At 22.4% G+C, this 250,697-nt stretch overlaps 15 protein-coding genes and 1 long non-coding RNA gene across 20 annotated transcripts; 10 read left to right on the top strand and 6 right to left on the bottom strand.

Annotated features, from left to right (window-relative positions):
• The first annotated feature begins 14,945 nt into the window (after positions 1-14,945).
• LOC127290663 (uncharacterized) lies at positions 14,946-15,394 on the top strand. Its single transcript, XR_007844399.1, has 2 exons — positions 14,946-15,130; positions 15,212-15,394. It is a non-coding gene; the product is annotated as an uncharacterized LOC127290663 (long non-coding RNA).
• Positions 15,395-37,407: 22,013 nt separating this feature from the next.
• Positions 37,408-50,248, top strand: LOC127290637 (general transcriptional corepressor trfA-like). 2 transcript variants are annotated; one of them, XM_051319341.1, is made up of 5 exons: positions 37,408-37,521; positions 37,710-37,781; positions 46,956-47,024; positions 47,741-48,373; positions 49,881-50,248. In XM_051319341.1, exons 3-5 carry the CDS (start codon positions 46,971-46,973, stop codon positions 50,100-50,102), a joined length of 909 nt encoding a protein of 302 aa, XP_051175298.1. In that variant the 5' UTR covers positions 37,408-37,521; positions 37,710-37,781; positions 46,956-46,970; the 3' UTR covers positions 50,103-50,248. The 2 variants fall into 2 exon arrangements, with proteins under 2 accessions (XP_051175298.1, XP_051175297.1); XM_051319340.1 differs by having other exon boundaries at positions 47,738-48,373.
• A 7,039-nt stretch (positions 50,249-57,287) lies between these two features.
• On the top strand, positions 57,288-68,475 carry LOC127290646 (protein gooseberry-like). The gene is made up of 5 exons (XM_051319353.1): positions 57,288-57,715; positions 60,865-61,003; positions 61,125-61,414; positions 65,020-65,433; positions 66,615-68,475. Exons 1-5 carry the CDS (start codon positions 57,655-57,657, stop codon positions 67,199-67,201), a joined length of 1,491 nt encoding a protein of 496 aa, XP_051175310.1. The 5' UTR covers positions 57,288-57,654; the 3' UTR covers positions 67,202-68,475.
• Positions 68,476-79,950: 11,475 nt separating this feature from the next.
• On the bottom strand, positions 79,951-86,648 carry LOC127290644 (UPF0047 protein YjbQ). Its single transcript, XM_051319351.1, has 3 exons — positions 85,904-86,648; positions 85,337-85,473; positions 79,951-81,427 (listed from the first exon to the last, which is right to left on the bottom strand). The coding sequence occupies exons 1-3, from the start codon at positions 86,061-86,063 to the stop codon at positions 81,212-81,214; spliced, it is 513 nt and encodes a 170-aa protein (XP_051175308.1). The 5' UTR covers positions 86,064-86,648; the 3' UTR covers positions 79,951-81,211.
• Positions 86,649-91,676: 5,028 nt separating this feature from the next.
• LOC127290640 (vacuolar protein sorting-associated protein 41 homolog) lies at positions 91,677-106,419 on the top strand. Its single transcript, XM_051319345.1, has 14 exons — positions 91,677-91,899; positions 93,537-93,671; positions 94,712-94,994; positions 95,422-95,620; positions 96,496-96,650; positions 97,022-97,262; positions 97,382-97,643; positions 100,462-100,962; positions 101,182-101,518; positions 102,948-103,184; positions 103,433-103,477; positions 103,585-103,658; positions 103,943-103,998; positions 106,279-106,419. Exons 1-13 carry the CDS (start codon positions 91,882-91,884, stop codon positions 103,991-103,993), a joined length of 2,538 nt encoding a protein of 845 aa, XP_051175302.1. The 5' UTR covers positions 91,677-91,881; the 3' UTR covers positions 103,994-103,998; positions 106,279-106,419.
• Positions 104,045-106,366, bottom strand: LOC127290641 (ciliogenesis-associated TTC17-interacting protein-like). The gene is made up of 6 exons (XM_051319346.1): positions 106,259-106,366; positions 105,757-106,018; positions 105,291-105,578; positions 105,017-105,107; positions 104,735-104,910; positions 104,045-104,323 (listed from the first exon to the last, which is right to left on the bottom strand). The coding sequence occupies exons 1-6, from the start codon at positions 106,342-106,344 to the stop codon at positions 104,180-104,182; spliced, it is 1,047 nt and encodes a 348-aa protein (XP_051175303.1). The 5' UTR covers positions 106,345-106,366; the 3' UTR covers positions 104,045-104,179.
• A 1,771-nt stretch (positions 106,420-108,190) lies between the features above and the next one.
• On the top strand, positions 108,191-131,361 carry LOC127290620 (probable ATP-dependent RNA helicase DDX23). Its single transcript, XM_051319314.1, has 9 exons — positions 108,191-108,630; positions 109,577-110,364; positions 113,676-114,098; positions 114,434-114,560; positions 114,850-115,089; positions 115,284-115,544; positions 124,077-124,251; positions 124,655-124,940; positions 131,313-131,361. The coding sequence occupies exons 1-8, from the start codon at positions 108,484-108,486 to the stop codon at positions 124,876-124,878; spliced, it is 2,385 nt and encodes a 794-aa protein (XP_051175271.1). The 5' UTR covers positions 108,191-108,483; the 3' UTR covers positions 124,879-124,940; positions 131,313-131,361.
• Positions 125,804-135,858, bottom strand: LOC127290622 (prostatic acid phosphatase-like). Its single transcript, XM_051319316.1, has 7 exons — positions 135,636-135,858; positions 133,889-133,983; positions 133,122-133,220; positions 132,041-132,277; positions 131,383-131,568; positions 127,539-127,874; positions 125,804-126,859 (listed from the first exon to the last, which is right to left on the bottom strand). The coding sequence occupies exons 1-7, from the start codon at positions 135,694-135,696 to the stop codon at positions 126,674-126,676; spliced, it is 1,200 nt and encodes a 399-aa protein (XP_051175273.1). The 5' UTR covers positions 135,697-135,858; the 3' UTR covers positions 125,804-126,673.
• LOC127290621 (probable serine/threonine-protein kinase cdc7) lies at positions 131,563-155,061 on the top strand. The gene is made up of 8 exons (XM_051319315.1): positions 131,563-131,776; positions 138,510-138,780; positions 139,460-139,642; positions 140,785-141,156; positions 149,718-149,842; positions 149,954-150,071; positions 150,577-150,743; positions 154,134-155,061. Exons 2-8 carry the CDS (start codon positions 138,685-138,687, stop codon positions 154,357-154,359), a joined length of 1,287 nt encoding a protein of 428 aa, XP_051175272.1. The 5' UTR covers positions 131,563-131,776; positions 138,510-138,684; the 3' UTR covers positions 154,360-155,061.
• A 218-nt stretch (positions 155,062-155,279) lies between these two features.
• On the bottom strand, positions 155,280-160,194 carry LOC127290626 (snRNA-activating protein complex subunit 1). Its single transcript, XM_051319322.1, has 3 exons — positions 159,880-160,194; positions 158,483-158,783; positions 155,280-156,289 (listed from the first exon to the last, which is right to left on the bottom strand). Exons 1-3 carry the CDS (start codon positions 160,017-160,019, stop codon positions 155,642-155,644), a joined length of 1,089 nt encoding a protein of 362 aa, XP_051175279.1. The 5' UTR covers positions 160,020-160,194; the 3' UTR covers positions 155,280-155,641.
• A 736-nt stretch (positions 160,195-160,930) lies between these two features.
• On the top strand, positions 160,931-184,349 carry LOC127290625 (lissencephaly-1 homolog). The gene is made up of 7 exons (XM_051319320.1): positions 160,931-161,155; positions 164,114-164,251; positions 178,307-178,460; positions 178,616-178,822; positions 179,211-179,621; positions 182,725-183,073; positions 183,544-184,349. The coding sequence occupies exons 2-7, from the start codon at positions 164,214-164,216 to the stop codon at positions 183,615-183,617; spliced, it is 1,233 nt and encodes a 410-aa protein (XP_051175277.1). The 5' UTR covers positions 160,931-161,155; positions 164,114-164,213; the 3' UTR covers positions 183,618-184,349.
• On the bottom strand, positions 171,506-174,897 carry LOC127290624 (uncharacterized). 3 transcript variants are annotated; one of them, XM_051319317.1, is made up of 2 exons: positions 173,460-174,897; positions 171,506-171,648 (listed from the first exon to the last, which is right to left on the bottom strand). In XM_051319317.1, the coding sequence occupies exon 1, from the start codon at positions 174,695-174,697 to the stop codon at positions 173,462-173,464; it is 1,236 nt and encodes a 411-aa protein (XP_051175274.1). In that variant the 5' UTR covers positions 174,698-174,897; the 3' UTR covers positions 171,506-171,648; positions 173,460-173,461. The 3 variants fall into 3 exon arrangements, with proteins under 3 accessions (XP_051175274.1, XP_051175276.1, XP_051175275.1); XM_051319319.1 differs by having other exon boundaries at positions 171,536-171,644; XM_051319318.1 differs by having other exon boundaries at positions 171,553-171,682.
• A 5,943-nt stretch (positions 184,350-190,292) lies between the features above and the next one.
• On the top strand, positions 190,293-194,838 carry LOC127290655 (serine/threonine-protein kinase 16). Its single transcript, XM_051319386.1, has 6 exons — positions 190,293-190,569; positions 191,273-191,507; positions 192,319-192,523; positions 193,490-193,644; positions 194,223-194,357; positions 194,567-194,838. Exons 1-6 carry the CDS (start codon positions 190,460-190,462, stop codon positions 194,681-194,683), a joined length of 957 nt encoding a protein of 318 aa, XP_051175343.1. The 5' UTR covers positions 190,293-190,459; the 3' UTR covers positions 194,684-194,838.
• A 1,357-nt stretch (positions 194,839-196,195) lies between these two features.
• On the top strand, positions 196,196-217,788 carry LOC127290654 (ATP-citrate synthase). Of its 2 annotated transcripts, none has more exons than XM_051319385.1 (11): positions 196,196-196,369; positions 208,583-208,936; positions 209,296-209,489; positions 209,800-210,110; positions 210,537-210,855; positions 210,953-211,427; positions 212,264-212,589; positions 213,982-214,501; positions 214,683-214,988; positions 215,761-216,178; positions 216,501-217,788. In XM_051319385.1, exons 2-11 carry the CDS (start codon positions 208,595-208,597, stop codon positions 216,590-216,592), a joined length of 3,303 nt encoding a protein of 1,100 aa, XP_051175342.1. In that variant the 5' UTR covers positions 196,196-196,369; positions 208,583-208,594; the 3' UTR covers positions 216,593-217,788. The 2 variants fall into 2 exon arrangements, with proteins under 2 accessions (XP_051175342.1, XP_051175341.1); XM_051319384.1 differs by lacking the exon at positions 196,196-196,369 and adding an exon at positions 204,150-204,306.
• A 2,623-nt stretch (positions 217,789-220,411) lies between these two features.
• On the top strand, positions 220,412-230,293 carry LOC127290649 (protein PFC0760c-like). The gene is made up of 3 exons (XM_051319358.1): positions 220,412-220,498; positions 223,071-223,349; positions 226,832-230,293. The coding sequence occupies exons 1-3, from the start codon at positions 220,412-220,414 to the stop codon at positions 230,291-230,293; spliced, it is 3,828 nt and encodes a 1,275-aa protein (XP_051175315.1).
• Positions 230,294-233,599: 3,306 nt separating this feature from the next.
• Positions 233,600-248,036, bottom strand: LOC127290638 (ATP-binding cassette sub-family B member 6). Its single transcript, XM_051319343.1, has 11 exons — positions 247,628-248,036; positions 246,077-246,276; positions 245,361-245,523; positions 244,430-244,641; positions 240,420-240,566; positions 239,892-240,115; positions 239,498-239,778; positions 239,204-239,304; positions 238,667-239,010; positions 238,274-238,431; positions 233,600-234,036 (listed from the first exon to the last, which is right to left on the bottom strand). Exons 1-11 carry the CDS (start codon positions 247,949-247,951, stop codon positions 233,617-233,619), a joined length of 2,574 nt encoding a protein of 857 aa, XP_051175300.1. The 5' UTR covers positions 247,952-248,036; the 3' UTR covers positions 233,600-233,616.
• Between the last annotated feature and the right edge of the window lie 2,661 nt (positions 248,037-250,697).

Below are 250,697 nucleotides of genomic sequence, written 5' to 3'. Positions count from 1 at the left end.
TTAATTTGACCGAAATTGAACCTTAATTAGACCTATTTTGAATCAACTTCGACCTATTTTGAACCTACTTTTAACCTAAATTTCACCAACTTTGATCTACTTCGAATCTTTATTGGACTAACTTTAATACCTACACTGAACCTAATTTTGAACCTACTTTAACCTTAATTGAACTTACATTGAACCTTAATTAGACCTATTTTGAATCAACTTCGACCTATTTTGAAACTACTTTTAACCTAAATTTCACCAACTTTGATCTACTTCGAATCTATATATTGGACTAACTTTAATATACCTACACTGAACCTAATTTTGAACCTACTTTGACCTTAATTGAACTTACATTTAACCTAAATTACACCTATTTTGAATCAACTTTGACCTATTTTGAACCTACTTTGACCTTAATTGAACCTACTTTGACCTTAATTGAACTTACATTTAACCTAAATTACACCTATTTTGAATCAACTTTAACCTATTTGGAACCTACTTTGACCTACATTGTACCTACTTTAAATCTATATTGACATAAATGCTATATTATAATAGTAATACATATATTTGCTACAATATGTATATGTTTTTGAGGTTATGGCATAATTTTCATTTAGTTTAAATTTTTTTTTCTACATGCAAATAAATCAATATTTATCAACAATCTATAACATAACCTCAAAAATATCAAGTTCTCTATAAAAAAAAAAAAAAAAAAAAAAAAACCTATAAAATTAAACAAAGAGAAATTTTGTTTTCTATATATATATATCGGTGATGATTAAACTAATATAACAATTAAAAAGTTGATCCTACTGATATGCGTGAAATGCGCAGTATATTATAGATGATATTAACGAAATTTCTGTCAAATTAACAATGATCAAAATCCGCCTACGTTTTATAGTGACATGGACATGACACAGGAGATTTTTCAATTGCAGGATATTCTCCTGTACGAACCGAAACTAATTCTATATAAATGCTCAGACATAATACATATACTATATATATATATATATTATAAGGGCGTTAGTCTTGTTTTCTAAATGATAAATTAAATTTTCCTCAAATTTATATGTATACTTTCGTTTTTTTCTCAAATTTTAAATTTAAACTATATATATATATACTTTTACAGAATTTTTTTTTATATACGAATTTTTACAAAATTTTAGCCATCGAATTTTTGTTTCGCAGAATTTTTATTTTACACTCATTTTTATCCAAACGATTTTCTATATATTACACAATTTTTATATAACCAAAAAATTCACTTCACAAAATTTTTATTTGTCAGAATGTTTATTTACTTGAATTTTCTTCTAACATAATTAGGACATTTTAAAGAATTTTCATATAGAATTACATTGCATAGAATTTTCATTTTATTCTTATTCCAGATAAATTTTCATTTGTTCGAATTTGGCGCGATTTTTAAATTATCAACCAATCAAGAATTTTCATTTTATTCTTTTAGATAAATTTTCATTTATTCGAATTATTATTTGATATAATTTCCACAAAAAAAAACCGATTTTTCTGCAGAATTTTTACTTAACCGAAAAATCATTTAACGCAGAATTTCTATAATTTGATAGAATTTTCATTTGATCGAAACAACAATCGATTTTGGCGCAATTTTTAAATTATATCAAACCATTAAAAAAATTATCCATAAAATTGTGATTTGATAATTTAAAAATCGCGCCAAAATCGATTATTGTTTCGGTCATTTGCAATTTCGGTCAAATGAAAATTCTATATCAAATTAGAAATTCTGTTATAAATGATTTTTTGATTATATAAGTAAAAATTCTGCAGAAAAATCGATTTTGATGGAAATTATATCAAATAATAATAATTCGAACAAATGAAAATTCTATATATATGCAATGAAATTCTATAGCCAATGAAAATTCTTTAAAATATCCTATTATGTTAAATGAAAATTCGAGTAAATAAAAATTCTGACCAATAAAAATTCGCACAAATAAAAATTCTGTGAAGTGAATTTTTGATTATATAAAAATTCTATCAATTAAAAATTCGGGCAAATTTGAAATTCGGTAAATTCAAATTTCTGTCAATTTAAAAATTCTAAAAAAAGGGTCAAAATAGGTCGAATGTGGGTTGAAAGTAGGTTTCATTTTCGATGTTATTTTTTACATTTTAAGCTTTATTACACTGAAATTATATATTAAAGTTTCATATATATATATATATATATATGGTATCAATATCCGTTAGCGGAGTCATCGATGCCCCTTAAATATATATATTATAGTGATCGAGCAGCTTTGTAAAGTTCAGATTCCGTTTTTTTTTTTTTTTTTTTTTGTCTTTTTTTATTTCTTTATATTCCCTTCTTTTATAACCAATGAAAAAGTGACGGACGGAAACGCGTACAGAAACTATGGATCACTCTCCGACTCGATCGATCGTCTTTCGATCACACCGATCGAGGGAAAAGAAATTGAGGTGTGACTAAAGTCAGGTCACCATCATCATTGGGTGTGAGGTCAGTTTAAGCGAGCGCGCGCAAAGTATGAGAAATTTATATCGCTCTCATGAGAATAAGATGCGAGCCGGACACTGCGAAATTCCTTTGTCTTTTTTTTTTTTTTTTTTTTTTTGCGTTTATACACAGAAAAATTGCAGATCTTTTTTTTTTATATAAAATTTTATAAAATAGAATTTATTTAATTCAAGTAAATATTTATTTAGTTCTAGTAAATATTAATTTGGTTTTAGTAAATATTCAATTGGTTCTAGTATAAATATATGTATTCATTTGGTTCTAGTAAATATTCATTTGGTTCTAGTAAATATGTATATTCATTTGGTTTTAGTAAATATTTATTTGGTTCTAGTAAATATTAATTTGGTTTTAGTAAATATTCAATTGGTTCTAGTATAAATATAGGTATGTATTCATTTGGTTCTAGTAAATATGTATATTCATTTGGTTCTAGTAAATATTAATTTGGTTTTAGTAAATATTCAATTGGTTCTAGTAATGTATTCATTTGGTTCTAGTAATGTATTCATTTGGTTCTAGTAAATATTTATTTCGTTCTAGTAAATATTCATTTGGTATCAACTTATTTTGCGTTCAGGATTTTTTTGTGAAACGGACCACACAAAATATATATTGCAAAAAAAGCAGGCTTTGCAATGGATATTTTGATTTAAATATACTGGTCGAAATTAAAAAAAAAAAAAAAAAAAAAGTGTTATATATATAGAAATAATCGAATGGAAATAAATATAAATTATATTATTCATTATAAGCGTAAGATTAAATACTATATCAGGTATCACAGTAGCCACAACTTCATTCAAGATGAAATCGAACAGTAGCCAAAGGAATTCTTTGCCCATGGGATATACAATAAACCGGATCCGGCTAGAATTAAATAAAGTAAAATAAAAAATCCCTGAGAATCGAATCTCAATCATGGACAGAGAATTACTCTCTGGCACACTACAATGAACATCATTAAATAAAAGCATTCTCAGAGTTTCTCAGAGATACAAGTGTATATATATATATATATACACCTTATACAATCTACAGCAGAATATAATTACTATCATATCATACCTATAATACAATATATAACATAATCTAATATGATATATATGTACTATAATACACACGGAAAGAAAAGGAATGGTTGGGCCAACCATAGGTATTGATAAATACGTCCCATCAATATTATATGGTTACCACAACCATATCTTTAGTTGATACAACCATAGTATTGTTGGCGCAACCAAAGGTCAGGTTGACACATCAAATTTGCAATTTTTCGTCATTTTGATGTGACAACATAACCTTTGGTTAGGCCAACCATACTATGGTTGTATCAACTAAAGATATGGTTGTGGTAACCATATAATATTGATGGGACGTATTTATCAATACCTATGGTTAGCCCAACCATTCCTTTTCTTTCCGTGCAAACATAATACATTTTATACACTACTTTCGCAGAAAATTAAAAGGCATTAAAATAAGCTGCAACGCTTATTATTTTAATCCAATTTTGCTTATTTTAATCCATTTTGGTATTAAAATAAGCAAAATTAGATTAAAATATTTAGCGTTGCAGCTTATTTTAATATACTTTATAATTTTTTGTGTTTCTATACACCCATAACCAATCTAAAAAAAATTTAAGGTAATAAAACATGCACCTTAATGTTATACATATAGTTCATGCAACCCCAAAATAAAAATATATACTACCCAAATAGCACTAACTATTCCATTCATATATTTTTGTGGAATATTCTATCGAAACATTTGGAATATTCCAGGAATTTTAATAAGTCTATAGGATTTTGGAACATTCCTTTCGAATTTCCTTGAATATTTTTACAATATTCCAAGGAGATTATTCTATATATGTATATGTATATAATTTAAATGGCATATTCCCACAACAAAGTTATTTTTTTCCCATACAATATTTCAATGGAATATTCCCACATTATTTTAAATTAAATATTTCTAAAATACTCCAAAGAAACACTGCCGAAGCATTTTTAATATTCTCACAACATTTCAATGGAATATTCCTGCATATTTAAATGCAATATTCCAAAGGAATGTTCCAAAGTAACGTTATAGGACATTTTTATATTAACAGAAAATGAATGGAATATTCCTAATGTTATTTCAGAAATATGCATGGAATATTTCGTGCTATTTGGGATAATAGTTATTTCTTTTTCCAAAGAATAACAGTCTAAATATATATATATATATAAGTTACGATTGAGTTTTCTAAAGAATTAACCAGCTTCATACGATTTGGTTTTCCAATCAACTTTTTTTTTTTTTTTAAACTTCATTGTTGATTTATCTGCTCTTCATTGGATCCAAAAATGAAAAACAGCATACCTGAAACAAAAAAAAAATTACAATTTAATTATTTACAAAATATTAAAAATTCTATGTATACTTAATATATAATGTTTGTAATATAATAGAAAATAATTTAATGTAACAAATAATATATTTTTTTATAAAAGTTTAATTTTTTACTATGTAGCATAAAATAATTACACATTAAAATGAAGATTACTCGCAAATATAAGAAATCGACAATATATAGAACTTCTGTCAAACATGAGGTAACGATTACGTGAATAATCTGTTTCAATAATATTGTTTCGATACGCTATTATTCAGTAATTGAAGTCGGTTTGCAAATAAAAAAAGAAACGTAAAATAGTTAAAAACATTGAAAAACAAAGAAATCGTCTCTTTATATATATATATGTATAATATCTACTATATATATATGACGCTCCACTAGAGAAGAGACTTTACGTTAAAAAAATTTTAGGTTATATTTATAATATAATAAAAACTATTTTTGATATTACTTAATTAAAATGAAACTTTTTATTAATGTAAAACTAACTCTAAACATAACCTAAAATTTTTTTAATGTAAGGTCCCTTCTCTCGTGGAGCGTCACATGTTTCCGTTTACATGAAAAGGAATATAATATAATATACAAAATATAATATAATATTATATTATTAATATATTATAAATATATATATATATATATATAGGTGTAAAAGATAAACTGGTTGGTTATATATATTGAGGGTGAAAGGAATAACGTCTTGTAAGAAACAGTGGAGAGGGGTTGATTTTTCTCATTGGCTACGGCACATGGCAACTTGGGTCAACTTGTGGCTTTTTACTGGCTGGTGAACCATTGCTTTTGCCTCCATCGTCTTTTTTTTCTACCCTATAAACTCAAGAATGACTCAACTATTATTTCCCATTAACGTCGGCCAATATTTTTGTAAAATTGAATTTTCGTGTGAGAAAATTGACTTCAACTGTTTGTCTCTCTCTCTCTCAAAAATAAATTTTTTTCAAGTTTATGTGTTTATTTATCATATTTTATAAATATTATAACACAAAAAAAAATTACTTTGCAGTCTCCTAAATGGTATTTATAAATGTATTATATAATATAAATAATTATTTATAAAAAGAATCATAAAAAAAGGAGGAAATAAAATAAGAGGTAAAAGTAAATTGTACGGTAGATGTGTAATGCAATGAGTCGTGTGAGAGCGTTTTGTTTTTCTTTCAGAGGCATTTATGACGTATATATATATATATATGTGTGTGTATATATATACATATATATATATATATATATATATATATTTATAGGTATATATGTCTGTGTGTGGTCCTATAATTCATCATAAAAGGCGCTCTTCTTCAAGTCGTTTGTGCGTCGCGACGCTCTCTTGATGTGAAGTATTAACCGTGCTCAGGCAATGATCCCTTAAATTGGGCCAAACTGCGGTAGGTCAGTTACAAGTCATTACCTTCGTGAAATCAGCAAAGTCCGCATATATATATATATTTTTTTACGGTAGCAAATCAAATTATAATAAATTTTTATTTAATTAAATACTAAAAATAGTACAATTATTTTCCCTACAAACGAATGTGTCCGTCCGTCCGTCTGTATAATATATATAAAAGGACCACTTAATTTTTATCCATAATAGCAACATTGTCCTACCAAAGAGGCAACCAATTAGAATTATATAACTCAAAACAATATGCGTTATAATTAAGAATTAAAAATTGTATTTTTTTTTTAGAAAACTAAATCGTAATCAACGAAGGGACGGACAGGCAGATAGAGGCAACGGACGGACAGATAGACAAAAAAACTGTCTAAATAGTATATATATATATAAAAATATAATTTGATAGAAAATTAAATCTCATAAAATGTTTATAATCAACGCACGAACAGATATTGTTTCTTGCAACGGACGGACGGACGGACGGACAGTCGGAATATGGGCGCATTAATGAAATATTTTTTGTAGATTTATATATATTATATATATGTATATATATAGTTTGGATGAAATTTTACGCCTCTGGCAATGCCCTTCATTTGATACAAGCGCCGAGAGAGTATAGCACTCGAATATACATTTATCAAATGCAGTTGAATGTGTGAATTTGTATTATATATATATATATACATATATATATATATATATATATAAGTGTGTGTAAGTGTGTGCAACCGGTCACTCTCGCATCGCCGACAATGAAGTTCGTCACGCAAAAACCTTATAAAACTTTACTACCCGTCTTACACGGCAAAAAAAAAATTCTTTTTTCGTTGCCAAAAATTACATTTTCAAGGAAATTATTCTTTTTTTTTTGTGATTTATTTTTTTTGTATTTATACTTTTTTTTTTGTTTTTTTTTTATCGAAAATTTATAGTCGCGCATATAATATTGAAAATGAAAATTTAAATATTGATTCTTAAAATATAGACAGTATAAATCTTGACTATTAGATATATATTAAAATTAAATTTTATATATAATAATGTTAGACACAGAAATTTGTGAAAGTGTCAATATATAAAAACTTCATCTAAATTGAAATCTTTAAGCAAATTTGCTTAATTACATTTTAAATCAAAAACATTATACAGTCCGGACTAATCACTCTATTCTAATGGTATATATAACTCTCTCATTTAACGGATTATATATATATTCGAAATGATAAGTAAAATTTTCAATAATTAACTTTTTTTCTACAAATAATAATATTAACAGTATATAAAATAATAACTAGAACGAAAGGTATATCACTTTTTTTTTATTTTGGAGAGTGTTGTGAAAGACGCATATATATATATATATATATATATATATATACTTTAAAAGTTTCATTATTTTCTCGCTTGAATTCAGTCAATGATTACAAAATTCAATAAATATATATATATATATATATGTTTATATAGAAGGTATATAATACATATAATTAACTGTTATAACTAATAAATAAACTATACAATAATTATATTCCATTATAATATATAAACTATATGTAAAAATAAAAAAATTATATTATAATGTAATATAATAATGACGTTGGATAGTTACAAACAGTTAAATAATATAAGTGTATGTTAAAGTATAAATAATAATAACAATAACGCGTGGAGTAATGCAAGAAAAAAATTTTTTTTAGATTAAAATCAACAAGTGAACAGTAAAAAAAAATAAAAAAGAATAAATTTTGAGCGACATCTTGTTTGTTAAACGAGTTCTGTTTAATGTCAAGATTAATCGCCTCTGTTGCTCGAGGATTTTGTATTATATGTGTATATATATATATATATATATATATAGCAACCCGTTATTAATTAAGTCAAGAGAGAGAGAGAGAGATAAATCTGATCTCGTCATTTTTTCCCCGTGTTCTTTTTTTTTCATTGAGCGCAGGTTATCACAAAGTAATTTAGCCGAAAAAACTAGCCAATGGAAAATTCAACGTGAAATTCACGATTAGCATGGCTTCTGACGACGGTTTATTATATATATATATACGTCTCGTTTTGTATTCGAGAAATAAAACGGTATGCTGATGAGAATCTGTTTAGTCGCGAAAGTACACGTTCTTAAAACCCTGATTTCGTGAGAAAACGCGACGCGAACTGAAATCTATATATATATATTTTTTTTGACTCGAATTCAATGTAAAAAAAACATGCGGTAATGTAAATATAATCCCTCCTCGTTTTTACAGTAATAAAAAAAAAATAATATAAAATAATTTTTAACGAAATCTATCGAGCCGTTTAAAAAAAAAAAAGATCTAGGATCTTTTATTATTAATATATAAGAGTCGTTATACATTATTTTGCTTTTTTGATTAATAAAACGATTGGTGAAATTAATTTTTCCCCCCAAAAAAAAGGGAGAAATAATTGCGTTACAAAATTAATGTAAAATTGCTTCTATTTTTTTGTAAACTGTCCAAGAGAAAAGAATTTTAAAAACTATATTAATTTTACCAGATGTACGTTTAATTAATCAATAAGTCAAAATATAATACACTTATCATGCATCAATTTAAAAAAAAGGCTCTACGGACTTTGCAAAAAATTATTTTATACACTACTTTTCTACTCCCATAACCAATATAAAAAATATTTAAGATAATAATAACATGCACCTATTTACCAATTCATGCATCCCCAAATATAATACAAATACCCTAATAGCACTAACTAGTCCATTAATATTTTTGAAATATTCCCATTTTTTTCCCCCATTATTTAAATTCAATATTCCTTAAATATTCCAAGGGTACTTTTAAAACTTATGAACATTGTAATATTTAGAAAAAAAAAAATTTAGAATTTTTTTACTCTTAAAGAATTTCTTATTTCAATTTCTTCTTATTTCAAGAATATGCATGGAATATATTCGTGCTATTTGGGTATATAGTTGTAGCATTAATAGTTATATTTCTTTATCCAAAGAATAACAATATAAATATAGTTTACGATTGAGTTTTCTAAAGAATTAACCACCTTCATACGATTTGGTTTTCAAATAAAAACGTTTTTTCAACTTTATTGTTGATTTATCTGCTATTGGATTCAAAAATGAAGAACACACCTGAAACAAAAAAAAATACAATTTCATTATAAAATATTAAAAATGTATACTTAATATCAAATAAATGCAATTATAATTTATATAGTTATTAGAATTTGTAAGTAAATGGAAAAACTCGTTATTTTCAAGGTTTTCATTATTATATGTTATATACATTATATTAAATATAAAAGTAAATCGTCAATGTCCATGGTATATATATATATATACTTTGTCGTTGAACCTTGAGAAATAAGTTAAAACGGTGCGGTCTTCCAAGGAGCTACTGACTGGTGTGTGGATCGATGAGTTTTTGTCAAGTTTTCCAGCATATCTTTATAGATCCTGATGACTAGCATGAAGACATTAGAGAGTTTGTTTTGTTGGAAGTTCGCGACGGGACATCATCGATAGGACCGGAACGTCGAAACGCCGTGTTAAAAATCTTTACTCTACACTAACGCCATAGGTGGTCCTCTTCTTCTTCTTCTTCTTATGTACACGGAAGGTTCATCTTCCGCATCCAAATACACTATATGCATGTACTCGGAGCTCCCTTCTGTTTGGTCATTCTCAGCTTCTTCTTCTTCTTCTCTTTTTTTTCAACTGCCGCTGTTTCTTCTTCTTCCGGAATTTATGAAAACGCATACAGTGTGCCGATAATAAACATTGATACATTTTTGGTGCTAAATACGAAGGAAAAACTGACTCCCATCATTCTCAAAATGATTCTCTTTTTTTTCACTGGTCTTCTCTCCTATGACAACCGTTAACTCGTGTCAATTCCATAACTTATTGTAGGGAAGGTCCTGATTTCATGGAACGAATTAGCTTTGGCAACGAATGTGCTATGCACTCAACATTATTAACACCGGACGACCAGTTATGTCAAATTTATAATATAAATGTCATTGTTAAGAGGATTTTTGGTATTTTTTCAAAAAAGAACAAAAAAAAATTGTTGCCACACTATATTGTATGAGTGTGACTTTTTGCCCTCGTAAAAGAAAAGAGAAATATATATGTTTTTCCGTAGAAAAATTAAGGGAAATTTTTTCTACTTATTTGGTAATAAGAATCAGTTCACAGAAAATTATAAGGTATTAAAATAAGCTGCAACGCTTATTATTTTAAAATCCAATTTTGTTTATTTTAATACCAAAATGGATTAAAATATGCAAAATTGGATTTAAAAGTTGCAGCTTATTTTAATGCCTTTTAATTTTCTGTGTTTTTATCGTACAAAAAAAAAATTTTTTTTAAAGAATTTTAATATAAAAATTACGATTCAGTTACAATATCCTAAAACAGAAAATTTGAAAATGAAAGATTTTCAAAAGTATATATATATATATATATAAGCATTTGTCATTTACAAAACAAAGAAATATTCTAACCACAAAATAAGCATAGCGTGCACACTTAACGATTCTAAAACCACAATTTTCGAGATTTCATATCTGTCAAAAAAAAAAAAAGTGCAGGCGGTCGTCGCATCCACAAAACTTTTCTGATGATTTACAATATTGTCATTTTTCCCTCATTTTCCCTCATTTTCTCTCTCTTCCTCTCTCTCTCTTTATACATATATATTGCAGTTTTGAAGAAAATGGTTAATAGTTTTGTACAATTCAAAAAGGGTATATATATATATGCGTGCGATTAGCAAAAAGGGGTGGATTATTTACGGCTTAAAATCTCTTGGGACCGCCACGAAAGTCAATCCCTTAAAAACAGGTAGACGCAAAAATCTCCAAAAGTCAATTGCCAGGTGTTTATGTCGATAAGTACCTAACGGGATTATTATTCCTCTCCAACTGTGATTTTTGAAATTAAAACTTATTAGTATATAATATAAATATACGAGGGGAAAATTTTTCATTCTATTATTTTTACACTAATTATTATTGACAAAAAAAATTTATTTGATTTATTGGGGGGGAGGGAGAGAGGTTAAAGGGTTGTAAATGTAACAATAAGATAATATCATCACTTAATAATAACTTAAATAATAACAATTTTTCTTTTTTTTTAGGTTATGTACGTTTTTCATTTTGGATATAGATAAAGTTAGAAAACTAAATCGTAATTATATATATATTTTTTTCAATGATTATATATACTTCCTTTCGAAAATTTCAATTCATTTCCGGTATTTTGATGAAAGGAGCGAATTCTTTGAATTGGAAAATCCCCTATTGGCAATATATATAGCCATTCAAGTGTAACTGTTTTTTTTTCAAACAGTTAAATAATCAGCACACGAGAGAAAATTTTAAAAATTTGATTTCATCAAAAAATATAGATTTTTGGTCTCTTTAATTTAGATATTTTAAATATTCTTACATAACATAAACTGCAAAATTTAAAGCAGGGTTTTTTTTCAAATTGTTCTATTTTTAAGATGGTATTTTGAGGTTATGTAAGCATATGTTTATTTTCCCTTAATTTTTGATACAGAAATGGTTACATAACCTCAAAATATTTCTATCTCTTGCTCTATCTTTAGGGAACCACAGAAAATTAAAAGGCATTAAAATAAGCTGCAACGCTTATTATTTTAAAATCCAATTTTGCTTATTTTAATACCAAAATGGATTAAAATAAGCAAAATTGGATTAAAATAATAAGCGTTGCAATTCCAATTTTGCTTATTTTAATACCAAAATGGATTAAAATAAGCAAAATTGGATTAAAATAATAAGCGTTGCAGCTTATTTTAATGCCTTTTAATTTTCTGTGACATTTTTAACATATTTTGAGGTTATAAAACCATAATTAAATTGCTTCTTCACTCCTCCCTGAGTTTATTGTTACATAACCTTAAAAATAAATTTGAAATTAAGTTTCTTTCCATCTTGTAAGGAAAATAAATTTTGAGGTTAAGTATAACCATAATTAAATTCTATCGTATCTCCCGTTACAATTAGAAGAAAATTTCTCACATAACCTATCAAAATTAGATCATTTTTTCTCACCTACGTAACCTATACATACGTTATATAGTTTTATATATAGTTTTCAACGAATATTTAAAAATTTTTAAATATCGCCGCCTCTATTGAAAAAAAAAATTGTACTAATATACATAATATAAATCATGTAAATTACTTTTTGGACTATAGAAATTAACAAACAAAAGTGTCAAAACTAACCCTTTTTGAGTGTCACGAGGCTCACTCTCTATTTCATACTCTAAAATAACGTTAACCCTCCATTATATGATCGATGTTAGGCAATAAGAGGAAGGAATATATAACTATAACACTGTGTAATGTTAACGCAAGAGAGAGAGAGCAAAAGGCCATATATCAGCCATTGATGAGTTTTAAGTCCATATATAATGGCCATGATGCTCTCCTTCGTCGTAGTCGTTGTCCTTTTCGTCTATTTTCACGACAAAGAAAAACCATCATGATTTACGAACCCCCCCCTCCACATCCCCGGTATTTTTTTTTTTTTTTTTTTTTTCTTGAAAACTGTTTCTCTCAATGCCCTCTCTTCTAAATTTGCGTTAAAACCTAACCTCTAACCTGAACTTAACCTCTAAAAATTATACACATCGAAAAATTAAGCGAGAGAGAAAGAGAGAGAGAGAGAGAGAGAAAATCTTTTAACGTTTTTCCAGAAGCGAAACCTCTAGCCCTCAGGGCTGCCAACATTTGCACTTTGCAACGAGAGGACATCCCGCTGACACGCTTGCTGTGAATCTGTCAACATCCATGTCGAAATTGCGTTACGAGCTTCTCATTCTCTTTTCACCAAGAAGTAGTTTTTCACATTTTTGAATTATCTTCCACGAATATTATGCGATAGAAAAAAAAAAAAAAAAAAATTGTTTTCTATTATAACCAATACATATATATATCTATTTTGAAAGAATTGTATTGTTTGAAAAAATATATTTTTCTATTTTCAAAAAATTCTAGTAACGATATTGCATGAAATTTTACCACCAGTGAGAGAGGAGTGACATAACAATATATGAGCGCGCCCCATCGTTTATGTCGTGTAAACATTAAAATAAAATCTATGGTAAATACGAATTAGTGATGGAAATTTTTCATTCTTTTTTTCCTCGAAATTGATTTTTAACAAAAATTTTCATATTATATTTTTTTAATACTATATTCTTTATATAAAATAGAATATAATTTTCATATATAATACAATATTACTATTATTATTATTATTACTATTATTATTATTACTATTATTATTATTATTATTATTATTATTATTATTATTATTATTATTATTACTATTATTATTATATAGGCATTAACTATATTTTCCTTTGACAACATAACCTTAAAAAAAACATATTTTTCTTTATTGAAAGCGAAAGAGAAATGTTAATGTGAATTTAAAGTTTAAAATCCGTTAAATTTTGAGGTTATGTTATTTTGTATAAAAATTATTATTAGAGAAAATAATATTATTTTTATTGAAATTTAAGTTTACTTTTAAAATAATGTTTCTTCGTTTCAATAAAACGGAAAAATAGTATATATATATTTAAGTATTTAACTGAACATTTGGTAATCAACATAACCTCAAAAACTACTGTCTTGGCAGTTAGTAAAGTGATGGGCGCGATATTTTTTATAAATTTTAACTACATAACTTCGAAAATGTTTCAGCCCGTTACTAACGTAGGAAATAATATTTTTCCAATTGTTTTAACAACATAACCTCAAAAACTACTATTTTAGCAGTTAATAAAGTGAGGATGATGCGAGGATGATTTTAATTTTTACTACATAACCTCGAAAATAAGTGTAAGAAACGATATTTTACTATTTGTTTTAAACTTTTAACATAACATAACCTCAAAAACATTTAAAACAAAAGCAGTTACTAATATATGTGAGAAGAGACCATTCTTTTTTTAACATAACGTCAAAAACTATACTGTTTTAGCAGTTACTAATACAAGCAGCGAAAATTGTTTTCTTTTTAACATAACCTCAAAAACAAATGTTTTAGTAGATCCTAATGTCAAAATCGCCAATAAAAAGGTTTAAAAGAAAAAAATTATAACAACTATATTAAAAAAAAAAATACTAAAAATACCAAAAAATAAATAAAAAAAATTAACAATTTTTAAACAAAATTAAAAAAAAAAACAATTACATTTACAAAATTTATATCCTTACGAAATAAAGATACACGCAACAATATATATATATATACTTTAATGCGCGCGTAATTTAATTTTGAGAAAATTTTGACAAAAAAGTAAATTTCATAGAAAATATAACTTGTATTCAATAAACAAAAAAAAAAAGAAACAGTTTTGAAATTTTTTTTTTTTTTTTTTTTTTTATAAAAAGCTATATTATTGTTTGAGAATATAATTGAGAACGACTAAATATATGTATATAGTATATCCTCTCCCAAAAGTGTGCGGTTCTGCGCGTGACGAAGAATTTTTGGTCATTTCTCGTAAAATTTTTCGACCTTCGCGTGCAGCCAAAAACCTTAGACAGAGAGAGGGAAAGAGAGAAAGAAAGAGAGAGAGAGAGGTTGTAAACTCATAAAATTGTAAACTCATAAATATTCGTCATCATCGTCCATAATCCACATTGTGTTTTGTCAGTTTCACCTCCGGTGTCCCAAGGAGGCAATCCTTTTTGCTTTTCAAATGTATATCCAATATATATATATAAGACGAAGATTTCCAATAAAGATTTTTCATTCTTTTTTCTATATAATATTATGTTGCAGATGGATTTTAAGAAGAGGAAAAAAAGAATTATCGCAGTCTTAAGGACATGTTATTCAGTGGCTCCGTGATCTGGGTCTAATTTTTTTTTTTAAATTTAATAAAAATAATAAAAAAATGAAAAAAAAAACATTTTAATATTAATTATAAAAAGAATTAATAAATAAAACCTTAAAAAAACACTATTTTTAATAAAATCTTCTTTCTTGACATTTCATTGATTTTTTGTTTCACTCGACGAACTGTAGAGTGCGGTGAGTGTTTTATCCATGGCTCCCTGCGCTGGTTCGGGCGCCATCACTTGGGCCGTGCGGTTGCTTTCAGAAGCGTGTTCTCGTAGAGAAATAAAGGCGGCAAATTTGAAAATTGAATAAGCTGCATAAGTAGAATTTTCAACTAAAAATTGAAAACCATGCAGCAAACAAGTTTTTCAATCTATAAATTGTGAAAATACTTACAATTATACATATTTCTTGTTGTATATGACTATTAATAGTTATAAGCAATTTATTAGTAAAATTAATTTATTATTTTTTTTTAATAATTTATTATTTACCGAATTTTTCAGACTTATAAAATTTTTCGATAAAAAGTAAAATTTTTTTATTTTGTAAAATATTAACATTTTTATGTTAGTTAAAAAAATTCGAAAAATTTGTTTTAAGTTTTAAAAAAATTATAATTTTTTATTTACAAAAATACAAAAATGATAATTTTTTTACTTACAAAAATACAAAAAAATAATAATTTTTTTTTAAAAAATAGAAAAAAATTTTAAATTTTATAAATTAAAAAAGAATGAAAATTTTTGTTTTTCTCTGAAAAACCCAATATTTTTACAACTTAAAAAAACAAAAAAATTTTAATTACAAAAAAAATAGAATTTTTTTTAATTTGAAAAATTATTAATTTTTCGTTATTAACTTTCGCGCTACCGAACAACATTTTTTTCGTTTCAAAAAATGAAAAAACAAAATTTTTTTGCTTTTATTTATTTATAACTTTTATCAATATATATATATATAAAACTACCAGAATTTGCCTGGATAAAATAAATTTTTTCTATTTTGTGCATATTGCAAAAAAAATTATAATCATTTTTCCAGGTAAAAAGAATTAAAATTTTTTTAATATTACAAAATCGGTGGTGATTTTTATAACTTTAAATAATTTAAATTATTAAAAATTACGAAAACTGTGTAAATATTATAAAGTTAAAAAAATTTAGACTGTTTTTGTAAAATTGAAAAAATTTGAATTTTTTTAAATATAAAAAAATTCCATATTTCTGTAACTAAAAAATTCCATATTTTTGTAACTAAAAAAAATTTTTGAAGTTAGAAAAATGTTGAATTTATTTAAAAAATAATAAAACTTTCTTTTTTTAAATTGCAAAAATTTTACTTTCCTTGTAATTCAAATATTTTTTTTTGGAAAAATGGGGTAAATAATAAACGATTAAAAATTATAGCAAATAATTGTAATCCTATTTTTTTGCGCGTTTGAGTCATTTTCAATTATAAAAAATATAAAAAGTATTAGGGGTTGAAACTTGTACATAATACTGTTATCCTCAAATCTGTATAACTATGACAAGACTTCAGGAATTTTTGAATAAAATATATAGTTTTTTCAAGCATTCTTCATGTAATTTTTAATTACATTACAGACTACTTACTACTACTAATTGAAATTACCTTTCGTTATTTTTTTCATTATTTTAGCAAGCCGTTTACAAAATATGTTTTTTCAAAATTTTAGAATTTTAATTTTAATGATTTTATTGAGGGGGAAATAACTTGTGAATTAAGGTGAACACTTGTATTGAATTATACTTAATTATCTTGAATTACATGAATTATTTGAAGTATTGTGAATTATCATGAATTACTTTGAATTATCTCGAATTGCTATAAATTATCTGAATAATTATCGTGAATTATCTTGAATTATTTTGAAGTATGAAGTAGGTGTACACCCAAATTTTTTAGTTTTCCCCTCGGATTTTTTATTTTTAAATGCTTATAACTTTCTTAAAAATGCATTAATTACACAGGCACACAAAAAATAAAAAGTTGTTTGGCCGAGACACTACACTAGTCTATTTTCATGTATTTTTTCACGCTGAATCCGAATCCGAAGTCAGAATTATCAGATTGGCTCTTATTTTTGAGATAAACTCAAAAAACTGCTCAGAAAGAAAAATAAAATCAAAAAGTTAAAAAATTTTTGAATGTCACTGCGATAGTGTAATTCCATGTATTTTTTGTCGCTTAATCTGAATCCAAAGTCAGAATTGTTAGATTCGCTCAAATTTTTGAGATATTGCAAAAAAACACAAGTAACAAAAAACTCAAAATACTCAAAATCAGTTTTTTGGAATTATCTTCAAAATTTGAGCCAATCTGTCAATTCTGACTTCGAATTCGGATTCAGCGTGAAAAAATACATGAAAATGCACTATCGTAGTGTTTCGGCAAAAAAAATTATCTGTGCCCCTAATTCAAAATTTTTATCAGTTTTTGGCGATTTTAGATCAAAGAAATTTTTTTTTGCCGAAACATTACGATAGTGCATTTTCATGTATTTTTTCATGCTGAATCCGAATTCGAAGTCAGAATTGACAGATTGGCTCAAATTTTGAAGATAATTCCAAAAAACTGATTTTGAGTATTTTGAGTTTTTTGTTACTTGTGTTTTTTTGCAATTATCTCAAAAATTTGAGCGAATCTATCAATTCTGACTTTGGATTCGGATTCAGCGACAAAAAATACATGGAATTACACTATCGCAGTGACATTCAAAAATTTTTTAACTTTTTGATTTTATTTTTCTTTCTGAGCAGTTTTTTGAGTTTATCTCAAAAATAAGAGCCAATCTGATAATTATGACTTCGGATTCGGATTCAGCGTGAAAAAATACATGAAAATAGACTAGTGTAGTGTCTCGGCCAAACAACTTTTTATTTTTTGTGTGCCTGTGTTGTTAAGTCATTTTTATTGTGTGTTTTTAAACGTTCATTTCAGAAAAAAACGTAAATTTTTTTCATTCGACATTATTATCAAATCTGTAAAAAGATAAAAAATAATTTTTTTAAATTTTTTCATATTTTACCTAATAAACGAAGTAAATTATGAATTTTAGAACTTTTTTTATTTTTTTCACCATAAAAATAAAATTTTCGGGTATTCTCTATGATTATCGTAATCAGCACATTAAAATACATAAATGTATGTTGTAAAAAAACGGATGTATTTCAAAAAATTTTTAAAAATTCTGAAAATAATTAAAAAATTTAAAAAAGTTGAGCTGAACTCTTGTAAAGGACAGCTTGGAGATTTTTTGGGTCGCTAATTACGAATCTAATGTCATTTTTCCAAAATTTCCTGAATATAAAAGAGCGATGATTATTTTTGTAAACTAACCATATTTGCATGGAACTCGTTACTTGGGAGTTTGGGGTATTTGTTTTTTTATTATAAAAATAAAAAACTAAAAAAATAATTTTAAAAAATGAAAAAAAGTTAAAAAAACAAAAAATGGGATCAGAAAAAATTGCCATATTGGATCCGCCATTTTGAATTTTAAGAACAGACATCAGATTCGTAATCAGCGATTTCAAATACCCCCGAGTAACGAGTTTCATACAAATCCGATAGTTTTGTAAAAAAATCTTTCGCCATATTGTATCCGCCATTTTGAAAAACTGATATCGGATTCGTAATCAGCGACCCCGAAAACACTTAAATACAGTGGGTGATTAATTTTTCGCTACTTTAAAATGTCAGTCATTAAAGGGTTAAAAAACTCTATTTTAAAATAAAAATTGCATAAAGTTTTTTACCATTATACAGATTTAAAAAAGACAGATTAACTTAAAATATCAAAATTGAGAGTCCCACTACTTTTTATGTTTTTTTTGAATGACCATATACTTTATAGATTTATTTTACTAATATTTTGCTTAGTTATATCGCAAAAAAATTTCCCACGCTGCTGTATACATAGTCATGTATACTTTTATAATGGCATAGTCTGAAATTTTTTAATTTGAGAGTTAATGTGTTAAATTGGGTAAAATATATTATTAACTACAAGTATTATCCTTTTTGTCATTCTTTTTTTCTTCACAATAAATCAAAGGTTTTACTTTGTTAATAGTAAAAAGATGTAAAAATGTCGTTTTTTTCTGCTGAACAACCTTCATATTAAAAAGTTTATATCATGTTATACTTTAAATCTGAAAGTAAAAATTATGTTGAAAGACATAATTAACAACAAAGACCACCCACAACCACCCCTTTGTTGTTTTTATGTAATGACAATATATCCCACGCTGCTGTACAACCTTCATATTAAAAAGTATATATGATGTTAGACTCGAAAATTAAAAGAAAATTGTGTTCAAAACATAATTGACAAGAAAAACAACACTCTTCGTTGTTTCCATTAATTGACAATATATCCCACGCTGCTGTACATTATATGATCATAATATGACGTTGAAATTTCTGGTTAATGATGATATGTTTCTTATATGTAATATTGGTAAATATACAGAAAAAAGTATATTTGTAGACAAAAAATCGAGTCCCTCGCTGCTGTACAACCTTCATATTAAAAAGTATATGATGTCATACTCTAAAATTAAAAGTAAAAAATATGTTGAATGACATAATTGACAACAAAGACCACCCACAACCACCCTCTTTGTTGTTTTTGTTTATTGAAAATGTATCCCACGCTGCTGTACATCATATGATCATAATATGACGTTGAAATTTCTGGTTAATGATGATATGTTTCTTATGTGTAATATTGTTAATTATACAGAAAAAGTATATTTTTAGACAAAAAATCGAGTCCCTCGCTGCTGTACAACCTTCATATTAAAAAGTATATGATGTCATACTCTGAAATTAAAAGTAAAAAATATGTTGAAAGACATAATTAACAACAAAGACCACCCACAACCACCCTCTTTGTTGTTTTTGTTTATTGAAAATGTATCCCACGCTGCTGTACATCATATGATCATAATATGACGTTGAAATTTCTGGTTAATGATGATATGTTTCTTATGTGTAATATTGTTAATTATACAGAAAAAGTATATTTTTAGACAAAAAATCGAGTCCCTCGCTGCTGTACAACCTTCATATTAAAAAGTATATGATGTCATACTCTGAAATTAAAAGTAAAAAATATGTTGAATGACAAAATTGACAACAAAGACCACCCACAACCACCCTCTTTGTTGTTTTTGTTTATTGAAAATGTATCCCACGCTGCTGTACAACATCATATGATCATAATATGACATTGAAATTTCTGTTTCTTATTTGTAATATTATTAATCATACAGAAAAAGTATATTTTTTGATTAAAAATCGAGTTCCTCGCTGCTGTCATATTCAAAGTATAATGACGTTATACACTAAAATTAAAAAATAAGTTTAATTAAAGTTTTATGTTATCAAAGTTGCTTAATTTTTAGAAGAAAAACTTTTTAGTGAAAATTAAAAATGACATTTAAGTCACGAAATTTTCTTGACACTTTTCTAAAATGATTAAAATAAAACTTTCGACATCAATCAAGCAACTTTGGTTTTTACAAGTATTTGGTATTACTATAAATAATAAGTTTCCCACGCTGCTATGTGACAATATTTTTATTGCACACATATATGACGTTACATTTTCCTCCGCTGCTATATATAACGTCGTATTCGCACAAATGAATATGAGGCACTACTGTGAAATACTTAAAGTATTAGTGTTGGTGTACATCAATTTTTTAGTTGAATACCATTGTTGTTTGACCCATTTACCATATATTCTCAAAATCAATCAATTTCAATGATTTCATCAGACTTAAGAGGAAAAGGTGTTATTTCATTGAACCTGATCATGTCAAAAAAGTGTTGACGTAATTTAAGTTGATTAACAGAATAGTCTTGAGTACTTGGATCTTGGTTCAAACATAAGGTCATGGCACATGCTCCAGCAAAAACACCACAAATTTTCATGTCTGGTTGTCTTGTGACTGCCCGGGGTATTATGGTTGCCGTATCGAGGTTTGGATAACGACGTCTAATATATGTTTTTTCTTCTTCTGTCAAATGTTCGAAAGTTGGCGTAAATAAACTGTCGTATATGTATAACATTCCATAAGAGTAATAAAAGCAACGCCAATGGTTGGATTGTGAACCACCAACTATTTGAATGTCAACATCTTTTTCACATGGTTTAATAAATTTAGGATTGGTAAGATGGTGCACACTTAGAAATTCCATTTCTGGATAATATCTTTGTAATACTTTGAGAAATGCGTCTATACATGCATCATCCAGTTTTTCCTGAACGTTTAGTACTATTTTTTTAATTTCTTTAAGGGAAGCAGTACTATTTATTACTGTTTGAAATTGCAGTAACTCTTCTTCGGTTGGTGGCAATATATCTTCTCTCATTTTCTCTTCTGCACGTGTCCAAATATCACCAACTTTAATTTTTTTCATTCTTCTTGGTATATCTTCTGTATAATGGTTAATAACTTTGTTCTTTTCTTTTGTTGTGTTTTGCTTCGAAGAGTCATTATTGTTTATATTTTGTTTATATCTTGGCAAAGTTTTGCATATTTCATTTGTTCCATTTTGTTCGGAAGTCTTTTCATTATTTACATCTTGTTCCTCAGCTTTAATACATCGTTGTAAAATATTATGGAATTTGTTTTTTGCTTTTTTTTCTCTAGCAGCCAAGTAAGGTGCTCTTTCATTCAGAACATAATCTGGTTCGCGAATGGGATAATTTCTTAGGAATCTGCTGTCCACTATTTCAGGTACTAAGCAGTATAAATAAAAGTCACATAATTTATTCTCTATTTTATCCCAAAATTTATCATCGCGTAAAACTACTGTAAAATCCATATCTTTTATTGTCCAAATAACAAAGACACAATACTTGCGTCTGGTGCAATGAAGTAGCCCTTGCATCTGTGTGTAGTATTGGTGCGAAGTTTTTATTAATTTTATATCATTTTTTCCAAACATACGTTGGAAAGCCGGATTCTTTTGTTTCGCTTCATTTATTGTCATATTTCTCGCAGAATATGGGCATTTTATTTCAACGATGCCTCCTGGAACAGTTTCATATAGATAATTTTTACTCTTTTCCTTCATAATTTTATCAGAAGGAATTTCTAAATCATCTAACTCCTCTTCAATTAAACCATCTGGAGAACCACCTAAAAATTTTATTTTTGGATCTATAAAGAATCCGCAGTTCTTTACTGTTACTTTTAATGTTTCTGCCAGCTGTTGTCTCGCTTCATCTTCATGATCTATTCCATACTGCATTCCGTCTGTAACAATCTTGTCAAATAGAATTCTTTGTACTAATTTTGCAGACAACGTAGTTTTTTGTCTTTTATAAACATCGTGAAAGTTTGAAGCTGTTAACATTTTTCGACGCAATCTTTTCCATTCTAATGATTGTGATTGTTTTTGTGTTCGCTTTTCAATAGCGTCTCTATTCTTTTGGTTTTCATCTAATTCATGCATTAGAGCTGCACGTTCCTTTTCAAATAAAGCAGTTGATAAATCTTCTTGCTTACAATTTTTTCCGTAATGCGGATTCATATTTTTCTTAAAGTATCTTTTTGTTCTTCGCTTTTCTGCAAGATATTTTTTATTATTTTCAATTTTCAGTTTTCGACGATTTTCCATTGTTTCAGCAATTTGAGGCACTTTCTTGCCAATCCCTTCGTGAACCGTTGATAAAACTTTTTTTGTTGTAAATTGTGTTGCTGCTGCATGACATCGTACCGTGTAGCTGTCTCTCATATTATAACATATTCTTTTTCCTGAAATTAGTTTGCATATTACATTATTTGCGGACTCCACTGCATTTGTAGTAACTTTATACAACAAACTCTCTGCATACCGTCCTAAGTATCGTAATCCTTCGCATATTTTTGAATAAGCATCTGTGTTGCGTAATATAGGCATCACATTTTCTTCTCCTAATAAATTCAATCCTCTACATGGCCAATTTAATTTTTTACAATTTTTATGTTCACCAAAGACATGGCTTGGAACATTCAATATATCCTGATATAATAATTCAACTTTTTCGATTATTGTTAAAGCCTCATTTTCTCTACGTCTGTCACTAGCTGTAATAATTTCAATTCGAATTTTAAGTTTTTTGTTTCTTAAGAGTTGGCGTGCATGTGCATTTCCAGGATTAACATCTTCATTTTCAGCCTTCTCTGATGTCACAGAATCTATGAGTTTACATAAATTTCTAAATTTATGATTATTGCACTCTAATTTTTTTATATCAATATTGTATTCCTCGTAAGGATCATGACTTGCTAGTATGGCATCCGTGCTGCTGTCTCCATCACCGATCCTGTATTTATAAATTACTCCATTCTTTTCAATGCTTGTCATAAAAGCTTCCAAAACAGCATCACTCTCCATTCCAGCAGAGCTTTTACTTTCATCGTAATTCGAAAAACATTCATGATCTTTAGGTTCTCTTTCTTCTTTTATTGCTCGTTGACATACTGCGCAGGGAATATTTCTGACAATGATATCTATTATTTCATTGGTTTCGTAGCCTATCATTACTACACATCCTCCTAATGAATCATAAGCTCCTGTGCGGTAACTTCTCTTTGACCAAGCACAGTCCACTATTACTGTGATGTAAGGTATGTTATTGACGACATGGTCTTTTGCTCTTGCTATTTCTCCTTCTTTTAAAGCAGAAGCTCTCATTAACTTTTTATTTACGTTTATAACTTCCAACCCTATTTGCAATCTAGATTTTATATACATTGCAGGACTCATGTAATGGACATTAATTGCAGCAAGTGCTTCTTCCATAGTTGAATAACCAATTCCTGCAGTAACTGTACCAAGGGCAGAAGCCAGGTTAACATCTAAATAGTCATCATTTTTAGGTTCTGACCAAATTCCAACAATTGCTCCACATGTATCACATTGTAAATTATATTTGGTTTTTAATCCTTTTCTGTAACGGGATACAATTTTCCACATTTTGTTTGAACAACCTTTTTTGTGGTTGTTTTCCACCACAACTTTTTTCAGAGTATCATTTATAACGTGGGTCATCATTGAAATCTCTCTTTCCTGAGTTTTAAATTCGTCCAATATTTTAACATTTTTAAATTTTTGATTTACATTACACTTAGACTTTTCGTTTTCTTGATTTTCTACTTGTAACTGTCCTTCTTTGTCACAAACATATTCACCTTCGTTAACGTTTTGTACTGATGCCACGTCATATTTCCAAATTCTCCCTTTCATTTCTTCTTCAAATTCTTCTTCCATTATTTCTCCTTCTTCTTCGTCACAAATTTCAAGATCTGATAGTGTTTCAACTGTTTCTTCTATTTCTTCTTCTTCATCATCTTCTTCTTCTTCTTCTCCACCATCATCATCTTCTTCCTCTTCTTCTTCATCTTTACTTTTATCTTCTATTAAGATTTCTATTTCTTCAACTATTTCTGTTTCTTCGTTGAGTTTTTCCTTTTTTTCTTTACCATCTTCATCTTTTTCGTTATTCTTTTCTGTTTGCAATATTATTTCTTTATTACTTTTAAACATATTTCCTTCATTTCCATGATAGATATTGTTATAATCAAGGTCTACACTATCCATTGTTTCCTCAAATTCATTTTGAATTCGTCCCAGCTTATCTTCTTTTTCGCCTTCTTCCAAAACTATTTCTATTTCCTCCACTATCTCTTCAACAACTTCTATTTCTTCAGCTACGTTCTCAATTTCCTTACTGCTTTCTTCTTTATTTATTTCTTCCTGTAAAATAAAATCATTATTGCCACATACCTGGTAGCCTCCATTGTCATATATAGGGTTATTATGTGGGAAATCCTTCTCTTCATTAGCTTCCTTAATTGTAGAATTTTGTAAATTTTGCTGTTTCTGATGTTGTCGCCTGTAAGAAAATCACAAATAAATTAATCCTTTTAAAACATTGTAATTTCAAACGAATTAAATAAAAATTGTTGAAAAAAGTCAAATTCGAATTTTGCTTCTGTTAAAATTGTAGACCAATTTTATACATTCAAGTAAAATATGTGCAATACTGAGATAAATTGATTCGTTTTGATGTTCAGAATGCAATTTCGCAAATTAATTTATTAAAAATGAAAATATGCCCGCCTTTTATATGTTTTTAAAATTTGGTTGAAATAGTATATTGTTGTCTATGTTTTTTTAGAAATCGTTAAAAATAAAATTTATATTAAAATAATAAATTAAAACGTTTTATGATAATTTAAATTTAAAAAAAGAACAGTTATAAAAAAAATTGAGGCAATACTTTCCCCAGTTTTGTGCGACATGGGGAAGCTTTTTAAAAAAACTAAATTATTTCAAAAAAATCAAAAAAAAATTTAATTATACTTTTGCAGAAGCAATAATTAACTCCCCTAACTAGATTGATTACGGTAAAAACTAATTCTATAATCACGAAATCGTCATTAGAAAGTCTTCATATATTTTAAAATAAATTTAATAATTATTAATATTTTTTGTTAAATAAAGTGTAATTGTATTAATTTAGTAAGTGCAGTAAATGTGAAACACATTGAAAATCGTTGATACATTGTTTAAAAAATCAGTATTAGTTGTGTGTCACAAAGAAGCTTCAGCATCATGGGGAAGACTTTTTTATTAAAACGCATGTATTTTTCAGAGTGAATAAATTTATGAATATTTTTTTTTATCCACGACAAATATTTCATTTTTGACCACTAACCTTGCAGATAATAATTACGTTTTGGTTAAATTGTAAGAAAATGTAATAATAGTAATAACTAAATTGTACGCAACGCGAAAAATCATCTTTATACACAATTAAAAATAAATCAAGAACAAGAAATTCTTATAACAATTTTTAAAATCTTTAAGAATATAAAATACAAAATTATTCATAATTTAATAAAAAAACGATTTTCTTTTGCATTAAATTAGTCGAGCACAAAAAAATTTTAACTTGGAACATAAAATACACAGAAAAACGTTAGACATGAAGTTGAACTTCCATGTTCTGATGTTGCGTTAAACTAAATTAAAAATAATTTAATTTTTATATTTGTAAATCGAATTCATCTGCAAGATTTTCTACAACTTCAAAATATGTCACAAAATTTTAATTTAAAAAGACAGAAATTGATTTACTTTGTTCAGAAATATTCAAAGCTATTATACACGGAAAAAACAAACTAACTATTTTAGCACCAAACTGCTTTATCCTTTATTAGTATGCAATTTCGTTTACCTATTAAAGTATGAAATAATGCTCTTTTAGTTTAAAGTAAGTCCATACTAAATAAGTATAATGGTTATACTCTTATAGTAATAGTGACGTACTTTAAAAGCATAAAATTGATGCCCGCGAAGTACGACATATAGTCTACCTAAAATAGCAAGAGCTTCTTCCTTTTTGGTGTATAAATTCTTGCAACCTGCGTTTTGGCCATGCCTCCCTCCCTTTCCAACCATTGATATATCGATATAGGCCAAAACGCAGGTTGCAAGAATTTATACACCAAAAAGGAAGAAGCTCTTGCTATTTTAGGTAGACTATATGTCGTACTTCGCGGGCATCAATTTTATGCTTTTATAGTACGTCACTATTACTATACGAGTATAACCATTATACTTATTTAGTATGGACTTACTTTAAACTAAAAAAGCATTATTTCATACTCTAATAGGTAAACGAAATTGCATATTAATAAAGGATAAAGCAGTTTGGTGCTAAAATAGTTAGTTTGTTTTTTCCGTGTAGCTCAATATAAAATTTTATGCTGAATTTTGCTATTCAAGTACATAAATTACTATTAAACAAACAAAATCATTAAATTAAATTGATATAAGAAATTTCTTTATTGAAGAATTTTTAAAAATTATTTTTAAAATAAAATTTTATGCTGAATTTTGTTATTCTAGCACATCAAATTAATTAAATATAATCATTACAAAGAAACATTTTTTATCAATAAATATTCAAAAAACATTTTTTAAAAAGAAATGTTTAAATTATACTAGTTGAGATTAAAATAACAATTATCAAATTAGAAAAATATAGTATATCACGTAGCAAGCATGTAAAGTAAAACTTTTTAAGTGAGAATATGAGGTTTTCATTACTACACAGATAGAAAAATTAAACAAAAATAGTGAAGACAGTATACTACCTACGCGCTTGCGTTTTCTACGATATTCGTAAAGCAACATACGAAGTGCACACACGAAAATATTATACACTAGAACCCCGACCGCTGGTCGGTTTGGTCATGCTAACCCACCGATCGCGGTATTTAATGTAAATATAAAAGTTCTAATTAATAATTACATAATTTTAATAAAAATAAATTATTAAATAATTATTTATTTAGTTACTGATGTTTAACAGTCAAAAAAATAATTCATTCTATTTTTACTGATAGAAAATTATTTATAATAATATTAAGAATTCAAATATAAATTGAATTCATTTTTCGTCTATTTTGTTTTAATTTTTTATCAAGCCGATATTATGAATATTCATTAACATTGTAATTATTAATTATATATGAATTACAATATAACTTCTATATAAAAACGCAACGATAAAAATTATCACATTCATAATAATGTTGTGGAGAATATTGTTCTCTATGAACTATAGTCAAAGTATACAGTCCTGAAATCATTGGTTTTTAGTAGTGGGGGAAGATGGTCAGGTTGCGAGTTTGAGAAGGGGGGAAAATTCTGGAAAATAGTCAGGTTTTTCTTGATTTTTCTCTCCGTGCAGAAATTTACTAATAGAAAAGAAAAGTACAAATATGAGAGAAAAAAATATGCATAATTAAACAGATTGTGGATAACCAATCATATTAAAAGCCGCATAAGTAAAAATTACCATTTTTTTCTTTTGACAAAAATGTAAATGCTCTTCAACATTTTACTAAACAGAATAATTGATTCATCTGACAACTTAGTCCGACTAAAATAAAGGATTTTGTTCAGTAGATTGAACATACATGGTGGTAAGATAAACTACGCTCTTTTTTCCGTGAATCAAACCAAAGTCGCAATGAATTTTAATGAATTTAAAAATTCGGAAAAAGGTGAATGAATTTTAGAATCTTCAAATTTTTTTCAAAAAAAATTATTTTGGAAATTTTTAAAAATTCCAAAATTTATTTTTCTTATACGATTTTCAATAACTGCAATTTTTTCAAAAAAAGTTTAATTTGTAAAATTAAGAATTAGGTTAGGTTTGTTCAGAAAAAATTCAGAGTTTTTATTTCTCGAATTAAATGTTATTCTGAATTTTTCTATTCAAGCACAAAAAAACCCATTTTTATTCAAAAAAATAATTAAACAAAATTTTAATTTTAAAAATTTTTTTAAAAGTTTTTTTTTAAAGTTTAATTAAGAAAAGGTTTAATCTCTCTGATTTTTATTTACTTCAAATTTTTTCTAAAAAAAACTTATTTTAGTAATTTTTAAAAATTCAATAATATATTTTACCTCTACGACTTTATATAAATGCAAATTTCACAAAAAATGTTTAATTTGTAAAAGTAAAAATTAGGTTAGTTTGTTGAGGAATAATTCAGAGATATCATTTCTGGAATTAAATATTATTCTAAATGTTTCTACTCAAGCACAAAAAAAATTATTTTTATTCAGAAAAATAATTAAACCATAATCATGAAAATTAAATTTATAAATTCAGAAATAAGGCTTCATCCCTATGATTTTTATTTACTTCAAATTTTTTCTAAAATAACTTATTTTGGTAATTTTTAAAAATTGCAAAATTTATTATACCTCTACGATTTTCAATAACTGCTAATTATTATTTAGCCAAATATTATTTAGTGAAAATTAGGTTAGTTTATTGAGGAATAATTCAGAGTTATCATTTCTACGAAGCTGAAGTACGCAACGTTTATGATAAACGATTTTTAAAAAAATAATTTTTTAAAATGAAAAATTCTATAATTCTTTGCCTAAAAAATATTTCTTATAGTTTTCATTAATTAACAAATTATAAAAAAATATTTTTTAGGCAAAAAATTATAAAATTTGTCATTTTAAAAATTATTTCTTTAAAAATCGTTTAACATAAACGTTGCGTACTTTAGCTTCGTTCATTTCTGGAATTAAAAAATTAGGTTAGGTTTGTTGAGAAAAAATTCAGGGTTTTTATTTCTCGAATTAAATATTATTCTAAATGTTTCTACTCAAGAACAAAAAAAACTTTTTGTTATAGATTGTGCTAGTCTATTACATAACATGAATTATAACATTGTTAGAAAAATAAAATAATTTCCTGAAACGTCAATTTAAAAATTCGAAAAATTTTTATTTCTATGAATTTTATTTTTTTCCATTTCTTCTAAAATAACTTATTTTGGTTATTTTTAAAAATTCAAAAATATATTTTACCTCTAGGACTTTATATAAATGCAAATTTTTCAAAAAATGTTGAATTTGTAAAAGTAAAAATTAGGTTAGTTTGTTGAGGAATATTTCAGAGTTGTCATTTCTGGAATTAAAAATTATTCTAAATGTTTCAACTCAAGCACAATAAATTGCCTTTTTTCAAAAAAAAAATTTAATATTATTTTTTAAAAAAAGTTTTTGTGATAGATTATTTATTTTTATATATTCAAATATATATATATATATATATATATATATATATATATATATATTTAATTTAATAATAAATAATTAATTTAATGTAATAAATAAAAATTTTTTTATATAATACATATAAAATATATATTTTGTAATAAAATTTTTATTTATTTCAAATTTTTTCAAAAAATCTTTCCTTGATAATATTTAAAAATTCCAAAATATATTTTACCTCTACGACTTTCTATATTAGCAAATTTCTCAAAAAATGTTGAATTTCTAAAAGTAAAAAAATGTTAGTTTGTTGAGGAAAAATTCAGAGTTATCATTTCTGGAATTAAAAATTATTTTAAATGTTTCAACTCAAGCACAAAAAAAATTATTTTTATTTAGAAAAATAATTAAACCATAATCTTGAAAATTAAATTTATAAATTCAGAAAAAAGGTTTTATCCATATGATTTTTATTTACTTCAAATTTTTTCTAAAAAAACTTATTTTGGTAAATTTAAATATTGCAAAATTTATTATTCCTCTACAATTTTCAATAACTGCAAATTTTTCAAAAAAAATTAAATTTGTAAAATTAAGAATTAGGTTAGGATTTTTGAGAAAAAATTCAGGGTTTTTATTTCTCGAATTAAATATTATTTAGTGAAAATTAGGTTTTTTTTAAGGAATAATTCGGAGTTATCATTTCTGGAATTAAATATTATTCTAATTGTTTCTACTCAAGCACAAAAAAAATTATTTTTATTTAGAAAAATAATTAAACCATAATCTTGAAAATTAAATTTATAAATTCAGAAAAAAGGTTTCATCCCTATGATTTTTATTTACTTCAAATTTTTTCTAAAAAAAAACTTATTTTGGTAATTTTTAAAAATTCAAAAAAAAATATTTTACCTCTACAACTTTATATAAATGCAATTTTTCCAAAAAATGTTTAATTTGTAAAACTAAAAATTAGGTTAGTTTGTTGAGGAATAATTCAGAGATATCATTTCTGGAATTAAATATTATTCTAAATGTTTCAACTCAAGCACAATAAATTGCCTTTTTTCAAAAAAAAAATTTAATATTATTTTTTAAAAAAAGTTTTTGTGATAGATTATTTATTTTTATATATTCAAATATATATATATATATATATATATATATATATATATATATATATATATATATATTTAATTTAATAATAAATAATTAATTTAATGTAATAAATAAAAATTTTTTTATATAATACATATAAAATATATATTTTGTAATAAAATTTTTATTTATTTCAAATTTTTTCAAAAAATCTTTCCTTGATAATATTTAAAAATTCCAAAATATATTTTACCTCTACGACTTTCTATATTAGCAAATTTCTCAAAAAATGTTGAATTTCTAAAAGTAAAAAAATGTTAGTTTGTTGAGGAAAAATTCAGAGTTATCATTTCTGGAATTAAAAATTATTTTAAATGTTTCAACTCAAGCACAAAAAAAATTATTTTTATTTAGAAAAATAATTAAACCATAATCTTGAAAATTAAATTTATAAATTCAGAAAAAAGGTTTTATCCATATGATTTTTATTTACTTCAAATTTTTTCTAAAAAAACTTATTTTGGTAAATTTAAATATTGCAAAATTTATTATTCCTCTACAATTTTCAATAACTGCAAATTTTTCAAAAAAAATTAAATTTGTAAAATTAAGAATTAGGTTAGGATTTTTGAGAAAAAATTCAGGGTTTTTATTTCTCGAATTAAATATTATTTAGTGAAAATTAGGTTTTTTTTAAGGAATAATTCGGAGTTATCATTTCTGGAATTAAATATTATTCTAATTGTTTCTACTCAAGCACAAAAAAAATTATTTTTATTTAGAAAAATAATTAAACCATAATCTTGAAAATTAAATTTATAAATTCAGAAAAAAGGTTTCATCCCTATGATTTTTATTTACTTCAAATTTTTTCTAAAAAAAAACTTATTTTGGTAATTTTTAAAAATTCAAAAAAAAATATTTTACCTCTACAACTTTATATAAATGCAATTTTTCCAAAAAATGTTTAATTTGTAAAACTAAAAATTAGGTTAGTTTGTTGAGGAATAATTCAGAGATATCATTTCTGGAATTAAATATTATTCTAAATGTTTCTACTCAAGCACAAAAAAAATTATTTTTATTCAGAAAAATAATTAAACCATAATCATGAAAATTAAATTTATAAATTCAGAAATAAGGCTTCATCCCTATGATTTTTATTTACTTCAAATTTTTTCTAAAATAACTTATTTTGGTAATTTTTAAAAATTGCAAAATTTATTATACCTCTACGATTTTCAATAACTGCTAATTATTATTTAGCCAAATATTATTTAGTGAAAATTAGGTTAGTTTATTGAGGAATAATTCAGAGTTATCATTTCTACGAAGCTGAAGTACGCAACGTTTATGATAAACGATTCTTAAAAAAATAATTTTTTAAAATGAAAAATTCTATAATTCTTTGCCTAAAAAATATTTCTTATAGTTTTCATTAATTAACAAATTATAAAAAAATATTTTTTAGGCAAAAAATTATAAAATTTGTCATTTTAAAAATTATTTCTTTAAAAATCGTTTAACATAAACGTTGCGTACTTTAGCTTCGTTCATTTCTGGAATTAAAAAATTAGGTTAGGTTTGTTGAGAAAAAATTCAGGGTTTTTATTTCTCGAATTAAATATTATTCTAAATGTTTCTACTCAAGAACAAAAAAAACTTTTTGTTATAGATTGTGCTAGTCTATTACATAACATGAATTATAACATTGTTAGAAAAATAAAATAATTTCCTGAAACGTCAATTTAAAAATTCGAAAAATTTTTATTTCTATGAATTTTATTTTTTTCCATTTCTTCTAAAATAACTTATTTTGGTTATTTTTAAAAATTCAAAAATATATTTTACCTCTAGGACTTTATATAAATGCAAATTTTTCAAAAAATGTTGAATTTGTAAAAGTAAAAATTAGGTTAGTTTGTTGAGGAATATTTCAGAGTTGTCATTTCTGGAATTAAAAATTATTCTAAATGTTTCAACTCAAGCACAATAAATTGCCTTTTTTCAAAAAAAAAATTTAATATTATTTTTTAAAAAAAGTTTTTGTGATAGATTATTTATTTTTATATATTCAAATATATATATATATATATATATATATATATATATATATATATATATTTAATTTAATAATAAATAATTAATTTAATGTAATAAATAAAAATTTTTTTATATAATACATATAAAATATATATTTTGTAATAAAATTTTTATTTATTTCAAATTTTTTCAAAAAATCTTTCCTTGATAATATTTAAAAATTCCAAAATATATTTTACCTCTACGACTTTCTATATTAGCAAATTTCTCAAAAAATGTTGAATTTCTAAAAGTAAAAAAATGTTAGTTTGTTGAGGAAAAATTCAGAGTTATCATTTCTGGAATTAAATATTATTCTAAATGTTTCTACTCAAGCACAAAAAAAATTATTTTTATTCAGAAAAATAATTAAACCATAATCATGAAAATTAAATTTATAAATTCAGAAATAAGGCTTCATCCCTATGATTTTTATTTACTTCAAATTTTTTCTAAAATAACTTATTTTGGTAATTTTTAAAAATTGCAAAATTTATTATACCTCTACGATTTTCAATAACTGCTAATTATTATTTAGCCAAATATTATTTAGTGAAAATTAGGTTAGTTTATTGAGGAATAATTCAGAGTTATCATTTCTACGAAGCTGAAGTACGCAACGTTTATGATAAACGATTCTTAAAAAAATAATTTTTTAAAATGAAAAATTCTATAATTCTTTGCCTAAAAAATATTTCTTATAGTTTTCATTAATTAACAAATTATAAAAAAATATTTTTTAGGCAAAAAATTATAAAATTTGTCATTTTAAAAATTATTTCTTTAAAAATCGTTTAACATAAACGTTGCGTACTTTAGCTTCGTTCATTTCTGGAATTAAAAAATTAGGTTAGGTTTGTTGAGAAAAAATTCAGGGTTTTTATTTCTCGAATTAAATATTATTCTAAATGTTTCTACTCAAGAACAAAAAAAACTTTTTGTTATAGATTGTGCTAGTCTATTACATAACATGAATTATAACATTGTTAGAAAAATAAAATAATTTCCTGAAACGTCAATTTAAAAATTCGAAAAATTTTTATTTCTATGAATTTTATTTTTTTCCATTTCTTCTAAAATAACTTATTTTGGTTATTTTTAAAAATTCAAAAATATATTTTACCTCTAGGACTTTATATAAATGCAAATTTTTCAAAAAATGTTGAATTTGTAAAAGTAAAAATTAGGTTAGTTTGTTGAGGAATATTTCAGAGTTGTCATTTCTGGAATTAAAAATTATTCTAAATGTTTCAACTCAAGCACAATAAATTGCCTTTTTTCAAAAAAAAAATTTAATATTATTTTTTAAAAAAAGTTTTTGTGATAGATTATTTATTTTTATATATTCAAATATATATATATATATATATATATATATTTAATTTAATAATAAATAATTAATTTAATGTAATAAATAAAAATTTTTTTATATAATACATATAAAATATATATTTTGTAATAAAATTTTTATTTATTTCAAATTTTTTCAAAAAATCTTTCCTTGATAATATTTAAAAATTCCAAAATATATTTTACCTCTACGACTTTCTATATTAGCAAATTTCTCAAAAAATGTTGAATTTCTAAAAGTAAAAAAATGTTAGTTTGTTGAGGAAAAATTCAGAGTTATCATTTCTGGAATTAAAAATTATTTTAAATGTTTCAACTCAAGCACAAAAAAAATTATTTTTATTTAGAAAAATAATTAAACCATAATCTTGAAAATTAAATTTATAAATTCAGAAAAAAGGTTTTATCCATATGATTTTTATTTACTTCAAATTTTTTCTAAAAAAACTTATTTTGGTAAATTTAAATATTGCAAAATTTATTATTCCTCTACAATTTTCAATAACTGAAAATTTTTCAAAAAAAATTAAATTTGTAAAATTAAGAATTAGGTTAGGATTTTTGAGAAAAAATTCAGGGTTTTTATTTCTCGAATTAAATATTATTTAGTGAAAATTAGGTTTTTTTTAAGGAATAATTCGGAGTTATCATTTCTGGAATTAAATATTATTCTAATTGTTTCTACTCAAGCACAAAAAAAATTATTTTTATTTAGAAAAATAATTAAACCATAATCTTAAAAATTAAATTTATAAATTCAGAAAAAAGGTTTCATCCCTATGATTTTTATTTACTTCAAATTTTTTCTAAAAAAAAACTTATTTTGGTAATTTTTAAAAATTCAAAAAAAAATATTTTACCTCTACAACTTTATATAAATGCAATTTTTCCAAAAAATGTTTAATTTGTAAAACTAAAAATTAGGTTAGTTTGTTGAGGAATAATTCAGAGATATCATTTCTGGAATTAAATATTATTCTAAATGTTTCTACTCAAGCACAAAAAAAATTATTTTTATTCAGAAAAATAATTAAACCATAATCATGAAAATTAAATTTATAAATTCAGAAATAAGGCTTCATCCCTATGATTTTTATTTACTTCAAATTTTTTCTAAAATAACTTATTTTGGTAATTTTTAAAAATTGCAAAACTTATTATACCTCTACGATTTTCAATAACTGCTAATTATTATTTAGCCAAATATTATTTAGTGAAAATTAGGTTAGTTTATTGAGGAATAATTCAGAGTTATCATTTCTACGAAGCTGAAGTACGCAACGTTTATGATAAACGATTCTTAAAAAAATAATTTTTTAAAATGAAAAATTCTATAATTCTTTGCCTAAAAAATATTTCTTATAGTTTTCATTAATTAACAAATTATAAAAAAATATTTTTTAGGCAAAAAATTATAAAATTTGTCATTTTAAAAATTATTTCTTTAAAAATCGTTTAACATAAACGTTGCGTACTTTAGCTTCGTTCATTTCTGGAATTAAAAAATTACGTTAGGTTTGTTGAGAAAAAATTCAGGGTTTTTATTTCTCGAATTAAATATTCTTCTAAATGTTTCTACTCAAGAATAAAAAAAATTATTTTTTGACCAAAAAAAATTTATGTTATAGATTGTGCTAGTCTATTACATAACATGAATTATAACATTGATAGAAAAATAAAATAATTTCCTGAAATGTCAATTTTAAAATTCGTAAAATTTTTATTTTTATGAATTTTATTTTCTTCCATTTTTTTTCAAAAAAACTTATTTTGGTAATTTTTAAAAAATTCAAAAAAAAATATTTTACCTCTACGACTTTATATAAATGCAAATTTTTCAAAAAATGTTGAATTTCTAAAAGTAAAAATTAGGTTATTTTTTTGAGGAATAATTCAGAGTTGTCATTTCTGGAATTAAAAATTATTCTAAATGTTTCTACTCAAGCACAAAAAATTGCCTTTTTTCAAAAGAATGATTTAGTATTATTTTTTAGAAAAAGTTTTTGTGATAGATTATTTATTTTTATATATTCAAATATATATATATATATATAAATATTTAATTTAATAATAAATAATTAATTTAATGTAATAAATATAAATTTTTTTATATAATATATATAAAATATATATTTTGTAATAAAATTTTTATTTATTTCAAATTTTTTCAAAAAATCTTTTCTTGATAATTTTTAAAAATTCCAAAATATATTTTATTTCCATGATTTTCAATAATTGAAAATTTTTTAATAAAAGTTGAATTTGTAAAATGAGCTTAACTTTGTTGAGAAAAAATTCAGAGTTTTTATTTTTCGAAATTAAATATTATTCTTAATTCTTCTTCTCAAGCACAAAAATAAATATATATATACTTTATAATACAAAGTCAATGTATAAATGGCAATTATTGTTTTGTTAGTAAGGTTAAAACCAATGACATTTGGAAAATAAATTTATCTGATAATTAAATATTTGTAGACAATATATTTAAGCTTAAATTTATTTTACATAACTGTTATATTTTCTTAACCAATAACGTATTTTTCACCTTAGTAAACAAAGCAGAAATTGCCTTTCGATACAGAAACAATTAATGAAAATTATAATTAATTACATTAAGAATTACTGACCTTATTCTTGCTGCTTTTGTCATCGACAATCTCCTTCCACTTGTTCTATATTTTCCACTCTTCCTCTTGTTACACTTGTTTAATTGTTCCTTTTTTGTCTCCTGTCCTTTTTTTGATTTTTCCATTTTGCACTTTATCACAACACAAAATAAATAATAATCCTCCAGTCTCTGTTGACACTGTCACAATTCACTGTGAAAATATTGATATGTTCTTAAATTGAAAAAACCGTATATGTTACGACCTTTCAAGTTTGAACGCGTCAATTATTAAACGTTTGTCACATCAAAACAAACTTGCCGGCCGGTCTTCTTTCTAAAGCTTACGTGCTGTATATTATTGTATAGCTTTCTCTCTCACTCACTTCCCTTTCCACTGCGGCACGCGTCTCATCAACGGCAATAGTGATTTTCGATGAATATCTCACACTCTCAGTTTTCTTTGGACTGTCTACACTTTTAATCCGTAAGTAATATTGCCTTTTTATTCTTATTAAATTAAATCAATTTAATGTGAGTGTAAAATTGAAAACAAAAGATGATATGAGTTTCACTCAATAATCATATTTTGTTTTCTATTTTCTATTTCCATTTTCGGATAATTAATTTAAAAATTTTTTTTTCTTTTTCCCATATTTGTTCTCTCTACTTTAGCACGTGTTCAGTTTTATCCAGCGTTTTAGTGCCTCTCTGGAAGCCGTTGTGCGTTTAATAATTAAATATAATGTAAGTAATTTTTTAATTTTTAAAATATTCATATACAAATTAATTGAGGTCGGTTAGATATATAACCTTAAAAATATATTTTTTACTTTTTAAAATTAGTTTTCCAAAGTACGGAAAAATTTGTGAATATTCGGGGCCAAGAAAAATTCAATTTTATTCATTTTTTACTTTTTAAAATTAGTTTTTCAAAGTACGGGAAAATTTGTGAAAAATTCGCGGACAATAAAAATTCATTTTTCCTCAATTTTTTACTTTCTAAAATTAGTTTTTCAAAGTACGGGGAAATTTGGGAAAAATTGGGGGCCTAGAAAAATTAATTTTTTCTCATTTTTTTACTTTTAAAAATTTGTTTTTCAAAGTACGGGAAAATTTGGAAAAAATTGGGGCCAAGAAAAATTAATTTTTTCTCATTTTTTTATATAAATGCAAATTTCCCAAAAAATGTTGAATTTGTAAAAGTAAAAATTAGGTTAGTTTGTTGAGGAATAATTCAGAGTTATCATTTCTGGAATTAAAAATTATTCTAAATGTTTCAACTCAAACACAATAAAATTATTTTTCTTTAGAAAAATAATTAAACCATAATCTGGAAAATTAAATTTATAAATTCAGAAAAAAGGTTTTATCCATATGATTTTTATTTTCTTCTATTTTTTTTCAAAAAAACTTATTTTGGTAATTTTTAAAAATTCAAAAATATATTTTACCTCTACAACTTTATATAAATGAAAATTTTTCAAAAAATGTTGAATTTGTAAAATTAAGAATTAGGTTAGGTTTGTTGAGAAATAGTTCAGAGTTATTATTTCTGGAATTAAATATTATTCTAAATATTTCAACTCAAGCACAAAAAAAAATTAATTTTATTTAGAAAAATAATTAAACCATAATCTTGAAAATTAAATTTATAAATTCAGAAAAAAGGTTCTATCCATATGATTTTTATTTTCTCTAATTTTTTTCAAAAAAACTTATTTTGGTAATTTTTAAAAATTCAAAAATATATTTTACCTCTACGACTTTATATAAATGCAAATTTTTCAAAAAATGTTGAATTTGTAAAAGTAAAAATTAGGTTATTTTTTTGAGGAATAATTCGAAGTTATGATTTCTGGAATTAAATATTATTCTAATTGTTTCTACTCAAGCACAAAAAAAATTATTTTTATTTAGAAAAATAATTAAACCATAATCTTGAAAATTAATTTTATAAATTCAGAAAAAAGGTTTCATCCACAGAAAATTAAAAGGCATTAAAATAAGCTGCAACGCTTATTATTTTAATCCAATTTTGCTTATTTTAATCCATTTTGGTATTAAAATAAGCAAAATTGGATTAAAATAATAAGCGTTGCAGCTTATTTTAATGCCTTTTAATTTTCTGTGTCCTTATGATTTTTATTTTCTTCTACTTTTTTCAAAAAAACTTATTTTGGTAATTTTTAAAAATTCAAAAATATATTTTACCTCTACGACTTTATATAAATGCAAATTTTTCAAAAAATGTTGAATTTGTAAAATTAAGAATTAGGTTAGGTTTGTTGAGGAATACTTCAGAGTTATTATTTCTGGAAGTAAATATTATTCTAAATGTTTCAACTGAAGCACAAAAAAAATTATTTTTATTTAGAAAAATAATTAAACCATATTCTTGAAAATTAAATTTATAAATTCGGAAAAAAGGTTTCATCTCTATGATTTTTATCTACCTCAAATTTTTTCTAAAAAAACTTATTTTGGTAATTTTTAAAAATTCCAAAATATATTTTACCTCTACAACTTTAGATAACAGGAAATTTCTCAAAAAATGTTGAATTTGTAAAATTAAGAATTAGGTTAGGTTTGTTGAGGAATAGTTTAGAGTTATCATTTCTGGAATTAAATATTATTCTAAATGTTTCAACTGAAGCACAAAAAAAATTATTTTTATTTAGAAAAATAATTAAACCATATTCTTGAAAATTAAATTTATAAATTCAAAAAAAAGGTTTCATCTCTATGATTTTTATCTACCTCAAATTTTTTCTAAAAAAACTTATTTTGGTAATTTTTAAAAATTCAAAAATATATTTTACCTCTACAACTTTAGATAACAGGAAATTTTTCAAAAAATGTTGAATTTGTAAAATTAAGAATTAGGTTAGTTTGTTGAGGAATAATTCAGAGTTATCATTTCTGGAATTAAATATTATTCTAAATGTTTCTACTCAAGTACAAAAAAAATTATTTTTATTCAGAAAAATAATTAAACCATAATCTTGAAATTTAAATTTATAAATTCAGAAAAAAGGTTTCATCCCTATGATTTTTATTTACTTCAAATTTTTTCTAAAAACACTTATTTTGGTAATTTTTAAAAATTCAAAAAAACATATTTTACCTCTACGACTTTATATAAATGCAAATTTTTCAAAAAATGTTGAATTTGTAAAATTAAGAATTAGGTTAGGTTTGTTGAGGAATAGTTCAGAGTTATCATTTCTGGAATTAAATAGTATTCTAAATGTTTCAACTGAAGCACAAAAAAAAATCATTTTTATTTAGAAAAATAATTAAACCATATTCTTGAAAATTAAATTTATAAATTCAGAAAAAAGGTTTCATCTCTATGATTTTTATCTACCTCAAATTTTTTCTAAAAAAACTTATTTTGGTAATTTTTAAAAATTCAAAAATATATTTTACCTCTACAACTTTAGATAACAGGAAATTTTTCAAAAAATGTTGAATTTGTAAAATTAAGAATTAGGTTAGTTTGTTGAGGAATAATTCAGAGTTATCATTTCTGGAATTAAATATTATTCTAAATGTTTCTACTCAAGTACAAAAAAAATTATTTTTATTCAGAAAAATAATTAAACCATAATCTTGAAATTTAAATTTATAAATTCAGAAAAAAGGTTTCATCCCTATGATTTTTATTTACTTCAAATTTTTTCTAAAAACACTTATTTTGGTAATTTTTAAAAATTCAAAAAAACATATTTTACCTCTACGACTTTATATAAATGCAAATTTTTCAAAAAATGTTGAATTTGTAAAATTAAGAATTAGGTTAGGTTTGTTGAGGAATAGTTCAGAGTTATCATTTCTGGAATTAAATAGTATTCTAAATGTTTCAACTGAAGCACAAAAAAAAATCATTTTTATTTAGAAAAATAATTAAACCATATTCTTGAAAATTAAATTTATAAATTCAGAAAAAAGGTTTCATCTCTATGATTTTTATTTTCTTCTATTTTTTTCAAAAAAACATATTTTGGTAATTTTTAAAAATTCAGAAATATATTTTACCTCTACAACTTTAGATAACAGGAAATTTCTCAAAAAATGTTGAATTTGTAAAATTAAGAATTAGGTTAGGTTTGTTGAGGAATAGTTCAGAGTTATTATTTCTGGAAGTAAATATTATTCTAAATGTTTCAACTGAAGCACAAAAAAAATTATTTTTATTTAGAAAAATAATTAAACCATAATCTTGAAAATTAATTTTATAAATTCAGAAAAAAGGTTTCATCCACAGAAAATTAAAAGGCATTAAAATAAGCTGCAACGCTTATTATTTTAATCCAATTTTGCTTATTTTAATCCATTTTGGTATTAAAATAAGCAAAATTGGATTAAAATAATAAGCGTTGCAGCTTATTTTAATGCCTTTTAATTTTCTGTGTCCTTATGATTTTTATTTTCTTCTATTTTTTTCAAAAAAACTTATTTTGGTAATTTTTAAAAATTCAAAAATATATTTTACCTCTACAACTTTAGATAACAGGAAATTTTTCAAAAAATGTTGAATTTGTAAAATTAAGAATTAGGTTAGTTTGTTGAGGAATAGTTCAGAGTTATCATTTCTGGAATTAAATAGTATTCTAAATGTTTCAACTGAAGCACAAAAAAAATTATTTTTATTTAGAAAAATAATTAAACCATATTCTTGAAAATTAAATTTATAAATTCAGAAAAAAGGTTTCATCTCTATGATTTTTATTTTCTTCTATTTTTTTCAAAAAAACTTATTTTGGTAATTTTTAAAAATTCAGAAATATATTTTACCTCTACAACTTTAGATAACAGGAAATTTCTCAAAAAATGTTGAATTTGTAAAATTAAGAATTAGGTTAGGTTTGTTGAGGAATAGTTCAGAGTTATTATTTCTGGAAGTAAATATTATTCTAAATGTTTCAACTGCAGCACAAAAAAAATTATTATATTTATTTAGAAAAATAATTAAACCATATTCTTGAAAATTAAATTTATAAATTCGGAAAAAAGGTTTCATCTCTATGATTTTTATCTACCTCAAATTTTTTCTAAAAAAACTTATTTTGGTAATTTTTAAAAATTCAAAAATATATTTTACCTCTACAACTTTAGATAACAGGAAATTTTTCAAAAAATGTTGAATTTGTAAAATTAAGAATTAGGTTAGTTTGTTGAGGAATAATTCAGAGTTATCATTTCTGGAATTAAATATTATTCTAAATGTTTCTACTCAAGTACAAAAAAAATTATTTTTATTTAGAAAAATAATTAAACCATATTCTTGAAAATTAAATTTATAAATTCAGAAAAAAGGTTTCATCCCTATGATTTTTATTTACTTCAAATTTTTTCTAAAAACACTTATTTTGGTAATTTTTAAAAATTCAAAAAAAAATATTTTACCTCTACGACTTTATATAAATGCAAATTTTTCAAAAAATGTTGAATTTCTAAAATTAAGAATTAGGTTAGGTTTGTTGAGGAATAGTTCAGAGTTATCATTTCTGGAATTAAATATTATTCTAAATGTTTCAACTGAAGCACAAAAAAAATTATTTTTATTTAGAAAAATAATTAAACCATATTCTTGAAAATTAAATTTATAAATTCAAAAAAAAGGTTTCATCTCTATGATTTTTATCTACCTCAAATTTTTTCTAAAAAAACTTATTTTGGTAATTTTTAAAAATTCAAAAATATATTTTACCTCTACAACTTTAGATAACAGGAAATTTTTCAAAAAATGTTGAATTTGTAAAATTAAGAATTAGGTTAGTTTGTTGAGGAATAATTCAGAGTTATCATTTCTGGAATTAAATATTATTCTAAATGTTTCTACTCAAGTACAAAAAAAATTATTTTTATTCAGAAAAATAATTAAACCATAATCTTGAAATTTAAATTTATAAATTCAGAAAAAAGGTTTCATCCCTATGATTTTTATTTACTTCAAATTTTTTCTTAAAACACTTATTTTGGTAATTTTTAAAAATTCAAAAAAAAATATTTTACCTCTTCGACTTTATATAAATGCAAATTTTTCAAAAAATGTTGAATTTGTAAAATTAAGAATTAGGTTAGGTTTGTTGAGGAATAGTTCAGAGTTATCATTTCTGGAATTAAATAGTATTCTAAATGTTTCAACTGAAGCACAAAAAAAATTATTTTTATTTAGAAAAATAATTAAACCATATTCTTGAAAATTAAATTTATAAATTCAGAAAAAAGGTTCTATCCATATGATTTTTATTTTCTCTATTTTTTTTCAAAAAAACTTATTTTGGTAATTTTTAAAAATTCAAAAATATATTTTACCTCTACGACTTTATATAAATGCAAATTTTTCAAAAAATTTTGAATTTGTAAAAGTAAAAATTAGGTTATTTTTTTGAGGAATAATTCGGAGTTATCATTTCTGGAATTAAATATTATTCTAATTGTTTCTACTCAAGCACAAAAAAAATTATTTTTATTTAGAAAAATAATTAAACCATAATCTTGAAAATTAATTTTATAAATTCAGAAAAAAGGTTTCATCCCTATGATTTTTATTTACTTCAAATTTTTTCTAAAAAAACTTATTTTGGTAATTTTTAAAAATTTAAAACAAAATATTTTACCTCTACAACTTTATATAAATGCAAATTTTTCAAAAAATGTTGAATTTGTAAAATTAAGAATTAGGTTAGGTTTGTTGAGGAATAGTTCAGAGTTATCATTTCTGGAATTAAATATTATTCTAAATGTTTCAACTGAAGCACAAAAAAAATTATTTTTATTTAGAAAAATAATTAAACCATATTCTTGAAAATTAAATTTATAAATTCAAAAAAAAGGTTTCATCTCTATGATTTTTATCTACCTCAAATTTTTTCTAAAAAAACTTATTTTGGTAATTTTTAAAAATTCAAAAATATATTTTACCTCTACAACTTTAGATAACAGGAAATTTTTCAAAAAATGTTGAATTTGTAAAATTAAGAATTAGGTTAGTTTGTTGAGGAATAATTCAGAGTTATCATTTCTGGAATTAAATATTATTCTAAATGTTTCTACTCAAGTACAAAAAAAATTATTTTTATTCAGAAAAATAATTAAACCATAATCTTGAAATTTAAATTTATAAATTCAGAAAAAAGGTTTCATCCCTATGATTTTTATTTACTTCAAATTTTTTCTTAAAACACTTATTTTGGTAATTTTTAAAAATTCAAAAAAAAATATTTTACCTCTTCGACTTTATATAAATGCAAATTTTTCAAAAAATGTTGAATTTGTAAAATTAAGAATTAGGTTAGGTTTGTTGAGGAATAGTTCAGAGTTATCATTTCTGGAATTAAATAGTATTCTAAATGTTTCAACTGAAGCACAAAAAAAATTATTTTTATTTAGAAAAATAATTAAACCATATTCTTGAAAATTAAATTTATAAATTCAGAAAAAAGGTTCTATCCATATGATTTTTATTTTCTCTATTTTTTTTCAAAAAAACTTATTTTGGTAATTTTTAAAAATTCAAAAATATATTTTACCTCTACGACTTTATATAAATGCAAATTTTTCAAAAAATTTTGAATTTGTAAAAGTAAAAATTAGGTTATTTTTTTGAGGAATAATTCGGAGTTATCATTTCTGGAATTAAATATTATTCTAATTGTTTCTACTCAAGCACAAAAAAAATTATTTTTATTTAGAAAAATAATTAAACCATAATCTTGAAAATTAATTTTATAAATTCAGAAAAAAGGTTTCATCCCTATGATTTTTATTTACTTCAAATTTTTTCTAAAAAAACTTATTTTGGTAATTTTTAAAAATTTAAAACAAAATATTTTACCTCTACAACTTTAGATAACAGGAAATTTTTCAAAAAATGTTGAATTTGTAAAATTAAGAATTAGGTTGGGTATGTTGAGGAATAGTTCAGAGTTATTATTTCTGGAATTAAATATTATTCTAAATGTTTCTACTCAAGCACAAAAAAAATTATTTTTATTCAGAAAAATAATTAAACCATAATCTTGAAAATTAAATTTATAAATTCGGAAAAAAGGTTTCATCTCTATGATTTTTATCTACCTCAAATTTTTTCTAAAAAAACTTATTTTGGTAATTTTTAAAAATTCAAAAATATATTTTACCTCTACAACTTTAGATAACTGGAAATTTTTCAAAAAATGTTGAATTTGTAAAATTAAGAATTAGGTTAGTTTGTTGGGGAATAGTTCAGAGTTATTATTTCTGGAAGTAAATATTATTCTAAATGTTTCAACTCAAACACAAAAAAAATTATTTTTCTTTAGAAAAATAATTAAACCATAATCTGGAAAATTAAATTTATAAATTCAGAAAAAAGTTTTTATCCATATGATTTTTATTTTCTTCTATTTTTTTTCAAAAAAACTTATTTTGGTAATTTTTAAAAATTCAAAAATATATTTTACCTCTACAACTTTAGATAACAGGAAATTTCTCAAAAAATGTTGAATTTGTAAAATTAAGAATTAGGTTTGGTTTGTTGAGGAATAGTTCAGAGTTATTATTTCTGGAATTAAATAGTATTCTAAATGTTTCTACTCAAGAACAAAAAAATGATTTTTTGACAATAAAAACATTATTTTATAGCTTGTGCTAGTCTATTACATATCATGAATTATAACATTGATAGAAAAATAAAATAATTTCCTGAAACGTCAATTTAAAAATTCGTAAAATTTTTATTTCTATGAAATAAAAACGGAAAAATTTGTGAATATTCGGGGCCAAGAAAAATTCATTTTTTCTCATTTTTTTTACTTTTAAAACTTTGTTTTTCAAAGTACGGAAAAATTTGGGAAAAATCGGGGCCAAGAAAAATTAATTTTTTCTCATTTTTTTACTTTTAAAAATTTGTCTTTCAAAGTACTGGAAAATTTTGATAAAATTCACGGACAAGAAAAATTCATTTTTTTTCATTTTTTACTTTTTGAAATTAGTTTTTCAAAGTACGGAAAAATTTGTGAATATTTGGGGCCAAGAAAAATTCATTTTTTTTTATTTTTTACTTTTTAAAATTAGTTTTTCAAAGTACGGGAAAATTTGTGAATATTTGGGGCCAAGAAAAATTCAATTTTTTTTTATTTTTTACTCTTTAAAATTAGTTTTTCAAAGTACGGGAAAATTTGGGAAAATTCGGGGACAAGAAAAATTAATTTTTTTTCATTTTTTACTTTTTAAAATTAGTTTTTCAAAGTACGGGAAAATTTGGGAAAAATTCGCGGTCAAGAAAAATTCATTTTTTTCATTTTTTACTTTTTAAAATTAGTTTTTCAAAGTACGGGAAAATTCGGAGCCAAGAAAAATTCATTTCTCCTTTTTTTTTACTTTCTAAAATTAATTTTTCTTGGCCCCGAATTTATCCCAAATTTTCCCCTACTTTGAAAAACTAATTTTTGTAAAGTAAAAAATGAAAAAAATGAATTTTTCTAGGCCCCGAATTTTTCCTAATTTTTCCGTTTTTTTGAAAAACTAATTTTAAAAAGTAAAAAAATGAGAAAAAATTATTTCTTCTTAGGCTTGAGTTTTTTCCAATGTTTGCGAAAAATCTGATAAGTTTGGTTAAAAATTTTTCCCTAACTTTGCTGGCTTTTGATGGTTTTTTCCCATACTTCGATTTTCACGCGGATATACAGATAATATATAGATATTATATAATACATACAGATATTAATATTCATTATTACGAAATATCAGATTTTTTTAAAAATAGGATGAAAGGACTTCAGATGAAATATAATAGAATTAACTAATAAAAAAATAAAAGTCGTGAAAAATTTTATTGCAGGTTTTTACGCTCTTAAAAGTGTTATCTTTAAAATATCTAACTTCCCAATTTTTTTCTATCAAATAATTAATACAGAAATTTTTTTGTAGTTTTTTTAATTCACGATGCACACAAGGCGTAGTGGCAGTAGAAAATCCAAGGGAGAACCATCTTCAAACGTAAGTCGCAGTAGTCAATTTTAAAATATTATGTTATTATTATTACTTGATAAATATTTTATTATACTAAATATTTTGTTATTAGATATTACATAAAATTTATTAATTCCTCAATAAGAATATTTTAAAGAAAAATATGCGATAATTTTTTTATTAATGTAATTAATAAAAATTAATTTAGCGAAGAATTTTAAATAAAATTGGTCTACCGGATCAAAAAAGGGCATATAACTAATGTAATTCAAATGGATTATATGCCCTTTTTTAATCGGGTTATTCAATTTTTAAAAATAATTTAATTATAGAGAATTTTTATTTGAAAAATGTTTTAATATTTAAATTTTCGATCTTAGAAATTTTCAATTAAAATTTTAATGAACTTAATTTATTGAAATTTTTTAAAAATTATATAAATAAAAATTAAATTTAAAAAAATTAGTAATTAAAAAACGTTAAATTTTTGAAAAACTTAATTAAACTTATTAGAAATAATTAGTACCCAAAAAAAATTGAAAATTGAAATTTTTTGAAATAATTGAGTTCTGGAAGAGCAATTGTTAAATTTTTTGAAAATAATTGAATTTCAGGAGATTATTAATTGAAACATTTATTTTAAAGAAGTGAAATATTTTTAAAAATTTAGACAATTGAATCTTATTGAATTTTCAATTGAAAACTGGTTTAAACAATGATTTTGTTTTCAATTATTGAAGCAGGATGGTTCACCGTCCATCAACCCCAATGGAATTCCACAACCACCACAATTTTCGCCGCAACAGCAGCCACCACCACAAACTCCGCTACATCAGGCACCAGCACAATTTTCGCCGCAACAGCAGCCACCACCACAAACTCCGCTAAATCAGGCACCAGCACAGATTCCGCTGCAACAGCAACCGTCACAGTTTCCACCGCAACAACCGTCACAGTTTCCACCGCAACAGCAACCGTCACACTTTTCACCGCCACAGCAACCGTCACAGTTTTCACTGCAACAGCAATCGTTGCAGTATGCAGTGCAACAGCAAGCGTCACAGTTTCCTCCGCAACAGGAACCATCACAGTTGCAACTGTCACAGTTTCTACCGCCACAGCAACAATCGCACTTTCCTCCACCACAGCAACCATCGCAATTTCCACCGCAACAGTCACAGTTTTCACCGCAACAGCAACCGTTACAGTTTCCACTGCACCAGCAACCGTTGCAGTATGCAGTACAAAAGCAACCATCGCACTTTCCGTTGCAACAGGATGCGACACAGATTCCACTGCAACAGCAACCGTTACAGTATCCAATGCAACAGCAGTCGTCGCACTTATCAAAATATCAGCAAACGTCGCAACAAATGGTTTGTAGCTTTATTGTTCATTTAATACAAACTTTTTACACTTGAAAATATAATATTTTAACTAAACAAAATAATAATCTTTTTCTTGTAAATAAGTGTTTACTGTTTTCAGAGATCGTCAAAGTTAAAGTGTAAAATTTGTATTTTTTGCTGTGCCATCTGTAGTGCCGTTTCTTTTTTATCGCTGAAAGAAAGTATAGGCGATTTCACGTGAGATTTCCGTCGACCCTTTAAATTTGGGCAAATATATTTTTTTCTTGTTCTGTAGTAAAAAAAGGGATACCTATTTTTTTTAAAAAATTTTCGAGTTATGAATTTTCATAATTTCAGTTTTTTCAATGTAGACCTATTTTCAATGACTGATAATTCGAAAAAATGTATTTTTTCAATTTTTGCTAAGAGAGGAAAAGTTTCAGTTTTTCTTTTACTTTTCAATAATATTAACAAAAAATTTTTTTTCTTTTTTTATTAAAAAAAACAATTTTTTATAAACAAATTTATTTTTTTTAATTTGAATATGATTTTTTTTAAACATACCTGGAAATACTAAGATTTTGCGAAAAAATTTAGAGTGGGCCGATAAGTTTTACAGATTTAAAAAAACATTTAAATAACGCGCGCAGGTTTTTGCGCATTTTTGAAAATTTAAAAAAAAATTTTTTTTTTCATTTTTCATAGTGAAATATGATTTCGGGCTCAAAAAAAAGGAAAAAAATTGTTAAAAATTATTTTTTTTCATTTTTTTGAAACCTTAAATCATATTTCACTATAAAAAATGAAAAAAAAATAATTTTTAAAAATTTTATTATTTTTTTTAATTTTAAAAAATGCGCAAAATTTTGCGAACGGTGTTTAAGTGTTTATTGTAACCTATAAAATTTATCGGCCGAATTTAAAGGGTCGACGGTACGTGTCAAAATGTGAAATATTGATATAGAAAATAGCAAACAAAAAAAATAAAAATCTTAGCAAACAGTTTGTAGAATTTTAATTTTTTTTATTAAAGTTCATAAATATTCACTACGATTTGAAAAAAAAATTATTTAAAATTGAAATATATTTTTTACTTTTTATACCAACACTTCTTATTTTGACACTTTCTCCCTAAATTGAAAAATATTTACTAAAAATTCTATTGTAATTATTGGAATTTAGTAAATATTTTCTTTCAGTGAGAGTATCTACTAACCGGCATTTATTTGGGAATTTTACGCCAAACCAGAATTTTTCTTACTTATGTTTAAATCTAGTTTTATTATTTCAATAATATATTTGTTTGTTTTGAAAACATTTTTTTTCTTCAAAAAATAACGAGAAATAATTTTAAAAATACTAAGTATTATAATACTGTGAATGAGGGCGCCGCAAAAAATTACAAATTTCTTTTTGGTAGCCTCTAGAAACAATAAATAATAATTTTAAAACAAAAGTTGTTTTTTTAGTAAAACTTTTTTTTTATTTCGAATAAATATGAAGTCAATAATATTTGTTTAATTATTTGTTTTAGCCACATAGAAAGTTCGAGAGATTGGAGAGAAGAATGAATGACCTGGACAAGGAAATGAATATAGTAAAATTAAACCTACGTAATTTAGAGAGAGAAAGAGATAGAGATAGAGAACGTGAAAGAGAAAGGGAAAGAGAACGTGAGAGGGAAAGAGAAATGCAAATAACCAGGGAAACCGAACGGCAGAGGGACAGGAGTAAAAATGCGCGAAGTCAATATTAGTTAAGCAACCATATGTATGTGTATATAGGGGCAGACCACTTTTCGCCGCCAACTCATCCCCGTGTACCTGCTCAGCGGCAAATTTTCGTCCCCGTATGTTCCCCCACTACCGGCCGTACTGTACCCCTCCGTTCAGTCAGACCGCAATTTTTTCGACTTTTTTTTACATTAAAAAAAAAATTTTAATAAAATACATTTTTTTAGTATAAAATGTAGATCTTCTTCAGATTTTCTTCAATTCAATTATTTAACAAATTTTGAACTAAAATAATTCTTCATTAAATTAATTATTTTTAATAATTTTAATGAAATTCATCACAAATTCAATTATTTCAAAATTATTTTTCAAATAAAATTTTTATGAAATTTAACAGTTGTTTATAATTTTAAAAAAATATCGCAATAAAATTGAATTATTTTCAAAAATTTTCAATTTAAAGTCAAATAAAATTCAATTGTTACCCAAAATTTCAATTCAAAATCAATTAAAATTCAATTATTATCCAAAGTTTCAATTCAAAATCAAAGAAAATTTAATTATTTTCAAAAATTTTTAATTTAAAATAAAATTCAATTGTTACCCAAAATTTCAATTAAAAATCATTTAAAATTAAATTATTATCCAAAATTTCAATTCAAAATCAAAGAAAATTCAATTGTTTTCAAAAAAAAAAAAAAAAAAAAAACATGCAGTCAGACTGAACGGAGGGGTACAGTACGGCCGGTAGTGGGGGAACATACGGGGACGAAAATTTGCCGCTGAGCAGGTACACGGGGATGAGTTGGCGGCGAATCGTGAATCGCCCGTATATAGAATTGGGAGGCTCAATTCTAAACAGTAGCGTAATACAATATTATTATTATTATTTGTACCTTACCCAAAGGGGATCTATGATTTTTTACAAAAAATTTTTTCAAAATGTTTACAAGATACAAATTTCAGTGATTTTTTCTTTTTGAATTCATATAACATTTTTTTAAAAATACAACATTAAAAGCTTTTTTAAAATTATGATTTTTTACGAGAACCTTTCTAAAATTTGATGCAGAAATTCCAGAAAAATAATTCACTTAAATAATTCCATTAAAATTTTATTTTTTAAACTGTATAAGTCGACTTTTTTTTGAAAAATTTGAAACATTTTGTAAATATTTTCGGAATTTTTAAAAAGTTTTAAAATTTCAAAAAAATAAAAGGGTACAGATTTAAAAATAAAATTCGATTGTTTAAATTGAAAAAATATAGAAAATTATTTTTTTGGAATTTTTGCATCGAATAACTGAAAAATTAACGTGAAAATAATGTTAAAAATATTTTTTAATTGATATATGACCTGGACAGTTAAAAGGGACCTCTTGTCCGAAAAAATTAATTTTTTATTGATTGGTGATTCTGATAAAAAAAAGTTTTCTCTATCAGAATCACCAATCAATAAAAAATTAATTTTTTCGGACAAAAGGTCCCTTTTAACTGTCCAGGTCACATATATTTAAAAAAAAAATTAAATTTATAATCATTAAAAATAAAAAAAAATTGAATTCTGAAATTTTAGAAAATTCAAATCTCATAAGCAGCATGAAAAACAAATTTGAAAAAATCATAGAATCCTTTTTGATTATGTTGCAAGATACAAATTTCAGTGATTTTTTCTTTTTGAATTCATATAACATTTTTTTAAAAATACAACATTAAAAGCTTTTTTAAAATTATGATTTTTTACGAGAACCTTTCTAAAATTTGATGCAGAAATTCCAGAAAAATAATTCACTTAAATAATTCCATTAAAATTTTATTTTTTAAACTGTATAAGTCGACTTTTTTTTGAAAAATTTGAAACATTTTGTAAATATTTTCGGAATTTTTAAAAAGTTTTAAAATTTCAAAAAAATAAAAGGGTACAGATTTAAAAATAAAATTCGATTGTTTAAATTGAAAAAATATAGAAAATTATTTTTCTGGAATTTTTGCATCGAATAACTGAAAAATTGACGTGAAAATAATTTTAAAAATATTATTTAATTGATATATTTAAAAAAAAATTAAATTTATAATCATTAAAAATTTAAAAAAAATTGAATTCTGAAATGTTAGAAAATTCATGTCTCATAAGCAGCATGAAAAATAAATTTGAAAAAATCATAGAATCCTTTTTGATTATGTTGGAATGGCATTAAGCTTCCATGAATATTTTACTTTATTTGATTAAAATTGGTTTTTTATAATCTTGCGGAAAATTTTCACTATTTGATTTGTAATATGTAAGTGTTAATGGACACTTAAATATGTTATAATAAAGGAAAAAAATTTTTAAATTGTTTTTACTATTTGACCTATAACCTATAATATAATGTCTTATAAATAATTAGTAACAAAACTTCTCAAACAAAAATCTCGCCAATCATATGTGACTGGGTCTGAGAAAACGGTCTTATCAACCAAAAAATTGATTTTCTATGACTGTTTCTTATAGTCTAAGATTCTACAAATACAATGCAACTAGTCCCAAAATGTTAAAAAAAATTTGTATAAAAAAAATGTTTTTTTAATTTTTTATTTCAAAAATTTTTTTTAATTAAAATATAATAAGTAATTCTAAGACAAAAATCACTCTTGAAATTTTTGCTTATAACAAAAAATGAAAAACTTATAAATTTTTCAAAATTAACGAAATTTTAGACCTAAATTCTCGAAGATGATCTCTAGGTATATCCGTCATCAGCGACCTGGTTGTCCAAGTGTTAGAATATTTTCTCAAACCTCACATATGAATGCTAAAACCATTAATAAATTCTAGCTGAATTTTCGGAGATGATCCATAAGTATACTCATCATCGACAACCTGGTTATGTATGTAAAAATTAACCACGGATTATTGTGTGGTTGTCAGTTCTAAAGGTGCATAAATTTTCAGACCTCTAGGATATCATCAAGTCGTTTAAACTAAAGTTATAAATTTCATATTTTATTTTTTGCAAAACAAATTATTTATAAATTTATTTATAAGACTGATGTTCAAAAAATTATTTAACCATAAAAATCTTGTTCAGCATAAAAAAATACTCAATACATTTCACTGCTTTTTATTTATTTTAGTAGTTTTACCGACCGCTTGCGTCGATGCCCACTAGAGGCGCTGAACTCATATTCCAGAATCTTGATAATTACATGTTTATAATAAACAAAATTTTTTTCAACAAAGTTTTACAAAATAACTAGAAATCCTTTTATGAAGATGCCTTTTTTTATTACTGAAAATATCTTTCCTAAATATTTTACCATTTACAAGATATCTTACGAAATTCAAATCTACTTATATATCGATCGATAACTCTCGCCATTTTCACAGTTCGTGTTCAATCAATAAAATTGATAAATAACTTTTTTCAACAAAATCATGCAAAACAACCAGGAATCTTTATATGAAGAAGCCCTTTATCATCCCTGTAAATTTCTCTTCAAAATATTTTATCATTTATAAAAAATCTTAAGAAAATCCAAAACTTTGTATATTTGTCGGTCATTTACCATAGATATTTTCAAACCACAAGGTTCAATCAATAAAATTTATAATTATTTTTTTTTTTCAATATAAAATAAATACCACGGAGCCTTAGATAAATATGTCCTCTTCAATAATCTAAAATATTTTTCTAAAATTTCTGTCCGTTCAAGAGATATCTCGCGAATAAAAATCTCATCAATAACAATAACCAAAAAAAAATTTTTTTTTTAAATATAAAAAAAATACCAGAAATCCATAAATAAATATGCTCTGTTTCATCTCCTAAAATATTATTGAAAAATTCACGTCCATTTAAGAATAATCTTACATGATATATTTTCATTGCGCTCACATAAAAAAACTCATAGGTGTGTAACATGACCTTAAGTCATAAAAAAAAAAAAAAAAAAAAAAAAAACAGTGAAATCGTATACCATTTCAGTATATAAACACTTTTGTTTTTTAAATTAAGGTTATAGGAGGAATCAACAATGAAGACTTAAAAAAGGTTATTTTCTTAGAAAACTAAATCGTAATTACATTCTTTTTTTTCTATTGAAAAAAAAAATAAGAAAAGCTATATATATATAAACGCAAGAATGTAGAAAATAATGTAAGAAATTTTTTTTAGATACTTTTCCATTTTCGATATATAGTTTTTCACCTCAATACAAAAAACAAAGTTTCACATTTTAAATAATTTTCCACTTACAATATGATTTTCCACATTTAAATAATGGAATTTTTCACGAAAAAATAATTTTCAATTTTTTTTTTTTTAGACAAACTTTTAATACATATTTCCAAGACAATTTTCCAACTACGAGATAATTTTTCCCTACCTTGGAACAATTTTCCCACCTCAAAGATATAGTTTTTCACTTTTTAACATATATTATTTTGGTAAATTACCAGAAAATTTTTTCCTAAAATATTTTTTTCGCCTATCTAGATAATTTTCTACTTTCAAGATATACGAAACGAAATTTCCACCAACGATAGGATTTTCCAGAAAGTAAATTTTCTACCTACAAATTTTTTATTGAATTAAAAGAGAATTTCCCACCTACAAAATAGTTTTTCATCATTAAATAGAGATTTATGTTTGAAAATATTTTTCCTAAATTATGCAAGAAAATTTGCTACCAAAAAATGAACTCGTAAATTTTTTGAAGGTGGAAAATTGAACGAAAAGTAGAAAATTATCAGGTGGAAAATTGCATATTAAAAGTGAAAAATTGTATGGAAAGATGAAAATTATCTTGAAGGTAAGAAAATAAAATTGTAGGTGGAAAACTGCAATTTCGTAGTTGAAAAAACTAACTTATAAATTTTTAATCATGGAAAATTGAACAAAAAGTAGAAAATTATCAGGTGGAAAATTTTCGTGTATATAATGAAAAAAGAAAATTATTTTTATAGTAGAAAATTATATTTAAGGTAAAAAAAATTATTTTCTATTTGGAAAATTTTGTTGTAAATATTTAAAGGTGGAAAATTGAAAGAGAAGTACAAATTTATTTATAGTTGAAAAATCATTCGAAAATTATCGTGTATGTATTAAAAGTGGAAAATTATATGGAAAGTTGAAAATATTTGTATAAAATTATCTTGAAGGTGGGAAAATAAAATTATATATGTGGAAAACTATTGCGAAGTTGAAAAAATTTTCTATTAAGTTTTTAAAGATGGAAAATTGTACGAAAAGTGGAAAATTATTATTAGGTGGGAAATCATATTTAAGGTGGAAATTTTTTTTCGTTTATATAATGAAAGTGGAAAATATTGTATGAAGGTTAAAAATTATCTTAGTGTAAAATTATATCTTTGAAGGTAGGAAAATAAAATTTTAAGTGGAAAATGATTTCGTAGTTGAAAATTTTTTTTTGCAATTCGCTTGATAGGTGGAAAATTATCTCGTTGAAAAATCACATTGAATGTAGAAAATGGCGTAGAAGGTTTGAAAAATAATTTTTCACCTAAAATTTTATTTTCCTACCTTTAAAATAATTTTTTAACTTTCCATGAAATTTTCCACTTTTAATATACTATATTCCAACTAGTTAAATTTGTATTTCTTATCTAATTTTCCACCTTTAAATATTCAACAAGATTTTCCAACTAGAAAATAATTTTTCTATTGCAAATATAATTTTCCACAATCTAAATAATTTTCTTCCTTTTATTATACACACAAAAATTTTCCACCTTTAATATGCGATTTCCCACCTAATTTTCTACTGTTCGTTCAATTTTCCATCTTTAATGAATTATATTACAAGGGAGTTTTTCCAACTACGAAATAGTTTTCCACCTACAATTTTATTTTCCCTTCAAGATAATGTTTCTACTGTTCGTTCAATTTTCCACCTACAAAAATTTACAAGTTTGTTTTTCTAACTACGAAATAGTTTTCCACCTACAATTTTATTTTTTTTACCTTCAAGATAATTTTCATCTTTCCATACAATTTTCCACTTTTAATATGCGATTTTCCACCTAATAATTTTCAACATTATGTTTAAATTTTACACCTTTAAAAATTTATAACTTAGATTTTCCAACTACGAAATAGTTTTCCACTTACAATTTTATTTTCCCACCTTCAATATAATTTTCAATTTTCCACTTTTAATATATTATTTTCCAAGTAGATAAATTTGTACTTCTCTTACAATTTTCAACCTTTATATATTTAACAAAAGTTTCCAGCTAGAAAATAATTTTCTTTCTTTTATTATACACATGAAAATTTTCTACTTGGTAATGTGCGATTTTCCACCTAATAATTTTCTACTGTTCGTTTAATTTTCCACCTTTAAAAATTTACAACATAGTTTTTCCAATTACAAAATAAGTTTCCACGTCTATAATTTTATTTTCCCACCTTCACGATAATTTTTAATTTTCCACTTTTAAGTTTTAATATACAAACATGAAAATTTTCCACTTTTAATATTATTTTCAAACTCGATAAAGTACTTCACATTCAATTTTCCACCTTTAAAAATTTTTTGACAATTTTTTCCAAATAGAAAATATAATTTTTCCACTTTAAATATAATTTTTCTTGAGTTTTTTTTTTCACTAATAAATAGACAATTTTATTTTTAACTTATTACGGACGACGAACAGACGGATTTTGATTAAAAATTACAAATATATCGTAAAGAAAGAAAAAAAAAATTATTCAAATTTTTTTGTAATTCTAAATTGAGATTGAGAGCCAGGCCATTGAACCAATAATCATGATCTAAAGCCTCTAAATCATAGTGTCATTATTATTATTATTATTATTTGTCGTAGGCGGTGCGAATCCATTCGCCAGCAAAATGGAAGCGATTCCGTCGGGAAAATGAAATAATATATCCTATGTACATATACATATATATATATATATATATACGATAATACGTGTACTGTACGCCCAACACTTGTGGATCATCAGAGTAAGCGTCCCCCACTCCTCTACCATCGCCCCCTAACAAGTTTACTCCTCCCATTTAACGCCCTCATCTCTTTGCAATTGGTCGCAATAATTTTACACCTTTACAAAACCTGTTTTCACCAGAGGCGTTTAGACAAAAATTCATTGGGCCCCACTTTTAGCCATCGAATTATTTACGCGGAGGTGTGGCTTCAAAAACCTTGGTACAAACTTTAGATCCTTACGTTCGCGCTTCTCATACTTCAGTCAGGCTCTGAATTTCGTTCGGTGTAAATTCTCTGCTCAGTTCGGAGTCGAAAAAAAAAGAAAGAAAGAAACAACTGGATATTAGTGGCATTTTAAAAATATAAAAGTCACCTTTTTAGAATATTTCGATTTTTTTTTTTTTTTGGTGAGAAGAGTGAAAGAAAATTTTGAAGACTTGTGCCCGAAATTTAAAGGGGGATAAAAAAAAAAACAAGGAAATTAAGTGTAACGTGAACTTAAGGTGTGGGAGATATCCCATTTTTTTTTTTGGATTTGTGTTTTTCTTTTTGAAAAAAAAAGAAGAAAGGGGAGAAAAATCACCAATTCTGCGCCAGTGGCCTTTGAAAATTGTGAAATGACGGTCACTACTAATTTTTCGATGATGCGGCCATGCTTTACCGGATATTCATTTCAAGGTACAAATTTTATTACTTTTTTTTATTTTTTATAATTTTTATTATTTCTACTTTTAAGTATTTTTTTCTATTATTATTACAATTATTATTTATTTATCGTCCAAAATGGACTGCGGGATAAATAAATAAATTTCCCTCTCTTTTCATTATTATAACATTTTTTTTTAATTCCCACAATTTTTTCAAAAAATCCTTTTTCAGGATTAAATATTTTTTTCTATATTTTTCCGAAAAATTTTATTACTTTTTTTTTTTTTAGTAAAATATCTTATTTTTGGATGGCAAAAAAAAAAATTGTTTGCATTGGATTTAAAATGAAGAGAAAAAAAACTGTTTTTAAAGACCCTTCTTGCAATTTTTTTTTGGCGCGTGGGAATTTTATTGCGGGATTTGTGTGGAGGGGCCCCCCGAGAAAAAAAAAAAAAAAATTTTTCCTTTTCTTTTTGTACATTGAAAAGCGCGCACACACAATCCGGGAAATTTTGACCGTGCGGCAACACGCACTGATATATAACTCTACCTGCGGGGGGAACCATACGCCCTGGAAAATGGTCGAAATGACCGAAACATTTACATTAATGACCCCGTCATAAATTGAGAAAATATTCTTTTTTCCATAATACTGAAGAAAAGGCAAAAGCTATATTATATTGCTATAAGCTTTCTTGTCGCAAAGAGAGAGAGAGAGACCCCCTTTTAAGAAAAATTTCCAAAACTTTACCTTTTAGCTCATTTTTTTTTTGGTCTCTAGCAAATGAAAAAAAAATACATTCTCAATTTTTAGAAATTTTTATATTTTTCATAAATTGTTAATTAAAAAACAAAAAAAATTTTGCAAATGTCCCTTTTGAAATGATTTTCGCATTTACACCATATTGTACTAAAAAAAAACTTTAGGATATTTAAAAATGTCTGAAAAAAATATTTCAAGGGACAAAATTACCTTCAAAAGGCCTTTTAAAATTATATATTTTTACAATGTTCGCGTTGCACAATTTTTTTTTTGACAATGATCTTTTTTTTTTACTGCCTATAAATTTGAGTTTTTTTTAAAAAAAATCTTTTTTACGTAATCTCGCTCTTATATTACCCAAAAATTTTTCTTTAAAAGAAATAATTTCTAGGAAAAATTCTTCGATTTCCGCAATTTTAAAAAAATTTAAATTTTTTGTCTGTCTGTCCCGTCCGTATAATTTAATATTATAAAATTAAAAACATAAAAATTCGATTTGAAAAGAAATTTTCACTGTAATTTGTTCAATTTTTGTAAAAGAATTTTTTTTTTTTCTTTTTTTTCAAATATTGAGCAAGAGTTTACAGACGATTTATTTCAGGTGCCACAAAGACGCACGTAAGCATAGGAGTATTACATAATGACACTCCGCCATTTTAAGCAATCGTTTTTTGAACTTTTTGTCGTCCGCTCTCGTTTTCTTTTTCTTGTTTAAAATTAAAAAAAAAAAAGAAAAAAAAACTGAATTTCTTGACGAAAGTACAAATATCTATCTCTAATTATTGTCATTTATTGCCCAATATAAGAATCACCGAGTAAAATCTGTTTCACTTTTTTTTTTTTTTTTTTTTTCCTTTTAATACTTTCTTGTATCACTTTGAACTAAACGATATCCGATAATTTCCCAATTTTATTGCTAAATTGTCTGCTCACCCCCCCCCCTCCCTCCCCTTTCCTCATCAAAACCATGAGAATCAGTGTGTTTATTTATTTTTTTTTTGCCGTACTTGAGAGAAAGCGATTTTTAAAAAAAAGTATAATTAAAAAATATTTTTAAAAAATTATCAGTTTTCAGTTATTTTAAATTCAAATTTGCAGTTTTTTTTGTCAAATTTTTCGATATTTATCGATTTTTTTTTGCTATTTTTATCGATTTTTACGATATATATCGAAAAATTGCGAAACATATCGATTTATATCTATATTTATCGATTTTTGCGATACACATCGATAAATAGCGATATATATAGATTTTTATGATATATATAAATTTTTACGATATAAATCAATGTTTGCGATACATATCGATTTTTACGATATAAATCGATTTCTGCGATATATCGATTTTTACGATATAAATCGATTTTTGCGATACATATCGATAAATAGCGATATAAATCGATTTCTGCGATATATCGATTTTTGCGATACATATCGATAAATAGCGATATAAATCGATTTCTGCGATATATCGATTTTTACGATATAAATCGATTTTTGCGATACATATCGATTAATAGCGATATAAATCGACTTCTGCGATATATCGATTTTTACGATATAAATCGATTTTTGCTATACTTATCGATAAATAGCGATATAAATCGATTTCTGCGATATATCGATTTTTACGATATAAATCGATTTTTGCGATACATATCGATTAATAGCGATATAAATCGACTTCTGCGATATATCGATTTTTACGATATAAATCGATTTTTGCTATACTTATCGATAAATAGCGATATAAATCGATTTCTGCGATATATCGATTTTTACGATATAAATCGATTTTTGCGATGCATATCGATAAATAGCGACATAAATCGATTTCTGCGATACATATGGATAAATAGCGATAAAATCGATTTCTGCGATATATCGATTTTTACGATATAAATCGATTTCTGCGATATATCAATTTTTGCGATACATATCGATAAATAGCGATATAAATCGATTTTTTTATATTTATCGATCGTTTGCAATAGTTTTAATTTATTTCGATATTTTTGATTTATTATTTAATTATGTATTTATATACACATATATTATATGAAAATATATATGACAAGAGTTTAGTTCGCAAATAAGATTGTTTCACGACGAGGCCTAACTGATATAAATTCCCCGTTAGTTTTGTAGCGGCAATTTTGTTAACCGCTAGATTATAGTAGAAAAAAAAACCATTAGATCGCAAAATTTATTGTTCTCACTTCACCCCCCCCCCAAACCCCTCACACACACCACCTCCTCTTTACTCCTTATTTTGTCTATTTTTCTTTGAAACATTTTTTCCTTTTTTTTTTAAAATGCAAAATTATTATACTTTTATTAGCTTACAAAAAAAAATTCTAATTTTTACAACAAAAAATTTTTTATTAAATTTTCTTTTCTTTTTTTTTTCTATTAGATCTGGGATCGATACCGGGACAGGGTCGTGTTAATCAATTAGGAGGTGTATTCATTAATGGAAGACCCCTTCCAAATCACATAAGAAAGCAAATTGTCGAAATGGCCGGAAGTGGCGTTCGACCTTGCGTGATATCGAGGTAAGAAAAAAGAAATTATAATTTTTAATTAACTAATAATAATAATTAATTATTTAATTAATAATTAAAGAAACAATTTAAAAGGATATTGAATAAAATTTATTTATTTTTTTATTTCCAGACAACTTAGAGTATCACATGGATGTGTTTCGAAAATTTTGAATCGCTATCAAGAAACCGGAAGTATTAGGCCTGGTGTTATTGGAGGAAGTAAACCACGAGTAGCAACACCTGAGGTTGAATCGAGAATTGAAGATTATAAACGAGAAAATCCAAGTTCATTCTCATGGGAAATTAGAGACAGACTTATTAAAGAGGGAATGTGCGATAGAGGAAGTGCTCCAAGTGTTTCGGCTATTTCACGTCTTTTACGGGGACGTGACATTGAAGATGAAACAAAAATTGGAGATGGTGAGTTGTTAAAAAAAAAAAAAAATTTCAAAAAAAATTTACATTTTTCACTTTTCCATCTCAATACAACCTATGAGATAATTTTCCACCTTCATTAGGGAATTTTACACCTAAAATATGATTTTCCACCTCGTTTTTCACTATAATACGAATTTTTCACTTTCATTATTTACGAGAAAATTTTCCAACCTAAAAAATAATTTTCCACCTTGATACAAATTTTCCTACCTTCAAAGTTATTTTCTACTTTTAAAGAAAAAATTTTTACACCTAGAAGATATTTTCTATCTTTAATGTAATTTTTCACTAATGGAATAACTAACTTTCCAAATAATTTTCCACCTTGATACGAATTTTTCCACCTTAAATACGATTTTTCTACTTTCATTGCTTAGGAGAAAATTTTCCAACCTACAAAATAATTTTCCACCTTGATACAAATTTTCCTACCTTCAAAGTTATTTTCTGCTTTTAAAGAAAAAATTTTCCACCTAGAAGATATTTTCTATTTTTAATGTAATTTTCCACTAATGGAATAATTAACTTTCGAAATAATTTTACACCTTGATACAAATTTTTTCACCTTAAATACGATTTTTCCACTTTCATTGCTTAGGAGAAAATTTTCCAACCTACAAAATAATTTTCCACCTTGATACAAATTTTCCTACCTTAAAAGTTATTTTCTACTTTTAAAGAAAAAAAATTTCCACCTTGATACGAATTTTTCCACCTTAAATACGATTTTTCCAATTTCATTGTTTAGGAGAAAAATTTTCCAACCTACAAAATAGTTTTCCACCTTGATACAAATTTTCCTACCTTAAAAGTTATTTTCTACTTTTAAAGAAAAAAAAAAATTTCCACCTAGAAGATATTTTTTATCTTTAATGTAATTTTCCACTTACAGAATAATTAACTTTCCAAATAATTTTCCACCTTGATACGAATTTTTCCACTTTCATTGTCTAGGAAAAAATTCTTCAACCTACAAAATAGTTTTCCACCTTGATACAAATTTTCCCACCTTCAAAATTATTTTCTACTTTTAAAAAATTTACATCTACAAGATTTCCCACCTTCAAAATAATTTTTCAACCTGCAATTTTCGTTTTTCCTTAAATTTTCCGCACTTTTAAAATATGTAGTTTTTTTTTTTGAAAATTACAAGAAAATTTTCCTTAATACACAAAACATCACAAAGAGGGGGGACTATATTTATTTTTTCTTGACGCAAAAGTATATATATATATATTATACATTGAGTATATTATATAAAGCATTATTCTTTAGGCGTTCAAATACGAAGCGTTGAATATCCGCATATATATGCACCTGAGAGTGAGGTGTGCGCGGCATGAAAATTACAGAGCCTGCTTTGATCGTAGGTGCTACTGAGTAGCGTTGCAGCTTTTATATGGCAAAGCCGGCAATTTCCAAAGAGCGCAGAGGGAACACGAGTGATTAATACACGCATTTAATATATTCATTCGTCGATTTCCAGCTTGTCGAGGCCAGTCGATAATCGGGGAAAGTTATTGCTCCTTGGTGGTCCAAAGGAGAAAATTGACAATGCTTTTTTTTATTAAAACAAAAAAAAAATTTTTTACTCGTTTTTACAATTTTTTCAACTTTTTTGAAAAATAATTTTTTTCTTCTAAAAAATTTTCCACTTTTAAATTTATTTTTCATCTATAAAATAATTTACCACTTTGGTACAAATTTTTCCACCTTCAAAATTATTTTCTACTTCCAAGACAATTTTCCATCGAAGAAAAATTCCCTTTGTATGAAATAATTTTCCACCTGCGAAATTTAAAATCATTTTCGACCTACAAGTTAATTTTCCACCTTTTATAAGATATCAACATTTCCTTCTACGTTATAATTTTCCACCTTCAAGCTACTTTTTTTTCTCCACATCGTTTTAATTTTCCACCTTTGAAAATAATTTAACCTGCAAAATAATTTTCCACCTTTGAAAATTAATTCTGAAAATAATTTTCCACCTACAAAATAATTTTTCATATTTTTTTGGAAAATTTTTCCACTATTAGAATAATTTTCCCTTGAACAACATAAATTTTCCACCTTCAAAATAATTTTTCACCTCTACTGTAGAAATATATTGATTTTCCACCTTCAAAAATTATTTTTCGTGAAAATTCTAACCACCTTTCGAGATAATTTTCCACCTAATTTTCCCTTCAACAGCATAAATTTTCCACCTTTGAAATAATTTTCAACCTTTTAAGAATATTTTCCACCTTCAAAATAATTTTTCACCTCTACTGTAGAAATATATTGATTTTCCACCTTCAAAAAAATTTTTCTTCGTGAAAATTATAACAAAAATACAATTTTTTTTTACAAACTATAAGCAAAAATAAATAATTTCTACAGTCCTCCTTGCATAACCTCTTAAGAAGATTTCTAAAATTTCAATCGAGTAAATCATGTTTTCTATATTGGTATTCATTCTATGATTTGTTAATTATATTTTTATAATCAAAGTCAAATTATAAGATTGAGAAAGAGAGAGAGAGAGACCACATGACATGACAAATGAAATGTGTACCCACGAGGGCTCATCGTAAGACCATTTGAGGGTAGCTAGTCGGCAAAGATGAAAGGTCCTAAGAAGCAAGAAAAAGAGCGGGGGAACTCCTTCAGTAAGACGATAGTTCTGTGAGGTTGCCGACCTTCTATATAAAAAAAAAAAAATAAAACACTGAAAGGACTTTAAAAAGAGAATTCATTTAAATAACCGCGGGGCGTTAAGTATCACACACACACATATACGTTTGAGAAAACCATTTTTTCTAGTCTACAAAAAAATTTATAACACAAATTAATCTTTACATTTTCCTCCACTTTTTTTATAATTAAAATTTTGATTTTATTCGAAATTATTTAAAAAAATTGTATTTTATAATTTTTTATTTGCGCATCCATAAAATTGATGCAAAAGATTTTAAAAATATTACAAAAAATACTACTAATTTCTAATTTAAAGAAAAATTAAGAGATAAATTAATTAAATGGTGGGCGCGATTCAAAATTGAGTGAATTTTTTCATCGAAATTAAAAGTTTCGATTCATAAATATATACACGTGGATTACTTTTATATAGCTTCTTCGGAAATCAAACAGAAAATTATATATCTTTCGGTAGCTTAAACGTTCTCGATGCCCCGGCCAGTAATTCCAACTTTCCATAACCTTTTATTAGTCTCGGAATGAATGATTGCAACTAATTTGCGGTAGACTTGAATTTTTTTGTTTTTATCTTCTCTTTTTCTCAGCCCTTTTTTTTGCCGAAACAAACTTCAAAAATCACGTGTGCATTGGACACGTGCCTTATAGTAAATTAAATTAAACTAATGACTTTTAAAATTAAATTTTAAGCTATTCTAAACAAGCCCAAAGAGTTATTAAACTTCCAAAAAAAATTTAGAGACTATTAATATTGGAAGAAACCCAAAAGCGAAAATTAATTTTTGGAAATCCCTATAAACATAATTTTTGAAAAATCCTAAAGGAAAATTTCTTTAGTGAATAAAAATCACTAAAATCAAAAACAACTAATTAATAATTAATTTTAGGAAAGACAAGTTCAGGATCCGATTGTGAGAGTGAACCGGGAATTCCATTGAAGCGCAAACAACGTCGTAGTCGTACAACATTTACAGCACATCAATTAGATGAATTGGAAAGGGCTTTTGAAAGAACACAATATCCTGATATTTATACAAGAGAAGAATTAGCACAACGTACAAAATTAACTGAGGCTCGCATTCAAGTATGGTTCAGCAATCGTAGAGCAAGACTACGCAAACAATTATCATCGACAACATCAAGTGGCTATGTTAGTTCAGTTCCCTATTCAGCAACACCTTATGTTCTTCATCCACCACCAGCAGCGCCACATTCACATTCTGGCGCTTCATTACCACCAACACATTCACATCCACATCATGGACAAAGTCTTCCAGATCCAGTATTCTCCTCAAGTCCCGGTAAGTTGATTTTCTATTATTATTATTATTATTATTATTCTATTTAACTTCTAATTGAATATAAATGTCCTTGATAGAGAGAGAGAGAGAGAAACAAAAATCATTCTAAATAGATTTTAAATTGTCCTTGAATGGTTTTGTGAAAGTTTTGTTTAAAACAGGAGCAAACTTGATGGACAATTACCGGAAGCCGTTCTCGGCACTACGGGATATCGAAACAATCGGGCTAGTCATTTTATGAGCGTTACAATGTGTATACCGGTTTTAAAGCCGCATGCAAGAAACACCATCCTCGAACCGGTGTTGTGTCAAATGTGCTGAGTCACTTATGCAATTTCCGCTTGAAGGGAAATTTCGATCATGGAAACACACCGGCATCATTAATTGACGACACGTATCCCTCTCTCTCTTGGACTTTATTAGAAAGCCAAAAAATATTCGATTCCATTTTTTCGGAGGGTTTTTTTTTTAATTTTGGGGAATCTTCTCTTTGTTCTATTGAAGCTCTTCCTTTTGATGCCTTTATTTGAATTTTATTCCTAATCCTCTACCTAAGGATCTCTCTCCTGATCCCTTACACCTCTTCTAATCCTGTTCCTTCTGATCTTTTGGATCCTCTTCCTTTGGTACCTTTTGCATCTGATCCCCTTCCTTTGAAACTCTTGATCCTGTTCCTTTGAATCCTCTTCCTCTGGAACGTCTTGTACCAGATCCTCTTCCTTCTGATCCAACTCCTTAAATCATCTTCCTAATCCTCTTCAGCTCTTTCTTCTGATTCCCTAACTTTAGACCCTCTACTTTTGGATTCCCTTCCTTTGGTTGATTTCCTAACTTTAAACCTTCTATTTTTGGATTCCCTTCCTTTGATACTTCCTCCTTCTGTTCCTATTCCTTGGGACCTGTTTCCTTTGGAACCTCTTCCTTCTAATTCCCTAACTTTAGATCTTCTACTTTTGGATTCCCTTCCTTTGGCACTTCCTTCTGATCCTCTTCCTTAAGCCCCGCTTCCTTTGGATCCCCATCAAGATTCCAAATCCCCCAACCCCTTAAATCCCTCCCTTTAAAATCTTTAAAATCTCCACTTGGCATCTACTCTATAACCTTAGAGAAAACCGTTTGTCACACAGGCGGAATATGAGGAGGCTTAATTTAACAAAAATTTTTTTTTCTCCATTTTTCAGATTTATATCCCTCTCATCATTCAACGATACCACATCAATTAACCGCCGACACAAGTCGCCTTGCATCGTCCGTTTGCTCGACTCCAACTTACAGTCTTCCACCGTCCGTAAGCTATCCAACAACACTTCTACCGCCTACCTCATCGCCAAATGCAACAACACACATGAGTCATCAACTATCACCAGTGCATTCATCAACCTATCAACAAAACACTGCTCATCAATTGCCACCAACTCCCAATTCACTTGTCACAATGATGGGTTCAAATTCAAATCCAGGATCAGAGCATTTAACATCATCGAGTGATCTTCCAATTTCTTCTGTCTCACCTGTTAATCATCATCATCATCATCAACAACAACAACAACAACAACAACCATCGAGTCAAGGTAATTCCTCACCACCATGGAATTTACCACCAATCAGTAATAGTGGTAATCGAGTTGGACTACCAACACCACCGGGTAATATTCAACAACATTCGCATACAACACACCCGCATCAATTCAGCAGTCATTATGCGAGTCAAAGTTTTCAACAACCACCAAGACCCACACCACATCAACCTTTTTATAGTTGGTATTAATTGAAAAATGTATATAATGCATTTGGGATTGTAAATAAGTTTTTTTTGGCTAATTTTTTTTAAACCCCGCCAACTCTCTAAAAGGTAGAGTGATTCAAAAGTGGTAACGCCCATATTTATACCAGTTTTCTCTGATTAGGGAAATTTTTTTTGAAAATACTTGTCTTCCATAAGTAGATTATTAAAATTTTTACTATTTAGATTTGTTGTAATGTATTTTTAAAATATTTATTTGATTTTACTTTTTTTTTAAATTTGTGAATGGACACGCCTACTGGCTCCACCTACTTAACTCCCATTTTGTATTAAGCCACGCCTATTTCTCCTCCTACTTCATATAAGGGCACGCCCATTTCTCATCTTACTTTATTATTAAGCCACGCCTATTTATAAAAGTACAATTCTTCTCTTTGGCTCCGCCTACTACAGATGAACACGCATATTTCTCCGCCCACTTTATATTAAGCCACGCCTTTTTTTACTTTTATTTTTAAGTCACGCCTATTTAAAAAAACAAACTATTCTTCTCTCAATGCTTGGCTCCGCCTACTACAGATGAACATGCCTATTTCTCCGCTTTCTATTAAGCCACGCCTCTTTTTCTCACTTTATTTTCTATTTATAAAATAACCATCCTATTCTCCTTGTTTGGATCCACCTATCATAAATGAATACGCCTATTTTTCCGCCCACATTATTTTAGGCCACGCCTATTTATGAAATATTCCTCCTCTTTTTTTTAATCCAACTACTATGAATAAACACGCCTATCTTTTCGCCCACTTTATTTTAGGCCACGCCTTTTCTAACTCCCATCTGATGAAAGAGACACGCCTTTGTCTCTAACTTTTTCTGTAGACCCCGCCTACTTTACTCCCACCAGAGAGAAGCCACGCCTATTTTTTTGAATTTTTTTTACCACGCGATGCCCCGCCTTATTTTTTTTTCTTCTAAATAAACTTTTATCTCTTAGTTTTAAAATAACGATGAAAAAATTAATTTTAACACGATATTCAAAATATCGATTAAATGTAATTGTGTATATCGATATTTTGTGTTAACAGTTATTGATATATCAATTTTAAATATTTCGAATTTAAAATTATCGTTTTCTTTTAAGTTTCTATAGATTTTAAATTGTCGATATTAAAAAAATAATTAACGTCGAAAATTTTGCGTTTTTAAAAATGATTTAAGTGATAATATTAAAAATAGATGATTTTTAAAATCGTTTTTAACGCCAGTACTGATGTCGATTAATTTTTAAATCGAAATAAAATTATAGGGTAGAAAATTTTTTTTTGTAAATATGAAAATTTTTGAAAATTGTTTTTTTCTAAACGATAAATTCAGAAGTTAAAATTAGATTTTTCGTTTTAATAATAGTTTTAAAATAAAAGAAATAAAATTAGTAAATGATAAATTAAAAAAAAAAAAAAAAAGATTTGCTTTTTCAAATCTGGGACAAATCCAGTGATTTAAAAAATTTTCTATTTCTTCAAATAGAATATTTTTCTATTTTTTTTTCATTTTATAGTAGTAATAGGAAAAATTGTACATATTAATTAATTATTATTTAAAAAAACGACATTTAAAATTGTAAATAGAAAATTGTCATGGAATGATTGATTTTTTTTTTAATGAATGAAAATGTTTGCTAAATTTTAGCAGATTGCTGGCAACTGTTTAAGAAAAAAAAAAAATTTTGTACAGAATTTTTCAAATGTTTTCAATTTACTTATATATTTTTAAGGGAATTTTTGTAAATATAGTTATACTAAATATATATATATATGGTCATTGGATCGATTTTTCAGAAGTTACAGTTCAACCAAAAAATTACATTTAATGTATATTTTAGTTTGTACAAAAATTAATGTAATTATAGTAAATAAAAATATAAATACAAAAATTAAAAATAATGTTTTAAAAAATTTCTTTTCTTCCTAAAAATTATTTTGCGACAAAATATAAAATTATAATTAAAAAAAAATTTATATTATTATCTATAAATTACATTTTTCCAAACAAAATTTCTTGTTTCAAATTAAACATTTTATAATTATCTTGGAAAAAAATAAAATAATTTTTAAATCAAAATTTATTAAACCATTATTTATTTTGTAAATTTTTAAAGTTTTTTTTTTTTTTACTATTTCGTTATTACAAAACGTTTTTTAAAAAAAAGGAAATTAGCTCCTGTTGCTATGCAACCCGATGGAGCAGGGAGTACAACGGGAAGTATATTTACAGGCGCCTTGGTAGTACCATAGGAACTGCTACTGTATAGGTAGCAATTATTTAATAATTATTTTGGCTTATAATTTTGAAACCATTTGAAATTAATATATTAAGTTAACAAATTTCGAAAAACGACACCGACCCCGTGACCTCGACACCGTCCTTGAAAAATCTATTTTCAATTATTTTCAAATAAATCAAAATACTTTGCATATATGCTTTTAGAAAATCTTACAAACTATTTTTATGTAACATCTTTTTTCAATTTTAACCCGAAAAATGGTTATTTTGCAATTTTTTAAGAATTTTTTGATTTTTTCAATTTTTTATTATTTTTTATTATTTATTGTTGTTTTTTCAATTTTTAGTTAGTAACCTATAATATTGTGTCTAATTTTAAGTGTCATTAAAATCAAATGTTTTTAACATAATAATTTTAACATTTCTTAATTTAAAACGAAACATCTTCTATTATATTAAGTTAACAAATTTCGAAAAACGACACCGACCCCGTGACCTCGACACCGTCCTTTAAAAATCTATTTTCAATTATTTTCAAATAAATCAAAATACTTTGCATATATGCTTTTAGAAAATCTTACAAACTATTTTTATGTAACATCTTTTTTCAATTTTAACCCGAAAAAGGGTTATTTTGCAATTTTTTAAGAATTTTTTGATTTTTTCAATTTTTTATTATTTTTTATTATTTATTGTTGTTTTTCAATTTTTAGTTAGTAACCTATAATATTGTGTCTAATTTTAAGTGTCATTAAAATCAAATGTTTTTAACATAATAATTTTAACATTTCTTAATTTAAAACGAAACATCTTCTATTATATTAAGTTAACAAATTTCGAAAAACGACACCGACCCCGTGACCTCGACACCGTCCTTTAAAAATCTATTTTCAATTATTTTCAAATAAATCAAAATACTTTGCATATATGCTTTTAGAAAATCTTACAAACTATTTTTATGTAACATCTTTTTTCAATTTTAACCCGAAAAAGGGTTATTTTGCAATTTTTTAAGAATTTTTTGATTTTTTCAATTTTTTATTATTTTTTATTATTTATTGTTGTTTTTCAATTTTTAGTTTGTAACCTATAATATTGTGTCTAATTTTAAGTGTCATTAAAATCAAATGTTTTTAACTTAATAATTTTAACATTTCTTAATTTAAAACGAAACATCTTCTATTATATTAAGTTAACAAATTTCGAAAAACGACATCGACCCCGTGACCTCGACACCGTCCTTGAAAAATCTATTTTCAATTATTTTCAAATAAATCAAAATACTTTGCATATATGCTTTTAGAAAAATTTACAAACTATTTTTATGTAACATCTTCTTTCAATTTTAACATAAATTTTATACAATATTAATAAGATATTAATTTAAAACATAAATTATATATATAATATACATAAACTACAATTAGTAAACAACAATAAGTACAATTTTAACCGAGCGAGCGTTAGCGAGCAAGGAATACATCGCTAGTTTGAAAATAATTCTCAAATTACAAAAAAACGTTTTTTTATGCAATAAATTAGTTACTAAAAAATATTATTAATAAAAAAATTGAAATGAAATCTTACCTTAAATTCAAATTATCCATGACCGATCTCCATCCTGGAGCTGCATTCTCCATAAATTTTCTACATTTTAAGAAAAAAAAACACTCACAAGCGATTTAAAAAAAAATTCGAACACTTCCGGCACAAAAAAAATATGAAAAATAAAAATATGTGACGCGTCGCGAAAAAAGGGACCAAAGAAGCAAAAAATTATATAGATTATGTTTTGAAATTTCAAAGTAAAAATATACAAAGAGGATTAATTTTTAATGCAAACCAATTATTTTTCTTCATTATATCTAAAATAATCAATAAAAACTGAATTTGATGTTACAGAAACGAAAAAAAATTTTAATTAATGTAAAACTGTCGTTAACATAACCTATATAATTCGTTTGCTTCTAAGGTCCCTTTCTTCGCGTCGTTTCATATATTTTAAATTATTTAACCCTTTTAGAACCAAAATTTTTTTTTTTTTGTTAAAAAAAATATAACCTATTTTGATAATTTAAATTTGTGTCAAAATAATGAATAAATACTTAAAATTAAAAAAATGTTTTTTAAAGAAAAAAATTTGAATCTCAAAGAGTTAAAGTAAATTTAAACACTACCGAAAAAAAAAATTTTTTTAATTTTAATATTTAAAAAAAAACACCCCAAACTCGCGATTTTAAGAAAATAGAATAGGAACACGAAACTTTTTTTTCCACTTTTGCCGCCAGTCAGCTTCAATCTGAAAAAAAAACAAATAAAGACCCAGCCGATTAATACAAAATTTTTTTATTTTCAATTTTTATTATTATAGTTTTAATTAATAATTCTAGTTAAATTTAAAAAAAAAATTAAATAACAAAAGTAGGTAACTAGTAAAAATTAAAAAGAAATTAAAAATATAAAATTGTTATTTTTTTTTTATTTATTTATAGAAAATAAAAAAAATAATTAAAATTATTTTTAATTTTTTGTTTAAATAAAAAAGAAAGAGATTCAATAAATTTTCAAGAAAAATATGATTTTTTCTGTGGCAATGGTACTGTTTTTAAAACAGAAACCAGCATTTTTATTAAATCGACTTATTATCAGAGTCAATGTACAATTCGATATAATCTAGATGATTCGTTTAATCGAGCCACTAAATCGATCGGAGTTATTAATTTTTTTTATATATATATATTTATATATTATATATAATTATTAAATTTTTTTTACAGCGTATAATCGTAGGAAACGCTCTTTTAGTCGACATCAAAAATTTCTTTTCGTTTTTTTTTTTTTTTCTTTCAAAAACAAGAAAAACAAGAAAATAATATTTACTATTTTCTTGTTTGCACTTTTTTTCAAAAAAACTGTCGTTTCCTTATTTTATTTAATTTTTTTTCTTTTTCATGAAATATTTGCGAAGCAACAATATTATTACGAAGAAAACAATATATTTTTTTTTGTTTCCATTTTTTTTTTAACTGCAAAGTTTGTGAATATAAGAAAAAGATTTCGATTTAATTGTAGTTATATAAATATAGTATACTTAAACTTTTAATTAAGCGATGAATAATTAATCGCTGATATTTATTGTGCGTGCAAAGTTATAATAATAATGCGATTAGAAATTCATATTTTTCCTAAATGTACAAGACTTTTCTAATTAAAAAAAAAAAATCCCCCTTTTTTCGCATATTCTCATAAATATGCCTGTAATTTCTTTTTTATAACAAAGGTTTTGAATTTTAAAAATATAGAAACGAAATAATTTGTAAAATAAAGTAATAAAATGATACATTTAAAAAAGCGTTTTTTTTAGAAATTATTCAACGTTTTAACAGCATTTTCTGCGTTAAAATAAATTAAATTACAAAAAATGAAAAAATTTTAAACAATAAAAATATTAACATTAGAAAAACGTTGTAAAAACACGTTTTTTTGGAAATATTTTAACGTTTAAACAACGTTTTCTGAATTAAAATATATCAAATTATTAAAATTTTGAAATTTTTGAAAAAATAGCATATAAACAACAGCAAAACGTTGAAAAACGTTGCAAAGACACGCTTTTTTGGAAATATTTTAACGTTTAAACAACGTTTTCTGAATTAAAATATATCATACAATTAAAATTTTGAAATTTTTGAACAAATAGCATATAAACAATAGCAAAACGTTGAAAAACACGCTATTTTTGGAAATATTTCAACGTTTAAACAACGTTTTCTGAATTGAAATATATCAAATTATTGAAATTTTGAAAAATTAGAATATAAACAATCGCAAAACGTTGAAAAACGTTGCAAAAACACGCTTTTTTGGAAATATTTCAACGTTTAAACAACGTTTTCTGAATTGAAATATATCAAATTATTGAAATTTTGAAATTTTTGAACAATTAGAAAATAAACAATCGCAAAACGTTGAAAAACGTTGCTAAAACACGTTTTTTTGGAAATATTTTAACGTTTAAACAACGTTTTCTGAATTAAAATATATCAAATTATTAAAATTTTAAAATTTTTGAAAAAATAGCATATAAACAACAGCAAAACGTTGAAAAACGTTGCAAAGACACGCTTTTTTGGAAATATTTTAACGTTTAAACAACGTTTTCTGAATTAAAATAAACATACAATAAAAATTTTGAAATTTTTGAACAAATAGCATATAAACAATAGCAAAACGTTGAAAAACACGCTATTTTTGGAAATATTTCAACGTTTAAACAACGTTTTCTGAATTAAATTATATCAAATTATTAAAATTTTGAAATTTTTGAACAATTAGAATATAAACAATCGCAAAACGTTGAAAAACGTTACAAAATTCTGAAATTTACAAACGTTTCAGCACATTTAACGTTAATAACGTTGTCAAATATTTCCAAATTTTACGAGTTTTAATTTAATTTTGTCTTATTTTTCATATTGTTAATGTTAAAAATTCAAAACACGTTTTTTTGCAAAAAATTCAACGTTTAAACAACGTTTTCTGCACTAAAATATATTAAAGTAGAAAAATTTTGAAATTTTTGCACATTTAAAATATTAGCAACTGCAAAACGTTGAAAAACGTTGTAAAATTCTTTAATAAAAAAATAAAAAATTGTAATTACAAAAAAAATTACAAAAAATGTATTTTAAAATATAAATATAAAATTGCAATGAAAAAAAATTCTTTTTGTGCTATATATGTATAGTATATAATAAAAAAGGAAAAAAAAAACCTTTTTGACTACTAAATCCTCTATATTGTCACTTTTTAACAATTTCTAATTCATCAAGTGTGCTGGAATTAATTCAATATTTTACCATTTACAAATTAATAAATTACTTTCACCCCATAATTCGCACGCGCAATAATTTTCACACACACATACACACGCACACAATCAGTATTTAAATTTACGCTTTTTTTTTATTTACAGCAACTTATTTATTCTTTTAATCATCAGACACTGATTTGCAAATTGCAAATTATCTTTTGTCTTTTTTTTTCATTTATTATGTATATATTTATATATTTATATGTGTAATTTTTTTTTTTAATAATTAATTATGATTAATCTAAACGCTCATCGGGCTCATTAATTCTCGAATTATTACATTTTTTTTCTCCACCTTTTCCTTGTTTATATATAAAGATCGTTTATTTTTTAATCATCCAAATTACAGGTCCGCTATATCCAGCTATTAAATTTTGCACCAAGTACAAAAGCTAAATTTATTATATTATTTTTTTTATTGCTATTTGTTATTCTTATATTTGTTATTAATATTAATAATAATAGAATTTTTCTTATTATTAATTATATTTATTTTTTTTCTTTAATTATTAGTAGTAGTAGTAGCATTATTATTATTATTATTATTATTATTACTATTATTATTATTATTATCATCTCGATTCTCAATAAACAAGCGAAGTTTGTGCTTTTTATTCTAAGAAAAAATAATAAAATTTGTTCAAATAAAAAGTTTTGATTTTTTTGAGGTAAAAAAAATCATGTTTAGCAAATTTTTTTTATTATTAAAACTATTCGATGCGATATTTGAAGAGAGGCAAGAAAGCTATTTTTAATAGTAATAATTATTTATTGAAAGATATTTCTAGGTGACAATCTAAAAAGTCTATGTGCTTTTTTTTAAATGACAAAGTTTTTCTTTTTTTTTTTTACTTTTGTCGTTTTTTTTTTTAAAAAAAAAGCTTTTAAGCGATTTTAAATAATTTTTGTATTTCATAATGCAAAAATGATTTTTGTTTTTTTTTTGTATATAATTCTATATAATATAGGAAATGGCGGAAAAAATTTTTCAACTGGCAAATTTTAACAGTTGTGGATACAACGAACCTATATATATATATATTAAAAAATAGAATAGAAAAAAAAATGTTAAAAAAAAAATTACGAAAAAATTTAAATGCAAATTAAAAATAAATTTAATAAAACATTTTTAAAGAAAAAATTCAACGTTTTAACAACGTTTTTGCATTAAAATATATCACATTAGAAAAATTATGCAATTTTTAAACAATTAGAATATTAACAATAACAAAACGTTGAAATACGTTGCAAAATTCAGAAATTTATAAACATATTAACGCCTTTAACGTTTAAAATTACAAAACACTTTTTTTGCAAAATTTCAACGTTTTAACAACGTTTTCCACATTAAAATATGTCAAATTAGGAGAAATTTGCATTTTTTGAATATTTTGAGATTTAACGATTGAAAAACGTTGAAAAATTTCGAAATTTACAAATGTTTTAAAGCTTCTACATTTAAAAACTTTGCCAAATATTTTCAATTTTTACAACGCTTTTTAATTTTGTCAATTTTTTTTAAAAATTGTTTACATTTAAAATTGCAAAACAAGTTTCTTTTGCAAAAATTTCAACGTTTTAACAACGTTTTCTTCCCTAAATTATATCAAATTAGGAAAAATTTGCAATTTTTGAATATTTTGAGATATAACAATTGAAAAACGTTGAAAAACGTTGAAAAATTTCGAAATTTACAAACGTTTTAAAGCTACTACATTTAAAAACTTTGCCAAATATTTTCAATTTTTACAACGCTTTTTAATTTTGTCAATTTTTATAAAATTGTTTACATTTAAAATTGCAAAACAAGTTTCATTGCAAAAATTTCAACGTTTTAACAACGTTTTCTTCCCTAAATTATATCAAATTAGGAAAAATTTGCAATTTTTCAAATTTTTAAGATATAACGATTGAAAAACGTTGAAAAACGTTGAAAAATTTCAAAATTTACAAACGTTTTAAAGCATCTAACTTTAATTACGTTGCCAAATATTTTCAATTTTTACAACGCCTTTTAATTTTGTCAATTTCTTTTTATTGTCAGCGTTTAAAATTGCAACACACGTTTCTTTGCAAAAATTTCAACGTTTTAACAACGTTTTCTACATTAAAATATGTAAAATTAGAAAAATTTTGCAATTTTTGAAAAGTTTCAAATTTAACAATTGAATAACGTTGAAAAAAAGTTGAAAGATTTTGAAATTATAAACGTTTTCCAGTTTATAACTTTTAACGTTGACAAATATTTTCAATTTTTACAAATACAAAAAAAAACAAAAAAATGTTTAAAAAAAATAAGTAAAAGAAAAATTAAAAAAGTAAATTTTTTAAATAAAAATAAAGTAAAACAAAAGTTAAAAAAAAAAAATTCTTAATATCGAAAAGTTTGAAAAACTCGATCAATGCCGCCTTCGTATTTGACTTATCAGCTAATTACAATTAACGAATTTAATTGCAATTGATAATTTTTACAATTTCTATGAAATTTTATTTTTTTTTAATAATATATTTATATATATATAAACCTTCATTAAAGCCTATCTCTCACACACATACACACACATAATTAGTGTTTCGTTTTCATTATTATTATTATGATTTTTTTTTGTACAAAACGAAGAGAATAATAATTATGATATATTGGAAAATTTGCAAAGATTTGATTAAAATAAATAAATAAATATAATTAAATATAACGGAATGTGAATTATGTGCCATTTGAGTCAATATTTTTTTTCATTTTCTTTTTTTTTTTTTTTTGTTTTCGTTTCTTTAGAAGTTTGTCATTTTCAATATAATTTTATATTTACATAGGTACATTTTCGTCGATTTTGAAAAATCTGACGTAAGAGTAATATACTCTTTGCATTTATTGAATTCTTATTTGAAATAATCGATTGAGAAAAATGCTTAATATATATAATTTTTTTAAAGAATTCATTGTATTATGGGCAGGAAAATGGCGATATTAACCTTTGTGCATCAATCGTAATTTTTTTTTTAGATTTCATTAAGTCTCTAAAATTTATTTCTAATTTTTTTTTCTTTAGAATTTTATTTTTATTTTTTTCTAAAATTTATTTCTAATATTTTTTAAATTTCCAAATTATTTTTATTATTAATTTTATTTCCAAATTATTTTTATTTTTAATTTTATTTTCAATTATTAATTTTTTTTTTTAAATTGTGTCTCCGATTATTAGTTTTATAATTTTATTTCCGATAATTTTTTTTTTTTATTAATTTAATTTCCTTTTTATTATTTTGTAATTTTATTTTCGAATACTTTTTAAAGTGTTTTATTTTGAAATTAATTGATTAAAAAAAAAAAAAATTTTCGATTAAGTTTTTTTCATTTATTCAATTGAGGTCAAATTGCAAATTTTGTTCTCGAATTCATAGAAAGTTTTTCCATTAACAGAGAATGCCTCTTGAGAAAATGTCTCACTTCCGCGTATATATAAAAAAAAGGGCTTTTAAACGTATTGAAAGAGATTCACGCGATAAATGATTGTCAATGATAAGAATTGACAATAATTTAAGGGAAATCAATTCTTAATTTACATTTTCTTTTTATCGAATACAGAAAATAAGAAACGAAATTTATATTATAAAAACTTTAAATTCATTATTAATAATAATTTTTTTTTTTTTTTTTATAAATAATAATTCAACGTTTTTTCAACGTTTTCGACATTAAATTGTATTAAATTTTTAAAAAATTAAAATTTATAAACAAATTTAAATTAAAAAATTGAAAAACGTTGCAAAATTTTGAAAATTTAATTAACGCCTTTAACATTAAAAACGTTGACAATTATTTTCTTTGGTAATTTAAAAAGTTTTTTAATTTTGTCAATTTCTTTATATTGTTAACGTTTAAAATTGCAAAAACACGTTTTTTTTGCAAATATTTCAACGTTTAAACAACGTTTTCTAAATTAAAATAAATCAAATCCTAAAAATGTTTCACTTTTTAAACAATTAGAACATTAAGAATTGTAAAACGTTGAAAAACGTTGAAAAAATCTGTAATTTACAACCGTTTTACAATTCTAAAATTTAAAAACGTATTAACACTTTTAACGTTAATAACGTTGCCAAATATTTTCAATTTTTTACAACAAAATTGTTAACGTTTAAAATTGCAAAACACGTTTTTTTTGCAAATAATTCAACGTTTAATCAACGTTTTCTGCATTAAAATATAGCAAATTACAAAAGAAATTTACAACTTTATAAATATTAGAATATTAACAATAGCAAAATGTTGAAAAACGTTGTAAAATTCTAAAATTTAAAAACGTATTAACACTTTTAACGTTAATAACGTTGTCAAATATTTCTTATTTTTACGAAATTTTTTTCTAATTTTGTCAAATTTTTTATATTCTTAACGTTAAAAATTGCAAAACACGTTTTTTTGCATTAAAATATAATAAAGTAGAAAAATTTTACAATTTTTGAACAATTTGAATATTAAGAATGGCAAAACGTTGAAAAACTTTGGAAAATTTTGAAATTCACCAACGTTTTAACACCTTTAACGGTAATAATATTGGCAAATATTTTCCATTTATACGAAAGTTTTTTTTAATTTTTGACGTTAAAATTTGCAAATCATTTTTTTTCTTTAAACGTAAATAATTCAACGTTTTTACAACGTTTTTTGCATTAAAATATATCGAATTAGAAGAACAAATAAATATTTTAAAAAAAATTGGAAAACGTTGAAAAACGTTGAAAAATTTGTAAATTTATAAACGTTTTAAAGCTTATAAACTTTAGTAACGTTGGAAAAATATTTTTTCGACTTTAAAATCGTCATTTTAATTTTAGCAAATATTTTATATTTTGTTATTGTTGTTTTTTTTAAATAATAAACAATATTTTTTCTATTAAAATTTTTTATGTTATTCGCAAAATTCTCTTTCAATACAAAAAATCCCTTTTCATAAATATAATGCGATTTGAATTTTTTTACTTCTATCTCTTTTTTTTTATTTTTCAATAGAAAAAATACGATGAATAAAATAAAAATTATTTAAATTTATAATCAAAAAAGAAAAATTAGAACAATAAAATGAAATAAAAAAAGAAAGGAAAATTAGAATTAAAAATTGCAAAAATAAAGAGATAAGAGATAAAAATAAAAAAATTTCATTGTTTTTCATTAAAAAAAATTTTTTTTTCTATGAAAACAAAATTGAAAAACAATAAAATTTCAATATAAACATCGAGGCGTTATTAATTAATTAATATTGCTTTTTTTCCTAATTAATTTTTTTTTCTTTTTTTTGCCATTAAATTTTAGTGGACGACAATTTATATATTATATTTATATATATAGACAAGGAGGACAAATGGCTAAACATTGATGGCATAATAAATTGATACATACAATTAGAAAATATCGAAAATTTCTCGGAAGCTAATTATAGAATAATACATAATTATTATAAAACAATAATAATTATAATAAAGAAAAAGAAAAAGGAAACGCAAAAGAAATGCAAAAAAAAAAAAAAACAACTGAAAATTTGTTTTTAATTACCTTTTTTTTTTGTTCTTTATAATTAAAACCACTTCGCCTCCAATTAATACTATTACTATTATTATTATTTTAATTATTATTTTAATTATTTACATCGTCCATATATGTATTTTGTTTTTCTTCGTAATTATTTTGTTTTTAATTTCTTCCTTTATTCGTCTTTGCTTTTTTTTGTATTGAATTTTCACTGAAAAAAATGTTTTGTTTTTTTTAGCAGTGTTCAAAAATAGCGAAGACGAATTTTTTTTTTTATATTTTCTTCTTCTTCTTTTTTTAAATGTAAGTTTTCGTTTTATTTACACCCCCAAAAAATGCGATGGAAAATTGTTTTATTGATAAAAAAATTTCTAGCCTACGATAAAGCAGTGAAGTTTTATAACTTTTCTTTTGTGCCACATCGCGTGAAAAAGCCGAAGCTTTTTTTTTTTTTTTTTTTTTTTTTTAATTATTTTTAGTTTCTTGAGAAAATGCATTGTTTAATTACGTAGAAAAAAAAGGATTTATCCACTTTTTTTGGAATTTCTTTTTTTCTTGATTTTTAATTTCAATTCTAATTTTGTTTTTCTCTACAATTTTTTGTTTTTTTGTCTATTTTCTTTGTTCGAAGAAAAATTTTCTTCTAAAAAAATTTCTTTTTTCTTCATTTTAAAAAAAAAATTCCGTCTCTTATTTCAAAATTTAATAAAAAAAAAAAAATTAATTTCTCCCCTTCTTTTTCTTGAAATTTTCTTTTCAATATCTCTTTTCTGATTCTATTTTTCTTTTTTTCAATCTCTTTCGGTTTTTCTTTTTTTCGTTCCTTTTTTTTTTGCATTCTTTCTTTCCTTTCGTCTCGAATTCAAATGAAATAAATAAATTCGAGTAATGAATAATTAATTAAAGAAAAAAAGTAAAAAAAAATGAGTTTCGAAAAAAAGAAAAAGCAGAGAGAAAAAATTTAACCAATTTTTTCCCCATTTGCAAAAAAAATTTTTTTTTTTTTAGATCTCGAATTTTTCTGATTTTATTATTATTTCTCAAATGCAAAAATTTCCTTTTTTCTAAAACAAAAATTATTTTTTAAATTAGAAGAAAATTTATTAATCCCTGATAAAGGATTATTTCTCTTTTTCTTTGGTATTTTTTTCTCTCTTTTCGTTTTATTTTTCTCTTTCCTTCCTTCCTTCTGTTCGTTTATTTATTTTGTTTGTTTGTTTGTTATTTTCTTTTTTTTTTGTTTTTTTTTTTAGTATTCGGCTAATGTAGGCAGCTGCTAGCTCAATTCGCTAGAAGTGGATATGCGTAGCTGACGTCGGCCACGCCTTTGGGGGTGAGATTGGTCCTAGCTGCTTGTCGATGCAATGGGACTCACGGGACTTAAGGGACTGCGTGCCGAGTCCCTTAAGCAACCAGTCAATGTTAATAATAATTTACGACTACCCGCTTGATCGCGATGTTCACATAGCCAAACACCTTGCCATGTGCCAAGTGCCAATTTTCCACCGGTGATTGGAATACTCAATGATGAGCCAAGAAAACACGCCTTCACATGTGCCGGCTAAAAAAAAAAGGAATTTTATTAACACTTTTTCATTTATTAATTCAAATTTCTATTTTAACGTATTTTATTAGAAACTAGCAAAATTAAACGCGCCAAATTTAATTGTTTGTTATAAAGAAATTAAAGATTAATATTATCAATAATAATTTAATTTATTAGAATATTATTACATATTAAATAATAATAATGAAAATTATATCTTTACAGGCCTCGGATTATACGACTTTTTTCAAAAATACGACGAATCACAATAAAATTGAATTATTTTTTGAAAAAATTCAATTATTGCCCGAAATTTTAATTCAAAATCAATTCAAAATCCATTAATTATCCACCAAATTTTTTCAATTTAAAATTTAATTATTTACCAAGTTTTCAATTTAAAAGTGAAATAAATATTCAATTATTTTCTAAAATTTCTATTCAAAATTTTATTATCCAAATTTTCAATCAAAAATGAACTTAAATTAAATTATTATCCAATTTTGAATTAAAATTCTATTATTTCCCAAAATATTTTCAATTTAAAATCAAATAAAATTTTTATTATTCTCAATTCAATTATTTACCAAAAAATTTTCATATAAAAAAAAAACACAAAAAATTAATTATTTTCAATTATATTATCAATTTAAATATCTATTAAAAATTCAATTATTTTAAATTGAAAATAGTACATACTTTGTAAAATTAATCCAAAAATAACAATAATAAAAATTACTGTCTTGAAACAGAAAAAAAATACGTTAATTCGATATAATTAATTGAAAAAGAAATTGAAGTTAAACTTTTTTGGAAATAATTGAGTTTAGAATAATCAATAATTAAAATTTTTTTCAACTAATTGAATTTTACGAAATTTTTAATTAAAAATATTCCTAAATAATTTTTAAGTGATTTTGATTTTTTAAATTAATTCAACTTCAAGTGATTTTTAATTTATAATTTTTAATGATTTCACGAAAAAAATTAATTAAAAATTGCAGAAACAAAAATACAATAATTTGAAAACTTTTTAAGCGAAAAATGGTTTTCACAGAATAAATTAAAAATAATTGAATTTCAGAAGAGTTATAATTGGAATTATTAAAATTCAAAAAAATTTGAGATGGGAAATTTTAGAAATAATTAAATTTTAGAAGCTTTTAAATTGAAATTTTTGAAAATAATTGAATTTTAGTTGACTTTTTAATTTAAAATTTTTTTAAATAATTGAATTTCAAATGACATTTTGGAAAATAATTGAATTTTTGCCTATTTTTTATTGAAATTTTTTTTTTAAATAATTTTTTCACAAATTATAATTAAAATATTGAAAAAAAATTGAATCTTTGAGCTTTTATTGAATTTTTCAGAAAATAATGGTATTTTTAAAAGAAAATAAAATATATTTTTTTGGAAATAATAAAATTTATGAAAAATTTGAACCAAAATCTTTGAAAATAATTAAAATTTTTTGTCCGTTTTTTTTACAAATTCGTTTAAAAATTTTTGAAAATTATAATTTTCACTAAATTGTACATAAATTTTTAAATATAATTGAATTTTAATTAAAATTTTGAAAATAATTGAATTTCAGTTGGTTTTGAATAGAAAATTTTTTAAATAATTGAATTTCAATTGAAATTTGGAAAATAATTAAATTTTAGTTTATTGTGAATTGAAATTTTGGAAAATAATTGAATTCTAGTGATTTAGAATTGAAACTTTTCTATATAATTGAATTTCAATTGACAGTGTATTGAAATATCAATTCAAAATCAACTAAAATTCAACTATTTTCCAAGCATTCAATTCAAAATAATTAAATTATTAAATTAAATTTTAATTTAAAATTCAATTATTTTTCAAAATTTCTATTTAAAATTTACTAAAAATCAATTATTTTTCAAATTTTCAATTTAAAATCAACTAAAATTTAATTATTATCCAAAATTTCAATTAAAATTCAATTATTTACCAAAAATTTTCAATTTAAAATCAAATAAAATTTCATTATTCTCAAAAATTTGAATTCAAAATGAATTATCAAAAATTTTCAATCAAAAATCCACTAAAATTGAATTATTATCCAAAATTTCAATTAAAATTCATTTATTTCCCGAAATTTCATTTCACAATCAAAGAAATTTCAATTAATTTCCAAAATTTCAATTCAAAATCTTTTAAAATTCAATTAATATCCGAAATTTCAGTTCAAAATCAAAGAAAATTTCATTATTTTCCAAATTTTCAATTCAAATTAAATAAAATTCAATTATTCTAAAGAATTTCAATTCAGAATTAATTATCAAAATTTTCAATCAAAAGTCAACTAAAATTGAATTATTATCTAAAATTTCAATTAAAATTCAATTATTTCCCAAAAATTTCAGTTCAAAATCAATGAAAATTCAATTATTTTCAAAATTTTCAATTGAAAATCTTTTAAAATTCAATTCATTTCAAAATATTCAATTTAAAATCAAATAAAATTCAATTATTTTCCAAATTTTCTATTCAAAATCAACTAAAAATTCAATTATTCTAAAAAATTTTAATTCAAAATTAATTATCTAAAATTTCAATCAAAAATGAACTTAAATTAAATTATTATTAAAAATTTCAATTAAAATTCAATTATTTCCGAAATTTTTCAATTTAAAATGAACTGAAATTCAATTATTTTCCAAATTTATAATTTAAATAAAATTTCATTATTCTCAAAAATTTGAATTCAAAATTAATTGAATTGTCAATAATTTGACTTTAAAAGCATCTAAAATTTAATTATTTCTAAAATTTTCCATCGAAATTTTTTTTTTTTTAAATTTAATAATTTCAATTATAACTCTAAGGAAATTCAATTATTTTTAACTATTTTAATAATATTCTTCGAAAATTCAACTATCTGAAACCATTTTTCAATTAAAAATGATTTTCAAATTATTGTATTTTGTCCGGATTTTCTAATAAATTTTTAGTGAAATCATCTAAAATTTTAATTAAAAATAACTTAAAGTTTCAATTAATTTCAAAAATCTCATTTTTTAAATCATTGAAAATTCAATTAAATTTAAAAAATATTTTCCAAAAATTGTTTGTTGAATTATTTTTAGTTCTGTAAAATTTAATAATTGTTTGAAAATTAACAATTATCTTTTGAAATTTAATTATTTCTAAAAATTTCAACTTTAACCCTTCGACAAAGGATTATTATTAAAAAAAAAAAAAAAATTTATTTAAAAATCTGTAAAATATTTTTGTTAAAATAAAAAACAAATCCACTTTTTTTTGGAATATAAATCGACTAAAACAACTTTTTTTGTGTCTTTAAGTTGATTCGAGGCCTGTATTTTTATAATTAATATTTAATATGTATTCGTTGGCCCCTGGTACCTTAAAAATTAATTTTTAAAAATAAATTTTTTTCAAATTTACTATCTTGTACGAAATTTTCTCACGCATCTTTTTTGCTCATCATAAATTTTTTGTATTTGTATACAATTTTTGAATCAATATACAAGTTTAAAAAAAATTTCGTTATGTAAACGTTTGTGTACTTCAGCTTCGTGAATTGAATTTTCGAATTTGGAATTTTAAAAGAAACTTATTCCGAAATTTGGAAACACAATTATACAACTTTGGCAAAAATGAGAAAAAGAATTGTCAAAATTTGACATAAGATTACTATTCAAAAAAAACACGTGAAATCAGAAAAGGCCAACTTCAAGTTATAACAGAAGGACAGACTAAGCATTTTATTATTATATAATAATTATTTTTAAAACAAATTTTCATTTTAAATTCAATTCATTAATTTAATAAATTCAATTAAAATAGAACATAAATGTAAATAAATACAAAAAAGGATAACTAAATGCAGAATTTAGCAATTATTATTATTATTATTTTTTTTTTTTTTACCATATCGTCTGGACCTTCACAGCTATGTCTATAATCTAAACCCTCGGGAACTATTTTATTAAGCATCATTTCCATATCGTCCCTTACATCTGGATCCCAACTTTCATTCAATGCTAAACTCGCCGATGTATGAAGAACTGAAATATTTGAAAAATTATTTTATTTATTTTTTCTACAATTAAAAAAATTCGAAACAAAAATATTTAATGTTAATTATAAACAATTTTCTAAATAGATTTCTTTTTTTTCAATTTGCAAAATAAATCCACATTTTTTAATAAAAAATTTCGAGGGAAAAATAGAATAACAAGGAAAATATATTTTAAAAATTATATTCAATTTGTTGAAATGAAAATTTGTTCTTTATAATTTCATCGCAAAAAAAGAAAACCAAATAATTTACAACAAAAAAAAATGTGGACAAATTTTGCCAAAAATTAATTTTTTGCCATAACTTACAAAAAAAAAAAAAAAATTGCAAATAAAAAGCAAAAAAAAGTTTTTTTTTTTTGCATAATCAAAGAAATTGTAACTTGCAAAATTGTGAAATATAAAAAAAATACTTACTCTGTATGTGACAAAGACCAACGGAAAATTGACAAATTTCCGGTATTTCCTTGAGAATTTCTTCAGTTACAAGATGAATACCTCGATGTTGAGGTCTTAAACTAATTCTCTTTTGAAACCAGGCGGAGCCAATTTGAATTCCTCTCGTGGAGGAGGCCATTTCCGTTGACGGAAAAAAAAATAATAAATATATCCTACAAACCGAGGGTGTAGATAGAAAAAAAAAAAATTCCAAACTTTTCCAATGGACACAGAAAAAAAATAAATAACCAAAAAACGAAATAAAATTCCGTTTCAAATCCAAAGCAAAAAAAAAATCCTTGTAACTCGTTTTCCTTCCTAATTATCTTCGTCCTCTTCTTTTTTTTTTTAAAAAAACTATTCGTATATTGAAAACGAGAGTCGAATTAATTAAAATTTTTATTTATTATTAAAAAAAAAAAAGAATCTCTCTCTCCGCACGATTGCCAATGAACGAACCTTTTCCTTTTTGTTTTCTTTTTTTTTTTTTTTTTTTTTTTCGTTAAACCTCAGGAAAGCGAAAACAATGATAACGACATTTTTTTTTTTTTTGGCGGCACTTGGGTTTCACGATAATAATAATGATGATGATGATGATAATAATGATATTATAGTGGGTTTTTTTTTTCTTTTTGCTCGACAAAAAAAACCTTGCGAGCCACCCCGAAAAAGGTTAGGAGAGATAACGATTGACGTGCTGAAGCAGGAGAGCACCACTCCTCCGCGCAAAAACCACGTGTATATAAAATAACATAGACTGACAAACTCACTAAATAGTGAGTGGAAAAAAGAAACGACTAGCGACGACGTTTGTTTTTTGAAATAAAAAAAAACAAAAAACAAACAAACAAACAAAATTGAAACATTCGTAATGTGACAATTTGAAGTAGAGTCAACTAAATAAAGTTCACTTGCACTATAGTGTAAAACTCTTCAATTGATTGGGAAAATTATGCGATTTTTAAAAAAAATTAGGCCTCTGATCGACTTAAAGGCACCAAAAAAAGGCGATTTTTTTTTAATCTAACAAAAATATTTTACAGATTTTTAAATAAAAATTTTTTTTTCTTTTTTTAAATAATAAAACTTTTGGAAGGGTTAAAATTGAAATTTTTTTAAATGTAAATGAATTTTCAAAGATTTAAAATTGAGATTTTTGAAATTAATTGAAATTCAAGGGATTTTTAATTAAAATTTTTTTTTTTTTGATGATTTCACGAAACAATTTATTAAAATTGAAATTTTGAAATGAATTAAATTTTAAAAGATTTTCAATTGAAGATTTTGAAAATAATTGAATTTTCCTTGATTTTGAACTGAAATTTCGGATATTAATTGAATTTTAAAAGATTTTGAATTGAAATTTTTAATAATAATTGAATTTTATTTGATTTTAAATTGAAAATTTGGAAAATAATTGAATTTTTGTTGATTTTGAATTGAAATTTTGGATAATAATTTAATTTTAGTTCATTTTTGATTGAAAATTTTGATAATAATTGAATTTTTTTTATTTTCAATTGAAAATTTTTTAAAATAATTTTATTTCTTTAATTTGAATTGAAATTTTGGGAAATAATTGAATTTTCTTTTATTTTGAATTGAAATTTCGGGAAATAATTAAATTATAATTTAAATTATGTATAATAATTCAATTTTAGTTGATTTTTGATTGAAAATTTTGATAATTAATTTTGAATTCAAATTTTTGAGTATAATTGAATTTTAGTTGATTTTGTATTGAAATTTTTGAAAATAATTGAATTTTAATTGATTTCGAATTGAAATTTTGGGTAATAATTGAGTTTTATTTGATTTTAAATTGAAAATTTGGAAAATAATTGAATTTTTGTTGATTTTGAATTGAAATTTTGGATAATAATTTAATTTTAGTTCATTTTTGATTGAAAATTTTGATAATAATTGAATTTTTTTTATTTTCAATTGAAAATTTTTTAAAATAATTTTATTTCTTTAATTTGAATTGAAATTTTGGGAAATAATTGAATTTTCTTTGATTTTGAATTGAAATTTTGGGAAATAATTGAATTTTCTTTTATTTTGAATTGAAATTTTGGGAAATAATTAAATTATAATTTAAATTTTGTATAATAATTCAATTTTAGTTGATTTTTGATTGAAAATTTTGATAATTAATTTTGAATTCAAATTTTTGAGTATAATTGAATTTTAGTTGATTTTGTATTGAAATTTTTGAAAATAATTGAATTTTAATTGATTTTGAATTGAAATTTTGGGTAATAATTGAGTTTTATTTGATTTTAAATTGAAAATTTGGAAAATAATTGAATTTTTGTTGATTTTGAATTGAAATTTTGGATAATAATTTAATTTTAGTTCATTTTTGATTGAAAATTTTGATAATAATTGAATTTTTTTTATTTTCAATTGAAAATTTTTTAAAATAATTTTATTTCTTTAATTTGAATTGAAATTTTGGGAAATAATTGAATTTTCTTTGATTTTGAATTGAAATTTCGGGAAATAATTAAATTATAATTTAAATTTTGTATAATAATTCAATTTTAGTTGATTTTTGATTGAAAATTTTGATAATTAATTTTGAATTCAAATTTTTGAGTATAATTGAATTTTAGTTGATTTTGTATTGAAATTTTTGAAAATAATTGAATTTTAATTGATTTTGAATTGAAATTTTGGGTAATAATTGAGTTTTATTTGATTTTAAATTGAAAATTTGGAAAATAATTGAATTTTTGTTGATTTTGAATTGAAATTTTGGATAATAATTTAATTTTAGTTCATTTTTGATTGAAAATTTTGATAATAATTGAATTTTTTTTATTTTCAATTGAAAATTTTTTAAAATAATTTTATTTCTTTAATTTGAATTGAAATTTTGGGAAATAATTGAATTTTCTTTGATTTTGAATTGAAATTTTGGGAAATAATTGAATTTTCTTTTATTTTGAATTGAAATTTCGGGAAATAATTAAATTATAATTTAAATTTTGTATAATAATTCAATTTTAGTTGATTTTTGATTGAAAATTTTGATAATTAATTTTGAATTCAAATTTTTGAGTATAATTGAATTTTAGTTGATTTTGTATTGAAATTTTTGAAAATAATTGAATTTTAATTGATTTTGAATTGAAATTTTGGGTAATAATTGAGTTTTATTTGATTTTAAATTGAAAATTTGGAAAATAATTGTTAAATTTCATAAAATTTTAATTGAAAAATAATTTGAAATAATTGAATTTTTGTGATTAATTTTCATTAAAATTATTACCAAAAAATTAATTTAGTAAAGAATTTTAGTTAAAAATTTGTTAAATAATTAAAATAAAGATCTTCATTTTTTACTTAAAAAAAAAATATAATATTTTATTTAAAAAATTTTTTTAAAAATGTAAAAAATAATGTCGAAATAATCGCATTTTATTAAAGTAAGTCGAAAAAAGTCGAAAAAAGTCGTATAATCCGAGGCCTAAAAAATTTAAAGGGACTTTTTGGTTTAAAATTGAAAAAAAAAAAAAAATGTTACAACTAAATTTATTTATAATAATACTTTCCAATTGGTTTGTGAAAATAGAGACGCATGAATCTAAAAATCAATTAGAATTTTCATTTTATAGAATTTTATTTGTCAAAATTATTTTTGAGCCGAATTTTTATTTATTCGAATTAGTATTTTTGCAGAATTATACATTTTTTATAATTAATTATAATATAATATATTATAATTAAATATAATTATTATATATTATATATTATATAATTGTTATAATTATATTATATCAATAATAATAATAATTATTATTATTATTATTAAAAAATATAAATTTTTAAAAATTAATATTATTAATTTTTTAAAAGAAATTTATTGAAAAATAAATTTTTATTATTCCTTATTTTGAATTGTAACGGTTTTTCCTTTACTCTTGTTTACAGGACTTCCCAGAGGAAGCAAAAATGCTGTTCATTACGCCAATGGAGTTAAGCAGGGTTCGGTAAGTCTTTACTTACTACAATTTAATTTTTTGTTTTTCAGACATTTATTGATTTTATTTATTTAAAAAGGGGCCCCATTTAAAAATAATGCATTTTTTTAATTTAATAATAATAATTTATATTTTTTTATTGAATTCCTTGATTTTTTTTTTTTTTTTACTATTTCAAATTTTAATTTCCAATAATTATTTTATATAATATATATATAATATATAATATAATTTTATATTATAATTATAATAATGTATTATTAAATAAATAAACCTACAGAAAATAATATTTTTTTTTTTTGCTTTTTTTCAAATTAAATAATCATAAACGATTTATAATGAAATAAATTATTTTTGTATTAAAAATAAAATTTTAAAATAATTTTTTTTTTATAAGAAACAAAAATTAGAATTATTATTATTATTTTTATTGATAATTATTATGTGACTTTTTTTTATTTTATATTATTATTATTATTATTATTATTATTATTATTATTATTATTATCATATAGATGTATAAATGTATAATTTTTATATATTTTTTCTAATTTCTGAAAAAATAAAAAATAAAATTAACCTAAAATAATTGATAAAAAAAATAATCTTAATTTTATTATATATAAAAAATAATTAAAAAGAAAAAAATTATATATTTTTTTTTCTATTATTATATTTTTTTAATATTAGAGAAAAATTTTTAACTCAACAAAAAATTTTGGAAGCCATTTTTGTTAAAAATTATTTCAAATTGTAAATATTTTAACGGCTCCAATTTCCGGTAGACATTTTTTTTTTTCTCGCCACTTTCCGATTTGGCAATAAGAGGCATACCAATGAGAAAATTTCACTGTGCATATTTGAACACAATATATGATACGAAAAAAAAAATTCAGAAATTACTTTTTTTTAACGGTTTTTTTTAATTTAACGGTTTCCAACTTCCGGTTGACATTTTTTTTTTCTTGCCACTTTCCGATTAGCAACAATGTAAAGAGGGGAAAATGAGAAAAATTTCACTTTGCACCACATCGAAAATTTTTGAGAAAATACATTTTTTTACTTTATATATGAGAAAGAATAAAAAAAAAAAAATGAGAAAATGTCACTAACCTTGTGAAATATGAAGAAAATTGCGAGATTCAATGGCCAAAAAATGAACAGCGATGAGATGAATATTGAAAAAATAATGATGGCGTAATATGACGCCAAACACGATGCTTTGGTTGCAGACAATATCCAAAGCAATCATATAAATAATTGTCGAAAAATTTCACTTATATTTTAGAATAATATTATTTTCACTATTTTACACTGATTTTACAAAATATTTAATTGTTTTTTAATAATAGTTTAATGCATCTTTCCACGATGAGTGACTGGCGGCAAATAGCGTAGAAGCCATTTCAGGGTATGGAAGCTATATTCAGCGTTGGGCTACTAAGTCACGCAATTGCACGGTTGGGTCACTTCGTACTTTAAGATTTTACCGAGAGTAAAAAATCCTTCTATGATTTTTTGTAAAATACTTTGTTTTTTTGCTTCAAAAATTATTTATAAATATTTCTCAGCGAATTTAGATATTTATTAATATGGTTTCAGTATATATTTTCGCGAAATTATTGTGCGTTTACCTTTATAGGTACAGTTCCGTAATGGAACATTTTTGACCAATCAGAAATGGCATTTGAAAAAATCCAATCATGTGATTGGTCATTGTAAACTCACGTCATTTTGAACTAACCTGTTTTCCATTTCCCAAATTTATTGTTCCTCGGAGTAATTTTGTAACAAAAAAAAAAGAAAATAATAACAAAATACTTTTTTTTTTCTATAAATTTTACTGTTGATTCGATGTTTTAAAAACACATTTTATGATAGTGAATAAATATAGTTGACAATACGTAAGTGATTATTTTTTCTTGATAAATTGCTCCCGAGCTGTCAAACTTTGAGGTTACGTTCATTATGGATAATCCAAATAAGGTAAAATTTTTTTGTTTTTATTATTAATAATAATTGTCATTTTATTGTAAAAAAATGGATCTTTTTTTAAAAATACAATTTTTACGTTTTAATAATTAATAAACAAAAAAAAGTTATTTTCTTTCTTTGTGTTTATTTTCGGAAAAAAGGTGAATTGCGTTTTATTAGAAAAAAAGGAATAAAAATTATTATTAATTTATAACAATACTAATCGGGAAATTAATATTATTTGATTTAATAATAAAAAATTTTCTCGTTCTTTGAAAGTGATTTTATTTTTTGTCTATAAAATAATCGAACCAAAAGTTGACAATTTTTTTTGTTTATGAGAAAAATAGAAAATTTTGTAATTTAAATAATTATAATTTTTATAATTTTAATTTAAGTAAATATAATTTTAATTATTTAAAAAAAATATAATAATTTAATTTTAACAATTTTAAAAATCGATTTCGTAAAAATAAATAATTTATTTTCTATATATAAATTTATTTAATAATATAATAAAATAATTTTATTTTTTTGAATACTTTATTAATTTTTTTTTTTTTTGGTAAATTTAATATTATTTTACATTTCATTAAGAATTAATTTGAAAAAAAAAACAAAATATAAATTTGTAAAAAATTATTAATAAAATTTATTAGTTTTTTTTTTGTTTTTAATACAAAAAAAAATTTAATTATTGTTATTATTTTATTATTATTGTTATTATTTTAATTTTTATTATTTTTACTATTTTTATTATTGTAATTTTTATTCTTTTTATTATTTTTATTATTTTTACTAATTTTATTATTTTTATTATTTTTACGCTTTTTATTATTTTTATTATTTTTATTTATTATTTTTTATTATTTTTACTTCATTATTTATTACTATTTTTATTATTGTAATTTTTATTATTTTTACTATTTTTATTATTTTTAATTATTTTTACTATTTTTATTATTTTTTATTATTTTACTATTTTTATTATTTTTTATTATTTTTACTTTATTATTTATTACTATTTTTATTATTGTAATTTTTAGTATTTTTACTATTTTTATTATTTTTAATAATTATTTTTTATTATTTTTACTTTATTATTTTTTACTCTTTTTATTATTGTAATTTTTATTATTTTTACTATTTTTATTATTGTAATTTTTAGTATTTTTACTATTTTTATTATTTTTAATAATTATTTTTTATTATTTTTACTTTATTATTTTTTACTCTTTTTATTATTGTAATTTTTATTATTTTTACTATTTTTATTATTTTTATTTATTATTTTTTATTATTTTTACTCTTTTTATTATTTTTTACTATTTTTACTATTGTAATTTTTATTCTTCTTTATTATTTTTATTATTTTTACTAATTTTTATTATTTTTATTATTTTTATTATTTGTTATTATTTTTACTCTTTTTATTATTGTAATTTTTATTCTTTTTATTATTTTTTCTAATTTTATTCTTTTCATTATTTATTATTATTTTTAATCTTTTTATTATTTTGATTATTGTAATTTCTATTTTTTTTTTTATTATTTTTACTATTTTTATTATTATAATTTGCAAAAAAGGAGAAAATTATAATTTTTCTTTTAAAATTGTAATTAATTTTTCCTTTCCAAAAAAAAAAAAGGAGGATCAAAGTCAAGATGAATCCGATTCCGAAGTGGATGAAATTGAACCACGTCTCAAATATGTGAGAATGAGAAATCATTTGGAAAATATTCTTCAAAGAGATGCCGCAAGTTGCATTGCAGTTCATCCAAAAGTATGAAAAAAGAAAAAAAAAATTTATCAATTTTTAAAATAACAATAATTTCTAAATTTAAATAAATAAAATAAATACTATAATTATAATTTATTTAATTATATAATTATATTTATTTATTTATATTATATTTATATTATAATAACTAAATAAATAAATAAATAAATTATAAATATATTATATTTATTTATTTAATAATATAATTATAGAGATAATAAAAAATATTACAAAAAAAAATTAATACAAAATTATTATTATTATTATTAAACAATAATAAGACTTATAATATAATAATTGGCAAATAATATAAACATTCATAAAATTAATGTAGAAAAATTAAAAATTAATTAAAGTTGAAAAAGTTTAATTTTGAGAAAATAAATTTTTATTTTCTAAATATAATTTTTGAATTATTAATTAATTAATACTAAAATTATTGATATAAAATTAATAATAGAAATTTTTAATGTAGAATTAATAATAATTAATAATAATTAATAATTAATAATTTAAATTGAAATTAGTAAAATTAAATTGAAAATAGTAATTAATTAATTAGGAAAATTTTAATTTTTAGAAAAATATATTTCTTTTTTTCTAAATAATTTCTTAATTATTAATTAATGGAATTATTACTAAAGAATTAATTAATAATTAATAATTTCTTAATTATTAATTAATGGAATTATTACTAAAGAATTAATTAATAATTAATAATTAATAATTAATAATTTACAATTAATATAGAAATAATTTTAGAATTAATATAGAATTATTACTAGAAATTAAAAGTGGAAAAATTCATTAGAAAATAATTAATTACTTATAATAGGTAAAGAAAATTCTAATTTTTGGAAAAAATATTCTTTTTTAATTTCTTATAAATATAAAATCCTTTTATTAAATCCAAATGAAATTTGAAATAAAATATAAATTGCAAACTAATTTTAATTACGAAAATAATTTCTATGTATATGTAATTTTTGTTTTTTTTTTTCGTCTTTTTTTTCATCTTTCTTTCTTTTCTTTTTTGTCTCCAGTTTTTGTGCATTGGCTCACATTGGGGCGCAATTCATTTATTGGATCATCAAGGAAATGCCGTGGAATTTAAAACATTTCAAGCGCATTCAGTTGCAGTGAATCAAATTTCAATTGATCAAAATGGCGATTATATTGCATCGTGCAGCGATGATGGCCGTGTTTTTATTATTAGCCTTTATAATTCAGAGAATACACAAAATATGTGTACAGGACGTTTAGTTAAATGCATTGCAATTGATCCAAATTATTATAAAACTAATAATACCAAACGATTTATAACTGGTAATTTTTTTTTCTCCTTTTTTTTTTTTAGTATTTATAACAATTTTTTAAAAATATATTACTTTCGTATTTTTAATTATTTATTACTATATTGTATTTTTAATTATTTTTTCTGTCTTTTTATTTTTTTCCTACTAATATTTTTAATTTTCCTATTTTTTTATTATTTTATTATATTTTCTGTTTTTTTTTCTCTATTTTTTCTACTTCCAGTTTTTAATTTTCCTACTTTAGTTTTTTTTTATTCTTCGTTTCTATTTGTTAATTTTTAGTTATTTTTCTCTTCGTTTTTCCTCTATTTATATTTTTTATGTATTTTTTTATATTCTTTTCCTAATTTTTAATTTATTTACTTTCTTTTCGAATTTGTGTTATAATTTGTAATTTTTTTTTAATATAGTTAATTTGTATTTTTTTCAATTTACAGGTGATGATAAATTGTCGCTCTATGAAAAAAGTTTTTTATCACGAATGAAGCCAACAATTCTTTGCGAAGCTGAAGGCGGTGTACTTGCAACAGCTTGGACGGGACAATTTGTTGCTTGGGCATCAACAACGGGCGTTCGTGTTTATGATTTAAATAGTCGTTGTTCCCTGGGACTTTTTACATGGCCACGATCACCAGAGTAAGAAATTTTCTCTTTATTTCAAATTATCTTCTATTATATTAAGTTAACAAATTTCGAAAACGACACCGACCCCGTGACCTCGACACCGTCCTTGAAAAATCTATTTTCAATTATTTTCAAATAAATCAAAATACTTTGCATATATGCTTTTAGAAAATCATACAAATTATTTTTATGTAACATCTTTTTTCAATTTTAACCCGAAAAAGAGTTATTTTTCAATTTTAACTCGAAAAGGGTTATTTTGCAATTTTATCCCGAAAAAGGGTTATTTTGCAATTTTTTAAGAATTTTTTGATTTTTTCAATTTTTTATTATTATTTTTTATTATTTATTGTTGTTTTTTCAATTTTTAGTTAGTAACCTATAATATTGTGTCTAATTTTAAGTGTCATTAAAATCAAATGTTTTTAACTTAATAATTTTAACATTTCTTAATTTAAAACGAAACATCTTCTATTATATTAAGTTAACAAATTTCGAAAAACGTCACCGACCCCGTGACCTCGACACCGTCCTTGAAAAATTTATTTTCAAATAAATCAAAATACTTTGCATATATGCTTTTAGAAAATCTTACAAACTATTTTTATGTAACATCTTTTTTCAATTTTATGATAAATTTTATACAATATTAATAAGATATTAATTTAAAACATAAATTATAAATATAATATACATAAACTACAATAAGTAAACAACAATAAGTACAAATTTAACCGAGCGAGCGTTAGCGAGCGAGGAATACATCGCTAGTAATATATAATAATAATAAAATGCGCGTTTAGTTTAGTTTTACTAGTTTAAAATATTTTATTTTTTCCCTCCTTTTTTTTCCTTTCTATTTATTTATTTATTTATTTTTTTCGCAGAATCATTCCAGAACATTATCGTTGCAATTTACGTTGGTCGGACGATAGAACACTTTTGATTGGTTGGGTGGATACAGTGAGAATTTGTCAAATTAAAAAACGTTCCTCATTGGAAATGGCAAATCGTGATTTACCCGAATACGTCGTCGATCCGGGTAATTTTTATCATTTTATTTATTTATATAGAAAAGAAATTAAAATTATTTCTTTATTTAAATGAAAAAGAAATTAAAATTATTTTTTTTACTCCTATAGACAAAAGAAATTAAAATTATTTTTTTATTCCTATTAAAAAGAAATTAAAATTATTTCTTTATTATAGAAAAAAAATTAATTTTTTTTGCAATTTATTGTCAATTATAGAATTTTCCGAATTATATAATTATTATTTTCATTTTTATTGAATTATGCAAAAAAAAAAAAAATTTTGTTCGTTAATAAAAATTATTATTCAATTTTAATAATTAAAAAAAAAATTAAGAAACGATGGAAAAAAAGTAAAAAAAAATTTTTTTTTTATTTTTAGTTTCAACATTTCAAGTTGATTTCTATATATCGGGCATTGCGCCCTTAGAAAATCAACTTGTTCTTCTTGGTTGTTCAAAAATTCTCGATGATGAGGGCAAAAGTTTACGACCAACATTACATATTGTCGAACCAAAATATCAAGATTTTATCACAATTTGTGTGAATTCTTTAACACTTCGCGGTTACAAGGAATATAGTTGTAACGATTATCATTTGGATTGTCTCATTGAAGAAAATAGGTAAGAAAAAAAAAAAAATTACAATTTATACAGAAAAAAAAAAGAAATACTTTTTTAATAATTTATTTTTATAAAAATAAATTATTAAAATTAAATTTTATCTATTTTTTTTTTTTTAGGTTTTTCATTGTCAGTCCAAAAGATTTAGTTGTCGCAAGTCTTTATGACGCTGACGATCGTATTCAATGGCTATTGGAGCATAGAAAATTTGAAAAAGCCCTCGAGGCAGTTACAATAAATAATGGTAAAGATTGTAAACATACGCAAACTGATGTCGGACGAGTTTATTTAGATCATTTATTGGCGTGTGAAAAATATGAAAAAGCCGGTAAACTTTGTCTCACAATTCTTGGACAAAATAAAAAACTCTGGGAAGAAGAGGTAAGATTCAAAAAAAAAAAAAAAATTATTATATAATAATAAAATGCTTGGTCTGTCCTTCTGTCCTAATTTGAAGTTGATCTTTTATGATTTCACGTGTTTTTTGAATAGTCATCTTATGACGTGTCAAATTAAACTTGAAAATTTTAGAAATAATTAAATTTCAAAAGATATTGTTAATTTTCAAAAAAAATAATAAAATTTTACAGAACTAAAAATAGTTTATCAAAAAATTTTTTTGGAAAACATTTTTTAAATTTAATTGAATTTTCAAAAGATTTAAAATTGAGATTTTAGAAATTAATTGAACTTCAAGTGATTTTAATTAAAATTTTATATGATTTCACTAAAAAATTTATTAAAAATTACAGACAAAATACAATAATTTGATATATTCATTTTTAATTGAAAAATGGTTTCAGATAGTTGAATTTTCAAAGAATATTATAAAAATATTTAAAAATAATTGAATTCCCTTAGAGTTATAATTGAAATTATTAAATTTCAAAAAATTTTTCGATGGAAAATTTTAGAAATAATTAAATTTTAAATGCTTTTAAATTCAAATTATTGAAAATTCAATTAATTTTGAATTCAAATTTTTTAGAATAATTAAATTTTCTTTAATTTTGATTTGAAATTTCGGAAAATAATTAAATTTCAATTAAAATTTTGGATAATAATTCATTTTTAGTTGATTTTTTATTGAAAATTTTGATAATTAATTTTGAATTGAAATTTTAGAAAATAATTAAATTTTATTTGATTTTAAATTTAGAAAATAATTGAATTTTAGTTGATTTTGAATTGAAAATTTTGAAAATAATTGAATTTTCTTTGATTTTGAATTGAAATTTTGGGAAATAATTGAAGAATTTTATTTCATTTTAAATTGAAAATTAGGAAAATAATTGAATTTTAAAAGATTTTGAATTAAAAATTTGGAAAGTAATTGAATTTTCTTTGATTTTGAATTAAAATTTTGGGAAATAATTGAATTTTAGTTAATTTTGGAATTGAAATTTTGGAAAATAATTAACTAATTGAATTTTATGTGATTTTAAATTGAAAATTTGGAAAATAATTGAATTTTAGTTGATTTTAAATTGAAAATTTTGAAAATAATTGAATTTTCTTTGATTTTGAATTGAAATTTTGGGAAATAATTGAATTTTAATTGAAATTTTGAATAATAATTTAATTTAAGTTCATTTTTTATTGAAAATTTGGATAATTAATTTTGAATAGAAATTTTAGAAAATAATTGAAGAATTTTATTTCATTTTAAATTGAAAATTAGGAAAATAATTGAATTTTAAAAGATTTTGAATTAAAAATTTGGAAAGTAATTGAATTTTCTTTGATTTTGAATTAAAATTTTGGGAAATAATTGAATTTTAGTTAATTTTGGAATTGAAATTTTGAAAAATAATTAAATAATTGAATTTTATGTGATTTTAAATTGAAAATTTGGAAAATAATTGAATTTTAGTTGATTTTGAATTGAAAATTTTGAAAATAATTGAATTTTCTTTCATTTTGAATTGAAATTTTTAGAAATAATTGAATTTTAATTGAAATTATTGAAATTAATTTTGAATTCAAATTTTTTAGAATAATTAAATTTTCTTTAATTTTGATTTGAAATTTCTGAAAATAATTAAATTTCAATTAAAATTTTGGATAATAATTCATTTTTAGTTGATTTTTTATTGAAAATTTTGATAATTAATTTTGAATTGAAATTTTAGAAATAATTAAATTTTCTTTGATTTTGAATTGAAATTTTGGGAAATAATTGAATTTTAGTTGATTTTGGAATTGAAATTTTGAAAAATAATTGAATTTTTGTTAATTTTCAATAGAAAAATTTGAAAAGTATTTGAATTTTTGTTAATTTTAAAAAGAAAAATTTGTAAATTATTGAATTTTAGTTTATTTTTTATTGAAAATATTGATAATAATTAATTTTGAATGGAAATTTTGGATAATTATTGAATTTAAATTTTTTGAGAATAATTGAATTTTAGTTGATGTTTAATTGAAAATTTTAAAAATAATTTAATTTTAGTTGATTTTAAATTAAAATTTCGGATAATAATTGAATTTTATGTGATTTTAAATTGAAAATTTGGAAAATAATTGAATTTTAAAAGATTTTAAATTAAAAATTTGGAAAATAATTGAATTGTCTTGGATTTTGAATTGAAATTTTGGAAAATAATTAAATTTTAATTACAATTTTAAATAATAATTCAATTTTAGTTGATTTTTGATAATTAATTTTGAAATGAAATTTTAGAAAATAATTTTATTTTATTTTGAATTTAAATTGAAAATTTGGAAAATAAGTGAATTTTAGTTGATTTTGAATGGAAAATTTTTGGTAATAATTGAATTTCATTTGATTTTAAATTGAAAATTTGGAAAATAATTGAATTTTAAAAGACTTTGAATTTAAAATTTAATAATTTAATAATTAATAATCTGAAGCCTATAAACATATAATTTTTATTTTTATCATTTAATATGGAATAATATTCTAATAAATTTAAATAATTATTGATTATATTAATTTTTAATTTCTTTATAACAAATAATGAAATATTAAATTTGGCGCGCTTGCGCGCGTTTAATATTGCTAGTTATTTAATAATTAATTAAAAAATTAATAATTTAAATTATTTTTTCTCTTTCTTTATTAGAAAATAATTAAAAATATTATTATTAGATATTTTAAAAATTAATTAATAGGCTAAAAAAAATTGTTAATTAAAAATTCGTTAATAAATAAAAATAAATGCAAATTAAATTTCAGGTTTATAAATTTGCCCGCGTACATCAATTACGTTCAATATCCGCCTATTTACCACGTGGCGATATAACTCTTGATCCATTAATTTATGAAATGGTACTCTATGAATATTTAAAAATTGATCCAAATGGATTTTTACAATTAGTTAAAGAATGGTCACCAAAACTCTATACAGTCACGGCAGTTGTTAATGGTGTTTTAGAACATTTATTAATAAATAATAATAATAATGCAAGAAAAAATGTTCTTCTTGAAGCATTGGCAATACTTTATAGTCACGATGGTAAATATGATAAAGCATTGGCAATGTATTTAAAATTACGACATAAAGATGTATTTCAATTAATACAAAAACATCAACTTTATAATGCCGTTTACGATATGATTGAGGGTTTAATGGATCTTGATGCTGAGCGTGCAATACAATTTTTTCTTGATAAAGAACGTGTACCGGCTGATATTTGTGTACAAAAATTACAAAATAATCATCGCTATCTTTATATGGTAATTTTTTTTATTTAATTTTGAACAAAAAAATTTTTTTTAAATATATTTGGCACAATTATTTTTGCGCTGAATTTTTATTTTTTTCAAATTAGTATTCGAATTTTGAAAAATTCTGCAAAAAAAAAAAAATACTAATTTGAATAAATAAAAATTCGTCTCAAAAATATTTTGAAAATTTTCTCTTTAGTTTTGAAAAAAAAAAAAAATGAATTTTAGTATTTAGATGCATTGGATAAAAAAGATACGAAAGATTCAAAGGGTAAATATCATGGATTACTTGTACGACTTTATGCTGATTATTCGCGTGATAAATTACTTCCATTATTGAGACGTTCGGATAATTATCCAATACAACAGGCATTAGATATTTGTAGTCAACGGCAATTTTATCCTGAAATGGTATTTTTATTGGGAAGAATTGGAAATACATCGGAAGCATTGGCATTAATGACACGTGAATTAAATGATATGGAAAGTGCAATTGCATTTTGTCAAGAGCATGACGATGAGGAATTATGGAATGATCTTATTAATTATTCATTGGATAAACCAGGTATTTTTTTTCTTTTTTATTATTATTATTATTATTTCTCTTTTTATGTTTTCTATTTTTATTTCTATTTTCTGTTTTTATTTCCATTTTTAATTCTATTTTCTGTTTTAATTTCTGTTTTTAATTCCATTTTCCATTTTTATTTCTATTTTCTGTTTTAATTTCTGTTTTTTTCTGTTTTTAATTCCATTTTCCATTTTTATTTCTATTTTCTGTTTTTATTTCTATTTTCCATTTTTATTTCTATTTTCTGTTTTAATTTCTGTTTTTTTCTATTTTCTGTTTTTAATTCCATTTTCCATTTTTATTTCTATTTTCTGTTTTTAATTCTATTTTTATTTCCATTTTCTGTTTTAATTTCTATGTTTATTTCTATTTTCTATTTTTATTTCCATTTTCTGTTTTAATTTTTATTTTTATTTCTATTTTCTGTTTTTATTTCCATTTTTATTTCTATTTTTTTATTTTTTCTATTTCTATTTTCAGTTTTTATTTCTGTTTTTTTCTATTTTTATTTTTATTTTTTTAATTCCTTTTTTTTCTATTTTCTTTTTTTAATTCCATTTTCCATTTTTATTTCAATTTTCTGTTTTAATTTCTGTTTTTTTTTATTTTCTGTTTTTAATTCCATTTTCCATTTTTATTTCTATTTTCTGTTTTTAATTCTATTTTCTATTTTTATTTCTATTTTCCATTTTTATTTCCATTTTCTGTTTTAATTTTTAATTTTATTTCTATTTTCTGTTTTTATTTCCATTTTTTTTTCTATTTTCTGTTTTTAATTCCATTTTCCATTTTTATTTCTGTTTTGTTTTTTTTTTTAATTCCATTTTCCATTTTTATTTCTATTTTCTGTTTTTAATTATATTTTCTATTTTTATTTTCATTTTCTGTTTTAATTTCTATTTTTATTTCTATTTTCTGTTTTTATTTCCATCTTTTTTCTATTTTCTGTTTTAATTTCTGTTTTTTTTTCTATTTTCTGTTTTTATTTCCATTTTTTTTCTATTTTCTGTTTTAATTTCTGTTTTTTTTCTATTTTCTGTTTTTAATTCCATTTTCCATTTTTATGTCTATTTTCTGTTTTTATTTCCGTTTTTTTTCTATTTTCTTTTTTAATTTCTGTTTTTTTTTCTATTTTCTGTTTTAATTTTTGTTTTTTTTTTTTCTATTTCTATTTTCAGTTTTTATTTCTGTTTTTATTTCTATTTTCTATTCTTATCTCTATTTTCAGTTTTTATTTCTGTTTTAATTTTTTTTTTTTATGTTAAAAACAATTTTTAATACAATAATTTTTTTTTTCTTTTTATTTTAAATTGTAAAATATTTATTTATTTATTTTAAATTATGAATTAGATATTTAAAAAAAAATGAATAAACAAATTTTTCGTTAATTAATTTAGATGTATTTTTTCTATTATCATTTTAGAGGCAATAACGTTTCTTTTGCAAAAAATTGGAACATACGTTGATCCAAGATTAATGGTACAGAGAATAGAGCCATCATTAGAAATTCCTGGTTTAAAAAAAGCATTAGTTAAAATGATGTGCGATTATAATCTTCAGGTATCAGTTCAAGAGGGTTGTAAAAAAATTCTCGCTAATGATTATTTTAATTTACACGAAAGACTTGTAAGATGTCATGAAAAGGGAATTTTCGTTGACGGTAAGAATAAATAATTAAAAATTATAATAATAATAATAATAATAATTATTATTATTATTATTGTATATTTATATATTAAAATTTTTAATTTTTGTTTGAAATATTATTTTTTTTTATATATATAATTCTTTATTTTTATTTAATTAGTGAAAATAATTCTTCAAATACTTTTTTGAAAGTAGAAGAAAAGTTTTTTTTTTTTTTTTTCTTTTAAAGAAAATTTATCCCCATTTTTTTTTTTTTTGCAGATGATCAAATATGTGGTGCGTGTAATAGAAAAATAATCATAAGAGGTTGGTGAAATTTAATTTAATGTATATATTTATTTATTTTTATAATTGAATTTTTTAATTTATCAAAATTAAATTTTCTGTCTTTTTTTTTTTTTTTTAATTTGCAGAACCCAAAAATCTAGTCACATTTTATTGTAAGCACTCGTTTCATGAAGACTGCTTGCCAAATTTGGAAGTTGTGGTAAATATTTTGAAATTTTTTTCTTTTACATTTACCTAACAAAAAAATTTTTTTAATCATATTATTTTTATTATTTTTTCTTTTTTGTTTTATTTGTTTATTTCTTATTTTTTTAAATTATTACTTTGTTTGTAGTTTTGTTTGATTTATTTATTTATTTTTTTTTTTTAATTTCTTGTATTTTTTTACTTTTTATTCCTCTACTTATTTTTTATTTTAATTTTTTTCCGCAGTAAATCTGACGTTACTAATTTATAATTTTTTTCTGTTTTTTTTTCCCCCAGGACAATTGTGTTATCTGTAATCCTCAGAAGGAAACAAATCTTGGCAAATGATGAAGGTATTTTTTATAAAAACTATTTAATTTTTTGTTTTTTTTTTTTTTTTATTTACAATAATAATAATTATAATTTTTTTTGGTTTTTTTTTTCTTTTTCTTTTACTTATTTTTCTATTTATTTAGTAGTTAGTTATTATTTATTTATCGAATTTGAAAAAAAATCGTAACCATGTTCTTTTTTCTAATTTACATTGGAAAATTTACTACTATAAAGAGTTGAATTTGAAATTGAAGAACAATGTTTCCTTGAAAAAATTGTGCAAATTTCACTTGATTCCGATGTGCAAATTGAACACGCCGGACATTCCGGAATTGAAATAGATTTCTATTTAAAAACAAAAAAAAGAAAAACAAAAATTTTCATTAAATTACAAAATTAAAATAAAAAGAAAACTATAAATTATTATTTCCTTTTAATCTTGATTCGTTAAATTTTTAATTAAATTTAACGAAATTTTAATTTTATAGAATTTATTTACTTTTTATTTTGTTTTCTATTTTTATTTAAATTTTACTTTCGCATTAAATATTATTTGTTAATAATTATTTATTATTTATTTAATTATTTAATAATTATTATTATTATTTATTTAATTATTTAATAATTATTATTATTATTATTTATTTAATTATTTAATAATTATTATTATTCATTAAATCAATAATTTGTAATAATTATAATTATTATTAGTTATTATATTAAATAATTAAATTAATTAAAAAAAAAATAGTTTACCACATTGTTTAAGGAAAATTTATCAAATTTTGTCCCATTTGTTTCGTAATTTGGAAAAAGTTTGAAAATTTCACTTTCAATATTTTTACAATTTGTGTTTAAATCCTTGGATTCAGTTTCCTTTGCAAATGACAAAAAATGTTGTATTGTAAATGTCAAAACGTCTCGTGGTTTCACTGTTAAAAAATTCGAATGTTTATTATTATTATTATTTTTAATTCATATTTTTCTTTATTTATTTCTCATTGTTATAAAAAAAAATTAAATTAATTTTTAATATACCAAAAAGCAAAGCTTGAACATAATCGGCGATTAAATTTTTTAATTCTGAATGATTTGCAAAATATTCTTCTTTTTCTAATTTTTTTTCACTCTAAAATATATATTTTTTATTTATTTATAAATTATTGTTTTTTTAAATATATAATATTTTTAATATTAAATTTTTCAAAATTGAAATTTCAATTTTACTGTTTAAAAAAAAGAAATGAATTTTTTTTGTTATTTTAAAGAAATTAAATAAATTAATTAAAATTTCTATTTTTTTTTTTTTAACTTTTTGATCGAGATATTTCGATAATAATTCAAAATCCTCGTGCCATGTGTCTTTAAGTGAAAATTTTGTCAATTTTTTGCCATTTTCAATATCGTGTAAATTTTCCAATGGATTTATTTCCATTGTATAGGAAAATTGATGATTATTTATTTTTAAAATTCGTCCATTTTTTAACATTTGCATTTCAATATTTTGTATTTTTCCATTTTTCTCATGAATTATTCTTAGAATTTTATAAATTTCTATTGAAAATTTATTGTATTCCATTATTTCAGCCGCTGAACATTTCTGAAAATAATAATAAGAAAGAAATTTTTTTTTTTTTTTTTTATTTATTTTAGAAAAGTAAAAAATTATTTTAAAAATAATTTTTTATTTAAAAAAAAAATTGATTATTTTGTTTTTTAAAAAATATTTTATTTCTATATTTATTTCTTTATTCTATTTTTTTTCTTTCCAAACATACATAAATGCAAAATGCAATTTTTCCATCGATAGTGAGACATTTAAATTGTAAAATTCCTTGATAATTCGTCAATGCCAAATATCTTGTTAATAAAATATTTCCCACTTCAGTTAATAAATTTGTTGAGCAACAAATTTTTAAATTATAATTTTTTATTATTTCTCGCGATTCAATAATTTGTCTCTTTTCAATATTATAATAAACATTATTTATTGTGGTGAGAAATAAAATTTTTTCTTCACATTCATTTTTCTTGATAAATCTTGAAAAATTAAAAAATTTTTATTTTAATAATTTATATAATTTTTTGGAATTAAACTTTTTTTTTTGTTCTAAAATTCCAAAAATTTTTTAAACGTGAGTTTAAAAATTTTTTTTTTTTAACGAATTTATTTACAATTAAATTAAATAAAAATTTTTTTTTATATTTATAAATTTATTATTTATTTATTAAATTAAATAAATTTAAATTAAAATGAAAATTTTTATTAAAATTATCTACTCATTTCTCTTTTCTTCCAGACACTGCAATTTTTCAGTGACAGAGCCAATAATTTTTGTGCCACAATGAAATCCATTGAGTTTCATTGTTAAAATGGAATTAATAAGAAAATCATGGCCTTGATGACCAATTTTTTCAATGGCAATTAAATAAGTGCCGAGGATTGATTTTTTTTTCTTATCATCGTTAGTTTTTGTTTTTTCAAAAATTAACAAATTTTCACGAAAACAAAGAGCCTCTCTTCTCACATTATCTGAAGGGAGGGAGGGGGAGATTTTATTTATTTATTTTTACACGCAAAGAAAACAGAAATTAATTATTAATTAATTTCTCTAATTTTTTTTTTAGATTTTACAGAAATTTAAAAAAAAAACGATTTTTTTTTCTTTTATAATTGCAAATCTTGAAAAATTTGCAATTCTAAGGGGGTTTTTTTTTTGTTTTGTTAATTGATTTTCTTTTTTGTTAATTTATATTCTTTTCTGTTAATTTATTTTCTTTTTTGTTTTATTTTTCAGAATTTTTTTTTTTTTGTCCAACTAAAGAAATTTTCAGATTTTTATAAATGATTTTTTTTCCACAAACAAAAAAATATAAATAAAACTTTTAATTTTTGAATATTTTACATTGTTATTTTTTATTGTTTATTTATTTATTTTTTTTTTTTGTTACAATATATAGAATAAAAGACGTCAGTCAATATTTTTCCAAGGAAAAATAATTGTGAAATATTTCTTATAAAATATAAATTATAAGTACCCATAATAGAGAGAGAGAGAGAGAGAGAGAGAGAGAGAGAGAGAGAGAGAGAGAGAGAGATTATAAATTTATTTTTAGAATAGAAATTTGAAATTTCTTTTTTTTTTATACACAAAAATTGAAATGAAATCATTTCTTTTTTTACATCTAAATAATTGTAATTATTTTGTATTTTGCATAATAACAATAAATTGTTGTCGTTTATTTTATTATAGAAAATTTCAAGTGGTTTTTTTTTTTTGTTTAATAATAAAAAGTATTTTTAAATAAAGAAATTTTTGGGCCAAATACAAAATTTGTGAATTAGAAAAAAAAAAATTTTTAATGAAAAAAAGACGAAAATTTTATGATTTAATATTAAAAATTAGAAAAAAAAAATAAACAAACAACGAAATAATAATAATTACGTTTATTAATTATGAAAATTTTTTTTTACGAAAATAAACAAAAATAATCGTAAACAATTTTAAATAAAATTATTTTTTGGCAAAAAAAAAAAAAATAAACTAAAAAATATATTTAAAAATTTTGTTTACTATTATTATTGTTATTATTAGTATTATAAATATTATTTCTAATTATTTATTTTTATAATTTTTTTTTATTTAATTTTTTTAGTAAATTTTTTTGATTATTTTTATTTATTTTTTTTCGCTTAAAAAATATTTAATTTTTTTAAAATTAATTTTTTTTTTTGCATTTTTAGTTCAAAAAAAAAAATTAAATTTCTTATTAAACTCAATTATTTCTTTTTTTTTCTTTTAAATAATAACAAACATACCAATGCAAAAATTTGGAACAATTTCTTCAATATTAATTAAATTTTCTTCAAAAAATTTATTATCAATTTCAGACATTTTTATAAATAAATAAAAATAAATAAATTTTTATGAAAAAAAAAACAAAAACAAATATTGTAAAATTTTTTTTCTCCAATTTCGTGAAGCTTTTGTTTTATAATTCAATAAAATCGAAATTTCGCGGAAAATAATTATTATTGTATAATAATTATAATTATTATTTTTATTTTAATTAGTAAAAAAAAAAAAAAGAGAAATATAAAATTGTTTTTGTCATCTGTCAAAAATTTTTCGATTTGAATTTTGCCGCGCTTAATGCGCCATCTGTACAACGCACAAGTGGAACTAAATTTAAATCACCAAAATACCAATATGGCGTCGTTTGCATTGTAGAAAACGGAATTTCCACGTTTTGTTAACAAAGTTTTCCCGTGTTTTTCTTTTCTTAGTGTCAAATTTTAATTATTTTTTATTTTAAAAAGAAAAACAACGTTAAATTAGGTTAACTTTCTTTTTTTTCCGATTAATATTATATTTATTTTTAGTTTCAGTTTGACATTTTTTGAGGTTAGAATTGACGAAGAAAAAATAAATAACAAGAAAATTTGTTAATAAATAATTGGAAATTTATTATTAAATAAAAAAAAAATTAGTGAAATTTAAAAAATGAATCACGATAAAAAAAGTGGAAGAAGAAGTAGATCAAGAGAAAGAGATCGCGATCGTGAGAGAGATCGTGAGAGGGAAAGAGGACGAGATAGAGATCGTAGAGAGAGAAAAAGATCGAGAAGTCGTTCAAAGGAGCGAAAAAAGGTAAGAATAATAATAATAATAATAATAATAATTTTTTTTTTATAATTCATTATTAAATTACTAATTTTCCTGTATTTAATTTATTATTAATTTTTCTCTACTTAATTTATTATTAATTTTTAATTTATTGACATATTTAATTTAATCTTTCGAATAAAATTTTTAATTTATCGCGTAATAATAATTTTTTATTCAATTTATTTATTAAAAACAACAAATTTAATAAAAAAAAAAATTTCCTATAATTAAGATAACATTTTTCTTACTATTATTATTATTATTATTATTATTATTATTATTATTATTATTATTATTTAATTTAGTAGGTAAATGATGTTAACCATATTATTATTATTATTATTATTATTAATTTAGCTTATTTTTAATATTTTTTCCGTATTTTTAATTCGAAAATTCATTTTCGAAATTTAATTATTATCAATTTATTTATTTATTTATTTATAGTAATATAATTTAATTTTAAATAATAATCAAATTTTTGAATTATTGTTTTGTTTTTTTATTCTTTTTTTTTTTTAAATAAAATTAAATTGTAGTTAAATTATCGCGTAATAAATTTTTTTTTCAATTTATTTATTAAAAAAAAAATGAATTTAATAAAAAATTAATTATTACATCGAAATTTAATAAATAAATTATAAATTTATATTTTTATAATTATAATAATAAATTTATAATAAATATAAAAATAAATATAATGTAAAAATAAAGAAAAATATATAAATAAATTTATTTAAAAAAAAAAAAAATAATTTAATAATAAATAAAATAAATATAAATAAATATAACAAATTATAAATAAAAATAAAATAGGGAAAAAATATAATATATATATATATTAAAAAAATATATATTATAAATGAAATGTTTTGCAAAAAAAAAATTTAAGAAAATTAATTTATTTTTCTTTTTTTCTATTTTCTAGGATCGTAAAAGATCGCGATCAAAGGAACGCGAAAGATCACGTGATCGCGATAGATCACGCGAACGTGATCGTTCACGTGAACGTAAAGATAATAAAGAAAAATCATCAAAAGATGAGAAAAAACGAAAATTAAGTCCAATATTTGCACTTGATAATGAAAATGCAATAAAAAAAGATATAAATATTAATGAAACAATAAATAATGAAGACGAAAAAGAATTAATAAAAAAAGAACCACTTAGTCTTGAGGAATTATTAGCAAAAAAGAAAGCCGAAGAAGAGGCGCGTTCAAAACCAAAATTTTTAAATAAAGAAGAAAGAATGGCATTGGCATTAAAAAAACGTCAAGAACAAGTTGATGCAATGAAAAAAAAACAAAATGAAGAGAAAAAAATTTCTAATCAAAGTGGTAATATAAATTTAAAAGAACGTGATTATGATGTTGAACGTGAAAGACGTCGTGATAATCAAAAAGCACGCGACGATGATATTAAAGATAAAGATAAAGAACGTGAAGTTGAAGCAATAAAAGAACGTTATCTTGGTCTTATTAAAAAAAAACGACGTGTTCGTCGATTAAATGATAGAAAATTTGTATTTGATTGGGATACATCGGAGGATACATCGGTTGATTATAATAATATTTATAAAGAACGTCATCAGGTACAATTTTTTGGACGTGGAAATCTTGCTGGTATTGATATTAAAGCACAAAAGCGTGATCAAAGTAAATTTTATGGTGAATTACTTGAGAAACGACGTACCGAAGCGGAAAAGGAGCAAGAAAAGTATGTTTAAATTATTTCTATAACTAGCAAAATTAAATGCGCGCCAAATTGAGTATTTAATTGTTTGTTATAAAGAAATTAAAGATTAATATTATCAATAGTAATTTAATTTATTAGAATATTAATACATATTAAATGATAATAATGAAAATTATATACAGGCCTCGGATTATACGAATTTTTCCGACTTTTTTTCAAAAATATACGACTTTTATCGACTTATTTTAATAAAATGCGACATTTTTTATTTTACATTTGCAAAAAAAAAAATGTAAATAAAATACATTTTTTTTTTAGTATAAATTGTAGATCTTCTTTAGATCTTCTTCAATTCAATTATTTAACAAATTTTGAACTAAAATGATTCTTCACTAAATTAATTATTTTTTAAATAATTTTAATGAAATACATCACAAATTCAATTATATGAAAATTATTTTTCAATTCAAATTTTTATGAAATTTAACAATTATTTATAATTAAAAAAAAAATTATCAAATAAAATAACAAAAAAAGATTTTTTAATTCAAAAACAAAAATCAATTGAAAATTAAATAAAATTATTTTCAAAAATTTCAATTCAAAATAAAATTAAAATTCAATTATTCTCAAAAATTTCAATTAAACAATTAATTATTATCAAATTTAAATTATTATCAAAAATTTCAATTAACCAATTAATTATTATCAAAATTAAATTATTATCAAAAATTTCAATTATAATTCAATTATTTCCTAAAATTTTCAATTTAAAATCAAAGAAAATTCAATTATTTTCAAAATTTTCAATTTAAAATCAACTAAAATTCAATTATTCTCAAAAATTTGAATTCAAAATTAATTATCAAAATTTTGATTCAAAAATCAACTAAAATTGAATTATTACCCAAAATTTCAATTCAAAATCAATTAAAATTCAATAATTATCCAAAAATTTCAATTCAAAATTAGTTAATATCAAAATTTTCAATCAAAAATTAACTAAAATAAAATTATTATCAAAAACTTTAATTATTTCCCGAAATTTCTATTCAAAATCAAAGAAAATAAAATTATTTTCCAAAATTTCAGTTCACAATCAAAGAAAATTCAATTATTTTCAAAATTTTGAATTGAAAATCTTTTAAAATTCAATTAATTTCCAAAATTTCAGTTTAAAATCAAAGAAAATTTAATTATTTTACAAAATTTTCAATACAAAATCAACTAAAATTCAATTATTCTCAAAAATTTGAATTCAAAATGAATTATCAAAATTTTCAATCAATAATCCACTAAAATTGAATTATTATCCAAAATTTTAATTAAAATTCATTCATTTCCCGAAATTTAATTTCACAATCAAAGAAAATTCAATTAATTTCCAATATTTCAATTCAAAATCTTTTAAATTCAATTAATTTCCAAAATTTCAGTTCAAAATCAATGAAAATTTCATTATTTTCCAAATTTTCAATTCAAAATCTTTTAAATTCAATTAATTTCCAAAATTTCAGTTCAAAATCAATGAAAATTTCATTATTTTCCAAATTTTCAATTTAAAATCAAATAAAATTTAATTATTTTCCAAATTTTTAATTCAAAATCAACTAAAATTCAATTATTTTCTAAAATTTCTATTCAAAATTAATTATCCAAAATTTTCAATCAAAAGTCAACTAAAATTGAATTATTATCTAAAATTTCAATAAAAATTCAATCATTTCCCAAAATTTCAGTTTAAAATCAAAGAAAATTAATTTATTTTACAAACTTTTCAATTCAAAATCAACTAAAATTCAATTATACTAAAAAATTTCAATTCAAAATTTATTATCAAAATTTTTATTCAAAAATCAACTTAAATTGAATTATTATCTAAAATTTCAATTAAAATTCAATTATTTCTCAAAATTTCCGTTCAAAATCAATGAAAATTTAATTATTTTCAAAATTTTCAATTGAAAATCTTTTAAAATTCAATTAATTTCCAAATTTTCAATTTAAAATCAAATAAAATTTAATTATTTTCCAAATTTTCAATTCAAAATCAACTAAAATTCAATTATTTTCTAAAATTTCTATTCAAAATTAATTATCCAAAATTTTTCAATCAAAAATGAACTTAAATTAAATTATTATCCAAAATTTCAATTAAAATTCAATTATTTCCCAAAATTTTCAATTCAAAATGAACTAAAATTCAATTATTTTTCAAATTTGAATTCAAATAAAATTTCATTATTCTCAAAATTTTGAATTAAAAAATAATTGAATTTTCAATAATTTGAATTTAAAAGCATCTAAAATTTAATTATTTCTAAAATTTTCAATCAAAATTTTTTTTTTTGAAATTTAATAATTTCAATTATAACTCTAAGGAAATTTAATTATTTCTAACTATTTTAATAATATTCTTTGAAATTTCAACTATCTGAAACCATTTTTCAATTAAAAATGATTTTCAAATTATTGTATTTTGTCCGCATTTTCTAATAAATTTTTAGTGAAATCATGTAAAATTTTAATTAAAAATCACTTAAAGTTTCAATTAATTTCAAAAATCTCATTTTTTAAATCTTTGAAAATTCAATTAAATTTAAAAAATATTTTCCAAAAATTGTTTGTTGAATTATTTTTAGTTCTGTAAAATTTAATAATTGTTTGAAAATTAACAATTATCTTTTGAAATTTAATTATTTCTAAAAATTTCAACTTTAACCCTTCGAAAAGGATTATTATTAAAAAAAAAAAAATTTTTATTTAAAAATCTGTAAAATATTTTTGTTAAAATAAAAAACAAATCCACTTTTTTTTGGAATATAAATCGACTGAAACGACTTTTTTGTGTCTTTAAGTTGATTCGAGGCCTGTATTTTTATAATTAATTTTTAATAGGTATTCCTGGCCCCTGGTACCTTAAAAATTAATTTTTAAAAATAAATTTTTTTCAAATTTACTATCTTGTACGAAATTTCCTGGCGCATCTTTTTTCTCATAAATTTTTTGTACAATTTTTGAATCAATATACAAGTTTAAAAAAAATTTCGTTGTGTAAACGTTTGTGTACTTCAGCTTTGTGAATTGAATTTTCGAATTTGGAATTTTGAAAGAAACTTATTTCGAAATTTGGAAACACAATTATACAACTTTGGCAAAAATGAGAAAAAGAATTGTCAAAATTTGACATAAGATTACTATTCAAAAAAAAATACGTGAAATCAGAAAAGGCCAACTTCAAGTTATAACAGAAGGACAGACCAAGCATTTTATTATTATATATAATAATATTTATAAAATTTATTTCAAAAATTTTCGTTTTTCTCTTTTAGAATGCGTTTGAAAAAAGTAAAACGAAAAGAAGAAAAACAAAAATGGGACGATCGACATTGGTCAGAAAAGGGAATAATTGAAATGACTGAACGCGATTGGCGTATATTTCGTGAGGATTATAATATAACGATAAAAGGTGGTAAAATACCTGATCCAATACGTTCGTGGAAAGAATCGGGTTTTCCAAAAGAAATATTGGATATTATTGATAAAGTTGGCTATAAAGATTTAACGCCAATTCAACGTCAAGCAATACCAATTGGTTTACAAAATCGTGATATTATTGGTGTCGCTGAAACTGGTTCTGGTAAAACATTGGCATTTCTTATTCCATTATTGTTGTGGATCACGAGTTTACCAAAAATTGAACGTCTCGAGGAGGCCGATCAGGGACCGTATTCTATTATTTTGGCGCCAACACGGTAAAAAGAATTTTAATTTTAATTTTAATAGAATGAAATTTTAATTTTAACCGAATTTAAATTTAACTGAATTTTAATTGAATCAAATTTTAATTTTGACAAAATAAAAATTCATATAAATAAAAATTCTATGATGTGAATTTTCGGTTTTTGGAAAAATTTTGTAATATATAGAAAAAATTGTTTTTAATGAAAAATTCTCAAAAAAAAAAAAAATACTAATTCAAATAAATAAAAATTCGACTCAAAAATAATTATAATAAAATTAATTTTTTTTTTTTATTTAAATGAATAGAAATTTAAGTTTTTTTGAATTTATTGTTTATTTAATTTAGTGAATTGGCACAACAAATTGAAGAGGAAACGAATAAATTTGGTCAACCTCTCGGTATAAGAACCGTTGTTGTTGTCGGTGGTCTCTCAAGAGAGGAACAAGGATTTAGATTGAGAATGGGATGCGAGGTGAAAAATAATATTTATTATTATTATCAGTAACTACAAAACTAGTCCGAAAACCCAAAAAAAAATAAATCGTTTCAAACCAGATTCAAAAATTATTGTTTTAAAATTTTTAATGAAATTAAAAAAAAAATCTCTTTTTAATTAAATTAAATTATGCAATTAATTTACAAAAATTGTAATTTAATTTTTGTTGTTGAAATTGGAACAATTTTTTAAGTAAAAGAATTAATTTTTTTTTCTAAATTTAACAGAAAATATTGTTTTTTATAATTTATTTTTCTTTTTATAGATCGTTATTGCAACTCCTGGTCGATTAATAGACGTTTTAGAAAATCGTTATTTGGTATTAACACAATGTACATACGTTGTTCTTGATGAGGCTGATCGTATGATTGACATGGGTTTTGAACCGGATGTACAAAAAATTCTCGGCTATATGCCAGTGACAAATTTAAAACCCGATAATGAAGACGCAGAAAATGAGGAGAAACTCCTTGCGAATTATAATACAAAAAAGAAATTCCGACAGGTTTGAGAAAAAGAAATAAATAATATTAAGCTGACAAAATTTTATATTTTCCTTTTTAATTATTAATTTACAAATTAATATTTATATTCCTAAAAAATAATTTTAATTACAAATTGATAATATTAAATATGTAATTAAATTATTTATAAATTTTTATTAATTAAATTATTTTCTTTTAATATTTTTTTTTGCAGACTGTGATGTTTACGGCAACAATGCCGGCAGCTGTTGAAAGATTGGCGAGAACATATTTACGACGTCCTGCTGTTGTTTATATTGGAAGTATTGGTAAACCAACAGAGAGAACTGAACAAATTGTTCATATTATGGGCGAATCGGATAAACGAAAGAAACTAATGGAAATTTTGAGTCGCGGTATTGAGCCACCGGTTATTATTTTTGTTAATCAAAAGAAAGGCGCCGATGTACTTGCACGTGGACTCGAAAAACTTGGGGTAAGAAAAAATTTTTCCTTTTTTTTTTTTTTTTTTTGCTTTATTTAATAGAAACAATGAGAAAAATTATATAATAATAAAATGCTTGGTCTGTCCTTCTGTCCTAACTTGAAGTTGGTCTTTTCTGATTTCACGTCTTTCTTGAATAGTGTATACAATATATATATTTATTTATTTAATTCTTGTTTATAACACATCGTGTGTATACAAGGAAGTTTCGCTTATACATGCAAAAGAAAATATAAATATTAAAGTCTCGTAAAACAAAAAAGTGAATAAAAGCACTCAAGAAAAATATCAAACCAAAAATAAATAGTGTGCCATAGAAATTAAAAACAAAATAAAACTCAAATTAACATTCATACAATAGCAAGCGGTCCTTAAGAACTGAAGTTAAAATAATGATAAAACGCTTAATCAAAGTTCGGTCATTCGACGATAAAACATTTAACCACGCAACATTAGAAGGGAGAATACGAAATTCGTCATTTAAGATCGCCTCGAATATATGACCGCAGGCTGGACAGGAAGCCAGAATGTGAAACAAACTCTCTTCTTCCAAATTACAGCAGGCGCAAATAGCATCAGGGTAAAAAGTAAATTTCTTTTTGTTAAAAACAATCCTACAGACGTGCCGATTCAGAAGCCTGCACTGAGCAAGGATCTTCTTGAAAAATATTGGCATCAACAATTTCAGATAGTCCTGGGTCCCTTGCTGCAATAAGAGATGAGGATAAATTATTAAACTTTTAGAATTACTAAAAGAAGCCAAATCACGAGCCCGAACATATCTTTCAAAAGTATCCAGAATCAATTTTTCATTAAGATTGAACGATTGAGGAGACATCTCGTTCCACAGATCCAAAAGACCGCAAGGTTCAAAAAGAAATATTCTTAATTGGTTCACCCAATTCAGTCTGTTAGAAGGATTGCGTCTACTCAAAAGCAACAATCTCTCAAAACAAACTCTAGGATACCGTGAACTTTCCATCGTGGAAATTTTATTTATCCACGATAAGGAGTACTTGAATATCTTATGCGCGAGATGCAAACAACCAGTCTCTAGTCTCACAGCGTAGTTCGGAGTGCAGATAGGGAGATTTAAAAGATTCTTAAAAAAGGTCAGTTGTACTCTCTCCAAATTATCCAAGAAACAGATACCCCAAATTTGACAATTATAAAGCAGAGTACTCAACGCAAGACTCTGAAAAAGATTAGTACAAGATGTCCACGATTCTATTCCGACAGAATTAATTGTTTTTATAACAGAACCCACCGCGGTATTAGCAGCACTAATAAATTTACTCGCTGCAGACGCAAAGGAACCAGAACTTTGAAACGGAACACCCAAGTAAACATACTCATCAACTACCTCGATGCTACCATTGCCAAACTTAAATGACTTAAAATTTCTCGCTTTAGAGTTACCAGATTTCGTAAAGATAACAATTTTAGTTTTACTCACGTTAACAGTCAGTTCATTCAGTTTACAATAATCATATAAAGCATCAAGTTTTTTACGGAGCTCCGTTGGAGAGTCGGCTAAAAGGACATAATCATCCGCATATCCTAACATTAGTATTTCCGACGATTTGTTTACAGAAATTCCCCTGCAACCGCGCTTCTTCAAAAATTCTTCCATATCAGAAATGAATAGCAAAAACTCAAGAGGGCTAAGCACCTCTCCCTGAAGAACCCCTCGCGTGACAGAAACCATGTTGGTAAACCCTTCATCAGTCCTAATACAAGTTGATGCTTTAGAGTAGAAGTCTTTCAAAATATTAATTATTTTCGTACTAAGTCCCAAAGAGTGAAGCTTGTTCCACAACAGTTGATGAGATACCGAAGGAAAGGCTCCCTTAAAATCAATAAAAGCAGCGTAAACAACCGATCCTGGAGAACTCAAATGAGTTTGAATAATTGATGATAAACAAAAAACATTGTCCAAACAACTTCTACCCCTCCTGAAGCCCATTTGAGATTCAGGAATAAGGTTAAGTTTATCCACCCACGTTACAAGACGATCACTAATTATTTGTGTGAAAATTTTCGCGATACAATTAACTAATGTGATAGGTCTATAGTTATCTGGAATTGACGAGTCACCTTTTTTGTAGAGCATGAATGTGGACAATTTACCCCACTCTAGCGGAACCTTTTCGGAAGCCATAATCTTATTAAAAAGGTTATTAACAAACAAAATCCAATTTTGAGGTAAGCTTTTTAAAAAGTTGTAATTAATCCCATCAAAACCGGGAGCCTTTCCATATTTGCACTTCAATAGACAACTATAAATCTCGTCAACTGTTATGCACCCATCGAGCTCAGGAACAGAATGAAATGCTGCAAAACTGTCTATGGAAGAGATAACCGAGGTCTGGGGATAACATTCTTTTAAATAATTAAACCAAGTGTCAATGTCAATATTAGATTGATGGTTAACACGAGGACGGGTAGCGTTAACAATCTTCCAGAACTGTGAAGGGGATTTACTATTATTTATTGCATTTAATCGATTAAGAGCAAACTGTTTCTTTTTTAGTTTCAACATTTTTAAGTAATTATTTTTTACTTCAAAATAATCAATTTTGGAAGAGTTTGAAAAGTTAGTTTTTTTGCAGCATTTCAACGCGGATAGTACTCTTTTCTTAGAATGTTTACACTCAGCATCCATCCAAGGTTTTCCTTTCAGACAATTATTCTTAGGATGTTTGGAGTACATAGATAGGTTCATAGCGACATCCCAGATCGTGGAAACAACAATTGAATTAAGATCATCTATATTACGATTCACCATAGCCACTTCCTCTCTATGTGCCATGCTATTTACAAACAAATCAGTCTTGTCGTTACAAAAAGATAATCTAATATAACTTTCATTAACCTTAGGAAAAGAAAATAACGACAAATTTAAAACTATTGGAAAGTGGTCCGAGGAAGTAGCCAAGTGAAGAACTTGTAAACTCTGAATAAAAGGGAGGGACGCAGATGAGACCCAAACCAGATCAATCACACTTGCTCCATTTGAGTTTAAAAAAGTGAATTTAGCTGGAATATCACCTATGCAACGCCCATTTAAGAGAACCAATTCATTGGATTCAAAATTATTAATGATTGTTTTTCCTTTCGAGTTTAAGACACGGTCCTCAGAAAGTCTTTCGCTAAAAAGATTGTTAATACCTTGGAAAAAGTGCGGATCTAATTGGTTTCGATCTGCGACCCTACAGTTAAAATCGCCCCCTACAATTATTGGAGTATTATTAAAATCAGAAAGAAGATTATTGATAGTAAAATTAAATGCATCTAAAAAACTAATTAAATTCGCATCAGGAGCAATATAAATCAAACCCAGAATAAAATGAACATTATCTGATAAAAATTTAACTTTAACAAAAATTTGTGCATCCGAAGTAGAGATAATAGAAACTGAATACAGACGTGGATTATACGCGATGAGTAGACCCCCCCTTGCTCTGCCATGACTGAAGATCCTTTTTGCAGGTGACTGGACGTACTCGAAGCCACTGTTAGATAATACATTAACTGAGATAGACTCATTCCAAGTTTCACAAATACAAAGAATATCCCGCTTATTGACAAACTCCCTGATATCATGCAAGTTGCCGAGTCCATGAATGTTCCAGAAAATAACTCTTCCTATTCCCAACTTATCAAGATCAAAAACAGACGAATCCGTAAAATTTCGTTGCTATACCGGGCCATCAGTTTTAAGTTTTTTGTTCGTTAAGCGACGAGATGCGTGCGACAAATCCAATGAATTTCTAGGAGACAGAAAGCTGTCCATCGTGTTAGATCCCAGTAGATCCTTTTTTTCTTTAGTCGAACCAGACGGACGCCCCCTTTTATTATTTTTCATACTGGAAGTACCATCAGGGGTAAGAGACACTTCCTGAACAAAATTACCCCTAGGTTGCATTACGATATCAACAGGAACAATATCCTCTGCAATCTCGATTTTATTATTAACTATTCTTGCTTTAATTCCTGACTCACGTAACTCTTGAATTTTTTTAAATAATTGACGACGGAGTTCTCTTTCTTCAAAAGTGCGGTCGTTTGTTATAAAAAGGTTTTTATTTTTCAGCTCATTTAATTTTGAAAAAATAGTTTTTACCCAGCGCTCAGCAATAAACTTTATTATAACAGGACGTTTGCCTTTGTTCTTTCCGAGACGAAATATATCTGCTATAGCTAAGTCTGGAACCTGTAAACCAATATCTTTAAATAAAAGATCGATTGTTGCAAAAAGGTTGCTGTTTATCGAGTCAGAATCCTCTAAGTTAAATAAAATAATATTTTTACTACGCTGAGATTTCTCGAAGCGTGCTAAATTATTTTCCACTGAGAGTGAACGACTTTCCTGTTCATTCAGTTTCTTGACACTCGATTCTAATATATTATTATTTTCCCTTATCTCTGTCTTTAATTCCGAGTGAGAGGCTGATAGATCGCTGAGTTTGGAAAACAACTCGCTCCATCTCTTTTCGTCATGTGTAGAGGACATCGTGACAGGAACAACAATACAATGTCTCGAAAATTAAACGAATATAACCATCGAAAAGAAACACAGAGAAAATTAAAATTTCAATAAAAATGACTTTCAATTACGAATATACAAAATCAGGTGCAACACACATATATGGCTTTTAGGTCAGAGAGCACAGTACTAAAAAGCAGTCAACAAAATAAGAAAAAATCCACAGAAATCCAATTGTAGATAACGGATTTAATTGTTTAAACAAAAGAAACAACACTTGAGCACAGATTAAAAACAATGCCTCCAAACAGTAATCCAGACACAGGTAAGTTAAAAATAAGCGAAACACTCCGACACTTGTAGAAAAAAAAAATGTAATTAATTTACAAATAAAAGTACCAACACAAAGTTACAGGAGCAGTAGAAAACACGACCGCACACTACGAGAGCTAGAGCGAAACCTCTCTTTCTTGAATAGTAATCTTATAACGTGTCAAATTTGTGTCAAATTAAACTTGAAAATTTTAGAAATAATTAAATTTCAAAAGATATTGTTAATTTTCAAACAATAATAAAATTTTACAGAACTAAAAATAATTCAACAAACAATTTTTTGGAAAACATTTTTTCAATTTAATTGAATTTTCAAAAGATTTAAAATTGAGATTTTAGAAATTAATTGAACTTCAAGTGATTTTAATTAAAATTTTATATGATTTCACTAAAAAATTTATTAGAAATTACAGACAAAATACAATAATTTGATAATCATTTTTTAATTGAAAAATGGTTTCAGATAGTTGAATTTTCAAAGAATATTATAAAAAAAATTTAAAAATAATTGAATTCCCTTAGAGTTATAATTGAAATTATTAAATTTCAAAAAATTTTCGATGGAAAATTTTAGAAATAATTAAATTTTAAATGCTTTTAAATTCATATTATTGAAAATTCAATTAATTTTGAATTCAAATTTTTTAGAATAATTAAATTTTCTTTAATTTTGATTTGAAATTTCGGAAAATAATTAAATTTCAATTAAAATTTTGAATAATAATTCATTTTTAGTTGATTTTTTATTGAAAATTTTAATAATTAATTTTGAATTGAAATTTTAGAAAATAATTAAATTTTATTTGATTTTAAATTTAGAAAATAATTGAATTTTAGTTGATTTTGAATTGAAAATTTTGAAAATAATTGAATTTTCTTTGATTTTGAATTGAAATTTTGGGAAATAATTGAATTTTAATTGAAATTTTGAATAATAATTTAATTTAAATTCATTTTTTATTGAAAATTTGGATAATTAATTTTGAATAGAAATTTTAGAAAATAATTGAAGAATTTTATTTCATTTTAAATTGAAAATTAGGAAAATAATTGAATTTTAAAAGATTTTGAATTAAAATTTTGGGATATAATTGAATTTTAGTTAATTTTGGAATTGAAATTTTGGAAAATAATTAAATAATTGAATTTTATATGATTTTAAATTGAAAATTTTGAAAATAATTGAATTTTAGTTGATTTTGAATTAAAAATTTTGAAAATAATTGAATTTTCTTTCATTTTAAATTGAAATTTTGGGAAATAATTGAATTTTAATTGAAATTTTGAATAATAATTTAATTTAAGTTCATTTTTTATTGAAAATTTGGATAATTAATTTTGAATAGAAATTTTAGAAAATAATTGAAGAATTTTATTTCATTTTAAATTGAAAATTAGGAAAATAATTGAATTTTAAAAGATTTTGAATTAAAAATTTGGAAAATAATTGAATTTTCTTTTTTTTTTAATTAAAATTTTGGGATATAATTGAATTTTAGTTAATTTTGGAATTGAAATTTTGGAAAATAATTAAATAATTGAATTTTATGTGATTTTAAATTGAAAATTTTGAAAATAATTGAATTTTAGTTGAATTTGAATTGAAAATTTTGAAAATAATTGAATTTTCTTTCATTTTGAATTGAAATTTTGGGAAATAATTGAATTTTAATTGAAATTTTGAATAATAATTTAATTTAAGTTCATTTTTTATTGAAAATTTGGATAATTAATTTTGAATAGAAATTTTAGAAAATAATTGAAGAATTTTATTTCATTTTAAATTGAAAATTAGGAAAATAATTGAATTTTAAAAGATTTTGAATTAAAAATTTGGAAAATAATTGAATTTTCTTTGATTTTGAATTAAAATTTTGGGAAATAATTGAATTTTAGTTAATTTTGGAATTGAAATTTTGGAAAATAATTAAATAATTGAATTTTTGGTAATTTTCAGTAGAAAAATTTGGAAAATATTTGAATTTTGGTTGATTTTAAATTAAAATTTCGGATAATAATTGAATTTTATATGATTTTAAATTGAAAATTTGGAAAATAATTGAATTTTAAAAGATTTTGAATTGAAATTTTGTGAAATAATTGAATTTTAATTGAAATTTTGAATAATAATTTAATTTAAGTTCATTTTTTTATGAAAATTTGGATAATTAATTTTGAATAGAAATTTTAGAAAATAATTGAAGAATTTTATTTCATTTTAAATTGAAAATTAGGAAAATAATTGAATTTTAAAAGATTTTGAATTAAAAATTTGGAAAATAATTGAATTTTCTTTGATTTTGAATGAAAAATTTTGGGAAATAATTGAATTTTAGTTAATTTTGGAATTGAAATTTTGGAAAATAATTAAATAATTGAATTTTATGTGATTTTAAATTGAAAATTTGGAAAATAATTAAATTTTAGTTGATTTTGAATTGAAAATTTTGAAAATAATTGAATTTTCTTTCATTTTGAATTGAAATTTTGGGAAATAATTGAATTTTAGTTAATTTTGGAATTGAAATTTTGGAAAATAATTAAATAATTGAATTTTATGTGATTTTAAATTGAAAATTTGTAAAATAATTGAAGAATTTTATTTCATTTTAAATTGAAAATTAGGAAAATAATTGAATTTTAAAAGATTTTGAATTAAAAATTTGGAAAATAATTGAATTTTCTTTGATTTTGAATTAAAATTTTGGGAAATAATTGAATTTTAGTTAATTTTGGAATTGAAATTTTGGAAAATAATTAAATAGTTGAATTTTTGTTAATTTTCAATAGAAAAATTTGGAAAATATTTGAATTTTAGTTGATTTTAAATTAAATTGAAATTTTGGAAAATAATTAAATTTTAATTACAATTTTAAATAATAATTCAATTTTAGTTGATTTTTGATAATTAATTTTGAAATGAAATTTTAGAAAGTAATTTTATTTTATTTGAATTTAAATTGAAAATTTGGAAAATAAGTGAATTTTAGTTGATTTTGAATGGAAAATTTTTGGTAATAATTGAATTTCATTTGATTTTAAATTGAAAATTTGGAAAATAATTGAATTGTCTTGGATTTTGAATTGAAATTTTGGAAAATAATTAAATTTTAATTACAATTTTAAATAATAATTCAATTTTAGTTGATTTTTGATAATTAATTTTGAAATGAAATTTTAGAAAATAATTTTATTTTATTTGAATTTAAATTGAAAATTTGGAAAATAAGTGAATTTTAGTTGATTTTGAATTGAAAATTTTTGGTAATAATTGAATTTCATTTGATTTTAAATTGAAAATTTGGAAAAAAAATTGAATTTTAAAAGACTTTGAATTTAAAATTTAATAATTTAATAATTAATAATCTGAGGCCTATAAACATATAATTTTTATTTTTATCATTTAATATAGAATAATATTCTAATAAATTTAAATAATTATTGATAATATTAATTTTTAATTTCTCTATAACAAAATTAATGAAACAGTCAATTTGGCGCGCTTGCGCGCATTTAATATTGCTAGTGTTAAATAAATATTTGAAGGAATTAAAATTTATTATTTTATATTTTTAGAGTTTTTTTTTATGTATTTTATTATATTTGAATATTTTTCTTTTTGTTACGAGGAAATTTGACAATTTAAAAAAAAAGAAAAAAATTATATTTTTGAGATGTTTGAGTGATAATTATATTTTTAGTACAATGCTTGCACTCTTCACGGTGGTAAAGGACAGGAGCAAAGAGAATACGCATTGGCGTCACTTAAAAGTGGAAGTAAGGATATTTTAGTTGCAACTGATGTGGCAGGAAGAGGTATTGATATTAAGGACGTTTCAATGGTCATTAATTACGATATGGCAAAAACAATTGAAGGTAAGAGTCGTCAATTTCGCATAATAATAATAATTATTATTATTATTGTAAAAAATTTTTAATAAATACAAAATAGAGAAAAAATAAATTTAAATAAGAATAAAAGTAAAAGAAAATAATATTAAATAAAAGAAAGAACAAAAGAAAATATTAGTAAATAATAGTAAATAAAATATAAGAATAGAAGAAAATAATTGTAAATAATTGTAAATAAAATATAAGAATAGAAGAAAATAATTGTAAATAATTGTAAATAAAATATAAGAATAGAAGAAAATAATTGTAAATAATTGTAAATAAAATATAAGAATAGAAGAAAATAATTGTAAATAAAAGAATAAAAAGAAAAAAAAATTAATTTTTTAAATAAATAAAAGAAAATTTTGTGTTTTTTTTTTTGCAGATTACACGCATCGTATTGGACGAACGGGTCGCGCGGGAAAAGCCGGTTTGGCAATTTCATTTTGCACAAAAGACGATAGTCATTTGTTTTACGATCTTAAGCAAACAATTATTGCAAGTCCAATTTCAACATGTCCACCGGAACTTCTCAATCATCCGGAAGCACAACACAAACCAGGCACTGTTGTCACAAAAAAACGACGAGAGGAGAAAATATTCGCCTAAACAATACAAATACACAAAAAAAAAATTTTGTGTATGATGTATAATATACAAATAATTTATGAGTGAGTAAAGAAACAAAAAAAATTTTACTTTCTGTTTTTTTTTTAAATAAATTATATTTTATTAACAAAAAATTATACATATTAACAATTTTTCTTTTTTTTTTTTTTTTTGATTTAATTTATGTAAATTTTATTTTAATTTCTTTTTATTTTTATTTAATCGATCAAAATTGAAATCGATTGTTCAAATAAAATTTTAAAAAGAAATTAATTAAATTAAAAAAGCAAATTAATTTGCATTTTGAAATCAATTATTAATTATTTTTGAATAATTATTGAAAAAATTTGTTTTCAAATAATTATTGAAAAAAAATTATTTTAAAATAATAAAACAAAATTATTATAAAATTATTAATTATAAAAAATTAAAAAAAAATTAATTTGCATTTTAGAAATCATTTATAATTATTTTTGAATAATTATTATCAATTATTGAAAATAATATTATAATTTATTTAATATTATTTAAAGAATGAATTGATCTATAATTATTTATATTTTAATTAATCGATTATATATATATATATAGTTATTTTTCAAATTAAAACAATTTAAAATCGTTTAATATTTATAGTTATTGGTTATTTATTTAAAAAATTAATGAAAAAATTTAATTTGATTAATTAATTAATTAAAATGTAATCGATTAATTTTTGGTAATTTAAATTCATTAATTTAAATCAGTCGATTAAAACTGACAATAAATACATAAATTTAATCGAAGTTTCTATTATCGTAGAGACTATTTTATAATGATCACAGAGGAATTTTTTTTATTTTTTTTTTTTTTTCGTTTTTTTTTTTTTGTACAATTGTCTGCATTCGATTTCTCTTTTGATTCCAAAAGCGTTTTGGTCCTTGAATTTTTTTTTTTTTTTTTTTTTTTTATTATTTGTCGAATGCAAAGTAATTCATTGGCTATAATTAGTTAATTATTAATTTTTAATAAAAACTAATTAACTAAATTAACTAATTTACAAATTATTAGTTAATTCAATTATTGGTTATTCTTTTTTGTATTTAAAAATTACAAATTTTTAAATGCAAAATTTTTCAACTAAATTAATTGTATTACCTAAATTTTCTATTTTCAAATTAAAATGTTTGTTTTTTTGAAATTTAATAAGAAAATTGAAAATTATAAATTATATTTTTAACACTAAACTTTCTATTTTAATTTTAAACTAAAAAACATTTTTCTTTGAAATTTAATAGGAAAATTGTAAATTGAAAATTGTAATTAAAAATTATAATACCGAATTTTTCTATTTTAGACTAAAACAATTTTAATTTTTTTTTTTCTCGAAATTTAATAAGAAAATAGAAAGTTTTAAAATTTTTCTACCTAAATTTTCTATTCTTGACAATTTTTCTTTTCCAAAATTTTAGTATAAAAATTGAAAATTTTAAATTATAACTAAAAAAAAAAAATTTTCTAATATTTCTATTTTTTTTTTTGCCGATATAAATTTTTGTTTCAAAAGTAAAAATAAAGAAACAAAGAAAACGAAAACTTTTTTTTATGCAAACAAAAAGAAAAGTTTTTTTTAGCAAAATTTTCGTTTTCTTTATTTTTTTTTCCGAATGAAAAAATTTATAATCGTCTATTAAAATTGATGAAAAATTTTTGATTTACCTAATTTAATTTTTGAAATCAAAATAGAAAATTAATTAATTTTTCTAAAATTTGAGAATAGAAAGGGTGCGGGGGGGGGGGGGAGGAAAGGAATTATTTAAGGTAAAGGAACTTTTCCTGGTTTCCAATTGGGATCCTTTAATTGACACAATTCTGACCATTCGCTTGTCGTTAATATCATTGATTTTATTAATGATTCAAATTTATCTAAAGGACAAATTTGCGAACATCCAGGAATTGTTAAGGGACGCGGTGCTTTTGTTATTGAGTCTTTGAAAAATATCTGAAAATTTAAAAACAAAAAAAATTTCATTAAATTTTTCTATTCAATAGTTATAATTATTTTTTTTTTTTTAATTATTTATTTTAGTTTTTTATTTAATTTCTCTAAATTATTTTATTATTTACAAATCATTTATTTATTTTTCTTTTTTTTTTTCTTTTTATTTTCAAATGTTTTTTTCCCTCTTTTTCTATCGAAAATTTTGTTATTTGTCCATTTTTTTTTTTTTAAATTAACATTAATTTGCAATTTTTATTTTCTTTATTAATTTCTAATTTGTAATAATTATTTATTGAAAAAGATAAATTTATTATTTTATTTATTATTTATTTATATTAATATTCATTTATATTATTCTTTATTTATTATTTAATTTTTTTTATTAATTAATGTTTCATTTGTTTATAGAAAAAAGTAATTTTTCCATTTTATTTATTAGTTACTTCAGTTATTAATTGTTTATTATTTATTATTTTATTAATTATTTATTTAACTAACAATTGCTTGTTAGTTAGTATTTATTTGGCAATTATTTATTTATATTTTTAATTAATTATTTACTTAGGATTTATTTATTAATTATTTATTATTTCTTTATTATTTATTAATTAATTAATTTATTTATTTATTATTTATTTATTAGGTAATTATTTATTAAATTATTTATTGATAAATTTACCTGTACATTCCATTCTTGTTTATCCTCATGAAGTTCAATCATCACCATATTACTATAGCCGGGAATTTCTTTTTTCCAAAGATTCAATCCAGCCAATAATGCGACAATTGTTGAATCGTGACCAACGTACATAAACATTTTCCTTTCATTTGGCATTAATTTACCTTGTGATTTTTCTCTCATTGCACGTGTTATTTTCGATATTAATGGTCCACTCTTCATTTGTCGCATTGTTTCATTATAAACATTCAATGATAAACTCAATTTACTTAATTCAATTAATTTCTCGGGAAAATAATTATTCGTCCATTCGGGCAATTTTAGTCCCATATTTTCCTGTTTTAATGATATAGAAAACAAAATTTTTAGTAAAAATTATTTTTTAAAAAAATTTAGAAATTTCGTTTTACTCTTTTACTAATAATAATTAAATTTTTCTGATTACTCGCAGCTTTACTAATTAAGTTATTAAACAGATAGCAAATTAGTAATTTAGTTACTAATTAAAAAAATTCTTAATAATTAGCAATTAATTTAGTAATAATTAAAAACTGATTTAGTAATAATTATAAACTAATTTAGTTACCAATTATAAAAAATTAATTACTAATTTAGTTACTTATAAAAAAATATTTACTAATTTAGTTAATAATTAAAAAAAAAATTAATTATTTCGACCCTTAATTACTAAAATTATAAATAATTACTAATTTAGTTAATAATTTCAAAAAAATTAATTACTAATTTAGTTACTAATTATACAAAATTAGTTACTACTTTATTTACTTATTAAAAAAATTAGTAATTAATTATAAAAAATTATTTAGTAATGAATTATTAATTTTCGGCCCTTAGTTACTAAAATTATAAATAATTACTAATTTAGTTACTTGTTATAAGAAAATAATTTACTAATTTAGTTAATAATTTCAAAAAAATTAATTCCTAATTTAGTTACTTTTAAAAAAATAATTTATTTTGTTAAAAATTATAAAAAATTAATGACTAATTTAGTTAATAATTAAAAAAAAATTAGTTACTAATTTAGTTACTAATTATACAAAATTAGTTACTACTTTATTTACTTATTAAAAAAATTAGTAATGAATTATTAATTTTCGGCCCTTAGTTACTAAAATTATAAATAATTACTAATTTAGTTACTAATTATACAAAGTTAGTTACTACTTTATTTACTTATTAAAAAAAATTAGTAATTAATTATAAAAAATTATTTAGTAATGAATTATTAATTTTCGGCCCTTAGTTACTAAAATTATAAATAATTACTAATTTAGTTACTTGTTATAAATAAATAATTTACTAATTTAGTTAATAATTTCAAAAAAATTAATTACTAATTTAGTTACTTTTAAAAAAATAATTTATTTTGTTAATAATTATAAAAAATTAATGACTAATTTAGTTAATAATTTAAAACAAAATTAGTTACTAATTTAGTTACTAATTATACAAAATTAGTTACTACTTTATTTACTTATTAAAAAAATTAGTAATGAATTATAAATTTTTGGCCTTTAGTTACTAAAATTATAAATAATTACTAATTTAGTTAATAATTTCAAAAAAATTAGTTACTAAAATTATAAATAAATACTAATTTAGTTAATAATTTCAAAAAAATTAGTTACTAATTTAGTTATTAATTATACAAAATTAGTTACTACTTTATTTACTTATTAAAAAAATTAGTAATTAATTATAAAAAATTATTTAGTAATGAATTATTAATTTTAATAAAAAATTAGTAATTAATTATAAAAAATTATTTAGTAATGAATTATTAATTTTCGGCTCTTAGTTACTAAAATTATAAATAATTACTAATTTAGTTACTTGTTATAAAAAAATAATTTACTAATTTAGTTAATAATTTCAAAAAAATTAATTACTAATTTAGTTACTTTTAAAAAAATAATATATTTTGTTAATAATTATATAAAATTAATGACTAATTTAGTTAATAATTAAAAAAAAATTAGTTACTAATTTAGTTACTAATTAATAAAAAATTAGTAATTAATTATAAAAAATTATTTAGTAATGAATTATTAATTTTCGGCCCTTAGTTACTAAAATTATAAATAATTACTAATTTAGTTACTTGTTATAAATAAATAATTTACTAATTTAGTTAATAATTTCAAAAAAATTAATTACTAATTTAGTTACTTTTAAAAAAATAATTTATTTTGTTAATAATTATAAAAAATTAATGACTAATTTAGTTAATAATTTAAAACAAAATTAGTTACTAATTTAGTTACTAATTATACAAAATTAGTTACTACTTTATTTACTTATTAAAAAAATTAGTAATGAATTATAAATTTTTGGCCTTTAGTTACTAAAATTATAAATAATTACTAATTTAGTTAATAATTTCAAAAAAATTAGTTACTAAAATTATAAATAAATACTAATTTAGTTAATAATTTCAAAAAAATTAGTTACTAATTTAGTTATTAATTATACAAAATTAGTTACTACTTTATTTACTTATTAAAAAAATTAGTAATTAATTATAAAAAATTATTTAGTAATGAATTATTAATTTTAATAAAAAATTAGTAATTAATTATAAAAAATTATTTAGTAATGAATTATTAATTTTCGGCTCTTAGTTACTAAAATTATAAATAATTACTAATTTAGTTACTTGTTATAAAAAAATAATTTACTAATTTAGTTAATAATTTCAAAAAAATTAATTACTAATTTAGTTACTTTTAAAAAAATAATATATTTTGTTAATAATTATATAAAATTAATGACTAATTTAGTTAATAATTAAAAAAAAATTAGTTACTAATTTAGTTACTAATTAATAAAAAATTAGTAATTAATTATAGAAAATTATTTAGTAATGAATTATAAATTTTTGGCCTTTAGTTACTAAAATTTAAATAATTACTAATTTAGTTAATAATTTCAAAAAAATTAGTTACTAATTTAGTTACTAATTATACAAAATTAGTTCCTACTTTAATTACTTATTACAAAAATTAGTAATTAATTATAAAAAATTATTTAGTAATGAATTATTAATTTTAATAAAAAATTAGTAATTAATTATAAAAAATTATTTAGTAATGAATTATTAATTTTCGGCTCTTAGTTACTAAAATTATAAATAATTACTAATTTAGTTACTTATTATTAAAACATAATTTACTAATTCAGTTACTTTCTAAAAAAATAATTCATTTTGTTACTAATTATAAAAAAGTAATGACTAATTTAGTTTATAATTTCAAAAAATTAGTTATTATTTTAGTTACTAATTAGACAAAGTTAGTTACTAGTTTATTTACTTATTAAAAAAAAATTAGTAATTAATTATAAAAAATTATTTAGTAATGAATTATTAATTATCGGCTCTTAGTTACTAAAATTATAAATAATTACTAATTTAGTTACTTTTAAAAAAATAATTTAATTTGTTACTAATTATAGAAAAATAATTTAATTTGTTACTAATTATAGAAAAATTATTTACCTTTGAGTAAATAATTATAAAAAATTATTTTCGAATAATTAATTTTTAGCCCTTAGTTACTAAATTATTTTAATTTATAATTTTTAATTAGTAATTACTAAATTAGTCATTAATAATTACTAATTAATAATTATTAATGTCTAGTTACTAATTAAAATTCCCAATAAAAAATTGATATTAATTTTTCATTACATTTACGAATTAAATTAATAATTTTAAAAAATAAAAATTTATTTCTAAATTTTCTTTTTCAGGATTTTCAATTCTCAAAAATAAATAAAAGGCGTGCAAAAAAAAAAAAAAGAATTCAACAAAACACTGTACCTCAGCCTCCAATGTTCCATACAAGGAAAAAACATCATCGGCATTTGCAATTTTCATTCCCGTATATTTAGTTAAATCTTGAAAGAGATTTTTATTTTTCGACTCAATATCTTTGATTTCCTTTGAATTTGCAACGATACTGTGAAGACGTGGATAATCTGGACAACTTGACCAAATTAAAAGGAGCTGCCAAAAAAACAGAGAGAGAAGAAAAAAATACTAATTAATTTTTTTTTTGCAACCTAACGTGATTTATTTATATCGATATAATTACCAAGAAAATAAAAAAAAAGATGAAATTTTTAATGAAGAAAATGGAGATAATTTTTTCAATTATAATAGAGAAAAAGGAGGAGAGAATTATTTTAGAAAAACGAAAGAGAAGAAAAAAGAGGTGAGAGTTTAAAAAATTTTTTGTTAATTTTTTTTTTTTTTTAATTAATTTTGTTTTCTATTATTTAAAAAAAAAGAAATTATTGATAAAATTGATTTCAAAGAAAATTAATCAATGACGAAACAAAGAGAAAAATTGGCTGATAATAATTTTTTATAAATAAAATTTAAATATAATATGAGTTGGATTCAATGTGCATTTATTTTTTTTTTTGTGCTTTGAATTAGATTATTAATTAATTAATTAATTAGTTAATATATATACCGTGTCGTTGTCCGATTGATAATGCAAGGCCACTGGTTGCCATGGCAAACCAGTTTTGAAAGTTTGCTTTTCGTCTGGTTTCCAAAGACCCGCGGCTTCTAATAATGCTGACATTTTGGCACGATCTGGCGCTGTACTTTGTAACCAAAATATGTCCGGACTATATTTTGTTTTTAAAAATTTCCCATAACGTTCACGTAAATAAATTCCCTGATTGTATTGATTTAATCGTCCTTTCTGTATATTAGAAGAAAATAATTGTTTTTTATTTACCGCCTTTTTGTAAATTATAAATTTATTTATAATTTTTAATTTTAATTTTTAATTTTTTTCTTTTCTATTATTTTTAATTTGTTTAATTTTTTTTGTTTCCTATTATTTTTAATTTGTTTATTTTTGTTTGTTTCCTATTATTTTTAATTTGTTTATTTTTGTTTGTTTTCTATTATTTTGGATTTTTTTTTCATTTTTCTTTTTTGTTTTCTGTAATTTTTATATTTGTTCATTTTTGTTTTTGTTTTTTTTGTTTTCTGTAATTTTTATATTTGTTCATTTTTGTTTTTCTTTTCTTTTTTGTTTTCTGTAATTTTTATATTTGTTCATTTTTGTTTTTGTTTTTTTTGTTTTCTGTAATTTTTATATTTGTTCATTTTTGTTTTTCATTTTTATTTTTTGTTTTCTGTAATTTTTATATTTATTCATTTTTGTTTTTGTTTTTTTTTTTTGTTTTCTGTAATTTTTATACCTATTTGTTCATTTTTGTTTTTGTTTTTTTTTGTTTTCAATAATTTTTAATTTGTTTATTTTAATTTCTTTCAGAATTTTTTTTTCTGTTTTTTATTTGTTTTTGATTTGATTAACATTTTTTTTTTAACTTTGTTTTAATTTTATTTATTTATTTTTTTATTTATTTTTTAAGGTAATTTTTTTTCGTTATTAAGAAAATAAAATTTTTTGTTCTACTCTTTAATATTATATTAAATTGAAATGAATATTTAACATTTTTCAATACTCTCAATTTTTGCAATTTTATTATTATTATTATTCTTTTTTATTATATAAATAAAAATTATAAACTTACATTTGTTAATTGACCCCATCCATAAGGTTCCATTGAATCATTAATATAAGGATCATTAGGATAAGTGTCTTGTGGTGTTCGATCTCCATGTCGAAGAACCTATAAATGAAAAAATTTTATTTTTAATTATTTATTAAAAATAAAAATAATAGTTAATTAAAAAATATTTTCAAAGCCACAAAATTTAATAATAATTTTATCTTTTTTTTTTGCTTAATGGCTTAATAATTAATAATAATTTATTTATTTATTTATTTATTTAGTTAACGGGACAAGCCCTTTCGTATAATAATAATAAACAAATACTAATAAATAATAATAATAATAATAATAAATAATAAATTTGGTACAATTATTTAAATTTAATAATAATTTTAATTTTTTTTTGATAATGGCTTAATAATTAATAATAATAATAATTATAATAATAAATTCTGTCCATAATAATAATAATAATAATAATAATAATAAATAAATACTAATAAATCATAATAATAATAAATAATAAATTAGGTACAATTACATTAATAAATTTATAAAAATAAATAAAAAAAAACATATTTTTATGATTATTATTATTATTAATAGTAATTATTATAGTAATTATTATTATTATTAATAGTAATTATTACTACTATTATTATTAATTATTAATTATTTGTTATTATTTTTATTAATTTTTATTTTTTCCAAAAATAATTAATAAATTATTGTTATTTGAATTTTTTTTTTTTTTTTTTTTTTGGGAAAAAAAGAAGTAAACTTACAAGTGTGACAAGACGTAAGGAGTCTGTATTTGTATCTAAAGAGTTATCTTCATTCTCTTTTGAAATGTCACGTACTATTCTCGCCCCTGCTGCTGCTGATAAATTCGATAACAATGATATTATTATTTTTTATTTATTTTTTTTTTAAGAAAGTGATGAAAATTAAAATTTTATTTTTTTTTTTTTTAATTTAAAAAATATCAACTATAAGAGGTCAATTACCCCCATTACTTTTATGGATAATCAAAAGGTAAAAAAATATCTCAAGGAAAAAAGAAATTTTTTTTTTTGTCACTGAAAATGTATTTTTTAAAATGTTTTCTTTTTTTTTTTATTTGTTATTTTTTTTTTCAATTAATTAATTTTTTTTTAAATTATTTATTTAATTATAATTTTCTATTCTGTATTATATATATATACAGTTTTTTTTTCTATGTACGTGACTAAAATTTTCTTCCTTAAATGACAAAAAAAAAAATATATATAAAATAAAATTTCTTCTTCCGTGAAACCGAATTTTTTTTTTTTTAAATAATTGATTTTTACTGCGTGACTAATTTTTTGTTTTTTTTTTTCTTATCCTTGTAATTATTTTTTACTTTCTGTTTCTTTTAAAGTGTTTTAATAATTATTTTTTTTCTTATCACTGAATTATATTATTTATTTATTACTATTATTTTTATTTTTTATTTATTTAGTTATTGATAATTATTTTTATTTGATTTATTTATTGATAATTATTTTTATTTGATTTATTTATTGATAATTTCGTTTTTTAATTTGATTTTCTTTTTTAATTTTACACAACTAGAGTAATTGAATTAAATTTATTTAATCTTTGTACGATATATGTAAGACAAGTAAGAGAAGATTTATTTTTTTTTGTATCTTAAGATTATAGTGATTGGAAGATTAGTATGATTATATTGATTTTTAAATTGATTTTTTATCAAATTCTTAGATTTAGAAAAAAAAATGGAAACAAATTAATTCTAGAATTCAAATTTTGAAAAAGAAAAAAAAATTACGAAGAAAGGTAATAATAATAATAATAATAATATATTTATTATTATTATCTTTTAAATAAATAAAATCTTTTTTTTCTTTATATATTACAAATAAATAAAATGAAAAAAATTATTTTTAAAAAATTGAAAGAAAAAGAAAAATTAAAAAAAGAAGAATAATAATAATACAAATAAAATGAAAATAAATAACGAATAATCAAAAAAATTTAAGAAAAAATTAAAATTTACAATCAGTCGGTAAATAAAATTAAATCCTTGTATTTTGTTGACATAATGAATTTGCACACTAAATTTATTAACAATTTCTTATCAGTTTTGTAAGAAAGAAAAAAAAAAAAAAGCTAAAAATTGAATTTTTATTTCAATTATCATTTTTTTCAAATCTACAAATTAAATTTTATAAAAAAATTTTTTTTCGGAAATTATTTCTCCCCTTATGAAAAATTTATTTAATTTTTTCATTATTTATTTATTTATTGACTTATTTAATTATTTATTTAATTTAATAATTTAATTGTTAAAATTTAAATTAATTTTTCACCTACTTTTTTGCATTTGTAAAAAATTTCGTTTATTTGTGTTTTCTCTTTTAATTAAGAAAAAAAAAATAAATAAATAAATGCAAAATTAATTTTTATTTTGTGAAAAAGAAAAGAATGATAAAAAAAAAACAATTATGATGAGCATTTTGGTTTTTTATTTTGTAATTAATTAATTACCCAGAATCGTGGCGCAAATGATGAGAATGACAATAAAGAAAAATCTTTTTAAAATTGTCATTCTTGTAATATTATTAATTTTAAAAAGGGAAACAATTTTTTTTCTGTTTATTTGCAAAAAAAAAACAAAAGGAAATTAATAAATTATGTAATTTACATAAAATTTACTTTTCGCGAGCTTTATTATAGCCACGAGGTTGACGAATACTGAGCGAACAATTTCAAATGTAACGTGTGATAAAATGATTCTCCCACCTAGTGACCAATCGAATCACGTGTATATCTCTGTGTATATTATAAGTGCAAAATAATTTTTTCCTATTTATTCATATTTATTTATATATATATAACAAAAAAAAATTCAATTATTAAAAAAATATAACAAAAAAAATTCAAATAACGAAGAAAAACCAAAAAAATTTTCTTAATAAAAAGCAAGAAAAATAATTCAAAAAAAAAATGTAATATTAAAACATAACAAAATAAAAAAAAAATTTAATTTTTAAAAAAAATCTATAAAAAAGAAAAACCAAAAAAAAAAAAAAAAAACTTTGCGATAATAAATAAAAATAAAAATCCTAAAAATTTAATAATAAAAATTTTAAATGAAACAAAAAATCCAAGAATAAAAAAACAAAAATTAAATATTAAAAAAATAATAAAAAAAACCAACAAAAAATTTAAAATTGAATTTTTTTGTTTTATTTTATTATTTTTATTTAATTATTATTTTATTATTTTTTTAATTACATTTTTGTTTTTTAATTCTTGTTTTTCTATTATCGAAATTTTTTGGTTTTTCTTAATTATTGAATTTTTGTTTCCTTTTGTTTTCGTTATTTTTTTTTTTTTTTTTTTTTTTTATAAATATAATTTAATTTTTATTCGATTTTTGTTTTTTTAATTTCTATTTAATTTTTTTTCTCACTCTTTTTTTTTAATTTTCTTATCTCTCTTTTTTTTTGTAATTATTCTTATTGTTTTGAAATTTTTTTTTTTTTTTTTTTTGATTGGAAATGAGCGGAAAATATTTCGATAAAAAAAAAAAAAAAAAAAAAAGTAAAAACGTGAATTAAAATTAAACAAATGCCGATTAAAAATTCTAAACAAGATCTTTAAGTGAAGATATAATGTTTCTTTTTTTTTCTTATTAAATCATCCCACTAATTATGTCATTATAAAAATGAATAACTGAAATTATAGAAACGGAAAATTCTTGAATAGAAATATAATTATTCACTTCAACTTGATCAAAATGTAATTAATCATAAATTCTAAATAGAAAAAGAAAAAAAAAACTCATTTTTGAAATTACATAAAACTTATTTTTTTTTTTTAATGGCTAAAAATTAAAACTACTTATTAAAAATTATTCTTAATTTAAAAATGTTTAAAAATTATTATTTAAAAAAAAAAAATTATTAATTGAAAATGTAAATTATTAATTGAAAATTAATTAATGAAAACGTAAACGTTATAAATAAATAAATAAAAATAAAATAGAATTTTTAAAAAATGAAGACACGCGAAAATTAAAATTATTAATTAAAATTGATATTAGTAATTATAAATATAAATTATCAATTAAAATTATTAATTAAAAATAATAATAATAATTAATAATAATTAATAATAATAGAAATAAAAATCTAAATGATACATAAACGATAATAAATTATTTTCTAATTATAATATGAAAATTAATTTTTTTTTATATTATAAATAAAAATGTATTATGGAAATAATAAAAATAAAAAAAGAAAAGTTGATGCAAAAAAAAAAAGAAACAATAAATAATTAAAGTGGAGGAAAAAAAAATTGTTCAAGGATTGTTATTGTTTTTTATTGTTTGGTAACAATAAATCTTGTTTTAATTTGAGAGTTAAATTTTTCAATTGACAATTTTATTTGCAATCGTTGGGGAATTTTTGAATTTTTATCCTCAATTTTTTTTTTTTTTTTTTTTTGTAAATCGTCAAGAGTATTAAACATTATTAAGTGTAATTATATATAGTAAAATAAAATATATATATATTATATATTTATATATAAATTATTTTGAAAAAAATAGTTTAATTCTCAATGTTTTTACATTTTTTTTGCAAATTAAAAAATTGTTTTTTTTTTAAATTATTTTTTTATTTATTTATTTTTATTACAAAAACACAAATATTTTTTTCTTTTGTTTTTTTTTAATTTCATAATTTTTATTTTTCACGTTTTATTTTTTTTTATTATTTTCAATTTCATATTTTTTGTTTCTTTTTTTTTTGAAAATTTTTATTTGAATTTGAATTTCGCGTTTTATTTATTTATTTATTTTTTTTTATTATTTTCAATTTCATATTTTTTGTTTTCCTTTTTTTTACCGAATTTTTATTTAAATTTGAATTTCGCGTTTTTTATTATTTTCAATTTCATATTTTTTGTTTCTTTTTTTTTGCCAAATTTTTATTTGAATTTGAATTTCGCGTTTTATTTATTTATTTATTTTTATATATAATTCATTTTCAATTTTACATATATTTTTTCTCCTTTTTCTTCAAAAAAAAAAAAATATTTCAAATTGCGATAATTTTTTTCGTCCAATAAATTTCAGTATTTTTTTTTTTGAATTTTTGAAAAAACAAAAAAAAGAGAGAAAAATGGAAAACAAAAAAAAATCGTCAAGGCAACGAAGAAATTATCATTGCTCTCTTGTTTTTTTTTCTCACAGTTTTTCCTTGAAAAAAGAAAGAGAGGAAAAGAAAAAGGTTTTTTTTTCGTCTCTCTCCCAAAAGATAAAAAAAAAAAAAAAAAAAAAAGTTTAATTAATTTATTAAAAGTTTTTGAAAGATTTGTTTCAGTTTTCCGGGCAATTTTTTTTTTTTTTAGGGGGGATTTTTTGTGTTTTTTTTTTTTTCTTCTTCTTCTTCTTCCTCTTATTTTGTGTGAAATTTGAACAACAAAAGTGGCCAGCAAAACGCAAATTGTTTGCCAGGAAGGTGGTGATACAAGGAGGAGAACAGGAGGTTTTGTTTCATTTTTGAAGGGAAAAAATTCATTAAACATGGATCGAAATAGCGAAGGAGGAACGCGTAATGCATCCTCAAGAAATCGAAAACAACGTCGCAAGAAGCCAAGAAATTCTTCGGGCGACGTTAAGGTAAAAATAAATTTTTTTTTTTTTTGCAATTTTTTTTAGAAAAACTTTTTTTTTCTTTCTATTATTTAACAGAAACAATTTTTTTTTTTAATTTGAAAGAAACATTTTTTAAATTTGAAATAAAAAAAAAAAAAAAATTAACAGAAACAATTTTTTTCAATTTGAAAGAAACATTTTTTAAATTTGAATTAAAAAAAAAAAAAAAATATTTATTTAACAGAAACAATTTTTTTCAATTTGAAAGAAACATTTTTTAAATTTGAATTAAAAAAAAATATATATTCATTTAACAGAAACAATTTTTTTCAATTTTGAAAGAAAAAAAAAATGTATTTATTTTTTAATAGAAACATAAATTTTTTGAATTCGATAGAAAAAAGTATTTATTTTATAGAAAATATTTTTCAATAATAATAATAATAATAATAATAATAATAATAATAATAATAATAATAAATAAATAAAAATAAAATAATTAAAAAATATATAATAAAAAACAAAAAAGTAAAATTACAATAAAATAATAATAATAATAATAATAAATAATAGAAAAATTAAATAATATCAAAAAAAATAAAAGAATGATAAGAAAAAAAAATTAAAAATTAATTATAGAATTAAAATAAAATAATAATAATGATAAATAAAAGAAAATTTGAATAATAATTTTTTGCGGAAGGTGAAGACAATGACGAGTTCGACGGAAATTTTGAAAGATGTGCAAAAAATTGGACAATATCCACCGATTCCAATGCCAAGTTCAGCTCCTGCAATTTCAAATCAAAATCATCAATCCGCGGCACCTTTGCGTCCCAGGTCTCTTTACACCGCTCACAGTTATCACGACGAGTCTCATTTTCAGGTAATTATTTTCTGTTTTTACCATTTTTTTTTTTTTTTTTATTATTTTTTTCATTTATAAAATTTTACAGACAGTGGCCATTTTTTTTTTTTTTTATAAATAATTATCATTAGGAAATTTTAATTATTATAAATTTAGTTTTTTCTTTTATACAGCAAACAAAAAAATAATAAGAAAAAAATGTATAATTTTTTTTTTTTGTAATTACAATAATTATTATTTATTTACTTTTATCTATTTAATAAGTTGACTGATTATAATTATATATATATTTTTATTTATACTTTAGATAATATAAAATTATATAATTATATAATTATAATTTTCGGATTTTTTTTTGGTACTATATATATACTGTGTGTATAAAAAAAAAATTAAAATTTGAAAAAAAAAAATTGATATCTAATTAATAAGGAAAAATGCCAGCATTTGTCATGTATAATCAGTAAATTTTTTTTTCTTTTTTTTTTTTTTCGCCGTCTTCCCCTCATCGTTTTCCTTCTAAATGTAAATTTGTTCGTAATTAATATCGAAAAGTGGCTCAAGGTATTTTGTCAGTGAGATAAAGACAATAAAACAATTCTAAACACGTTTTTAATTGTTTCCGACTCTATATAATTTTTGTTTGTTTTTTTTTTTTTTTTTTTTTTTTTTTTAATTCGTCCCATTTTTGGAGGGGCAATAAATTACATTTTTGTCCGAAAAAAAATGTACTTATCTTAATTTATTTCAAAATGTTTTATTTTTTCCCCTCTAAATTTATTTTATTATTTATCATTAATTTTTGGTGTATTTTTAATTTCTTTTTTTGGAATTTTTTTATTTTTTGTAGTTTTATTTTCAATTTTTTTCTGTCCTTTTTAAATTTTTTTGTTTTATAAGTATATCTGTATTTTTATTTTTTTTGTTTTTTTTTACGTTTTCTACTTTCTTTTTGTTTCCCTTTCGTTATTTTTCCGGTTTTTTTCCCTTTTGTATTTTATTTTATTTCTTTGTCAAAAGTAGTTTTATATTTTTAATTTATTTTTTATTTATTTACTTCTTTATTTTAATTTTAATTTTTATTTTTATTTACTTAGGAAAAAATTTTTTTTTTTTTTTTTTTTAATTTTCTTTCTGACTTATGACTTTTTTTTTTTTAGAGATACAGTGAATTTTCAAAATATTTCGAGACCCCACCCTCGGATCAATGGGGAGGAACTGTAAACAACAATAATAGCAACAACAATAATAACAATAATAATAACAACAACAACAGTAACAATAGCAATAGTGGATATTTGTCAACGAGTACAACAAATTGGCGTCAACCGAGAAATCAAAAATCATTTTCACCATCTTATTATCCAATTGAGGAGACTTGCATTTATACGGAAAATTGGCGAGATCATGATATTGAACCAATTCCTGGTGGCGCCATTGCCACCCCTCATGGAACAATTTCCCTTCGATTACATAATCGAATACGCGTTGATATGACAATTGATCGCGCCGTACGCGTCATTAATTTCAAGGTAATTCTTTTCTTTTTGGTATAGGTATTTGGAAAAAAAAAAAAAAAAAAAAAACACCATTTACAGGAATTTTCATTCTATGGAAAATTTCATTTGTCATAATTATTTTTAAGACGAATTTCAGGCCTCGGATTATATATAAAAAAAAAATTTTTTTTTTGAAATAAAATACATTTTTTTTTTTTGGTATAAAATGCAAATCTTCTTTATTTCAATTATTTAATAAATTTTTAACAAAAATTCTTCACTAAATTAATTATTTTTTTTTTAATAATTTTAATGAAATTCAATTCACAAATTCATTTATTTCAAAATTACTTTTTCAATATTAAAATATTTATGAAATTTAACAATTATTTATAATTTACAAAAAAAAAAAAAAAATTATCAAAAAAAAATAACAAAAAAGATTTTTTAATTCAAAATCAAAAATCAATTCAAAATAGAAAAAAAATTTTCAATTATTTTCACAAAAATTTCAATTCAAAATAAAACTAAAATTCAATTATTCTCAAAATTTTTAATTTAAAATCAATTAAAATTCAATAATTATCCAAAATTTCAATTCAAAATTAATTATCAAAATTTGCAATCAAAAATCAACTAAAATTAAATTAATATCAAAAATTTCAATTATAATTCAATTTTTTCGCAAAATTTCAATTCAAAATCACAGAAAATTCAATTATTTTCAAAATTTTTACATTTAAAATCAACTAAAATTCAATTATTATTCTCAAAAATTTCAATTTTCAAAATTAATTATCAAAATTTTCAATCAAAAATCCACTAAAATTGAATTGTTATCCAAATATTCAATTAAAATTCATTTATTTCCCGAAATTTCAATTCAAAATCAAAGAAAATTGAAATTACTTCCAAAAATTTCAGTTCAAAATCAAAGAAAATTCAATTATTTTCAATTATTTCAGTTCAAAATCAATGAAAATTTAATTATTTTCCAAATTTTCAATTCAAAATCAACTAAAATTCAATTATTCTTAAAAATTTCAATTCAAAATGAATTATCAAAATTTGCTATAAAAAATCAACTAAAATTAAATTATTATAAAAAATTTCAATTATTTCCCGAAATTTCAATTCAAAATCAAAGAAAATTCAATTATTTCCCAAAATTTCAATTCAAAATCAAAGAAAATTCAATTATTTTCAAAATTTTCAATCAAAAATCAATTAAAATTGAATTATTTTCCAAAATTTTAGTTCACAATCAAAGAAAATTCAATTATTTTGAAAATTTTGAATAGAAAATCTTTTAAAATTCAATTAATTTACAAAATTTCAGTTCAAAATCAAAGAAAATTTAATTATTTTACAAAATTTTTAATTTAAAATCAACTAAAATTCAATTATTGTTATCGTGAAAACTAAACCTCAGAGGGTAGAAATAAATAAGCAGTGAATTTATATGCAAGTTAATAGTTTAATAAAGATAAATTAAATACACGATGCGTTTAGAAAAACAAGAGATATATAAACGTGTTGCTATACTAAGCCAAGGATTAAAAACGGAAGAGATACATCTTTTAATATTAACGCATAGGTGGCGTAGTATCGTCCGTGACGTACTTCCTATTTATGAAAATGACTCGAATATTTAAATGTCTTAGAGTCTTTCTTTAAAGCTAACACTTCCCCTCGAGTCATACAGTATCATTTTTTTAATCAACGAATAAAAATAAAAAGGAATGATCGAATAAAAAAATCAACTAACACTAATATTTCACTGAGGATAATCCAGCAGATTTCAAACACTGATAATGTTTCATTTTCGTTAGTCCTTTGGTCAGAAAATCAGCCACTTGATTATGAGTCGAAATGTATTTTATAGTGAACAAATTTCTTGCCAAAATATCCCGCACAAAATGATATCTAATCGAAATATGCTTAGTTCTAGCATGAAAAGTCGGATTTTCAGCCAGACATAAGCAGCTTCTGTTGTCACAAAATACACTCAAATTAGAAAGGTCCTTGAATCCAAGTTCCTGAAGGAATCTTTGAAGATATATGGCTTCCTTGACACCTTCTGTTAGGGCCATATATTCCGCCTCCGTCGTTGATAGCGCTGAGGTCCTTTGCTTGCGTGAGTCCCACGATATTGGGCCTCCTGCAAGTTTGAAGATATATCCTGAGTAAGATCTCCGATCGATTACACAGTTTCCCCAATCCGCGTCAACATATCCTTGAACTGGTTCTTCCTGCTTTCTGTAGATGATGCCTACGTCGATGGTTCCTTTGAGGTAGCGTAACACCCGTTTAGCTGCCTTCCAATGCGTTGAGTCATAACAATTATTAAATTGCCCTAAGTAGCTTATCGAATAAGCGATGTCTGGCCGAGTTGTGACTGAAAGGTAGGTAAGCGCTCCGACAAGCTCTCGGTAAGGCAATTTTTGATCCTGTTCACTAGGTTGTTGATTTTTGACGAGCTTCACTCCGGTTTCGATTGGAGTGGCAACAGGGTTGCTCTCGCTCATCCCGAACTTTTGGAGTAGTTCCTGTGTGTATCCTTGTTGGCACATTTTGACGACGTTGTTACCTTGTGTGAACTCTATTCCCAAGAAGTAGGTTGCAGGTCCAAGGTCTTTTAAATCAAATTTGTTAGACAATTTTCTTTTAAAAACTTCGATTTTTTTTTCGTCTTTGGCGGCCACGAGGATGTCATCTACGTAGACCACTATGATGACTATGTCTTCCCCTGCTCCGATTTGAAACAGACATGGGTCTGACTTGGAGGGAACAGCACCTATATTCCTGAGGGTTTCGTCAAGTTTTTTGTACCAGCTACGGCCAGCTTGTTTCAGTCCATAAATAGATTTTTTTAGCAAACACACTTTATTACCTTTTTGGAATTCGTGCAGCATCTCCTTGGCTTGGCTTCCAATTTTACTGTCACCTTCTGAGTCTATAAGATCTTGCAGAAAAATCTCGAATCCTTTTGGAGCACTCATATAAACTTGTTCTTCTAGGTCACCGTTCAGGTATGCAGATGTCACATCAAACTGCCTGATCTTCAAGTTGTATTGAGCTGCCAAAGATGCCATCAGACGGATTGAGCTGATCCTGGTAACTGGAGCGAAAGTTTCTTTGAAATGAATGCCGGGCTGTTGGCTAAATCCTTGAGCGATTAAACGAGCCTTCCGTTTTTCTATAGTTCCATCTGGATTCGTCTTGTTTCTTAGAATCATCCTACTTCCGATGACTTTGGCTTGATCCGGATGATTGATGAGAGTCCAGGTTTTATTTTTTATTAAGGATTTCATCTCATCTGCAATGGCTTGGTGCCATTCTTCAGCATCTGATCCTGCTATCGCCTCCTTCATCGGAACTTCAGATAGAAATGTTTGCTCGGTTTTCTCGTCCATTTCAGCTCGTTCTGTGTCGCCTCCTTGATCATTTTCTTGTCGTGTACTGCTTCTCAATCCGGTTCTCGTTCCTTTTCGTGGGATGGTTTTTTCTGTTCCAGATTTCTTCCCACTTCCTTTTGGTCGTCCCGGTTGTCTTTTTGGCTCTGGATTTCCTTCCGCATTTGGTGCTCTTTGTTCTGGTTGATCTTGATGATCTTCTCTTTCGAAGCCTGTAAAATCCTCTTCATCGTCGCTCTCTGTATCCTCTAATCCGGATGGTAAAACATGTTCGACATCTTCCGATTCACGTGGTAAAATTTGTTCGACATCTCCCGATTCACGTGGAGAAACGTGTTCGATGTCCATAAAGAAACGTTCTTCTGATGGAGGTTTTGTTTCTTGTTTCGTTATAGGGTTGATTTTCTTATCTTCAATGAACTTTACGTCGCGACTGATGATGATTTTATTTTTCTTCGATGACCAGATGCGGAGTGCCTTGGATTCCTCTGAATATCCAAGGAATATTCCTTCCTGTCCTCTTTGATCCAATTTCCCTTTTCCGGGATCTCTGTCCAGATAAAACACGTGACTTCCAAAAATTCTCAAATGCGATAAATTCGGAACCTCTCCTGTCCAAGCCTCATAAGGTGTCTTTCCATTCAAGCTCTTGGTTGGCAAACGGTTTCTTAAATAGTTCGCTGTATTTACCGCTTCCGCCCAGTACGAGTTCGGCAAATCTGCTTCGAATAAAAGACATCTTGCTGTATCTAGAAGAGTGCGATTTTTTCGCTCGGCAGTGCCATTTTGCTCCGGATTATGAGGCACGGTAAGGCGTCTTGTTATTCCTCGTTGTTTGAGATAAGAGTCAAGTTCGATATTTGTGAACTCTGTTCCGTTGTCGGATTGTATCGTTCGCACACTTTTTCCTTTTTGTTTTTCCACTTGAGCGATGTATTCCATTGTCACTTTTGGAACTTCTGTCTTCGATTTAAGGAAACGAACTTCGCACCATTTTGTAGAATCGTCGATGAATTCAATGAAATATTTTGATCCTCCCAGTGATACCGATCTCACTGGTCCACATAGATCCGTGTGTATGATTTGCAAAATTTCCGACTTCCGGTTCGAGTCTTTTGGGAAAGGTGTCCTTGACATTTTTCCTTTTAGGCACACTTCACAATCAAACTTGACAGGTGTTTCCGCGATTTGAATACCCGTCACATTCCCTTTCCGTATAGCATTTTGGATTTCTATTGTGCTTGCGTGACCTAACCTTTTATGTACAAGTTCAACTGATGCTTTGTTTGACGTCGAGTTTGTTGTCATCGACGCATTTTCACGAAACTCTGGCACATAATACAAGTTCCCAACTCTTTCCGCGAACAATTCAACGTTTCCGTCACTCCTCACGATTTCCGCCCGATTACTTTTAAAAATAACGTCGTAACCTCTGTCCGTGATTTTCGATACCGATATTAAGTTCGTCCGTAAATCCGGTGCAAACGATGTATTTTCGAGTGACACGCTTTTTACATCGTTATTCACTTTCGCTGTGAATTTAACTGTTCCTTTACCGAGGATTTCAGAGGTAGAATTATTCGCGAGGTTTAAGATTCCGGGATTCGAATTGGTGATTTTTTGAAAACTTTCCGTCTTATTACACAAATGAGTTGTAGCGCCACTGTCCAAGCACCAATTTTGATTTGTTTCGAAAGATTCCCCTACTCTGAGGCACACATCTTCTACACACTTCGCGGTTTGTTTTTTATTTTTGTTGTACCTGCACTCAGCTTTTTTATGACCAGGTTTATTACACACAAAACACCGAAATTGTGATGTAAAATTCTGCTGTTTCTTGGAATTGTCTTTCGTTACCGAATTTTGTTTGTATTCGTCGCGACCGATATTTTTATTAACGAACATCGCGTCTGAACATACACTTTGAGGACCGTTTTTTCTCGCATCACTTTCCTCGATAATTTTCGTGCGCAAAGTTTCAGGGGTCGGTAAAGTGTCTCTCGATTCTATTGCGCATCGAAAATTCTCGAAACTGGTAGGCAGACTGTACAGGAGCATCACTGTTAGCAAATCCGGGTTAATATTAATTTCCATGCTCTCGAGTTTGTCCACCGTGTCGAAAAATCCGTTTAAGTGGTCTCGAATGTCGCTCCCCTCCGCCATTTTTTGTAAGGTTAACCTCTTCAAGAGAGTTGCCTTCCTTGCCGGTCCTTTTGACTGGTATATTTCTTCTAGTCTCAGCCACATCGCCCTCGAAGTCTCGCAGTTTTTGATTTGCTTTAATTCACTAGAAGAAATTGACAAGATGATGTCCGATCTCGCCTTTAAATCGTTTTTTACCCACGCTTGTTCCCGGGCGATCGTTGCAGCATCTGCCGCTGCATCTCTCTCTGGTTTTACAGACGCCCCACTTGCATATTCCCACAAATCTGCCTTAATTAATAAGGCCTGCATTTGTAGCTTCCATGTGTCGTAATTGTTTTTATCGAGCAACTCGATTCTTGTGCTTGCTGCACCACTCATTTTCAATGTCGTAAAAAAAAATGAGACACTTTCTAACCTCACGACACAACTTATTTCACTCGCGCACCTCTGGGCCCATAACCTGTTATCGTGAAAACTAAACCTCAGAGGGTAGAAATAAATAAGCAGTGAATTTATATGCAAGTTAATAGTTTAATAAAGATAAATTAAATACACGATGCGTTTAGAAAAACAAGAGATATATAAACGTGTTGCTATACTAAGCCAAGGATTAAAAACGGAAGAGATACATCTTTTAATATTAACGCATAGGTGGCGTAGTATCGTCCGTGACGTACTTCCTATTTATGAAAATGACTCGAATATTTAAATGTCTTAGAGTCTTTCTTTAAAGCTAACAATTATTATTCTCAAAAATTTCAATTCAAAATTAATTATCAAAATTCGCAATCAAAAATCAACTAAAATTGAATTATTATCTAAAATTTTAATTAAAATTCAATTATTTCCTAAAAATGTAAGTTCAAAATCAATGAAAATTCAATTATTTTCAAAATTTTCAATTGAAAATCTTTTAAAATTCAATTAAGTTTCAAATTTTCAGTTCAAAATCAAAGAAAATTTCATTATTTTCCAAATTTTCAATTCAAAATCAACTAAAATTCAATTATTCACAAGAATTTGAATTCAAAATTAATTATCAAAATTTTTAATCCAAAAATCAACTAAAATTGAATTATTATCCAAAATTTAAATTATAATTCAATTATTTTCAAAAAATTGAATTAAAAAACTTCTAACATTTAATTTTTTCTAAAATTTTCCATTGAAAATTATTTAAAATTTAATAATTTCCATTATAACTCTAAGGGAAATTCAATTATTTTTAACTTTTTTTTATAAAATTCATTGAAAATTCAACTAAGTATATGAAACTATTTTTCAATTAAAATTGGTTTTCAAATTATTGTATTTTTGTTCGCAATTTCTAATAAATTTTTTTAGTGAAATTATCAAAAAATTTTAATTAAAAATCACTTAAAGTTAAATTAATTTCAAAAATTTAAATTGTAAATATTTGAAAATTCAATTACATTTAAAAAATGTTATATCAAATTATTTGACAATTTATTTTTAGTTGTGTAAAATATCATTATTGTCTGAAAATTAATAAAATCTTTTGAAATTCAATTATTTCTAAAAAAAATTTCAACTTTAACCCTTACAAAAGTATTATTATTTAAAAAGAAAAAATTTATTTAAAAATCTGTAAAATATTTTTGTTAAAATAAAAAAAATCGACTTTTTCGACTTTTTTTTGGTAATATAAATAGACTACAACGACTTTTTTTTGTACATTTAAGTCGATCCGAGGCTTGCAATAAAAAATTATCAATAAAAATGTGATTGGTTGATAATTTAAAAATCGCGCCAAAATCATTTATTGTTTCGGTCATTTGCAATTTCGGACAAATAAAAAGTCAAATCAATTAAAAATTCTGTTAAATAATTTTTCGGTTAAAAATTCAGCAGAAAAATCAGTTTTTTTGGAAATTATTATATCAAATAATTATTTTCAACAAATGAAAATTCATCTGAAAGAATAAAATAAAAATTCTGCAATTAAAATTCTAGGCAATAAAAATTCTTTAAAATATCCTATTATGTTAAATAAAAATTCGAGAGAATAAAAAAATTCTGACAAATAAAAATTCGAATAAATAAAAAATTTTGTAAAGTCAATTTTCAATTATATGAAAAATTTTGTAATAGAGAAAAAATCGTTTTTTTTTTTTAATGAAAATTCTGCAAAATACTAATTCGAAAAAGTAAAAATTCTGCTCAAAAATAATTATTGACAATTGAAATTCCATAAAATGGAAATTTTAATTAATGATTTTAAAAAAACAGTATCATGCGTCCCGTAAATTTTAGGGGCGAATCAAAAAAAATTAATTATAGTTAAAATTTTCAATTTAAAGAATTTTTTTATTAGATAAAATTTTCTTCTGACAAATTTTCAATTTTAGCAATTTATTTTATTTAAAAAAAAAAATTAGAAATCTATTTTATTTTGTAGAATATTTTAACATTTTGTATATAAATATGGAATTCCCCCCTTTTTTAAAACGATTTTTTACTTTAGAGAATTTTTTTTAAGGAAGGCGCATAATTATCCCACATAAAAATCAGTAATTAAAATTTTCATTTTAAATAATTTTATTGGAGATAATTATATATATGTATTTTTTTTTTTAAAAAAAAGAAGATTTATCAATTCTCCAAATTAAAATTTGACAAATTTTTTTTTTATAAAAAATTTTTACTTTATTACAACAAATATTTAGTTATCGAATTTTTGTTTGGTGAAATTTTTATTTTACAAAAATTGCAAAATTCGGAAAAATTAGAAATTCGTTGAATTTTGGGAATTTGGCAAAATTTTTATTTTTAGGTACAAAAATTGCAAAATTTGGCGTCGTAAAAATTCTATCAATATTAAAAATTCGGAGCAAATTTGAAAAATTCGATGAATTGGAATTTCTGTCAATTTAAAAATTTAAATTTAACCAAATTAAAATAATTAATAATTTTTAAGATAAAAAAAAATTGAAAAAATAAATTTTCAAATAGTATAATTTCTTCTTCTTTTTTTTTCGTTTTTCCGCCCCCCTTTTTTTTTCGAAAATATAGAATAATATTGTCCTGGCTCTGAGTGGATCAGGTGCAGCGGCAGCTCTTTTACATCCAAACGGAAGAATTTATCAATATGGATCTCGTGTTGAAATTTTAGCCCACGATACTCATGGAAATAACAAGTTAGAATTTAAAAATAATAATAATAATAATAATAATAATAATAATAATAATAATAATTAACATTTAAATAAAACGCAATTTTTTTTTTTTCGTAAAATTTAATATTGTAGGTACGCAAAAATGTGGTACAAAGGCGTCAGCTTCACTTCCGAACAATGTGCTCTTGTTTATCTTGTCGACGCCGCCGGAACAAGAACCACGACTGATTCCTTTTCCGATATGAGTCAAGTAAGAAATTAATAAATTTCTATAAGTTTTTTTATAGCAAAAAAAAGGGGGGGGGGGGAAATTAAATACAAAATTTTTATAGAAGAATTTTTTTTAAATTGATTTTTTAAAAATTAATATTTACTAATATTTACTAATATTTACTAATATTTACTAATATTTACTAATTATGTAATTAATTATAATTAGTTAAGTAAAGAAATATAATTATTATTTTATTTAATTAACTAATAAAGTAAATATCCGGTTAATTGAATAAATAATTAAGTATCCAAACAATTAACTGTCCAATTAATTAATTATTTAATTAATTGAATAATTAATTATCGAATTAATTGAATAATTAATTATCGAATTAATTAAATAATTAATTAAATATCCAATGAATTAAATAATTAATTTTATTTAAAAGATAAAGAAAGTGAAATAGAATAAAAATATTGTAGAAAGAATTTTTTTTTTTTTTTTTGAAATTTTAAAGAATTATTTAATTTTTTGTTTTTAGGATATTTCGTTGAGTGTTTTTTATTCGGAATCACGACACGGTCCAGGATGTATGCAAGAAGCTGCAGCTGCTCTTTCGTCGGCCCAATATTGGCTGACCGACGAGGGCGTTGAAAATTGGATCATCAACAATGTCCGAATTTCACAAACACCCGATGGCCTTGTTAGGTAATTTTCAAAAATTGCAAAAAAAAAAAAAAAAACCCCTTTTTTTCTATTTTTTATTATTAATATTTTTTGAATTTAAGAAAACATTTTTTTAATTTCATATATCATTTGAATAATAATGAATAAATTTAAATATTATTTAAATACTAAAATAATAATAAAAAGAACAAAAAAAATAATAATAATAATTATTATTATATAATAATAAAATGCTTGGTCTGTCCTTCTGTCCTAACTTGAAGTTGGCCTTTTCTGATTTCACGTGTTTTTTTTTTAATAGTAATCTTATGACGTGTCAAATTTTGACAATTCTTTTTCTCATTTTTGCCAAAGTTGTATAATTGTGTTTCCAAATTTCGGAATAAGTTTCTTTCAAAATTCCAATATCGAAAATTCAATTCACGAAGCTGAAGTACACAACGTTTACACAACGAAATTTTTTTTAAACTTGTATATTGATTCAAAAATTGTACAAAAAATTTATGATGAGCAAAAAAGATGCGTCAGAAAATTTCGTACAAGATAGTAAATTTGAAAAAAATTTATTTTTCAAAATTAATTTTTAAGGTACCAGGGGCCAACGAATACCTATTAAATATTAATTATATAAATACAGGCCTCGAATCAACTTAAAGACACAAAAAGTCGTTTCAGTCGATTTATATTCCAAAAAAAAAGTGGATTTGTTTTTTATTTTAACAAAAATATTTTACAGATTTTTAAATAAATTTTTTTTTTTAATAATAATCCTTTTCGAAGGGTTAAAGTTGAAATTTTTAGAAATAATTAAATTTCAAAAGATAATTGTTAATTTTCAAACAATTATTAAATTTTAAAGAACTAAAAATAATTCAACAAACAATTATTGGAAAACATTTTTTAAATTTAATTGAATTTTCAAAGATTTAAAAAATGAGATTTTTGAAATTAATTGAAACTTTAAGTGTTTTGTAATTAAAATTTTAGATGATTTCACTAAAAATTTATTAGAAAATGCGGACAAAATACAATAATTTGAAAATCATTTTTAATTGAAAAATGGTTTCAGATAGTTGAATTTTTAAAGAATATTATTAAAATAGTTAAAAAAATAATTGAATTTCCTTAGAGTTATAATTGAAATTATTAAATTTCAAAAAAAAAAAAATTTCGATGGAAAATTTTAGAAATAATTAAATTTTAGATGCTTTTAAATTCAAATTATTGAAAATTCAATTAATTTTGAATTCAAATTTTTGTGAATAATGAAATTTTATTTGATTTTACATTTGGATAATAATTGAATTTCAGTTCATTTTGAATTGAAAATTTTGGGAAATAATTGAATTTTACTTGAAATTTTGGATAATAATTTAATTTAAGTTCATTTTTGATTGAAATTTTGGATAATTCATTTTGAATTAAAATTTTTAAGAATAATTGAATTTTAGTTGATTTTGAATTGAAAATTTGTAAACTAATTAAAATTTCTTTGATTTTGAACTGAAATTTTGGGAAGTAATTTGAATTTTCTTTGATTTTGAATTGAAATTACGGGAAATAAATGAATTTTAATTGAAAATTTGGATAACAATTCAATTTTAGTGGATTTTTGATTGAAAATTATGATAATTAATTTTGAATTGAAAATTTGGAAAATAATGAAATTTTCTTTGATTTTGAACTGAAATTTCGGGAAATAATTGAAATTTTTGAAAATAATTGAATTTTAGTTGAAATTTTAGATAATAATTCAATTTTAGTTGATTTTTGATTGAAAATTTTGATAATTAATTTTGAATTCAAATTTTTGAGAATAATTGAATTTCAGTTGATTTTGAATTGAAAATTTGGAAAATAATGAAATTTTCTTTGATTTTGAACTGAAAATTTGAAAATTAATTGAATTTTAAAAGATTTTCAATAGAAAATTTTGAAAATAATTGAATTTTCATTGATTTTGAACTAAAATTTTTGGGAAAAAATTGAATTTTAATTGAAAATTTAAGATAATAATTCAATTTTAGTTGATTTTTGATTGCAAATTTTGATAATTAATTTTGAATTGAAATTTTTGAGAATAATAATTGAATTTTAGTTGATTTCGAAGTGAAAATTTTGTGAAATAATTAAATTTTTTTTGATTTTAAACTGAAATTTTGAAAATTAATTGAATTTTAAAAGATTTTCTATTCAAAATTTTGAAAGTAATTGAATTTTCTTTGATTGTGAACTGAAATTTTAGGAAATAATTGAATTTTCTTTGATTTTGAATTGAAATTTCGGGAAATAATTCTGAAATTTTTTATAATAATTTAATTTTAGTTGATTTTTGATTGAAAATTTTGATATTAATTAATTTTGAATTAAAATTTTGGATAATTATTATATTTTAATTGATTTTGAATTGAAATTTGGGTAATAATTCAATTTTAGTTGATTTTTGATTCAAAATTTTGATAATTAATTTTGAATTGAAATTTTTGAGAATAATAATTGAATTTTAGTTGATTTTGAATTGAAAATTTGTAAAATAATTAAATTTTCTTTGATTTTGAATTGAAATTTCGGGAAATAATTGAATTTTATTGAAATTTTGGATAATAATTTAATTTAAGTTCATTTTTGATTGAAAATTTGGATAATAAAATTTTGAATAGAAATTTTAGAAAATAATTGAATTTTATTTCATTTTAAATTGAAAACTTGGTAAATAATTAAATTTTAAATTCAAAAATTTTGTGGATAATTATTGGATTTTTAATTGATTTTGAATTAAAATTTCGGGTAGTAATTGAATTTTAGTTTATTTTAAATTGAAATTTTTAAGAAATAATTCCATTTTATTGTGATATTTTTTTTAAATTATAAACAATTATTAAATTTCATAAAAATTTTAATTGAAAAAATAATTTTAATATATAATTGAATTTGTGATGTATTTTATTAAATTTATTAAAAATAATTAATTTAGTGAAGAATCATTTTAGTTCAAAATTTGTTAAATAATTGAATTGAAGAAGATCTGAAGAAGATCTACATTTTATACTAAAAAAAAAATGTATTTTATTTACATTTTTTTTTTGCAAATGTAAAAAAAAAATGTCGCATTTTATTAAAATAAGTCGATAAAAGTCGTATTTTTGAAAAAAAAAGTCGGAAAAAGTCGTATAATCCGAGGCCTGTAAACATATATAATTTTCATTATTATCATTTAATATGTAATAATATTCTAATAAATTAAATTATTATTGATAATATTAATGTTTAATTTCTTTATAATAAACAATTAAATACTCAATTTGGCGCGCGTTTAATTTTGCTAGTAATAATTATAAATGATAATAAATAATTGAATCTCAGAAATTATAAATATTGTTCAAAATAATGGAGATTTTTTTTTCTTTTTAGAATTGCAAGAAATAGCAATAAATATCAATTGCGAACATCGCCAAGTAATGGAACAGCATCGTTGACAACTCCATTTTTACATTGTACAGCTTCCCTTGGACAAACTTCACATCTTTTTGTACGTCGTGGCGAAAGACGAATGCATTATGATGGCACCAGTTTTATTGTGAGAAACGCTGGTCACAGCGCTGGATTCGATGATAATAATCAATTAAAAGTTTATTAAAAAAAGAAAAACAAAAAAAAAAAGAGAGAAAATAGGAATTTCCAAGAAGATTTTATGAAATGAAAAAATTTCATTTCCATTTTTTTGAAAAAAAAGGGCCCAAAATAATGACAATGATTATAAATTTAATTTAACAAAGGGGAGCGAAAAAAAAAGTTGTCATTGAACTATTTTTTTTTCTTTTTTTTTAACCTTACCATGAGCAAAGAATTATGTGCAAACAGGTTTTTTTCATTTATCGTAGGAAGCATTCAATAATAATTTCAAGAAAAATTTCTTTTTTTAGGTGAGAAAAAAGTAATTTTTTTTTTTGTTTTTATTAGACGTTAGATTTTAATGCTTTTCTCTCTTTTTTTTCTGGTAAAAAGAGGAACAAAAATTTTCTTCTTTTTTTTTTGCACTAAAAAGAGAAATATTTTCTTTGGGACAAAAGAGAGAAAATATTTTTTGTTGAAGGCGCAGAAAAAAAGAAAAATATTTTCATGTTTTTAGAAAAAAAAAGAAAAGAAGGGGAAATTTTTTCTGTAACAAAAATTAGAAAAAAAATTTCTATTTTAACAAAAAAGAAAATGGAAGAAAAAAGGAATTTTTTTTTGTTTTTTAGGAGAAAATAATTTGTTTTTCTTTTTGGGACAAAAAGAGAGAAAAAAAAATGGGATAAAAAGGAGGAAAAAAAAATTTGTTTCTTTTTTTTGGAAAAAAGGGAGAATTGTTTTTAAAATATATTTTTTCTAATTTGAAATAATTTTAAAAAAAAATGTTTTAAAATATTTTTTTTTTATTTATTTCAAATAATTAGAAAAAAAAAATGTTTTAAAATATTTTGCATTTTTGAATTCAACAAAAAAAAGAGAGAAAAGAAAATAATTAAAGAATTTGTTTGCATAAAGAAAAAAAAAAAATGTTTAAAAGAAAAAACATTTTTCAAAAATCGATTTTTATTGAAAAATAAATTTTTTTTCTTTTCTATAATTGAATTTTGTTGTTTAAAATAAAGAAAAATAAAGAAATATCTTATTTCTAAAAATGATAATCATTTTTCAGTCGTGAAAAATTTTTTTTGTATTCATTATTTTTCGTACAAAAAAAAAAAAACAAAATAGAAAATACAATTTTTTTACAATATTGAATTAATAACATTTTTTCTTTTTTTTTTAATAGTAAAAAAAACAGAGATTTATATTTTTTTTACAGTAGTAAAACATATTTCTTTTTTTCATAGTAAAAAAATGGAAAAAAAAAGTCGCAGATAAAATATGAAAATATTTTCTTCTTATTTTTTTCAATCCGACGATCCTTCGCCATGTTCGAATTTCATATGCGGTCCCGGAAGTGTGACTTCAATAAATTTCACCCTTTTTGTATCCGGTTCATTGTCAATAATATTATCATCATCAACATCATCATCGAAATTTTCCGCAAGACTTCGATTATAATTTTCAAATCGTTCAAAATCATCATCGTTCTCTTCTTCTTCGTCTTCGTCTTCTTCTTCATCATCGTCATCATCATTAGAACTATCAACATCAAAACCATCGCCAATTCGTGAACGTATTTTTGCATTTTTTTGTTTATCAATTTCCGATTTTGTATCACGTTGTTGTTGCTGTTGTTGTTGTTGTTGATCAGAACGTAAATTATATGTATCGCTATTTGTTTGATTTGTACGTGAAATAAAATTATTTGTCTCCAATTTTTGTATATCGAGTAAAATATCCTGAATGAAATTCTCATCGAAGAGATTCAGACTTTTTTTATTATCATTTGATGATGATGATGATGATAATAAAGTTGCTTGACGATATTCTTTAGCAAGTTTATCTAATTCATGTAAATTGCCACCACTTTCTGTCATTTCAAGAAGCAATGGCATTATACTGAATTTATTTTTTGTCATCTGCTTCTCCCGATAGAATTTTTCGAGGCCCCACTTTTGAAGGAGAAAAAAAAACAAAGACACAAATTATTTTAAATTTATTGATTAATTTAAAATTTTGCATTTTTGTAAAAATAAAAATTTTGCCAAATTCCAAAATTCAACGAATTTCTAATTTTTCCAAATTTTTAAGACGTCGAATTTTGCAATTTTTGTAAAATAAAAATTTTACCAAACAAAAATTCGATAGCTAAATATTTGTTTTGTAAAGTAAAAATTTGTATAAAAAGAAAATTTGTCAAATTTTAATTTGGAGAATTGATAAATCTTCTTTTTTTTAAAAAAAAGAAAAAATATAATTATCTCCAATAAAATTATTTAAAATGAAAATTTTAATTACTGATTTTTATGTGGGATAATTATGCGCGTTCCTTAAAAAAAATTCTCTGAAGTAAAAAATCGTTTTAAAAAAGGGGGAAATTCCATATTATATACTAAATGTTAAAATATTCTACAAAATAAAATAGATTTCTAATTTTTTTTTTAAAATAAAATAAATTTCTAAAATTGAAAATTTGTCAGAAGAAAATTTTATCTAATAAAAAAATTCTTTAAATTGAAAATTCTAACTATAATTAATTTTATTTGATTCGCCCCTAAAATTTACGGGACGCATGATACTGTTTTTTAAAATCATTAATCAAAAATTTTCATTTTATGGAATTTCAATTGTCAATAATTATTTTTAAGCAGAATTTTTATTTTTTTCGAATTAGTATTTTGCAGAATTTTCATTAAAAAAAAGAACGATTTTTTCTCTATTACAAAATTTTTCATTTTAATCGAAAATTCACTTTACAGAATTTTTTATTTATTCGAATTTTTATTTGTCAGAATTTTTTTATTCTCTCGAATTTTTATTTAACATAATAGGATATTTTAAAGAATTTTTATTGCCTAGAATTTTAATTGCAGAATTTTTATTTTATTCTTTCAGATGAATTTTCATTTGTTGAAAATAATTATTTGATATAATAATTTCCATAAAAACTGATTTTGTCTGCTGAATTTTTAACCGAAAAATTATTTAACAGAATTTTTAATTGATTTGACTTTTTATTTGTCCGAAATTGCAAATGACCGAAACAATAAACGATTTTTGCGCGATTTTTAAATTATCAACCAATAACAATTTTATGGATAATTTTTGATTGCAGGCCTCGGATCGACTTAAAGGTACAAAAAAAAGTCGTTTTAGTCGATTTATATTCCCAAAAAAAAAAGTCGAAAAAGTCGATTTTTTTTATTTTAACAAAAATATTTTATAGATTTTTAAATAAATTTTTTTCTTTTTAAATAATAATACTTTTGTAAGGGTTAAAGTTGAAATTTTTTTAGAAATAATTGAATTTCAAAAGATTTTATTAATTTTCAGACAATAATGAAATTTTACACAACTAAAAATAAATTATCAAATAATTTGATATAACATTTTTTAAATGTAATTGAATTTTCAAATATTTACAATTTAAATTTTTGAAATTAATTGAAACTTCAAGGGATTTTTAATTAAAATTTTTTTTTATAATTTCACTAAAAAATTTATTAGAAATTGCGGATAAAAATACAATAATTTGAAAACCAATTTTAATTGAAAAATAGTTTCAGATACCTAGTTGAATTTTCAAAGAATTTTATAAAAAAAAGTTGAAAATAATTGAATTTCCCTTAGAGTTATAATTGAAATTATTAAATTTTAAAAAATTTTCGATGGAAATTTTTAGAAAAAATTAAATTTTAGAAGTTTTTAAATTCAAATTTTTGGGAAATAATTGAATTATAATTTAAATTTTGGATAATAATTCAATTTTAGTTGATTTTTGGATTGAAAATTTTGATAATTAATTTTGAATTCAAATTTTTGTGAATAATTGAATTTTAGTTGATTTTGAATTGAAAATTTTTGGAAAATAATTAAATTTTGTCCAATTATGTTAAATTAAAAATTCGAGTAAATAAAAATTCTGACAAATAAAAAAAAAATATTCAAACAAATAAAAATTCTTTGAAAGTGAATTTTCGATTATTTGAAAAATTCTGTAATATATAGAAAAAATTGTTTTGATGAAAATTCAGCAAAAAAATACACTAATTTGAACAAATAAAAATTAGATTAAAAAAAACAAAAAATTTAATTATTTAATGAATTGCAAATTACTTTTTTTTTTTTTTTTTTTTAATAAATACCTCGAAATCAAAAATTGTATGAGCAAATACTTCATCGTGTATCATTGTTGAAAGTATAAAATTTGCATCAAGATGTTCACCGGCTTTTAATTGTTCTTGTAATTCCATTAAACTCGTCCATTGCTCTTGTGTAATACGAATTCGTATAACATCTTTAATTGGTAATTTATAATAGAGTCCATATAATAAATAAAGTCCGCCAATTCTCTCTTTAAAATTTCTTGGCGGAAGTACAAATTCTTTTGCAACATGTAATACCTCCTCGCAATATTCCAAGAGTTCTGAATATGTTTGTCTTCCGCTTTTTTTTTTTTTTTATTAATTAGATGAAAAAAAAAAAATCAGATACAGAAAAATTAATATTTTTTCTTTTTTGAATATTTTTTAAAATTTAAATGTACATTTAAAAAAAACAAAATAATTTTTATTTTTATTTATTTTTTATTTCTTTATTAATTTTATAACTTTTTATTATTATTATTATTATTATTATTATTATTATTATTATTATTATTATTATCATTTCAAAAAAAGAAAATATTTTTAAATTCAGAATATTTCAAAAATTGGAATATTTCAAAATTTGGAATTTTTTTAAATTCGGAATATTTCAAAATTTGGAATTTTTTTAAATTCGGAATATTATTAAATTTGGAATATTATTAAATTTAGAATATTTCAAAATTTGGAATTTTTAACAATTCGGAATATTATTTATTTTGGAATATTTCAAAATTCGGAATATTATTAAATTTGGAATTTTTTTAAATTTGGAATATTTCAAAATTCGGAATATTATTAAATTTGGAATATTTCAAAATTCGGAATATTATTAAATTTAGAATATTTCAAAATTTGGGATTTTCTAACAATTCGGAATATTATTTAATTTGGAATATTTCAAAATTCGGAATATATCAAAATTTGGAATATTATTTTAATATTTTTAAATTCGGAATATTTCAAAATTTTGAATATTCTTAAATTCGGAATATTTCAAAAATTTTAAATTCGGAATATTTCAAAAATTGGAATTTTTTTAAATTCGGAATATTATTAAATTTGGAATATTATTAAATTTAGAATATTTCAAAATTTTGAATATTCTTAAATTCGGAATATTTCAAAATTTTGAATATTCTTAAATTCGGAATATTTCAAAAATTTTAAATTCCAAATATTTCAAAAATTCGGAATATTTTAAAATTAAACTGATAATAATAAATTAACCTATTTTTCTTAATTTCTAATTGAAAAAAAATTAAATATCAAATATATACGAATTTATCGGGGAAAAAAAAATAGTTAAAAGCATTTTTTTGGTTATGTTTTCGCAAATAGAATTTTTTATTCTAAATAAATATAAATAAATATTGGTATAAAAAAAAAAAACTTACGCATAAATCATTGCAAATTTCATTTCCTTCCATACTTGACAAAATTTTTCAAAACGAATACTATTTGTTTCATTAAATAATGTTAATAATTTAATACAATCTTCTTTAAATCCACTTGCAATATAAAAATATCTCGACATTTTCTTTTCCTTTTTTCTATATATATTATATATATATATATATATATTTATAATATTATTAATTGTATCTATTTCACATGCTTCAACAATTATTTTCTTTTATGAAAATTTTACAAAAATTTCCCCTTTATTTTTTGTTTAAATTAAAAAAAAATAAAAATTTCCACATTATTTACATTATACATTACAAAAAACAAAAGGAAAAAATAAATATATAGCAGACGACGATGATTTTTGTCATTGTCAATTTGTGAACCAATCAGAAGCGACTTGTTACAAAAAAAAAAAAAGCGCGCGAAATGAATAGAGAATTCAAATTTTGATTTCGACAAAATATCGTTATTTAATTATTCGAAAAAAAAGATATTTTTACACAAAATAATTTTTTGTTTATATTTCTTTTTTTTCGTTAAAAATTAATTTTTTTACATCCGCCTTTAGATTGAAAAGTGTATGTTTCCCTTAAATAAATTATTATTGTTATATATTACTTATTATTATTATTTTTATACTATGCATTATTTTTCTCTATTATTATTATTATTATTATTATTATTATTATTATTATTATTATTATTTTTAATATTATTATTTTTTATCATTATTATTATTATTTATTTATTGAAAATTATTATTATTAAGCTTTACTGTAAAATTATTTAAAAAGAACGGTTTTAACAAAAATATTATTAATATTATTATTATTATTATGGAATTGTTTAGTTAAGATTAGTTTTTTTTCAACGTCAGTATAAAGAGAGAAAAAAAAAAGATAATGAGAGAAAGATAGAGGGTGAAAAATCGACCGTTTTTATAGTATATGAAATTTGTATTTGCCGCGCTTGCGCAATAAATTCAATAGTGAATAATACGCATGCGCGAACATTAGCGCTATCTCACGAGAATTCCCGCAGTTTGCTCGTAGTCGTGAACACGAGAAGGTTGAATAATTTGCGGTTCCCTGTTTTTTTAAAATTCCCTCTGCCGCCGTCTCCTCCTTCCCCCCGCCCCTTAACTCTCAAAAATCCAGCAGCCAGTCAGTCAGTCAGTGTTAAATTATAACCCTTCGTGTACGACTTGCAGTGTTAAAAAAAAAAAAACAACAAAAAAAAGAGGATCTCGGAATTTCCAAAAACGTGAGTAATGTTTTTTTTTCCTCCCCCTCGTAACCCCCCCCCCCCTTCTTCTTCTTGATTTTGAGTCAAAAGTTATTATCATCATCATTGAGACAACAAAAGTTGCGTTTGACGCGAGTTTTGCACTATACTCATATAATCATCAAACCAGACGGCCACGAATCCGTGGATATATAGGTATAAGGCAGTTCAGGCAGGCAAAATGGCCGTATATTTTAATACCAACACCACAAAAATTTGTTGGAACGCGATCTTATATTAATTTTTTTTTTTGTAAATAAATTTTTACTTTCAAAAATTTAGGAACTATATTAGAAAAAAAAGGAATTGAATCTCTAGTTTTTTTGATCACGTGATTTTTTCTTGAAAAAAAAAATCTGTCAACAAGAATTCCCCACCAACCCCCCTTACCTGACGGAAGTGACGCCCTGAAAAGGATTTTCTGCTATCTTTGCGACGGGGTTTTTGTTAAAATGGTAAATTGATTTTTTTTTCGCAAAAAATTCCGAATTTCTAAAAATTTATTCGCGTTTTTTTTTCGTTTTTTTAAATGAAGGCGAAGGAATTTTCGAAAGTGGTAAAGAAATAATATATTTTTTTTTTTGGTTAAAATTGTTTTTTTTACTAGGGTTGTTTTTTTTTTTGCGTGAATTTTTTCATTCTCTCTTGCGCGAATAACTGTCGATTCAAGTTTGACAGATGAATTTAATTACTTGCCGGAATCAGCTGTTTTTGAGAGATTGTAATTGAATTTTTTTTTGTATAATTATAGAATAAAAAACGTGTTTTTAGGTTATGTTTGCAGGAAAGAAAAAAGAATGTTTATTTTTTTTTAATTCGTTTTGTCTCCAAAAGTTCTTTTTTTTCGTGTACAAAAAAGGGGAGAGGTTATTTTTGAGGGGAAATTTTAAGTGGAAATTTAATCTTTGTTTCTTCGGGAAGTATTTTGTTTTGTTAAAAGCATGTCAATTTTTTTTTTCCTATATGAATATTATCGTTTCTATTCTTATTTAAATTTTTTTGTCCCGAGTGCAAGAAGGAATAAATTTTTCCTTTATTGAATTTTATTTATTTATTATTATTATCCTTCTTATTTATTACTACTATTATTTATTATTATTATTATTATAATTATTATTATTAATATTAAATTATTATTATTATTATTGTTATTGTTATTGTTATTGTTATTGTTATTATTACTATTATTTTAGTAATAATTATTATTACTAATATTATTATTATTTTTTTTCAAAATTTCTTTTCTTTTTTAGTTAATTATTAAATTTTCGCAAAACTGTTCTTAATTATTTTTAGTTTTTTTTTCAACTTTTTTTCTTTTTAAAAAAAAGAGGATATTTTTCCACTTATTAGTAATTAAAAAAAAAAATTGAATTATTTTTTTAAAAATATTTTATTATTAGAATTTTTGGTAATATTATTTTAATAATTGAATAAATATAATTATATATTTATTTATAATTAAAATATATATATATATATATATATATATAATAAATAAGTGAATTTTATTAAATATTATTAGTTTCACAGCTGGACTAAAATTTCTTTCTACGGTGTTAAAAGAATCTAATAATTTGTAATTTATTTATTTTATCATTAATAAGTAAAAAATAAATTATATTTATATTTAAATAAATAATAAATATTATTTTTAAATAATAAATAAATAAAAAAAAACCATTTGTAAATAAATAAATTACGAAGAAAAATGAATTTTAAAAATGGAAATTTAAAAATAATTGGACCATTTATAAAAATTTATTTTTCAAAAAACAAAAATTAATTTTTCTCCGAATTTAATTTGAATGGGGTTAAAAAAAAGGGGAAGTGTGGGGGGGGCGGGGGTTAAAGTTTAATCCAGAAATAAGGACAATTCGTGAATATTTAAATAAAATAAGGAGAGTATAAAGGGGGGCCGGCCGGCAACGAGACTATTGATTACAACAATATTGCACACGCAAAAGCGTCGCGACGCCACCCTGCCCCCTCCCTCCCTCCCCCCCTTTGAATTTCTCCCTCTTTCGATTTTGCCGACTGTCAAGGTCTTGCATATTCCCGGAAAAAAAACACACGATTTTTTTTGTACCCTTTTTTTTTTTTTTTTGCCAAAAAATCTCAAATTTTATTATTTTATAAAAAGTTTTACTTTCAATTTTTGGGAAAAAAAAGGGTAAAAAATAAATTTTTTCTGAAATTTACCAAAGGGTAAAAAAAAATTAATCTACGATGAAATGAATTTTTTTTTTTGATTTACTGAATAATTATTAAATTTTTTTTTTGATGAATTTTCCTAGAAAGGTAAAATTTTATTTTTAATTTTAAAAATAGTTTAATTCCCCTCCCCCCCCCTCTTTGAAAAAATTAAAAGACGCGCAAATTCGGTGAAATTTTTTTTTTTTTTATTTCGAAATTTATTTAGGGAAATTAATAATATTATTTGTTTTATCTAAATTGGAGGCGAAAAATATAAATAATTTTTTTAAAAAAACAACAAGTAACATTGAAAGTTAACGATTAATTCGAAAGTTGTCTTTGCGTTGAACCGCAACAATCTAACGAGCGATTAATTATACCATTGAAATTGGTTCGCAGTTATAATTTTAATCTCCCCCTTATATATTAATGTCAAGTTCAAGTTTAAATTTCTCCAATTGTTTTTTTTTCTCCATTTTTTTCCTCTTTTTTTTATTGTGTTACATTTCTATTTTGTTGAATAATTATTTTTTTGCTTTTAATAGTATACTAAAATTATTATTTGTCAATAAATAAACACTGTTTTGAATTTTTAAAATCTATTTTAGTAATAATTTTTTTTAGTTTACAATTTTTATTTAAAGGTGTATTTTTTTTAATAAAATAAATATTTTAATTATTTTTATAAATAAATATTATTATAATATAATAATTGAATTATTTATTTAATTTTTGTTGCAGAATGTCGATGGCATTATATTGAAATTTTGAGACTCGAGGGAGGAGATTAATCTGATTTTGTATTTTCACCAAGGAATCTGCCGAGTTACACTCGAGGATCATGAAAATGGTGTTGTCTCAACGTCAGAGGGAGGAGTTGTAAGTTTTTATTATTTTTTTCCCCCCTCATATTTGTTGTGATTACACTAAAAGTAAAGTAGAAAAAAAAATTATTGATTAATCTGTGTCGGTAATATAGAAATCTAACTAAAAATTTCTTAATTAATTCCGGAAAAAATAATTGAGGCATCTAGTTGAGATATTCAGTAATAGAGTGGGTAAAAAATTGCGAAAAAAACTCATAATTTTGTGAGAAATAAAGTGAAAAGTATTATATCGGTCGGTAAGTTAGGAATGTAAGTAAAAATTTCATACTTAAATCGAAAAAGATAGTAGAGGCATCTAGTTTATACATTTAGTAATAGAGTGGGAAAAAAATTGCGAAAAAAACTCATAATTTTGTGAGAAATAAAGCGAAAAGTATTATATCGGTCGGTAAGTTAGAAATCTAATTTAAAATTTCATAGTTAAATCAAAAAAAATAGTAAAGGCATCTAGTTTAGACATTCAGTAATAGAGTGGGTAAAAAATTGCGAAAAAAACTCATAATTTTGTGAGAAATAAAGCGAAAAGTATTATATCGGTCGGTAAGTTAGGAATGTAAGTAAAAATTTCATAGTTAAATCGAAAAAAATTGTAGAGGCATCTAGTTTAGACATTCAGTAATAGAGTGGGTAAAAAATTGCGAAAAAAAAACTCATAATTTTGTGAGAAATAAAGTGAAAAGTATTATATCGGTCGGTAAGTTAGGAATGTAAGTAAAAATTTCATACTTAAATCGAAAAAGATAGTAGAGGCATCTAGTTTATACATTTAGTAATAGAGTGTGTAAAAAATTGCGAAAAAAACTCATAATTTTGCGAGAAACAAAGTGGAAAGTATTGCCGGTCGGTAAGTTAGGAATGTAAGTAAAGATTTCGTAATTAAATCGAAAAAAATTGTAGAGGCATCTAGTTTAGACATTCAGTAATAGAGTGCGTAAAAAATTGCGAAAAAAAACTCATAATTTTGTGAGAAATAAAGCGAAAAGTATTATATCGGTCGGTAAGTTAGGAATGTAAGTAAAAATTTCGTAATTAAATCGAAAAAAATTGTAGAGGCATCTATTTTAGACATTCAGTAATAGAGTGCGTAAAAAATTGCGAAAAAAAACTCATAATTTTGTGAGAAATAAAGCGAAAAGTATTATATCGGTCGGTAAGTTAGGAATGTAAGTAAAAATTTCGTAATTAAATCGAAAAAAATTGTAGAGGCATCTAGTTTAGACATTCAGTAATAGAGTGTGTAAAAAATTGCGAAAAAAACTCATAATTTTGCGAGAAACAAAGCGGAAAGTATTGCCGGTCGGTAAGTTAGGAATGTAAGTAAAAATTTCATAGTTAAATCGAAAAAATAGTAGAGGCATCTAGTTTATACATTTAGTAATAGAGTGTGTAAAAAATTGCGAAAAAACTCATAATTTTGCGAGAAACAAAGCGGAAAGTATTGCCGGTCGGTAAGTTAGGAATGTAAGTAAAAATTTCATAGTTAAATTGAAAAAAATAGTAGAGTCACCTAGTTTAGACATTTAGTAACAGAGTGGGAAAAAAATTGCGAAAATATCACTTATAATTTTGCCAACAAAGCGGAAAGTATTAGCCCGTCGGTAAGTCAGAAATCTAACAAAAAATTTTAACGTTAAATTCAAGAAAAATAGTAGAGGCACCTAGTTTAGACATTTAGTAATAGAGTAGGAAAAAAATTGCGAAAGTATCAATCCTAATTTTGCCAACAAAACGGAAAGTATTAGCCCGTCGGTAAGGTAGAAATTTAATGGAAAATTTGACAATGAAACCCAGCTAATAGCAGAGGCATTAAGCTTGGACAATAAGTATTAAAAATACCCAAAAAGCCTTGAAAATCTGGTTTATAATTTAACGAGAAAAAAATGAAAGTATTCACCTGTCGGTAAGTTAGAGATCTAATTAAATTTTTTTTTACACAAATAGTGAAAAAATAACAGAGGCACCTAGTTTAGACATTTGGTAATAGAATGACAAAAATTTGGGATAATAACACTTATAAATTAGAAAAAATTTAGAATTAAATATTTTTACCTGTCGGTAATACAGAAATCTAACTTAAAAATATTTCTAGTCAAATTGGGAAAATAATAACACAGGCATGTAGTTCAGGCATTTAGTAATTGAGTAAGAAAAAAAATTTACAAAAATATCGTTTATAATTTTGCAAAATTCAGTGTGAAATAATTTTCAATTGTCGGTAATGTAGAAATCTAACTAAAAAAACTGTTTTTCGTTTCTTTTTTTAAATTTTTTTTTTTTTTTTATTGAAAAAGTAAAAGTATATTTCTCCAAGTTTCAAGAGGTTTCGTCCTGTGTTTATAAGAAGAAAAAAAAAGATAGCGTGCAGACTTGAAAACGATCAATGAGAAACGCCATTCTTGGCTTCTGAATTTAATCGTTTCATTACTCAAGTTTACTTCAGGGATATTTAATACATGTATATTCTGACTCGTCATTCTAACAAGTAGGAGGGTAAAAAAAAAAGAAACATTCTTTTTGAATTTTCACATCCGATACCACTCACATTTCAAGATCGAGTGTAATTAACTTTATCATATCGGCAATTCTAATAGAAATCGTTGTACTCGAGTAAAAAATTTAAATATTTTCGAATTTTTTTTTATATACTGTTCTGTAAATTTAAAATTGCTGATGAAATTTAAAAAAAAATTGTTTAATTGTAGATATCTAAAGGTTTTTTTTTTCTTGTTACTGACAAAGAATATAATTTAAAAATTAAAAATTGACGAAAGTTTAGCAAAATTTGATTAGAATTCTACATTACCGACTGCTGGTAAAGTAAAAATCTTTCTTATCGACCGTCAGTAATGCAGAAATCTAAATGCTCGACTAGCGTTTTTTGGGGGAAAATTTATCAAATTCACTTGAAACTTATTAGTCGGGGGTTTTTTTTGTGTCGCTGATTACGAATATGAAGTTATTTTCAAAATTCAAAATGTCGGATCAAATATGACGACCGAAAAAACTTAAAAATCGCTCAAATTCGTTTAAGAATCGTTACTCGGGGGGTTTTTTGACTCGCTGATTACGAATTTGCAGTTATTTTCCAAATTCAAAATGGCGGATCCAAAATGACGACCGAAAAAACTTAAAAATCGCTCAAATTCGTTTAAGAATCGTTACTCGCGAGGTTTTTTGGGTCGCTGATTACGAATTTGCCGTTATTTTCCAAATTAAAAATGGCGGATCCAAAATGGCGACCAAAAAAACTTAAAAATCGCTCAAATTTGTTAAAAAAATCGTTACTCGGGGGGTTTTTTGACTCGCTGATTACGAATTTGCAGTTTTTTTTCAAATTAAAAATGGCGGATCCAAAATGGCGACCGAAAAAACTTAAAAATCGCTCAAATTTGTTAAAAAATCGTTACTCGGGGGGTTTTTTTGGGTCGCTGATTACGAATATGAAGTTATTTTCAAAATTCAAAATGGCGGATCCAACATGGCGGGGATTTTTTTTGAATTGTTTTTTAAATGAAATTTAGTACCTAGGGGTTTTTCGGGTCGCTAATTACGAATATAATATTAAATATTAAAAATGAAAACAGTTTTAACGATAAGTAAAAGTATTTTTATTTTCAAGTTTTATTATTCAATGATGATATAATAGCAAACGTGGAGAACATTTTATTATTATTATTATTATTATTATTTTGCTTTTATAAAATTATCTTCTTTTAATAATTATTATTTTTTTATTTTATAATGTTGAACGAGACTTGCCATATTTTAATCGATGACTCTGGTGGTGAAAACTTTTTTTTTTTTTTTTTTTTTTTTTTTCTTCCCTCTCGTAAAGTGGGTCACGTCTAGATCAGAATGATATATTTTATTTTTTGCGAAAACAATTTATGTTTTTCTTTCATTTTTTTTTTCTAAATAAAAATAATAATATAAACAAAACGAAATAATAGAATTAAATCTATTTAGTAGTGGGAGTATAAATCTATATTTTTTTTTGCCTAGATTTTTCATTGTGGAAAATAGTCAAAATCGATCTCTTTAGCAAAATTAGTCTCGGATCGCTTGTGAAGGTAGCTTTCAGGGGGCAGTGGTCGGTGGGTGATGAGACGTGTGGCAAGGGCGGTGGGAGGGGGGGGTTTGGGGGGTGGCGAAGGGTGACTAGAACAGTGGGCGTTGTTAAATGTCTGGGGGTTTCTTTTTCGAGCATGCGCAATACAAAAAATCGATAAACTTTGAGAGACGTCAAGATATGCGTTTTATGCGCAAAATCATAGCGAGTGAAGAAAATTCTCCTAAAAATCGAAAATAAAAAATTTGCAAATTTGCAAATTATTTTTTTTTTAAATTTCAGCCATTTATCTTTTTTTTATTACTGTTTAATAGAAATTAAATTTTTCATTATAACTATTATTGTTTAATAATATTTTTAATAAATTAATTACATAATAATAACAATAATAATAATTAATAGTAATAACAATAATGATGAAATAATTTTAATAATGTAATTAAAATAATCATAATAATGATAATAAACAATAATAATACTGCTAATATAGTAAATAAAATTTACAATACACTGAAAAAAAAAAATTTATTTGATTCAAATAAACATTTATTTGATTATAATAACCAATTATTTGAATCAAATAAATATTTTTTTTCAATGTATATAATAATTAAAAAAATTAAATTAATAATATTAATAATACTGAGAATAATAAATAATTATAAAAAAAAAAAAAATAATAAAAAATTTATTTGATTCAAGTAAATATTTATTTGATTATAATAAACAATTATTTGAATCAAATATAAATGTTTTTTTCAAACAATTAAAAAACCTAAAAATTAATAATAATACTGACAATAATAAATATCGTTTACAATGGTTAATAATTAAAAAAGAATTATAAAAATTAAAATAATAATAATAATAAATAATTTGATTATTGTGGTATTTTAAAGAATACAATGTACGATTTAAATGCCAGGAAAAAGGTGGATAAGGAAGAAGTGATTGTGGCCATTGATCTTTACTCTCGAAGTCTATATAGATGGATATATTTTATACACATATATAAATACGTGTGATGCACACCTTGGATTGTAATATAACAAGTGACGTCATTCACTGAAAAGTTGCTCTTTAAACGTTATGAAAAAATTATATCCGTATTTATGACGAAAGAATTTACATAAATGATTTTCCATTAATAATATTTCTTTCTTTTTTTTTTTTTTTTTTTTCAAAAATGTACAAACAAAATTCTATTATATTTCATAAATTTTCTTTCAATTTTTTTTTAATATTTATTAGTTTATTTTTTTTTTTTAATTTTAATTTTATTGATTTAGTTATGTTTTATAATTATTTTTTTTATACTAATTAATAGAATTAGGCAATAATAATTTTTATTAATTATTTATACTGTTAATTAACAATAGTTTTTGTGAATTATAGAATTTAATTATTAATTTAGCAAAACATATTGAGAATTTTATATTACCGACTGCTGGTAAAGTAGAAATTATCGACTGTCGGTAATGCTGAAATCTAAATTATCGACTACAGTTTTTTTAAAAAAGAGAAATTGATAATTTTTGATAATAATAGAATTTAATTATTAATTGTATACAGTTAATTAACAATATTTTTTGTTAATTGTAGAATTTAATTATTAATTTAGCCAAGTCTATTAAGAATTTAACATTACCTACTGCTGGTAAAGTAGAAATCTTCATTATCGACAGTCGGTAATAATGAAATCTAAATTATCAACTAGAGTTTTTTTTTTTAGGAAAAATTGATAATTTTTTATAATAATAGAATTTAATTAACCGATTAAACGAACTTACCTTAAGTGAAGTTCAATCGGAATTATATGAGTCGTCTCGTTCGAATAGATTAATACGTAGTACCATCATTTTGGTAAATCTGATCACATTTTTAAAGCTAATTCAAATTTAAAAAGTTGCACAACGCCGCCGCCGCCAATCTCCGGTGGCGCTGTGCCTTCCCTTCCGCTAATATTCATTAATTTTAAAGTAAATAAATCGCAATTTTCAGGGACTTTATTTATTTATAAATATTATTATTTATTTATAAATAAATAAAGTAAGGGAAGGGAGGGTGTAATCTATTCGAACGAGACGACTCATATAATTCCGATTGAACTTCACTTAAGGTAAGTTCGTTTAATCGGTTAATTATATTACGTCGTCTCGTTCGAATAGATTAATACGTAGATGTTTAAAGATTAATAATTGCGATTTCAAGAATAAAATTTATTTAAGGGATTTTCCCAACATAAAAGAACAAATGTAATTAAAGTTAACTTAACTCAAAGGGTTTTACCCAACAAAAAACAGAAAATAAATATTTTACTTAGAGCGAATTACAGCTTTAGCGTATGCTGTTTTATCACATAATGGTCTCTTATAAAAAGTGGCAAAAACTTTTGATCGCTCAGACCAACCTGCAGTCTTACGAATAGTTTCTATATCAATTCCTCGTAGATTTGCCGCGGAAGTGGATGCATGTCGAGTACTGTGGGATTTAAATATAGAAACGTCTACTCCACTTTTTTCTAAAGTACATCTTATCCACCTTGAAAGAGTTTGCGTCGATGCTGGTTTACATGGTTTCTTAAACGTAACAAATAAATTTTTATTCGATCCTCTTAGAGCTTTAGTTTTCTTTATATACATTTGTAAGATCGAAGCAACACAAAGTTCAGGTTGTTCTTTAAAAAAGGGTAACACGAGGCACGGTTGAGGTTTATTAATTTTTGACGTTTTAATGCGTTCTGGAATTTTTATTTGGATAAAATCCGACGAAACTATAATATTGTCAATAGAAATTTTTGATAATGTCTGCATTCTTTGCGATGTAACTAACGCGATTAACATGAGTAATTTTTGTGTCAAGTCTTCTAACTTTAATTTATTATGTGGAAATTGAGTTTTCAAAAATTCAATTACAATCTGAGGGTCCCATGTGCAATCGTATCTAGCTCTTTGAGGTTTTAGGTTTGCAACACCTTTAAAAAATCGTTTTATTAACGGGTCTTTTCCGATATCTATTGGCAAAATCAAGGATACCGCAGCTCTATAAGTATTAAGAGTACCATATGTTTTGATATTATGAAAAACTTGGGAAAAGAAATCTAAAACATTTTTTGATTCAACGTTAAAAACTGAAAGATTATTTTTAAAACAATATTCCCACCATAAACGTAGCGGTTTTTCGTATTGCTTAACTGTGTTCTCAGATAGAGAGGCAATCATAATCTCTATTCCCGACTCCGGAATTCCTCTTCTAGAAAACGCTTCCCAGATAACTTTCCGGCCACCAGGATAAGGTTCTCTGCCATCGGATGAATCTTTCTAGAAGGAGAAGCAAGCAAGTTGAGTCGTGGGCCTAAAAATAAAGGTTTATCAATCAATAAATCTAAAAACAGAGGAAACCACACTTGAGTGGGCCAAAGGGGAATCACTAAAACGCCCTGTGCTTTGTCCTCAATAATCTTTTTTATAACTCGTAAAATTAACGAAAACGGGGGAAAGGCGTAAAAGTAAATATTTTCCCAAGATATTGTCATCGCGTCAATGGCCACTGAATACGGATCGTGAAACCAGGAAACAAATTTAGGACATTTATTGTTAATGCATGTTGCAAATAAATCAATTTCAAAGTCACCAAATTTATCTACAATTTGTCTAAAATCACTATTGTTTAATTCCCATTCCGTTTCTGTAGGAAGAATTCGAGATTCACGGTCTGCAACTACATTGTCTTTCGATTTAATGTACGACGCGAAAATCCAAATATTTCGTTCCTCGCACCACTGCCAGATTTGTTTTGTAATATTATGAAGATTAGAAAATTGTACCCCACCCATTCTATTAATATAGGAAATTGCTGTCGTGTTATCAATGTGCATCAAAATTTGACAAAAGCTATAATCTGAGGCGAAACTCTTAAGGGCATAAAAAGCTGCTTTTAACTCTAAATAATTTATACTTTGATTTTTGTCCGTCTTATCCCACCAACCGTGAGTTTTTTGTGTGTCACAACATGCACCCCATCCAGTTAGAGAAGCATCCGAGAATATTTCTAATTGAAATTTAGAATTTCTAATTAAATTAAACGAGCCTGAAACGTTAGAGATCCACCAATTTATTTCCGATTTTACTTCGCGCGACAAATGCATTAAACTGTCAAAATTGCCTTCCGTTTTCTCTAAAGCAAGGAACTTTTCTCTTTCCATTTGTTTAGTGTATAGCCAACCGTATCTAACACCTGGACATGCCGCGACTAAAACGCCTATACACTGAGCAAAAGCTCTGATACTACACTTTGTTTTCTCGCGAAAATCTTGGACCAATTTCAAAACTTTTTCTTTTTTCCTAGTTGGAAGCTCGACCGTTAAATACTTGCTATTCCAAATAAATCCTAAATATTCGCATTTTTTCGAAGGATTAAAACAAGATTTCTCTTTGTTAATAATAAACCCGAGCGATTCTAAAAGTCCCATAGTTTGAGTAATATTGATTAAGCACATATCTTTAGTCTTTGCTATTAACAAAAAATCATCGAGGTATAAAACAGATAGAAAACCTTTACTTCTTAAACATTCAACAACAGGCTTCATAATTTTCGTGAATAAAAAGGGCGCTGTGCAAAGACCGAACGGTAGACAATTAAATTCGTATAAAATATCATTAAACTCAAAACGTAAAAATTTACGGTATTCTTTTGCTATTCGTACATGAAAATAACCATCCTGCAAGTCTATAGATGCCATAAAGCAATCTTTTGTTAATAATCTCATTACTGTTTTTTGATCCTCTAACTTAAAGTGGGGTGGGTCAATAAATGAATTTAATTCTTTTACATTTAAAATAAAACGTTTATCGCCATTTGGCTTGTCAACTAAGAAATACGAGGAAAGGAATTGATTTTTGCACGGCTTACATTTAGACACTGCGCCTTTAGATTTTAATTTATTAATTGCGACACACAAATGTTTATACTCTTCTTCAGAAGGAGTAGGAATTTTTGGTGCCCTTTCCTGTATAACTTTTTCAAAAAAGGGAATTTTATATCCTTCAATGATACTTAAAACTTTTTTATCTTGAGTGAGTTCTTCCCACTTGTCAAGAAATAAAGATAATCTACCTGACACTTTACTTACATTTATCGACGTCCTCGAGATCTCTGATTCTTGTATTGATTCCTGTTCTGCCCATCCTGGCGACTCTTGAAGGTCCTCTTCGTTCCTCCGGATGGGCCTCTGAAGTTTAAATTTCGGAAAGTTTGATCAACATTTTTATAAGATGGGCGTTGGAATCTATATGATGATTTATCGTAAGTAAATCTATTATAATTATTTTTTCCAGAAGAAGTTGACTTTATTATTGATTTACTATGTTTTTCCACCTCACGCGCAGATTTTAATCTTTCTGACAGCTTGTCTCCAAAAAGTAATGAACCAACTGGCTCATCAACTGTCACGTCCTCTACTAATCTATTTACGTTAGGGGTAATAAATGCACGCCTTGTAATTGAAATATTATAGTGAGCATCTGATAAAATTCTTGCTGCATCACTCAAGTATGATACCACCGACGTATCCATGCTATTTCCTTGATTTAATATATTAGACAGTGCTAACCCAGTAGCATGTATCGCAGCTCCAATTTTTTCTTGCGCTTTCACTTGAAAAGTGTCCTTTTTTCGAGCCTTTTCTGTCATAGTGCGCTTAATTTCCGAATTCAAAGCAGGCGGCTTTAATGTCACAAAATTTTTAGGTGGAGTGTACTTTTTTAATATTTCCTCGGTTGATTCTTTAGTCATACCCTTCGTAAGAATAGTGGACCAATTTTTTCTCAAAACGTTGTGAATATTACCTTTTGAATCATTGTTTTCATTTGGGTCGTCGCCCAATAAGGTTAGGACTTCATTATTTAATTGAACATCTCCTGGACTATCGAAATCTTCATTTGAGCTATCCGAATCAGAATTTGACTTATCTTTTTTACTTATATTGTCACTCGGACTATCAGAACTATAATCAGCATCTCTCGAGTCTGTCGAGTCTCTCGGACTGCGATCAGCAAAGCGGCCATGTTCGGACGTGCCTCTCGGGCTGCGTTCGCGAACATCAGGCGCATAATCACTGTCTGAACTGGAAAGCGAAAAACTTCTCCGGGAATCTGAATAATTTTTTCTTGAACGATCTCTGGGTGAACGGCTCCTGATGCGTCTGTCACTTTTTGATTTTTTCGAGCGTTCCGTTTCATGAAAATGTCGACCACGCCGAGACCTAACCTCATCTCGTGAAAAAGATCGATTTTTACTTTTATCTCGCGAATCTCTCTGAGATTTCTCTCTCCTTTTTTCTGCAGAGCGGCTACTACCACTAGCTTCCATTTTGGAAGCGATAAAAACTAACTATTGAATAAAAACTATTAAATTATCACTCTAGAAAAATTTTTTAGTGTTCACAGATTTACACAAAAAAATGGAATGGAATGAATATTAGCGGAAGGGAAGGCACAGCGCCACCGGAGATTGGCGGCGGCGGCGTTGTGCAACTTTTTAAATTTGAATTAGCTTTAAAAATGTGATCAGATTTACCAAAATGATGGTACTACGTATTAATCTATTCGAACGAGACGACGTAATATAATTATTAATTTAGCAAAATCTATTAAGAATTTTATATTACCGATTGCTGGTAAAGTAAAAAATCTTCATTATCGACCGTCGGCAAGGATGAAATCTAAATTATCAACTAGAGTTTTTTTTTTTAGGAAAAATTGATAATTTTTTTTAATTATAGAATTTAATTAATAATTGTTACAATTAATTAACAATAATTTTTGTTAATAATAATTCTTATTAATTAATTACATAATTAATATTTAAAAATTTCTTATTATTATTTATTATATTAATTAATTATAATATAATATAATAATAATAATAATATAATTAATTATATTTTTATTATTATTTATTAATTACATTATGAATTTTTTCTTAATTAATTAATAATATTAATTTTTTTTTTGGTTTCTAGTTTAAATATTTCATTTGCTATATAAATTTTATATCTCCAATTATTACATAAGATGATGATTATTTATATTATTATTATTATTATTATCGATGAAACAATGTGAAAAAAATACAGTATGTATATAAAAATTGTATATTAGGTATTTATCGTGATTTAATTAGAATGGCTTTTTGGATTGTCTCCCCTGCGAAAATTTGTGGCAATATAATATATTTAAACAGGTGGGAGGCGACCTTTAAAACGATGACATACTTCGATCGAACTTTATACATATATATATATATATATAACAATAACAAACAGGCAAATCGTTTTTCTTATTAGATTTATATCAACTATACTCGTGAGATGTGAACCAATTAAAGAAAAAAAGTATTAAATTAATGGCGCTTGTTAAAATAATATTTATTTTCTCATTTCTCTCATTTTTTTTTCTTACTCTAAATTAATTTTTTTCCATTTTCATTTAAGAAAAAAAAATTATTAAACAATAATAAATAAAAAATAAAAAAAAATAATAATAAATAAAAAATTGAAATAATAATAATAAATAAAAAAATGGAAATAATGATAATAATAAATAAAAAAAATAATAATAAATAAAAAATTGAAATAATAATAATAAATAAAAAAATGGAAAAAAAATAATGTAGGTTATTAATTAATATTTAAAAATTATTTTCGAAATTAAAAATTTCCCACCACATAATTTTGCCCGCGAAATTTAAATTTTGTTCCCGCAATTTTTTTTTTTCACGATATACAAAAATTAATTTTATTATTTTAAATTAAAAATAAAAATATTAAATAAATTTTCTCCCACGAGTAGGAAAATTTTTTTTTCTAAATTAATATAATAAAGTGAAGATCGTAGGCAAAAAAAAAAAAAAAAAAAAAAAAGAAGAAGATTGTTTAGGTGTGGGGGGGGGAGAACCTCGTGTCGAGGCCTTTCACCCTGAGAAGCCCCAACTTTCGATCTCTTTCCCACGTATTATTTTCATTATAAACAATTCATTGAGAATCGTGTGCTTATATACAAACACTCTCCAATTTTTTTTTTCAAGATTTATTTATTATTCTTATTATTATTATTATTATTATTATCATCTATATGTATATATATATACACTAAAAAGTTTTCGCTCTCACGAAAACAATGCTTCTTTTGCGCCTACTTTTGTAGATATCGAAAGTCACACAAACATCCAGAGAGTCACCTCATTAATTTGTCCCAGAATTCCGACAATGAAGCCGTATACAAAAAAAATAAATCATTTTCAAATATTTAACCAAAAAAGGGCAATTTTTTAAAAATTTGTTAACAAAATTTTTTTTATTTTATAAAATTCTTTTTTGCTAAATATTTAGCCAAATTTTTATTTAAATATATATTTAGCCAAATTTTTGTATTTAATTAATTTATTTAGCTAAATTTTCTCTCATCTTTCAATAACAATTTAGCCAAATTTTTGTATTTAATTAATTTATTTATTTAGCTAAATTTTCTCTCATCTTTCAATAACAATTTAGCTAAATTTTTGTATTTAATTAATTTATTTATTTAGCTAAATTTTCTCTCATCTTTCAATAACAATTTAGCCAAATATTTGTATATTTTAATTAATTTATTTATTTAGCTAAATTTTTGCATTTAATTTATTTATTTAGCTCAATTTCCTCTCATCTTTCAATAACAATTTAGCCAAATTTTGGCATTCAATTTATTTATTTAGCTAAATTTTCTCTCATCTTTCAATAACAATTTAGTCAAATTTTTGTATTTAATTAATTTATTTATTTATAGCTAAATTTTTGCATTTAATTAATTAATTAATTTAGCTAAATTTTGGCATTTAATTTATTTATTTAGCTAAATTTTCTCTCATCTTTCAATAACAATTTAGCCAAATTTTTGCATTTAATTTATTTATTTAGCTAAATTTTCTCTCATCTTTCAATAACAATTTAGCCAAATTTTTGTATTTAATTAATTAATTTAGCTAAATTTTTGCATTTAATTAATTTATATAGCTAAATTTTCTTTCATCTTTCAATAACAATTTAGCCAAATTTTTGTATTTAATTAATTTATTTATTTAGCTAAATTTTTGCATTTAATTAATTTCTTTATTTAGCTAAATTTTCTCTCATCTTTCAATAACAATTTAGCCAAATTTTTGTATTTAATTAATTTATTTATTTAGCTAAATTTTCTCTCATGTTTCAATAACAATTTTGACAAATTTTTGTATTTTTTAATTAATTTATTTATTTAGCTAAATTTTGGCATTTAATTAATTTATTTAGCTAAATTTTCTTTCATCTTTCAATATCAATTAAGCCAAATTTTTGTATTTAATTAATTTATTAATTTAGCTAAATTTTTGCATTTAATTAATTTCTTTATTTAGCTAAATTTTCTCTCATCTTTCAATAAAAAATTTAGCCAAATTTTTGTATTTCAGAAACATTTAACTAAATTTTTACAAAATTTTAACTAAATTTCTATTGAGCACAATTATTTTTTCATTCTGAGAAAATTTCTATTTAGGCTAAAATTTTGTGCATTTGAAATTATTTAGAAAAATTTTTTTTTTTTTGGTTTAATCAAATTTATATTTTGGACAATTTTTTTTTTTTTTTTTTTTTTAATTTAACTAAATTTTGTTAAATTGCAAAATGAAATAAAAATTTATAGTTAAAAATTTGAATTCAATAAAAAGATTTATTAAAATTTTTTTTTTGAATATTTAGCAAATTAATTGAATTGAAATGTAAAAAAAAAATTAATTTAATTACAATTTATATTTGTTTGAAATGAAAAAAAAAATTAATTTAATTACAATTTATATTTGCTTGAAATGAAAAAAAAATTAATTTAATTACAATTTATATTTGTTTGAAATGAAAAAAAAATTAATTTAATTACAAATTTTTTTTTTTATTTTCATTTATAGAAATAAGGCGATAGCGGATTATTTGAGCGCGAATGGATATCAAGATGCATTGGAGGCATTCAAAAAGGAGGCTGATATGCCTGGTGAAGTCGAAAGAAAATACGGCGGTCTCCTTGAAAAGAAATGGACCTCGGTTATTAGATTACAAAAAAAGGTATTTTCTAAATATTATATTTTCTTTTTTTCAATTATAATTTTTTTAATTATAATTTTTATGTTTTTAAATGTATATATAATAATTGTTTTCCTTTTTTTTCAAATATATTAGTTAATAAATGTTTTGATTTTTTTTTTTTTTTTGAAATAAAGGTAATGGAATTAGAGTCAAAATTATCAGAGGCTGAAAAAGAATTCATTGAAGGTGCTCCAACACGTGGCAAAAGATCATCATCCGAATGGATTCCAAGGCCGCCTGAAAAATTTTGCCTCACAGGACATAGAGCGACAATTAATCGAGTTATATTTCATCCTGTTTTTAGCCTGATTGTATCTGCGAGCGAAGACGCAACAATTAAGGTTAATAATATTTTCAATTATTTATTTATACAAATTTTTTTTTTTTTTCAATATTTTTATTATTAATTTCTTAGTTTTTTTTTAAATTAATTTATAATTAATATATTTTTTTATTAACTTAATTATTAATTAGTTATTAAAATTAATTATTATTAAATAATTATAATAACGAAATTAATAATTTTAATTTATTTATTTATTTATTATTATTTATTCATAGTCCACACCTTTCGGTTTCGGACGAACTTCCGGTTTACATCTTTCTATTCTTATATTATTAATAATTTTAATTAATATAAAATTAATTTTTTTTCCACGTTCTTTTTATAAAATAAATAAAAAATTGAAATAATTTGTTTTGAATTTGAAAAAAAAAAAAAAAAAACAGGTTTGGGACTTTGAAAGCGGAGAATTTGAAAGAACATTAAAAGGACATACGGATAGTGTACAGGATATTGCTTTTGATACAACAGGCAAATTACTTGTCTCATGCAGTTCGGATATGTCGATTAAGCTATGGGATTTTCATCAATCATTCTCGTGTATTAAAACAATGCACGGCCACGATCATAATGTAACGAGTGTGACATTTGTGCCGCAGGGAGATTTTATTGTTAGCGCATCGCGCGATAAAACAATTAAAATTTGGGAAGTTGCAACTGGTTATTGTGTAAAAACAATGACTGGTCATCGTGAATGGGTGAGAATGGCACGAATAAGTCCGTGCGGTGAATTAATTGCAAGTTGTTCAAATGATCAAACTGTTAGGATTTGGTCGGTCGCTACTAAGGAGACAAAGGTAATTTTTTCCTTTTTTTTTGAATTTTTAACTCCCAAAATTTCTATCAAAAAAAAAATCCCTTTTAAAAAAAAGAGATTATTTTCTAAAAATCGTTAGAATTTTCTTATTTATGGAATTTCAATTATTGTCAATAATATTATTTTTGAGACGAATTTTTATTTTATTCGAAATAAAGTATTTTTTTGCAGAATTTTTATCAAAAACGATTTTTTCTATATTACAAAAGATTTTTTTCAATAACCGAAAATTTACTTCACAGAATTTTTATTTGTCAGAATTTTTATTGGCTATAATTTCATTGCATACAGGCCTCGGATTATACGACTTTTTCCGACTTTTTTTTTTTAATTTTTTGAAAAAAAATTTTAAACAAAATACTTTTTTCTTTTTTTAGTATACAATGCAGAGATCTTCTTCAGATCTTCTTTATTTCAATTATTTAACAAACTTTTAACTAAAATTCTTCACTAAATTAATTATTTTTTTAATAATTTTAATGAAATTCAATTCACAAATTCAATTACCATTAAACTATTTTTCAATTCAAATTTTTTACGAAATTTAATGATTGTTTATAATTTCGAAAGAAAAAAAAATTACCAAAAATTTTTAATTTAAAATCAGTTGAAATTTAATTATTCAAAAATTCATTTATCTGAAAGCAAATTTTTCAATTAAAAATTTTTTGGAATTCAATTTTTTTTAATGTGATTTTTTAATAAATTTTTCATCAACATAAATCACTAGAAATTTTTCTTATTATAATTTATTATTGTTTCAAAATTTAACACAATTTTTTTTTGAAATTCAATTATTTTCAAAAATTTCAATTTAAAAGCTTCTAAAATTTAATTATTTCTACACTTTTTCCATCAAAAAATTTTTTGAAATTCAATTATTTCTAAAAATTTCAAATCAAAATCAATTAAAATTCAATTATTTTCAAAATTTTCAATTCCAAACTAATTAAAATTCAATTATTTTCAAAAAATTTCAATTATTAATTAATTAAAATTCAAATTGTTTTCAAAAATTTCAATTGAATTTCATTTATTTTGAAAATTTTTAATTAAAATTCAATTATTTTCAAAATTTTCTATTTAAAATTAACAAAAATTTAATTATTTTCAACATTTTCAGTTCAAAATAAATTAAAATTCAATTATTTTGAAAAATTTCAATTGAAATTAATTTATTTTGAAAATTCAATTATTTTTAAAATTTTCTATTTAAAATTACCTTAAATTCAATTATTTTAAACAATTTCAATTCAAAATCAATAAAAATTCAATAATTTTCAAAATTTTCAACAGAAATTAATTTATTTTGAAAATTTTTAATTAAAATTCAATTATTTTCAAAATTTTCAATTCCAAATTAAATAAAATACAAATATTTTGAAAACTTTAAATTTTGAATTAATTAAAGTTCAATTATTTTCAAAAATTTCAATTGAATTTCATTTATTTTGAAAATTTTCAATTAAAATTCAATTATTCTCAAAATTTTCTATTTAAAATTAACTAAAATTTAATTATTTTCAACATTTTCAGTTCAAAATAAATTAAAATTTAATTATTTTGAAAAATTTGAATTGAATTTGATTTATTTTGAAAATTTTCAATTAAAATTCAATTATTTTCAAAATTTTCAATCTATAATCAACTACAATTCAATTGTTTGCCATTAAGTTTTAATTGAAATTAAATTATTTTCCAAATTTACCAAAAGAAATTCTAAAATTTAAATTATTATTATTATTAATTTGACGTCTTAAAAATTTGGATAAATGAAGAAATTCGGTGAATTTTGAAATTGGCAAATTTTTTTATTTTTACAAAAATGCAAAATTTGTCGTCTTAAAAATTCTATCAATTAAAAATTAGGACATAAAATTTTGGATATTCGATGAATTTTGAATTTCTCACTGTCATTTTTACAAATTTTGAATTAGATAAAATTCCCATTAAATGAGAATTCGGTTATAATGAAAATTCGCCACGAATTTTCGTTTTTTTTTTTTTTTTGACTAATCACAAAATTATCATTAAAATTGTGATTAGAGGAATTTTTTCAAAAAAAAGGGGGGGCCAAAATTTCTATTTATTTTTTTGTAAGTAGAAAATAGAAATTCCGAATTTGGATAAATGAAAATTTTTCGTTATTTTTAAAAATTCGAATTCTGCTAAATTAAAATTTGATTAAATTAAAATTTAATTCAATTAAAATTCGAATTAATTTAAAATTTGATTCAATTAAAATTCGAATTAATTTAAAATTTGATTCAATTAAAATTCGAATTAATTTAAAATTTGATTCAATTAAAATTCGAATTAATTTAAAATTTGGTTAATTTAAAATTTGATTCAATTAAAATTCGAATTAATTTAAAATTTGATACAATTAGAATTTGGTTAATTTAAAATTTGATTCAATTAAAATTTTATTCAATTAAAATTCAGTTATGTTAAAATTCACAACGAATTTTCGATTTTTGATCAAAAATGTCCAAAAAAATGTATATATATATATATAAAAAAAAAAGAAGAAATTTTGTCCATGATTTTCGAAAATTCGACCAATCACAAAATTATTATTAAAATTGTGATTATAACGAATTTTTTCAAAAAATCACTGAAAATTCAAATTAAAAACCACTTAAAATTCAATTATTTATAAAAATCTAAATATTTAATAGTTTAATAATTAATAATAATTTCCCATTAAATTCTTAAATAATAATAATAATAATAATTATAATAATAATAATAATAATAATAATAATAATAATAATAATAATAATAATCAAATACTTAAAATATTTTTTTCAATAAAAAAATTCTGCAAAAATTTAATTATTCACAAAAAATTAAAAACAAATTTTCAGCAATTACAATTTTTCAAAATTTCAAATTGTTTAAAATTCAATTATTTGAAAAAAAAATTTCTATTTAATTAATTATTATTTTAAAAATTTATAATTATTGTATTTGTATCAAATTTATATTTTATAATTGAGGAGTATTTGAATAAAAATAATTTTTACCTTGCAGTGAATTTTTTTTTGGAAAAATAAAAAAAAAAATGTTTTTTTTTATAGGCCGAGCTCAGGGATCATGATCATGTGGTTGAATGTATTGCATGGGCGCCAGAATGTGCCCGAGCACCAATAAATGCGGCCGCTGGCGCTGATAATAAAGGTGCACACGAGGGTCCATTTCTTGCATCAGGCTCACGCGATAAAACAATTCGCATATGGGATGTTGGCGCTTGTGTTTGTTTATTTACATTAATTGGCCATGACAATTGGGTGCGTAGCATTGTTTTTCATCCTGGTGGCAAATTTATTGTCAGTGCATCGGATGATAAAACGTTACGAGTTTGGGATATACGCAATAAACGAGCAATGAAGACACTTGAGGCGCACGTTCATTTTTGCACTTCTGTCGGTAAGAATATTTACAAAAAATTTCCTTTCCTTTCTTTTTTCTTTCTTTCTTTCTTTATTTTCCTTTTTTAGTTTTTTTTTTTGTTGTATTTTTTAATTTATTTGCTGTTTTTTTTAAATTAATTCCTTTGCTTTTATTTATTTTTTTTTTAATTAATTTATTTACTTTTTTTTTGTATTTTTTAATTTATTTGCTGTTTTTTTTTTAAAAAATTAATTCCTTTGCTTTTATTAATTTATTTACTTTTTTTTGTATTTTTTAATTTATTTGCTGTTGTTTTTTTTTAATTAATTCCTTTGCTTTTATTTTTTTTTTTATTAATTTATTTACTTTTTTTTTGTATTTTTTAATTTATTTGCTGTTGTTTATTTTTTTTTAATTAATTCCTTTGCTTTTATTTTTTTTTTTTATTAATTTATTTACTTTTTTTGGGGTATTTTTTAATTTTTTCTTTCTTTTTTTTTTTGCAGATTTTCACAGAAGTCATCCGTACGTTGTCACAGGTAGTGTGGATCAAACGATAAAAATTTGGGAGTGTCGCTAGTCACCGGATTTTCGATATATAAATATATATATATTTATATATATATATATATAAATTTCAATCGAAAGCCAACCCCCCCCCTCTCTGCCCCCACCCCCTTCATTGCCCTTCCCATCAATTTTTTTTTCCCTCCCTCCCTCACGCATATAATATACACATAAATACAACACGAAAAAAAGAAATTAATTTTTTTTTTTTTTTTTTTTCGAAATTCGCGATTAATTATTAACGCGAATATTTGTGTGAACATTTGTTTTTGATTTGAAAACAATTTCCGAAAAATTAATTTTGAAGAAAAGAAAAGAAAAAAAAGAAAGTGATGAAAAAAATTTACTTATGATATTTCGAAAAAAATACAGCCGAACGAGAGTACAGCTACTAGAAGAAGAAGAAGAAAAAAAAAAAAAAAAAAGGTATCGTACATTATTAAAAAGAAAAAAAAAATATATATATATAATTATTATAATTATTATACACACCTATTACACGTACGGTTTAAGAGCTCTTTAATTAATTTATAATAAAGTATAATTAGTAATTAATATTATACATATATAAATATAATAGCGAGAAAGAGAGCGAGAGAGAGAGAGAGAGAGAAAAAAAAGTGTGTGTCTGTGAGAGAGAGAAAGAAAGAAAGAAAGAAGGAAAGAGAGACAGAAAAGAAAGTAACCGAAAAATTATCGTTTCCGTTCGCATAAATTTTCTAATAAAAAAAAAAATCAATTATTACCTATATAATTTTTTATTGATTTTTTTTGGAAATTAATTATTTTCTCGATGAATTTTCAAATTGTGCGAATTTTTTTTTTTTTTTTTTTTTTTTTTTTTTTTTTTTTACAGGCGACGAATTTTTATTTGTTCGAAATTATAAAAAAAAAAAAAATTGATCGAAATTTTGAAAATTTGATCAATTAGAAATTATCAAAAAAAATTGTAATTGGTTAAATTTTCAAAAAAAAAAAAAATTGCGCCAAAATCTTTCCGTTGATTATTATTTTGTGTTCGATTTTTGTAATTTCAGAAAAAAATATTGAAAATTCGTCGCCTTTCAAAAAAAAAATAAATAAAAAGTCTGAAATATAATTATTATTTCTAATAAATAAATTTAAAAAAAAATTATAAAATATCAGCGAAATTCAAATTTGATAGATGGAAAAAAATGCGTTAACTAAAAATTCGTTTAAAAAAAGAGAAAATTTTCAAATTTCAGAAATTGAAAATTTCAATTTCAATTTCTAAAAAAACCATTTTCAAATAAAATACTCAATAAAAATTCTAATTAATAATAACTTTTTATGGGAAATTAATGCGTCGCATAATTTTTTTTTTTTTTTGCAAAAAAAAATTGAATAACAATTTTTTTTCTTTCCTTTCGCCAAGAAACGTTTTTTTTTTTCTCTTTTTTTATTGTGTTTCTTTCTTTTTTTTTCGCTCTCCACTATTTGACACTCTTAATTTTTTTTTTTTTTTTGCCCCAATTGTAAATAAATATATATATATATATAGAAAAGAAAAAAAAAATATATATATATATATATAATTATAAAACGAAAAAGAGATAAAGAGAAAATGAAAATGAATTTATTTTTGTTATTTTTCGCACGTTTTTTTTTTTTGAGTGTAAAAAAAGAAACGTTCTTGGCGAATTCAAATTATAAGGAAATAATAATAATAATTTTTTTTTTTTGATTAACGAAAAGGCGAGAAATTTTCTGAGTGAATATTTGAAAAGGAAGACAAATGAAAATTAAATAAAATAAATAAAAATTCGATATGTAATATGTATATGATAATTTAATCACTGCGGTGCATTTTTTTTTTAAATTCGAAAAAAAGAAAACTGTTTTTTTTTTCTTTGCGTAGCCGTATCGAATATTTCTGGGGAAAAGAAGAGATTTTTTTTTTGTTTTTTAATTGAAAATTAATAATAAAAAATTAAGTAATTAATTAATGAACTAATTGAATTAATTATTAATTAATTAATTCGATTTTTATTAATTGAATAATTTAATTTTTATAAACTGAAAAATTTTATTATTATTAATCGAATAATTCAATTATTAATCGAATAATTCAATTATTAATTGAATAATTTAATTATTATATAATTATAATATTAAATAATAATTAATTATATATCTAATTAAGAATTTCAATAATTATTATAATTTTTAATTTGGAAAATTAAATTCCTTTTTTTTTGTTGAAATTTTTTTTAAATTTTTCAATTACTTTTTTCTTTTCTAATTTTTCTTTTCCTGCGGATTATTCGATTGCACTTGATGGAGAATAAAAAAAAATTCTTTTTTTTTTTTTTTTGTCTTCTTTACGTACAGGATGATAATTTGTGGTCTTGGTGGAAAAAAAGCAGAGTAAAGTTTATTTTTTCAAAAAAAAAAAAAATCATTTTCTCGAATTCGTTGTTTTCAGTTTTTCGCTCTTTTATCTTAAAAAAAAAAAATAATTTTATTTTTCTCTTTCATTTTTTTTTTTATTTCTTTTTCTTTTCCCCTATTTTTTAAAAAAAAAAATATTTCTCCCTTTATTCATTTTTTCTTTTCTCCTACTCATTTTATTTTTATATTTCTTTATTTTATTATTATTATTATTATTATTTTTCAATAAGAAAGAAATGAGAAATTTTTTTCTTTTTGAAAAAATGTGTTTTCCGTAAATTTTCAATTTTTTTTTTTGGTAAATTCGCACGAAAACGCCACGAATTACCGAGTCATTCTGTATATATTGAAAACACACTTGTTTTGTAAATACACGAAATAAAAAAAAAATATATATATATATATATATATACTTACATATATATTTGTAGAGACGAAACGAAGTTGCAGAAAAAGTTTCCGATTTTTACACTTGTTTTTTTTTTTTTTTTTTTCTTTAATTATTAGGTATTATTAACGAGACGCAATATTTTAATAATTTTTTTTTTTTTTTGGTAATTAATTATTAGAAATTTTTATGAGTGTAAAAATTAATTTTTGTTTATTAATTTATTTGATTAAAATTTCCAATTAATTTTCAGTAACAAATTTTTTTTATACTAATATAAATTAATTAAAAGATAGGAAAAAAAATGAATTATTTTAATTAATTAGTAAATAATTATTTTTTATTTCTCATTTTTAATAAAATTATTTTGTTTTTTTTTTTTTTTAAACTAAATTCTTTGATTAAAAATTAAAAAATTATTGGTTCGATTAAAGAATTAATTATTAATTAATAGAAATTATTAGTTATTTATTAATTAATATTAATTATTAGTTATTTATTAATTAATAGAAATTATTAGTTATTATTAATTAATAATAATTGTTAATTAATATTAATTACTAGTTAATATTAATTATTAGTTAATTTTAATTAGTAGTTAATGTTAATTATTAATTATTAATTAATATTAATTATTACTTAATTTTAATAATAAAAAAAAATTGAATTCAAAAAAATATTGATTGCGTCTTGGAATTTAAGAGGAAAAAAAAACGAAAAAAAAAAAAAAATATTAATATGTAGCTGACTAGCGATCGCAAAATAAAAAAAAAATCTATATTCCGCTGCAACTGTAATCGTAAAAATTGATTGAAAAAAAGAAAAAAAAAAAAAGAAAAAAAAAAAAATTTGTTAAATGTATCGCGTAAGTATATATGCAAAAGTGTAGTGCATGTAGCTTTTTTCGAATGGGGTCTGAGACGTTAATAAAGGTTTTTAGGTACACACACAATTCTTAATTAGCGATAGACAATTATAATTCTCTAGTGTGTAGTGTTGAATAAATAAAAAACGAAAAAAGAAAGAAAAGTGAACAAGGACGCAACACTTGAATTTTTTTTTTTTTTTTTTTTTTTTTTTTTTTGATGAACAATATATATATTTTAATTCATTTATAATAAAAAAAAAAGAAAATCCCAATTTTCGAAATAAATTAATTTTCAGCCTCTAAAATTATTTTTGTAAAAAAATTACTTTAAAAAAAAAAATACAATACGAAAAAAAATTATTAAAAAAAAATATTACGCAGAAGTTAATTAAAAAAAAATTTTTTTTTAAACCAATAAAATAAAAAAAATATTTTTGGAGAAAATTGGGATTTTCTCGGTATTAAATAAAAAAAAAAAGGGAAAAGAAAGAAAAAAAGAAAGAAACGTGAGAAAATGACGAAAAAATCATCTCACTAAAGGTTTTGCGATGCCATATGTTTGAAAAAAAAAAACGCGGCTAATTAAATTTTTACCCGCAGCCTCTGTTGTTCTACGTTCCCCATATAAAGCACCATCCTATATCTCTTTCCTCTATACTGCAAAAAAAAAAAAAAAAAAAAAAAAAAAATTTCGTCACTAGGCCCTTTCCTGTCCTTTTGTCAGCCTCTTGAATCTTTTTTCCTCTCCCCATTTTTAGAATCCCTTCAATATATATTAATATTGTTGTGGTACTATAAATTATTTTGATGAATAAATAAATCAAGTTGTCACTGATATAATATTCACAAAAAAAAAGAAAATCTATTTTTTATTTAATAAATTTACCTTGAAACCTTTTTGAATTTTTATTTTAAATAATTATAATTTACGATTTATTTTCTTCTATTTATTATTTTTTTTTAACTCTTGAAAAAAGAGAGCTTAAAAGGAAAAGAAAAAAATTTTAGGTTATGTTTATGATTGTTTTATAATTGAATTTTTCGGAATTTTTAAATTATAATTATATTTACGAAATTATTTTCTTCTTCTATTTATTATATTTTAGCTCTTAAAAAAGAGAGGTTAAAAAAAAATAATTATAGGTTATGTTTATGATTGTTCAACATTTAACAATTCTGAATTTTTAATTAATTATATTTACGATTTATTTTCTTCTATTTTTTTTAACTCTTCAAAAAGAGCTTAAAAGCAAAAGAAAAAAATTGTAGGTTATGTTTATGATTGTTTTACATTGAATCTTTCGGAATTTTTAAATTATAATTATATTTACTATTTATTTTCTTCTTCTATTTATTATTTTTTAGCTCTTAAAAAAGAGAGGTTAAAAGAAAAAAAAATAATTATAGGTTATGTTTATGATTGTTTTACATTTAACAATTCTGAATTTTTAATCAATTATATTTACGATTTATTTTCTTCGTCTATTTATTATTTTTTTTAACTCTTAAAAAAGAGAGCTGAAAAGCAAAAGAAAAAAATTTTAGGTTATGTTTATGTTTGTTTTACTATTTATTTTCTTCTTCTATTTATTATATTTTAGCTCTTAAAAAAGAGAGGTTAGAAGATAAAAAATAATTATAGGTTATGTTTATGATTGTTCAACATTTAACCTTTCTGAATTTTTAATTAATTATATTTACGATTTATTTTCTTCTATTTTTTTTAACTCTTAAAAAAGAGCTTAAAAGCAAAAGAAAAAAATTGTAGGTTATGTTTATGATTGTTTTACATTGAATCTTTCGGAATTTTTAAATTATAATTATATTTACAATTTATTATTTTTTAGCTCTTAAAAAAGAGAGATTAAAAGAAAAAAAAATAATTATAGGTTATGTTTATGATTGTTTTACATTTAACAATTCTGAATTTTTAATTGAATTATATTTACGATTTATTTTCTTCTATTTTTTATTTTTTTTAACTCTTAAAAAAGAGAGCTGAAAAGAAAAAAATTTTAGGTTATATTTATGATTGTTTTACATTGAATTTTTTGGAATTTTTGAATTATAATTATATTTACTATTTATTTTCTTCTTCTATTTATTATATTTTAGCTCTTAAAAAAGAGAGGTTAGAAGAAAAAAAATAATTATAGGTTATGTTTATGATTGTTTTACATATTTAACATTTCTAAATTTTTAATTAATTATATTTACGATTTATTTTCTTCGTCTATTTATTATTTTTGTCGCGTTCTGCAGAAAGGGAAAATAAAAAAAAAATTATAGGTTATGTTTATGATTGTTTCACCTCGAACTTTTCTCAATTAAAAAAATTATAATTATATTTACGATTATTTTCTTCGTCTATTTTTTATTTTTACACGCGCTATGAAGAAAGGGAGTTAAGAAGCAAGGAAAAAAAATATAAAATTACAGGTTATGTTTATGATTGTTTTCCTTAAATTGATATATTTACAAAAGAAAAATATATTTTATTTTAACAAATTTAACAAATAAATTTAAATTTAACAAATATTTTTTTTTCTTTTATTGTTTATTATTTTTTAAACATTCTAAAGAAAGAACAGCAAATAATTATAGGTTATGTTTATGATTGTTTTATCTTGACTAGCGCCTCCGACAGCCGCTTTTCTGTTTTCATTGTTTATTTTCTATTATATTTGAATAGGAAAAAAAATTAATATATCATTCTTTTTCATATTTAAATAGAATGTGTTAATTATTATTATTATTATTATTATTATTATTATTATTATTATTATTTATAATAAAAAAAATGAATATTTTGTATTGAGTGTCACATATCAGAGTTTCAAACGTGTCACATATGAAAGGTTTCACCATAAATAAATTCTAAGATACATTTTAGATGTTTCACCGTTTTACTTAAGCAAACGATGTTTCCAACCCTGACATTTTTCTTCCAAAGCACTGTGAACATGACTTAATGTTGAGCGCATGCGCACTAGAAACAAAAACTGAGGAACTGAGCTGTCAAAAAAATTTTTCTAGGTTATGTTGGTGAAGTTTATGAATTTTTTTTTTTGCTCTTATCGCAATGTATAATCAAAGCAGATTGTTTTCTTTATAAAGATGAGATAAAAACGTAATTTTTTTCATTAAAAAAAAAAAAAAAAATTAATAATTATCTGTGACGAAAAAAATGAATAGCTTAGGTTTGAGTTTAATTTTTAAAATGGGTTGCATTTGTGCTAAAGAAACTTGTACAATAAATGCAAGAAAATATACAATTCGCGAACATCTTGCTGAGGGGTAAGTTTTTCTTTTTTTTTTTGATAATTATGAATGTAAATAAAAAAATTTATAAACACAATTTTTTCTTTAAAGAAAAATTATATTATTAAAATGAGAAATTAAATTTTGTAGAATGCAAAAAATCGTCAATAAAGATCGAAATTTTTTTTTTTAATTTATCCTTTTGATTTGTAAAAAATTATTTTTTTATTAAAATTTTATTATTTATCTGGTGTTTTTGTTTTTTTTTCAACGATTATTCTGACATAACCTCTAAATTAATTTTCCATTTTGGAAAGAAAATTGTATATACCTTTTTTTGTATAGGAATTTTTTAATTTATTAGGAAATTAATTGTTTATTTAAATATATAGAAAATGTTTTTTTTCAAACATTTTTTCCGACATAACCTCTAAATTTTCTTTCGATAAAAAAAAAAAAAATTTCTCTTTATTGAAGGAAATTTATTATTATATTCAGTGGAAAATTAATTATTATACGAATATATAGAAATTTATATTTTTCAATTATTTTTTTTTTCCGACATAACCTCTAAATGTTATAAATTATTTCTTTTCGAAAAGAAAAAAAAAATTGTTTCTCTTCTTTATTGGAAGGAAATTTTCTTTCGATGCAAAAAAAAAAATTGACAATTTTTTTTTTGGAGTAAAAGGAATTTTTTTTGTGTTTTTTTTTTTTTATTTGTAAATTTTTTTCGCAGAGGATTTAGTACAGTATCATTGGCTGAAGATACATTAAGCCATAAAAAATATGCGATTAAAAAAATTATTTGCCATGGTTTTGATGATCAACGGCTTGCACTTAAAGAAATTGAATATCATACAATATTGAAGCATCCAAATATTATTGAATGCATTGATTCAACACAACAAGGAAGCGCCGATCCTGTTTTAAATATTACCAGTGAAGTTTTATTGGTTCTTCCTTATTATCATGTAGGTGAAAAGAGAATTTTTTTTTTTTTCATATAATTATAGTCATTATTTATTTAATTTTATTAAAGTATTTTATTAAAGTTTATTAAATTTTAAATTTTATTAAAATTTATTAAAAAAAAATTTTTTTTTTAATTAACAATTAGAACAAAAAAAAAATTTTTTTTTTTTTAATTAACAATTAAAACAAAAAAAAAAATTTCGCATATTTATTTTTATATTTTTTCGTATATAAAAGGTTCACAAAAATTTTTTCTTATTATTCTTTTGCAATAATTAATTATTATTCTTATTTTTATTATTTATTATTTAAATAATAATAATTATTATTATTAATATTATTATTATTTTTATTATTCTGTATTATATATTATTATTATTATTTTTATTAGTCTGTATTATATATTATTATTATTATTTTTATTATTCTGTATTATTTATTATTATTATTATTATTATTATTATTATTTATTATTTAAATAATTATAATAAGACTTATTATTAATATTATTATTATTAAAATTATTATTTATGGAATTATTGAGAAAGAAATTTTTTTTTTGTTATTTAATATTGTTTATTTATTGTTATTTATTATTTTATTTTACTTTCTTATTTTTTTAATTGTTTATTATTCTTTTGGAAAAAAATTTCTTTGAATTTTTTTTTTCGTATCAGAATTTATTGTTTTTTTTTTTTGATTTGTTTTTTTTTCTTCTTATTTTAAAAAAAAAATAGTAAAAATATTGTTTTAATTTTTTGGGGGATAAGGAAAATAAAATAAAAAAATTTTTTTTTTTTTTCTTTTTAGAAAGGAAGTTTAGCAAATGAATTGGAGAGGAGAGCAAGAAATAATGACTATATGAGTCCACTTGAAATATTGCATATGTTTTTACAAATATGCGAGGCAGTTAAAGTTTTTCATGAAATAAAACCCGATGCACTTGCGCATCGTGATTTAAAAACGGCAAATATTCTTCTTGGCGATGGAATGACGCCAATTATTATGGATTTAGGTTTGAATATTTATTATTATTATTTTTTTTATTTTATTTATATTTTATTTTATTTATTTTTTTTTTTTATATAATTTTGTAATTAATTTTATTAGGAAGAAAAAAAAATTTATTTATTTTTTTATTAATTAGGAGAAAAAAAAATTATTCATTTTATTAATTTTATTAGGTAGGGAAAAAAATTGATTTTACTTTTTTTTTATTAGATTTTTAATTAATTAGAAGAAAAAAATAATTAGGTTTTTTTTATTAATTAGGAGAAAAAAATAATTAGGTTTTTTTTATTAATTAGGAGAAAAAAATTTAAATAATTAGGTTTTTTTTATTAATTAGGAAAAAAAAATTTAAATAATTTAGGTTTTTTTTTTATTAATTAGGAGAAAAAAATTATTTTCTTTGTTTATTAAGGAGGGTAAAAAAAAATTTATTTTACTTTTTTTTTTATTAGGTTTTTATAATTAAGAGAAAAAAAATTCTTTTATTTGTTTATTTATGCTTTTAATTAATTTTATTTGGGCAAAAAATAATTTTACCTTTTTTATTAGGTTTTTAATTAGGAAACAAAAATTCTTTTATTTTGTTTATTTATTTTATTAGAAAGAAAAAAATGTATTTTACTTTTTGTTAGTTTTTTTTTTATTAATTAGGAGAAAAAAATTATTTTCTTTGTTTATTTATTTTATTTATTTATTTATTTATTTAGAAAATTTATTTTATTAATTTTATTAAGGAGGGTAAACAAAAATTTATTTTACTTTTTTTTTTTATTAGGTTTTTATAATTAAGAGAAAAAAAAATTCTTTTATTTCTTTATTTATGCGTTTTTAATTAATTTTATTAGTGATGAAAGAAATGTATTTTCTTTTATTTATAGTTATAGTTAATTAGTTTTATATTTAAGTTAAAGAATTTTATTTTTTTTCTTCTCCAAATTTTTAAGAAAAAAAAAAAAAATTCATTTTGTAGGTTCTGTTGCGCCTGCACGAGTAAAAGTTTGTGGCAATCAAGAGGCGCAAACACTTCAAGATTTGGCAGCCGAAAGATGTTCAATGCCTTATAGAGCTCCTGAATTATTCAATGTTGAAAGTTATTGTATGGTCGATGAAAGAACGGACATTTGGGTATGAAAATAAATTCGATTTTTTGTTTTTTTTTAAATTAATAATTAAATATTTTAATATGTTATTTAATATTTTGATGATAGCGAAAATATTCCAAAAATTTTAATTTTAATTAATTTGTTAATTAATTTAATTTTAATTTGTTTAAAACCATAAAAACATTTTTTTTTTCGATGAGAATTTAAAATAATTTATTATTTGCAAAATAATTGTAGAATATTGTTTTTTTTTTTTTCAAATAACTGAATTAAAATCAAAATAAAAAAAATTAATTTCTTTTCGAAATATTTTAAAATTTATTATTAAAAAATGAATTAATTTTTTAAATTTGTTTTTTTGTTCTAACAACATAGTAAAATAATATAATAATAATAATAATAATTTAATAATTGAAAATTATTTTAAACAAAATGTAATTAATTATTTTATTTATATAGCAAAAATAAATGGGACAAAAATATTTTTTTAATAACAAAAATTTGTTTTTTTTTTTTTTCTTTAATTAAAAGAGAAAAATTAAAATAATTTTCTTTCTAAACTAATGTGAAATTATTATTAAATATTTTTTTATTTTTCAGTCACTTGGTTGCATTTTATATGCACTTTGTTATTTTAAATCGCCATTCGATTCTGTCCATGAAAGAGGTGATAGTGTCGCTCTCGCTGTTATCAGTGCGAATATTAATTTTCCAGAAAATTCACCTTACAACGAAGTAAGTTGTTGTTATTATTATTACTGTTTTTTTTTTTTTTTTTTCTAAATTGCAAAGAAAATTTTACTCTTTTTTTTAATTAGAAAATAACGAAGTATAAAATTAATTTTTTTTTTCACTGATTAGAAAAGAAAAAAAAATAATAGAAAATTAACTCTTTTTTTTTTTTTATTAAAAAAGAAAGAATAATAATTTTTTTTTCCTTACAGGATATGAAAGACTTAATACTTTCGATGTTAAAATCGAATCCAATGGAACGTCCATATATTTATAGTGTAATTGAAAATGTCCACGATGTAATATCGAAATTAGAAGGAAGAGCGTAATTTTTTTTTTTTTTTTTTTTGCAAAATCTTTTAAATAATTTTTAATTTAATGATAAAATAATTTTAAAAAATTTGTTTATTTTTAATTTTCTTTTTTTTTTATATAAAATAATTTTATATAAATTTTATTTAAATATTATTTTTTGTTTAGCAAATTTACAGTTTTTTTTCTGATTTTATGTTTTATTAAATTTTTTTTTGTACCTCTTAAGTAATTAAGAATTAATAATTAATTTTTTTCTCAATGATTAAATATTAAGAAATAAAAGAATTTTATTAGTTTTAATAAAAACAAATTTTTGTAGGTTCTTTTTTTTTTGGTTTTTTTTTTTTTTTGCAATTTTGCTAATTATTTAATTATTTATTATAAATAATTACTTAATTATTTTTTAAATAATAATTATTGGATTATTTTTTAAATAATAATTAATTGATTACTTTTTTTTTATTAATTAATAATAATTAATTAATAAATTTAATTAATACTTAATTATTTTTTTTTTAATAGCAATTACTTAATTATTTTTTAATTATACTACTAAATTAATTTTATTTTTTAATTGTTATTAGCTTGTAATTTTCACGTGCAATTTGTTGAATAGAAATAATTTCTTGTTTTCTTTTCATTTTTTTATATTTTCATTTTACAAATTTTTCCTTTTATTTTTTTTTCTCCTAGGGAAAAAAATTTTGATTTTTATTTAATTTAATAGCCACAAAAAAAAAAAAAAAATTTTTAATAATTTTTGAAACAACAATTTTTCTTTACAGATGAAAATAATATATATATATATTTTTTTTATAATAAAAAAAAAATGATGTAAATTTTTTAGTATAAATGAAAATGTAGATAAAAAAAAAAAAATGGAAAATAATTTTTAATCATTGTAATGTTTTTTTTTTTTTTATTGTTTATTATTGAAAATTATTGTGTAAATAATCGAAAATTATAAAAAAAAAAATTTATTTACCAATATTGTATATTAGAAAAAAAGAAGAAAAAAAAATGGACCAAATTTAATGAATATTTTCATTTAAATAAATATTTTCACTTTACCAATTTTGTTTCTATATTTTTAATACGATGAAGAAACAGAAAATTTTCTCTAAAAAAAAAAATTTTTTTGAAAAATTTTATTTGTAACTTTTAGTTTTAAATTTCTATTTAAAACAATTTTTTTTTAAATTTTTTAATTAAAAAGAAAAAAAATTGTATTTAAAACATTTTTTTTAAAAAAGTTAAAAAGAAAAAGAATTTAAAAATATTTTTGGGAAATGCAGAATAAAGTGTTTTTTTTATATACATATTTATTGATGAAAAAATTAATTTTTATTTACTAAATATTAATTATTAATAAAATAAAATAATATTTGCAATAAATAAATAAAAAAAATGAATTTTTAATTTGCCGCCGTGGATTAGTGCGCATACGCGCAAACCAATAAAGATGGCGCTATAGGGAAAAAGTTCCCCCCTCCACTATCGAATCTTCCGATCTCTCGATGACTCGAGTAGTAGTAACTCTTGTGAATTCGTTAGTTGTGGTTGTAATTTTTGTGTCCCCCCCTCCGTTCCTCCCTCGCGTTTTCATCGTCGTTGTCGTTGTTACAAAGAAAATTCAGTGAAAAATCGAAAAATACCTGCTCGGATATCACATTTTTTTTCAATTAAAAAAAAAAGCAACGGTAAGTTTTTTATTTATTCAAATCTTTTACAAAAAAAATTTTTTTTTCATTTTATCGTAATGAAAGCATTCAAAAAAAAAACAACTTTGCATCTTTATTAATATTTCTTTCTCGTGAGGATTTTTTTTTTTTCTATTATAATTCACATAATTTAGTTTTGAAAAAAAAAATTCATTCAAATCTAAAATTCTAAATTATAATTTACACGATCTACAATATTATAATTATCATATATAGGAAAAAAATTAACTAAATAATTTCAATTCTCCGATGGAGGAAAAAAACGTTTTTGAAAAATTTCTATTTCATATAACGATCGCCGGGGGGAAATTTCGTAAAACATAACCTCACTTTCTTTTTTTTTTTCTTTTTGGAGTTAGGGTGGTTTTTTTTTTTTTTAATTTTTTATTTCAGTTTTTGAAAATGAAACCTTTTTATTACATTTGATAAAAATTCAGTGTAATTGTTTTTTTTATTTGATCGATTTTTGCCAAATTTTTTATTTCAAATTTTATCCTTTTTCGTAATAATATTGAATTTTTCTTTTGTCCCCAAAAAAAAGGGATAATAATTTACAATTCGTTGAAAATAAATTGATGACAATTTTACTAACCGGAAGTGGGGGAGAGAGAATTAAATCTGTTTAATCTCTTGACAATGTGTGTGTGTGTGTGTGTTGTTTATATATTAAATTTAGTCAAAGTTTTCTTTCATACTGTTATTAAATTTAAATGAAATAATTCGTTACAATAATTAGAATTAAATTTTATTATTCAAATTATTGTTGTTGTTTTTTTTTGCTATTATTATTATTATTATTAGTATTATTATTAATCAAAACATTTCTAAATTTTCAAATTCAATTTATTTCGAAATTATTTTTATTATTATTATTATTTTATTTCTATACAATATTTTCGAATTATAATTTACAATTTTTTTTTTTCACCAATATTAAAAATAATTATTTTATTTACTAAATTGATATAATTTTTTTTATTATATATATATAATTTTTTATTATAATTTTATATAATATAAAATATAATTTTGTTATTAAATTTTTTTGATTTTTAAATTATTATATTTATTAATTAATTTCAAATTGCGTTATTAATTAATAATTTTTAAAATATTTTATTAATTTATTAGTTTTAAATTACATTGTAAATTAATTAATATTTAGTTAAAATAATATTAATAATATAATAATAATATTATTTAATATTTTTATTAATATATTAATAATATAATAATAATATAATAATAATATAATAATAATAAATATTTAATTTTTTTAAAAATATTTTCTTTATTGTTTTTCATTAATTAATTATTTTTAATTATTTTATTAACTATTTTATTATTTATTTATTTATACAAAGGGTTTATTTGAAATTCGTTTATGCTTCAAATAAATAAATAATTGTTATTAATTACCTAATTAATTATTTTATTAATTTTTTTTTTTTTAATATTTTATTATAATTATTAAATTTTTTTTTATAATTATAAAATATTTTTATAATTATTAAATATTTTATTATAATTATTAATTATTTTGTTATGATTATTAAATGTTTTATTATAATTATTATTTATTTTGTTAATTATTTTTAAAAAAAAATTTTTTTTCATTTTGAAATTTTTCTTTTAGCAATTTTTTTTTTTTAGTAAAAAAGCAGTTTCGTGAAAAATAAAAAAAAAAAAAAATTTCGATAAGTTCTTGGTAATGTGGTTTCTGTGATGACACCGCAAATGCAAATTCGTTTGCGCAACAAAATATACAATATACATTTTGTTAAATGCACTACTATATATATATATATATATATATTTTTTTTCCATAATAAAAAATTTGATTTTGGTACCCTAAGAATCGAGTAAAATTGAATTTTTATTTATTTATTTATTTTTTTTTCTATTGTCGTCAATGAGAGACAGAAAGAAAAAAAAAAGAGAGAGAGAGAGAGGTCAAGGTCTAAGCTTCGTTTCGGTCAAATTCAATTCAGAGAGAAAAAAAAAAGAGAGATGATGATGAATTGATTGGATACAAAGTCAGGCTATTCTCACGTGACAAATTTTGTTTTCTTACTTTTAGAAAAAAAGAAAAATTATTCGAATATTTATATTTTCTTTTCCCTCAAAAAAAAATATTTTTCCTAATTTGAATATTTATTTATTTATTAATTTATATTTTCACAAAAAATAATTTTTTCATAGTTTAATTAATTTAAATAAAAAAAAAAATTAATTTTTCTAAAACGAGAACAATTTTTTTTAAAAATTATTTAAAAAAATTTATTATTATTATTATTATTATTATTATATTAATCAGTATAATTATAATAATAAAATATAATAATAATATAATAATTATTATATGTTATTTTTATATTATATTATTTATTTTATTATTTAAATAAATAAATAGATTTTGAAAATTTGGAATTTTTTTTTTATATATTAAAAATGAAACAATGTCTTTGGCACACAAAAAGAAAAAAAAATGTAAATTATTCTTTAATAAATTTTTTTGCAAAATGAAAATTTTAATATTTTAAAAGTCACGAATTGCTTCTTCATTCTTGGAACTATAATTCCCCCCCCCTCTCTATCTCTCTCTCTCTCTCTGGCTCGCTCGCTGTATTCATCTAAAAATAACTTGAAAGTCCCTTTCATTATCAGATAATGATATTTTCCAAGAGACTCTAAATTCTTGAGTGAACAATTTTCATTTTCAGTGTTTTCTCATTTTTTTTTTTTTATAATTTATTTTTTTTAATTTTTCTTTTTTAAATTTATTTTTAAATTTTAATTTTTTTCTACATTAAAAAACTAATTTTTTACATTCATCATTTGAAATAAAAAAAAAAAAAATTCAATTTAAAAATTACTGAATTACAAATAGAATTAATATAAATTATCTTATATAGAAGCAAACAGTGTTGCAATAATAATTTAAAAAAAAACCCTATAATTTATATTGTTTTATCAAATTAGTTTAACTGAAATTAAAAAAAATAAATTATCTAAAAAAAAATAGTGATTAAAAATTCTTCTAAGATGATTAAAATTAATCATTAATTAATTAATTAATTAATACATAATAATTTGTTTTAAATTTTTATATATATTAAATTTTATTTTAAAATTTCGCGCATAATTATTGTTCAGTCGGTAAAGTAGATATCTAGGTGGAGTCACTGAAAAATTTGAAAATAAAAAAATTCTCTATTTTTTTTTTTTTTACTATTTTAATTATTTATATTTTGAATATATTTTATATTATTATTTATTATATTATATTTTTTATAGTAAATATATTATTATTTAATTAAATAAATAATATATTATATTTATTTTTATTTTCATTTTAGAAAATAAAAAAATAGAAATAATTATTATTATTATTTATTTGAGCGTACACGGGTTTTGAAATAAATTTTTTTTTCTTAATTTATTTTTTATTTGTACCAAAGAATTATTATTAAAAAAAAAAAAAAGATAATTGATTAGATTTTAATCTAATTTTTCCTCATATAAATTTATTCATCTAACATATCACACAAAAATGAGAGAATAATGATTATAAAAAATTTTTACACACATTCTAATAAATCGTATATATATATATAAATATCAGGTCATAATAGTCATATGTCACGATCAGTTGTGTGTTAATGTCAATCGAAGTGCCATGACCTTAAGAATGAAAAAAAAACGTAATATTCATTATTAATATCACTATATATAATTCTTATCTTTGATTTTTATTATTTTTTGATTTTTTTTTCAATTTTTCCTATTTTTTTGTTTTTTTTTTTTTTTGAATTTTTTTTGTACATTTTTTTCTCTTAAATATATATATATATATATATATATATATATATATATATATATATATATATATATATATATATATATATATAGAAATAATATTTTTTTAGGAAAAAATTTTTTTTATTTAAAAACAAATTAAAAATTAAATTAAATTTATTTATTTTTTTTTTATTAAATTAATTAAAAAATAAAAAGAATTTTTTTAAATTCAAAAATAAAAGAATTTTTTATTTTAGTAAAAAAAGAAAATAATTTTTGTTTTAGTAAAAAAAGGAAATTAATTTTTATTTTTGTATAATAAAAAAAAAGAAAATATTTAATAATATTACATTTAAATACGAATGAAAAAAATAGGTATATAATTTTGACTCAAAAAATAAAAGAGAAAAAAATGTATTTTTTTTTTTTTTTTTTTTGTAAGAACTTGAAAAAAAAGTGAATTGAAAACGGTGAAATATAATTTAGAAGGAAAAAGTTATTTCTGTCTTAATCGATTTTCTCGAGTATCCTCTAATTAGAGTTCTACTTGCCTCTTTTATGTGTTCATTTGAATATAATAATAATAATAATAATAATAATAATTGAACTTTGATATTCGTGAGATTTTTGTCTTGAACAATTTTTTTTCCTTTTTTTTCATTTGAAATTAGTTGGAGTTTTAGATAAAAAAAAAAAAAAATATTAATAACAATAATAAAATAAATAGAAAAAAATAATCAAGAACCAATAATAATAATTATAATAATAAGAAATTAAAATTAAAAAAAAAATATAAAAACAAAAAAAAAATTTTGTAAACCCAACAACAATTTAAAATAAATAAATAAAATAATCAAAAATTGTTAATTAATAAATATTATAAATAATATAAATAAATAATAAATAAATTATAAATAAGTAATCAATATAGTAATAAAAAAATTAATAATATAATCAATAAAATAATATAATATATTTTTACAATAATCGATTTTCAATTTTTAAATTATATTTTAATTAATTAATTATTTTATTTCATTTAAAATTCATTTTTACTTTATTATTTAATTGATTAATTTTTTTTGTTTAATTGTTAATTTAATTTATTTTTAATTTGTGAAAAAAAATTTTACAATTAAAGAGAGAAATTTTAATTTCAATTTTTTTTTTTTATTATAAAAATAATTTCGCTAATAAATATTAAAAAAAAAAAAAAAAAAAAGTTTTCTCGTAGACAAAAATTAATTTTTTTTTCTATATTTTGTTATCTCAAGCTAATTTTGTAAATAAATATATTTATATATATTTTACTAACGTCACTTAAACATATTATGTTTAACAAATTATGCTTCTAAAATTTTTTATCCCTCTCTTTCTCTTCGTTCAAATGATTGTAAAAAAAAAAAAAAAAAAAAAAGAAAAAATGACTCGGTCAGCGGCACCAAATGCGCGCGCGCGGTTATATAATAATAATAATCATTGATATACCGATTAAATAATAAAGACACAATGTAAATGATAACTTAAGCCAAACGTACGTTATAGATCTTATCAACACGTGGCATTACACTTATTATAAAAGTTTTTTTTATTTAAATGAAAAAAAAAGAAAAAATAAAACTATTTTTCAAAACATATTTTTTTTATTCATAAATATGAATTTTCATATTTAAAATTATTATTATTTTTTGTGCTGGTATTCCATAATTTTTATATAGAAATATTTTTTAAATTAAATAATAATAATAATAATTTAAATAATAATTGTTAATTAATTTTTTTGAAATTTATTCATTGTAGTGAATTTTTTTTATTACTAACTTAAAATGAAAATAAAATATTAATCGTTTTTTATTAATTATTAATTAAAACGATTAATCAATATTATTATTAATATAATAATAATAATAATAAAAAAAATAATAGTAATCATAAATATCAATATCGAAAAATAATCAATATATCGAAGAGTAATCGATATATTGAAAAATAATCGATTAATTAAAAGGGATAATTTATATATATATATCGAACTATTAACGATATATCGAAAAATAATCGAAATATCGAAGATTAATTAATATATCGAAAAATAATCGAAATAACGAAAAGTAATCGATATATCGAAAAATAGTTAATATAACGAAAAATAATCGAAATATCGAAGAGTAATCGATATATCGGAAAATAATAGAAATATTGAAAAATAATCGAAATATAGAAGAATAATTGATATATATAAAAATAATCAATATATCGAAGAGTAATCGATATATTGAAAAATAATCGATTTATTAAAAGGGATAAATTTATATATATCAATATCGAACTATTAACGATATATCGAAAAATAATTGTTATATCGAAAAATAATCGAAATATCGAAAAGTAATCGATATATCGAAAGATAATCGAAATATAATCGAAATATCGAAGATTAATTAATATATCGAAAAATAATCGAAATAACGAAAAGTAATCGATATATCGAAAAATATTTAATATGTCGAAAAATAATCGAAATATCGAAGAGTAATCGATATATCGGAAAATAATCGAAATATTGAAAAATAATCGAAATATCGAAAAGTAATCGATATATCGAAAAGTAATCGATATATCGAAAAATAATCGAAATATCGAAGATTAATTAATATATCGAAAAATAATCGAAATAACGAAAAGTAATCGATATATCGAAAAATAGTTAATATATCGAAAAATAATCGAAATATCGAAGAGTAATCGATATATCGGAAAATAATCGAAATATAGAAGAGTAATTGATATATTGAAAAATAATCGTTATATCGAGAAAATAATCGATATATCGAAGTATTGAAAACGATATATTAGAAAATAATCGACATATTTAAAAAAAAAAGTGGGGAAAATTAAATTAAATTAATTTCTCGAAGTTAAATACAATGTGTGTAAAAATAGGGGAAAAAAATCGATTTCTTAATATAATATTATTAATAATAAAAAAAAAATTGCATTTGATTTATTGATTTAAAAAAAAATGGTAAATGCAAATTGTAAATTATAACAAATGTTTACATTAACTATTCTTTATGGTAGATTGCATTAGAAATAAATATTACAAATGTTAAATTAATCTCTCTCTTTCTCTCTCTCTCTCTCTCTCTTTATATATAAAAAGACCTTGACTTAAGTATTTATGTGGACATTATTATTATTCATAGAAAATATCTACTAATCGTTTCACAAATATTATTCAAAAAAAAAAAAAAAAAAATGAAACTCTGCAAATTTTTCAATTTTTGTTTATGCAAAATTATTAAAAAAAAGAAAAAAGAAAAATACGATTCACACAGAAAATATTTTCTTTTTGATTAAAAAAATTTTTAGTTTTTAATTTTTATCTTTTATTATTTTCTCTATACGTACTTTAGATTTTTTTAAAATTAATTTTCTCTAATTATTGAATATATAATTTTAATAATATTATTAAATATATTTTATGTTAATTTAATTAATTTATTTCATTTTTTATATATTTTAACTTTTTATTAAAAAAAAAAAAAAATTTTTTTTTTTTAATCTTCAATTAATAAATTATTTATTTTTTTTAATTTGCCAGATAATTAAATCAATTAATTAATTAATGCAATAAATATTAATTAATTAAGGCAATGAATATAATTAATTTAATAAATTTTAATAAATAAATAAATTAATTAATTAATGCAATAAATATAATTAATTAAGGTAATGAATATAATTAATTTAATAAATTTTAATAAATAAATAAATTAATTAATGTAATAAATAATAATAAAAATTTAATTTTAATTTTTAAAAAGAAACAAAATTTTAAATAGAGAGAAAGTCAAATTTTTATATATTAATATTCGAATCGTACGATATTTCGTGTGAATGAAATTTTCTTGTGCCTATTTAGTGTGTGTGTATATATACGTATTTGTATATATATATATATATATATTATGCCTTACATTGTGAACGAAATGTTCAGTCTATTACAAACGACTCGACGGGTTGGACGTTCGATTTCGAAAAGCCTGTCACTTTAAAATCCGTCCGTTAATTAGAGAAAAAAAAATTAATTAATTTTAACGTTTGATTTAATAGTAAGTGTCATTTTATAATAAGTGTTTTTTTTTTTAGAAAAAAGAAAAATTAAAACAAAAGTGAAAATCGTCGTTTTTTTAAGTGGAAAAAAAAGGGAAAAAATTTATCGATTTAAAAGAAAAAAATTAAAAATAATTTTTTCTTAAAATTATATTTATATTAAATAGTTATTAATTAATTATTATTAATTGATTTATTATTATTATTATTAATAGTGGAATTAAAAATTATTATTTGGTATAATTTTAATTAATTCTTCTTATTATAATAATTAATTATTGTTATTTATTTATTTATATTTTTATATTTATTTATATTGTTATAATTATAACTAATTACTTATTATTATTATTTTTTTTACTATCATTATTATGAGCGCTCATTATTATTATTAAATTTAATTATTTATTATAATTTAGTTATTTTTATTATAAATTAATTATTATTGTTATCATTTAGTTATTATTATTATTATTATTATTATAATTTACTTATTATTTTTTCGAAAAATAATTTTCTAATTTTTGAAAAGCTAAAATAATTATTAGTAGAAAAATATTTTAAGTGATTTTAGTAACATTTTTTTTTATATTTAAAAATATTTCTAGTGATTTTAGTTTCTTTTTTTTTTTTAGATTTAAAAATATTTTCAGTATTTTTTTTTTCCTTATCTAGAAGAAAGAGAAAATTTTGTTTCTAATTTGTATATAAATTTTCATTTTTTATTGGGAAAATTGAAAAATAAATTTTTAAATAATTAAATTTAATGAAATTTTAAAGTGACAATAATTATTATAATAATTACAAAGTAATGAATGTTAATTACAAAGTCATGATAAATGAAAGGCAGACAAATAGAATTTTTTTTTTTTGTTTCATTGACACACAGACACACACAAAAATAGACACAGATTTAGAGCTTTCACTTTTATATTTTTCTCGTAATTTTTTCCCTTACAAATGTAACCTTCATTTATATATTTATTCAATTTTTTTATTTATTTATTTTTTTATTTTTTATTAAAAAAAAAGAAAAAATAAATTATATTAATAAATTTATTCATTTTATTGTTTAAAAAAAATTTTTTTTTTGTTTTATAAATTGATTTCTCAAAATTTCCCATATAACACGTGTTTCGTCACGTGACATCAATTTGACGACAATTTTTTTTTCTCTTTTTTCATATAGTGACGAAATATATATGGAGATAAATAAAAATTATTATTTTTCTTATTCAAACTTTTTTTAAAAAAAAAAAAATGAAATTTTAATTAATTTTATTTAAAATTTTATTTTTAGGGAAAACTCGATTTAAAAAAAAAACTGCATAATTAATCAATTAATTAATAATAATAATTTAATAATTAACTGCATAATTACCTTTTTTATTATTACATTATTTTAATTTAAAATAACTACAAATAAATAAATTATTTGGTTATTATTATTATTGTTATTGATATTGTTATTGTTATTGTTATTGTTATTGTTATTGTTATTATTATTATTAATTAATTAATATTTTTTTAAAATTCTTGTTAAAAAAAAAAAATTTTCAAACAATTCCTAATATAGAGTAATTATTTTTTTTACTTAATTAATTTTGTTGAAATTTTTGAATATTTTTTTTTTTTTTTTTTAGTACAATTCTTATCGTTAAAATGAGATGAAAAAAAAAAAAAATTTCCCTGCGTCAGTCAACACGTAATATTCCGTTAACAAAGCATTTTTTTTTCTGTCTGTTATGCATTTCTTAAAAAAAAAAATTTAATAAACAATACGGAAATTATTATTTTTATTATTATTATTATTATAATTATTAGTATTATTATTTATAAGTTACTATTAAAAAAAAAACAAAAAATAATTTTTCAAAAAAATTATTATTTACTATAAAAAAAAATTGTTTTTTTTTTTATTAATTTTGTTATTTAAATGAAAGTTTTAAAAAAAGGAAATAAAAAAAATTGTTTTCTAAAAAATATAATTGTAATTTAAATTTTCGAATAGAAGATCGAGAAATTATTTCGAATATATCAGTTAGAAAAGGAACTTTTCCCTCAAAGGAATGCGGTCAATCAACTTTTAGGCTTTTTAAGTTTGGGTTTCCTTTTTTTTTTTTTTTTTTTCTTTTCAAGGAATTTAAACTTGACCCAGCGAACGAAATAAATTGAGGCCAATTTTTGTATGTTTAAATTTAGAAATTTTTCTTTTTAAAATTCAATTTACTAATAATAATTATTTTAATAATAAAAATTATAACAATTATAACAATAATAATAATAATAATAATAACAACAATAATATAATAATTATAAAAAAAAATAATTTTAATAATAATAGTAAATATATTATACAAAAAAATTATTAAATTTTTATAAATTTTATTTATTATTATTTATTATTTTATTTATTTATTTTATTATTTAATTAAATAATTATTGTATATGAAATATTTTTTTTTTAATTAATTTAAAAATTTTAAAAGAATTTAAAAAAAAAATTATTATTTGTTTCCATTCAAAAAGAAAAGTTTACATTAATATTTTTTATTTGAAAAAAAAATTTAATTTTTTTTTTATTCAAAAATTAATGTTAAAATTGTATTAAAAAAAAAAAAATTAATTAAATTTTTATATAAAAAAGAAGAAATTTGCAACAAAAAATTTTAATATTAGGAGGAAAAATAATTTCTAACAAGTTTTCTTTTTTTTTTTATTTTTAAAAAGGAAAATTTCTTTCTAATTATTTATAATTGAATTTATTGAATTAAAAATGCAGAGGAAAAAAAAATCACACTAAAAACGTCATTTACAGTTTTAATAAAAAAAAATCGTGGGAATTCTTTTGCAAGAATCATTGAAAATAATACAAAAAAAAAAAGAAATAAGGAAGAGAAAATATATAACTATGACGAAAACAACGTGTGTATAAATGAAATTTTAATTTTTCACACAATGACGTTAATTCCTCAACGATAAAATGTGACGATTAGTTTAATTCAAAAGAGTTTAATGAATTATAATTTCATCTAATTCTCATTTATAAATTATTTATCTTTATTTTCATTTTTGGCATATTCTTTTTTTTTTCTTTTTCTTTTCTTACTATATAATAATTAATGCAAATTATGCAGAATTACAACTTTTTAATATTGATAACCGGAAGACAATTTTTTTTCAAGTCATAAAAAAATTATTCTTTGAATATATAGTAAAAAAATTTTGTTTTTTTCTCGAAAATATATATTTAAATTAAAAAAATTTTTTCAAATAAAAATAATTTTCATAATAATTAATGAAAAAAAAAGAAAAATAGAAGAGAAAAGTGAAAAAAAATATTCTTGTCAATTGGTATATTTATGTTTTATGAATGAGCTTGGCATACTTATATACACAGGAGTTTTATCACCTTTGACTCTATTTTACTTGTACGCATTACTAACATTTTCACTCTTTTTATCTTGAAAAAAAAAAAATTTTTTTTTTCTAAAGAAAAACTTTTTTTTAAAAAAACGAAAAAATGATGCTCCAATGTTTTAATAATTTTCTATTTATAACTGAGTTTGCAAAAATTTTAAATTTCTTTCTTTTTTAATTGAAATTTCAATAATTAAAATTTTTTCAATAATTTATTTGACGAATTTATTAAATTAATTAATTGGGAATTATTTTTTAAAATTTTATTTTCTAACTATTTAAACATTTTGTTTTATTATATTTAAAAAAAAAGTTTCAAAAAATGTAAAGAAAAAGAAGAAAATACCGTTTGTCGGTAATTCAGATTTTTACTTCATTAACAGTCGGTAAAACAGAAGTCATAAGTATTTAATTAGTTATTACTAAAAAAAAAAGAAAATACCGTTTGTCGGTAATTCAGATTTTTACTTTATTAACAGCCGGTAAAACAGATGTTAGAAGTATTTAATTAGTTACTATTAAAAAAAATACCTTTTATCGGTAATTCAGATTTTTTACTTTATTAATAGCCGGTTAAACAGATGCCATAAGTATTTACTTCGTTTATTAATAAAACAAATTAAAATAATAAAGATAATACCGTTCGTCGGTAATTTAGATTTCTACTTTATTAACAGTCGGTAAAACAGATGTTAATAGTATTTAGTTTATTATTGATAAAAATCAAAATAAACCATTGGAATTAATAATATTCTAAATTTTAATAATAATAATAATTATTATTATTATTATTTTTATTATTATTATTAAATAAAAATTTATTTAATTTTTTTCTCGTCTTTTTTTTTCATAAAGAAAACTTGAGAAATGTCGGCGAAAGCAATTCAAGAAGCAACTGGTAAAGATTTGATAAATCGAAAACTTACGCCAGGCACAAAAGCGGCAAAATGTCAATTTGTTTCAATAACGGAAAAAACAAATTGGCCACATGTAATTGCCGAAAATCCCTGGTTAAAAACTGAAAAACTCGTTGTAAAACCCGATCAATTAATTAAACGACGAGGAAAATTGGGACTCATTAAAGTTAACGTTGATCTTCCAACTGCTCAAAAATGGATAGCCGAACGTATGAATAATGATCAATTGGTTGGCAAAGCAACTGGAAAACTCAAATTATTCATAATTGAGCCATTTATACCACATAAACAGGTAGAAAAAAGTTTATTTAATGCCAAAAATTTATTATTTTATTTTAAAAAAAAAATATTTAATTTTTATTATTTAGAAACAAATTTCAATCAAATACCTTCAGTCGATAAGGAAGAAATTTTTTTCTACCTTACCGACCGTCGATAATTTAGAGATTCTTCGTTATCGACAGTAAATAAAATGATTAATTTCTAGCAAAAATGAGTGAAATACCATCAGTCGGTATAGAAAAAATTTACATTACCGACAGTCGATAAGTAAGGGTCTCTACATTATCGACATCATAGTTTTTTCAAAGTTTTAAATGTGAGGCTTAATTTTTTTTTTGAATTTCTTTTTTTTTTTATTTAATCAAATAGGAAGAAGAGGCGTACGTTTGCATTTATTCAAATCGTAATGGTGACACAATTTTATTTCATCACGAGGGAGGTGTTGATATTGGTGATGTCGACGCAAAAGCATTGAAACTCGAAGTTCCCGTCGGTACTGATGCTCCCAATCAAAAAACTCTAATAAGCCGACTGTTAATAAATATTACAGATGACAAGAAAACGTAAGTATTTTTATTTTTACTCTTTGCACAAAAAAAATGTTATTAAATCTACATTACCTACCGTCGATAATGTAGGTAATCTACATTACCTACCGTCGATAATGTAGGTAATCTACATTACCTACCGTCGATAATGTAGGTAATCTACATTGCCTACAGTCGATAATGTAGGTAACCTACATTGCCTACAGTCGATAATGTAAGTAATTTACAATACATACAGTCGATAATATATAAATCTATATTACCGACAACTGGTATGAGAAAAAAAACATTTTAAAAAAACCATGGGATTCTTAATTCTTTTCAGAGTAATCGCTGATTTTATCTCTTCGCTATATAAACTTTATGTTGATTTATATTTTACTTATTTGGAAATAAATCCATTGGTCATCACTGATGATGCAATTTATATTTTGGATTTGGCTGCAAAATTAGATACAACCGCTGATTTTATTTGTAAGCCAAATTGGGGTGAAATTAATTATCCACCTCCATTTGGACGTGATGCATATCCTGAAGAGGCATACATTGCCGATCTTGATTCTAAATCAGGAGCAAGTTTAAAATTAACAATTTTAAATCCAAATGGACGTATTTGGACAATGGTTGCTGGAGGAGGTTTGTATTTATATTAAAAAAAAAACATTTTCTCTACTTTACCGACAATCGTTATTAGTAGTGTCTACATTAACGATTGTAAATATTGTACTCTATTTTCGACAGTTTGTAAATAGATTACCGACAGTCGGCATTTTAGAGAAATACTTTATTAACAATCGGCATTAGTAGAACTCTACTTTCCCGACAATAGGTAATTTAGAAATCTACTTAACCGACAGTTGGTATTAATAGAAATCTACTTTACCGACAGTCGGTATTAATAGAAATCTACTTTACCGACAGTCGGTATTAATAGAGTTCTACTTTACCGACAGTAGGTAATTTAGAAATCTACTTTACCGTCAGTCGATAATAAATTTTTACTAAAAAAAATTGTTTATTTAAAACTTTTAAAAAAATATTTTTTTTATTCCTTTTTTTTAGGAGCCTCGGTTATTTATTCGGACACAATTTGTGATCTTGGTGGCACTTCGGAATTAGCGAATTACGGTGAATATTCGGGTGCACCAAGTGAACAACAAACTTATGAATATGCAAAGACAATTCTCAGTTTAATGACGAAGGAAAAACATTCCGATGGTAAAGTTCTTATTATTGGCGGTGGTATTGCAAATTTTACAAATGTTGCATCCACATTTAAAGGAATTGTCAAAGCTCTACAAGAATTTCAACCAAAACTTGTTGAATTTAATATTAAAATATTTGTGAGGCGAGCTGGACCAAATTATCAAGAAGGTCTTAGGTAAGTTTTTTTTCAATTCAAAAAAAAAAGAAAATGTAATTTTTAAACATAACGCTAAGGGGAGAAATAAATATATATTTTTTTTAATTTTAAAAAGAATTATTCGCGAAGTGGGTAAACGTCTAGCAATTCCTGTACATGTATTTGGACCTGAAACACATATGACGGCAATTTGTGCAATGGCACTTGGTACAAAACCAATTCCCGATCCAGAAGCGCAAGAATTTTCAACAGCAAATTTCCTCTTACCATCGGGTCAAGATGTTGGACCTAGTGCACCAACAAAAACATCAATTCAAGAATCATCATCATCATCATCGTCGTCGTCGTCGACGACAACATTCACGGAGGCACAATTAAAAGCATTAAGAACTGATTCTACTGATTCAACAATGGGAAAACAATTATTTACAAATAAAACACGATCAATTATTTGGGGTATGCAAAATCGTGCAGTACAAGGTATGCTTGATTTTGATTTTGTTTGCCGACGTGCAGAGCCATCGGTTGCCGCCATTGTCTATCCATTTGTTGGCGATCATAAGCAAAAATTCTATTGGGGACACAAGGAGGTTTGTTGAACAAAAATTTTATATATATATATATTTATCTTTCAATTTATTTTTGGTAATTTAGTTTACAAAAGGAGGTTGCGTTTCTCTAGAGACAAATTTAATGCAAAGTTTTCACAAAACTGACATTAAATTCGTGTTCAGCGGCCCCGAAAACCTCGGAGTTATACGTTTCAAGTGAATCTGGTTTAATTTTCAAAATTATCAACATAGATTTCTACTTTACCACCGGTCGGTAAAGTAGATTCCTCACGATTTTTAAATAGTTCTTAGTAAATATCGTACCCGCTATTTTGTAATTAAATAATTATTAACATCGGTCGATAATTTAGGTTTCTATTTTATCGACAGTCGGTAAACTAGATTCCTGATAATTTTTAATAGTCTTTTAGTAAGGCAAGTTGACTTACGACTTAGGTAAATATTATTGCAGCGTTTTTGTAATGGAATAAATAATAATTACCATCGGTTGGTAATTCAGATTTCTACTTTATCGGTAAGGTAGATTCCTGATTATTCTAATAGAATTTAGTAAATATTATATCTGTCATTTCGTATATACCATATTAATATTTGCTATCAGTCGATAATTCAAATTTGTACTTTACCAACGGTCGGTATGGTAGATATTCTTATAGAATTCAGTAAATATTATGTCCGCCCTTTCGTATAAATGAAATTTAGAATAATTTTCATCGGTCAATAATTCAAATTTCTACTTTACCAACCGTCGGTAACATAGATCCCTGACTTTTTTTTTAATTTACCAGCGGTCAGTAAAGTAGATTTTTAACATAAAATCGTGAATTTAAAAAAAAAATTCCCCTCTTTTCTAGATATTAATTCCGGTTTATAAGCAAATGAAGGACGCAATGAATAAACATTCTGACGCTGATGTTATGGTGACATTTGCATCATTAAGATCGGCCTATGACAGTACAATGGAGACACTTGAATTTCCACAAATTCGTACTATTGCCATTATTGCCGAGGGTATTCCTGAGAATATGACAAGAAAATTAATTCTCGAAGCGCACAAAAAAAATGTTACCATCATTGGACCGGCAACTGTCGGTGGCGTTAAACCTGGTTGTTTTAAAATTGGCAACACAGGTGGTATGATGGACAATATTCTACATAGCAAACTTTACAGACCTGGAAGGTAATCAACAAAAAAAAATTAAATAAAACAAAAAATTTGCATAATGTAAATTTCTATTTTATCGACAGTCGATAAATGTAGATTTCTACTTTTCCAGCTGTTGGTAATGTAAATTTCTGTCTTAGCAACAGGCGCTAATGCAGGTGAGGGCATTACCCACTGTTGTTATGACAGAAATTTACATTACCAACTGTCGGTAAGGTAGAAATCCACATTGCCAACTGTCGGTAAGTTAGAAATCTACATTACCAACTGTCCGTCGGTAAGGTAGAAATCCACATTGCCAACTTCTGTCGGTAAGGTAGATATCTACATTACCAACTGTCTGTCGGTAAGGTAGAAATCTACACTACCAATTGTCGGTAAGGTAGAAATCTACATTACCAACTGTCGGTGAGGTAGAAATCCACATTTGCCAACTGTCGGTAAGTTAGAAATCTACATTACCAACTGTCTGTCGATAAGGTAGAAATCTACATTATCAACTGTCGGTAAGGTAGAAATCTAAATTACCAACTGTCGGTGAGATAGAAATCCACATTGCCAACTGTCGGTAAGGTAGAAATCTACATTACCAACTGTCTGTCGGTAAGTTAGAAATCTACACTACCAATTGTCGGTAAGGTAGAAATCTACATTACCAACTGTCGGTGAGGTAGAAATCCACATTTGCCAACTGTCGGTAAGTTAGAAATCTACATTACCAACTGTCTGTCGGTAAGGTAGAAATCTACACTACCAATTGTCGGTAAGGTAGAAATCTACATTACCAACTGTCGGTGAGGTAGAAATCCACATTTGCCAACTGTCGGTAAGTTAGAAATCTACATTACCAACTGTCTGTCGATAAGGTAGAAATCTACATTATCAACTGTCGGTAAGGTAGAAATCTAAATTACCAACTGTCGGTGAGATAGAAATCCACATTGCCAACTGTCGGTAAGGTAGAAATCTACATTACCAACTGTCTGTCGGTAAGTTAGAAATCTACACTACCAATTGTCGGTAAGGTAGAAATCTACATTACCAACTGTCGGTGAGGTAGAAATCCACATTTGCCAACTGTCGGTAAGTTAGAAATCTACATTACCAACTGTCTGTCGATAAGGTAGAAATCTACATTATCAACTGTCGGTAAGGTAGAAATCTAAATTACCAACTGTCGGTGAGGTAGAAATCCACATTGCCAACTGTCGGTAAGGTAGAAATCTACATTACCAACTGTCTGTCGGTAAGGTAGAAATCCACATTGCCAACTGTCTGTCGGTAAGGTAGAAATCTACATTGCCAACTGTCTGTCGGTAAGGTAGAAATCTACATTATCAACTGTTGGTAAGGTAGAAATCTACATTGCCAACTGTCGATAACTAAAGAAATAAATTAAAATTTCAGTGTCGCTTATGTATCACGCTCCGGTGGTATGTCAAATGAATTGAATAATATTATTTCAAAAGCATCAAATGGCGTACAAGAGGGCGTTGCAATTGGTGGTGATCGTTATCCAGGAACAAATTTTATGGATCATATTATGCGTTATGAAAATAATCCCGATACAAAATTAATTGTTCTACTTGGTGAGGTGGGTGGTATTGAGGAATATGAAGTTTGTGAGGCAATGAAAACAAAAAAAATAACAAAACCATTAATTGCCTGGTGTATTGGAACATGTGCAAGTATGTTTAATTCTGAAGTACAATTTGGTCACGCTGGTTCAATAGCAAATAGTAATATGGAAACAGCTGTTGCAAAAAATGTTGCACTCAAAGAAGCTGGCGCTTATGTACCTGATAGTTTTGATAATCTTGGTGATGTTATTCATTCGGTTTATCAACAACTTGTTAAAGCGGGAACAATTGTTCCTGAACCTGAATTACCACCACCTACAGTACCAATGGACTACAGTTGGGCTAGGGTAAGTTTAATTTAATATATATATATTTTTTTTAATATTGCACTCCTTTATTTGTTTTACCAAAAAAAAAAAATATATGAAATCAAAGAAATAAATTTTTCAACTTAATTTAAAAATTTACCGCTGCAATTATTTTTTGGCGTTGGAGTTTGAAAAAAAATTTTTTTTTTAAATCTTCAAGGAATTGGGATTAATTCGTAAGCCAGCCTCATTTATGACATCGATATGTGATGAACGTGGTCAGGATTTACTTTATGCCGGTATGCCAGTAACGGAAGTTTTAAAACAAAATGTTGGCATTGGCGGTGTTGTTTCATTATTATGGTTTCAACGTTGTTTGCCACCGGTTTATTGTAAATTTTTGGAAATGTCACTTATGCTCACTGCTGATCATGGACCAGCAGTATCAGGCGCACACAATACAATTGTATGCGCGCGAGCCGGTAAAGATCTCGTCAGTTCCGTCGTTTCTGGATTATTAACAATTGTAAGTTTAAAATTTTTCACTCTTTTCTTTTTTTTCTTTTTTTTTTAGAGAAAACTATTATATTTTCTTTGGTTTTTTTAGTTTTATCAAAATTACCGACAGTTGGTATTTTAGATTTCTACTTTACCGACAGTCGGCAATGTAGATTTCTACTTTGCCGATAGTTTGATAATTTAAACTTCTTCCTTACCGACAGTTGGTATTTCAGATTTCTACTTTACCGACAGTCGGCAATGTAGATTTCTACTTTGCCGATAGTTGATAATTTAAACTTCTTCCTTACCGACAGTCGGTAATGTAGATTTCTACTTTGCCGATAGTTGATAATTTAAACTTCTTCCTTACCGACAGTTGGTTTTCAGATTTCTACTTTACCGACAGTCGGCAATGTAGATTTCTACTTTACCGACAGTCGGCAATGTAGATTTCTACTTTGCCGATAGTTGATAATTTAAACTTCTTCCTTGCCGACAGTTGGTATTTCAGATTTCTACTTTACCGACAGTCGGCAATGTAGATTTCTACTTTGCCGATAGTTTGATAATTTAAACTTCTTCCTTACCGACAGTCGGTAATGTAGATTTCTACTTTAGAGACAGATGGTAATTCTGATTTCTTGTCTTACCGACAGTCGGTAATGTAGATGCCTACTTTGCCAGCGGTTGATAATGTAGAAACCAAACAAACAAGATATTTAAAAAAATAAACTGTAAAATAAAAATTCTATTTTAATAATTTTGAAAGTTTTTAAAAAAATTCTTTTTTTTTCCAGGGCGATCGATTTGGTGGCGCTTTAGATGGTGCAGCGCGTATGTATTCAGAGGCATATGATGCTGGTTTACATCCACAGGAATTTGTTAATAATACACGTAAACAAGGAAAATTAATAATGGGAATTGGTCATCGTATTAAATCAATTAATAATCCTGATATGAGAGTTAAATTAATAAAAGAATATGTATTGGCAAATTTCACTGCCACTCCATTAGTGAATTATGCTTTAGAAATTGAAAAAATAACAACAAGTAAAAAACCAAATTTAATTCTCAATGTTGATGGAATTATTGCAAGTGCATTTGTTGATATGTTGAGACATAGTGGTTCATTTACATCTGAGGAGGCACAGGAATACATTGAAATTGGAGCAATTAATAGTCTTTTTGTTCTTGGTAGAAGCATTGGTTTTATTGGTAAATATTAATTTTTGCTTTTTTTTTTATTTATTAGAATTTAGATTTCTTCTTTACCAACGGTTGGTAAAGTAAATTTTTTTAAAGTATTCTAATAGAATTAAGTAAATATTTTTTGCCAATTTTTATAAATTAAATTAGTAATTTCCATCGGTCGATAATATACATTTTTTTTTACTTTACCAGCGGTCGGTAAAGTAGATTGCTAACATTAAAAATATTATTTAATAATAAAAAAAAATATAAATATAAAAGAAAATTTTTTTTCTTCTTTATCCGTGAAGAAATTTTTTTTTTTCTAAATTTGATTTCTTTTTCTCAGGTCACTATATGGATCAAAAGAGGCTAAAACAGGGACTCTATCGTCATCCTTGGGACGATATTTCGTATGTCCTGCCAGAACAGTACAATTAATTGTTTTTTTTTTTGGAGAGAAAAAAATGAGTCTTTTGTATAAAGAAAAAGTTTTTCTTTTTTTTTTTTTTGGTATTTTAACGTAAAGAGAAAAAAAAGAAAGAATGACATAATAACCGAAAAGATATATATATCTTTCGTCAATATTGTGAAAGTCCTTCCCTCCTTTTACCCTCCATCATCCCCTTTTTTTTAATTTAATTAATTTTCTTAAATATCGAAAAATGAAATTTAAATAAAAATAGAAAATAAATTAATTTTAATATTGTGCATAATACGCGCAAAAAAAAAAAAATAACGAAAATGTCTCCAAGTATTCAAGCTCCAAGCATCTATGTATATTTGCACTGAACATTCCAGGATGTTGCATTTTTTATTTTTCTTCTTTTTGTCTCTTTCAAAAAAAAAAGGAAAAGAAAAAAAAATTTCTTTTTTTAACAAAAATTTTCTTTTTATTTAAAAAAAAATAATTTTAATTGAAAGAAAATACTTTTTATTAAAAGAAAAATTTTATTTTGTAAAGTTTTTTTTTCTTACAAAAAAAAAAATTACTTTTATTAAGCGAAGAATTTCTTTTTCAAACAAAAGTTTTTTTTTTTATTAAAAAAAATTACTTTTATTAAAAGAAAATTTCTTTTTTTAACAAAAATCATTTTTTATTAAAAAATAAAACATTGTTTTTTTGTTGAAATAAAAGTATTTTTTTTTCGTTAAAGAAAACAAAAATTGTTTTTTCTTTTTTTTCAATTAAAAGTGCGAAAAGAAGAGAATTGCAAATTTTTTTATTGGCCCCGCGTCCCGTTAATGTAAATAGATGAAATAAAAAGCACAAAAATGAAGAATTAGAAAGAAAACGATTTTTGCACCGATTTCTCCATTTATTTATTTTCTTTTTTTTTTTTTTGTTGTTTCTGTTTTTAAAAATGTTTTTTACACACACATTAGATAAGAGAATTTTTTTAGAAAATAAAAGTCGATGACGACGCCTTTTGCACAAGATATATTATAAATAAATAAATAAATAAATAATAGATATACATGAAGAAAAAAAAGGAAATATAAATATATTTAATGAAAAAATAGACAATTTATTCAGTGACAACAATAAGAAAAAAATTATATATATATATATTTAAATAGTGAAATTATAAAAAATTATCATGTAATTTGTTGAATAAAGAGAATCAAGAACGAGATATTTAGATTCATGTATAATATTTATCTACGCATCAAATTTTATTTAATTTATTTTTTTTTCTATATTACCTTCTAATTGTGAAAGTATTAAATTTTTTATTTTCTAAAGAATTTTTTCTTTTTATACGCGAATTTTTATCTAATAAAATTTTTAACTATCGAATTTTTGATTTAGCAAAATTTTTAGTCATTTTTCATAAAATTACTTTTTATTGAAGAGAATTTTAATTTAACAAATTTGTCATTCAAACTATGGATTAATAATTCAGGTTTGTGTCTTTAATGATACCACCACTGGTTGGTAATGCAATTTTCTACTTTACCACAGCGGTCAATATAGTAGAAATTTAGTAGTCTAAAATATTACACATTTAATTAAAGTAGTTGAAATTATAATTAAAGTATCAGTCAAGAAAATTTCCTTAATTTGAAAAACTTACAGTCAATACAACAGATTTCTACTTGACCAGGGGTCGTTAATGCAATTTTCTACTTTACCAACAGTCGATATATCGACCAATTCTGCAGCTTAAAGGTTAAAGTAGTTAAAATTATAATTAAAGTATCATTCAAAAAATTTGTTTTAATTTAGATACCGACTGTCGATAAAACAGATTTCTACTTAAATGACGCAGTAAAATAAAAATTTTACCAAATCAAAAATTTATTAACTAAAAATTTTGTTAATTAAAAATTCGCGTATAAAAATAAATTCTATTAAATGCTAATTTTAAAAATGAAAATTCAGCTAAAATAATTATTTCTCATAAAATTCTAATCCCTCAATGACTTATTGTTTTTTGATTTTGTTTTGCATCATAATTATTGGTTTTTTTTTTACTTTTATATTTATTATTCATCATTAATATAAAACAAACTTTTTGTAACCACCTGTTACTTTCTCTGACATTCCTTTTGTGTCCATCTGAAACAAAAAAAAGAACAATTATTATTATTATATAATTGTAATAAAATAATATTAATAATAATAATTATTATTATTATTAGTATTATCATAAAAACTGAAAAATATCGAGTTTCTTCGATTCTCTGTAAAAAAAATTTTAAAAAAATTAGAACAAATAAAAAAAAAATACAACAAACCATAATGGCTGTAGTAGACACTTGGATAAATTTGAAAATAAAATGCTAAGACAATTATAAACTTGTTTGAATTTATAATTAATATATTTATTTATTTATCCCTATTTATTCTTTTTGACTTTAAATTATTTATTTAAAAGAAAAAACATTTGTTATTATTATTATCATAATTATTGCTTTTAAGTTAAATTGTCCTCATTTTTCTCAAGGACATTTGTTTTTTAAATTAATTTCTTAAATTAACATTTTTAATAACATATTAAAAAATTTTAAACAAACATGAAATATTTCCTGTTTATAAAATTATATTTTATCGCGCCTTATAAAAATGGATTTTTATAATACAGTTTTTTTTTGTTTTTTATTATTTAATTTATATTATTATTATTATTATTATTATTATTATTATTATCTATGTTAAATTAAGGTAATGTCAATGATGCTGTTTAATGAAAATAATTTAACTTTAAAAAAAATATAATAAATATTTGTAATAATAATATAATATAAATATTATTTATATCATATTTTAAAAAAAAATTAAATTATTTATCTTGTATAAAAATTAGTAAAAAAAAAAATAATTAAATTTTTTTGAAAAAAATAAATTTTTTAAAAAATATATATTCCAAGAATCTGGAATAATTATTTATCACAAAATAAATCAGATAATCCAATCAATATTGTTTGGATAAATAAAAATGTTTAAAATTAAAGAAAAAATTTTTTTAAACATGTTTTATAAGATATGTCACGATCGAATTTTTTTTTATAAATAAATTTCATTTTTTTTTAAACAAAATTATTGTAAAATTTTTAACATTAATATATATATATATATATATATATATATATATATATATATATATTTGGGGGATTCCATATGAAGTGATCAAGGATAGGATTAGGAGACCCTTTACTTTAATAATTTCTATCTCTCATACAATTGAATAAAAAAATTTTGCCAATATCAGTTTTGATAGGTTTTTTTATGCCCTTTTGATTGGTAATATGCATTTTTGGAAAAAAAAATATTTTTTTTTGGTCAAAATTTTTTTTTTTCAAAAATGCATATTACCAATCAAAACGGGCATAAAAACAATCTATCAAAACTGATATTGGCAAAATTTTTTTATTCAATTGTGTGAGAGATAGAAATTATTATAAAGTAAAGGGTATCCTAAAACTTTCATCCCCTCCCCCCTAAAAAATATTGGTTAAAATAGAAAAATATTTTTACCAAAAATTACCATCTATAATAGTACTACAAAATGCCCTATGTTTGGGCATGATAGGAGAAAAAACTTTTTTCACCTTGATCACTTCATATGGAATCCCCCATATATATATATATACACAAAATACAATAATTGTTTTAAACAAAAAAGTTTATTATTGAAAATGTTGCTTTTTAATATCACGTTTTACGTGACACGCTAATTTCACTGTGACAATATATATATATAAGAAAATGGTAAATAAAAAAAAAATCATTTGTTCATTTATTAAAGTGTCAAAATGAATTACTCGTTTATTCTATTTTTTATTGTTAATTATTTGCTGATTCTTTCATATTGTAAAAATGAAATTGCTGATACGATAAAGGTAAATTAGATCATTATTTAAATTTATTTATTTAATTTTATTATTTATTTAGTTAATTTTGGGTCATTCCATTTTATTTCGCCTATATTTGTTTCGGCCTATTTTTAGAAAAAATTTGGTATTTTGTATTATAATGACTTTTAATATTCGTACAATTCTTTTTTTGACAATTATTTTATGAAATTTTTTTTTTATTTATGTTGAAATTTAGTTTTTAAGAGTTGAGTTGCACGGAAAATAGGTTAGTTTGACTTGGCAGAAAATGTTAATATTTCCTAATTTGGTCCTAACTTGGTCCTGCTTTTACAAGCCATTTTAGTAATATCGGAGTATTTTGGCATTATTAATTATAATTAATAATAATATTATAATTATAGGGTAAGGGGTACAGTGACCGACACCCTGGGCATACTTTCAACTTTAAATGACATTTTATCGTAATTTATTAAAGATTTAGTTATAAAATAAATTTTAAATAAAAGATTTGAAGTTAAAATTTATAGTACAGAAGTTTAAAATTAAAAAACACCTTGATAAGAGTTTATAATATTAATTTAAAAATGTATGGTATGAAAACAGTGAACGACACCCTTTAATAAAATAAAAAATATTTAAACTTCTATTTAAGTAACATGATATTTATTAGTATTATCATAAATTTTATTATTCAGACTTAATGTACAAAAAAAGTTGCTTTTAAAATATAATTATTTAACAATTTTTTCATATTTATAAAATTTGTAATCAATAAAGCAAATTTTTTGAGGTTAGTTTTCTAGAAAGTATTAAATATTGAGGAAAATATAAACATATAAAATTTTGTATAAACTGTATAAGTTTTTAAATATTGTATATTAATTAATTTACTAGTGATATTTAATTAAATATTATTATTTTTATAGTTATTATCATTTTTAATAGCAGGTGACGTTCACTGTCTGGGTGTCGGTCACTGTACCTTTTACCCTAATAGTAAAATAATAATAAAATAATAAAAAAAAATATATAAATACAATAATAAAAATAATAAAAAAATATACCATAGTTTTTTAAAAATTTTAATTAATTATTAATTAAATTTATATTAAACAAAATGAGAAGGGTTACATTTCATTTTGAATTTTTTTGCCCCTACTTTTTCAACCCTAGCAGACGAAACGGACGAAACTATAAGCAGAAGTTATTTAGAGGTTAAGTTCTTGTGTAAAAAGTGCAATGTAATTCTGCTTGTTTATTGATTTATTATTATTATTATTATTGATTACATTTTTTTATTTTTATTATATACACCCAGAAAAAAGGGATTGTTTATTTGAAAAAGTCAATTGCTTTGATTTGTTTTGTATATATCATTCGAAACAAATTTCCTTTTAAACAAAAAGTTTTTCTAAATTTAACATAAAGTTTCTTTGATTGAAATAAGTTGAAAAATATAAAAGAATACAAATTTCAATCAAAGAATAAGTTTCCATACTAATATAAAATCAAAAAAAATTTCTTTGATTAAAAAAATTAAAATTTTTGCTAAAACAAACATAATTTTTTTCAAAGAAACCATTTCTATAATTAAAAAAAAAAGATTTTAGGTTGAGTTCACAATAGAAAACGTTAAACAGATCAGCTTTGCAAGATGTGCTTAAACAGCTAGTTAAAGAGTAGCACCAACACTGTTGCCAACTGTTGAAAACGAAAACTTGAACACAGCGGCCCTAGTTCCGCGCGTTCCTATAGTTCAATAGATGTGAATTAAAAATATATAATTAAAATTATAATTATAAATAAGTATTAAATATAGATAATGTAATATAATTTAATATAATTCAATTTTATTATAAAAAATTTATAAATTATAAAATTTATATATGGAACGAAACACTACCTTTTTGGTTTCGTCAAGTTGGCAACTAGCTAAGCAAGAAAATTCTCTTAAATAGCTGTTTAAGCATATCTTGCAAAGCTGATCTGTTTAACGTTTTCTATTGTGGACTCAACCTTATATTGGTCCTAAATAGGCACCTAAATTAGGACCAGGCTAAAATCGCATCACCAACCATTTTAGGACCAAGTTAGACTGCCAAGATAGGACCTAGATAATAAAACGGCAAACTAGATAGGACCATTTTTCAATTTCCACACGGGCAATTAACATTGGTAAATTAGACTATTTTCAACAAATATCAATGAAAAAAAAATTTAATAACTAAATTACTTCTGTTCTTTTTTATAAAATTTCCAAAGTTGTCAAACTAACCACCTGCTATTTTCCGTGCAACTCAACTCATTAAAAACTAAATTTCAACGAAAATAAAAAAAAATTTCATAAAATTATTGTCAAAAAAGGAATTGTACGGATATTCAAAGTCATTTTAATACGAAATATCAAATTTTTCTAAAAATAGGCTGCAACGACTATAGATGAAATAAAATGGAATAATCCTAATTAAATTTTTTTTTTAATTTTCATTATTTTAGTTTCAATTAATTAATTTAATATTTATTTTCCCTATAAGAGAAATTTATAAAAATAAAAAAAAAGTCTTACGAATTTTTTTTTTTTTTGTAATTGTTACAGGAATCAGTATGTCCTTGTTCAATGCAATTAACGGAATTATTGAATGATATGAATATAACAAAATCATATGAGAAATTAATGGAATTACAATTATTGAAACATAGAACAAAAGAACAAGAAAATGAATTTTTAAAATTATTAAATCAAGTATTGCCGTCAATAATGAAATTATTAAATGAAAATGATCGAAAAAAAATGATTAAAAATACGAAAAAATTGTTTAATAATATGAAAAATACGCAATATAAATGTGCAAATTTAGAAGAAGGAGAAAAACAGGTAAATTATATAAATATATTAAATTTAATAATGAAATTTAATTAATAAGAGAACAATTGTGGTAAATGGGGACAAGAGGTTTTGGAGCTTAATTTACAGTTTTAAACTTAAGTTCAACGTCAATATTTTAACTTTTATCTTGACAATTGGCAGAAAGATAAAAAAATTTATCGCTCAAAATGCATAAAAACTTGAAAATCAAAGTTAAACTGTTTCAGTATTTTGCCTCGCATTTCAAAGAAAATAGACTTAAAAATCATACCAAATTTTTTTCTTATTCCTTGATGACTCCTATAACAGAAATTCACTTGAATTTTTGATTTTTGTTAATTTGGTTAATAATGACAAGCTGTCCTCATTTACCCCAAAAATTTGAAAACTTAGGGTAAATGAGCTTGTCATTATTAACCAAATTAACAAAAATCAAAAATTCAAGTGAATTTCTGTTATGGGAGTCATCAAGGAATAAGAAAAAAATTTGGTATGATTTTTAAGTCTATTTTCTTTGAAATGCGAGACAAAATACTGAAATAAAAAAAAAAATAAAAAAATTTCAATTGGTTCAACTAATATATATCTACTACAAATTTTTTCCAAGTTCTTTCATCCCTTAATACAGTAATTCTCAGATAACAATAATGCGCGCATTTAAGATCGCACTTAGTGATTCTCCTATGGTGCATGCAAAAGCAGTATGCTGATGCGACGCATATGCGCTTACAGTCGCATTCATGCTAGCAAGAAGTTCTCTTTATGCCTTCACGTATGCGATCTTCTACAATGCATTTGAAATGCGCTTTCAATGAACTCATACAGTATGCGAATTACAATAAAAATATTTTTTAATTTAAATAGCTTAAAACATGCGTAATATTATGTTAAGATGAAAATTCTCTCTTGAAAACATAATTAATAAAAGTTAATAAGAAAGTACTTATATTTAAATCTGAATTAGTGAAATACTACTAACAAACAGTAAAATTTGACTAATATTAGTGGAAGACTTTTCCCCTTTTTATTAATTAAATATAACTAATTTTTAGTAAATATTCACTAATTTTTTAGTATTATTTCACTAATTACTAGTCATCTGACTGACTAAATGAATTAGTCAAACTGTTTTCACAGAAAAAAAAATGGTAAAAAGTGATTGTGGGTAGAGGGTAAAATGCGTTTAGGTACAGGGTAAAAGGTAATATTGTGATGGGTAAAAATGTTACCAAAATATTACTAGAAAGATGGATGCAATTTTTCAATCTGACTAATTGAAACATAAAATACGTGTTTTCATGGATTTATAACTTAATGAAAAACTTACAAAATGTATTTTTAAGATGAAAAATCCTGAAAATGTTGTAAATTTAATAAATTTAATTATTTTTGTAAAGAAAATGTGTTTGCCAACAATGCCAGCTGACACTTGTAAACAAACAGGTTTGGGAAGCAAGTGTTCAAAAGCAGAGTTGGGAACGATAAAAAACTTGTCCAACAATAATTTTCGTAAAGCATATTATTAAATATATTGTTTTACAAAAACAAAAATCTTATAGATAAATAAAAAATGTTATAAATAAATAAATATTTTTAGGTTCATTAATTAAATTTATTAGATAAACCATAAAAGATAATCAATTACTACAAATTTTCTCAGGAATGCACAAAAAGATGCGCACAGATATATGGCGCGAAATTCAAATAATGTCAATTTAAAAAAATTTAATTAATGAACCTAAAAATATTTATTTATTTATAACATTTTTTATTTATCTATAAGATTTTTGTTTTTGTAAAACAATATATTTAATAATATGCTTTACGAAAATTATTGTTGGACAAGTTTTTTATCGTTCCCAACTCTGCTTTTGAACACTTGCTTCCCAAACCTGTTTGTTTACAAGTGTCAGCTGGCATTGTTGGCAAACACATTTTCTTTACAAAAATAATTAAATTTATTAAATTTACAACATTTTCAGGATTTTTCATCTTAAAAATACATTTTGTAAGTTTTTCATTAAGTTATAAATCCATGAAAACACGTATTTTATGTTTCAATTAGTCAGATTGAAAAATTGCATCCATCTTTCTAGTAATATTTTGGTAACATTTTTACCCATCACAATATTACCTTTTACCCTGTACCTAAACGCATTTTACCCTCTACCCACAATCACTTTTTACCATTTTTTTTTCTGTGTTATTGACTGTTAATAAGGCGGAATTACTAATTCTTTAGTCAAATTCTACTAACAATTAGTAAAATTTCACTAAATGTTAGTTAAATTGTTACTATAAATCATTTAGTCTTTTCATTAGTAAAAAAAACTACTAATTTAGATTTAGAGAATAAATTAAAGTTAATAATAAAGTTTGTTGATCAGATTTAAATGAAATGGACTTTTAAAAATATGAGAATTTTATAACAAACTTATGAATTTATATATTTTTATTAAAATTCCTGTGACGAAAGTGTCCGTGAAAAATTTTGTATTCTTTGAATATATATAAAATTCTAGTAGCAATTGTTTTGAGTGTTATCAGAAATCAATTTCGGTCTATGTCAATTTCATCAATTAAGTAATTGATGCCTCCTTTTCAATTAGATATTTTTAATTCATCGAATAGATTAAAATTCCCGCGTCTGATTCACGTTCCCGAATGTAGATGGCGCGTAATGCACTTGAGTCAGCTGACAGCCGGAAAATGTCTATTTTAACTAATTCATAAGATAAGAAACGATAAGAATATAATATCATATTTTTATATAAATCGTGCGTATTTATAATTTAATGTGTTTTATATCTTTGTGTTGTGATCTATAGAGGTAAATTCGATTAATCAACATTTATTGAGAAGATTAGTGATCCAATTGTGGCCTCGATATCAGTGGTGGTCATGTGCATATATAATTTTAGGTTATTTTTTGATTTTGGCTTAGAAGAAAGAAAAATATAAATATGTCTCTTCACTTTAATAAAAAAAACTAGAGTAGTAAAAAATCTTAACAGAAATATAACATTTATTGTATTATATAACAAGTATTAAATGATCAATTGATGTTTCGAACCTCAAATGTACTAGCACAAGGATCGCATTTAACTCGCTTGAATGCGAACTCATGTGAGAGACGCATAGTCCATGGATGACGCATCAGCATGCAACTATGAGATCACTGAATGCGAATTAATTAGCATGTATGCGACTCCTTATGTTTGCACTATTCAAGCATTTTTGTTATCTCGACTCCTTATGTTTGCACTATTCAAGCATTTTTGTTATCTGGGAATGTACTTAAGTAAACTTTTTTCTTAAAAATCTTTTGAAAAATATTCTGTCCCCATTTACCCCAACTGACCCTATTTTAATTTAAAAAAATTTTTTTTTCTCTCATTTAAATTTAAATTTTTAATATTTATTCTCATAAAATATTCATAAAAATAATATAAAAAAAAAAATTTTTGACTATTATTTTTCACTTATTTCAGAAATTAGAATATTCTACTTTAATTTCAATATTGGAAAAAGCAAATAGTAAAAAAAATTTATTACCATTAATTGGTGAGCAACTACAATTATTATTATCATCGGCTGATAATGTAGAAAATGTAAAAGAAAAATTAAATGCCTTGCTACTATTATTAGGGGAATATTTGACTACTATTGATTTGGAAAAATGCTCGTTATATGACGAGGCAAAAGAAAACGATGATTCGTCAAATTCAAAAAAAAGAAATAAAGGAAAAAATAAAAAACCCAAACAAACAACGAAGAAAGGAATGAATAAACCTTTACAGAATAATGATCCTTTAGCAAATTTTACGACAACTGAAAAACCGATTTTAACAACAAAAATAATTGAATCCACAACGGAATCTGTCGATAAATATGATGATGATGATGATGATGAAGAAAATGATGATCCTCATGCTGAGAAAGGAAAAAATAATCTTTTAAAGAAAGATGATCCTGCTGCAAATGCAAGAATTGTTCCTATTGCAAATGGAGGAAATGGTCCTCATTTAAATGGAGGAAATTATCGTAATGCAAATGGTGGAAATGTTCCCATGGCAAATAGAGTAAATGATCCCATTGCAAATGGAGGAAATGGTTCTCATTTAAATGAGGGAAATTATCGTAATGCAAATGGAGTAAATGATTATGACCATAATCCTTATAATGCAATAGTGCCATTGAATAGCCCACCAGAGAAAGGAATGAATAAACCTTTACAGAATGATGATCTTTTAGCAAATTTTTCGACAACTGAAAAACTGATTATAACAACAAAAATAATTGAATCCACAACGGAATCTGTCGATGAATATGATGATGATGATGATGATGGTGAATATGGATATGATGATAAAGATGAAAAAAATGATTATCCTTATGCTATAACAGAGAATGGAAAAAATATTCTTTTAAAGAATGATGATCATGCTGCAAATGCAGGAATTGTTCCTATTGCAAATGGAGGAAATGGTCCTCATTTAAATGGAGGAAATTATCGTAATGCAAATGGTGGAAATGTTCCCATGGCAAATAGAGTAAATGATTCCATTGCAAATGGAGGAAATGTTCCCATGGCAAATGGAGTAAATGATCGTATTGCAAATGGAGGAAATGGTCCTCATTTAAATGGGGGAAATTATCGTAATGCAAATGGAGTAAATGATTATGACCATAAACCTTATAATGCAATAGTGCCATTGAATAGCCCACCAGAGAAAGGAATGAATAAACCTTTACAGAATGATGATCTTTTAGCAAATTTTTCGACAACTGAAAAACTGATTTTAACAACAAAAATAATTGAATCCACAACGGAATCTGACGATGAATTTGATTATGGTGATGATAAAGAAAATCATGATCCTCATGCTGAGAATGGAAAAAATAATCTTTTAAAGAAAGATGATCCTGCTGCAAATGCAGGAATTGTTCCTATTGCAAATTTTTCGACAACAATGACAACAATAATTGAATCCACAACGGAATCTGTCGATGAATATGATGATGATGATGATGATGGTGAATATGGATATGATGATGATGATGAAGAAAATCATGATCCTCATGCTGAGAATGGAAAAAATATTCTTTTACAGAAAGATGATCCTGCTGCATATGCAGGAATTGTTCCTATTGCAAATGGAGGAAATGGTCCTCATTTAAATGGAGGAAATTATCGTAATGCAAATGGAGTAAATGATTATGACCATAAACCTTATAATGCAATAGTGCCATTGAATAGCCCACCAGAGAAAGGAATGAATAAACCTTTACAGAATGATGATCTTTTAGCAAATTTTTCGACAACTGAAAAACTGATTTTAACAACAAAAATAATTGAATCCACAACGGAATCTGACGATGAATTTGATTATGGTGATGATAAAGAAAATCATGATCCTCATGCTGAGAATGGAAAAAATAATCTTTTAAAGAAAGATGATCCTGCTGCAAATGCAGGAATTGTTCCTATTGCAAATTTTTCGACAACAATGACAACAATAATTGAATCCACAACGGAATCTGTCGATGAATATGATGATGATGATGATGATGGTGAATATGGATATGATGATAAAGATGAAAAAAATGATTATCCTTATGCTATAACAGAGAATGGAAAAAATATTCTTTTAAAGAATGATGATCATGCTGCAAATGCAGGAATTGTTCCTATTGCAAATGGAGGAAATGGTCCTCATTTAAATGGAGGAAATTATCGTAATGCAAATGGTGGAAATGTTTCCATGGCAAATAGAGTAAATGATCCCATTGCAAATGGAGGAAATGGTCCTGATTTAAATGGGGGAAATTATCGTAATGCAAGTGGAGTAAATGATTATGACCATAAACCTTATAATGCAATAGTGCCATTGAATAGCCCACCAGAGAAAGGAATGAATAAACCTTTACAGAATGATGATCTTTTAGCAAATTTTTCGACAACTGAAAAACTGATTTTAACAACAAAAATAATTGAATCCACAACGGAATCTGACGATGAATATGATGATGAAGATGAAGAAAATGATTATCCTTATGCTATAACAGAGAAGGGAATAAATATTCATTTACACAATGATGATCCTTTACCAAATTTTTCGAGAACAATAATTAAAACTACAACGGAAGCTGACGATGAATATGATGATGAAGATGAAGAAAATGATTATCCTTATGCTATAACAGAGAAGGGAATAAATATTCATTTACACAATGATGATCCTTTACCAAATTTTTCGAGAACAATAATTAAAACTACAACGGAAGCTGAGGATGAATATTATGATGAAGATGAAGATGATGATGATGATGAAGAAAATGATGATCCTCATGCTGAGAATGGAAAAAATATTCTTTTACAGAAAGATGATCCTGCTGCAAATGCAGGAATTGTTCCTATTGCAAATGGAGGAAATGGTCCTCATTTAAATGGAGAAAATTATCGTAATGCAAATGGTGGAAATTATCATAATGCAAATGGTGGAAATGTTCCCATGGCAAATGGAGTAAATGATCCTATTGCAAATGGAGGAAATGGTCATCATTTAAATGGAGGAAATTATCGTAATGCAAGTGGAGTAAATGATCCTATTGCAAATGGAGGAAATGGTCATCATTTAAATGGAGGAAATTATCGTAATGCAAATGGCGGAAATGCTCCTGTAGGAAAAGTTTCTGTAGGATCTGATAATGCAAAGGAAAAGGAAAAAAAGTGTTATTCTGTTATCATTGAGAATGACTCTGATGAATCATCAGCATTATCCTCTTCATATGATGATGATGATGATGATGATGATAGTGATAATGATAGTTATGATGATAGTGATAATGATAGTAATGATGACAGTGATAATGATAGTTATACTGATCATGATTCTGATAATAAGAATGGAGACATTTGTTCTGGTTACAAGTATTACTATTGGATGTAAAATTTTGTAAAATCATTTAATTTTTATCGACTCCCCTCCACAAAAAAGCGACACATAACCTATTAGTGTGAAAATTTCATTTTAAAGAATTTTGTCACTCAAAAATTTACATTTAACCGAATTATTATTATTTTCGAATATTATATAATTAGAGTGTTAAAAACTTTTTTTTTTATCTCAATAAGAGAAAAGAGGACAACAGATATGCTGGCGACATGGTTGGATAGTCAAAATTATTGAATCATTTAGTGCCAATGTACAATAGACTCTCAGGGTGCATTCACAGCTCAATATTTTTGAGGAGGGTCGTTATGATAACGTATAAGAGAGAGAAACAATGTTTTTATTTCTTTTACTCTCATACGTTACCATAACGACCCTCCTCAAGTAATTGAGCTGTGAATGCACCCTAAGAGTCTATTGTACATTGGCCCTAAATGATCCGATAATTTTGACTACCCAACCATGTCGACAGCATATCTCTTGTCTTCTTCAAAATACACATTTATAATAATTTTATTAGTTTAGTCTAGTCTAGTAATAATCTAGTAACTTTAGACCGATCTCTCCCTCCATTTTGATTTTTCTCCTCTTTCTAACATGTTAATTGAAGAGAGACAAAGAAGGAAAATGGAGTAAGAGATCGGTCTCTCACCAGATGGCGTATTGTAGTTTAGCAGTTCACAATATTCGGTTTGACGACATTTTTAAATGACGTGACACTTCTATATTAATTTTATTAATTTATGGCGAATGGAAAAAAAATACAAAAATTGTCATAATTCTCGGATCAACTACCGCGCCCTGCTCTAGTGAAAATTTAGTGACTTTATATATAGTTAAAATTAAAAATTACTATAAAGTTACTAAAATTTCACTAGAGCAGGGTGCGGTAGTTAATCGAGAATTATAACAACTTTTGGGTATCTTTCTGAATACGCCATAAACTAACAAAATTATTATAAAAGTGTCACGAATTTTCAAAATGCTGTCAAACCGGAAGACAAGTAAATTTTGCAATTGAGTGTAATAATAAATATATTAGTTATAGAGGGCGCATGAATATTTTATTATTGAATTTTCAAATTAAAATTTGACAAATTTTTTTTTTTTATACAAAATGGACAAAAATTGACAGATAGATTTTGGCGCATTTTTTTTTTTTTTTTGAAAATTAACCAATTAGAAATTATCGATGAAAATTGTGATTGGTCAATTTTCAAAAAATTGTCGCTAAAATCTTTTTTGTCGATATTGTTTTTGTGTATGGTCATTTGTAAATTCGGACAAAAATGAAAATTCAACGTCTTTAAAAGTGTTATTAATGAAAAATTTTGTAAAAATAAAAATTCAAACAATTCTGTCGAATTCTAATTCGAAAAATTAAAATTTGTCTATATAAAATAATTATTTCTAATAAAGAAAATAAAGAAATTTATGTAATAAAAATTTCAAATTAATGATTTTTATGGAATAATCATGGGCCCTTAGATTATTGAAAATTTATTAATTTTATTATAATGTAAACTAAAAAAATTAATTATATGTTATATTAATATTAAATTGTAATTAATAAATAAATTTTAAAAATTAATTACTTATTATTATTATTATTTAAATATTACTAAAAAAAAATTCAGAAAAAAGAATTTTACTTTTGTTTGTTTTTTTGATATATTTAAAAAAAAAATCGAAAAACAAAATAAGATAATTTTAACCCTTTCTACAACACTGTCAAAATAAAAAAGGTTTTAAATTATCTAAATTTTGAAAATGATTTTTATATTATTTTAATAATGATGAAATTTTAATTAATTCTCAATTGTATTTTGTGATAATAAAAAAAAAAAAAAGATAAAAATTATGGACGAAGATATGAAAAGAATTCTTTTGAAGGTATTTAACTGAATTTTATTTTTGTTAAAATCTTTAATTTCTCAAAAAATAATAATCTAAGAATTATTTTTTTTTTTCATAATTTATTTTTAAATAATTTTTTACTTTAATATAAAATAAAATTTCATTATATTATTATTATTAATTATAGCAATTAAATGAAAATAATTTTTAATATTTTGTAAATATTTGAAAAATGTTTAAAAAATATTGAAAAATTTTTTTTTTTTTAAATTATATGATTTATTAATTTAATAATAATTTATATAAATTCTTTATTCTATTATAAAATCTTTAAATTTATTTCTTAATATTATTTTAATTTTTAATATATTTATTAATTTATAATTTTTCTCAAATAATTTTCAAATAATTTTATAATTAAAATTTTTGACTATTAAACTATCATTTCAATTTATATTAAATTAATTTACCTTATAATTGGCCTTTTTTTTTTTTTTTTTTGAAAATAATTTTTCTCCACATTAGTTATCCATTTATTTGGGATGGTTGACAATTTCCTATATTTACATAACGGACGGTGGTACAAGTTCCGTTTCTGATCCAATTGATGAGACCGGATGGGTTCCCGATGGAGCTTTTGCAAAATTACTCATTGGTGGCGATGATGAAAATTAATAAAGTCTCAAAAAATGGAAAAAAAAATTTCAATTTTTCATTTTTCAAAGCTAAAACAAAACAAAACAAAAAGACAAAAAAATTAATTAATTTAAAGAAATATTTGTAAACACAATTTTTTGTACAAAAAAAAATTTTTATAAAATAAACAAAAATAATATTTTTATAACAATTTTTTTTCTATAAAAAAAATTGTTTTGTTTAAAAAAAAAAAAAAAAACAGTGAGAGAAAAATATCAATTTTTTTTTCTTAATAATAAAGAAAAAATAGAACCTATTTTTATTTCTTTTTTTTTGATTTAAAAAAAATATTGAAAGCAGAATTGAAGAATATTTTTTTTTTTTTTTTTTTTTATTAACATTTACACCAACAATTATTTTTAGAAAAAACTATTTTCTAGTTCAACATTTTTCGTTTATATAACAAGTTGTTTCGATTCTAATTTGTTATTTATATAAATATTATATGCGTAAAAAATAAACAATTAATTAATTTACAATCGATTATACAATTCAATTGAATTAAATAAAAAAAAATCTAGAAAAAAAAAAAAATTCAGTTCATTATCTTCTTTTTTTTCTCCTCTTTTAATAAAAAGAGAGGGGGAAAAAAAATTCTTTTTTTACTTTACTCTCACCTCTCTTTTTATAAAAAAATTTTGTTTTCTATTTTTTTTTCTCTTTTTTCAAATTTTTTCTTTTTCTATCTTTTTGTTTTTTTTTTTTTTCTTTCTTTTATTTTTTCTCAAAAATTTTATTTTTTTTTTCGTCTCCACATGAGAAAAAAATTACAATAATTTTTTATCATTCAAATTTTGTTGTTCACTATTATCATTATCATTATTATCATTATCAATTGTTGACGTTAATGAATCTTGATTATTTTTCAATTGTGATTCCCACATTTTTTTATAGACACCATCAAATTGAATGAGTTCATCGTGACGGCCACGTTCAACAATTTCACCTTCTTTTAATACAAGAATTTCATCGGCATGAATAATTGTTGATAAACGATGTGCAACAATAATTGTCGTACGATTAGCGCAAACTTGATTTAATGCCGATTGTATATTGCGTTCAGTTTCCGTGTCCAATGCACTTGTCGCTTCATCGAGAAGAACAATTTTTGGCGCTTTCAATATTGTTCTTGCAATAGCGACTCTTTGTTTTTCACCACCACTTAAACGTAAACCCCTCTCACCAACCTAAAAAAAAAAAAAAATTCCCACTTTATTTAGCCAAATTTTTAATTAAGCCAAATTTTTATTAAAAAAAACAAACAAACATTTAACCAAAATTTGATTTATCTTTTTTATTAAATTAAAAAATTATATTAAATTTTGCAATTGAATAGAATTTTTTACATTATGCCGAAATTTTCAATAAAACAAAAGTTCCATTTAGCCGAAATTTCAAAATTTATTTTCAAAATTTTTACTAAAACGATTTTTTATTACACTGAATTATTTTTAGTCAAAATTTTATTTAACATAATATGGGAAAAAATTTTTTATTGAGCCAAATTTTAATTGAACGTATTTCCATTTAGCCGAATTTTCTATTAAATCAAATTATAATTAACCAAAATTTTATTTAACAGAATTTTTCATTAACTGAAATTTCAATTAAACTGAATTTTTTTAAGATAAAATTTTATTTAACAAATTATTCAGCAAAAGTTGTATTAAGCCAAGTTTTAATTTGTTATTTAACTGAGTTTTCAATTAAACTGATTTTCTATTAAGCTAAATTTTATATAACAGAATTTTTATTTAGCCGAAATTTCAAATTTTTTTGTAAAATTTTTACTAAAACGATTTTTTAATTACACTAAATTCTATTAAGCCGACCTTTTTTTTAAAATTAAACTGAAAATAATATTCGGCCAAATTTACTAAATTTTTTAACTAAAACTCAAAAATTACATTTAGCCAAATTTCCGTTAAGTTTAATAGTATTAAGCCAAAGTTAAGTATTAAACGAAACTCCAGCCTAATTTTTATTCAGTTAAATTTGTAGAAAAAAATTAAAATTATATTTAGCCAAAATTCATATTCAACGGAATTTTTGATTAAGCCGAAATTTCAAATTTTTTTGTAAAATTTTTACTAAAACGATTTTTTAATTACACTAAATTCTATTAAGCCGACCTTTTTTTTGTTTATTAAACTGAAAATAATATTCGGCCAAATTTACTAAATTTTTTAACTAAAACTCAAAAATTACATTTAGCCAAATTTCCATTAAGTTTAATAGTATTAAGCCAAAGTTAAGTATTAAACGAAACTCCAGCCTAATTTTTATTCAGTTAAATTTGTAGAAAAAAATAAAAATTATATTTAGCCAAAATTCATATTCAACGGAATTTTTGATTAAGCCGAAAGTATTGAAAAACTCAATTTTACCAAAAGTTTTATTAAGCTGATTTTTTTTAAAAAAATTCAAAAAATTACATTTAGCCAAATTTTCATTAAACTAAACTATATTTAGCCGAATTTTTTCAAAAAAAAATTATTTAGCCGCATTTTAAATTTTACAAAAATTCTATTTTATTAAGCCTTATTTGCATTAAACAAAACACTATTTAGCCGAATTTTCATTTAACCTATTTTTATTTAGCCGAATTTTATAAGTAAAACAAAATTTCTTTAAAGAAAAATTATATTTAGCTAAATTTTTTATAAAACCAAATTTTTATACAGCCGTATATTTATTTAACTGAAATTTCAATTACACTGAATTATATTTAGCCAAAAATTTTATTTTCAGAGTATACATTTTTATTTAGCCGAATTTAAATTTTTTTTTAAATTTCTTTAAAGAAAAATTATATATTTAGCTAAATTTTCTATTAAACCAAATTTTTATATAGACAAATTTTTATTTATCTAAAATTTCAATTACACTGAATTATTTTTAGTCAAAATTTTATTTAAGATAATATGGAAAAAAATTCTTTATTGAGCTAAATTTTAATGGAACGTATTTCTATTTAGCTGAATTTTCTGTTAAATCAAATTATAATTAACCAAAATTTTATTTAACAGAATTTTTCATTAACTGAAATTTCAATTAAACTGAATTTTTTTAAGCCAAAATTTTATTTAACAAATTATTCAGCAAAAGTTGTATTAAGCCAAGTTTTAATGAAACGAATTTCTATTTAGCCGAATTAAATTAATTTTTTTTAATTTTCTTTAAATCGAATTTTTATTCAGTTAAATTTTTATTAAACCAAATAATATATTTAACCAAATTTGTTATTTAACTGAGTTTTCAATTAAACTGATTTCTATTAAGCTAAATTTTATATAACAGAATTTTTATTTAGCCGAAATTTCAAATTTTTTTTCAAAAATTTTTACTAAAACGATTTTTTAATTACACTAAATTCTATTAAGCCGACCTTTTTTTTAAATTAAACTGAAAATAATATTCGGCACAAATTTACTTAATTTTTAACTAAAACTGAAAAATTACATTTAGCCAAAGTTTTAATTAATTTAAAAAATTTTATATAGAAATATAATTGTATTAAGCCAAATTTTCTTATTAAACGAAACTTTAATTAGCCAAAATTGTATTAAACTAAAATTTATATTAAACTGAAAATTACATTTAGCCGAATTTTCATTTAACCTATTTTCATTTAGCAGAATTTTAGAATTAAACTAATTTTATTTAACAGAATTTTTATTAAGTCGAAATTTCACCTAATTTTTAATTAACTGAATTAAAATTTAATCAAATTTTTATTTAACGGATTTCCATTGAGCCGAAGTTGAAAATTTCGTTAAAAATTTTCTTTCATGAAAAATTTTGTAAATTTAGCAAAAAATTTTAACCTATTTTTATTTAGCAGAATTTTAGAATTAAAAAAAATTTCTTTGAAGAGAAATTATATTTAGCCAAATTTTCTATTAAACCAAATTAAAATTAACCGAATTTTTTTTATTAAATTAAATTTTATTTAAACTGAATTTTATTAAGCCAACATTTTATTTAACAAATTATTCAGCAAAAGGTTAATTAAGCCAAGTTTTAATGAAACAGATTTCTATTTAGCTAAATTAAATTAATTTTTTTTTTAAATTTTCTTTAAATCGAATTTTTATTCATTTAAATTGTTATTAAACCAAATAATATATTTAACCAAATTTTCATAATTTTGAAACTTTTTTCCCATTTAACCAAATTTGTTATTTAACTGAATTTTCAATTAAACTTATTTATATTAAGCTAAATTTTATTTATTTGAATTTTTATTAAGCCGAAATTTCACCTAATTTTTATTTAACTGAATTAAAATTTAGCCAAATTTTCATTTAACAGATTTCCATTGAGCCGAAGTTGAAAATTTTGTTAAAAATTTTCTTTGATGAGAAATTTTTTGTATATTTAGCCAAATTTTTAACCTATTTTTATTAAACAGAATTTTAAAATTAAAAACAATTTTCTTTGAAGAGAAATTTTATTTAGCCAAATTTTCTATAAAACCAAATTAAAATTAACCAAATTTTTATTTAACCGAATTTTTTTTATTAAATGAAATTTCATTTAAACTGAATGTTATTAAGACAAAAATTTTATTTAACAAATTATTCAGCAAAAGGTTTATTTAGCCAAGTTTTAATGAAACAAATTTCTATTAAGCTGAATTAAATTATTTTTTTTTTCAATTTTCTTCAAATCGAATTTTTATTTAGTTAAATTTTTATTAAACTAAATAATATATTTAACCAAATTTTCATAATTTTTTCCCATTTAACCAAATTTATTATTTAACTGAATTTTTAATTAAACTGATTTATATTAAGCTAAATTTTATTTAACAGAATTTTTATAAACCGAAATTTCACCTAATTTTTATTTAACCGAATTTTTTTATTAAATGAAATTTCATTTAAACTGAATTTTATTAAGCCAAAAATTTTATTTAACAAATTATTCAGCAAAAGGTAATTAAGCCAAGTTTTAATTAAACAAATTTCTATTTAGCTGAAATTAAACTGATTTCTATTAAGCTAAATTTTATTTAACTGAATTTTTATTAAGCCAAGTTTTAATTAAACAAATTTCTATTTAGCTGAAATTAAACTGATTTCTATTAAGCTAAATTTTATTTAACTGAATTTTTATTAAGCCGAAATTTCACCTAAATTTTTATTTAACTGAATTAAAATTTAGCCAAATTTTCATTTAACGGATTTCCCTTGGACTGAAGTTGAAAATTTTGTTAAAAATTTTCTTTGATGAGAAATTTCGTATATTTAGCCAAATTTTAATTAAAGAAAATTATATTTAATCAAATTTTCGAAATTTTATTTAGCATTTTTTTTTTTTGTTGAATGGCAAAATTTTGATATTTTCGATTAAATTGTGAATCAATTATATGAAAAAAAAAAATTGAAAAAAAATTGAAAAAAAATTTATTTAACAAACCTGCGTTTCGTATCCTTCCGGAAATGATGAAATTCTTTCGTGAATATCCGCATATTTTGCAGCCGCAATAATATCAACATCGGGCGCATCAATTCTTCCATATTGAATATTATATTTTATTGTATTATTAAAAAGTACAGTGTCCTGGGGAACGACTCCTAAAAAAAAAAAAAAGTAAATAAAAATAATAAATAAATTTTTTAATAAAATAAATTGAAAAAATAACTATATTTAATATATAAAGTTAAATATTTTATTAAAAATAAAAAAGAAATATAGATTGAAAAATAAATTATTTTTAATATTATAAATTATCGAGAAAAAAAAATTTAATAAAATTGTTTTTGAATTTTTCTCTTTTTTTTGTTGTAATAATTTGAATAAATAACAAACCAATTGCCGAACGTAATGAATCTTGTTTGACTGTTTTCAAATCTTGTCCATCAATTGAAATTGAACCATGTTCAATATCGTAAAAACGAAATAATAATCTCATTATTGTTGATTTACCAGCGCCCGATGGACCAACAAATGCAATTGTTTTACCCGATGGTACATTAAAATTAATATTACGCAATACAATTCTCTCTTGATTATAGCCAAATGTGACATTTGAAAATTCAACTTCACCACGTTTTACAATTAATGGACCAGCGCCTGGTGCATCGATAACTTCCTCTTCCTCGCGCAATAATTCAAACATATTTTCCATATCGACAAAATTCTTTTGTATCATTCTGTAATGGGGATAAAATATTTATTTTATTATCCACAAAAAAAAAAAATGAAAATTAATTAATTAAAATTTTCACTATGTTTTTTATAATACAAAACACAAACAAAAATATTAAGTTAATATAATAAAATAAATAAATATCAAAAAAAAATTTTTTTTAAAGTAATAAATAATGAAAAATATATTTAATTTACCTGTAATAAGTGCCAAACCAATTGAGAGGAACGTAAAGTTGAATTATATAACTGGCAAACAAAACATAGTCACCGATCGTTAATCCTTCTCCAGAAACGACCTTTAATGTTGTTTGATTTTTTTTTTTTTAGAAAAAAAGAAAGAAAAAGAAATAGAAACATAATTTTTGAATATTTAAAAAAAAAGAATAGAAATATTTTTTGTATAATTAAATAGAGTTTTTTTTTTAAAAAAAAAAAGAGAAAAAAGGAAAGAAAAAATAAATGTATTTCTTTTTTAATATTAATACGAACCATGTGAAGACAAAGAAGAGAACCAATGAGTAAACCACTGCAAATAATAATATTTTGCATTGTATTTAAAATATTTAATGTGAACATTGATTTCCATTCTTCAATTTGAAAATTAATAATTGCATCTCTATATGAATTAACTTCATAATTTTCAGCTCCATAATATTTTACTGTTTCAAAATTTAATAAACTATCAACGCTACGCGTTTTCATTGCATTATCAGCTAAATTCATTCGTCTTTGATATTTTGTTCGCCATTCGGTGACTGATATTGTTGCAACTGAAAAACAAAAAAAAAATTTCCATTTATTTAAAATTACATTATTTTTTCAAACAAATATATACTAAATAATTAAATAAAAAAAAAATACAATTAAATTATCATTTTCTCACCGATATAAAGAACCATTGTGGAAAAAACAATGAGGCCAAACCATTTATTAAAAACGCTAATAAAAAAAATCACGGCAATTATAATGTCAACGATCGTTGGTACAATTGAAAAGAGAATGTAATTTAATAAATTATTTATTGAATCATTGCCACGATCAACGACACGTAAAACTTCACCTGTTTTACGTCCCAAATGCCATCGAAGACTCAAATTATGCAAATGTCTGAAAATAAACAAACAATTATTATTTGCAAAAAAAAAAAAAAAAAAAACGGAAAAAATTTTCTGATTATAAATTATTATTATTTACAAAAAAAAATTGTATTTTTAGTTATTTCAAAATATTCGCGAAGAAAACAAAAAAAAAACGGAAATAATTTTCTGGTAATAAATTATTATTATTATTATTATTACAAAAAAGAAATTTATTTTTGATAATTTTTTGTAACAAAAAAAAAAAAATTTTTTTATTTATTTATTCATTTTTTTTAAAACTATTTTGCGAAGAATAAAATATTTTCTCTTACCGAAAAAGTTCGACTTCAACTTCTCGTGATGTATATTGTTGAACGCGAATCCAAAGAAATGAACGTAAATTATTTAAAAAACCCATTCCACCGGTACCGCCGCCTTGAAGAAATTTAAAGCCAACGTAAATTAACACCAGATCCCATCTGAAAAAGAAAGGGGGAAAAATATTAATTATCTTTTTTTTTTTTAAATAATAAAAAAAAAAAATTATTATATAATAATAAAATGCTTGGTCTGTCCTTCTGTCCTAACTTGAAGTTGGCCATTTCTGATTTCACGTGTTTTTTTTTTTTTTTTTTTTTTTTTTTTTTTTTTTGAATAGTAATCATATGACGTGTCAAATTTTGACAATTCTTTTTCTTATTTTTTGCCAAAGTTGTATAATTGTGTTTCCAAATTTCGGAATAAGTTTCTTTCAAAATTCCAAATTCGAAAATTCAATTCACGAAGCTGAAGTACACAACGTTAACACAACGAAATTTTTTTTAAACTTGTATATTGATTCAAAAATTGTATACAAATACAAAAAATTTATGATGAGACAAAAGATGCGCCAGGAAATTTCGTACAAGATAGTAATTTGAAAAAAATTAATTTTTAAAAATTAATTTTTAAGGTACCAGGGGCCAACGAATACCTATTAAATATTAATTATAAAAATACAGGCCTCGAATCAACTTAAAAACACAAAAAAGTCGTTTCAGTCGATTTATATTCCAAAAAAAAGTGGATTTGTTTTTTATTTTAACAAAAATATTTTACAGATTTTTAAATAAATTTTTTTTTTTAATAATAATCCTTTTCGAAGGGTTAAAGTTGAAATTTTTAGAAATAATTAAATTTCAAAAGAAAATTGTTAATTTTCAAACAATTATTAAATTTTACAGAACTAAAAATAATTCAACAAACAATTTTTGGAAAACATTTTTTAAATTTAATTGAATTTTCAAAGATTTAAAATTGAGATTTTTGAAATTAATTGAAACTTTAAGTGATTTTTAATTAAAATTTTAGATGATTTCACTAAAAATTTATTAGAAAATGCGGACAAAATACAATAATTTGAAAATTATTTTTAATTGAAAAATGGTTTCAGATAGTTGAATTTTCAAAGAATATTATTAAAGTAGTTAAAAATAATTGAATTTCCTTAGAATTATAATTGAAATTATTAAATTTCAAAAAAAAATAATTTCTATGGAAAATTTTAGAAGCTTTAAAATTCAAATTTTTAAAAATAATTGAATTTTAATATGAAATTTTGGATAATAATTTAATTTTAGTTGATTTTTTATTGAAAATTTTAATAATAATAATTAATTATGAATTGAAATTTTTGTGAATAATTGAATTTTAGTTGATTTTGAATTGAAAATTTGGAAAATAATTGAATTTTATTTAATTTTGAATTGAAAATTTGGAAATGAATTGAATTTTAAAAGATTTGCAATTGAAAATTTTGAAAATAATTGAATTTTCATTGATTTTGAACTGAAATTTTTGGAAATAATTGAATTTTAATTGAAATTTTAGATAATAATTCAATTTAAGTTGATTTTTGAATGAAAATTTTGATAATAAATTTTAAATTGAAATTTTTTAGAATAATTGAATTTTAGTTGATTTTGAATTGAAAATTTGGAAAATAATTGAATTTTATTTGATTTTAAATTGAAAATCTGGAAAATAATTGAATTTTAGTTGATTTTGAATTGAAAATTTTGAAAATAATTGAATTTTCTTTGATTTTAAATTGAAATTTTTCAAAATAATTGAATTTTAATTGAAATTTTGGATAATTTAATTTTAGTTGATTTTTGATTGAAATTTTTGATAATAATTAAATTTTAATTGATTTTGAATAGAAAATTTGGAAAATAATTGAATTTTATTTGATTTTAAATTGAAAATCTGGAAAATAATTGAGTTTTAGTTGATTTTGAATTAAAAATTTTGGTAATAATTGAATTTTCTTTGATTTTTAATTAAAATTTTGGGAAATAATTAAATTTTCTTTGATTTTGAATTGAAATATTATGAAATAATTGAATTTTAATTGAAATTTTAGATAATAATTTAAGTTCATTTTTGATTGAAAATTTGGATAATTAATTTGGAATAGAAATTTTAGAAAATAATCGAATTTTATTTCATTCTAAATTGAAAACTTGGTAAATAATTAAATTTTAAATTGAAAATTTTGTGGATAATTATTGGATTTTTAATTGATTTTGAATTAAAATTTCTTGTAATAATTGAATTTTAGTTTATTTTGAATTGAAATTTTTTAAAAAATAATTAAATTTTATTGTGATATTTTTTTTTTTAATTATAAACAATTGTTAAATTTCATAAAAAATTTTAATTGAAAAATAATTTTAATATAATTGAATTTGTGATGTATTTCATTAAAATTATTAAAAATAATTAATTTAGTGAAGAATCATTTTAGTTGAAAATTTGTTAAATAATTGAATTGAAGATCTGAAGAAGATATAAATTTTATACTAAAAAAATGTATTTTATTTACATTTTTTTTCAAATGTAAAAAAAAATGTCGCATTTTATTAAAATAAGTCGATAAAAGTCGTATTTTTGAAAAAAAAAGTCGGAAAAAGTCGTATAATCCGAGGCCTTTAAACATATAATTTTCATTATTATCATTTAATATGTAATAATATTCTACTAAATTAAATTATTATTGATAATATTAATCTTCAATTTCTTTATAACAAACAATTAAATACTCAATTTGGCGCGCGTTTAATTTTGCTAGTTTATTGAATAAATAAATATAAAAGTAAATCAAACACGGTGGGCTTGGATTAAGTTCAACCCAAAAGTCTTTGCACATCACCGTTTTCTTTTGGAATTACTTCGGGGATGTCTTCTGATTATTTTAAGACAAAAATGAAAATAATCGGTGGAGGGAAACTGAAATTATCTTGATTTTTCATTTTTTTTATAGGTTATTCTATGTAATTTCTTTAAAAAAAGGTTTCCTTCAATTTTTTTCTACAAAAGTTGTATTTCGGATTCAGTAAAGAATCTCTATGATAGTTAATGAATTTAAAAAATTTGAACTATTAAATTTGTTAATAAATAATGGAAGAACATGGTTTTTCATTCGTTTTTTGAAATTAACTCGTCTTGTAATTAATTTACACCAAAATTTTTCAAAGATAATTTGAAGTACATAAGATTATCTGTAAAACTGAAAAAAGAAGACTGTTCTACCTATTACCGTTCCTTAGATATGACACGTTGAAGTTGCTATTCAATGAAAAATTTAAACTTGGGAGCTCATTATTCGATGAATAATAATAATAATAATAATAATTTATACTACTGAAGATAAATTAATTTTATCTATCGCAAATTATTCGAAAAAGAGTCCTCTTAATTATGTTTTATTATAATTGTTATATTAGGATATTAAATAAAAGAATTCATCGAATAATGAGCTCCCAAGTTTAAATTTTTCATTGAATAGCAACTTCAACGTGTCATATCTAAGGAACGGTAATAGGTAGAACAGTCTTCTTTTTTCAGTTTTACAGATAATCTTATGTACTTCAAATTATCTTTGAAAAATTTTGGTGTAAATTAATTACAAGACGAGTTAATTTCAAAAAACGAATGAAAAACCATGTTCTTCCATTATTTATTAACAAATTTAATAGTTCAAATTTTTTAAATTCATTAACTATCATAGAGATTCTTTACTGAATCCGAAATACAACTTTTGTAGAAAAAAAATTGAAGGAAACCTTTTTTTAAAGAAATTACATAGAATAACCTATAAAAAAAATGAAAAATCAAGATAATTTCAGTTTCCCTCCACCGATTATTTTCATTTTTGTCTTAAAATAATCAGAAGACATCCCCGAAGTAATTCCAAAAGAAAACGGTGATGTGCAAAGACTTTTGGGTTGAACTTAATCCAAGCCCACCGTGCAAAGACAATATTGAGAATTTCAATAATTTTTTTTGTTTTTTCACTCACCTAAATTGAAGTGGAATAAATGTGACGCTATCGACAATTTTTTTATTATAAATTGGCACATAAAGATTAATTAATCGTCCCAATGCAAGTAAGCCAAAGCAAAAAATCACACGCAATTGAAGTAAAAAATCTTTCTTTGGCCATAAAAATGGTGCGAGTGTTTTTAATTTATACCATGCATTTTTCCATGTCGATGTATTATCATCTTGTCGCTGTAATTGAAATTAAATATTAAGTAAAAAAAAAATGAAAAAAACAAATTATTAATAGGCAAATTTTATATTGATTTATTTAAAAAAAAATTTTTTTTAAATTATTAACTAACATTTCAGTAAAATAAGTAATAAATAAATTATTTTTTATTATTAGCTATTATTGTTATTTTTTTTGGAAATTATAATTATTATATTTATAATTACAAATTATAATTATTATATTTATAATTAAAAAATATAATTATTATATTTGTAATTACAGATTATAATTATTATATTTATAATTAAAAAATATAATTATTATATTTGTAATTACAAATTATAATTATTATATTTATAATTAAAAAATATAATTATTATATTTGTAATTACAAAGTGTAATTATTATATTTATAATTAAAAAATATAATTATTATATTTGTAATTATAAATTGTAATTATTTTATTAATATAAATCGAAAGTTTCATTAGTTAATAAATAATTAATTAACTAAAAATAATTTTTGCTTTTTGACTGTATATAAATATTATATTATTATTTTTATTTTTTTTTTGTAATGATTTTGTAAAAATAACTGTATTGATGTTTATTTAATGATTTATTTATTTAATATAGAAGTTAATTTGATTTTTCAATAAAAAAAAATTTTAATATTTTTAAATAAATTAAAAAAAAAAATGTTTGTCAAAGAAATTCGGGAATAATAAACACTTACCCCTTGATAATATTGACTACGTGAATGTTGTTGATTTTGAAGATTTTCATAATCAAGCCAAACATTACCAAAAATTCCTGGCGCACGAAGACCAATTGCAAAAATAAGAAGACTACTGACATAGCGAAGCACAAACAGTGACATTTCTATTTGATCAGTGAGTCTGTGTAATTAAACAAAAAAAAAATTAATCGGATTACATTTTTTTTTCTACTTTTGTTTGTTGAGAAAAATTATTTTAATCAAATTTTAAACTATTTAAATAACAAAAAATTAATCAATTAATAAATTAAATTAAATTTTCTACTACAAAAAAAAAATCGAAATTTATTAAGTAAATAAATAAATTAATTTACATAAAAAAAATGAAATTTATTTACCGAATAAATTTAATTTATTTACAAAAAAAATGAAATTTACCGAATTAATTCAATTTATTTACCGAATAAATTCAATTCATTTACAAAAAAAAAAATGATATTTATTTACAAAAAAAAATGAAATTTATTTACCGAATAAATAAATTAAATTTACAAAATAAAAAAATTGAAATTTATTTACTAAATAAATTAAATTTATTTACAAAAATTAATGAGAGAAATTTTTTATTTAAAAACTAATGAAATAAATGAAATTTAATAAAAAAAATTCATTTTTTAAAAAAAAATAATTAATTATAATTTTTTAAATAGGAAAAAAAAAATTTTTTTACTCACGTATTTAAATGAAACCACCATTCATTTTTGCCAATATTTATAAAGACCAAATTTTCAAAGCAAAATGTTAATGTCCAAAATCCTAAAAGTACTAAACCATGACCACGTGGTGGTACACTTGGAAGTAATTTATGACGTTCCACACGTAAAACATAAACCGAATACGGATAAACAATTATTGTTAAAATTGTATTATAAAGCTAGAATAAAAAAACCAAAAGAAAATTTTTATTTTTAACTTCCTAGAAAGAAATTTTTAAAAAATTAATATTTATTTTTTATTCAAATATTAATATTCTATTATAATAAATATTAATATTCTATTTAAATTAATTAATAATTATATTAATTATTATTAAATATTAAATTATTTAAAAAAAAAAAACGATAAAATATTAATTGATTTTCATTTTCATATTTCCAAAATTAATTTCCATCTAATGTCAATTTAATAATAATAATTAATATTATATATTAATTATTTATTTATTTAATGAGTTATAAATTATAAAAATTTATAAAAATTTTAAATTATAAAATAATTTCATTTTATGGAATTTCATTTGTTAAAATTATTTTTGAGTCGAATTTTTATTTACTCGAATTTTCATTTAAAATAATATAGGCATTTTAAAGAATTTTTATTGGCTAGAATTTCATTGCATAGAATTTTCATTTAAATTATTTCAAATGAATTTTCATTTGTTGCGAATTATTATTTGATTGAATTTACATAAAAAAACGATTTTTCTGCTGAATTTTTAACCGAAAAATCATTTAACAGAATTTCTTAATTGATTTGAATTTTCATTTGTCCGAAATTGGTAATTGACCGAAATAATAATCGATTTTTGGCGCAATTTTTAAATTAACAACCAATCACAATTTTTTTTTTTGGTTATTTTTTTTAATTGGTTGTTAATTTAAAAATTGCGCCAAAAATCGATTATTATTTCGGTCAATTACCAATTTCGGACAAATGAAAATTCAAATCAATTAAGAAATTCTGTTAAATGATTTTTCGGTTAAAAATTCAGCAGAAAAATCGTTTTTTTATGTAAATTCAATCAAATAATAATTCGCAACAAATGAAAATTCATTTGAAATAATTTAAATGAAAATTCTATGCAATGAAATTCTAGCCAATAAAAATTCTTTAAAATCTCTAAAAAAAAAAAGTTATGTTAAATGAAAATTTGAGTAAATAAAAATTTCGAAATAAATTAAAAATTTTGTCAAATGAATTTTTGATTGTTGTAAAAAGTTCTCTAATATAGAAAAAAAAACGTTTTTAATGAAAAATTCTGCATAAATACTAATACTAATACTAATAATTAATACTAATTGGAAAAAAATAAAAAATTCGGCTCAAAAATAATTACAAAGAAAAAAATGAAATTTCATAAAATTAAAATTCTTACTAATGATTTTTAAAATGTAAAAATCATATGTACTCCAAATTAATTGAATATTCAATATTAATTCTATTCTAATTTTATATTCTTTTTATTTATTTATTTATTTATTTTTTGTTTTTTTAATTAAACATACCATGTAGCCGTAAACAGTTTTATCATCCAATACAGTCGCTTGTAAAATAAATCTCGTGAGACTGAGAATTGGCACTAAATAGAGGCATATTTTTTGTAATATATATAAATTACTTTTTGGTATTGAATTAAAATCAATTTCCGTGCCATATTGTCGATAAATCCATAATTGTATTGTTCCAAATATTAACATATAAAGTGAAATAATTGTCACTGTTATTGTATCAACAAAACATTTTGACATTCCATGATTAATCCATATTTCATTGAATGTTATATTTGGCGGACAAAATGTTTGGCAAAAATTCACCGTTGTATTATTCATAATTTTTTTTTTTTTTTGAAAATTAATTTTTTCAATTTTCTTTATTATTTTTTTTTTAAATTAAGAATTTATTTTTTTAAAAAATTCAATAATAATTAATATTTTGTAAAAATAAATAAATATTTTCTAAAATTAATTTTCTTTTTACTATTTATCACAGAAAATTTTTTTTTTTTTATTATTATTATTATAAATTCTCTTTTTTCTTTGTTATTTGTTAAATTTTTCGATTCCTGAAAAGAAATAAATTTTAGTCATTAAAACGTAATTGCCTGTAAATTGCAAATAAATAAATAAAATTGAATTAAACCATTTTTTTTTTTCTATTAATTATCGAACTATTTTTTTTTTTGGAATGAAAAAATAATTATAAAAAAAAAAATTATAAAAACGTTATTTAATAAATTGAAATTTTTTAATTAAAAAAAAAACGTTATTTAATAAATTAAAATTTTTTAATTAAAAAACTGTTTTTAATAAATTAAAATTTTTTAATTAAAAAAAAATGTTTTTAATAAATTACAATTTTTTTTTTTTGAAAATAAATTAAAACAATTTTAGAAAAAAGACAAAAGTAAAATTAATAAATATAATAAAAACCAAAGAAAATTTTTATTTTTAACTTCCTACAAAGAAATTTTTAATTAATATTTATTTTTTATTCAAATATTAATATTCTATTTAAATTAATTAATAATTATATTAATTATTATTAAATATTAAATTATTAAAAAAAAAAACGATAAAATAATATTAATTTATTTTCATTTTCATATTTCCAAAATTAATTTCCATCTAATATCAATTTAATAATAATTAATATTATATATTAATTATTTATTTATTTAATGAGTCAATTATAAAATAATTTCATTCCATTTATTTTACAATTTTTTTTTTGAAAATAAATTAAAACAATTTTAGAAAAAAGACAAAAGTAAAATTAATAAATATAATAAATTAAAAAACAAAAATAATAAATAATAATAATTATAGAATATTAATATTTATTTATTATTTACTACAATATTATTTTTATTATTAGTATATAATAACAATAATAATGATAATATTAATAATAATAATAATAGTAATAATAATTTATAATAATAAATAATAAATAAATAATAAAATAGAATTTATTAATAAATAAATAATGATAAAAAAAAAAATAGAGAAAAATTTAAAACGAAAAAAAAAAGAAAAATAAATATAAAATTCTTGAATTAACTTTTTTTTATATAAGTGAAAAAATTTAATTAATAAAAAAATTACACACAAATTAAATAAATAATTAAAATTTATAGAAAATAAAATGCAAAGTCGTAGAAAAAAAAAGAACAAAAATAATATAAATTAAAAAATTAAATTCACATTAATTTCTTCTATTATCGAAATTGATAAAAAAAAAATAAAACAAAAGATAAGAAAGTGTAAAAAAAATTAATTACTTGATAAATTTAAATTACCAATGCAATTAAATCACAATTATATTATTGTTTATTAAAAATATTTTTGCCTTACAAAAATAAAAACACGAAATTAACCTCAAAAAGGGAAAGAAAATTTTTTTTAATTTTATAACAAATAAATTTTTCGTTTATATCGAAAAATATATTTTTAAAAAGAAAAAATAAAACGAAATTATAACCTCAAAAAAAGAATTTTTTTTTTTTGTAAATCATCAAATATATGTCATTTTAAAAATATTCAAATAAAATCGAAAAACAAAATTATAATTAAAAAAAAAGTAAAGAACACGACTCACCTTGATTTTTAATTTTTTGCTTAAAAATTAAATTCTTGCATTTTTTTTTCACATTATCGGCGAAAAATAAACTTGGCGGACAAAATTATATTATCTCTTCAAAAAAAAAAATGTTATATTTTTCACTAAAATTTTTGCACAGTCACACACTAGACGAAGTAAATTTTACAATAGAAATAACGTATATATACATATATATGTAGCAATAAAGATAATTATAATCTCGAAAATTTATGTATTTTTAATAAACTTCCTTCCTAACCTATAAAAAAAAATCACATCTCTTTGTTGTTCTAACCTATATAAAGAACTTGAAATATAATTAAATTTTATCCTTTTTTGTCAAAAAAAAACTAACAAAATTAAATCATTTTTTTTTTCGCGCTATTTGACTCATTTTTTTCCCCTCCCACGAGGATTATTAAATGCGGTCAAAGGTTTTTTTTTTTTCTACGAATTTAATTATATTTTTAAAACGTCACTTACATTCTTAGATCAGCTGACACTTGTGTATGTGTGTGTGTGTTGTATTTTTTGACGCGAATTACTGCGCGGATATAAATTTCACTGTAATATTATATATTTATTTTAAATGAACGTTACGAAATTTATTTTTTTAAATAAATAAACAAATATTATTATTATTTTTCTTATTTTCTCAATTGAAATCAAAAATCGATTGGTTATAGCAATCGATTAATTGAACTTATGCGTGCGCGCGCACAGTGGCGGGAAATTTTGTTTCTAACAAAAATTAATTAATTCATTAAATTATTTATCAATTAAGCGGCAAAATTATTAGAAATAAATTAAAAATTAATGAGTATAAAAACAAAAAAATAATAAAATACATAAAAATTATGTTAAAATTGCTGCCGTATTTTTTTTTAATTATTTACGAAACTAATGATTGAATGAATTTTGTTATTTTTCTTTATCGATTAATCGAAAACATCGATATTAAATATTTGAATTTGA

Source organism: Leptopilina boulardi, unplaced genomic scaffold, assembly GCF_019393585.1.
Source record: "Leptopilina boulardi isolate dan_hultmark-lab unplaced genomic scaffold, ZJU_Lbou_2.1 LbouV2_78, whole genome shotgun sequence".
Taxonomy (NCBI): Eukaryota; Metazoa; Arthropoda; class Insecta; order Hymenoptera; family Figitidae; genus Leptopilina; species Leptopilina boulardi.
This window is presented reverse-complemented; position numbering and strand designations above follow the sequence as displayed.

Bases quoted from the DNA above. Each gene is read 5' to 3' on its own strand.
- LOC127290637 (XM_051319340.1), top strand. From the start codon at position 46,971: ATGCACACAAGGCGTAGTGGCAGTAGAAAATCCAAGGGAGAACCATCT. The intron at 47,025-47,737 runs GTAAGTCGCAGT...CAATTATTGAAG, and splicing joins AGGGAGAACCATCTTCAAAC to CAGGATGGTTCACCGTCCAT. The intron at 48,374-49,880 runs GTTTGTAGCTTT...TATTTGTTTTAG, and splicing joins AGCAAACGTCGCAACAAATG to CCACATAGAAAGTTCGAGAG.
- LOC127290646 (XM_051319353.1), top strand. From the start codon at position 57,655: ATGACGGTCACTACTAATTTTTCGATGATGCGGCCATGCTTTACCGGA. The intron at 57,716-60,864 runs GTACAAATTTTA...TTTTTCTATTAG, and splicing joins TACCGGATATTCATTTCAAG to ATCTGGGATCGATACCGGGA. The intron at 61,004-61,124 runs GTAAGAAAAAAG...TTTTATTTCCAG, and splicing joins CGACCTTGCGTGATATCGAG to ACAACTTAGAGTATCACATG.
- LOC127290644 (XM_051319351.1), bottom strand. From the start codon at position 86,063: ATGGCCTCCTCCACGAGAGGAATTCAAATTGGCTCCGCCTGGTTTCAA. The intron at 85,474-85,903 runs GTAAGTATTTTT...CAAATATTTCAG, and splicing joins TGGTCTTTGTCACATACAGA to TTCTTCATACATCGGCGAGT. The intron at 81,428-85,336 runs GTAAAAAAAAAA...TTTTTTTTTTAG, and splicing joins GTGAAGGTCCAGACGATATG to CCGGCACATGTGAAGGCGTG.
- LOC127290640 (XM_051319345.1), top strand. The intron at 93,672-94,711 runs GTATGAAAAAAG...TTTTGTCTCCAG, and splicing joins GCATTGCAGTTCATCCAAAA to TTTTTGTGCATTGGCTCACA. The intron at 103,185-103,432 runs GTAAGAATAAAT...TTTTTTTTGCAG, and splicing joins AAAGGGAATTTTCGTTGACG to ATGATCAAATATGTGGTGCG.
- LOC127290641 (XM_051319346.1), bottom strand. From the start codon at position 106,344: ATGAAACTCAATGGATTTCATTGTGGCACAAAAATTATTGGCTCTGTC. The intron at 105,579-105,756 runs GTATGTTTGGAA...TATTATTTTCAG, and splicing joins AAATTGCATTTTGCATTTAT to AAATGTTCAGCGGCTGAAAT. The intron at 105,108-105,290 runs GTTAAAAAAAAA...TATATATTTTAG, and splicing joins CGAAATATCTCGATCAAAAA to AGTGAAAAAAAATTAGAAAA.
- LOC127290620 (XM_051319314.1), top strand. From the start codon at position 108,484: ATGAATCACGATAAAAAAAGTGGAAGAAGAAGTAGATCAAGAGAAAGA. The intron at 114,099-114,433 runs GTAAAAAGAATT...TATTTAATTTAG, and splicing joins ATTATTTTGGCGCCAACACG to TGAATTGGCACAACAAATTG. The intron at 115,545-124,076 runs GTAAGAAAAAAT...TTATATTTTTAG, and splicing joins GTGGACTCGAAAAACTTGGG to TACAATGCTTGCACTCTTCA.
- LOC127290622 (XM_051319316.1), bottom strand. From the start codon at position 135,696: ATGACAATTTTAAAAAGATTTTTCTTTATTGTCATTCTCATCATTTGC. The intron at 133,984-135,635 runs GTAATTAATTAA...CGAATTTATCAG, and splicing joins CATTTGCGCCACGATTCTGG to CAGCAGCAGGGGCGAGAATA. The intron at 132,278-133,121 runs GTAAGTTTATAA...TCTAATATACAG, and splicing joins GATGGGGTCAATTAACAAAT to AAAGGACGATTAAATCAATA.
- LOC127290621 (XM_051319315.1), top strand. From the start codon at position 138,685: ATGGATCGAAATAGCGAAGGAGGAACGCGTAATGCATCCTCAAGAAAT. The intron at 149,843-149,953 runs GTTAGAATTTAA...TTAATATTGTAG, and splicing joins GATACTCATGGAAATAACAA to GTACGCAAAAATGTGGTACA. The intron at 150,072-150,576 runs GTAAGAAATTAA...TTTTGTTTTTAG, and splicing joins CCTTTTCCGATATGAGTCAA to GATATTTCGTTGAGTGTTTT.
- LOC127290626 (XM_051319322.1), bottom strand. From the start codon at position 160,019: ATGTCGAGATATTTTTATATTGCAAGTGGATTTAAAGAAGATTGTATT. The intron at 158,784-159,879 runs GTAAGTTTTTTT...AAAAAAAAAAAG, and splicing joins AAATTTGCAATGATTTATGC to CGGAAGACAAACATATTCAG. The intron at 156,290-158,482 runs GTATTTATTAAA...CTCCTTCAAAAG, and splicing joins ATACAATTTTTGATTTCGAG to TGGGGCCTCGAAAAATTCTA.
- LOC127290625 (XM_051319320.1), top strand. From the start codon at position 164,214: ATGAAAATGGTGTTGTCTCAACGTCAGAGGGAGGAGTT. The intron at 178,461-178,615 runs GTATTTTCTAAA...TTTGAAATAAAG, and splicing joins TTATTAGATTACAAAAAAAG to GTAATGGAATTAGAGTCAAA. The intron at 183,074-183,543 runs GTAAGAATATTT...TTTTTTTTGCAG, and splicing joins TCATTTTTGCACTTCTGTCG to ATTTTCACAGAAGTCATCCG.
- LOC127290624 (XM_051319317.1), bottom strand. From the start codon at position 174,697: ATGGAAGCTAGTGGTAGTAGCCGCTCTGCAGAAAAAAGGAGAGAGAAA.
- LOC127290655 (XM_051319386.1), top strand. From the start codon at position 190,460: ATGAATAGCTTAGGTTTGAGTTTAATTTTTAAAATGGGTTGCATTTGT. The intron at 190,570-191,272 runs GTAAGTTTTTCT...TTTTTTTCGCAG, and splicing joins CGCGAACATCTTGCTGAGGG to AGGATTTAGTACAGTATCAT. The intron at 191,508-192,318 runs GTAGGTGAAAAG...TTTTCTTTTTAG, and splicing joins TGGTTCTTCCTTATTATCAT to AAAGGAAGTTTAGCAAATGA.
- LOC127290654 (XM_051319385.1), top strand. From the start codon at position 208,595: ATGTCGGCGAAAGCAATTCAAGAAGCAACTGGTAAAGATTTGATAAAT. The intron at 208,937-209,295 runs GTAGAAAAAAGT...TTAATCAAATAG, and splicing joins CATTTATACCACATAAACAG to GAAGAAGAGGCGTACGTTTG. The intron at 211,428-212,263 runs GTTTGTTGAACA...CCTCTTTTCTAG, and splicing joins TCTATTGGGGACACAAGGAG to ATATTAATTCCGGTTTATAA.
- LOC127290649 (XM_051319358.1), top strand. From the start codon at position 220,412: ATGAATTACTCGTTTATTCTATTTTTTATTGTTAATTATTTGCTGATT. The intron at 220,499-223,070 runs GTAAATTAGATC...TAATTGTTACAG, and splicing joins AAATTGCTGATACGATAAAG to GAATCAGTATGTCCTTGTTC. The intron at 223,350-226,831 runs GTAAATTATATA...CACTTATTTCAG, and splicing joins TAGAAGAAGGAGAAAAACAG to AAATTAGAATATTCTACTTT.
- LOC127290638 (XM_051319343.1), bottom strand. From the start codon at position 247,951: ATGAATAATACAACGGTGAATTTTTGCCAAACATTTTGTCCGCCAAAT. The intron at 239,779-239,891 runs GTGAGAAAATGA...TTTGTTTTTCAG, and splicing joins CACAATGGTTCTTTATATCG to TTGCAACAATATCAGTCACC. The intron at 239,011-239,203 runs GTAAATTAAATA...TCCCCATTACAG, and splicing joins TGGTTTGGCACTTATTACAG to AATGATACAAAAGAATTTTG.